Below are 288,358 nucleotides of genomic sequence, written 5' to 3' on the forward strand. Positions count from 1 at the left end.
GAGGACGACACCCAAAGGGCAGACAGGAAAGGAAGCAGAGCCTTGCCAAAGCAAATCCTACTCTGTAGGGTCAGTCATCACAACCAATCAACCTGAGGGTTAATCTCACCCATTGATGAGCAAACAGCAACCAAGGCTTCACTACAACAGGAAGGCACACTGCACTTATAAAAGGAACATACCTATAGCACCTGGCTCAGGTGACCAGGGAGACTGTGCCACTGAACCCACAGTAAATCTATTATGCAAGGTCACTCTACAAAGACTGGGAAACACAGCAGCCCTATCTAATACATAGAGACCAACACAAGAAGGCAGCCAAAATGGGGAGACAAAAAAAAATTATGTCCCAAATGAAGGGACAGAACAAAGCCCCACAAAAAGAGCTAAACAAAATGGAGACATGCAATCTAAACAATACAGAGTTCAAAATACTTGTTATAAGGATGCTCAACTACAGGGGAAGTGTCAGTAAACTCAGTGAGAACTTCAACAAGAGATAGAAAACATAAAAATGAAGATAGAGAACATAAAAAAAGAATCATTCAGAAATGAAGAATCCAATAACTGAAATGAAAAAAAAGCTTAGGAGGAATTAACAGTAAATTAGATGAAGCAGAGGATCGAATCAGCGATTTCAAAGATAAGGTAGCAGAGAACACACAATCAGATCAGCAACAACAACAACAAAAAATCCAGAAAAAATGAGGATCATTTAAGAGACTTCTGGGACAACATCAAGTGTGCCAATATTTGCATAGGGATAACAGAAGGAGAAAAGCAAGGGCAAAAAATTGAAAAACTGTTTCAAGAAATAATGACTGAAATCTTCCCTAACCTGATGAAAAAAAAAAAATAGACATACAAGCTCAGGAAGCTCCGAGATTCCCAAACAAGATGAGCTCAAAGAGGCCCACTTAAAGACACATCATCATTAAAATGCCAATGGCTAAAGACAAAGAGAGAATCTGAAAAGCAACAAGAGAAAAGCAGTTGTTTTTTATAAGGGAACTCCCATAAGACTGTCAGCTGATTTCTCAACATAAATTTTGCAGTCCAGAAGGGAAAGGCATGAAATTGTCAAAGTAATGAAAAGCAAAAACTTATAACCAAGAGTATTCTATCTAGCAAAGCTATCACTTAAAATCAAAGTTTAGATGAAGAGCTTCCCAGAAAGGAAACAACTAAAGAAGTTCATTATCACCAAGCCAGGATAAAAAGAAATGTTAATGGGACTTTTTTAGGACAAAGAAGAAAAAATAAACAAAAAATATAAATAATAAAATGGCTATAACTACATATCTAGCAACAATTACTTTAAATGTAAATGGATTACATGTTCCAATTAGCAGACAGGGTGGCTGAATGGATAAGAAAACAAGACCCTTACATATGCTGTCTACAAGAGACTCACTTCAGATTGAAAGACACAGACTGAAAGTAAATGGATGAAAAAGATGTTTCATGAAAATGGAAACGAACAAACAAACAAACAAAAAAGCTGGGGAAGCAATACTTAAACCAGACAAAATAGACATTAAAAAGAAGGCTATCACAAAAGACAGAGCAGGACCCAGTTATTTGACTTCTGGGTATTTATCCAATGAAACCCAGAACACTACTTTGAAGGGACATGTGAATCCATATGTTAATTGCAGAATTATTTACAGTAGCCAAGATACAGGGGCATCCTGGGTGTTCATCAATGGATGAATGGATAAAGAAGAGGTGGAACATATATACAATGCAATATTACTCAATCATTAAAAATGAAATCTTGCCATTTACAATAACATGGATGGACCTAGAGGGTATTGTGCTGAGTGGAGTAAGTCAGACAGAGATAAATGTCATATGTGGAATCTAGAGAACAGGATAAACAAACAACAGAAACAAGCTCATAGATACAGAAAGCTTTTTGATGGTAGTCAGATTGGGGAGTTGGGGAATAGCTGAAGGGGGAGGGAATCGAAAGGCACAAATTGCTAGGTAGAGTATAGCCTGGAGGATAGTCAATAGTATTGTAAAAACTCTGTAAGTTGTCATATGAGTTATATAAATGTAAAAAAAACCATGTTGCACATCTGAAACTAATATTCGTTGCATGTCAAGTGTAATTTTAAATTGTTTTTAATTATTAAAAGAAAAAGTACAAATTGGTAGTTACAAAAGAGTAATGGTGATGTGAAGTATAGCATAGGGAATATAGTCAATAATATTGTAATAACAGTGTATGCTATCAGATGGGTACTAGATTTATTGGAGTGATCATAAATTATATACTTGTCTAATGACTATGTTGTGCACTTGAAACTAATATAATATTGTATGTCAATTGTAATTGAGAAATTAAAAATATTTTATAATATGGTTTTAATATATTTCACATCATTTTACTGTTCTAAAATTTATCCTATGATAGAGATGATCAGCTTTGCCCTTAGTCAACCAAATAATGATATTGATATAGATTACAATGTATGTTTGGATTCATGAACTATCTGAAAAGATAATAAAATCGTAATCTTTGATTTTTTTTGTTGATATTTAAATGTATATTTTAAATAATTAAATTTTATTTTATAATAATAATAGCATTCGTTTATTGAAGTAAACATGTTATACATATTTGTTGAAGAGATCATCTTTCCTCCATTGTATATTCTTGCCTTTTTTGTCATAGATTAAATGACCATATCAGCATGGATTTATTTCTGGTCTCTCTATTGGTCTATGTATCTTTTTATTTTTTATTTTTTTTTTTTTATGACAGCACCCTGCTGTTTCGATTACTATAGGCTTGTAGTATAGTTCAATATCAGGTAGTGTGATACCTCTGAATTTGTTCTTTCTCAAGATTGCCATGGCTATTTGGAATTTTTTAGGGTTCCATATTACTTTTAGGACTATTTGTTCAAGTTCTGTGTAAAATACCATTGGCATTGGTATTTTGATAGAGATTGCATTTAATCTATCGATTCTTTTGGGAGTATAGACATTTTAATGATGTTGATTCTTCCTCTCCATGAGCACAGTATATGCTTCCATTTATTTGTATCTTCTTTAATTTATATTTTCAATGATATATGGGTTTCTAAGAACCAGTCTTTTACCATCTTGGTTAATTTAACTCCCAGGAATTTTATTGTTTTTGATGCAATTGTAAATGGAATTATTTTCTTAACTTCTCTTTCTGGTAGTTTATCACTGGTGTGTAAAAATGCAACCAACTCCTGAATATTAGTTTTGTATCATGCTAATTTCCTGAATTCATTGATGGGTTCTAACAGGTTTTTTTTTTTTTTTTGGTGGAATCTTTAGGGTTCTCTATCATGTCATCTGCAAATAATGACAGTTTTACTTCTTCCTTTCCAATCTAGACATCTCTTATTTCTCTTTCTTGTCTGATTGCTGTTCCAATACTATGTTGAATAGAAATGGTGAAAGTGGGCATCCTTGTATTGTTCTTGATCTTAAGCAAAATTCTTTTAGCCTTTCTTTTTGAGTATGATGTTAGCTATAGATTTGTCTTATATGGCCTTTATTAGCTTGAGGTATGTTCTCTCTATTTCCACTTTGCTGAGAGTGTTTATCACAAATCGTTCCTGGATTCTTTCAAATGCTTTTTTTTGCATTTTTGATCATATGATTTTTATCTTTCAAATTTTTAAGGTAGTATATCACATTAATTGATTTGCAGGTATCGAACCTAACTTGTATTTCAGGAGTAAATCCAACTTGATCACAGCATATGATATTTTTAATGTATTGCTGAAATCTGCTTGCTAATATTTTGTTAAGGAATTTTGCATTAATGGTCATCATGAATATTGGCCTATAATTTTCTTTTTTGTAATGCCTTTGTCTGGTTTTGGAATTAGGAGAAGGTGGCTTCATAAAAAGAATTAGAAAGCTCTTTCTTCTCTTAAATTTTTTGAATACTTTGAGAAGAATAGTTGTTAGTTATTCTTTGAATGTGTGGTAAAATTTGCCTCTGAAGCTATCCAGTCCAGGACTTTTGCTTTTTGGAAGGTTTTTGATTACGGATTTGATTTCATTGGTGGTAATCAGTTGATTTAGATTTTCTGTGTTTTCTTGACTAAGTCTTGGGAGAGTGTATGTTTCTAGAAGTGCATCTATTTCTTCCAGATTGTCCAATTTATTGGCATATAACTGCTTGTAGTATTTTTTTATAATCTTTTCTATTTCTGTGAAGTCTGTACTTAATTATTCTCTTTCATTTCTGGTTTTAATAACTTGGGTCCTCTTTTATTTTTCTTGATGAGTCTGGCTAAAAGTTTATTGATTGTGTTTATTCTTTTATATAACTAGCTCTTGGTTTCATTGAACTTTCATATTGCTTTTCTAGATTCTATATTGTTCATTTCCACTCTGATCTTTAGTATTTCCTTCTACTCATTTGAGTTTTGTTTGCTGTTCTTTTTCTCATTCTTTTCAGTGTAAGGCTAAATTGTTTATTTGAGATTTTTCTTGTTTCTTGAGATAGGCCTGTATTGTATGAATATCCCTCTTAGGACTGCTTTTACTGTGTCCCAAGATTTTGTCATTGTAGTTATCTTTTGATTTCTTCCTTGATCTCATTATAAACCTATTCATTGTTTAGTAGCTTATTGTTTATTTCCATGGTTTGTGTATTTTTCAATTTTTTTTTTTTTTTGGTAGTTGATTTATTGTTCCATAGCACTCATTTTGTGGCCTAACATTTCATCTGTCCTGGAAAATGTGCCATGTGCATTTAAGAAAAATGTATATTTTGCTGCTTTGGGGAGAAACAGTCTGAAAATATCAACTAAATCCATTTTGTACAGTGTGTCATTTAAGGCTTATTGAATTTCTGTCTAAATCATCTGTCAGTTGGTGTCAATGGGGTGTTAAAGTCTCCTACTATGAGTGTATTACTGTTGAGCTCTACCTTTATGTTAGACAATAATTGCTTTTTATATGAAAGTGCTTCTATGTTCAGTATGTATACGTTTACAAAAGTTATGTTCTCTTGTTATTTTGATCCAGCTTGTTGTTAAGTCTTCTTTACTGTTATTTTAGACTTTGTTTTAAAGTCTATTTTGTCTGATATAAGTATTGGTACCCCAGCTTTTTCTTATTTTCATTTGCGTGAAATATCTTTTTCTATTCCTTTACTTTATGTCTGCATGTGTCATTTGATCTGAAGTGAGTCTCTTGTAGACAACATATGCATGGTTCTTTTTTTTTATTCATTTAGCTATCTTAAGTCTTTTGATTGGAGCATTTAATCCCTTTACATGTAAAGTGATTATTAATAAGTATGTGGTTATTGCTATTTTATTATTACTGTCTATGTTACTCACTGTTTTTTTATTATTATTATTATTATTGTTATTATTATTACAGAGGTTATCTTAACATTTCTAATAATAGTGGCTTGTTGGTGATGCATTTTTTTTTTAACTTTTTCCTGTCTGAGAAGATCTTTATTTCACCTTCCATTTTAATTGATGGCCATTTTAATTGATGGCCTTTAATTGATGAAACTTGTTGCTGAATGCCTGTGTATTGTAATCCACAAGTTCAGTAAATGATTTGAGGTTAGGGTTGCTGTATCCTGTGAAGAAAGGCCGCACTCTGAACAATACATAGAGATTGTGACATGCATCTATAATTCATGTATACACTGTTGACGTGAACAATTTCATACCCCCATTGTTCCTGACCAGAGTAAAATTCAAACCCACCCTGTCTCAAATGTGGCTCTCTTTGTGAATTGACTTTCAGTACCAAGGGAGGTACGTGGAAACGTGCCTTAGAGATCCCTGGTACTTGAACTTAACATCTATACTCATTGAAGGCCGTATTCCAAAGATGTTGCACTAGATGCACTGATGATCTGGTGAGCCCTGAAGCTGGGTGCCAAAATGTGCTTAGTCAGAAAGTTAGACAATTCTGATGAATCATACTGGTGGCAAGCCTTTGAATTGAGCAACATCTCTTCTGCCGGCTTCCGTTAGCCTGTTGCTCTAAAGGTGTCCTATAGGCCAAATGCTTAGTTGGTGAATTGAATTGCTTGCAAGATTGTTCTAACAGGCAACTTATAAACTACCCTGAGTGCCCTCTCAAACTTCTATCACCTATAAAGTATGAAAGCGATGAGGGAAAAATGGTAGTTTACATGTTGGAAATTCATACCAAGCAGGATCAGACTGCAGTGATTTGAAAGGGAGCATAAATGCTCAAGAGACCTCCAACCATTGCGGAAATCACCCTGGTACATTGTTTCCATTAACTGATACTTTTAATGAAGTGAAGACAGGACAGGAATATGTTATCCATTACAGACAGCTACAGCACTTGGAAACAAAACACGTTTTTGAATGCCTGTGTATCATAATCCAGAAGTCCGGTCAATGATTTTGTGCTAGTACTGCTGTACACTTTGAAGTAAGTCCAAGCTCTGAAAAATATATAGAAAGTGATAATGACACACACCTGGAATTCTTGTAACACATTATTGACGTGAGCACATTCTTTTTCCCAGTGTTCCTCACCTGAGTGATATTCAAGAGACTGATGGGGATGACGTACTGCTGCCTTTGGATTGATAAGTGATTATCACTTTAAAAATTCACATAAACACTGGGAAAACAGGAGCCTCTCTGTAACAGAGGATGTCCGAGACTGCCACCTAACTGCCCTTCAATCGAAAGGTTATGTCTGTATGAGAAAACTTGCTGGAGGACAGAGTTTAGGCAGCCAGACTATAATCATTAATAAAACTGAGGATTCTTCTGTTGTGCGGCAACCTCTTTTAATGCAGTGGAAGCAGCAGTTACCCATTGTATTATGTGGCTGTGTCTGCTGTGAGGAAGTAACTTGATTGCAGTGGCAACATCTGCTTCCAATTTGCTATATTGTGGCAGAAATGGTAAGTCAGTGTGAGAATACAGCCTAATGGTGGAAGGAGAGGCTGCTTCAGTATTCTTGTGGAGCAAACCTTAGACTACTAATGTTGAGAGAGATTTGCTTTAATGATAATGCGACAAAGGTTATAATTTTAAGTAGAGACAGTTTCTGAAAAGTGTTCTCTAGAAACTGTTTAGACTATCCTGTAAGAGATTGGGGTGGGAGTCACCTCCAAATCTCTTGGCAATATCTAGGAAATCAGGCAGCAGTCATGAACAGGCCCCGTTCGAATCCCACAAGGTCACGTGACCAGCCCATGGGAATGAAGCCGCGGTCATATGATCACCCGAAGTTATTCATGCTGTGTTCAGATTACTGCCCCTCGGGTATCACACCACGTTCATGTGACCACGTTGAGGGAATCACGTGACCATCAAAGACTGGCCGGTTGGCATCACAGGAAGATCTCCTGACATTGGAAGATTGTGTGTTGCTTGCTATTGTATTACAATTCCACATCACTTGGGAAAGTTCCATAACATTGAGAAAACATTAGTCTGTGTGTAACAGAAGTTAATCGAGATAGCCTTCTCACTGACCTCAAATGGAATGTCATGTCTGCATTAGAAATTTTACCTGAGGTCATTTGTATATGTGGCCACACAATGATCATTAACTTGCCTTAGGTTTTGTCTGTTGTTGGGAGATCTGCTTTAAGGCATTAGAGGTGGTGGTCACATATTGGCCGAATTAGATTTTGGAGGCTGTGTGCCCTGAGCACACGACTGGATTGTGGTGGAAGCCAAACTGCCATTTTGCTGTCTTGTAGGAAAAATGCTGAGTCGTTGTGAGGACACTTCTTCATGGCAGCAAGACCAACTGTCTCACAATTCCTGTATAGCAAACTTCAGACTACAAATTCTGAGAGAGACTGGCATAAAGACAATGGAAAGAAAGCTGAGATATTGACATTGAGGAACTTCCTTCAATGTATTCTGAAAACCCTTGGTTTAGGCCAGCAGAAGAAAATGAGGTGGAATTCACCTGAAAATCTCATAGCAAGGCCTGGACAATCTTGCGGCATTCACCTATCTAACCCGCGAGAATCATGTGACCATCAAGAGACAGGCCAGAGGGTATCACAGGGAGATCATGTGACATTGGGGTGATAATGTAGCACTCCTTTTTGAGTTACAGGTCTACATTCTTTGGTTAAATTTACATAAACACTGATAAAAGGAAAGTCCATTTGTAACACAGTGCCCCGAGGCTCCCACCTCACTGCCCTTCAAATGAAAGGCTGTTTGCCTGAGAAAACCTTCTGGAGAGCAGCAGTGTAGTCTAGCAGACAATAATCGTTAACTTGCCTGAGGTTTCGTCTGTCCTCAGGCAACTGGCTTGAATGCAATGAGAGCAGCTGTCTCACGTTGATCCTATTGAAATTTGGATGCTGAGTCTGCGGTGAGGAAGTTACTTTAGAGAGGTGAAAACAGCAGCCACCATTTTCCTGTATTGAAGCAAAACTTCTGAGTCATTGTGAGCATAACTTTAGCGGCTTCCAGTGGGACTCCCACACTCTTTTTGGTCCTTAGGCCACTACTGTCCAGAGAGAATTGCTTCCTGGCCAATGCCTCAAAGCTGAAATATTGAAAATGAAGCAGTTAATGACATGTGTTCTGAATACACTTGGTTGAGGATAGGAGAAGAGGAATGAGATGGAAGTCACCTGAAAATCATATAGCAATGACTAGAGAATCACACGACGGTCTCTTGAACATCTCCCGGGATTCACCTGGGGGTCAAGGAAGACCCTGCGGGAATCGTGTGTCTACCCGGTCACTAGACTTGTTGCCGTGGGTGTAGATTTTCACTCCACCTCTAGAATGTACCAGGCTTGAGTGTTTTCTTCCACTCAATTTTATATTGAAAATTAGATGGGCATAGTGTCATCTTTTCAAACTTCCATACTACTTCCCCTGATCTGGGCAGAGAAATGGTTCTTGGCCCATGGACTGCTATATATAGACTTTTTTTTTCTACCAAGACCACCTTGTTACTTTGTGTCAAGACCTCCGCATGAGGTTCCTTTAAGAAAAGTTAGGATCGGTTGTGTGGGCCAATGTCTCCACTGTACTTCCTGCTTCCTGGATAGGAACAATACTAGGCTGTGCTTCCAAGCTCCCTAGTTGAGATCCTGAAAGAACTGTCCAGGATTTGTGCTGAATTTCTAAGTGCATACACTACCATCTTTTGCCAGGAGGAAGGCTTGGTTTGGGTCACCTCTCCACAATAGGCAAAAGGGAAAAAATGGTGATGTGGGACCAGGTTTTTCTGAATGGACTGTTAGGATGACACAAGGTTGGTGCCATCGACTGAAATTTCTATTGTCCATGCTTTAAATTGAGGGAAGTCTTGTTGCCATGAACTGACTCATCCGTTCTTCCACCTCTTAGGATTGTACAGCATGGTTCTGTAGGCCAAGGTCTCCACAAGAGTATCTGGTAGCAGGGGCCAGGCTGGGTATTGTGGGCCTAAGTCTTCATACTGGTCTTGTTATCAGTGGGATGGTCTTGAGCTTGTGGGCCTAGGATTGCCAACTATTTCTCTATGGAGGTCTCAGCTTGGTACTTATTCCAGTGTCTGTTCTTGTTTCTCTTCCATAAAGAAGGCTTGTTTCTGTGGGCTTAGGCCTTAGTAGACATTCTTGCAGAAAGGACAGGCTTAGAATCGTAGGCCCAAGTCACCTCTTCTGTCTCTGTTGGGCAAATACAACGAAATGCTGTGCACCAGTGTCCTAGCTCTACCTCTTGGAAATAGTGGAAAGGATTGGACGTGCAAAACAAGGGTAGCATTCTATTTCCTGATTCAAAATACTGGCCAGAGACAAGATTGTAGGTCTTGAGCTAAGATTATCTTACCAGGGACAGGCTTGCCCTTTGGGTTAAGGTCTCCTATCTACTACTTTGTACAGGAGACAGGTTCACGCCTTGGGTTTTGGTGTCCCTTATACTCATTATTTGGAAAAGACAGGCTTTGTGCCTCTGGCCTATGTCACCATACCACAACATTTCAAGAACAGACAGTATTGCTGGCATGGACGGAGGCCTGCATTCTTCCTTTTGTTCAGAGAAGACAGCATTGTTTGTGGGCCATGAACTCCACAGGAGTTTCTGTTCACAGAGACTACCTTGGGTGTAGTGTGAGTATGTTTTTTATTTAGTCTGTTATCAGTTAGATGGTCTTGACCTTGGGAGCCTGGGCCTGCACACTACTTCCTGAGAGGATAGTCTAGGCTTGGTGTCATGAACCTAAGTCTCCATTCTAGTTTTCCTTGCTTGGTGTCATGAACCTTAGTCTCCATTCTAGTTTCCCTAGGCACACAGCAACAAGACAGGCTTGTTGCTGTGTGCCTAGAACACCACTTGACATTTGTTCAAGGAGGACAGGCTTAGAATCATGGACCTAGGATACCCCTTCATTCTCTAGTAGTAAAAGACAGAAGGAAAACTGTAGGCCAAGGTCTCAGCTCTATATCCTGGAATAGGTGAAGGGATTGGAATTGAAAGCCAGGGTCACTACTCTCACTCCAAGCAGAAAGTCCAGGCCTGGAACCAAGGTTCTAGTCTTAAAGAAAAATATTCTTACCAGAGGAAAGGCTGGACTTGTAGTTTCAGGTCTCCAATATACTACTTTTCAGTGGGGACAGACTTGGTTCATTAGACCATTGTTCTATTGCATTCGTGTAGGAAGAGACTAATTTTGTGTTATGGGTCCAAGTCAAAAGTCTACATCATTTGAAGGGAGGACAGTACTGGTACCACAAACCAAGGTCTGTTTTCTTTTCTGTAAGAATGGACAACTTTGATTTGTGGGCCATTCACTGCACATTTGTTTCTGTTTACAGTGTCTAGGTTGTTTGTGGTGTGCATAGGTCTTAGCCTAATCTGTTCAAAATTAGATAGTCTTAACCTCCGGAGCATGGCCCCATGGGAATCATGACAGATTGATGTGACGACCCCACGGGAATCACATGCCCATCAAGAGACTGGCGTGTTTGAAACACAGGGAGATCATGTGACTGATGGGGATGACGTAGTGCTGTCTTTGGATTGGTGAGTGCATATCACTTGAAAAATTCACATAAACACTGAGAAAATGAGAGTCTCTGTGTAACAGAGGGTGGCCGAGAGGGCCACCTGACTGCACTACAATCAAAAGGTCATGTCTGCTTGAGAAAATTGCTGGAGGACAGAGGTTAGGCAACCAGGCTATAATCATCAATAAAACTGAGGATTCTTCTGTTGTGCGGCAACCTCTTTTAATGCAGTGGAAGCAGCAGTCGCCCACATGCTGCATTATATTATGTGGCTGTGTCTGCTGTGAGGAAACAACTTGATTACAGTGGCGACAGCTGTTTCCAATTTAATATAATGTGGCAGAAATGGTAAATCATGTGAGGATACCGCCTAATGGTGGAAGGAGAGGCTGCATCAATATTCTTGTAGAGCAAACTTTATGCTACTAATGTTGAGAGGGATTTGCTTTATGAACTATGCAACAAAAGTTTTATTTTTAGGCAGAAGCAGTTTCTGATACGTGTTCTCTAGAGACAGTTATAGACCAGCTGTAGGAGATTGGAGTGGGAGTCATGTACAAATCTCTTGACAGTAAATAGGAAATCAGGCAGTGGTAATGAACAGACCCTGTTGGAATTTCGCATGTGACCAGCCCATGGAAGTCAAGCAGTGGACATCATGGTCATCATGGTACGTTCACGTGACAGCCTCTCGGGAATAACGCCGCATTCGCGTGAACGCTCCTTGGGAATCACGCCACGTTCACGTGACTGAGTTTAGGGAATCACGTGACCATCAAAAGACTAGCCAGTGGGGGTCATAAGAAGATTTCATGACATTGGGTGATTCTGCGCCCATCACTTTTGTATTATAGTTCCACATCACTTGGGAAACTTCACATCAACACTGAACAGAAGTTGACTGAGAAAGCCTTCTAACTGACTTCAAATCAAATGTCATCTCCACATTAAAAATTGTACTTGAGGTCATTTGTATATGCGGCTACACGATAATCATTAATTTGCCTCAGGTTTTTTTGTTGTGGGGAAATCTGCTTTAAAGCAGTGGAGGCTGTGGTCGCACATTGGCTGTATTGAATTTTGGAGGCTGAGTGAGCCTTGAAGACGTGATAGGTTAGTCGTGGAAGCAAATCCATCGTTTTGTTGTCTTGCAGAGAAAATGCTGAGTCATGGTGGCAAGACCAGCTGTCTTCCTGGAAACAGGGGAAGGAATTTGAAGTGCAAACCAAGGTCTACACTCTATTTCCTGATTCAAAATCAAGGCCAGAGACAAGGTCATGAGCCTCGAGTTGAGATTCTCTTACCAGGGACAGGCTTGCCCTGTGTATTTAGGTCTCCTATTTACGATTTTGCACAGAGGAAATGCTTTGTGCCTTTGATCCCAGTGTCCTTTGTATTCATTTTTGTGAAAAGACAGGCTTTGTGCCTTAGGCCTATGTCACCACACCACATCGTTTCAAGGGAAGACAGTATTGCTGGCATGGATGGTGGCCTCCGTTCTTCCTTTTGTTCAGAGGAGACAGATTTGTTTGTGAGCCATGCACTCCACATGAGTTTCTGTTCACCGGGGCTACCTTGGGTGTAGTGTGAGTATGTTTCTCATCAAGTCTTTTATCAATTAGATGGTCTTGACCTTGGGAGCCTAGTCAGGCACACTCGATCCTGAGAGGGTAGTCCAGGCTTGGTGTCACTCATCTAAGTCTCCATTTTACTTTCCCTTGCATAAAGACAGACTTGATACTGTGGGCCTAGGATACCACTTGAGATTCATCCATGGAGGACAAGCGTAGAACCGTGGACCCAGGGCATCCATTCAGTTTCTGTTATTAAACACAGAAGAAAAACTGTAAGTCAAGGTCTCAGCTCTACATCTTGGAATAGGTGAAGGGATTGGAACTGAAAGCCAACGTCACTACTCTCACTCCAAACAGAAAGTCCGTGCCTGGAGCCAAGGTTCTAGTACTCCAAGAAAGATATTCTTACCAGAGGAAAGGCTGGACTTGCAGTTTTAGGTCTCCAATATACTAGTTTTCAACGAGGACAGGATTAGACCATTGTGTTGTTGTATTAGTGTAAGGAAGAGACTAATTTTGTGTCTTGGATCTGGGTCAAAAGTCTACATCATTTGAGGTGAGGACAGTAGTGGTACCATAAAGAGAAGTCTCCGTTCTTTTCTGTAAGAATAGACAGCTTTGATCTGTGGGCCATTCACTGTACATTTGTTTCTGTTCACGGGGTCTAGGTTGTTTGTAGTTGTTGTATGTCTTTAGCCTAATCTGTTCAAAATTAGATGGTCTTAACCTCAGGATCATGGCCCCTTGGGACTCATGACAGGTTCACGTGACTGCCCTATGGGAATCATGTGCCCATTAAGAGACTGACCTGTATGAAATAGGGAGATGATGTGACTGATGGGGATGATGTAGTGTTGCCTTTGGATTGGTGAGTGCATATCACTTGAAGAGTTCACATAAACACTTGGGAAACAAGAGTCTCTGTGTAACAGAGGGTGGTTGAGACTGCCACCTAATTGCCTTTCGATTAAAGGTCATGTCTATTTGAGAAAATTTGTTGGAAGACAGAGGTTAGGCAACCAGACTTCAATCATTAATAAAACTGAGGATTCTTCTGTTGTGCAGCAACCACTTTTAATGCAGTGGAAGCAGAATTCGCCCACATGCTGCATTGTATTATGCAGTTATTTCTGCTGTGAGGAAGAAACTTGATTGCAGTGGCAACATCTGCTTCCAATTTGCTATATTGCAGCAGAAATGATAAGTCAGTGTGAGGATACAACCCAGTGGGGGAAGGAGAGACTTCCTCAGTATTCTTGTAGAGTAAACCTCAGGCTACTCTACTTTACTTTACTCTAGAGTAAAACTTAGGCTAAGGTTGAGAGGTATTTACTTTACAGACAATGCAACAAAGGTTATATTTTGAAGTAGAGACAGTTTCTGAAACATGTTCTCCAGGGATTATTTTAGTCCAGCCGGCAAGTAATTGGGGTGATAGTCACCTACAAATCTCTTGGCAGTAACTAGAAAATCAGGCAGTGGTCATGAACAGGCACCGTTTGAATCTCGCATGGTTTTGTGACCACCCAATGGGAATCAAGCCGCATTCATGTGACCGCCCCATGACCATTTCACCACTTTCGCTTGATTTTTGTGCGTTCCCCTCAGGCCAGTCTCCTCCTTCTTCTTTTATTTTAAAACAAGTGTTTTAAAAACTCGTCTCATGAACTCTTATTTTCACTTTTCATCATTTTGTCATTGGCCTTTAAACAAGTCCCTTTCTACAGTAGTGGTCAAAAGTCAGCAGAAAAGAATAGCGTGGGAGACCCACATGAATGCCTTCAGACTGATACTCACAATAAACATTTTTTCACTACTACAGCAAAATGGCGATTAGAGTTTACACCACACCAAAGTAGGTTCATCAAATAGACTAAGCCTGCAGATATCAATGCACTTAATATTTGACAGCAACTTCCATTGCTTTCAAGCAGGTTGCCAGACCACAATTGAAACCTAAGGCCCGTTATTTAACAACAGTTGTCTTTTAACCTATGCTGCCATGCTCAAGCGAACCTTTTCATGCAGACATGACCTTTCGATTGAAGGGCCGTTAGGTGGCTATGTTACACAGACACTATCATTTTCTCTGTGGTGATCTAAATTTTAACAAGGTATCGAGAAGGGTTACTCAAAAGTGAATGCCACACCATCAACCTAATATGACATGATTCCCTTGATTGTCAAGTGAATCCCGCAGGGAAGCCTTGTCGGTTCACGAGATTTTCTCATTCTTTGGACGAGATTTCCAGGCGACTTCTACCTCACATTCCTCTGCTAGGCTAAAATACGTTGAGGGAACAACTTCAATGTCAATATTTCAGTTTTCTTTCCTTGGTAGTTAAGCCAGCCCCTCTCAGAATTTGCAGTCTGAGGTTTGGTATAGAGAAATTCTAAGGCAGCCATTCTTGCTGCCATCAAGTGGTGTCCTCACAATGACTCAGCATTTTTCCTACAATACGGAAAAATGGCTGATATTGTTTCCACCTCTAAACAGTCTCTGCCTCACAGCACACTCAAGCTCAATTATCAATGCCACCACTTTGCGACTGTCACCTCCACATATATCAGGCAGACCAGGCTACACTCATTTACAGGGTACACTTGAGAGCAAAACATTTCACAAACTGAAGCCTGATTCATTGTAAGAGTTAAGATGAAAACCTACAGCCACAGCAACAAGATTAGTCACCTGTTAGACACCAGATTCCTGCAGGGTCTTCCCTGATCCCCACATGAATCCCTCTAGGTATACACTTGACTGCCATGTAATTACCTGGTGATTACTACGTGAGAATCAGGTGACTTCTACCTTATTCCTCTTCTCCTATCTTCAAACAAGTGTTTTCAAAACACATCTCATAAACTCTTTTTCAATATTTCAGCATTGAGTCATTGGCCTTTAAGCAATTTCTTCTTGACAGTAGTAGCCTAAGGATCACATTCAAGAAGACCGTGGATCTCCCACCAGAAACCTTAAGGGTTATGCTCAAATGACTCAGCATTCCTGCTACAATACAGCATAATGGTTTTAGTGTTTCTTCCTCTCCAAGGTAGCTTTGTCATTCAGACTCAGCCTATTCAGTGTGGTTACTGTGTGACTGCTGCTCCCATTAAATATATGCAGGGTGCCTGACAGAGATGAAATCTCAGGGCAGTTGCCTAATGACAATGTGCATTAGCCTATACCGCTGTCATCAAATAATGCTTCTCATGCGGACATGACCTTTCAGTTGAAGGGCTATTAGGTGGCTATGGTACACAGGTAATCTGATTTTCTCAGTGCTGATGTGAATTTTACCAAGGAATGTAGAAGGGGGTAACAAAAAAGTGAGCACCACACCATCACCCCAGTTTCACGTGATTTTTGTGCGTTGCTCTCAGGCCAGTCTCTTCCTGGTCCCGTGAAGTCCACGGGAAAGCCTCCTGAGTATCGCGAGATTTCCTCATTCTTGGTATGAGATTTCCAGGTGACTTCCACCTCATTACCCTTGCTAGGCTAATATAAACCTTTTCAGAATACATTGAAGAAACTGCCTCAATGTCAGTATCTCAACTTTTTTTCCATATTGGTTAAGCCAGTCTCTCGCAGATTTTTAGTTTGTGGTTTGATATAGAGACATTCTTAAGCAGCCGCTTTTCTTTGCAATGAAGAGGTATCCTCGCTGTGACCGAGCATTTTTTTTCTCATAAAGCAGCATGGAACTATGGTTTCAACCGCTATCCATTTGCTGCCTCACAGCACACTCAGGCTCTATTATAAATGTAGCCAATGTGAGACTTCCGCTTCCACTGACATAGGCAGTTTTCCTTACAAAGAGACAAAAGTAGAGGCGAATTAAAAATTATTGACTGCCCACATATACCGTTGACCTCACATAAGACTTAGAATGTGAATATGACAATCGATTGGAGGTCACTACAAAGTCTGTCTCGGCCACCACACATACTAATGATTTCTCAGTGTTGATGTGAGTTTTCTGTTATATGCACTCTTCACTTCAAAAACAGCACTACATCATCTTCCCTTGTGAATATGTGGATTGGTGAATGGGCCCAAGACACAAGGCCTGTCTTGTCCTAACAAAAATTAGAAGGAAGACTAGGACCCAAAGCACTAGGCCCGTCCTTTCTGAAAACCAGTAGATAGAAAAACTTAATTTAAAGGGTGAACCTGTCTTCATGTAATTTGAGTCTTATCTAGAAACCTAGGACCTTGACTCCAACCTATATTTTCTATTAGGAACTAGGCTGCTGACCTTGGTTTTGCAGGTCCAGTCCCTACCCTTATTTCCAGGAAGGAGATCTAAGAAATTAGTACACAGCATTTCTTCTGACTTTCTCAGACAGAAAGTGAAATCGTGGCATCAGCCCAAATTCCAAGCCTGTTTTCTGTGAACAAATGTTGCCTGGAGACATGCTCAAAACAAAAGACTTCTTTATCGAAAGAAAAACAGAACGAAGAATGTGGAAATCTGAACCAAGCCTGGATCACCTAAAAGGAAGCAGTTAAACTCAGGGCCACAATGTCAAGATCATCCAATTAGTAACAACTTGTCTGAAGACCTAGGCCCACCGACATCCAGCCAGGCCCCTGCTACCTGAAACCGCTGTGGACGCCTTGGCCTATAATCAAGCAGTCATCACCTAGAAGGGGGATGAATGGAGGACTTGGTATATGGTTCCAAGACTCTCCTCTCTTTAGAGTATTTACTATAGAAATTGGGCCGAAGACACCAACCTGTGTCATCATAACAGTACATTCCACACAAACTGGTTCCAGGTCACCAATTTTCCTTTTATACAATGATTGAAAGGTGACCATACCTTGAAGCACTAACCTTTCCCCTGGTCAGGGAGCCTAATTTGGGCACTAAGAAACTTGGATCAAAGCCTGAACTGTTTTGGAAGTTACTCTATTGGAGAGCCTGGAAACACGGCCAAGAATTGCTTTTATTTCCAGGAAATAGAGTGGAGACATTGGCACACAGAATTTAGCCTAAGTTTACCTAACGATATTTAGACAAAGGTTGTGGCACATGGTCACAATACCTATTTGGTAGGACAAAGTGTTGATGGAAGTCCATGGCTTAGGGCCTAGGCCTTTGGTGCAACTGGGGTACTTTGTGTGAACGATTTCATTTACAGAGTACAGTCGAGTGCAAAACCTTCCACAAACTGAAGCCTGATTCACTGTAAGAGGTAAGGTGAAAACCTACAGCCACGGCAACAAGACGAGTCACCTGGTAAGACACCAGCTTTCTGCATGGTCTTTTTTGATCTCCACGTGAATCCCTCCAGGTATTCACTTGACCTCTGTGTAATTCCTTGGTGATTACTACATCATCATCAGGTGACTTCCACCTTATTTTTCTTCCCTTATCCTCAAACAAGTGTTTTCGAAACATGTCTTTTCAATTTTTCAGCATAGAGTCATTGGTCTTCATGCAATTTCTTCTTGACGGTAGTAGTCTAAAGTTCACCTTCAAGAATAGCATGAATCTTTCACTAGAACCATTAAACGTTATGCTCACAATGACTCAGCATTTCTGCTATAATACAATATAATGGTGCTTAGAGTTTCCACTGCTCTAAGGTAGCTTCGTCATTGAGGCTCAGACTCTAAATTGCAAGGCTGTTACTGTGTGACCGCTGCTCCCACTATATACAAGCAGGTTGCCTGACCAGAGACGAAACCTCAGGGCAGTTACCTAATGAGGTGTGTGTTAGCCTATGCTGCCGACCTCAAGCAAGTCTTCTCATGCAGACATGACCTTTCGATTGAAGGGCAGTTAGGTGGCTGTTTCACAGGCAATCTGATTTTCTCAGTGCTGATGTGAATTTTACCAAGGAATGTAAGGGTAACAGAAAAGTGAGTGCCACAACATCACCCCAGTTTCATGTAATGTTTGTCTGTTTCTCTCACACCAGTCTCTTCCTGGTCAAGTGAATCCCGTGGGAAAACCTCATGAGTTTCACAAGATTTCCTCTTTCTGGGTACAGGATTTCCAAGCGACTTCCTCCTCATTACCTCTGCTAGGCTAATGTAAGCCTTTGCAGAAGACGTTGAAGAAACCACCTCATTGTCAGTATCTCAGCTTTTTTTCCATATTGGTTAAGCCAGTCTCTCACAGATTTTTCGTCTGCGGTTTGATATAGAGCCATTCTTAAGCAGTCGTTCTTTCTGCAATGAACAAGTAGCCTCACAGTGACTTAGCATTTTTCCTACAATGAAGCAATATGGCAGCTATGGTTTCAAGTGCAATCCACTGGCTGCCTCACAGCGTACTCAGGTTCAATTGTGAACGTAGCCACAGTGCGTTTTTTGCCTCCACTGACATAGGCAGTTTTCATGACAGACAGATAAAAGTAAAGAGAATTCAAGATCATTGACTGCCAGGATATACTGTTGACCTCACAGAAGATTTGGAATGTGGACGTGACATTCGATTGGAGGTCAGTATGAAGTCTGTCTCGGCCACTTTCACTTCCACGCACACTAATGATTTCTCAGTGTTGATGTGAATTTTCTCAGTTCTATGCACTTGTCACTTCAAAGAAAGCACTACAATGTCTTTCCTTGTGAGGATGTGGATCGGTGACATGGACACAAGGCATAAAGAAATAGCATTTCTGAAAATAAGCTTCAAAATTCTTTTGGCATAATATTATCAAGAATATGATAAATCAAAAAATCTATTTTACTGATGAATAATATACAGCCATCACATCTTAAGACTAAAGATTTTTTTGAGTTTGAGTTATTTGAACAATTTCTGCTATACAGTATGAACTGGGTTTTATATGTTGCCTTTGTTTTTAAAAGCATGTAAATTAAAGTGTGTTAATGAATAGACTTCTAATTTTGTCCTCCAGACTAAGTATTTTTGCTCTATAATGCTGCATACATTTAATTCATTGGAAAAATTAATTATGTGTTTATTCCAAGTCAATTAACATTTTGCTATTGATGTGACAGTATTTAACATGTTCAAATAAGTGTCTGCGCTTATAAAGGCACATGTTTTCGCTGTAAGCACCAGTAGAATTGTGGAGAAGAGTTTATCATAGGAGAGATATTGTATTATATTCCTGCTTTACTGGTAGTTTTTCATTATAGTGATAGTCACTCAATTTCCTTGAGTTTTCTCATTTGATGAATAAAAATAATAACATCTACCTATCAGGATTATTGTCAAAATTAAATGAAAATATATGTACCATATACTAGTACAATATCTGCCCCCCGGTTTGTAGTCCTTCCCCTTCTGGATTCAGGCAGCCCAGTGATGAAAATACACATAGTAAAATGATGCTTTATTTTCTTCTTGTTAATAAGGTTTTTAACTTGAATTTTTATTAGTCTTTAAGTTGGTGGTTGTTGCTTTTAATGCTGGTGAGCTGTGATGTCCAGCGTGCTACAGTGAAAATTCTTGTCTTACATCCTGGAGAAGTCCCATGCTTCACACAAGAGGAATATAGGTCTTGGTTCTTATGTGTTTTTTTAATACATGAAGGTTTTTGTTTAGTTTTACTCACTAAATATTGATGTGATATGAATTTATTGATGAAGTAGACTTCCAATTCTAGTTTAAGCTTTTCTAAGTTAACATTGTATTTAAGTTAATCTAGTCAAAATAACAATCCTGTGCAAAGAATATCAATTTTAGTAATGCTTTAAGGAATATATCAAACCGCAGATGAAAAATCTGCAAGCGACTGGCTTAACCAATATGGAAAAAAAGGTAGTTTCTTCAATGTGTTCTGAAAAGGCTTGTATTACCCTAGCAGAGGTAATGAGATAAATTCATATCATGCACTAAATTCATATCATGCACTAACACTCTGGTGCAACCTTAAGGCGGGAACCCACAGTGTGCTTTAGCGAAGTGACATTGCTCAGTCGTAATGTTTGACTGAAAGCTTTTGAATTGGGAAACTTACATTTCACAGACCTCCATGTTAGCATGGTCTCTAGTTGCATCCTGTATGCAAGTTCTAGGTTGGTGACTTGAATTACTTACAGTAGAGTTCAAAGAGGTGATTTGAAAATTCCCTCAGGGCATCTGCCTGCTGCTCTTCCAACATCTGAAGCATCCAAGAGTTGTGGCAAAACTGGCCAGTTCCCTCGAGGTAAATTCGTACCAAGCGGAATCAGACAACGATGCCTTGAGAGAGAGAGTACATGCTGAACAGACTTCAATTCCATGTGTTCATGACTATGGGACTGTGATTCAGTGTTCGACAAAAGCTCAGTGCATTAGAGACATGGCAAGGAAACACTTTTTTGAAGGCAGGTTGTCTTTTATCCAGTATTCCAATGAATGATTTGGTGCTAGTGTTGATACACGCCATGAAACCCGAGGCCACACTTGGAAGGTTATTTACGGGGTGATGGTGGTGATGCCCATTAATTCATGTCTTAAATTTTGCATTTGAGTATGCTCCTTCCACCTATGTTCTAGAGCTTAGTTAAAACTCAAACCAATTCTGTCATGAATGTAGTTGTCTATGATGCGACCTCTTTTCAGTACCGGAGAAGCTGGTTGGAACTCTCTTTCGTGATCTGTGGTCCTTGAACTCACACTCTGTTCTCATTGCTTAGAAATGACCTAAAACCATGGCCACTAGGTTATTTACCCAGTGCTTCTTTGGCATTCATGCAGCACAGTGTTCCTTTGTGGAGAACTGAAAACACAGTTCCTTGCATGTGGAATGATTATGAATCGTAATGGCAGATGTTTCTGTTGACATTTGCTTCTGGACTCTGTTCTCAGCAGCATCAAGCCATATCGAACAGGAACTTAGATAAGGAACTCATCGGGAAATTCAGGGACAACTCATAAGTCATTTCAAAGGAGGCACTGACACACTGGTGCAGCCTTAGAGCTGGGATCCATAGTGTGCTTATCTCGAAACCTAGGACCTTATTTCCTGCCTGCATTTTTTGGGGGAGATCCTGGGTGCTGTCCTGGTTTTTGCATTTACAATCCCTAAATCTATTTCCAGAAAATAGATTTGAGAAATTATCCCAGAGCAGTTCTTACGACTGGTACATTCTACGAAGTAAAGTGAAAACCTACGGCCACAGCAGCTGGGTCATATATTTGTGATTTGAGCTAGTTCTTACTGTAATCCAGAAGTTCAGTCAATGATTTGGTGCCACTATTGGTGTGTGGTGTGAAGAAACTCAGCACTCTAACAATGTACAAAAAGGAATTGCAATTCTTGCCTATAATTTGAGTAATACATTTTTGATTTGAGCAAGTTCTTAGCTGAGTTGTTTTTGACATGAGTAATGCTCGATCAAAGTGTGACATAACTGTAGATCTGTTTGGACGTGTCCTGTTTTCAGTACCAAAGAGCTTGTGGGTAGCTGTCGTGACATCCATGCTGTAGAGCTTGCCGTCTGGCTAGATTGCACAAGCAGGTAGTTATACAGTTGCAGCTTTTTTGTAGTTTGTATTAGCGGCACACTAACAGCTTTCCTATACAGTCTATCTTAGCCTAAGAAAACAGAAAGCCACTGTGTGTGGTGCGTAGTGTCAAAGTGTAATTTGAAGAGAAATCCCTCTGTTGAGGATGTGCTTGGAATCTGTGTCCTCAGAAATGCCGTTCCATACATGAACACTATATGTTTTTAATGCATGTGGACATTGAAACCATCTTCCAAAGATGTTTCAGAGGGACTCTTATCAATTAATTAATAGAGCATTTAGGCTGGGATCCAAAAATGCTTAATTCTGAACTTAGAACACTCTGACGAATAATGTCTGCGGCAAAGGCTTTGAAAAGAGCCACTCTGTAAGATTCTCTTTATAAAATGGTGCTCTGTACTCATTCTTTATATTAAATGGTATACAGATATTTTTAGTGGGTTTCAGTATTGCTCTATCAGTTGGACAGTGCCCCTCTGAAATATCTTTGGGAGATGGTTCCAATTTCCATATGCATTACAAAACATTTACTCTTCATTTATAGAACAGCACTTCTGAGAACAAAGATTGAAGCACATGCTCACCAGAAAAATTTCTCTTCAAACTATCCTTCCACACTACATGCCTCACACAGTGGCTTTCTGTTTTCCTTGGCAAAGAAGAAAGACTATTTGGAAAGCTGTTAGTGTACCGCTACTACAAACTATGAAAAAGCTGCCACTGTATTACTACCTGATCATACATTCTAGGCAGATCGTAAACTCAAGAGCATAGATGTCAAGACAGTTTCCCACCAGCTCTTTGGTACTGAAAAGAGGACACGTCAAAACAGATCTACAGTTATGTCAGACTGGGATTAAGCATCACTCATGTCAAAAACAACGTGACTAAGAACCTGCTAAAATTAAAATGTATAACCTGAATTACAAGCAAAAATTGCAATTCCATTCTGTACATTGTTAGTGTCCTGCCTCACCTCAAAAAATATGCAAATACGAGCACCAAATCTTTGACTGCACTTCTGGATGCCAGAAACCAAGTATTCAAAAACGAGTTTCCTTTGCATGTGCTGCATACTTTCTCTAAAAGTATTTAGTATTTCTATCTCTTCTTAATGGCAACATGTGAACCAAGGTATTGAAACACCATACCATGTTGTTAATCACTGAAGTCTAATGTCTTTTCAGCATATATGCTCTCTTCCAAAAAAAGAATGAGTGAACCCACTTCATATGAATTTCATAGGAATGAAAACTGCAAGGTTTCCTTTATTAATTTCACACTTTGTAGTTATTGGAAGATGCCAGCTTTACTTCAGAAAATATAGTTATCAAGCCACTTCTTAGAACAATACTGCAGCCCATTCAAAATACCTGTATATGACTTAGCATAAAAGATGAGTATGGAGCAACGTTTCTAAACAGAAACTTACAGAGTGGAAGCAGCTCTTTTCAAATCTTTGCCTCAAAAATTACTCATCAGAATGATCTAACTTCTGAAGTAAGCATTTATAGATCCCTGCCTAAACACTCAATCAGATGATCAGTGTCCTTCTGAAACATCTTTGGGAGACGGTTTCAATGTCCACATGCATTACAAAACGTTTAGTGTTTGTGTATGGAACGGCGCTTCTGAGAACATAGATTCTAAGCACATTCTCATCAGAGAGATTTCTCTTCAAATTACCATTGGACACTACACGCAATACACAGTGGCTTTCTGTTTTCCTTGGCAAAGATAGACTGTATAGAAAAACTGATAGTGTGCTGCAACTACTAACTACAAAGAAGCTGCAACTGTATTATTACCTGCTCATGCAATCTAGCCAGACGGCAAGCTCTACAGCATGGAAGTCAGGACAGTTTCCCACCAGCCCTTTGGTACTGAAAACAGGACACGTCCAAACAGATCTACAGTTATGTCACACTGAGATTGAGCATCACTCATGTCAAAAACAACGCAGCTAAGAACTTGCTCAAACCAAAAATGTATTACCCGAATTCCAGGCAAGAATTGCAATTCCTTTCTGTACATTGTTAGGATACTGACTTACTCCACAGCATTTACCAATAGTAGCACCAAAATGTTGACAACACTTCTGGATTACAGAAGTCAGGTATTCAAAAATGAGTTTCTTTTGCATGTACTGCATAATTTCTCTAGGTTTATAGTATTTCCATCTATTTGTAATGGTAACATGTGAACCAAAATATGGAAACACCACACTGTATTGTTTATCACTACAGTCTAATGTCTTTTCAGCATTTATGCTCTCCTCGAAAACATGGATGCCTGAACCCACTTCATAAGAATTTCCACAATGAAAACTGCCAGGTTTCCAGTATTAATTACACACTTTGTAGTTCTTGGAAGATTCCAACTTTGCTTCAGAAACTACAGTTTTCAAGTCGCTATTTAGAAAAAGACTGCAGCTCATTCAAAATATCTGTATATCACTTAGTATAAAGGAGGAGTATAGAGTATGGTTTCTAAACAGAAGCTTACAGAGTGAAAGCGGCTCTTTTCAAAGCCTTTGCCTCAAATAAAATTTCTCAGAGTGATCTAACCTCTGAACTAAGCATATTTAGATCCCAGCATAAACGATCCAAAAGTTGGTCAGGGTCCCTCTAAACATCTTTGGGAGATGGTCAATTTCCACATGAGGTACAAAACATTTAGGGATCATGTATGGAATGGTGCTTCTGAGAACACAGATTCCAGGCACACCTCATCAGAGGGATTTCTCTACAAATTACCCTTGGACACTACACACCACACACTGTGGCTTTCTATTGTCCTTGGCAAAGAGAGACTGTATAGGAAAGCTGGTAGTGTCCTGCTACTACAATCTACAAAGAAGCGACCACACTATTACTACCTGCTTGTGCATTCTAGGCAGATGGTAAGCTCAAGAACATGGATGTCAAGACAGTTTCCCACTAGCTCTTTGGGAATGAAAACAAGATATGTCAAAGCATATCTACAGCCAGTCACACTGGAATTCAGCATCAGTCATGTCAAAAACAACGGGACGAAGAACTGGCTCAAATCAAAAATGTATAACCCGATTTACAAGCAAGAATTGTAATTCCTTTCTGTACATTGTTAGATTGCCGACTGATTTCAGAACATATACCAATACTAGCACCAAATCGTTGACTGCACTTCTAGCTTCTTTTGCATGTGCTGCATACTTTCTCTAAAGTTTATAGTACTTTTGTCTCTTCTTAATGGCAACATGTGTACCACAGTATTGAAACAGCATATCACGTTGTTAATCACTGCAGTCTAATGTCTTTTCAGCATATAGCTCTCTTTCAAAAACAGATGCTTGAACCTGCTTCATACGAATTCCACAATGAAAACTGCGAAATTTCTATTATTAATTTCACACTTTGTAGTTGTTGGAAGATTCTAACTTTGCTTCAGAAACTACAGTCATCAAGTCCCTTCTTAGAACAAAACTGCAGCCCAATCAAAATATTTGTATATCATTTAGCAAAAACTATGAACACGGAGCACCGTTTCTAAACAGAAGCTTACGAAGAGGAAGCAGCTTTTTAAACCTTTGCCTCAAAATTACTCATCAGCATGATCTAACTCCTGAATTAAGCATATTTGGATCCCAGCCTAAATGCTCCAAAAGTTGGTCAGTGTCCCACTAAACATCTTTGGAGATGGTTTCAATTTCCGTATGCATTACAAAACATAAAGAGTTCGTGTATGGAATGGCGCTTCTGAGGACACAGATTCCAAGCACATACTCAACAGAATGATTTCTCTTCAAATTACCCTTCACACTACACACCACACACTGTGGTTTTCTGTTTTCCTTGGCAAATAAGAAAGACGGTATAGGAAAGCTGTTAGTGTGCCGATATTACAAACTACAACCAAGCTGCCACTGTATTACTACCTGCTCGTACATTCTAGGCAGACAACAACCTCAAGAGCATGGATGTCAAGACTGTTTCCCACCAACTTCTTGGAACTGAAAACAGGACACGTCCAAACAGATATACAGTTATGTCAAACTGAGAGTGAGCATCACTCATGTCAAAGACAACACGGCTAAGAATTTGTTCAAATCAAAAATGTATTACCCGAAATACAGACAAGAACTGCAATTCCTTTCTGTACATTGTTAGCATCCCTATTTACTTCAAAGATAATGCCAATACGAGCACCAAATCTTTGACTGCACTTCTGGATGACAGAAACCAGGCATTCAAAAATGAGTTTCCTTTGCATGTGCTGCATACTTTCTCTAAAGTTTATAGTATTTTTATCTCTTCTTAATGGCAACATGTGAACCGAAGTACTGAAACATTATACCATATTGTTAATCGCTGCAGTCTAATGTCTTTTTAGCATATACACTCTCTTCCAAAAATGAATGCCTGAACCTGCTTCTTATGAATTTCCGCAATGAAAACGGCCAGATTTCCAGTATTAATTCCACACTTAGTAGTTGTTGGAAGATTCCAACTTTGCTCAGGAACTACAGTTTTCAAGTCCCTTCTTAGATCAAGACTGCAGCCCATTCAAAATATCTGTATATCACTTACCATTAAGGATGAGTATGGAGCACTGCTTTTAAACAAGAGCTTACAGAGTGGAAGCAGCTCTTTCAAACCCTTTGCCTCAAACATAATTCATCAGCGTGATCTAATTTCTGAATTAAGTATATTTGGACCCCAACATAAATGCTCCTAAAGTAGGTCAGTATCCATTCGAAACATTTTTTGGGAGACAGTTTCAATTCCCACGTGCATTACAAAACAATTAGTGTTCGTGTATAGAACAGCGCTTCAGAGAACATAGATTCCAAGCAAATCCTCACCAGAGGGATTTCTCTTCAAATTACCCTTAGAAACTACATGCAACACACAATGGCTTTCTGTTTTTCTTGGCAAAGGTAGACTGTATAGGAAAGTTGTTAGTGTGTTGCTACTAAGAACTACAAACAAGCTACCACTGTATTACTATCTGATCGTGAACTCTAGACAGATGGCCAACTCAAGAGCATGGATGTCAAGACCGTTTCCCACTAGCTCTTTGAACTGAAAACAGGACACATCAAAACAGATGTACAGTTATGTCAGACTGAGATTGAGCATCAGTCATGTCAAAAACAAGACTAAGAACATGCTCAATTCAAGATGTATAACCCGAATTATAGGCAAGAACTGCAATACTTTTCTGTACATTGTTAAAGTGCCGACTTACTTCAAAGAATATGCCAATACTAGCTTCCCCAGTGAATTCTACCAAACTTTCAAAAAAGATTTAATGCTTATTCTTCTCACAATCTTCCAAATTTGAAGAGGAGACAATATTTCCCAAACTTTTTTATGAGGCCAATATTATCCTGATACCAAAACCTGGTAAGGATAACACACAAACACACACACACACACACACACACACACACACACACACACAAAGTATAGACCAATATTTGTCATGAACACAGATGCAAAAATCCTAAATAAGATACTCTCAAACCAAATACAGCAACATATTAAAAAGATTATACATCATGATCAAGTGGGCTGCATCCCAGGGGCAAAGGAATGGTTCAACAGACACAAATCAATTAATGTGATACACCATGTAAACAAATTAAAAACTAGGAATCATATGATCATATCAATAGATGCAGAAAAAGCCTTTGACAAGATACGGCATCCACTTATGAATAAAACACTGAACAAAATTGGTATAGAAAGGAAAAAAAACTGAATATAAAAAATGCTATATGTGACAAGCCCTCTACCAACTTTATACCGAATGGTGAAAAACTAAAAAACTTCCCTCTAAGATCAGGAACAAGGCAAGGCTATCCACTATCGCCACTGTTACTCAATATAAAATTGGAGGTCCTAGTGAGTGCAATCAGGCAAGAAAAAGATTTAAAAGGCATCCAAGTAGAAAACGAAGAAGTCACACTGTCACTATTTGCGCATGACATGATTCTCTATATAGAAAACCCTAAAGACACCACAAGAACACTCCTAGACAATAAGCAAATACAATAAAGTTTCTGAATACAAAATCAATGTTCAAAAATCCATACCATTCCTGTACTACAATAACGAAGAGTCAGAAAAAGAATTGGAAAAATCATTCCTTTTGCAATTGCAACATGGAGAATAAAATATCTAGGAATAAATCTAATAAAACATATAAAGGACCTACATAATGAAAACTATAAGAAGACTCTATTAAAAGAAATCGAAGAAGATATTACGTGTTCTCTGATGGGAAGAATCAACAAAGTTAAAATGAACTTATTACTTAAGGCATTGTACAGATGTAATGCAAGCCCCATCAAAATCCTATCAGCATTTTTTAAAGAAATGAAACAAAAAATCATCAGATTTGCATGGCAGCACAAAGATCCTGATTTACCAAATCCATCCTGAGGGGAAAAAAAATGAGGCTGGAGGTATCACTGTGGCTGACTTCAAATTATCCTACAAAGCGACAGTAATCAAAACAGCATGGTACTGGCAGAAAAACAGATGCACAGACCAGTGGAACAGAATCGAGAGTCCAGAAGTAAACCCATATTTCTATGGGCAAATAATTTCGACAAATAAAGCCAAAAAAATACGGTGGAGAAAGGAAAGATTCTTCAACAAATAGTGTTTGAAAAACTGGGAAGCCGCATGCAGAAGAATGAAACTAGAATGTTGTCTATACCACACACCATAGTTAACTCAAAATGAATGAAGGACCTCCCTGAATATAAGACCTGAAACAATAACGTGCATAGAAGAAAACATAGAAACTAAACCCAAGGCCCTTGGTCTGAAAGAGGATTTTATGAATTTGAGCTCCAAGGCAAGAGAAGTAAAAGAAAAATAAATGAATGGGACTACATCAAACTAAAAATCTTCTGCTCAGCACAAGAAATGGTAAACAAGGTGAAGAGACAAGCAACCAAATGGGAAAACATATTTGCAAGCAATGCCTCAGATAAGGGCCTAATATCCTAAATATAAAAAGGACTCATATGACTCAATTACAACAAAAGAACAAATGATTGAATCCAAACATGGGGAGAGGAACTGAACAGACACTGCTCCCTCCAGCACATACAAATGTCCAACAAATATATGACAGATACTCAACATTGCTAGCTATTAGGGAAATGAAAATCAAAACCATAATGAGATACCATCGCACACCTCTTAGAATAGCTATAATCAACAAGACAATAATAACAAAGTTTGGAGAGCTTGTGGAGAAATAGGAACCCTCATACACTACTGGTGGGATTGCAAATTGGTACAGCCACTATGGAAAAGAGTATGAAGATTCCTCAAAAAACTAGGAATTGATCTCCCATATGATCCAGCCATCTATCTTCTGGCAATTTACTCCAAAGACTTGAAAACTCACATTCAAAAAGATATTTGCACACCAATGTTCATAGCAGCATTATTCACACTGGCCAGGACAGGGAAGCAACCGAAGTGCCCCATGATACAGGATTGGCTAAAGGAGCTATGGCACATATATGCAATGAAATATTGCTCAGCCATAAAAAGAGATGAAATACTGCCATTTAAAACAATATGGATACACCTTGAAATAATCATACTAAGCAAAATAAGCTAGACAGAAAAAGTTGAAAATGATGTGATATTACTTATTTGTGGCATATAAACCTAAAAGCAACAAAGGAACAGGACAAAGAAACAGACCCTCAGGGACATGGACTATGGACTAGTGATTACCAATGGGTAGGGAGTCGAGGAGGAGGGGTTAGGCAGACGGGGTAAAGGGGCTTAACAATAAGTGGGTAGAGGGAGCATTAAGTGTGTAAAGGGGATCAAATATATGGTAGCTGAAGGAAAACGGACATTTGGTGGTAATCACACAATAGAATATACAGATGTCAAATTACAATGTACACTTGAAAATTATAGAATTATATTAACCAATGTTGCCACAATAAACTTAATTTAAAACATTAATTAATTAATTAATGTTAATAACTGGTTTTTCTCAGGGAAATTAAGGTTTTATGTATGTTAACAGCTATTTAAAAAAAATTGAAATACTTGTAGAAAATAACTGTAACCGAGAGTCTAAAATGCTCTGATTTCTAAACTTTTACCCCAACTGCAAGTAATATTAATAAATTTATTTCTTAGTAATGAACCCATTTCAAATTTATGAACCTCAATCATTACAAATTCTCAAACTGAATTGATAAAAGCTTATTAGGAAAATATAAAAAATTAGTCACTTTAGTCTTGGCCTGGGGTTTTAAAAAATTCTATTGGTTAGCAATATTTTTCTGACATATGTAATTTTTTAAAATTTTAGTCAAGTACTAACATTGGCTGTCTTGATTTATATTCATGAAGCTAGCATTTTGAATTTTAAAAAGGATTGCCGAAAAAATAGCTTCAGAAAGTATTACATTATTTCTTCTGTTAGAAACTGGCAGCTTTATATCTGTCACTAGAAACTCCATTGTGAGGGTCTTTGGAGTTACCTTGAATAAAACCTATCAGAGGCATACAAATCTGGAGGAAAACACACATTTTAAATATTTTATTCAGTATAACACATCATAAATTATTTGTTACTTCTGTAGTAAAAGTAAAGCCCCCAAATTTGCTGAGTAATCACCTTGTAATTAAGCTGTATTTAGTTGGGCTAATTCAGCTCACATATCTCCAAGTTTCAGGTTTTTGTTTAATCAGGAGTGAATCCTCAGTTAATCCAAACTACATAGTTATACTTTCTCTGCACAATTTAAGCTCTTCGCTTTTACCTTAGTTTTGTATCTTAATAAACTTGCTCATACCTTACCTCTTAGCATAGAGCAAACATTCTTGCATCCTCAGATATACCTCCAATTGTAGAATTTTTTTCTGAACCACTAGAGGATGATCATTTTCATCCTGAATCTCAGCATATACTTTGGCTATATTACATAGAGGATAAGAAGCAATATATTTTTATTGGTGATTATTTATGCTAAAAACTGCACTGGGATAAATACTTATTTTTTTTATTTTTTCTAAAACAATAGGAATCACTAATAAAATGAAAAGTCATTCCTAAATGACATGTCTAATACTGTAAAATCCACAGAGGACACTGATAATGACACTTCTGGCACAATAATATTAAGTTGTTGCTATTTCTTTTAATTACGATGTCCTGGTAATTAACTTGACTTGATTTAACAGGCACTAAATATTGTACTCTAATCATTTTAAAGATACAACTTAATTGTTTGTTTACGAACACTTGGCACACATTACCAAGTATACAAAAGTGACACAAATATAGAAACACCTTATGAAGTAAGACAGACTGCCATAAATAATATATGTACATAGAAATTTTATCCTTTTTGAAATTAAATTGATTGAGGAGCATCAGTTAATAAGATTATATAGTTTTCACGTGTACAATTTGATAACACATCATCTGTATATCGCATTGTATACTTACCACCCAATGTCAAATCTTGTCGCCATATGTTTGAGTGCCTTTATCCTTTTTTATGACGCCCCTTTCCCTCCAGTAAGCACTAAATTGTTGTCTGCGTCTATCAGTTTTTGTTGGTTTGTGTTGTTCATCTTTTTGCTTTCAGTTTTACATCTTACAAGAGTGAAATACTATGGTTCTCAACATTTCCTGTCTGACTTATTTCTCTTAGCATGTTTATCTCAAGGTCCATCCGTGTTTTCACAAAGGGCAGATTTCACCTTTTCTCATGACTGAATAATATCCCATTGGATTTATGTACCACATCTTCTTTTGCCAATCATCTATCGAAGTGCATTTCAGTGTTTTCCATGTCTTGGATACCATGAATAATAAAGATATTAGATATGTATTTTATAATCTCCAGGGAGAGTACAGTAAAATCATTATTTAAAATATCAATTTTGCGGTTATGAAAAATGTCTAAAATTATCAACTATAGAAACATCTTGATAAATATTTAGGCTCCTGATAGTCGATGATTGTACATTTCCTATAAAATAATTTGTCCAACTTTAACAATTGAACTGAAGTTTTTCAAGCTTTGTAATAATATATTCATCTCACAAACAAAATTATTTAAATATTAAATACCATGCTTTCATATCGATTAAGTTTACATCCATATTTGTTAAAAGACAAATATAGAATGTAATCAGATTTAATAGAGTGCTTTAAATAAACCATGGGATAAAAATTATGATAGCATTTTCATGCCATAAATTATGAAAGCAAGGACAATTATGGAAAGATATTTGTAGTATATACTTAAATATCTCTCTAAATTCTATGATAAAATTTTTATCTGCTGGGTTTGTGCACCTTTAACTTTATATGCATAATAACATTAATCATGATAAATATATATACTAAACTTATGGACTTCTCTCAGTTTCTTAAACTTGTTCGCTCTTGTTGTCTTTCACTTCTTTTCATTATTGACTGTGTGTAAGTTTTTACTTTTGATTTTAAAAATATTGGACTCAATATTTAATTCATGCGATTAAATTTTACTAGAATGGAATCATTAATCTCTTTTGTGAACTGTGTGAAAAAGAATGCCCTTTCATTTGTCTTGAATTTACCATTATCCATTTTAAGAAATGTCCTCTATTGTTGGGTATCAGATTTGGTCCCAAAACAAAAGAACGTCTTCAAAATGCAGTACCTGATCTAGAAAATGAAGAGCAAAGAGGACAAAACAGATGAACCTGGAGGGCACTGTGCTAACAGAAATAAGACAGAGAAAGAAAAGTAAATCTTGTATGCTCTCATTTATAGGCAATAAAACAATTTACGAAAAAACTTGAGTCATATCCTAGGTGTAATACCAGTACTTCTCCATGTATGTGGTGTGACCTTACATGTGTCACTTACCCATTTTGAGCTAAAGATTCTCATCAATAACCTAATAATCATATATAACTGACTAGATTAAAAGAGCAAACAAATGGAAGGCATTAAATACATGTTAGCTTCACTATTTCATATATGACTGACTCGGAGCTTACTAACTTACAACGTGGAAAGTGTTAGTAATATCATCATCATCATCACTATGATTATCAGAAAGAGGAAGAATATCAATGCCATGGAATTAAAAAAAGTCCTAGCACTGAGTTATAAAAGAAAATTGTTTTCACATGGGGTATTAAATAGGGAATATCAAAGAATAGAGTTGAAAATATGTATATTTTTACTGTAAAGAGAACAATTTAAGTAGTAATAAATACTACTGGAAAACATAGCAAAAGTGCCTTATTAAATGCCCATACTTTGGTTTACATAACAAGACTACAAATTTACAGAAAACTCATTTAGAAAAGTTAACTGTCTTGGAGGAAAAGAGACACACACTATAAACTAATGAATGTAAAAATATTCTGATATTACATGCCTATTAAGAGTCATTTTATCTTACAATGCAGAAACGTAGCTGAGATAAAAAAAATGTTAAAAAAACAATATATAAACTGTGCATTTTTGACATATCATTAAAAACAAAAGTATTGTTTAAGTCCCAAATTGTTTGTTTACATAGCAGCAATGATAAATTTGGAAAAATGTGTAAGTAAATAAAAAAAGAAATATAAGAAATATGAACCAACGGCAACGACAAAAGACTGGATATTGCAAATGCAAATTACTAAGCTTTTGAAAAGGTACATTGACTGGAGTGACTCATAGCACGTAGGCATTCTTGAATTGTCATACATACCCCTAAACACACGCGCGCGGACATGCACACACACTCACACAAACATAATGTGAAAGAAATATTATGGCCTTCTTTCTTGAGATTATAAAGTAATTAAGTTTCAATGAGATCATGAGAAAGAGATCTTGGTCCAAAAGGACAGAGAGTTTCTAAAAACCCTTGTAAATAGAGGTGACAGGAGAACATATTGTTCTATCATTTAGTCTGTGAACCTAGTTCCTAATATATAGCTCCTAACCTTTCTAATGTCCTGAATGATAGGAGCATCTGATACTGAGCTCCTGAATTCCAGAGCATTTCTGGGGTCATAGGAATATCTTTGGTTCTAATGAGGTGACTCTTGGTGGGCTTCAGGATGAGTACAGTTTACAGAAAGAACAAGTCATGATTTAGAAGCTTTAAGCCTTCATTTCTATACACCACTCTCCAAAGAGGGAAAATAGCTGAAAATGTAGTTAATAATTGATCTTGCCTATGTGATGAAGCCTCCATAAAAATCTCTAACATGTGAAGTTTGGAGAGCTTCCAGGTTCGTGAATACGTCCACGTACCAGGAGGATGGTGCACCCGAACTCTATGGAAACAGAAGCTCTTGCACTGGGATGCTTCCCAGTCTAACCTTATGTATCTCTTCATCTGGTTGTTCGTCTGTACACTTTATCACATCCTTTAGTGCATTATAAACTAGTAAATGCAAGTAAGTGTCTCCCTGAATTCTGTGGGTTGTTCTGGACACTGACTGAATTCAAGAAGGAGCGTCGTGGGAATTTGTGATTTATTAGCAAGTCAGACAGACAAAAGTTGTGGGTGTCCTGAGGACCTACTCTTTTTGATTGGCATCTGAAATAGGAAGCAGTATTATGGAACTGAGCCTTAACTTATGGGGTCCACACTAACTCCAGTTAGTATTAGAATTAAATTGAATTGTAGGACATCCAGCAGGTGCTGCTGAGAATTGCTCGATGACTGGCACACCCAGATATCTGCTGTCAGAAGTGTTGTAAGTGTGCTACTAGTGTGAGAGAAATGGAGATACACACAAGTGGAGTGAGTTTTGTCCTATATAGTATGTATTAGGGATGCTAGCAAACTGTATGGATCATTATGCTAAATTCTTTGAAAAGAGGAAAAACAGACATTGAGTCTATAGGCTATAACTTAGTAGCTGAACTGATTCATCCTCACTTGGTATAAGTGTAGCTTTGAATATTTTCATGAAAATTGTGGACCATATATCCATAATACGGACAAGTATGCATGTGAGTAAAGAGTTTTCATTTTAGAGCAGTCATGGGCTCCAAGGATCTCATTAAGGACTGCTGCTTTCAAATGCCTCTTGTGAAACAAACAAGATTGTCAGGAATATGGGAAGAGAAAAGTCAATTACAATATGTCCATAGGGTAGAATGTTAAACAGTTATGAAATTGATGTTTAGAAGAATATATAATGATATGAAATATTGTTGATACAACATGAACTAAAAAGAAGAAAAAAAACAAGATTTTCAAACCAAAAATTCATGACCACAATTATGTATTTGTGTATGTGTATATGGTTGTGTGTGTGTGTGTGTGTGTGTGTGTGTAGGTGTGTGTGTTTGTATCCCTGGGAGTTACGTAAGACATGCAAATTTAAAAGCATTCAAAAAGTACAGGATTTTAAGCTATTCTATTTATATACATTCCTTAATTTTATACAACGACAATACTTTTTAATTAGGAAAATGTTAATGTTAAATATGTTGAAAGACTACAGGGAAAAGAGGAAACAGAAGTTATAAAGGATAATATACAAAAATGAAACATCTTTGTTTTTTTTCTATGCCTTTTCCAAAACATCATGTCTTGCATCTAAATAGCCTGGGTCAGGTGACATCAATTCAGCCTCTCTGGGCTTCTGGACTGGCTCAGGTGACTGGCCCAATCAATGCTCCTAGGAGGGTGGATTAACTCACAATTAATCACAGCTACTGTGCATGTGGTGGATGTTGGCCAGGCTGTAGACGCTTGAGATGATTCCTCTTCTTTTTGACATCTTTCTTTCAGTCCAGGTTCAGCCCAATGTTTACAGGTCTCTCTAGGGGAAAATATATGAAAACTCACACACTCATCTGGACATTCATACTCACAAAGTACCTTTATGCTCACGGGCTGATGTGCACTCACACTTTAGCAGAGACACCAAATGCCCACATCATGAAACATCTGAAAACATACCGGAAACTCATACATTGTCACACAGGCACACAAAACAGACATTTATATATTTCTACCTGCCTGGATATCCACACTTCACTTTTCTTTCTCTGTCTCTCTCTCTGTCTCTCTCTGTCTCTGTATCTCTCTGTCACACACACACACTGTGGTACCTAGCCTACCCAGCATGGCACTTATTTGAACTCATTTCCTCTGCCATTTAAGTATGTGGCACAGCTATACCACTCCCACTGCATGCAGGGCCAATGAGGCAGGCCATGACTGTCCCTGCTATACCCAGAAAGATACAAAAAGACAATTGAAGTCAGGCCAGGATTTCAGCCAGGCGCTTGAGGACACCTAATTTTTTACTTCACGGCCCCTGCTGGCCTGGGCATTCCGCACTCTCCTCAGCCCTCTGGCATGCCTTGCTGATGGACAAAAGGGAGTGGGTCTGGCAGCACAGCTGGGGTAAGTACGTGTGGTCTCGCATACAGAGCCCCCGCGAGGCTGAATGAGACATCGCCAAACTCCACGTCTCCAGAATCTAGTCCCTGGCTGCCCCACACTGGCTAGGCAGTAGGAAGGAAGGAAGGCCTACTCCAAGGCATGTTTTGGGTCCCACAATCCTACTGCATGAGGCAAAAGTGTCTGGGTGAGAATAGGGGATGGGGAAATTGGGCTAAATGTGAGCTGTGAAATAGGTGGGGTGAAGAACCTAACTTTGGTTGTCACGGGGATGAAGATGGAAGAATGGGTGAGCAGAGGAATGTAGAATAGCCCTCAAGTGTTAAAGAGAGCTGGAGGAAATGAGAAACGATCTGCTGAAAAATTCACATGAGTTGCAATCAAACAGGGAGGGAAGGTAGAAGCTGAGAGTAGAAGGCGGATGGAATGAAGGAATCAGGGATAAGAACAGGGGTTTATGTGATATTTAGACACAACAAAAGGCTGGGGGAAGGGAGAATCCACAACCTGGCCCATATCAACCGTATGTACAACATCTGTGATTAATTGTGAGTTAATCCTCCCTCCTAGGAGCATTGATTGGGCCAGTCACCTGAGCCATTCCAGAAGCCCAGAGCGGCTGAATTGATGTCACCTGGCTCCTGCCTGGCCAGAGCTCCCCTCTAGGCGTTCATACACCTGTCTTGGGTGGGGCAGTGAGCTGCGGGAGGCGGGGTTTCAGGGAGTACTCTGGGTGGAGAGACCTCTGGGACCCAGTTTGATGATGTCATGGCAATGGCGCTGCTGTGTCTGGTGCACTGGGAGTGAGCAGGTGTCAACAGGGAACAGCAGATACCACCGGCAGCTCTGCACAGGGTGAGTCTCCCGTCGGCCTTCACTCTCTCAATATCTCCCTGGAAGTCCCTGGTGTCCCTTGCACGCAGCCGAATCGGCACTGGTGCTCAGAGCAATCAGGTCTGTCTCTGTGAACATCTGCTCTCAGACGTGACCCTTAAGAGGTGACTTCTGCTACCGCTGCTGCAGCCTACCTCCCAGCCACTCCGGACCAGGCAGCCCCGTGTCCTCGCCCTATCCTACATTCTGCTGTTGCAGGGTGCTTTCTTGGATTTCTCCATAGTTGTATGGTTTGTTCCTCTAGATCCCAGGTGATTTTTCCTTGCCGCTGCTTCATGTTTCCATCACAGCTTTGATTTGGTCACCAGAGGGATGAACAGAGCCTCTATCATCTACACCATTTATTGTCCTCTTCTCATTTGTTTTAAACATCATTCCAAACACAAGTCGTCTTCCAAAGCTAATTCATTTTTCATCCCCAGTAACTTTGTGAAGTCCAATTAATCAATATTTTTCCTTTTTCCCTCTCTCTTGATATCTTTTACCTACTTAGACTGCTATGGAATAGCATGAAGATCATTGCAGAGAAACAATTAAAGAGGAATCATTTTAATGCAGCCACTTTCAGTTTTCAAAATCTATTCTCATTGATTTACAGCATATGCTTTCTGTCAAGATTCCCTGATAGAAATTGCTATGTTTATCTTTTATTAAACTGCACAGGGCACTTTCATATTCTAGCCAGTCCAGGATCTCAGTTTAAGTAATGAAAGACTCCTATGAGATGATATTCCATAAATGCTAAGATATACATGAGATTAAAGGACAAGAGGTAAAGAGAAATTTTATCAAATATATTTACTAAAAAGCGTTATAATTCAGATGATTTACCAATGGCACAATTCAAATTAAAAATTACCTTAATAGAAGAGTAGAGAAAAAACAGGTGCCTAAAAATTTAATGTAATATATCAGTCAAGTTCCCTGAATTTGGTTTCAGACAGGTCTGGGTTCTGGACACATCTAAAGAATCTTCAACATTATATATCAGGATAAATCTTACTACACATCTAATGTTTTTTGAAATTTTCGAGCAAAATAATATTTGTAAAGTATTTAACTTATTAGAAGGACACCCAATTTACAATGCTACAATTATTATGACTATTTTCATTGTTATTACTAGCTATGACATGTTAGACATTTACAAATATAGCAATCACATACGAAAAATACTTCATTTATTCATCTTAATTATTGTAGATGGGATTCCATATGTTTTCCTCTAAGTTCTTTGCATAAACAATGATTATAGTTTGGGACATATTAGAAAAGCAGTTATACCTTTCAGAGTCTTTAAATTTGACTACCTGATCTCTTTGACAGTCTGACAATGAATAAACAAAAATAGACAGTATTCCCCCCTGATAATTTTAAGCATCTACTTTGGAAAGGAGAAAGTATGACAAAATATAATACTTGATTAAGTTTTGACACTAAGTGGAAAATTTGTATTTTATACTGTTTTTGGTACTTTAGGAGCAAAAATGCAAACTCTTTCTGTAAATGGGATAAGTCCCCTATTCTCTGATATGGACTGAATTGGTCATTACCAACTGTACTTGGAATGGTTATTTGTTTGCAAGCACCCTCAAAAAATTTTTCAAAAGAATATTTGGTGGTTTTCACAAAGGAAAGTTGAATAGAAGCTAAGGATAAGCGTTAGCCATCTTGATCAGAAACACAGAACACTGCTTTTTTGGGGAAACAGTGCCACTGAGACACTTGAGATCATGTACCTGAAGCACAAGAGTCAAGTGTCTGAGGGGGAGCATCTGATTAGCCTGCATTAAGACATACATGTACCCTCGGCCAAGAGTGGGCTGCAGAGCACTGTGATTGATAGTTGCACTAAGAACATATGGCATATTGCGTTATGGTAACCCAAAGGAGGAAAAAAAAATGAAGTTCTGTATCTAAATTAAGGGAGGAAGGGATGTTTGGCAGACAAACCAAGACATTCTACTTCACCATTTCAAAAACCAATTTAGACCTCAAAAGTGGTTGACCGAAATATTGACATGAGAAGTGTGGGGACAGACAAATCAAAAAAGTGAAATGGAGTTGACTAAAATATTTAGGTGAGCAGTGTGGGCACAGGTGTGGAGGACTGGCACATATCTTAAAAATTATAGTGCTAGATTTCTATCATCCTGAAAATTTAATTTTTATTTTTACTATGTCCGATGCTTGGAAATTTAAATAGCTGATTTACTGGATCTTTTCAAAAAATGTGCAAGTTCATCTTGCTTCAAACAATTTTTTTGCTCTTAGAAATTTTGCAAAGATTAACGATAATGCTTGAATTGAATGAAAATTGCAGGAACTAAAAGCCTCTATTTGGCAAGGATTCATTAAATATATTCTAAGGACTAAATTTCACATGTTCATTACACTAAGTGGTTGTAGTTAAATAACTTCACTTTGTATTGCTTCTATAATTTCTTCACAAATTTAATTATGAAACATGTTGCGTAGCAGATGACTAATGAGTGAAGTCAAGCTATACAGATAAGGAATAATTAGATTGCGTTTTTCAAGGTTACTTCTGTCTGTAGTCATTGCTTCTTGTTTCAATCTTCACAAGAATATCAGGTATGCCTGAGGAAATATCTTCTGACAGAAAAACAAGTAGGCAAATTCTTTTTATTTCAGGGGGAAATCACATATGCACCACTAGCAATGGCTAGGGCTCATTGCTGTAAAAATAGTAAAGATTCGCATGGTGTCTTCCCAGCCTCTTTATTATTTTTTAAAATAATGTCGAGTACACAGTACATTGGTTAGACATCTATATAGTTTATAATTGCTCTCTCCCTCCCATGGCCCTCCACCTATCAAATATGTTAATGCTAACTGCATTCCCTGTTCCATGCTCCCCATACCCATGCCCATCAAAGAAGTAAGAATGTGTACTTCTTTAATGACTTCACCCCGTTCTCCCAGCCCGCGACACCTCTTCCCTGTGTCTGTCACCAAATTGTCCACTATATTTTTGAATCTGTATTTGATTCCTTTGTTCTTTTTGTTCCTTAGATTCTGCATATATGTGAAATGATGTTGTATTTATCTTTCTCTGTCTGACTTATTTCACTCAGTATAATAACCTCTAGGTCCATTCATGTCACTGCAAATGGTAGCAATTCATTTTTTTTAATGGCTAAGTAATATTCCATTGTATATATATATACCCAGGCTCTTTAGATGCAAGATATGATGTTTTGGAAAAGGCATAAGAAGGAACCAAAGATATTTCATTTTTGTATATTATGCTTTATAACTGCTGTTTTCTCTTTTCCCTCTAGTCTTTCAATATATTTAACATTAACTTTTTCTTAATTAAAAAGTATTGTCATTGCATAAACTTAAGGAACGTATATAAATAGAATAGTTTACAATCCAGTACTTTTGTATGCTTTTAAAATTTGCATATCTTAATTCCCTCTCAGGGCTACACACACACACGCATACACACACACACCCATAAACACACACACACAAATACATAACTGTGATCATGAATTTTAGTTTTAAAATCTTGGGTTTTTTTTCTTTTTAGTTCAGGTTATATCAACAATATTTTGTATCATTAGATATTGTTCAATAACATCATTTTCATGATTGTTTAACATTATACCCTATGGACGTATTGTAATTGACTTTTCTCTTCCCATTTTCCTGACAATCTTGTTTGTTTCACAAGAGGCATTTGAAAGCAGCAGTCCTTAATGAGATCCTTGGAGCCCATGACTGCTCTAAAATGAAAACTCTTTATTCACATGCATACTTGTCCGTATTATGGATATATGGTCCACAATTTTCATGAAAATATTCAAAGCTACACTTATACCAAATGAGGATGAATCAGTTCAGCTACTAAGTTATAGCCTATAGACTCAATGTCTGTTTTTCCTCTTTTCAAAGAATTTAGCATAATGATCCATACAGTTTGCTAGCATCCCTAATACATACTATATAGGACAAAACTCACTCCACTTGTGTGTATCTCCATTTCTCTCACACTAGTAGCACACTTACAACACTTCTGACAGCAGATATCTGGGTGTGCCAGTCATCGAGCAATTCTCAGCAGCACCTGCTGGATGTCCTACAATTCAATTTAATTCTAATACTAACTGGAGTTAGTGTGGACCCCATAAGTTAAGGCTCAGTTCCATAATACTGCTTCCTATTTCAGATGCCAATCAAAAAGAGTAGGTCCTCAGGACACCCACAACTTTTGTCTGTGTGACTTGCCTATAAATCAGAAGTTCCTACAACGCCCCTTCTTGAATTCAGTCAGTGTCCAGAACAACCCACAGAATTCAGGGAGACACTTACTTGCATTTACTAGTTTATAATGCACTAAAGGATGTGATAAAGTGTACAGACGAACAACCAGATGAAGAGATACATAAGGTTAGACTGGGAAGCATCCCAGTGCAAGAGCTTCTGTTTCCATAGAGTTCGGGTGCACCATCCTCCTGGTACGTGGACGTATTCACGAACCTGGAAGCTCTCCAAACTTCACATGTTAGAGATTTTTATGGAGGCTTCATCACATAGGCAAGATCAATTATTAACTGCATTTTCAGCTATTTTCTCTCTTTGGAGAGTGGTGTATAGAAATGAAGGCTTAAAGCTTCTAAATCATGACTTGTTCTTTCTGTAAACTGTACTCATCCTGAAGCCCACCAAGAGTCACCTCATTAGAACCAAAGATATTCCTATGACCCCAGAAATGCTCTGGGATTCAGGAGCTCAGTATCAGATGTTCCTATCACTCAGGAAATTAGAAAGTTTAGAGGCTATATATTAGGAACTAGGTTCACAGACTAAATGCTAGAACAAAATGTTCTTCTGTCACCCCTATTTACATGGATTTTTAGGAACTCTGTGTCAGAAACCAGGACACCAATCCTTTTGAACCAGGGTCTCTTTCTCATGATCTCATTGAAATCTAATTACTTTAAAATCTCAAGAAAGAAGGCCATAATGTTCCTGTCTGACTGTGTGTGTGTGTGGGGGGGATGAGTGTGAGTGTGTAGGGGTATGTATGACAATTCAAGAATGCCTCCGTGCTATGAGACACTTCAGTCAATGTACCTTTTCAAAAGGTTAGTAAATTGAATATCCAAGATCCAAATTTGTTGTTGCCAATGGCTCATAATTGTTATTTAATTTACTTACATATTTTTTCCAAATTTATTGATCATTGCTGCCATGTAAACAAAACAACTTTTGGATTAAAATATACTTTTGTTTTTAATGATATGTCAAAAATACAGTCTTTGATTGTTTTGTTTGAACATGTTTTTTTGGTATCTATGGTTCTGCATTTTAAGATAAAAAAGATTTTATAGGCTTGTAAATTCAGAATAATTTTATATTCACTAGTTTATAGTGTATGTCTGTTTTCCTCCAAAACTTGACTTTGCTAAATGAGTTTTCTGTGAGTTTGTAGTCTTGCCATGTGAACTAAAGTATGGGCATTTAATAAGGCACTTTTTGTATGTTTTCCAATAGTGTTTACTAGTACTTAAATTCTTCTCTTTACAGTAAAAATTTATGTACTTTCTACTCTATTCTTTGATAATCCCTATTTAATATACCATATGAAAACAATTTTGTTTTATAACTCAGTACTAGGACTTTTTTTTTAATTCCATGGCATTGATATTCTTCCTCTTTCTGATAATCATAGTGGTGATGATGATGATGATGATGATGATAATGATGATGATATTGGTAACACTTTCCATCTTGTAAGTTAGTAAGTTCCGGGTCAGTCATATTAGAAATAATGAAGCTAACATGTATTTAATGCCTTCTATGTGTCTGCTCCTTTAATCTAATTAGTTATATATGATTACTAGGTTATTGATGAGAATCTTTAGCTCAAATGAGTAAGTGACCTGTGTAAGGTCACACCGCATACATGGAGAATTACTGTTATTACACCTAGGATCTGACTCAAATTTTTTCTTAAATTTTTTTTATTGCCTATAAATGAGAGCATACAAGATTTACTTTTCTTTCTCTGTCTTATATCTCTTAGCACAGTGCCCTCCAGTTTCATCCGTTTTGTCCTCCTTGCTCTTCATTTTCTAGATTAGGTACTGCATTTTGAAGACGTTCTTTTCTTTTGTGACCAAACCTGACACCTAACAATACAGGACATTTCTTAAAGTAGATAAAGGTAAATTCAAGACAAATGAAAGGGCATTCTTTTTCACACAGTTCACAAAAGAGATTAATGATTCCATTCTAATAAAATTTAATTACATGAATTAAATATTGAGTCAAATATTTTTAAAATCAAGAGGAAGAAGTTAACACACAATCCATATTGAAAGAAGTTAAAGACAAGAAGAGCACTAATTTAAAGAACCTCAGAGAAGTACAAAAGTTTAATATATATATTTATCTTGATTAATGTTATTATGCATTTAAAATTAAAGGTGCACAAACCTGGCAGATAAAAATTTTATCAAAGAATTTAGATAGATATTTAAGTAGATACTATAACTATCTTTCCATAATTGTACTTACTTTCAAATTATATGGCATGGAAATGCTATCATAATTTTTATTCCATGGTTTACTTAAAGCACTGAATTAAATCTGATTAAATTCTATATTCATCTTATAGCAAATATGAATGTAAACTTAATCGATATGGAAGCATGGTATCTAATATTATAATAATGTTGCTTGTGAGATGAATATATTATATAAAAGCTTGAAAAACTTCAGTTCAATTGTTAAAGTTGGACAAATTATTTTATAGGATATTTAAAATCATCGCCTATCAGGAGTGGAAATATTTATCAAGATGTTTCTATAGTTGTTAATTTTAGAGATTTTTCATAACCACGAAATTGATATTTTAAATAATGATTTTACTGTACTTTCCCTGGAGATTATAAAACACGTAGATCTATTATCTTTATTATTCATGGTATCCAAGACATGGAAAACACTGAAATACCCTTCGATAGATGATTGGCTAAAGAAGATGTGATACATAAATCCAATGACATATTACTCAGTCTTGAGAATAGGTGAAATCTGCCATTTGAGAAAACATGGATGGACCTTGAGGTAATCATGCTAAGAGAAATAAGTCAGACAGGAAACGTTGAGAACCATAGCATTTCACTCTTGTAAGATGTAAAACTGAAAGCAAAAAGACAAACAACACAAACCAACAAAAACCGATAGACACAGAAAACAGTTTAGTGCTTACTAGAGAGAAACGGGCATCGTATAAAGGATAAAGGTGCTCAAACGTATGGTGACAGAAGATTTGACCTTTGGTGGTAAGTACACAATGCGATATACAGATGATGTATTATATATATAAATTGTACACCTGAAAGCTATGTAATCTTATTAACCAGTGTCTCCTCAAAAAATTCTATTTCAAAAAGAATAAAATATCTATGTTCGTATATTCTTTATGGCAGTTTTTCTTACTTCATAAGGTGTTTCTGTATTTGTGTCACTTTTGTGTACTTGGTAATGTGTGCAAAGTGTTCGTAAACAGAAACAGTTGAGTTGTATCTTTAAAATGATTAGATACAATATTTAGTGCCTATTAAATCAAGTCAAATTAATTACCAGGACATCGTAAATAAAAGAAATAGCAACAACTTAATATTGTGCCAGAAGTGTCATTATCAGTGTCCTCTGTGGATTTTACAGTATTAGACCTGTCATTTAGGAATGCCTTTTCATTTTATTAGTGATTCCTATTGTTTTAGAAAAAATAAAATATAATAAGTATTTATCCCAGTGCATTTTTTAGCATAAATAATCACCAATAAAAATATATTGCTTCTTATCCTCTATGTAATACAGCCAAAGTATATGCTGAGATTCAGGATGAAAATGATCATCCTCTAGTGGTTCAGAAAAAAATTCTACAATCGGAGGTGTATCTGAGGATGCAAGAATGTTTGCTTACGTGCTAAGAGGTAAGGTATGAGCAAGTTTATCAAGATACAAAACTAAGGTACAAGCGAAGAGCTTAAATTGTGCAGAGAAACTATATCAATGTAGTTTGGATTAACTGAGTACTTATTCCTGCTTAAACAAAAACCTGACACTTGGAGATATGTGAGTTGAATTAGCTGAACTAAATACAGGTTAATTACAAGGTGATTACTCAGCAAATTTGGGGGCTTTACTTTTACTACAGAAATAAAAACTAATTATTTATGATGTGTTATACTGAATAAAATATTTAAAATATGTGTTTTCCACCTAGATTTGTATGCCTCTGAATGGTTGTATTCCGGATAACTCCAAAGACCCTCACAATGGAGTTTCTAGTGACAGATACAAAGCTAGCAGTTTCTAATAGAAGAAATAATGTAATACGTTCTGAAGCTATTTTTTTGGCTATACTTTTTAAAATTCAAAATGCTAGCTATATGAATATAAGCCCACAAGCCAATGTTAGTACTTGAGTAAAATTTTAAAAGCTTTCATAGGTCAGAAAATAATAACTAACCAACAGAAAATTTTAAAACCCCAGTCCAAAACAAATGTGGCTCATTTTCCATATTTTTCTAATGAGGTTTTATCAACTCAGTTTGGGAATTTGTAATGATTAAAGGTTCACAGTTTTGCAATGGTTTTATTACTAAGAAATAAATTTATCAATATTACTTTCATCTGGAGTAAATTTTTAGAAATCAGAGCATTTTAGACTCTCGGGTGAAGTTATTTTCTAAAAGTATTTCAACATTTTTTTAAATAGCTATTTACGTACATGCATAAAACATTAATTTCCCCGAGCAAAACCAGTTATTTTTTGCCGGTAGTAGTTTTTAAATTAATTAATTAATATTTGTAAATTAAGTTTATTGTGGTAATATTGCTTTTTCTAATTCTATGATTTTCAGGTGTACATTATAATTGCACATCTATGTAGTCTATTGTGTGATTTTCACCCAAATTCCTGTTTCCATCATCTACCATATATTTGATCCCCTTTACCCACTTCACACTCCCTCTACCTCCTTATAGTTAAGCCCCCTTACCCCGACTACCTAACTCCTCCTCCCTGACCCCCTTCCCTTTGGTAGGCACTAGTGAATTGTCCATGTCCCTGAGAGTCTGTTTCTTTGTCCTGTTCCTTTGTTGCTTTTAGGTTTATATGGCACTTATAAGTAATATCACAACATTTTCAACTTTTTCTGTCTGATTTATTTTGCTTAGTATGATTATTTCAAGGCGTATCCATATTGTTGCAAATGGCAGTATTTCATCTCTTTTTATGGCCTAGCAATATTTCATTACATATATGTGCCACAGCTTCTTTAGCCAATCCTGTTTCGTGGGGGCAGTTCTGTTGCTTCCATGCCTGGCCAGTGTGAATAATGCTGCTATGAACATCGGTGTGAAAATATCTTTTCGAATATGGGTTTTCAAGTCTTTGGGGTAAATAACCAGTAGATGAATTTCTGGATCATATTGGAGATCAATACCTAGTTTTTTGAGGAAACTTTGTACTCTTTTCCATAGTGGCTGTACCAATTTGCAGTCTCCCCAGCAGTGTGTGAGGGTTCCTATTTCTCCACAAGCTCTCCAAACTTTGTTATTATTATCTTGATTATATCTATTGTAAGAGGTGTGAGATGGTGTCTCATTGTGGTTTTGATTTTCATTTCCCTAATAGCTAGCGATGTTGAGCATCTTACATATATTTGTTGGCCATTTGTATGTTCAGTTCAATCCTCTAGTGTCTGTTCAATCCTCTCCCCATGTTCGCATTCGATCATTTGTTCTTTTGTTGTTATTGAGTCATATGAGTCCTTTGTATAATTTGGATATTAGGCCCTTATCAGAGGCATTGCATGCAAATATATTTTCCCATTTGGATGCTTGTCTCTTCACCTTGTTTACGGATCCTTTTGCTGAGCAGAAGCTTTTGAGTTTGATGTAGTCCCATTCATTTATTTTTGCTTTTACTTCCCTTTCCTTAGAGGTCAAATTTATAAAATTCTTTCAGTCCAAGGGCCTTGGGTTTAGTTCCTATCTTTCTTCTATGCATGTTATTGTTTCAAGTCTTATATTCAGGTAGGTCCTTCATCCATTTTGAGTTTACTATGGTGTTTGGTATAGACAAATTCTAGTTTCATTCTTTTGCAGGTGGATTTTCAGGTTTTTTTTCAGCACTATGTATTGAAGAGTCTTTCCTTTCTCCACTGTATGTTTTTGGCTATTTCTGTTGAAATTATTTGCCCATAGGAATATAGATTTACTTCTAGACTTATGATTCTGTTTCCCTGGACTGTGTCTCCCTTTTTCTGCCAGTAACATGCTGTTTTGATTACCACCGCTTTGCAGGCAAATTTGAAGTCAGCCAGAGTGATGCCTCCAGCCTCATTTTTTTTTTCACCCTCAAAATGGCTTTGGCAAATCTGTGTGTTTGTGGTGCCATGCAAATGTGATTATTTTTTTTTTCCATTTCTTTAAAAAACGCTGATGGGATTTTGATGGGGCTTGCATTACATCTGTATAATGCTTTAGATATTAAGGTCATTTTAACTTTGTTAATTCTTCCTTTCAAAGAACACAGAATATCTTCGATTTCTTTTAATACGGCCTTCTTATAGTTTTCATTATATAAGCCCATCAAATGTTTTATTAGATTTGTTCATAAATATTTTATTATTTTTGTTGCAATTGCAATAGGTATGATTTTTCCACTCCTTTTTCTGACCCTTCGTTATTATAGTATAGGAATACTACGGATTTTTGTACATTGATTTTGTATTCAGAAACTTTACTGTATTTGCTTATTGTCTAGGAGTGTTCTTGTGGAGTCTTTAGGGTTTTCTACATAGAGAATCATGTCATGTGCAAATTGTGACAGTTTGACTTTGTTTTCTATTTGGATGCCTTTTATAGCATTTCTTGCCTGGTGGCACTCATAGGATCTCCAATGTTATTTTGAATCACAGTGGCCATAGTGGGCAGCCTTGCCTTGTTCCTGATTTTAGAGAGAAGGTTTTTAGTTTCTTACCTTTCGGTATAATATTGGCCGAGTGTTTGTCACATGTAACCTTTATTATTTTCAGGTATTTCCTTTCTATACCCATTTTGTTCAGTGTTTTGATCATAAATGGATGCCGTATCTTGTCAAAGGATTTCTGCATCTATTGATATGATCATATGATTCTTATTTTTTAATTTGTTTACATGGTATATCACATTCATTGATTTGTGTCTGTTGAACCATCTCTTTGCCCATGGGATGCAGCCCCCTAGATCGTGATGTATAATCTTTTTAATATGATGCTGTGTTTGGTTGATTAGTATCTTATTTAGAATTTTTTCGTCTGCATTCATGACAGATATAGGTCTGTAGTTTTTGTGTGTGCATGTGTTATCCTTACCAGGTTTTGATGTCCAAGTAATATTGGCTTCATAAAAAAAGTTGGGAATTATTGCCTCCTCTTCAATTTTTTGGAAGAGTTTGAGAAGAATAGGCATTAAATCTTTGAATGTTTGGTAGAATTCATGGGGGAAGCTAGTTTTGGTATATTCTTTGAAGCTAGTGGGCACTCTAACAAAGTACAGAAAGGAATTTCAGTTCTTGCCTGTAATTAGGGTTATACATTTTTTATTTGAGCAAGTTCTTAGTCTTGTTGTTTTTGACAGGACTGTTGCTCAGTCTCAGTCTGACATAACTGTAGATCTGTTTTGATGTGTCTTGTTTTCAGTTCAAAGAGCTGGTGGGAAACGGTATTGACATTCATGCTCTTGAGCTTGCCATCTGCCTAGAATGCACGAGCAGGTATTAATACAGTGGCAGCTTGTTTGTAATTCATAGTAGCGACATACTAACAGCTTTCTTATACAGTCTTTCTTTGCCAAGGACAACAGAAAGCCACAGTGTGTGGCATGTATTGTAGGGTAATTTGAAGAGAAATCCCCTGGTGAGGTTGTACTTGGAATCTATATTCTCAGAAGCGCCGTTCCATTTACGAACACTAATTGTTTTGTAACTCATGTGGAAATTGATACTGTCTTCCCAAAAAGTTTCAGGGGAAAAAGGACCAACTTTTGAGGCATTTTTGCTGGGATCCAAATATGATTACTTCAGTGGTTAGATCACTCCGACGAATTATGTTTGAAGCCAAGGCACTGAAAGAGCCGCTTTCACTCAGTAAGCTTCTGTTTAGAAGAGATGCTCCGTAGTCATCCTTTATGCTACGTGATATACGGATATTTTAAATGGCCTGCTCTATTGTTCTAAGACCCGACTTGATAACCATAGTTTCAGAAGCAAAGTTGAAATCTATCAAGAACTACAAAGTGTAGAATTAATACTGGAAATCTGGTAGTTTTCATTGTGGAAATTCATATGAAGCCGGTTCAGGCATCTGTTTTTTGGAGGAGAGCGTATATGCTGAAAAGACATTAGATTGCAGCGATTAACAACTTGGTATGGTGGTTCAATACTTCGGTTCACATGTTGCCATTAAGAAGAGATAGAAATATTATGAACTTTAGAGAAAGTATGCAGCACATGCAAAAGAAACTCGTTTTTGAAGGCCTGATTTCTGTATCCAGAAGTGCAGTTAACGATTTGGTGCTACTATTGGTATATTGTGAAATAAGTTGGCATTCTATAAATGTAGAAAAAAGAATTGCAATTCTTACTTGTAATTCGGATCATGTTTATGATTCAGCTAGGTCTTAACGGTGTTGTTTTTGACATGAATGAAGCTCATTCTCAGTCTGACATAACTGTAGATCTGTGTAGACGTGTTCTGTTTTCACATCCAAAGAGCTAGTGAGAAACTCTCTTGACAACCATGCTCCTGAGCGTGCTGTCTGCCTAGATTACATGAGGAGGTAGTAAACAGTGGCATCTTTGTAGTTCATAGTAGCAGCACACTAACAGCTTTCCTATACAGTCTTTCTTCTTTGCTAAGGAAAACAGAAAGCCACAGTCTGTGGTGTGTAGTGTAGAAGGGTAATGTGAAGAGAAATCATTCTGTTGATCATGGGCGTGGAATCTGTGTCCAAACATGGGCCGTTCCATGTACGAATTCTATATGTTTTGTAATGCATGTGGAAATTGAAACCGTCTCCAAAGATGTTTAGAGGGACACTGAATATCTTGGATCATTTATGCTGGGATCCAAATATGCTTAATTCAGAAGTTATATCACACTAACGAGTAATGTTCGAGGCAACGGTTTAAAAAGAGCTGCTTCCTTTCTGTTAACTTCTGTTTAAAAATGGTGCTCCGTACTCATCCCTTATGCTAAGTGATATACAGATATTTTGAATAAGCTGCAGTATTGGTCTAAGTAGGGACTTTATAACTGTAGTTTCTGAAGCAAAGTTGGACTCTTCAAACAACTGTGAAATTAATACTGGAAACCTTGTAGCTTTCATTGTGGAAATTTGTATGTAGCAGGTTCTGGCATTCGTTTTTTGAAAGAGAAAGTATATGCTGAAAAGACATTAGACTGCAGTGATTAGCAATGCCATATGCTGTTTCAATACTTTGGTTCACATGTTGCCATGAAGAGGAGATAGAAATACTATAAATTTTAGAGAAAGTATGCAGCACATGCAAAGACAATTGATATTTGAATGTCTGATTTCTGTGTCCCATAGTGCAGTCAACAGTTTGGTGCTAGTATTGGTATATGTTGTGAAATAAGTTGGCATTCTGACAATGTTGAAAAAGGAATTGATATTCTTGCTTGTAATTTGAGTTATGGATTTCTGATTTAGCAAGGTCTTAGCCACGTTGTTTTAGAAAAGAATGAAGCTCAATCTCAGTCTGACATAACTGTAGATCTGTTTTGACGTGTCCTGTATTCAGTACCAAGTAGCTTGTGGGAAACAGTCTAGACATCCATGCTCTTGAGGTTGCTGTCAGCATAGAATGCACTAACAGCTTTCCTGTACAGTCTTTCTTTGCCAAAGAAAACTGAAAGCCACTGTGTGTGGCGTGTAGTGTTGAAGTGTCATTTGAAGAGAAATTATTCTGTTGAGGATATACTTTGAATCTGTGTCCATAAAAGGGACATTCCATACACGAACACTATATGTTTTGTAATGCATGTGGAAATAGAAACTGTCTCCCAAAAATGTTTCAGAGGGACACTGATGGATCAATGCAGAAGTCCATTAAATATATCTGTATACCACTTAGTATAAAAGATGCGTTCAGAGCACCATTTCTCAAGTGAATCTTAGTGGAATGGCTCTTTTCAAAGCTTTTGCCGCAAACATTATTCATCAAAGTAATCTAACTGGAGAATTAATTTATTTACATCCCCGCCTAAACGCTCCATCATGTAGTCAAGGTCCCTCTGAAACATCTTTGGGAGATGGTTTCAAATCCACATGCATTACAAAACATTTAGTGTTCGTGTATGGAACGGCACTTCTGAGAACACAGATTCCAAGCACCTTCTTAAAAGAGGGATTTCTCTGCAATTACTCTTGGACACTACACGCCACACACAGTGGCTTTGTTGTCCTTGGTAAAGATAGACTGTATAGGAAAGCTGGTTGTGTGCCACTACTAAAAACTACAAAGAAACAGCTACTGTATTATTACCTGCTCGTGAAATCTAGGCAGATGACAAGCTGAAGAGAATGGATGTCAGCACATTTTCCCACCAGCTCTTTGGTACTGAAAACAGTACACTTCCAAACAGATCTGCAGATATGATAGACTGAGATTGAACATGACACATGTCAAAAACATCGCGGCTGAGAACTTGCTCAAAACAAAAATGTATTACCAAAATTACAAGGAAGATTTACACTTTCTTTCTGTACATTATTAGAGTGCTGATTTACTTCACAGCACACACCAATAGTAGCACCAAATCGTTGACAGCACTTCTGGATTACAGAAGTCAGGCATTCAAAAATGATTTTCCTTTGCATGCGCTGCATACTTTCTCTAAAGTTTATAGTATTTCTATGTCTTCTTAATGGCTACATGTGAACTGAAATATTGAAACACGTTATTAATCGCTGCAGTCTAATGTCTTTTCAGCATATACTCTTTCCTCTAAAAAAAAAAAAATGCCTGAACCCACTTCATACGAATTTCCACAATGAACACAGCACGGTTTACAGCATTGATATCACACTTTGTAGTTATTGCAGGATTCGAACTTTACTTCAGAAACTACAGTTATCAAAACCATTCTTAGAGCAATACTGCAGCCCATTCAAAATACCAGTATATCACTTAGCGTACAGGATGAGTACGGAGCAGAGTTTCTAAACAGAAGTTTACAGAGCGGAAGTGGCTCTTTTCAAACCTTGGCCTCAAAGTGACGCATCAGAGTGATCTAAGTTCTGAAGGATACATATTTGGATCCCCATCTAAATGCTCTATCAGAAGGTCAGTGTCCCTCTGAAACGTCTTTGGGAGTTGGTTTCCATATTTACATACATACAAAACATTTAGTGTTTGTGTATGGAACGGAGCTACTGAGAACACAGATTCCAAGCACGTTCCCACCAGAGCGATTTCTCTGCAAATGACCCTTGGACACTATGCGCAACACAATGTCTTTCTTTTTACCTTGGCAAAGATAGACTGTATAGAAAAGCTGGTAGTGTGTCTTTACTACAAACTACAAAGAACTTGCAACTGTATTACTACCTGCTCGTGCATTCTAGACAGATGGTAAGATCAAGAGCATGGATGCCAAACAGTTTCCCAACAGATCTATGATACTGAAAACGGGACATGTCAAAGCATATCTACAGTTATTTCACAATGGGATTGAGCATCAGTCATGTCAAAAACAACGGGACTAGAAACTGGCCCAAATAAAATATGTATAACCTGAATTCTAAGCAAGAATTGCAATTCCTTTTTATACATTGTTAGAGTGCCAACTTATTTCACAACATATACCAATACAAGCACCAAATCCTTGACAGCAATTCTGGATTACAGAAGTCAGGCATTCGAAAATGAGTTTCCCTTGCATGTGCTGCATACTTTCTCTAAGGTTTACAGTATTTCTATCTACTCTTAATGGCAATATGTGAACCAAAGAATTGAAAAAGCATACCACATTGTTAAAAGCGGCAGTCTAATGTCTTTTCAGCATATACACTCTATTCCCAAAAACAGATGCTTGAATCCGCTTCATTCGAAATTCCACAATGAAAACGGCAAGGTTCTCAGTATTTATTTCACACTTTGTAGTTGTTGGAAGTTTCCAACTTTTCTTCAGAAAGTACAGTTATCAAAACCCTTCTTAGAGCAATACTGAAGCTTATTCAAAATATCTGATATCACTTAGCATAAAAGATGAGTATGGAGCAGAGTGTCTAAACTGAATTTTACAGACAGGAAGCAGCTCTTTTTAAACCATTGACTCAAACATTAATTGTTAGTGTTATCTAACTACTGAACTCAGCATAATTGGAACCCAGCATAAATGCTCTAAAAGTTGTTTGGTGTCCTTCTAAACATCTTTGGAAACGGTTTTAACTTCCACATGCATTACAAAATACATAGAATTCGTGTATGGAACAGCGCATCTGACCACACATATTCCAAGTACATACTCAACAGAATGATTTCTCTACAACACTACATGACACAAACTGGCTTTCTGTGTTCCTTGGAAAAGAAAGTTTGTATAGGAAAGCTGTTACTGTGTCACTATCACAAAATACAATAGTTTACAATCCTGTACTTTTGAATGCTTTTAAAATTTGCATATCTTAAGTCCCTCCCAGTGCTACACACACACGCACACATAAACACACACACACACACACACACACACACACAAATACATAATTGTGATCATGAATTTCTAGGTTTAAAATCTTGTTTTATTTTTTTTTTCGTTTTAGTTCAAGTCATATCAACAATATTTTATATCATTAGATATTCTTCAAAAACATCATTTTCATGACTTTTTAACATTTCAACCTATGGATGTATTGTAATTGACTTTTCTCTTCCTATATTACTGACAATCTTGTTTGTTTCACAAGAGGCTTTTGAAAGCAGCAGTCCTTAATGAGATCCTTGGAGCCCATGACTTCTCTAAAATGAAAACTCTTTCCTCACATGCCTACTTGTCCTTTTTATGGATATATGGACCACAATTTTCATGAAAACGTTCAAAGCTACACTCATACTAAATGAAGATGAATCAGTTCAGCTACTAAGTTATAGCTTATAGATTCAATGTCTGTTTTTTATCTTTTCAAAGGGTTTAGCATAATGATCCAAAAAGTTTGCTAGTATCCTAATACATACTATACAGAAAAAAAAATTCTCTCCACTTCTTTGTTTCTCCTTTGCTCTCACACTAGTACCACACTTACAACACTTCTGAGAGCAGATATCTGGGTTTGCCACTCATCGAGCAATTCTCAGCAATACCAGCTGGGAGTCCGGCAATTCAATTTAATTCTAATACTACCTGGAATTAGCATGTACCCCATAAGTTAAGGCTCAGTTTCACAAGACTGTGTCCTATCTCAGATGCCAATCAAAAAGAGTAGGTCCTCAGGACACCCACAACTTTTTTCTGTCTTACTTGCCTATAAACCGGAAGTTCCCACAACACCCCTTTTTGAATCAGTCAGTTTCTAGAACAGCCCACAGAATTCTGGGAGACACTTACTTGCATTTACTAGGTTATGATGCACTGAAGGATATGATAAATGGTACAGATATATAGCCAGAAGAAGAGATACATAAGGTTAGACTGGGAAGCATCAAAGTGTAAGAGCTTCTCTTTCCATAGAGTTCGGTTGCACCATCCTCCTGGTTCGTGGATATATTCACCAACATGGAACCTCTCCAAACATCACATATTAGAGATTTTTATAGAGGCTTCATCACATAGGCATGATTGATTATTAAGTCCATTTTCAGCTATTTTCCCTCTCCAGAGAGTGGGGTATAGAAATGAAGGTTTAAAGTTTCTAAATCATGAATTTTCTTTCTGTAACCTGCGCCCATCCTGAAGCCCACAAAAAGTCACCTCATTAGAACCAAATATATTCCTATGACCCCGGAAATGCTCTGTTTTCAGGAACTCAGTATCAGATGTTCCTTTCATTCAAGATATTAGAAACGTTAGGAGTCAAGTTTTAGGAAGTAGGGTCATAGACTAAATGATAGGACAAAATGTTCTCCTGTCACCTCTATTTACAAGGAGATTTAGGAGCTCTGTGTCAGGAACCAGGACACTAATCCTTTTGGATGAGGGCCTCTTTGTCATCATCTCATTGAAACTTAATAACTTTATAATCTCAGAAGACCATAATATTCCTTTCTGATTGTATGTGTGTGTGTGTCTGTGTGTCTGTATAGGGGTATGTATAACAATTGAAGACTGCCTACATGCTATGAGTCACACCAGTCAATGTACCTTTTCAAAAGCTTAGTAAATTCCATATCCAAATTCCAATTTTTGTTATTGCAGTTGACTCATATTTCTTTTTTATTTACTTATATATTTTACCAAATGTAAACAAAATAACTTTGGGCTTAAAAAATACTTTTGTTTTTAATGATGTGTGAAAAATTCACAGTTTATAAATTGTTTTTGGAACACATTTCTTTTTATCTCAGCTATGGTTCTGAATTTTCAAATAAAACAATTCATATTAGGCTTGTAATACCAGAATATATTTACATCCATTAGTTTATAGTATGTGTCTGATTTCCTCCAAGACAGTTGACTTTTCTAAATAAGTTTTCTGTAAATTTGTCATCTTACCATGTGAACCAAAATATGGGCATTTAATAAGGCACTTTTGGTATGTTTTCCAATAGTGTTTATTACTACTTAAATTCTCTTTACAGTAAAAATATATGTACTTTCTACTCTGTTCTTTGATATTTTCCATTTAATATCCCATGTGAAAAAAATTTTTCTTTTATAACTCTGTACTAGGACTTTTTTTAATACCATGGCATTGATATTCCTCTTCTTTCTGATAATCATAGTAATGATGATGATGGTGATGATGCTGATGATATTACTAACACTTTCCACTTTGTAAGTTAGTAAGCTCCGAGTCAGTCATATTTGAAATAGTGAACCTAGCATGTATTTAATGCATTCCATGTGTTTGCTCCTTTAATCTAGTTAGTTATATATGATTACTAGGTTATTCATTAGAATCTTTAACTCAAAATGAGTCACATCATATACATGGAGAATTACTGGCATTAGACTTAGACTCTGGCTCAAGTTCTTACTTAAAGTTTTTTATTGCCTATAAATGAGAGTATACAGCATTTACTTTTCTATCTCTGTCTTAATTCTCTTAGCACAGTGCTCTCATGTTTGATCCATGTTGCCATCCGTGCCTTTCATTTTCTGGTTAGGTAATGTATGTTGCAGACATTCTTTTGTTTTGTGACCAAATCTGACACCCAACAATGCAGGACATTTCTTAAAGTAGATAAAGGTAAATTCAAGACAAATGAAAAGGCATTCTTTTTCACCCAAGAACAAAATAGGTTAATGTTTCCATTCTAATAAAATTTAATTACACGAATTAAATATTGAGTCAAATATTTTTAAAATCAAGAGGAAAAAATAACGCACAGTCCATATCAAAAAGAAGTTAAAGACAAGAATAGCAAACAATTTTAAGAAACTCAGAGAAGTACATAAGTTTAATATAGATATTTATCATGATTAATGTTATTATGCATATAAAGTTACAGGTTCTCAATCCTGGTAGATAAAAATTTTATCAAAGAATTTATATAGAAATTTAACTACATACCATAACATTCATTCTACATTTGTACTTGCTTTCATAATATATGGCATGGAAATGCTATTATAACTTTTATTGCATGGTTTACTTAAAGCACTGAATTAAATCTGATTAAATACTATATTCGTCTTATAGCAAATATGGATGTAAACTTAATCAAAATGGAAGCATGGTATCTAATATTATAATAATGTTGTTTGTGAGACAAATATATTATAAAAATGCTTGAAAAACTTCAGTTCAATTGTAAAGTTGGACAAATTATTTTATAGGAAATTTGCAATCATCGACTATCAGGAGGGGAAATATTTATCAAGATGTTTCTATAGTTGTTAATTTTAGAGATTTTTCATAACGGCAAAATTGATATTTTAAATAATGATTTTACTGAAGTTTATAAAATACGTATATCTAATTTCTTTATTGTTCATGGTAGCCAAGACATGGAAATAACTGAAATGTCCTTTGATAGAAGATTTGCTAAAGAAGATGTGGTACATAAATCCAATGGGATATTACTCAGTCATGAGAAAAGGTGAAATACTGCCATTTGGGAAAACATGGATGGACCTTGACACAGTCATGCTAAGAGAATGAGCCGGACAGAAAAAGTTGAGAACCATAGTATTTCACTCTTGTAGGATGTAAAACTGAAAGCAAAAAGACGAACAAGACAAACCAACAAACATGATACACACAGACAAGAGTTTAGTGGTTTCTAGAATATAGGGGCTCAAATGTACAGTGACAGAAGATTTGACTTTGGATGGTAAGCACACAATGCAATATACGGATGATATATTATCAAATTGTACACAGAAAGCTATATAATCTTATTAACCTGTGTACCCTCAATAAATTCTATATCAATATCTATATCTATATCTATATATATATCTATATCTATATATATACATCTATTTTTTATGGCAGTTTCTCTTACGTCATAAGATGCTTCTGTACTTGTGTCACTTTTGTGTGCTTGGTAAACAGAAACAGTAGAGTTGTATCATTTAAATGCTTAGAGTACAATATTTAGTGCCTGTTAAATGAAGTCAAATTTATTACCAGGACATTGTAAATAAAAGAGATAGCAACAACTTAACATTATTCTTCCAGAAGGGTCATTATCAGTGTCCTCTGTGGATTTTGCGGTATTCGACTTGCCATTTAGGAATGAACTTTTATTTTATTTAAGTGATTTCCATTATTTTAGAAAATATAAGGTACAATAAGTATTTATCCCAGTGCATTTCTTAGCATAAATATTCGATTGTGTGATTACCACCCAACGTCCAGTTTCTTTCAGCTACCATATATTTCATCCCCTTTACAAACTTCACCGTCCCTCTACCCGCTTATAGTAAGCCCTTTTACCCCGTCTACCTCACCCCTCCTCCCCGACTCCCTACCGTTTGGTAACCACTAGTCCATTGTCCATGTCCTTGAGGGTCTGTTTCTTTGTCCTGTTACTTTGTTGCTTTTAGGTTTATATGCCACATATAAGTGATATCACATCATTTTCAACTTTTTCTATCTGGCTCATTTTGTTTAGTATGATTATTTCAAGGTGTATCCATATTGTTGCCAAAGGCAGTATTTCATCTCTTTTTATGGATGAGCAATATTTCATTGCATATCTGTGCCACAGCTTCTTTAGCCAGAACTGTATTGTAGGGCACTTCGGTTGCTTCCATGTCCTGGCCAGTGTGAATAATGCTGCTGTGGACATCGGTGTGCAAATATCTTTTTGAATATGAGTTTTCAAGTCTTTGGGGTAAATAGCCAGTAGATGAATGGTGGATCATATAGGAGATCAATTCCTAGTTTTTTTTAATAAACTTCATACTCTTTTCCATAGTGGCTGTACCAGTATGCAGTCCTAACAGCTGTGTATGATGGTTCTTATTTCTCCACAAGCTCTCTAAACTTTATTATGATTTTCTTGTTGATTAAAGCTATTCTAAGTGGTGTGAGATGGTATCTCATTGTTGTTTTATTTTCATTTCCCTAATAGCTAGTGATGTTGTGCATCTTTCACATATTTGTTGACCATTTGTATGTTCTGGAGGGAGAAGTGTCTGTTCAGGTCCTCTCCCCATGTTTGGAGCCGATCATTTGTTCTTTTGTTGTTATTGAGTCATATGAATCTTTTGTAAATTTTGGATATTAGACTTTTATCAAAGGCATTGCTTGCAAATATGTTTTCAAATTCGGATGCTTGTCTCTTCACCTTGTTTACGGCTTCTTTTGTTGAGCAGAATCTTTTGAGTTTGATGTAGTCCCATTCATTTATTTTTGCTTTTACTTCCCTTGCCTTGGAAGTCAAATCATAAAATCCTCTTTCAGTCCAAGGGCCTTGGGTTTAGTTCCTATGTTTTCTGCTATTCATGTCATTGTTTCAGGTCTTATATTCAGGTCCTTAATCCATTTTGAGTTAATAATGGTGTGTAATGATAGACAACAGTCTAGTTTCATTCTTTTGCAGGCGGCTTTCCATTTTTCCCAACACTATTTATCGAAGAGGTTTTCCTTTCTCCACTGTATGTTTTGACTTTTTTGTTGAAAATTATTTGCCCATATAAATATGGGTTTACTTCTGGACTCTCGTTTCTGTTCCACTGGTCCATGTGTCTGTTTTTCTGCCAATGCCATGCTGTTTTGATTACTGTCATTTTATAGTACAATATGCAATTGGCCAGAGTGATGCCTCCAGCCTCCTCTTTTTTTTTTTTTTTTTTTTTCCTCAGGATGGCTTTGGCAATTCGGGGTTGTTTGTGCTTCCACAAGTCTGATGATTTCTTGTTCTATTTGTTTAAAATTGCCTATAGAATTTTGATGTCGATTGCCTTAAATCTGTATAATGCTTTAGGTAATAAGGTCATTTGAACTATGTTGATTCTTTCAATCCAAGAACATGAAATATCTTTCCATTTCTTTGTATCTTCTTTGATTTCTTTTAATAACATCTTATAATTTCCATTATATAGGCCCTTCAAATGTTTCGTTAAATTTATTTGTGGATTTTATTCTTTTTGTTGAAATTGCAAAAGGAATGATTTTTCCACTTCTTTTTCTGACCCTTTATTATAGTATAAGAACACTACGGATTTTTGAACATTGATTTTGTATTCAGAAACTTTACTGTATTTGCTTATTGTCTAGGAGTGTTCTTGTGATCTCTTTAGGGATTTCTATATAGAGAATCATGTCATGTGCAAATAGTGACAGTTTGACTTCTTCGTTTCATATTTGGATGCATTTCATATCTTTTTTTTTCCTGATTGTACTCACTCGGACTTCCAATGTTATATTGAATAACAGTGGAGATAGTGGATAGCCTTGCCTTGTTCCTGATCTTAGAGGGAAGTTTTTTAGTTTTTCACCATTCGGTATAATGTTGGTGGAGGTCATGTCACATATAGCCTTTATTATATTCATGTATTTCCTTTCTATTCCAATTTTGTTCAGTGTTTTGATCATAAGTGGATGCCGTATCTTATCAAAGGCTTTTCTGCATCTATTGATATGATCATATGATTCTTATTTTTTAATTTGTTAACATGGTGCATCACATTAAGTGATTTGTGTCTGTTAAACCATCTTGTTGGCCCTGGTATGCACTCCTATTGATCGTAATGTATAATCTTTTTAATATGTTGTTGTATTTGGTTTGTTAATATTTTATTTAGGATTTTCGCATCTTGTTCATGACAGATATTGGTCTGTAGTTTTGTGTGTGTGTATGTTATCCTTACCAGGTTTTGGTAAGGATAATAAAAATGTTTGGGAAATATTGCCTCCTCTTCAATTTTTTGGAAGCGTTTAGAATAATAGGCATTAAATCTTCTTTGAATGTTTGCTAGAATTCATTGGGGAGCTATTGTTGGTACATTCTTTGAAGCAAGTCAGCACTCTAACAAAGTACAGAAAGGAAATGCAATTCTTGCCTGTAATTTGGGTTATATATTTTTGATTAGAGCAAGTTCTTAGTCTCATTGTGTTTTACATGACTGATGCTCAATCTCAGTCTGACATAACTGTAGGTCTGTTTTGACTTGACCTGTTTTCAGTACCAAAGAGCTGGTGGGAAACAATCTTGACCTCCGTGCTCTTGAGCTTACCATTGGCCTAGAATGCACGAGCAGGTAGTCATACAGTGGCTGCTTTTTTGTAGTTTGTAGTAGAGGTACACTAACAGCTTTCCTATACCATCTTTCTACTTTGTGAAGGATAATAGAAGCCACTGTGTGTGGCATGTAGTGTGGAAGTGTAATTTGAAGAGAAATCATTCCGGTGAGGATGTTTTAGGAATCTGTGTCTTCAGAAGTGCCGTTCCATAAACGAACACTAAATGTTTTGTAATGCATGTGGACAATGAAACCGCCTCTGAAATATGTTTAGATGGACACTGACCATCCTTTGGAACATTTAGGCTGTTATCCAAATATTCTTACTTCAGAAGTTAGATTATTCTGACGAATAATATTTGTGACAAAGGCTTTGAAAAGAGCCGATTCCACTCTGTAAGCTTCTGTTCAGAAATGGTGCTCTGTACACATGCTTTATGCTAAATGATATACAGATATTTTAATGGACTGCAGTATTGTTCTAAGAGGCGACGGTTACAACTGTAGTTTCTAAACCAAATTTGTAATCTTCCAACAAGTAAAAAGTGTGAAAGTAATACTGGAAACCTGGCAGTTTTCATTGTGAAAATTTGTATGAAATGGTTCAGGAATCTGTTTTTTGGAAGGAAGCATATATACTGAAAAGACAATAGACTGCAACAATTAACAATATGTTATGGTGTTTCAATACTTCAGTACACATGTTGCCATTAAGAGGAGATAGAAATAATGCAAACATTAGAGAAAGTATGCAACACATGCAAAGGAAACTAGTATTTGAATGCCTGATTAGTATCCAGTAGTAGAGTCAACAATTTGGTGCTTATTGCTATATGCTGTGAATTAAGTCAGACCTCTAACAATGTACAGAAAGAAAATACAATTCTTGCTTGTAATTTGAATTATACATTTTTGAATTGAGCAAGTTCTTAGCTTCGTTATTTTTGACACAATATTACTCAATCTCAGTCTGATATGTGTAGATCTGTTTGGACTTGTCCTGTTTTCAGTACCAAAGAGCTGGTGGGAAACTGTCTTGACATCCATGCTCTTGAGCTTACCATCTGTCTAGAATACAGAAGCAGATAGTGATACATTGGCCGCTTGCTTCTAGTTGGTACTATCAACACACTAACAGCTTTCCTATACAGTCTTTATGTGCCAAGGAAAACAGAATGCCACTGTGTGTCTCCTGTAGTTTCGAAGGGTAATTTGTAGAGAAATCCCTCTGGTGAGTTGTGCCTGGACTCTGTGTTCTCAGAAGTGCCCTTCCATACAAGAACCATAACTGATTTGTACTGTATGAGGAAATTGAGCCCGACTTCCAAAGATGTTTACAGGAACACAGATTAACTTTTGGAGCATTTATGCTGGAATCCATATATGCTTAGTTCAGATGTTAAATCACTCTGACGAATTATGTTTGAGGCAAAGGCTTGAAAAGAGCCACTTTTCAGAATCCATCCTCCAAAGACATCGTTTATACTAAGTGATATACAGATATTTTGAATGGACTGCAGTCATGTTCTAAATAGCGACTCGAACATTATAGTTTCAAAAGCAAAGTTGGAATTCTCCAACAACTACAAAGTGTGTAATTAATACTGGAAACATGGCATTTTTCATTGTGGAAATTCGTATGAAGCAGGTTCAGGCATCCGTGTTTTGGAAGAGAGCGTTAATGCTGAAAAGACATTAGACTGCAGCGAAAAACAATATGGTATGGTGGTTCAATACTTCAGTTCACATGTTGCCATTATGAATAGATAGAATTACTATAAACTTAGAGAAATTATGCAGCACATTCGAAGGAAACTCGTTGTTGAATCCCTTCCTTCAGTAATCTAGAAGGGCTGTCAAAGATTTTGTGCTACTGTGTGTGATGTGATGTAAGTCAGCACTCTAAGAATATACAGAAAGGAATTGCAGTTCTTGCCTGTAATTCAGGTAACACATTTTGGATTTCAGCAAGATCTTAGCCACATTATTATTAAATGAGTGAGGTTCAATCTCTATCTGACATAACTGTAGATCTGTTTTGACATGTCCTTTTTCAGTACCAAAGTGCTGGTGAGAAACTGTCTTGACATCCATGCTGTTGAGCTTGCCATCTGCCTCGATTGCATGAGCAGGTAGTAATACATTGCAGCTGTTTTATAGTTTGTAGTAGCAGCACACTTCCACCTTTTCTATACAGTCTATCTTTGCCAAGGAAAACAGAAAATCATTGTGTGTGGTGTGTAATCTCGAAGGGTAAGTTCAAGAGAAATCATTCTGTCAGCGTCCATACATGAACACTGTAATGTAATGCATGTGGAAATTAAATGCATGTGGAACACTGTTTTGCAATGCATGTGGAAATTAAAACCATATCCAGTGACGTTTGGTGGGACACTGATCAACCTTTGGAGCATTTAGGCGGGGATATAAATAAGCTTAATTCAGAAGTTATATCACATTGATGAGTAATGTTTGAGGTAAATGTTTAAAAAGAGCCTCTTCTTCTCTGTAACCTTCCATTCAGATACTCTGCTCCGTAATCATCCTTTATGCTAAGTAATATACAGGTATTACTAATGGGCTGCTGTATTTTTCTAAGATGTGACTTGATAATGGCAATTTCTTAAGAAAAGTTGGAATCTTCCAACAAATGCAAAGTGTGAAATAAATTCTGGAAATCTTGCAATTTTCATTGTGGAAATTCGTTTGAAGCGGGTTCAGTCATCCGTGTTTCGGAGGGAAGCGTATATGCTGAAAAGACATTGGACTGCAGTGATTAACAACCTGGTATGGTGTTTTGAACTTCGGTTCACATGTTGCCATTAAGAAGACATAGAAATTCTATACACTTTAGAGAAAGTATTCAGCACATTCAAAGGAAAGTAGTATTTGAATTCCTGATTTCTGTCATCCAGAAGGGCAGTCAAAGCTGTGCTGCTCTTTTGGCATATTCTATAAAGTAAATTGGGAATCTAAAAAGGTATAGAAAGTAATTTCTATTCTTGCTTTTAATTTGGGTAATACATTTTTTTTTCAGCACGTTCTTAGTCACATTTTCTTTAGCATGAGTTATGCTCACTCTCAGTGTGACATAATGTACATTTGTTTTGTCATGTCCTGTATTCAGTACCAAAGAGCTGGTGGGAAACAGTCTTGACATCCACGCTCTTGAGCTAACTGTGTGCCTAGAATGCACGAGCAGATAGTAATACAGTGACAACTTATTTGTAGTTTTTAGTAGCGGCACACTATCAGTTTTCGTATACAGTCTAGATTCGCCAAAGAAAACAGAAAGCCAATGTTGGTGGCGTATAGTGTCTAAGGGAAATTTGAAGAGAAATCCCGCTGGTTTGGTGTGCTAGGAATCTGTATTTCCAAAACCACCTTCCATACATGAACGCTAAATGTTTTGTAATGCATGTGGACATTGAAACAGTCTCCCAAAGATGATTAACAGGGATGCTGACCATCTGATGGAGCATTAAGGCAGGAATCCAAATATGCTTAATGGTGAACTCGATCACACTGTAGAATAATGTTTGTGGCATAAGCTTTGAAAAGAGCAATTCCACTCTGTAAGCTTCTGTTCAGAAATGGTACGACGTATGCATCTTTTATACTAAGTGATATACAGATATGTTTTATTGAGCTTCCGTATTACTTCATCACTTGGTCAGTGCCCCTCGGAAACATCTTTGGGAGACAGTTTCTATCTGCATATGCATTACAAAACACTTCGTGTTCGTGTATGGAATGAGCTGCAGAGGACTCAGATTCTAAGCACATGCTCACGGAAGGGATTGCTCCCGAAATGAACCTTGGACACTGCACGCCACACACAGTGCCTTTCATTTTTCCTTGGCAAAGAGAGACTGTATACAAGAGCTGTATCAAAAAAGTGTGCCGTTACTGCGAACCACAAAGCAGAGGCAACTATATCACTCCCTCCTTGTGTAATCTAGGCAAATGGCAAGCTCCAGAGCATGATTGTCAAGAGCGCTTCCAAGCAGCTCTTTGGTACTGAAAGCAGGACACGTCGATGCAGATCTACAGTCCTGTCCCATGGGGATTGATTTTCACTCCTGTCAAAAACAACGCGGTTCGCACCTTGCTAAATCAGAAATGTCTACCCCGAATTACAAGCAAGAAGGGGAATTCCTTCTTGTATGTTGTTAGAACGCCTACTGCTTTGAGCACATGTACCAATTCGGGCTCCGAAGCTTGGACTGCACTTCTGGATAGAGAAATCAGGCATGCAAATACTTCTTAACTTTGCATGCACTGCATACCTTCTCTAAAGTTGACAGTATATCTACATCCTCTCAATGGCAGCATGCGAACTGAATTATTGAACCGCCATACCAAGTTGTTAATCACTGCGGTCTAACCCGCTTCCTACGAATTTCCCCAATGAAAACAGCACGGTTTCCAGCAGTGATTTCACACTTTGTAGTTGCTGGGGGGATTCCAGCTTCGCTTCAGAAACTACAGTGTTCAAGTCGCTATTTAGATCAAGACTGAAGCCCCCTCAAAATATCTGTATATCACTTAGTATCCACGGAGAGTACGGGGGATGGTTGTAAACAGAAGCTTAGAGTGTGAAAGCGGCTCTTTTCAAGGCCTTTTCCTCAAACGGAATTCGTCAGAGCGATCTCACCTTGGAACTAAGCATATTTGGATCCCAGCAGAAATGCTCCATAAGTCGGTGAGTGTCCCTCGAAACATCTTTGGGAAACGGTTTCAATTTCCACAGGCATTAGAAGACATTTGGGATTGGCGTATGGAACGGCGCTTCTGAGAACACAGATTCCTCGCACACCTCCCGATAGGGATTTCTCTACAAATGACCCTTGGGTTCGACACGCCACACACACGGTGGCTTTCTGTTTTCCTTGGCATAGAGAGACAGTATAGGAAAGCTGTCTGGTCGCCGCTACTACAAACTACAAACAGGCTGCCACTCTCAGTACCTGCTCGTGCATTCTAGGCAGATGTCAAGAAGAGGAGCATGGATGTCAAAGAATCACTCACCAGCTCTACGGTACTGAAAACAGGACACGTCAAACAGAAGTAAAGTTATGTCACACCGGCATTGAGCATACCGATGTCAAAAACAATGGGACTGGAAACTGGCTCCGATTAAAATTAAAAAAAAAAAAATGTATAACCTGAATGATGGGCAAGAATGGAGATCCTTTCGGTACATTGTTAGAGTGCCGCCTTCTTTCACAACGCATACAAATACCGGCGCCAGATCGTTGACTGCACTTCTGGATATGGAAATCAGGCATTCACATACCAGTCTCCTTTGCATGGGCTGCATACCCTCACTCCTGTTTGTAGTATTTCTATCTCCCCTTCATGGCCACATGGGGACCGAAATATTGAAAAAAACAATAACATATCGTTAATCGCTGCATCTAATGTCTTTTTAGCACGTACCGTAGGCTCTCTTCCACACACCGATGCCTGAACCCGCTTCCTACGAATTTCCACAATGAGATCTGCCAGGTTTCTAGCGTGAATTGCAGACTTGTGTAGTTGTGGCCGGAGTTTAACTTTGCTTCAGAGGCCACAGTTTTCAAGTTGTTCTTTTGAACCAGACCGCAGCCCATGGTCCATACATGTGTGTCACGTAGCACAAAAGGGTGAGTTCGAGAACGGTCTCTAAACAGAAGCTTAGAGTGTGAAAGCAGCTCTTTTGAAACCTTAGCCTCAAATATTACTCATCAGCGTGATCTAACTTCTGAACTAAGCATATCGGGATCCCAGGCTCAATGCTCTCAAAGTTGGTCAGTGTCCCAATAAACATCTTGGCACACGGTTTCCATTTCCACATGCCTTACAAAGTATACAGGGTCCGCGTATGGAACGGCCCTTCCGAAGACACAGATTCCAAGCACATACGCAGCAGAACGTTTTCTCTTCAAATTATGCTTAGACCCTACGCACCACACACTGTGGCTTTCTGTTGTCCTGGGCAAAGAACCAAGACTGTATAGGGAAGCGACTAGCGTGCCGCTACTGCAAAGGACAAAGAAGCTGCCGCGGTATTACTGCCTGCTCATGCATTCTCTGCAGGTGACAAACTTAGAGCATCTGATTTGCCTTGATGAAGACCTACCTGTACCCTCGCCCAAGGGTGGGCTGCAGAGCACTGTGATTGACAGTTGCTCTAAGAGCATGAGGCATATTGAGGAAGGTATACTAAGGGAGGAAAAGTGGAATTCTTTGTCCAAAATAAGAGCGGTAAAAATGTTTGGAGGACAACCCAAGACATTCCATTTTACCATTTCCAAAACCAATTTAGATCTTAACAGTGGTTGACCGAAATATTGATCTGAGAATTGTGGGGACAGACAAATCAAAAAAGTGAAATGGGTTTGACTAAAATATTTAGGTGAGTAGTGTGGGCACAGGTGTGGAGGAGTAGCATATATCTTAAAAATTATAGTGCTAGATTTCCATCACACTGAAAATTTCATTTTTAATTTTACTATGACCGATGCTTGGAAATTTAAATAGCTGATTTACTGGATCTTTTAAAAAAATGTACTAGTTTATGTTCCTTCAAACAATATTTTTCATTTTAGAAATTTTGGAAAGATTATACATAATGCTTGAATTGAATGAAAATTGCAGAAACTAAAAGCCCCTGTTTGACAAGTGTTCATTAAATACATTCTAAGGACTAATTTTCACATGTTCATTGCGTAAGTGGTTGTAGTTAAATAGATTCAGTTTGTTTGCTTCTACAATTTCTTCGCAAATCTATTTATTAAACATGTTGCATAGCAGATGACTAATGAGTGAAGCAAATTTCTACAGATAAAAGATAATTAGATTGCGTTTTTCAAGTTTTTTTTCTCTCTTTAGTCATTGCTTCTTGTTTAAATCTTTACAGGTAAATCAGGTATGCCTGGGGAAATATCTTCTGACAAAAATACAGGGAGGAAAATTCTTTTCATTTCAGGGGGAAATTATGTATGTTCCACTAGCAATGGCTAGGGCTCGTTGATGTAAAAATAGTAAAGATCCGCATGGCATCTGCCCAGTCTCTATTATTTTTTAATTTAATGTCAAGTATACAGTACATTGGTTTGACATGTATATAGTTCAAAATTGCTCCCTCCCTCTTGTTGGCCTCTACCTATCCAATATAGTAATGCAGACTGCATTCCCCATGCCATGCTCCCTAAGCCCATGCCCATCTAGGAACTAGGAATGTGTACTTCTTTAACAACTTCACCCCATTCTCCCAGCCCCCGACACCCCTTCCCTGTCTGTGTCCATCACCAGATCGTCCACTATGTTTTTGAATCTGTATTGGATTCATTCTTTATGTTGCTTAGATTCTGCACATATTTGAAATCATATTGTATTTATCTTTCTCTGTCTTATTTCACTCAGCATAATATCCTCTAGGTCCATCCATATCATTGCAAATGGTAGGATTTCATTTTTTCTAATGGATGAGTAATATTCCATTGTATATATATGCCCAGGCTCTTTAGATGCAAGACATGATGTTTTCGAAAAGGCATAGAAAGGAATCAAAGATATTTCATTTTTGTATATCATGCTTTATAACTGCTGTTTTCTCCCTTCCCTGCAGTCTTTCAACATATTTTACATTAAGTTCTTCTTAATTATAAAGTCCTGTCATTGCATAAAATTAAGGAACGTATATAAGAGAATAGTTTACAATCCTGTATGTTTGAATGCTTTTAAAATGTGCATATCTAAAGTCTCTCCGAGGGCTACACACACACAAACACAGAAACACCCATATAAACATACACATAATTATTATCATGAATTTTTGGTTTTAAAAACTTTTTTTTCTTTTTAGTTCATGTTATATCCAAAATATTTTGTATCATTAGATATTCTTAGAAAACATCATTTTCATGACTGTTTAACAATCCAACTTATCAACCTGTTGTAATTGACTTTTCTCTTCCCATGTTGCTGACAAATTAGATTTTTTCACAAGAAGCATTTGAAAGCAGCAGTCCTTAATGAGACCCATAGAGCCCATGACTGCTCTAAAATGAAAACTCTTTACTCACATGCATTATTGTCCTTTTCTGGATATATGGTCCACAATTTTCATGAAAATGTTCAAAGCTACACTTATAGCAAATGAGGATGAATTAATTCAGCTACTAAGTTATAGCCTATAGATTCAATATCTCTTTTTTACACTTTCCAAAAGACTTAGCATAATGATCCAAACAGTTCGCTAGTATGCTAATATATACTATATAGGACAAAACTCACTCCACTTGTTTGTTTCTCCTTTACTCTAACACTAGCACCACTCTTACAATACTTTTGACAGCAGATATCTGGGTTTGCCACTCATCGAGCAATTCTCAGCAGCACCAGCTGGGTGTCCTACATTCAATTTAATTCTAATACTAACTGGAGTTAGTTTGGACCCCATAAGTTAAGACTAAATCTCATAAGACTGTGTCCTATTTCAGATGCCAATCAAAAAGAGTATGTCCTCAGGACACCCACAACTTTTGTCTGCCCGACTTGCCTTTAAATCAGAAGTTCCATAACACCCCTTTTTTAATCAGTCAGTTTCTAGAACAGCCCACAGAATTCAGGGAGACACTTACTTGCATTTACTAGGTTATGATATACTAAAGGATGTGATAAAGGGTACAGATGAACAGCCAGATGAAGAGATACATAAGGTTAGACTGGGAAGCATCCCAGTGCAAGAGCTCCTGTTTCCATAGAGTTAGGGTGCACCATCCTCCTGGAACATGGATGCATTCACAAACCTGGAAGCTCTCCAAACTTCACATGTTAGAGATTTTTATGGAGGCTTTATCACATTGGCAAGATCAATTATTAACTCCATTTTCAGCTATTTTCCCTCTTTGGAGAGTGCAGTATAAAAATGAAGGTTTAAAGCTCCTAAATCATGCCTTGTTCTTTCTGTAACCTGCACCCATCCTGAAGCCTATCAAGGGTCACCTCATTAGAACCAAAGATATTCCTATGACACCAGAAATGCTCTGGGATTTAGAAGCTCAGTATCAGATGTTTGTATGTCTCAGGAAATTAGGAAATTAGGGCTATGTATTAGGAACTAGGGTTACAGACGAAATGTTAAAACAAAATGTTGTCCTGTCACCCCTATTTACAAGGGGTTTTAGGCACTCTGTGTCAAGAACCAGGACACTAATTTTTTTGGACCAGGTTCTCTTTTCTCTTTCTCATGATCTCATTGAAACTTAATTACTTTATAATCTCAAGAAAGGTCATATATTCCTTTCTGATTGTGTATGTGTGTGTCGGGGTATGTTTGACAATTCAAGACTGCCTACGTGCTATGAGTCACTCCAATCAATGTACCTTTTCAAAAGCTTAGTAAATTGTATATCCAAGATCCAGTCTTTTCTCATTGCTGTTGGCTCACATTATTTTTTTATTTACTTATATATTTTTCCAAATTTATCAATCATTGCTGCTATGTAAACAAAATAACTTTGGGCTTAAATATATATTTCTGTTTTTAGTGAAATGTCGAAAATGCACATTTTGTTTATTGTTTTGTTTGAACATGTATATTTGTCTCAGCTACGGTTATGCATTTCAAGATAAAACGATTTTTATAGGCTTGTAATTTCAGAATATTTTTACATCCATTAGGTTATAGCCTGTGTCTGTTCTCCTCCAAGACTGGTGACTTTTCTGAATGAGTTTTCTGTAAGTTTGTAGTCTTGCCATGTACACCACAGTATAGGCATTTAATAAGGCACTTTTGCTATGTTTTCTAATAGTGTTTATTTCTACTTAACTTCTTCTCTTTACAGTAAAGATATATGTACTTTCTATTCTATTCTTTAATATTCCCTATATAATACCCCATATGAAAAACTTTTGTTTTATAACTCAGTACTAGGACTTTTCTTAATTCCATGGCATTGATATTCTTCCTCTTTCTGATAATCATAGTGATGATGATGATGATGATGATGATGATAGTAGTACTAATACTTTCCACCTTGTAAGTTACTAAGCTCCGAGTCTGTCATATTTCAAATAGTGAAGCTGGCATGTTTTAATGCCTTCCATGTATTTGCTCCTGCAATCTAATTAATTATAAACATTTACTAGGTTAATGATGAGAAATTTTAGCTCAAAAGTTGTAAATGACCTGCGTAAGGTCACACCACATACATGGAGAATTACTGGTATTAGACTTAGGCTCTGGCTCAAGTTATTTCTTAAAATTTTTTATTGCCTATAAATGAGAGCATACAGCATTTACTTTTCTTTCTCTGTCTTATTTCTCTTAGCACAGTGCCCTCCAGGTTCATTTGTGGAATCCTCCCTGCCCTTCATTTCTAGATTAGGTACTGTATCTTGAAGAAATTCTTTTGTTTTGTGACCAAATCTGACACTCAACAATACAGGACATTTCTTAAAGTGGATAAAGGTAAATTCAAGACAAATGAAAGGGCATTCTTTTTCATACAGCCCACAAAAGAGATTAATGATTCCATTGTATTAAAATTTAATTACACAAATTAAATATTGAGTCAAATATTATTAAAATCAAGAGGAAAAACTAACACACAATTCATATTGAAAGGAAATTAAAGACAAGAAGAGCAACCAATTTTAAGAAACTGAGAGAATTACATACTTTAATATGTATATTTATCATGGTTAATTTTATTATGCATATAAAGTTAAACGTGCCCAAACATGTTAGATAAAAGTTTTATCAAAGAATTTAGATGGATATTTAACTATATACTATAACAATCTTTTCATAATTGTATTTGTTTTCATAATTTATGGCATGGAAATGCTATAATAATTTTTATTCCATGGTTTATTTAAAGCACTGAATTAAATCTGATTAAATTCTATATCCGTCTTATAGCAAATATGGATGTAAACTTAATCGATATTTAAGCATGGTGTCTAATATCATAATAATGTTTGTGAGATGAATATAATATAAAATTGCTTGAAAAACTTCAATTCAATTGTTAAAGTTGGACAAAATATTTTATAGGAATTTTACAATAATATACTATCAGGAGCGGAAATATTTATCAAGATTTTTCTATATTTGTTAATTTTAGAGATTTTTCATAATGCAAAATTGATATTGTAAATAATTATTTTACTGTACTCTCTCTGGAGTTTATAAAATCCGTATATCTAATATCTTTATTATTGATGGTAGCCAAGACATGGAAATAACTGAAAGGCCTTTGATAGATGATTGACTAAGGGAGATGTGGTACATATATCCAATGGGATATTACTCAGTCATGAGAAAAGCTGAAATACTGCCATTTGTGCAAACATGGATGGACCTTGAAATAGTCATACTAAGAGAATAAGCCAGAAAGGAAAATTGGAGAATCATAGTATTTCACTCTTTTAGGACGTAAAACTGAAAGAAAAATGATGAACAAGACAAAACAACAAACATGATAGACATAGACAACAGTTTAGTGGTTTCTGGAGGTAAAGGGGCTCAAATGTACGGTGACAGAAGATTAGACTTTTGGTGGTAAGCACACAATGCAATATACGGATGATATATTATCAGTTGTACAGCTGAAAGCTATATATTCTTATTACACAGTGTCCCTTCAATAAATTCAATATCAAAAAGAATAAAATGTCTATATATCTATATCTATATCTATCTATCTGTCTGTCTATCTATCTATCTATCTATCTATCTATCTATCTATCTATCTATCTATTGTTTATGGCAGTCTCTCTTACTTCTTAAGGTGTTTTTGTATTTGTGTCACTTTTGTGTACTTGGCAATGTATGCAAAGTATTCGTAAACAGAAAGAGTCGAGTAGTCTCTTTAAAATGTTTAGAGTACAATATTAGTGCCTATTAAATCAAGTCAAATTAATTGCAAGGACATCGTAATTAAAAGAAGTAAAAACAACTTAATATTATTGTTCCAGAAGTGTTATTATCAGTGTCCTCTGGGGATTTTGTGGTATTAGACATGTCATTAAGGAATGACTTTTTATTTTATGTAAGTGATTTCCATTGTTTTTGAAAAAATAAAGTACAATAAGTATCCCAGTGCATTTCTTAGCATAAATAACCACCAATAAAGATATATTGCTTCTTATTCTTAATATAATACAGCAAAAGTATATTCTGAGATTCAGGATGAAAATGATCATCCTTTAGTGGTTCAGAAAAAATTCTACAATTGGAGGTGTATCTGAGGATGCAAGAATGTTTGCTTCTGTGCTAAGAGTTAAGATATGAGGAAGTTTATTAGGACACAAATCTAAGGTAAAGTGAAGGGCTTACTTTGTGCAGAGAAACTAATACCATGTAGTTTGGATTAACTGAGGACTCATTTCTGCTTAAACAAAAACCTGACACTTGGAGATATGTGAGTTGGGTTAGCTGAACTAAATACAGGTTAATTACAAGGTGAATACTCAGCAAATTTGGGGGCTTTACTGTTACTACAGAAACAAGATCAAATTATTTATGATGTGTTATACTAAATAAATATTTAAAATGTGTGTTTTTCTCCTAGATTTGCATGCGTCTGATAGGTTTTATTCAGGGTAACTCCAAAGACCCTCACAATGGAGTTCCTAGTGACAGATATAAAGCTGGAAGTTTCTAATAGAAGAAATAATGTAATACGTTCTGAAGCTAGTTTTTTGACAATACTTTTTAAAATTCAAAATGCTAGCTACATAAATATTAATCAGGACAGCCAATGTTAGTACTCGAGTAAAATTTTAAAAACTTAAATATATCAGAAAAAACAACTAACCAATAGAAGTTTTTAAAACCCCAGTCCAAGACTAAAGTGGCTCATATTCCAGTTTCCTAATGAGATTTTATCAATTCAGTTTGAGAATTTGTAATGATTGAGGTTCATAAATTTGCAATGGTTTCATTACTAAGAAAGAAATTTATAAATATTACTTATATTTGAGGTGAAAGTTTAGAAATCAGAGCATTTTAGACATTCAGGTACAGATATTTTCTAAAAGTATTTCAATATTTTTTTAAATGGCTATTAACATACATGCATAATAATTTAATGACCCCGAGCAAAACCAGTTCTCGATTGGCTACAGTTCTTTTAATACTAATTAATTAATTAATTAATATTTGTAAATTAAGTTTATTGAGGAAAAATTGGTTAATATATTACTATATTTTTCAGGTGTACTATTTGATATCTATTTATTTTATTGCGTGGTTACCACTCAAAGTCCGGGTTTCTTCAGCTACCATATATTGGATACCCTTTACCCACTTAACCCTCTCTCTAATCCCATATAATTAGGCCCCTTTTCCCCATCTACCTCACCCCTCCTACCTGACCCCCTACCCTTTGTTAACCACTACTCCATTGTCCATGTCGCTGAAGGTCTGTTTGTCCTGTTCCTTTGTTGCTTATAGGCTTATATGTCACATATAAATAATATGACATCATTTTCAACTTTGCCTGTCTGGCTTATTTTACTTAAATGATTATTTGAGAATGTATCCATATTGTTGCAAATGGAAGTATTTCATCTCTATTTTTGGCTGAGCAAGTTTTCATTGCATAGAAGTGCCACAGCTTCTTTAGCCAATCCTGTATTGTAGGGCACTTCGGTTGCTTCCATGTCCTGGCCAGTTTGAATAATGCTGCTATGAACATCGGTGTGGAAATATCTTTTCGAATATGGGGTTTCAAGTCTTTGGAGTAAATAGCCAGTAGATGGATGGCTGGATCATATAGGAGATGAATTCCTAGTCTTTTGAAGAATCTTCATACTCTTTTCCATCGCAGCTGTACCAATTTGCAGTTCCACCGGCAGTGTATGAGGCTTCCTACTTCTCCACAAGCTTTCCAAATTTTGTTATTATTGTCTTGTTGATTATAGCTATTCTAAAAGATGTGAGATGGTGTCTCATTCTGCTTTTGATTTTCATTTCCCTAACAGCTTACGATGTGGTGCATCTTTCTTGTATTTGTTGATCATTTGTATGTACTGGAGGGAGAAGTGTCTGTTCGGGTCCTATCCCCATGTGTGGATTCAATCTTTTGTTCTTTTGTTGTTATTGAGTCATATGAATCCTTCGTATATTTCGGATATTAGGTCCTTATCAGAGGCATTGCTTGCAAATATGTTTTCCCATTCAGATGCTTGTCTCTTCACCTCATTTATGGTTTTTTTTTTTTTTTTTGCTGAGCAGAAGCTTTTGAGTTTGATGTAGTCCCATTCAATTATTTTTGCTTTTACTTCCCTTGCCTTGGAGGTCAAATTCGTAAAACCCTCTTTCAGTCCAAAGGCCTTCGGTGTTTTTCTTATATTTTCTTCTATGCATTTTATTGTTTCAGGTCTTATATCCAGGGAAGTCATCCATCCATTTTAAGTTAATTATGGTATGTGGTATAGACAACATTCTAGTTTCATTCTTTCGCAGGTGGATTTTCCAGTATTTTCAGTACTATTTATTGGAGTCTTTCCTTTCTCCGCCGTATGTTTTTGGCTTTTTTTTTGTTGTTGATATTATTTGCCCATAGGAATATGGGTTTACCTCTAGACTCTCGTTTCTGTTCCACTGGTGTGTGTGCCTGTTTTTCTGCCAGTACCTTGCTGTTTTGATTACTGTCACTTTGCAGGAGAATTTGAAGTCAGCCAGAGTGATGACTCCAGTCTCATTTTTTTTTTCCTCATGATGTCTTTGGAAAATCTGGCTCTTTGTGGTGCCATGCAAATCTGATGATTTTTGTTCCATTTCTTTAACAAATGCTGATGGGATTTTGATGGGGCTTGCATTACATCTGTATAATGTTTTAGGTAATAAGTCCATCTTAACTTTACTGATTCTTACATTTGGAGAAAACGGAATATCTTCTTCGATTTCTTTTAATAGAGTCTTCTTATAGTTTTTCATTATAAGGGTGTTTCACATGTTTTATTAGATTTATTTATAGGTATTTTATTCTCCTTGTTGCAATTGCAAAAGGAATGATTTTTCCACTTCTTTTTCTGAACCTTCGTTATTATAGTATAGGAATGCTATGGATTTTTGAATATTGATTTTGTATTCAGAATCTTTACTGTATTTGCTTATTGTCTATGAGCGTTTTTGTGGATTCTTCAGGTTTCTCTATATAGAGAATCATGTCATGCACAAATAGTGACAGTGTGACTTCATCGTTTCCTATTTGGATGTATTTCATATCTTTTTCTTGCCTGATTGCACTCATTAGGACCGCCAATGTTATTTTGAATAACAGTGGCGATAGTGGACAGCCTTGCCTTTTCCTGATCTTAGAGGGAAGGTTTTTAGTTTTTCATCATTCGGCACAATGTTGGCGGAGCGCTTGTCACACGTATCCTTTATTATATTCAGGTATTTCCTTTCTGTACCGATTTTGTTCAGTATTTTAATCATAAATGGATGCCGTATCTTTTCAGAGGCTTTTTCTACATCTGTTGATATGATTATATGATTCTTATTTTTTAATTTGTTTACATGGTATCACATTAATTGATTTGTGTCTCTTGAACCATCCCTTTGCCCCTGGGATTCAGCCCACTTGTTCGTGATGTATAATCTTTTTAATATGTTCCTGTATTCGGTTTGTTAGTATCTTATTTAGGATTTTTCCGTTTGTTTCCACGAGAGATATTGGTCTGTAGTTTGTGTGTGGGTATGTGTTAACCTTACCAAGTTTTGGTATCAGGGTACTATTGGCCTCATAAAAAGAGTTGGAAAGTATTGCCTCCTCTTCGATTTTTTTGGAAGCATTTGAACAGAATGGGTGTTAAATCTTCTTTGAATGTCTGGTAGAATTCACTGGTGAAGCCATCTGTTCCTGGACTTTTACTGTTTGGTAGCTTTCTGATATTAGTTTCATTTTCCAAACTGCCGATTGGTCTGTTTGGATGTTGCAATTCTTCTTGATTTAGTTGTGATGTTTGTTTTAGCACAGTCAAAGAAAAATTCAAAATTTCAAAGCTGTTATTCTTCAGTGGTATCCATTTCTCCTCATTTATTTTGAATGCGGATCTCATATTCACATTCAGTAGCCAAAATTTGTGTCACTGTATTTACATTTCTTGATTATATAACTGTGGTTTTAACACTTATTCTCCAACTCGTCATGAGTGGTATTAGTACCAGATGCTCACTGTGGGGCCATGCCTTCTCTTGTCAGGCTGCAAGAAGTACATGTCAGAATCCCTTAGAAGATTCTGAATCACTCGTCTTCAGGGGCAGGCCATTATTTGAATAACACTAACAAAAGTCTCCTATACAAAAGAAAAATGACTGATTACATCAAAATGGTAGGATCCTGTGACAAAGATATTGTAAGCAATTCAAGGACAAGCAATAAGCTCAAAGCAAATATTTACAACATATGTTTTTATACACAGAGAAACAGTGTCCAGAATGTAGAAAGGACTTTTGAAAGCCACTATTTGGCCAAAATGATCAAAAGTGAAGAATTATTTACGTATGTCATATTACTCTTAATTTTCTGTGTGAAATAAAAAAAAAGGATTAAACTTGACCTTTAAGCATCACATTTTTTGTTCATCTAGGGCCTTTGATAAATATTAATATCTATACCTTATAAAAACAATAATTGCCATTAATTTATCTTGATTACTTTGTGAGAAATGTAAAAATTCTTTACTTTTTTTAGCCTATAGATTTTTTTAAATCAATAAGCAAATAAAACATCAATAAAACATCCAATTACAAGATAGGTATAATTGTTCCTAATCGTATTGATGTAAAAATGAAGATTAATAAAGTTGGGTAACTTTCTATGTATCACTGAGCCGGTGAAGGAAGAATTCAAAGTTAGATTTACCGTAGTTCAAGACATTTTCTTGTAATATCTATATCATTTGTTGATTCCCATGGGAAGGGAGGATTGGAATCTTAGCAGAAGTAGAATTTGGGCAGAAAATAACAGAGCATACTAAATTTTCTGTGAAATAATTAGAAAATAATTATCAAGGCAATCAAATGGTATTCAAATTGAAATGTCCTGTGGGAATTATGGTTCCCTCTATTAAGGTAACAGTCAGATCTGGTTTTAGAAACACCTCTCAATTTTTTAACAAGCTTTTTGAAGTCATTATATGTCTTCTTAACTATGACCAATAGCCTAATTTAATGCAAATATAAGGAGAGGCAAAATATGATCAAGATTAATTCTTTTAAATTTCTATTTTCCAAAAGTTAATGAAATAAGGATTAATCTTTCCTTCTCCAAGTTTCTGATATGATAATCTCAGTGTCATAATAATTGAATTAAAATAATTGACTTAATGTCTCCTGGATGTCAACAAGACTGTGAATATTGCATTCTTGAGTTATTAAAAAAAGACATATTTAAATTTATGGACAAGAAAATAATATTTTGAAAAAGCATCATGAAAGGGAGAGTTCTCATTCACAAATCACCAATTCTTTATTACATTTCATAAATATACATGAAATGGGGACCAGACATTTTAGGAGAATGCTGCTGTAGGGAGAAAAAAAATAACCACTGTTAGAGGATACAAATTTCCTTAGTGGCAAAAGTATGTAAATATATAAGTTTAACAATGTAGAGAGCAATAAAATTTGCTTCTTGACAGAGATTAGGGCTTCTGAGGGCTCCTAGGCCCCAGCCTTGGCCTAATGATGTGAGCACATTCATATGTTTCCCCAGCATAGCATCTTATCCTAGGCCAGACTCATGCCTGACTCATGTCAAAAATGGTGCATTTAGCTAACTCTTAACCCAAGTTTACAATGTCAGGGGGGTAGAAATTTCCTCTACCCTTCCAGGCTCTTGTTGGTCTAAGAATTAAATTGACATGAAAGAAATTAACAGAAGAAAATCAAATTTGATTACAATGTATATAAAGAAGTCTCATAGATATGGACCTAAAGAAATGACCAAAGCAGACAACTTTTGTACAATAAATTGGCTAGAATTTGACAGGATAAAGAAATTTGAGTTCATGTGTTTAGTTAGTAAGGAATAAGTAAAGTTTGGGCGTGGGGTATAAATTAGTAAAAAGAACAAGGTTTGTTTATACAGGCTTCTCAGCCCTGAATTCTCTCTCTCTAGCGCTAAAGATGTTTGTCTTTTCTTCTGGTGAACTGAAGGTATCTTTCTGCTGTCAGAGAGACATAGGGTAATTTCAGTGCCCTTTCTTTTGCACTAGCTGCTTTTTACATAAATTTAATTCAAAATATCAGTATGCCACTTTGCCATATTTCGGGGGGTGGGGCACAGTAAGCTCCATTAATACTGTGTTAGGTACTCTAAATACTTCTCAGGAAGTTAACTCATTTATTCCCCTCGAAAACTTCATGAGGTAGCTTGTATGATTATTCTCAATTTACATATGAGAACACTGAATCAAAAAAACAACAGATAACCTGCCCAAGGTGTACAACTTAGTCAGCGATGAGGCCAGGATTCACAGCCATGTTCTCTGGCCTGGAGCCTATGCTCTAGGCCTCTCAGGTGGAAGGACACTGGGCTGGGAGTTAAATCACTGGGGTTCAGGCTCAGATCTGCTCTTAACTCTCCATAGGATGCTATATTTTATTCCTCTGGGCCACAGTTGTCTTCTATTATGCAAATATTGCTTTAGAACTAGGAGCCCTTGAAAGTCTTTAACCATTTTCGATAGTGCGTATGTTATTTACCTTTGGAAAATAATGGCATGGGGAAAAATGACAAAGGCCCTATAAATACTATCATATTTGAGAGCTACATTTTAAACTTCAAAGTGTCTAGATTACTTAATCTGGAAATCCAAAGCATCATTTATGTATCACAGGTTTTGTGGTCGATGTCACTTGAAGCTTGTGCAATATTTAGTGATGTTTTCTTCTTAGTTACTCTACATAATAGACATATAAACAAGTACTAGTCTGAATTAAGGTCTTATAAACTATTAATTTTCATTCAATTTTGGAACTGTGGGATACGCAACTTTATACAAACACTTCTCATTGTTTCAACAGAATGATATCTCATAGGAGATCTCACATAACCATGGTTATCTTCATGATTGCATGTCATCTGACCTCATATAGTTTTACTGTGAACAAAGTGAGTATGCATAGGTGCCTGAGGGTTCATTATCTTCTGGGCGATGACCTTATAACTGAACTACCATGTGTCTAATTGGGCACTGAAACATGTGATACTGTTATCATATATCTGTGTGCCAATTTTCTCAACTAGAATTCAAATTTCATCTAAGCAGGTGCCATGTTACCCCATAAACGTAACATCTCCAACTGGACTCATTTTGAATTTTATATGTCCATTTATTTTTACATATAGCCATGCCTTTTAACCTGTTTAATCAAGACTTTCCATGTAATGCTTGAATTATTTATTTATTTTCAGATAAGTGAAGTGTTCTTTCAATTACTTTCTTGGGCCTGATCACAACATCAAGGGTAACATGACCCATCATTTCACTAGAAATGTCCCTTTTTATCAAAATTAGGAGCTTAGATTTGATACCTTTGTGAAAGTTATGTATCTATCACAGTTTTTTCCCATATATTTAACCCGATTGGAGAAACCAAATGTCAAGAAAATTGTTTTTTCCTAACAACTGATATATTTCTGTTACATGGTCGCAGCCTATGTTGTAGCTAATAATGTTTTCCTTTGCATCTGCTGGAGCCTCAGAATCAAAAGTTTGATTCAGCTATGCAATTTTACAAGTTGAGTGCAACACACATGTATCATGATAACTTTTTCTCTGGTTTAATTTTGATTGCTTAAAATGGAAATGGGACTATTTTTTCTAAGCTTATATATATCTAGAGAATGAGGAATGTTCAGGCCCTTGAAAGTAGATGAAAAGTGGCTCATCTACAAGTAAAATGGTCGAGGGTATTTTTTACGAGTTTTAAGCCATTGGACATGATACATTAAGAAAAATAGTTTATTATTCAGTGACTGGCCGAATCATTTTCTCTTTTCTAAATTCACTGGCAGTGCACATACTTCAAAGTCTGATCACACTCTAGCAGTATTAGACATTTATTTAATACCTGCATGTCTTTCACATGATTAAATGTGTAACAATCCAGAGTATGTTATGGAATATTATCTTTTAAGTCAAGCCTGAATTTTTGTAGCATATTTTATATGATGTAAAGCAGTGATAATATTGTGTACTCTCCTGTGCTATGTTTCAAGAACTGTTTTTGCATCATCTGGTAGAGATCTATCTGGAATATTGACACTTAATTTAAAGATCTCAGAATTTTTTTGAAGTTGAGGAGTGCATTGCAAGACACAATTCCAAAGAGATGTCAGGCAAATGAGAAATACATTTTTGTCTGAAAATGTCCTGTAATTTCTTAAACCTCCAGATCCCTTTGTGTTGTACTGACCTGACACGGTAACACAAATTTAAGCAAAATGATTAAAATGAGCCTTTTAAAAAATTTTTTCATACTTCTCTAAATATATTTTTATTTGAATTGCCTATTGATATTGCCAATCAGAATACTAAAGTGCTAGATTCATTTAAAATGTATCATGAAAAAAATTATTTCCAAATAGACCATAAAAACTGGGTGACTCCCTACTAGTTCTAATTAATAAATGAAACCAGTGAGCCTGGAGCTAGATTATGTATATAACAAGAATATAATTTGCTTGGTTAGTTTGTAAGTCACACTATATATCTGAAAACTTCAAAGAGACTTTAATTTTCGTTTTCAAAAGAGGCAAAGAAATGTCTTCCTTTTCAAAATACATTCTAATGAGTAGGAAAAAATAAAACTCCATAGATTAAGTAGATCCCAAAACTTGATGTGGTAACTACATTACTTTTTGTAAATTTACAGCACTTTTGTATTTGTTTCACTTTATTTGTTCCCAGGATTTTTTTTTCCTAGATGATCAAGGCTTTTTATAATCCCAGTAACATATAAAAAGACAAATTCAGTGAAGTTCATAGTAATTTGAAATACTCTATTACCACCTGAATCGAATAGACCAAAGATATGCTACAACTTTAAAATCAAAGATCTCTGGAGTATATAAAGAACCCCAACACACGAGTAAATAAAAATAAAAGGCCCAAGACCAGAAATAAAGAAAAAAGAACTCAAACAATAACAACAACAAAACAAGAATAAGATTGGAATAGGCACTGATTAAAGGGGATATAAAAATATATATGTGTGTGTATGTATATATGAAAGCACTTAACTTTATTAACTCCTAAGGAATTGTAAAATAAACCCCAAGAAACCACCACTTGTTCATCAGAGGGTTCAAATAAAAAAGAAAGACAATACCAAATTTGAACAGCTGGAGTTCTCAGATATTGATGATGAGATATAAATTAGTACTACATTTTGGAAAAAAGTTTGGCATCATCTGTTAAGTGTGAACATATGCATATCCCCTTACTCAGAATTTCTACTAGGAATCAACAGTACATAGCGTACATTGACCATATTAAATTTGTACCATGGAATTCTATAGAGCAATGAAAATGAATATGACCTCATGCAATGATTTGGGTGGATTTTAGAAACATAAGGTGAGTAAATGAATTCAGAAAAACAAATCCAAATTTCCTAAGTCAATTTATATCGAGTTCTAATACAGGAAATACTAATCCTGTGGGAGACCGATAATGCTCTATTCTTTGATCTAGATGTTAATTAACTCCAGAGATAGATTTGAAAAAAGAAAATTATGAAAATGTTTATAAAGCTCTAAATCTATAGAAACAAAGAGAAAGTTAGTCAACATTATGGTGATTTTAAGCTTTTCATGGGAGTTCTAATATAATTCTGACAAAAGTGGAGGAGCTTATATTTTTTTCTGTTAGCTTTTTGTTCACTTAATATTAAGGAATTATCTATTTTGAATGCTTGTTGAAACAATAATCTGTAATGATTTCTAACAAGAAAGCATAATTTGGGAAGATGGAGCACTCCATTATTGGTAGCAGAGACTGAGAGATGACAGTAATCAAGTATGGTAGGCTAGATCTGGAAGATGGGATTAACAGAGAGAATGCAAGTTAGTATGTAAAAGCTTGTGGGTTTATCTGGTTCTAGGTCTCAGAATCCAGAATTGTAAGCCAGAGAGTGGGCTGTGAATGAGTAAGCAAATAAGTAAATAGGTAAATAAGTAAATAAATAAATAAAATAAGGAACATCTGTAGGCAGGAAATCAATGGTAGTCGTGCTTCTTCTGTCATTTATTAAGGGAACTAGGGAACATTTCATTTAAGGCAATATTGAGTAAAGCTTAATCAAATGTTATAAATTTGCTAAATCCCAAGATCATAAAGAATAAGTTTAATGAATACAAAATATAAAGGCCATCAAAACAACATTTTAACATTTAAATCTACATTTTTCTCTTTTCCAAAAGCGTGATGATGAAAACAAACCTATATTTTTATCTTTTAACCACTACGGGGCTGAATAACTTTGGACAAGATTCTTCAGTTCTCTAGGCATCAGGTCTGTCACTGATGACAAAACTATCTAACAAATTTCTTAGGACTATAAATGAAAAAGTGTATATGAAGCACTCAGCACAGTGCCTGGCTCCTTGAAATCTCCCAATAAATGTTCATAGTCATTGTTAGCTATTTTATCAGAATAGTTCTTTTACCTATAAGATAATAGTAATCAGAGATTCAAAATGTTCTAATTCAGCATGCACAGTGCATGTTATTAAAAACACAATTCTATTAAACGCTCAGATATTTTACCATTGCCTTTGAAACAAAATAGTGGACATATCTTTGTAGAAGTCACATTTAGCATCAATATCGAATACTAATTTTCCCTCTTATTTTAATGGCAGTATAAGGAATATTTACAAAAGCTGACAGTTAATATGAGAACAGTTTCTCCATTATGCAATGACTATGCAAATTTTATATACTATTTTTATATACTATTTTTATATACTTTTTATATACTATTTTATATACTATTTTTATATACTATTTTATATACCATTTTTATACTATTTCTGCTAAAATCTTATCCTATTGAGAAACAATCAGTATAACCACTTCAACTTACATGTTTTAAATGACATAGTTCCCTTATATTAACAAGGATCAGAATGATTGATATTAATGAGACACATTTACGTATTTACAATAAATGTCATTATCTTAACACTGTATATTGAGTATTCTGTATGTATTTTTTTTTGTAAATAATTATCAATAGCTTGATATTTCCCGTTCAGAAAGCTGTAACAAATTTAAGAAATATCTCTGCATACACAGGTGTGAGGTTTTGAGAAACAAACCTTAAAGCACAGCTAGGAGAAATTACAGCCTTCAGATAGAACCAGCATCAATTTATCCATATCACAGTTTTTAAAAGACTATTTTTTTAAAGTGTAAATTTGGGATTTGGGTCTTCATCATACTATACTATAGCAAATCATAAAATTTAATGAGGCTATCTTCTAGGAAATAACAGTCTGAGAAGTAGGAAAAAACTCTTGAAGTACTCTTATTTTTAAATGAAATTTAAAAATAATCAAGTAAAATAATCAAATAAAAGTTAAAAATAATCAAGTCTCTAAAATTTCTTTTATTCATATTTGATTTTTGTAAGTTTGAATTTCTATATTGTAGTTGCTCAATCATTCACTAAACAAATGTGTTTATTTTTATTTGTATTTTTTAGATTTTTAAAAAATTTTATTAGTTTCAAGTATACAGTTCATGGGTTAAACATCTATATAGTTCATAAAACGATCCCCTTGATTGCGCCTTTTATCCTCTGGTTTTCCACCTAGCCAATATATTAATGCTAACTGCTTTCTCTATGCCATGCTCTTCATTTCCATGACCATCTATCAACTACTAACTTGAATTTCTTTAACTCTTCACCTCATTCTCCCAGTCCCTCAATCTCCTATCCCCTTTGTCCATCACCAAACAGTCCTCTATATTTGTATCTTTTTTCGATTAATTTGTTCTTTTTGTTTTTTAGATTCCACATATAAGTGAAATCATATGATATTTATCTTTCTCCGACTGATTTCAAATAGGGTAATAACCTCTAGGTCCATCCATGTCATTGCAATGGTAGGATTTCATTTTCTTTTAATGGCTGAGTAAAATTCCATTGTATATATGAACCATAACTTCTTTATCCAATCATCTGTTGACGGGCATTTGGTTACTTCCATATATTGGCTGTTGTCAATTGTGCTGCCATGAACATTGGGGTGCATAGATCTTTACGAATTATCATTTTGGCATTCCTTGGATAAATACCAAGAAGTGCACTTGCTGGGTCAAAAGATATATCTATTTTTCATTTTCTGAGAAACCTCCAGACTGTTTTCCATAGCGGCTGTACCAATTTGCAATCCAAGCAATAATGTATGATGGTTCCCTTTTCTCTGCATCCTTGCCAACACTTGTTGTTTGATTTACTGATGAGAGGCACTTTGACAGGTGTCAGGTGATATCTCATTGTGGTTTCAATTCACACTTCTCTAATGATTAGTGACGTTGAACATTTTTTTATAAGTCTATTGGCCATCTGTATTTCCTTTTTGGAGAAGTATCTGTTCTGATCTTCTGCCTACTTTTTAATTGGATTGTTTTTTTTGTTGTTGTTGTCATTGAGTTGTATGTATTTTAGATATTAACCTCTTATGAGTAGTATCAAGAGTAAATATGTTCTCCCAGTTATTCAGTTTTCTTTTCATTTTGTTGATGATTTCTTTTGCTGCACAAAACCTTTTTAGTATGATGTGGTTTTTATTTGTTTGTTTGTTTGTTTGTTTGTTTGTTTTTGCTTTTGTTTCCCTTGCCCAGGGAGATATATCTGAAAAGAAGTTACTTTTAGGAATATCAGAGAGTTTACCACCTGTGTTTTATTTTAGAAGTTTTATGGTTTCTGGTCTTTCCTTAATCCATTATGAGTCTATTTTTGTATACGATATTCGAAGGTGTTTCAGTTTCTTTTCTTTTCTTTCTTTTTCTGCAGTATTTGTCTAGTTTTTCCAACACCATTTATTGAAGAGACTGTCTTTACCCCGTGGTATATCCTGACCTTTTTTGTCATATATTAAGTGAGCATATAGGCATGGATTTATTTCTGGGCTCTCTATTCTGTTCCACTGATCAATGTATCTGCTTTTATCCAGTACCATGCAGTTTTCACTGTAGCCTTTGTAGTGGAGTGTGATATCAGGTAGTGTGATATCTCCAATGTTCTTCTTTCTCAAGATTGCCGTGGCTAATTGAGTTCATTTATGGTTTCATATGAATTTCAGAATTTTTTGTTCTAGTTCACTGAAAAAAGCCATTTGTATTTTGATAGGGATTGCATTGAATCTAGAGATTGCTTTGAATAGTATGGCCATTTGAATGATGTGGATTCTTCCTATCCGTGAGCAATGTATGTGCTTCCATTTATTTGTATCTTCAATTTCTTTTTTCAATGACTTATAATTTTCTGAGAACAAGTCTTTTACCTTCTTGGTTTATTTGATTCCCAGGTATTTTATTGTTTTCGATGTAATTGTAAATGGAATATTTTCCTAATTTCTCTTTCCAAAAGTTCATCATTGCTGTATAAAAATGCCATCGACTTCTGAATATTTATTTTGTAACCTGCTAATTTATTGATCAGATCTAAGAGTTTTTTGGTGGGTTCTTTAGGGTTCTCTCTATATAGTATCATGTCATCAGCAAATAGCGAGAGTTTTACTTCTTCCTTTCCAATTCAGATACCTTTTATTCCTATTTCTTGTCTGATTGCTGTGGCTAAGTCTTCTAATACAATATTGAAAGGTGTGGTGAAAGTGGGCATTCTTGTCTTGTTCCTGACCTTCAGGAAAATGCTTTTAGCCTTTTCCCATTGAGTATGTTGTTATCTGTAGGTTTGTCATATACGGCCTTAATAATGTTGAAATATGTTCCATGTATTCTCACTTTGCTGAGAGTTTTCATCATAAATCAATGCTGGATTTTATCAAATGCTTCTTCTGCATCTATTGATCTGATCATGTGATTTTTCTATTTCCATTTGCTTATGTGGTGCATCACTTTCGTTAATTGGTGGATCATTGTACCAACCTTGCACCCCAAGAATAAATCCAACTCGATCATGGTGTAGGATATTTTTAATGTGTTGCTGAATTTAAATTGCTAATATTGTGTTGAGGATTTTTGCATCTGTGTTCGTAAGAGATATCGGCCTATTGTTTTCTTTTTTTTGTAATGTTTTTGTCTGACTTTGGATTCAAGGTTATGGTGGCCTCATAAAAGAGTTAAGGGGCCTTCAATATTCTTGACATTTTTGGACCTGTTTGTAAAGAATAGCTGTTAATTCTTCTTTGAGTGTTTGGTAAAATTCGCCTATGAAGCCATTTGGTCCAGGAGTTTTGTTTCTTGGGAGGGTTTTGTTTACTGATTCTATTTCGTTGGTGGTAATAAGTTGGTTCAGATTTTCTGTTTCTTCTTGATTCAGTTTCGAAATATTGTATGTTTCTAGGAATGTTTCCATTTCTTCTAAATTGTCCAAATAATTGCTCATAGTATTTTCTTACGATCCTCTGTATTTCTCTGGAGTTCGTAGTTATTTCTCCTCTTTCATGTCTGAATTTATTGTTGAGTCCTCTCCCTTTTTTCTTTGATGAGTCTCTTTAAAGGTCTGTCAATTTTGTTTAACCTTTCAAAGAACCAGCTCTAGGTTTCATTAATCTTTTGTATTCTTTTTCTAGACTATATTCCATTCATTGCTGCTCTGATCTTTATTATTTCCTTCCTTCTATTCATTCGGGTTTTGTTTGCTGTTCTTTTTCTAATTCTTTTAAGAGTAAGGTTAGATTCTTTTTTTAACTTTTTCTTTTGTTGAAAGTAGGCCTGTATCGCTATGAATTTCCCTTTTAGGACTGCTTTTGCTGTGACCTATAGATTTGAGTTGTGTTTTCATTTTCATTTGTCTTAGGTATTTTTTAATTTCTTCTTTGCTCTCATTGATATCCCATTCATTGTTCAGAAGCATATATTTAGCTTCCATGTGTTTGTGTATTTTCCAGTTTTTTTTCCTTGTAGTCGATTTCTAGTTTCACACCGTTGTGATTTGAGAACACAGTTGATATGATTACAATCTTCTTAAATTTATTGAGACTTGTTTTGTGTCTAACATGTGGTCTATTTTGGAAAATGTGCACTTGAGAAGAATGTATATTTTGCTGCTTTGGTGTAAAATGCTCTGAAAATATCTATTAAATCCATCTGGTCTAGTGTGTCTTTTAAGTTCATTGTTTCATACTTGATTCTTTGCCTGGAAGATCCATCCATTGATGTCAATGAGGTGTTAAATTACTGATGATCTCTCCTTTTGTCATTCAATAATTATTTTCTGTATGTAGGTGCTCCTATGTTGGGTAAATATGTTTACTAGGGTAATGGCCTCTTGGTTTGTCGATCCTTTTATCATTATTTAATGACCTTCTTTGTCTCTTATTATAGCCTCTTTTAAAGTCTATTTCATCTGCTATAAGTATTGCTACACTGGCTTTTTTTATTTTTCATTTCCATTTGCATGAAATATCTTTTTTCCATCCCTTTACTTTCAGTCTGTGAGTGTCTTTTGATCTGAAGTGGGTCTCTTGTAGACAGCAGATGCATGGGTCTTGTATTTTTATCCATTAGGCTACCCTATTTCTTTTGATTGGAGAATTTAATCCATTTACATTTAAAGTGATTACTGATAAGAACATAGTTACTGCCATTTTATTATTCGTATTTGTTTTTTTTTTCTATTTTCTTTCTTACCCCTTCTCTTTTAACAGAAGGCCCTTTAACATTTCTTATAATACTGGGGAGTTGGTGATGAATTCCTTAAGTTTTTCTCTGTCTGGGAAGCTCTTTATCTCACCCTCCATTTTAATCAAATGCCTTGCTGGGTAGCATATTCATGGTTGTAGATAAATGTTTTTCATCACTATAAATATTTCTTGCCAGTCTCTTCTGGCCTGCAAATTTTCCATTGAACAATCAGCATACATTCTTATGGAGGTGCTCTTGTAAGTAATTAGCTGTCTTTCTCTTTCTGCTTTTAAGATTCTCTCTTTGTCTTTGAACTTTGGCATTTTAATTATGACGTGTCTTGGTGTGGGTCTGTTTGAATTCCTCTTGTTTGGGACTCTTTGTGCTTCCTGAGCTTGTATGTCTAATTCCTTTGCTAGGTTAGGGAAGTTTTTTGTCATTATTTCTTCAAATCACTTCTCAGTCCCTTGCTCACTCTCTTCTCCTTTTGATACTCCTATGATCCAGATGTTCTACGCTTCATGTTATCCCAGAGGCTCCTTAAACTATCCTCATTAAAAAAAAAAAATTGTTATCTCTTTTTGTTGTTCTAATTGGGTCTATTATGTTACCTTGGCTCCCAGTTTGTTGATTTGATCTTCTGCTTCATCTAATCTCCTGTTGAATTCTTGTAGTGTATTCTTCATTTCACTTATTGTATTCTTCATTTCTGTCTGGTTCTTTTGTATGGTTTCTATGTCCTTTTTCATGCTTACTATCTCTCTTGAGGTTCTCATTGTGCTATCCATGCCCCCCATAATTTCATTGAGCATTCTTCTAACCATTATTTTGAACTCTGTCTCTAGTTGGTTGCTTGCCTCCATTTCATGTAGCTTATTTTCTGGAGTTCTCTCCTGCAGTTTCATTTGTGGCATGATTCTGCTTCTTTTTTTTTAAATCATATTATTAGACTCTCTGTGTTTCTTTCTATGTGTCAGGAATATTTGTTTCATCTCTCAGCCCTGGCCAGATGGCCTAATGTTCAGTGTGTCCTGTGTGGCCCAGTGGCCTACTCTCCCGATCCCCTATGGCAGGGGCTCTGGACGTGGTCTTTGCATTGGTTGTATGTGATCTTCTGCTGTCACCAAGCCTTTATTGTTGTCAGTACATCAGTGAATGGAATTGATGTTCAGGCTGACTAATTTTGGGAATTGGATGCACCCACAGGGTAAGAGTTGCTATGTGGGATCTGACCCCACTGAGTGGAATTTGCCCTAGCAAGATTGTGTACTTGTTGCAACCACCCTTTGTGTGTACCGCTAATGGAACCAGTCAGGAGTTGCTTCGTTGTGGTCTGGTGCCAGCCTCCAAATGCATTGGTTTTGTGTCCTTTGGGAAGGACTCCCCAGTAGGCCAAGTTCAGCTGCTGCTTTTGATTGTTCAGGGCTAGATGGTGGAAACTACAAAGTAATCCGCAGATAGTTGTTGCCTATGCTGCGTCTTCAGGTAAGTGGAAGAGACAACGCTGTAGATAGCAGGTGGTTATCCCCATCCCTTACCTCTGCACTTTAGCAGAAGGACCAGTGCTTCTCCAGGTCAGACACTACCTGTCAGATGCCCATAAGTTGCCGTGGCAGTCTCCTGGATCAACCGAGTAAATTTCCCCCTGCCACTGTAGTGTCCATACATGCCAGCGCTGTGTCTGTGGCTCCGTGTACAAGTTTTCAGTCATAGCAAGGTCGGCTCCAGCCTGAATGAGCCACCCCAGGGCAGGGGCAGCTGCCTATCACTGTGCGGAGGGCACTTTGTGTATTGGATGGGGCAGGAGCTCAGGGATTCAAGGGCCATCTGGCCAATAGCCTCAGTTTTCTGCAATTCCTGTTTCTGCACGTTCCCACAGTAGTCACAAATCACGTAGAGACAAGATGCTGTCTAGGGCAGTTCCGCAGACCCCTGTGATCCCCTCAAGAGATATTGCAGTTAATACAGGCAGCAGTGGTCTGCCCGCAATTGCTTCCTCCTAAAAGTGCTTACTGAGCTAGCCAAGGCCTGCTGCTCATGCAGAATGCGCAACCCCGAGCTAAGCAGGGCAGGCGAGGCTGCCTCTCATTGTGCAGCAGGCACTCTGTGGCTTGGGTAAAGCCAGATCTCAGGGAGACAAAGGCCATCAGGCCAATACAGCCTCCATTTTGATGCAAATTCTGTGCCTGGGCATTCCCGCTGTAGTCACAGATCACAGTGAGAACACCTGCCTTCTGGGGCAGTCCCACAGATCCCTGCTCTTCCTGGAAGCAATATTGCAACTCTTGCTGGGAGCAGAGGTCTGCCTGCAACTGATTTGTGTGCAGTGTGGACCCTGTGCTAGGAAAGTTTGCTGCCTGTGTGGCTTGGGAGAGCTGGAGGTGTTGAAGGTAGGGCAGTGGAGGTTTTCTGTCAATGGGCCATCTGGAACAATTTGTGGGTAGGGTGGGGTGGGGTCTCAGGGAGACAAAGGCAGTCAGATCAATACAGCCTCAGTCTTACTGCAACTTCATTAACCATCGAGGCATTCCAGCAGAAGTCCCAGATCCCAGCAAGACCAGCTGCTGTCTTGGAATGGCCCACAGATCCCCAAGGTCCAACCAAATTCATATTGGCAGCAGTGATCTGCCCAAAATGATCAGAAATGCGCTTCAGAGGGCTGGCTGCTAACTGTGAATGTTTGGCCCTGAAATGGTGCAGGGCGAGGCAGCCATCCAGCAACAAATGCACTGGGCAATCAGCAGGTTGGGCGGAGCAGGCTGATCCCCTCAGGCGAGTGCTTCCTAATAGCCCTGTGTGTGGTGGGGTCTGCACAGTCAAGTTGGAAATGTCTGTAGATTGCCTGGTAGGGGGCCCTGACTAAGGCACGATGGTGGCTGCCCTTCCAGCCCTTGTTGTGGCACCACGTGTGGAGAGTGGACTGCAAGCTGACAAGGTCTTGCAATATGTGAGGCCAGCTAAGGGATGCCTCACCGCAAGGAACTCTCCTAAGAATGGGGAAGTATGAACCCTTTGGGAAACAATGTGGTGTTTCTCAGAGACAGGGAAGTACACTTATAGATGTGGACAGAATGGCAAAAGTTCATAATAGAATGTGGGTTAGATGATTATGCCAAAGATGATCTTATCCTAGCTAACAATTGTGTGTGTTGCAGCCACCAGCCCCCAATAGACACACGGTCCACCAGAAATCTGTGAGTTATAGGAAACACACTCTTTATTCAGCCAGCTGGGTCTGCCAGGGGTACGCAGACCCCAAATCAAGCAGCCCCGAAATGTAGAGGTACAGGGTTTTTAAGCCCTAAACCCCTATTCTTCATCCTGTTTGAATACACAAGTCTATTTTTCTTCTTTTTACTGTAAACCCACAGGTCGGTTGTGCAAATGGGGTTACAGAAGCAGAAAGCTTATTGATATAGCATTATGTTCCCATGGGTGATAGCCAAGTAATAATTTTCCAGCCAGCACATTAGCCCCACTGGCCTTAGCGGAAAATCAAATCCTTGATTCTTCATGTGGAATTTGCTCATAGCCTCTATTTTGTATTAATAAAAGTTTAGTAGAATGAATTTTCTTCCTTATATATGCAAACAAGAAATTGAGGAAACCTGGGCCAAAAGTTAACAAGAGGAGAAGGAGGATTAAAGGTCCAGCTATAGCAGATAGAAAGACTGTTAGCCATGGTGACCAGTTGAACATCCTATGAAACCAGTTATCTAATTCTAGTCTTTGTTTTTCCTTGGCATCTAAATTTCTCTGTACTAGGAGTAAGCTTTCTCTAATTATTCCAGAGTTATTGGCATAGAAGCAACAGTTTTCACCTAGAGCCATACATAATCTGTCTTGTTCTAAGAATAATAAATCTAAACTTTTATTTTGGAGGACTACTTCTGCTAGTGAATCTACTTGAAGTACTAGCATGCTGATGGTGTCTTTTAATGTCTTGATAGCCTTATCTATTAGTATTCCAATTTCACATAATTTGTTTTCTCCCTTAATGAGAGCAGTAGTACCTACAGCTGTAGAGCCTGTAATTTCGAGTCTTACAAGAAGGAGTATTAAGACTGGTACAGCCTTTTTCTGTAGCCCGTCCTGGTGGAAGAAGTGGAGTATGCCTTCCGGCCCATTTTAAAGGGACACTTGGGGGAGTACAAATACTAGGATACAAATATTAGTCTCACCTGAGTTGAGAAGATCGGCTGCAGCACAGTGAGTGAGCTCGCTATTACATGGTAACCAAGTTTTATTAGGAGCCTTATAGTATTTATCTCCTAAGATAGGTACTTCGATAGTACAATTACAGTTATTGAAGTAGAGTGACTGTGCCAATAGCTTGGAATAGTTCTTTGAAATTAGGCAGGTTCCTTTTTATTTTTTTTGTATGTCTCCTATGGTGAGTCAGGGAGTTTCCGATTCAGAGCCTCGTGTGCTGTTGAGCTCAGTTAAGTTTAGGGGAGTTCTTACCCTGATATAGTAAGGAGGTTTTGGGTTTAGGCACAACCAACAATCTTGTCCTATGTCTGGGGTGGTCTTATTTAAGACCTTATGCATTGTCGTTAGCATAGTAATTAATACTCCTTCTGGTTCTGGTTGTGGCTGGTCGAATGCCTGGGGTTTAATAGCTGTTCAGCTACTACCTGGAGTGGATAGAGCTGGAGTAGGAGTTGCTCCAGAAACAGAAGTTTTCTTAGGTGTAGGATTTTGGGGTAGTCCTGGAATTAGAATTGGTTTTTGGATTCTATAGGGTTAGGATTCCTGGGAGTGTCCTTAACCTGAATAGTAAAATATAATCCTGAATTATACCTGGTTTTATATAATCTGATACCCCATGTCTGTCCCTCAGGGCTACCCATTTTTATGGTGATTATGATAGGATTACAAGACACAAGAGAGCATGTGGAAGGGCTTGGTCCTCTTATTAATCTAATATGATCACCATTATGTTGTTTTCTAATTAGCTATAGCGGAGATAGTCTCACAACCCTAGTTAGCACAAGAAAATTGGTCTTGGCCCTCACATCTAAGTCTTATGTTACCCAAGTGGCCAGATATCCCTGGGTAATGTCCTTGATCAAATATAGAGTCCTATCCCTAAGAGGCTTTTCTCAGCCGATAATATGCCACAGCCGGGTCTCCCCTTGTAGCCTACGTATGTTTCTCCATTTAGGAAGGATCCCGATCCAAGTTGGTGTCTGGCTGTTGCAATGGCAAGGGGATCTCTTGTAAGATGGCACAAGTCTACTCGGATCTCTGGAATACCATGGCTGCTGATGTTCTAGGCAATGATTTCACCAGTCTTGGTTACTATAAGCTCCTATACTCTAGACCAGTGTATGTTTCTGTATGTCTGGGCTAAAGAGGAAAAAAAGGAAGAAACAGAGAGTTAGACTTTATGTACGCTTGAGTCTTAGCCTTAAGGGCCCATGTTCCTGCGCTGTCCACTCTCACGCTGCCTTCATGTGGGAGTGATGAATCCATGATAGGATGCCGTCTACTTTAACTGCAATGGGCGTCATCAGGTAGCCAGCGAAGGGTCCTTTCCATTTGGGTTCTAGTCCTTCGGAAGTGAACTTCCGAATCCACACAGAGTCCCCATGCTGAAAACGATGGGCACGTCTGTCCCCCAGGGCTGAGCGGGCAGCAAGAACCCGGGACCAAATCTCCTTCTGTACACTTTGAAGGGTCTGCAAAAACTTAAGTAAGACAAGGTTACATAGTTCTGACTTTTTCTCATATTCTTCTCTAGGTACTAAAGGTGGGGGTTTTCTAAAGAAAATTTCAAATGGGGTGAATCCATTAATATATGGAGTACACCTGTCTTGGAGAAGAGCAAAGAGGAGATGTTCTACCCAGGTCCCACCAGGTTCTAATCCTAACTTGACTAATGTCTCCTTTAGGGTCCGATTCATTCACTCTACTTGGCCCAAACTTTGGGGCTGGTAAGCTCAGTGAAGTTTCCATTGAAAATTTAGGTAGCTAGCCAATTATTGTGATACCTTTGCTATGATGGCTGGCCCGTCATCCAAACCTAAAGTTCCGGGGAGACCAAATCGAAGGAGGATTTCTTGTAGTAGTTTCTTCGTGACTTCGAAGGCAATCTCTTTCCTGTGGGGAAGGCCTCAACCCATCCTGAAAAGGTGTCTATAAAAACAAGTAAATATTTGTAGACCTTCACAGTCGGGGTTACCTCAGTGAAATCAACTTTCCTGTGTTCCCCCAGATCAGTTCCTCTTTCCCTATGTCTAGATTGTTCTATCTTCCCCTTCTTTGGATTAACTTGGGCACAAGCCGGGCATCGTGAGGCAATCTCCTCGGCAGTTCTTCTCCCTTCTAACAAGTGAAAGTAGCGATCTAAAGCTTTGAGTTCTCAGTTCACCCTAGGTGTGTGGTCTGGTGTAGTTCGTGGAGGAGAGTATTTCCAAGGGCTCGTCAGAGCCCGATTTTTCCATCTGGGTTTGTCCACTACCCCTGTTGGTTCCTAGTGGCTTCCTTATCTTGAAAATATATGTTTTCTTCCACCATATAGGTCCGAGATGGAGGCAGTTCTGGGTAAGGGACAACAGTCAGTAGATGTGGTGGGGGCCCCACTGGCCTTGTGGCCGCTGTTCTTGTCTCTGCATCAGCTCGTCGGTTTCCCTCAGCCTCGGGACTATTCCCTTTTTGATGCCCTTTACAATGAACAATAGCAAGGGCCTTAGGCATCCATATGGCTTCAAGTAAGGGCAAGATCCCCTCCTTGTTATTGATGTCCTTCCTAGCTGAAGTCAGAAGCCCTCTTTCTTTGTAGATGGCTTCGTGTACATGTGTAACAGCAAAGGTGCATCGGCCATCCGTGTATGTTGTGACTGCCTAATCCTTTCCTCATCTTAGTGCCTCAGTGAGGGTGATGAGTTCGGCCTTTTGAGCAGGTCTTATGGGGAAGAGCTTGTGACTAGATGGTGCCAGTTAGAGTTATGACCACTGCCCCAGAATACCTTTTTCCTTCCTGCATGAACTGCTCCTGTTGTGAACAGAACTTCATCGACCTCACCAGAGGGGAGTCTTTGAGGTCTGGCCACGAGGAACACACAGAGTCAATGAAATCTATGCCGTCATGAATGGAGGTCTCGGGGTCTGGGTTTGCCAACAGATTGGCTGGGTTGATGACAGTAGCTTTGGATTTTAGCCATATGCTTGGGTCAACCGGTGCCTCCCTGTTGTTGAACACCCTCTGGGCTATCTCGACAAGTTGGGACAGGTTCATCCCAACAAACCCTTCTAATTTTTTACCTTTTACACCATATATCAGGGACTTCCTGAGTAGCAAAGGCTACATTAATTTCCCACTGGTTCTCAGGGGCCTCAGGATCAATGCGGGTGTATACCCGGTATGCCTCCTGTAGTCGTTTAAGAAATGCTCCAGGGGATTCTTGGGGTCCCTGTATAACTTCAGTTATCTTAGAAAGGTTAATTGGTTGACAAGCAGCCATCCTAATTCCTCCAATTAGAATCTGGTGGTACTGATCTAATACCGTTCTCCCTGCCTGAGCATTGTGTCCCCAGTATGGGCGAGTGGAGGGAAATTCCTCCGCAAACTGTTTCCATGGTTCCTCAAGATTCCTCCCTCCCGCAGCTATCTTTTGTGTTTCAGTCTGAATGCGTCCGCTTTCTTCCTGTGGTGAAGAGGGTAACTAAAAGGTGTTGACAATCGTACCAGGTGGGGTGATGAGTCTTAAAGACACTTTCTAAGAGTCCCATGAATGCCTGGAGTTTCTCAGAGAAAGGCGGATTCTGTGCCTTCCAGGTGTACAGGTCACTAGTCGAGAAAGGCACATAAACCATAAAGGGCCTGTCTGTGTGATGTCCCTGGGGTGGTGCTTCTCGCAAGGGCAGGATGGCCCAGGTGGTGGTATTGGCTGGCGACCCACCTGGAGCGGGAGCAGTGGGCCAAATGTGTTACCTGCCCATGTCCAAAGAGGTGAGGCGGTGTTATTTGGCCTCTGTTGTCCTGGATTATATGATGGGGGACAGTGGACAATCTCCACTGTCCTCCAGTGGAGATTGGAGGACTGAGGGACTGGGCCGTCTTAGAGATTCGGTTTCTGTATGTTTTGGGGTGCACACAACTAAGACGCATGCTCCTAGAGAAACGGCACAGCGGCGGAGCCAAGGAAGGGAGTTCTGAACAAGGTTTAACCATTGATCAGTGTAGGGAAACTGATCGGGATGTCCCGGGTCTCCCGTGACAATCTTCCAAACATTCATCACTAAACCCTTCTCAAAGAACCTTCTGGAGGCCAAAAGATGGCCTCTCAACTTCACAAAATGTCCTTAGTCTCCCTGGAGAAAACTTTATGCCATAGTCAGCTCCCTTTATAAACCTTTCTTTGAAATGTTGTAGGACACACCACAAGGGTGTCTTCTGTGAACTCGGCCTCCCCCCATTCGCTTGTGTGGAAAATATAAGACACTCAGACGAGAAAAATTACTGAGGTGTAGGTGGACCCGGAGAGATCCGCCACCTACAATCTAGACAAGACCAAAGACAATAGACAGAACCCGATGACAGCGCTCAGGAGGCGGCGTCCTGTGCCTGGCCATGGTCCGGGAGATATGATTGCATCTAGTCTCTCCATGGACCCCAACGACTGGTCAACAGAAAGTTATCTTTTTATCCAGACGCCGAGGCCTTGGAGATTCTCGGTGGGATCAGGAACAAAGAGTGTGTCCTAAAGCTTGCATCTGTGACAGTTGCATTGACCCCATCACGGAGTTCAAGGACCCTGGAACGTCTCAGTGTGGCCACCCCTTTGAGTCCATAACAGGGACAGCAACCACTCCAGAGTCCAGTCCGGTCTTAGATCTCAGGGCCACTCCCGAGATCTCGCTGGGGCCTCCAAATGTTGTAGCCTCCAACCCTTGATAGACATACAGACCTCCAGAAATCAGTGAGTGATAGGAAACACACTTTTATTCAGTCAGCTGGGTCTGCCAGGGGTACGCAGACCCCAAATCAAGCAGGCCCGAAATGTAGAGGTACAGGGTTTTTAAGCCCCAAACGCTTATTCTTCATCCTGTTTGAACACACAAGTCTAATTTTCTTCTTTTCACTAACTGTCAACCTACAGGTCATTTGTGCAAGTGGGAGTACAGAAGCAGAAAGCTTATTGTTACAGCGTTATGTTCCCATCGGCGATAGCCAAGCAGTAATTTTCCAGCCAGCACATATGCTCTTGTATAAAAGCAGCTTGCAAAAATAAAATTGCACCACTACCCCATCAGTGACTGTGGTCCTCCCAATCTCTTCTTTGTCTTTTTCATTTTGGCATCTCCCACTGTTCCTGCTCAGGCATCAAGCAGGCTGTGCTGGACGCAGCAGACAGGTAATGCAGACTCTCTCGGGATGAATCCAACTGGACCCTCTGACCCACCGCCAGTATCCCGGTTGAGTGTCCACAGATCAGAAAGCCTGAGCATGGGTCCTTCAAAGGGGCGTCTAGGGTTTCAGTCTCCTTCTATCTCACCCAGATGGCTGGAATCCCCTCCAGTTTCTACAGTCAGAATTATTGGAATCTCCTCTTCCTTGTGCTGGGACCCTGTGCTGGAGAGCCCCCAGATGAGACCAGGAAACCCCTCTCCCTCAGGAGAGCCTCTGCAGCTGCACTCTCCCTCCCGGTGATCCTCCACCACCCCTGGGTGCTGGTCTAGCCTGATTTGTGACTTTGCCCCTCCTACCAGCTTCAGTGTGGCTCCTTGTTTATCTTTTCAGAAGTATATATTAAGATCACCTGGACTTCAGGTGAATCTCCACTTCAATTGTTTTATAATTTGATAATAACTTCAATGCGAACCTGGGAGGAGATGAACCCTGCCTTTATCTAGTCTGCCATCTTCAGCCAAAATTACTTAGTTTTGTTGTTGTTGTTGTTGTTTGTTTGTTTGTTTTCCAGAAAGAATCCTACTAAAGCTGTCTGCGAAAACAATACCAGACTGGACAAGGCTAGTGATTTAAAAATGTTAAAATTCCCCCTTGTAGATAGATATAGTAAAACATGACATTTTTCAAAGAAAAAATAGTATTAGAAAGTTCTGAACAGCAGAAATTTTATCTTTTAAGATTATAAAAAGAATTATCTGTGAAAAAGTTGAGAAATGAAGCCATTCTTTCTCTGGCGTTAATGAATCAGAGCATGACACATCTCTTTTGGCTCCTCCTGAGCATATTAATGTTATGTTAATAATCATAATGAAAACTAGGGATAACCAATGAGCAAAAGGAAAGAACTCAACAAAAATGTGTAAGCTCACCTATAATTATTTGATTAGCACTATATGCAATTAAAACATTGAATTCTCTTTCAATATGTCAGTTGATGGAGCAGCACCTTCTAAGAATAGAAAAACTCAATTTCCTGTCAGAGCTTTGTCCTAAATGAGAGATGTGGAGATCAAACTACTTGCCTTAATTTAATTCCTACTGGACTCTGCTAGTATCTGCATAGAAGGGAAAACATGAAAAATATTATTTTCAATTTCAAGTGAAATCTATCATTTCAGTACAGGTGTCATATCACTGGTAAGCAAGGAGCCTGGGAAAATCTCTACCGCACCACATACTTCTCTCAGTATAATCACTTTATTGACAAGTCTTTCATGGGCCTTCGAGTCAAAGATTATAGGGTCTGCTAACCAACGATATGATTTGGGGTCATTTACCAAGTCTTCTCTGGTTCAGAAGTGACTTTTGTTCTTTCTACCTATCTGAGTTAAGACAGTAAATGATACTCTATTCATAAAGTGCTTAGCCCAGTGCAGGTCACTGGGTACACACTTATATTATCTCTTATGTTTTCACAAATCTTTCTTGAATAAAATCTTATATTTATTACTCCTTTTCAGTCCTGACACTCAACCTGCATTTAATCATCATGATCATTGTCAATGACAGTTCTTCATTGTCTGAATAATTAATTAGATAAGAGCAGGCTGGCCAAAAGCAACTAGACAGGTTGGCCAGTGCTGTTTTTGGCCAAAACAAATAAACACTAGCAATTTTATTAAATATAAATGTTACCTATCTTTCAAGCTTTGGTAATGTTGCTGTTATTTGGGGTGGTTTTACAACAATTTATAGGTTTTATGTATCGTTTAACAATATTTCTATTTGTAAAAATAATACTACTTGATTATCATAATTTTTAATCCTACTCTAGTGTTTTGTTTAAAAGAGGAATATAATTTCTTTTGTTTGAAATAAAGAAAATTCTCAATGCCTAGTTAATAACTGAAAATAGTAGCTTTCGAAGCCATAAAAATGGTATATCCCTGTATAATTCTACATACAAAAAATAGACATACATCTGTTTTATATATGCACTTTAAATATAAAAATACATATATAAATTTAGAAAAAAAGACTGTTGTCCTTTTAAGTCATTACAACTTTTTGTCTTTACAATTAACAGAGAGCAAGAATAATGAGATAGAAGTGATTTAGAAAATTTTAAAGGGGAAAGCAAAAGTGTTTTAATATTTGTGCAATTCTAGATTCATAAATTATTATTTCATACATAATTCTGAAAAAATAAAAATATATCTAAAAATCATCAGTAGTGAATACTAATATTTTTTTATATTATCTCCAGAGGGCATTGTAATGTTGACCACCCTGCTTTATAGCACATTTTGTTGTTGTTTTATAATTTATTGGGGTGACATTTGTTAACTAATTATATAGTTTTCAAGTGTACAATTCAATAATACATCACCTGTATATTGCATTGTGTGTTCACCATCCAAAGTCACATTTTCTTCCGTCACTATATATTTGACCCTCTTTACCTTTTGCAACCTCCTACCTCCCACTTTCTCCTCTGGTCACCACAAAAGAATTGTCTGTGTCTATTGGTTTTTTTCGTTTGACTTGTTCATTTGTTGCTTTCAGTTTTATAATCCATATATGAGTGAAATCATATGGTTCTCAACTTTTTCCATGTGACTTCTTTCGCTTAGCGTGATCATCTCAAGATCCATCTAGGTTGTTGCAAATGGCAGTATTTCAGCTTTTCTTATGGGTGAGTAATATTCCATTGTATATATACACCACATCGTCTATAGCCAATTATCTATCGAAGGGCACATCAGTTGTCCGTGTCTTGGCCACCATGAATAATGCTACAATGAACATTTGGGTGCATTTATCTTTATGCATAAATCTTTATCAATTTTGGGGGTAGAAACTCAGAAGAAGAAGTGTTGATCCATATGGTAATTCTATTCTTAACTTTTTGAGGACCCTCCATACTGTTTTCCATAGTGGTTGTACCAATTTACATTCCCACCGACAATGTATGAGGGTTCCTTTTTCCCCACAACCTCTCCAACATTTGTTATTACTTGTCCTGTTGATAATAGCCATTCTAGGGGTTATCAGAGGGAAAGTGGGGAGGAGAGGAGATAGATAAGGGTAAAGCGGATCATGTCCTGTTGATAGTAGCCATCTTACACGTGTGAGGTGATATCGTGGTTTTGATTTGCATTTCCTAATAGCTAGTGAAGTTGAGCATCTTTTCCTATATCTGTTAGCCTTTTGTATGTCTTCTTGGGAGAAAGTTCTGTTTAGGTCATCTGCCCAGTTTTTAAATGGATTGTTTGTTTTTTTGTTGTCATTGTTGAGTCGTATAAGTTCTTTATAGATTTTGGATATTAACCTCTTCTCAGAGGTAATATTTACAAATATCTGCCATTCCATCAGTTGTGTTTTTGTTTTCTTGATGGTTTCTTTTGTTGTGAAGGAGGGTTTTAGTTTGACATACTCTCCTTCATTTATTTGTGCTTTTACTTCACTTGTCTTTGATGTCAAATTCTCATTTAACAAGATATCACATTTACTTATGATGAAAACACTTGGTGATTGTTAGTTCCATTGTAGCATTTTATATTTAATATAGTTTTGAAAGTTCTCAATTTATTTTTCAAAGAAAAAGGATTATAAATGGACTTCTGTTTTTCTTTGGCATACTCAGTTTTCTAATAGAGCTGTGATCAAGGTTTTTTGTTTTTGTTTGTTTGTTTTGTAGTAAAGATTTTTGCTTTTGCTTGTTATTCTCATATTAGATAGACCCCGAAACATTATCAGGAAGACCGCATAGAGTGTTCAACATTCAGATTTACTTTTCAAACACCACTCTCTTCATTTCCCCTGATTTTCGATTAAGCTTAGAAATTGAGAGATGAGTAAGTTCCTTTTACATTATTCATATTTTTTGTAATAATGAAGAATGCCATTTTTTATTTTCTAACATGAGTAGTCTACTTTTAAACTGTAAAACTAAATTTGAGGATGTTTAAATGGAAAGATACGCAAATCTCTTTATGGAGCAAGGTGGAACAAATTCATCAATAAATGAAAGAAACACTGAGGTAAAAAATGGGAACAAAAGCAAGTTTTAAAAAGTTTATGTTCATAGGGCTTTTTTAAATGTTATACAGACTAATTTAAATTTATTTTTTTATTTTTCAGAAAGGTTTTTCTAGTTAATCGGTAAGCTAAATGACACAAATTTTAAAAGATGAGAAAATGAACAATAATTAAAATTTAAAATGAATAGAAGTTTAACCTGGCTTCATAAACCTGTGTTCTCGAAATATTTAATCATTTTGTCTCAGGTCAAATAATCTGTTCACTTAAATATATTAAAATGAAATTGTATTTTAAGTGTTCGGCCTAGGGGTTAAATCTATGGCCATATAATTCTAAAATATATGTTAATAATTATAAACTGTGCAGTTTTCATGATATTTAATATATATAATAACCATTTGATTTGTATTCTTAAATATTTCATCAGTTTCTCGATAAAATATTTGAAAATGATCAGTTTAGTATCTGCTAAGCATGTTTTATTTTTTATTTTTTGATATAAAATATTTATTTATCTATGACATTTATTTTTTTATGGTGACATTGGATAATCAAATCCAGTAAGTTTCAGCTGTACACTTTAACAGTAAGGCATTTATACATTTACAATATATGTTATCCTCCCATAGTTAGATTTCTTTCTAGCACCACATATTTGACCCCCTTTACTCCGTCTATCTCCTTCCCCCTCCTCCCTACCCTCTGGTAACCACCAATCTATAGTCCATGTCCATGTGTCTCTGTTTGTCCTGTTCATTTGTTGTCCATAAGTTTATATCCCACATTTATGTGACATCATGTGATTTTCAAATTTCTCTGTCTGGGTTATTTCACTTAGCATGATTATCTTGAGGTATATCCATGCCGTCGTCGCCAATAGCAGTATTTCATTTATTCTTATGGCTGAGCAATATTCCATTGTGTATATGTACCACAGCTTCTTTAGCCAGTCATCTATCATAGGACATTTTGGTTGCTTCCATGTCCTGGCCAGCGTGAATAATGCTACTATGAACATTGGTGTGCAAATATCTTTTCAGATCTGAGTTTTCAAGTCTTTGGGGTAAATATCCAGTAGAGGGATTGCTGGATCATATGGTAGATGAATTCTTAGATGAGTTTTTTGAGGAAGCTCCATACTGTTATCCACAGTGGCTGTACCAATTTATAGTCCCACCAGCACTGTATGAGGGTTCCTTTCTGTCCACATCTTCTCCAACACTTGTTACTACTTGTCGTGTTGATTGTAGCTATTCTAACAGGTGTGAGATAGTATCTCATTGTGGTTTTGATTTGCATTTCCCTAATAGCTGGCGATGAGCATCTTTTCATATATTTGTTGGTGAGTTGTATGTCCTGTAGGAAGAAGTGTCTGTTCAGGTCCTCTGCTCATTTTTGGATTGGATGATTTGTTTTTTTGTTCTTATTGAGTCATATGAGTTCCTTGTATATTTTAGATATTAGGCCCTTACGGAGTTGTTGCTTGCAAATATATTTTTCCATTTCGATAGTTGTCTCTTTACCATGCTGAAGGTTTCTTTTGCCGGGCAGAAGCTTTTTAGTTTGATGTAATCCCGTTAATTTATTTTTGCTTTTACTTCCCTTACCTTGGAGGTCAAATTCATAAAATCCTCTTTCAGTCCAAGGGCCTTGGGTTTAGTTCCTATGTTTTCTTCTATGCATTTTATTGTTTCAGGTCTTATATTCAGGTCCTTAATCCATTTTGAGTTAATAAAGGTGTGTGGTGATAGAAAACAGTCTAGTTTCATTCTTTTGCAGCTGGCTTTCCATTTTTCCCAGCACAATTTATCGAAGAGGTTTTCCCTTCTCCTCTGTATGTTTTTGACTTTTTTGTTGAAAATTATTTGCCCATATAAATATGGGTTTACTTCTGGACTCTCGATTCTGTTCCACTGGTCCATGTGTCTGTTTTTCTGCCAATGCCATGCTGTTTTGATTACTGTCACTTTATAGTACAATATGCAGTCAGCAAGAGTGATGCCTCCAGCCTCCTTTTTTGTTTTTCTTCTTCAGGATGGCTTTGGCAATTCGGGGTTGTTTGTGCTTCCACAAGTCTGATGATTTCTTGTTCTATTTCTTTAAAATTGCTGATGGAATTTTGATGTTGATTGCCTTAAATCTGTATAATGCTTTAGGTAATAAGGTCATTTGGACTATGTTGATTCTTTCAATCCAAGAACATGAAATATCTTTCCATTTCTTTGTATCTTCTTCGATTTCTTTTAATAGCATCTTATAATTTCCATTATATAGGTCCTTCAAACGTTTCGTTAAATTTATTTGTGGATTTTATTCTTTTTGTTGCAATTGCAAAAGGAACGATTTGTTCCGCTTCTTTTTCTGACACTTCATTATTACAGTAGAGGAATGCTATGGATTTTTGAACATTGATTTTGTATCCAGAGTCTTTACTGTTTTTGCTTATTTTTTCTAGTAGTGTTCTTTGGAGTCTTTAGGGTTTTCTATATAGAGAATCATGTCATCCACAAATAGTGACAGTTTGACTTCTTCGTTTCTTATTTGGATGCCTTTTATATCTTTCTTTTGTCTGATTGCACTCGCTAGGACCTCCAATGTTATATTGAATAACAGTACTGATAGTGAACAGCCTTGCCTTGTTCCCGATCTTAGAGGGAAGATTTTTAGTTTTTCCCCACTCGGTATAATGTTGGCCTCGGGCTTGTCACATATAGCCTTTATTATATTAAGATACTTTCCTCCTATACCGATTTTGTGGAGCATTCAGATCATAAATGGATGCTGTGTCTTGTCGAAGTTGTTTTCTGCATCTATCCATATGATCGTATGATTCTTATTTTTTAATTTGTTTCTGTGGTGTATCACATAATTGATTTGTGTCTGTTGAACCATCTCTGTGACTCTGGGATGAAGCCCACTTGATCGTGATGTGTAATCTTTTTAATGTGTTGCTGTATTTGGTTTGCTAATATCTTAGTGTTTCTGCATCTGTGTTCATGAGAGATATTGGTCTGTAGTTTTCTTTTTTGTGTGTTATCTTTACCAGGTTTTGGTAGCAGGGTAATATCGGCCTCATAAAATGTGTTGGGAAGTATTGCCTGCTCTTCATTTTTTGAAAGTGTTTCAGGAGAATAAGTCTTAAATCTTCTTTGAATGTTTGGAAGAATTCACTAGTGAAGCCATCTGGTCCTGGACTTTTACTTTTTGGAAGGTTTTTGATGATTGTTTCGATTTCCATATTGATAATTGTTTTGTTTATGTTTTCTACTTCTTGATTCAATATAGGAATGTTGTATTTTTCTAAGTACTGGTCCATTTCCTCTGGGTTATTAAATTTGGCGTTATATACTTTTTCATAGTACTCTTGTATGATCCTTTGTATTTCTGCAGTGGCTGTTGTAATTTCTCCTATTTCATCCCTGATTTTGTTTATTTCTGTCCTTTCTCTTATTTCTTCACTGAATCTAGCCAGGGGTTTGTCAATTTTATTAACCTCCTCAAAGAACCAGTACTTTATTGCATTTACTTTTTCTATTTTTTTGTTTTATTTTGTTTTCCATTTCATTCTTTCTGCTCTCATTTTGATGATTTTTTTTCCTTCTTCTGATTTTAGGCTTCACTTATTCTTCCGTTTTTGTTTTTGTTTTTGTTTGTTTTTGTTTTTAAGGTTGTTAATTTGGGCCCATTCTTGTTTTTGGAGGTAGGCTTGTAATGATAGAACTCTCTTATGACTGCTTTTGCTATATCTCAAAAATTTTGATATGTTGTACTATGATTATCATTCATTTTTATGTATTTCTCGATCTCACTTTTTTTTTCTTCTCTGACTCAGTTATTCTTCGGGAGCATGTTGTTTAATCTCCATGTATTTGTGTTTCTTCCTACTTTCTTTTTGCAGTTGATCTCTAATTTCAAGGCCTTATGATTAGAGAATATGGTGGGGATGTCTTCAACCCTCTTATATTCATTGAGGCTATCTCAGTGTCCCAGTGTATGGTCAATCCTTGATAATGTTCCATGTGCACTAGAGAAGAATGTATGAAAAGCTGTTTGGGGATGAAAGGCTCTGTAAATGTCAATTATGTCCAGTTGCTCTAATCTTTCATTTAAGGATGTTATTTCCTTATTGATTTTCTGTTTGGATGATACATCCATATCCGACCGTGGGATATTTATGTCTCTTATTATGATAGTGTTTTGGTCTGTTTCTCCATTTAGTTCTGTTAGTAATTGCTTTACATATTTCAGGGCTCCCTGATTGGGAGCATAGATATTAAAAAGTGTTATGTCTTCTTGGTGCATGATTCCCTTTATCATTATGAAATGTCTCTCAGCATCTTTCTTTATCTTTCTTATTTTGAGTTCTATTTGATCTGATATTAGCACCACTACTCCCACATTTGCCTGAATGCCATTTGCTTGAAATATCATTTTCCATCCCTTCACTTTGAGTCTATATTTGTCTTTGGAACTGAGATGTGTCTCCTAGAGGCAACATATGATTAGTATTTGTTTTTTATTTTTTATTTTTTTGATCCATTCTGCAACTCTGTTTCTTTTTATTTGTGATTTCAGTCCATTTAAATTTAGGGTGATTATTGAGATATGAGGTATTCTTATAGCAATTTTATCTTTTGCTTTCTGGTAGCTCAGTGTTGCCGTTGCTTCCTTGTCTTTCTGTTTCTGTTTTCTTTTTTTGGTGGCTTTTATGGGTTTTCCATCTGGTTTTTCTTGTTTTATGTTACATGTTTCAGATCAAAATTTTTGGTTGTGGTTACCATGATGAATATGTAAAGGACAGTTATACACACACACACACACGTACAATATCTATGTAGTTATATAGTTATGTATTATATATACATACATGTATATTATATATACATACATGTATAATATGTCTCTATATATCTCTATATATCTATACAGTCATCCATTTTCTTCTGTACGTGCCTTATCTCTATTCCCCTTTGCAAATTTGGATCTTTAAATCCTCCCCTTTTCAGTCATTGCTGTCTCAGTTTGTCCCTATGTATGCTGAAAGTTCATTATTATCTTGCTATAGCAATTCTCTTCTTATTTAAGCTTCTAATGCCCCGTTCTTAGTAAGGGTTGCATTCCTCTGTTTCTATTTGCCCAATGGTCACTTTACTCTTAATTATGTATTTTGTTGTCATTTTATTTTAGATGAGCTGACCCCTTTCAGTATTTCCTGTAGTGCTGGCCTTGTACTGGAGAATTCCCTCAATTTTTGTAAGTCTGGAAAAGTCTTTGTTTCTTCTTCATATCTAAAGGACAGCTTAGCTGGATACATTATTCTTGGCTGGTAGTGCCTTTTACTTAATATTTTAAATATTTGATTCCACTACTTTCTGTCTTGTAAGGTTTGTGCTGAGAATTCTGACAATAATCTAATGGGTTTTCCTTTATAATTTACCATTTTCTTCTGCCTGGCTGCACTGAGAATTAGGTCTTTGTCATTGATGTTTGGTAATTTTTATACAGTGTGTCTTGTTGAAGGCTTTTTTGGTGTTCTGTTGACTTCTTGAATGCCAAGCTCAAGCTCATTCCTTAGATTTGGGAAATTCTCATCTCCTATTTGTCTGAAAATGTTTCTAGTCCCAGCTCCTTTTCCTCACCTTCAATAATGCCTTTTACTCTTATGTTTCCTCTCTTGAGAGTATCAGCTAGTTCTTGTATTTCCCTTTCATGATTTTTCATTCTTCAGTTTCTATCTTCTTGCTTTTGATTTATTTCTAGATCTGTGTCTTCAGTACCACTGATCTTTTCCTCCATTTGGTCGACTCTAATTCCCAAGCTTGTTCTTTCATTTTTTGGCTCTTAAAGTGTGTTCTTTATGTCCAGAAGTTTTATTCGGTTCTTTTGGAAGATTTCAATCTCCTTGCTAAAGAACTCATTCTGCTCATCTAGTTGTTTTCTCAGTTTCTGAAATTGATGATATAACTTTTTCGGAACTCACTGTTTTTTCAGAAGTACCATCCTGAATTCTCTGTCACTTTTGTTGCATATTTCTATGTCTGTAAGCTTATTTTCTGGAGATTTTTCTCTCTTTTGTTTTTTTTTTTTTTTCGCAAGGATGCCTTGGCTGTAGTTTGTTCATGGTGTTTAATGGACTATTTCTCCGCCTGGATTTTAATGAAAGTGTATTCTACTTTTTTTTTTTCCCGAGAAAGATTTATTACATAAAGATCTCTTTACCCTGTTGGAAATATGGCGCTTTTCTTTTGGTTCCTGTGGGCGACGTCTAAGCTTCTTGGATCCCTGCTTTACAAAAAGCCTTAATAATGCCTTTTTCTTTTCCTTATAGATTTTTGGTTATGCTCACTACTCTCAATCTCAGTTCCTGTCATTGTTAGCGACACTTTTCGCAGTGTTTGCTCAGATTCGCCTAGACTCCGTGATGATTGGTCTCAAAGGGTTTGTGGGAGGGGCCCTCAGGGATGGTGGTTGGGGACTGTGGCTCAGCCTCTGTTTTACTGTTTCTCTGCCGTCTGCTTTCTGCCCTGATGGCTGGGACCTGCCAACAGCCATGTGGAGCTCACAGCTCCTCCAGACAAGGCTGTTCAGGGAACTCACCACATTTTCTCCCCTCTTCCTCCTCCTACAGAGAGCTCTGGTGGATGTGAGAGGCAGCTTCTTTATTCCTCTCAGTCCACTGCCTACACCTGGGTTCTGACCTATGGCAGCTCTTATGTGCAGATCCCACGCTCACACATGCTGGTGTGCAGTTTGGGTGTTTTTTTGTTGTTGTTGTTGAGTTTTAGATGTTCAGCTCATTGTTATTTCAAGAGGAGAGATCTGGGGACGTCTCTCACTAAACCATGTTTCTCCAATCTGATAAGCACCTTATTTCAGTAATATAACAGAAATTCTATATTGAGATACGTTCACTTTGCTATTATTAAAAAAGAAAGTATAGTCTATTATTTAAAAAAAAAGTAATGTCTTTCATTAAAAAGACATTAATAAATATACTTTTCTGAGTGGTAGATTGGTTCTTTCCACAAATACTTCCTAGCTACATTTTATATGCTGGCACTAGCCACTTACAATTATGAGATACAAAGATGAGTTAGAAAATAATCCTGCTCCCAATGAATTACAGTCAAGTGAAAAAGGTAGGAAGTGATATGTCCTTATCACATGCAAACCTGGTAAGTTAAATGGCTATAAAGTACTCATAGAGAAGATGGCAATAGTCTAGTTACAACAATAAATTATCTTGATTGTTTAATTTGTACCAAGCACTGCATTTTACCAGCCAACCTATTCAGAATGTCCTATTTCCTCATTTTACACATAAGAAACTAAACCCTAGAGAGTTATTGTTCCAAGCTCATATGCTAATAGGGGATAGAACTAATCTCACATCTGTTACTTCTAAATATTTATTAATGATATTTCTTCGACTGAATTCAAGCCAAACATTATTGACCATTTACTGAGCATGATACTACTGTAAAAAAAAATATCAGGAACAAATTTTGTGTGTAATTAAGACATAAATACTATAATATGCCAAGGTAAATGCAATAGTAAAAAAATATATAAAATATGCTACTGAAAACAAGTAGGTAGAAGCAGCACTCCCTAGGGGAATCAGGACAGCTTTCAGAAAAGTAGTCATTTAAGCTAAGGTTTGATTTCTTGATTCAGTATTTTACATGTATTCAGTGTATTTGTGTGTGGTGGGTGGTGTGTGTGTGCATATACACATGTGTGAGCACCATAACATGGTTTAGGAGTGGACATCTTTTGGCCAACAGACAAAGAATATTTTAGGGTAGAAGAATCCCTTTGTGTAAAGGATTGGAATCATGAAAGAATATAGATTATTCAGAAAAAAACAACCAAAAAACTAGATAATGTGGTTTGGGGAAACAGTAACTACAGAATAAGAAGTTGAATGGTAAACTGGTATCATATTAAAAATACTTAATAGACTTGTCTTAACATCCATTTTCTGGCAGGAGGAAGCCATCAGTCATTTTAAAACTATTTCTGGAGTAAGAAAAAAAATAAGACACGTTAGCCTGAAATTGGGCAAGATCGGCTTGATAGTCACTGAACTGAGAACGATAGCAGCAGTAGGATGCTGAAGGCTTGCTAAGGGACTGGAAATAGAGAATGAGGGGTGAGATAAAAGAGTTGAAGAGGATACTGAGATTTTTAGCTTAGTTCAGTCCATAGATGGTGTTGCCCTTACCAGGAAAAGGAAATACAAAAAGAGGATCAAGTACAGTAGCCAGAAGAGAGATGAGAGGGTGGGAGTGGAGGAAAAACACCCAAATTTGGTTTGTATTGATCTAATGTAATGTAACTAAGTAGAACAAGGAAGTGAAAAATTGTGAGTGTGTCATTTAATTGGCTTTGAATGCTGAAGGATTTAGGATTTATTACTACAGAATTATTTCATTTTTTTAATTCTTAAACATTTTAATAATTAAGCTTCTAGTAAAAACTTGTCATATATTTTTTATTCAAAATCAACATTAGAAACTAATTTTCCGTTCAACTAAATAGTTCAAATTATACATATGTTGTGTTACTGTTTCTGTTGAATAGAGCACAATTTATATCTTTTCCACGTGAATGAAAGTTTGAACAAATAATTTCAGAGTTCATTTTAAAGCATCATTGAAGAGTACATGATGAGTCATTATATCAGCAATAATGAAGAACAAAACAAACATTTTATGAGGTAATAATATTTATTTTCCAAAATATTTTACAAGTAAAGGAAAATAAATTTTAAAATTGTACCAATTATTATATAATGCAAGTTTTTCTTATTTTGAACTCTCATGTCTTCTTTTGGACTATTTCGGTGTATAACTTTAAAAAATAAAAATAAAAAAAACCCTTTTGCTTTTTTTTCAGTTCAGTTTTTTTCCTAATTTTTAAATAGATATTATCCCATGACATTTGACACCACTCTTTAAATTAAGAATGAACTTAATTCTACTTAACTCTTAATTCTGGCAAATTCTAACTATAATAAAATAATAATAAAACCGCTACAAAGGTCTTTATCTTTCCAACTATGTTTTATGTCTCTACATACCATTATTAAATTGTTTCTATGCAAAGTTGCATTTTGCTCATTAGAATATTTCTGAATTATATCACCTTTTACTTAACTGTACAAATATTAAATGACATATCAAAATGAGGAATTATTAACATTGTACTGTGGTACCTTTTTTAAAGGCACTGAGTTTGTGACTCTTGATAGAGAATTTCTGAGCAGCTATATCAAAAAAACTTGTAAACATAAAATCATCCCCTAGAATAAAGTATGTTTAGCTATAGGGTGACGAATATATTTCATCCTGAATATTCAATTTATGGTCCTGATGTATATGCATTTACACAATTTTAATAGCGTGTCCTGTACATGCAGGGCAATATACGATTTCACTTTACATTTTTTTACTCCATATTGGGCAATAGTAAAGAACACATGTTCTGAGGTAGACAGACTGTGCTAATTGGATCCAAGTTACTAAATGTCTACTTGTTTTATCAGTTTCTCATTTAAAATTGGAATAATAATTATAACTACTCGATAGGGTAATTATTAGAATTCAACGAGGGAAAAAATTAAAGTGTATGTTGAGAGTAGGGAATAAATACTTTTAGTTTCTTCATTTTTCTAAGAATAGAAAGAATGTTGTAAATGTTAAATAAATAGGAAAAATTCATAAACAGCTGTTGAAATTTATTTTAGCCCATATATAAATTTCTATGTTCATATCTCTTTATCAACACAAATAAAGCTGGCTAAAGCAGACATAAAGACTATGATGATTACATGGAATGAATCGTTCTAAGTAGTCATATACCAGTTTCCTAGTGACAATGCATAAATTATCTCATGATATTTATAAAATCTAAAGGCTGTATTTTTCATTCCTCTGAGTGTGATTAATGAACACGTTAAAAACAAAACAAAACAAAATAACCGAGAAAACAAACAACAAAATCTACAACAGTCAAAGTCATTTAGGGATCTGTAACTTTTAAGGAAACAGTAGTCAAACATTCTCCACATGCCCCCACTTATGGCAGAGAATGCCTAACCAAAAATATCATTTATTCCTAAATTAAAAAATGTGTATGCATAGTTGGGAAGAAATAAAAGTTGTTTTTAATTATAGAAATGTTAATGAGTAAAAAAGCCAAATCAATTGTGTTGTTTTCTTCTTCCCGGTCTCTGCGGTCAATCAGCTGGATCTACAGTCATTGTTTCAAATGTGCTAAGCAAAGCTCCTAAGTCTCCCAGTCTTATTACTGTGGATTTGTGAAGTAGGTGTCCAGTGGCACATCCTGAGAGGGGTCCAGTTCAGGTCAAATTTAGCCCAAAAATTCATTGTGCAACTTTATGACCAAAGTTTTGAACTCTGCATCTGTTAGACTGCTTGACATCATTATTCCTGCATCTCTGTTCTGTTTTCTCATACAGTTTCCACTTCTTTGCCTTCCCATTTTCCCTGCCTTTCCATGTCTGTTTCTATGTAATAATCAAAGCTCCTAAATCTCCCGGTCTTATTAGTGTAGACTTGTGAAGTAGGAGTCCAGTGGCACATCCTGAGAGGGATCCAGCTGCAGGCCAAGTTTAGCCCAAAGCTCTGCCTCTCCAGGGCTACCTGTTAAGATTCAGCAAGCAATCCACAGATGCTGTGCTTATAGTTGCCTCGAAAGGCCACACCAGAAACCGAGGCCAGCTGTCTCCAGTGTGAGTCTAGGTGCTGCTCAGCAAGGAGCACCAGACTGGCCAAGGACACACCTGGATGTGGCTTGGGTGGGGCCATGACTTGGGAGAGGCAGGGTTTCAGGGAATCCTCTGGTCAGAGCGATCTCTTATCCAGTGAGATGATGTCACGGCTATGGCAATGCTGTGTCCCTGCACTGGGAGAGGTTGGGCTCAATAGGGAACAATGGATACCACCAGCACTTCTGTACCCAGTGAGTCTCGCCTCATCGCTCACTCTGACAATGTCTCCCTGTTAGTCCCTGGTACCCCCATGTGCAGCCGAATAGGCACAGGTGCTCAGAGCCAGCAGGCTTGACACAGAAAATTCGATTGTGGATGCAGCTCCTTTAAGAGGCATTTGCTGCTACCACTGCCCCTGCCGCAGCCTCCATCTCACTCAGCCACTCGGGACCGGGCAGCCCCGTGTCCTCAACCTGTCCTATCTTCTGCCATTGCAGGGTGCTTTCTTGGAATTCTTCATAGTCATATGGCTTGTTTCTCTAGATCCCAGTCAATTTTTTCTTGCTGCTGCTCTGTGTTTTGGTTATAACTTTGATTTGGTCGTAGAAGGGATGAAGAGAGCCTCTGTCATCTACACCATTTTTTTTTTCACTAGTATATAGCCTATTGGATCTCTCTTTGAAAACTAATTTCGTAGATCAAAATGGTGGTGATAAAGACTCTTAGACCGGATTCAATGCCATGAAGCTCCAAACACTCATTGTTAATGTCCAGGGATAAATAATGAGGATACATGCATACCCGGGGTAGACAACAGAGTACAAATCTGTTAAGCAAAATAAGAATTTATTGTTCCGGTGACCAGACTAACCAGCACACTCATTTCACATAGATGTTCTTAGATAACAAGTCACATGATCATCAAAGTCATTTTCTATACTTCCCATGACACACCCCTACCCATTGAAGTGGAAAACGTGAATTCCGTATGGTCATTACTTATTTTTTCTTTAGGAAGACACTTACATGAGGCCAGATCATAATCCAAAGTTAACTTGGCAAGCATGAAACCAGTACAAACTGGGGAAGTTGATGAAAGTAAAATTTCATGACCTAGTAAACCCATTACAAAATGGGGAATGTTTTGGAAAGGGAGTCAGTATCCTTTGATGATTAAAAGCACAGTACCTGAAAAATAAAATGCTCATAGTAATTCTTATCTGCTACAGTAATAACAATTACTCTTCGATCCCATGTAATTGGCTTAAATGGCTGTAGTAAATTTTATAATCACTTATGATTATAGAAATAACCAATTCTCTTTTGTAATGAAACACATTTCTTTTTTATTATATTAATGTATACCAGCAAACTATGCCACATACAGATGACCTTGCATATCTTTGTTGTGAAAATTTTAAACTGACCGTCTTATTTATATATTTGTGGGACTTGTGCTCTCTTAGAAGTTCTTGAGATTAAGGAGTAAGGGAAACCTGTGACCTCAGAAGCGCCATTCCATAAACGAACAGTAAATGTTTTGTAATGTATGTGGAAATTGAAGCCATCTCCCAAAGATGTTTCAGAGGTACATTGACCACCTGAAGGAGCATTTAGGCAGGGATCCAAATATGCTTAATTCAGAAGTTAAATCACTCTGATGAATTATGTTTGAGACAAAGTAAGAAAAGAGCCACATCCACTCTGTAATCTTCTGTTTAGAAACGGTGCTGCGTACTGATCCTTTATGCTAAGTGATATACAAATATTTTGAATGGGCTGCAGTATTGTTCTAAGAAGCGATTTGAATACTAATTTCTGAAGCAAAGTTGGAATCTTCCAACAACTACAAAGTGTGAAATTAATAGTGGAAACATGGCAGTTTCACTAAGGAAATTCGTATGAAGTGGTTTCAGTCAGCCGTTTTTTGGAAGAGAGAGTACATGCTAAAAAGACATTATTCTGCAGCGACTAACAATGTGGTACGGTGTTTCAGTACATCGGTTTCCATGTTGCCATTAAGAAGAGAAAAAAATACTATAAACTTTAGAGAAACTATGCAGCACATGCAAAAGAAACTCGTTTTTAAATGCCTGACTTCTGTAATCCAGAAGTGCAGTCAACGATTTGATGCTAGTAGTGATGTATGCTGTGAAGTAATTCTCTAACAATGTACAGAAAGGAATTGCAGTTCTTGCCTGTAATTTGGGTCATATATTTTTGTTTTGAGCAAGTTTTTCCTTCATTGTTTTGACATAAATGATGCTCAAACCCAGTCTGACATAACTGGACATCTGTTTTGATGTTTCCTGTTTTCAGTACCACAGAGTTGGTGCAAAACCATCTTGATATCCCTGCTCTTGGGCTTGCCACCTGCGTAGAATGCACAGAGCATGTAGTCATACATTGGAAGCTTGTTCTTGTTTGAAACAGCGGCACACTAACAGCTTTCCAAAAAGTCGTTTTTCTTTTAGAAGGAAAACAGAAACCCACTGTGAGTGGTGTGTACTGTTGAAGAATAATTTGAAGAGAAATCCTTCTGGTGAGGACGTGCTTCAAATCTGTGTCCTCTGAAGCTCTCTTCCTTAAATGAAGAGTGAATGTTCTGGAATGCATGTGGAGGTAGAAACTGTCACCCAAAGATGTTTCAGAGGGACACTGACCAGCTGATGGAGCAATACTGAAGGCCATTAAAAATATCTGTATATCACTTAGTATAAAGGATGAGTACAGAGCATAGTTTCTAAATAGAAGCTTAGAGAGTGGAGGGACTCTTTTCAAAGCTTTTGCCTCAGATATTATTCCTGAGTGATATAACTTCAGAATTAAGCATATTTGGATCCCAGCCTAAATGCTCCATTAATTGATAAGAATCCCTCAGAAACATTTTTAGGATACGGTTTCAATGTCAACATGCATTGAAAAACACATAGTGTTTGTGTATGGGACGGCGCTTCTGAGGAAACAGATTCCAAGCACCTCCTCACCAGAGGGATTTCTCTTCAAATTACTCTTCAACACTACACATCACACACAGTGGCTTTCTGATTTCCTTGGCAAATAGAGAATACATAGGAAACCTAGTAATGTGCCACTACTACAAACTACAAAGGACCTGTAACTGTATTACTACCTGCTCATGTAATCTAGGCCGACAGCAAGTTCTAGAGCATGGTTGTCAAGACACTTTCCCACCAGCTCTTTGGTACTGAAAAACGGACACGTCAAAGATATTTACACCTATGTCACACTGGGCATGAGCATCAGTCATGTCAAAAACAATGGGACTAGAAACTGGCTCAAATAAAAAATGAATAAACTAAATTACAAGCAAGAATTGCAATTTATTTTTATACATTGTTACAGTGCCGATGTACTTCACAACATATACCAGCACTAGCACCAAATTGTTGACTGCATTTCTGGTTACAAAAGTCAAGCATTCAAAAACAAGGTTCTTTGCATGTGCTGCATATATTCTCTAAAGTTTTTGCATTTATATCTTCTCTCAAAGGAAACATGTGAACTGAAATATTGAAATAGCATACCACGTTGTTAATTGGTGCAGTCTAATGTCTTTTCAGCATACACACTCTCTTCCAAAAAAAGGATGCCTGACCTGATTCATACAAATTTCCACAATGAAAACTGCCAAGTTTCTAGTATTAATTTCACACTTAGTAGTTGTTGGAAGATTCCAACTTTGCTTCAGAAACTACCGTTATCAAGTCGCTTCTTAGAACAATACTGCAGCCCATTCAAAATACTTGTATATCACTTACCGTAAATGATGAGTACAAAGCAGCATTTCTACACAGAAGCTTACAGAGAGGAAGTAGCTTATTATAAACCTGTGTCTCAAACATTACTCATCAGAGTTATCTATGTTCTGATGTAAGCATATTTGGATCCCTGCCTAGACACTCCATCAGATGGTCAATGTCCCTGTGAAACATCTTTGGGAGACATTTTCAATGTCCACATGCTTTACAAAACATTTAGTATGACTGTATGGAATGGCGCTTCTGTGAAAAAAGATTCCAAGCCCATTCTCACCAGAGGGATTTCTCTTCAAATTACCCTTGGACACTACATGCCACACACAGTGGCTCTCTCTTTTCCTAGGCAAAGATAGACTGTATAGGAAAGGTGGTAGTGTGCCTCTACTACAACTACAAAAAAGCTGCCACTGTATTACTACCTGCTTGTGGATTCTAGGCAGATGGTAAGCTCAAGAGCATGGATGTCAGGACTGTTTCCCACCAGGTCTTTGGTACTGAAAACAGGACACGTCCCAACAGATCTACAGTTATATCAGACTGAGATTGAGCAACAATAATGTCAAAAACAATGCGGCTAAAAACTTGCTCAAATAAAAAATGCATTAGCCTAATTAAAGGCAAGTATTGCAATTCCTTTCTGTACATTCTTAAGAGTGCTGTGTTACTTCACAGCACACACACATAGTACCACCAACTCCTTGACAGCACTTCTGGATTACAGAAATAAGGCAATCAAAAATGAGTTTCCTATGCATGTGCTGCATAATTTCTCTAAGTTTATAGTATTTCTATCTGTTAATAATGGCAACATATGAACTGAAGTATTGAAACACCACACCATTTACTTTTTGCTGCTGCCTAATATCTTTTCAACATGTACGCTTTTTTCCGAAATACAGATGCCTGAACCCGCTTCATATGAATTTCTACAATGAAAATTTCCATGTTTCCAGTATGAATTAAACTTTGTAGTTGTTGGATGATTCCCACTTGTCTTCAGAAACTACAGTTTTCAAGTCGCTCTTTAGAACAAGACTGCAGCCCATTCAAAATATCTGTATATCAATTAGTATGAAGGATGAGTACGGAGTACGGTTTATAAACAGAAGCTTAGAGTGTGAAAGCGGCTCTTTTCAAGGCCTTTCTCTCAAACAAAATTCATCAGAGTGATCTAAACTCTGAACTAAGCATATTTAGATCTTAGCATAAATGCTCCAAAAGATGGTCATTGTCCCTCTAAACATCTTTGGGAAACGGTTTCAATTTCCACATGCATTATAAAACATTTAGGGTTCGTGTATGGAATGGTGCTTCTGAGAACACAGATTCCAAGGGATTTCTCTATAAATTATCCTTGGAAACTACACACCACACACAGTGTCTTTCTGTTTTCCTAGGCAAAGAGAGACTGTATAGGAAAGCTGTTAGGTTGCCGCTACTACAAACTGCCACGCTATTGCTACCTGCTCGTACATTATACGCAGATGGCAAGAACAAGAGCATGGATGTCAAACAATTTCCTACCAACTCTGTGGTACTGAAAACAGGACACGTCACACATATTTACACTGGGATTGAGCATCACTCATGTCAAAAACAACGGGACTAGAAACTGGCTCAAATAAAAAATAGATAACCTGAATTACAAGCAAAAATTGCAATTTATTTCTGTACATCATTAGAGTGCTGAATTATTTTGCAACATATACCAATACTAGCACCAAATCATTGGCTGCAATTCTGGATACAGAAATCAGGCATACTAATACTACTTTCCTTTGCATGTGCTGCATAATTTCTCTAATGTCTGTAGTATTACTATCACCCCTTAATGGCAACATGTGGACCGAAGTACTGAAACTCCATACCATGTTGTTAATTGATGCAGTCTAATGTCGTTTCAGCATATACCCTATCTTCTGAAAAACGGATGCCTGAACCTGTTTAATATGAATTTCCACAATAAAAACGGCCAGGTATCTAGCATTAATTTCACACTTTGTAGTTGTTGGAAGATTCCAACTTTGCCTTAAAAACAGTTATCAGGCCACTACTTAGAACAATACGGCAGCCCATTCAACATACCTGTATATCAGTTAGGATAAAGGATGAATATGGAGCAGCATTTCTGAACAGACACTTACAGAATTGAAGCGGCTCTTTTCAAACATTTACCTCAAACACTACGTGTTAGAGTGATCAAACATCTGAAGTAAGCATATTTACATCCCCGCCTAAACTCTCCATCAGATGGTCAGTGTCCTCTGAAACACCTGTGAAAGAGGGTTTCAATATCCACATGCATTACAAAACATTTAGTGTTCGTGTATGGAAGGGCGCTTCTGGGAACACAGATTCCAAGTACTTCTCACCAGAGGGAATTGTCTTCAAATTACCCTTGCACACTATAAGCCACAAACAGTGGCTTTCTGTTTTCCTTGGCGAAGATAGACTGTATAGGAAATCTGATAGTGTGCCGCTACTAAAACTACAAAGAAGCTGCCACTGTATTACTACATGCTCGTGCATTCTAGGCACACGGTAAGCTCAAGAGTGTGGATGTCAAGACAGTTTCCCACCAGGTCTTTGATACTGAAATCAGGACATGTCAAAAGAGATCTACAGTTATGTCAGACTGACATTGAGCATCACCCATGTCAAAAATAACGCGGTTAAGAACTTGTCAAATCAAAAATGTATAACCTGAATTAGAAGCAATAACTGCAATTCCTTTCTGTACATTGTAAAAGTGCTGACTTATTTCACATCATATATCAATATAGCACTAAATCTTTGACTGCACTTCTGGATACAGAAATCAGGCGTTCAACTACTAATTTCCTTTGCATGTGTTGCATGATTTGTCTAAAGTTTATGGTATTTCTATCTCTTCTTAAAACACAATGTGAACCGAAGTATTGAAACACCATATCTTGTTGTTAATCGCTGCAGTCTAAAGACTTTATAGCATATGCGCTCTCTTCCAAAAAAATGACTGCCTGAACCTGCTCTCTAAATGAATTTCTACAATGAAAACTGCCAGGTAGCTTGTATTTATTTCACACTTTGCAGTTGTTGGAAGATTCCAACTTTGCTTCAGAAACCAAACATATCAAGTCGCTTCTTAAAACAATACTGCACCTCATTCAAAATAACTGTATATTACTTAGCATAAGCAGCATTTCTAAACAGAAGCTTACAGAGAGGAAGCAGCTCTTTTTAAACTTTGCCTCAAACTTTATTCGTTAGGGTGATCTAACTTCTAAATTAAGCATATTTGTATCCCAGCCTAAATGCTCCAAAATTTGGTCAGTCTCCCACTAAACACCTTTGGATACAGTTTTAATTTCCACATGCAATACAAGATATACAGAGTTTCGTGTATGGAACGGCGCTTTTGAGGACACAAATTCCAAGCACATACTCAATAGAATGATTTCTCTTCAAATTACCGTTCGACACTACACACGACACAATGGCTTTCTGTTGTCCTTGGCAAAGAAGAAAGACTATATAGGAAAGCTGTTAGTGTGCCACTATTACAAAACACAAAAAAGTTGCCACTGTATTAGTACCTGCTCGTGCATTCTAAGCAGATGTTAAGCTCAAGAGCATGGATGTCAAGACTGTTTCCCACCAGATCTTTGGTACTGAAAACAGGACACGTCCAAACGGATCTACAGTTATGTCAGACTGAGATTGAGCAATCCTGCGTGAAAAAAAATGAGCCTAAGAACTTGCTCAATTCAAAAATGTATAATCTGAATCTCAAGCAAGAATTGTGCAATTCCCTTCCATACAATGTTAGAGGGCCAACTTATTTCACAGCTTATACCATTACTAACACCAAATTGTTGACTGCACTTCTGGATACAGAAATCAGGCATTCAAATACTACTTTCTTTTGCATGTGTGTATACTTTCTTTAAAGTTTGTAATATTACTATCTCCCCTTCATGGCAACATGTGAACCGAAGTATTGAAACACCATAACATATTGTTAACCACAGCAATCTATTATCTTTTCAGCACATATGCTACCTTCCAAAAAAAAAAAATGATAACTGAACCCGTTCAATATGAATTTCCACAATAAAAACTGCAAGTTTTCCATTATTAATTTCATACTTTGTAGTTTTTGGAAGATTCCAACTTTACTTCAGAAACTACAGTTGTCAGGTGACTTCTTAGAATGATACTGCAACTCATTAAAATATCTGTATATCACTTAGCATAAAGGATGTGTACAGAGCACTGTTTCTGAACAGAAGATTACAGAGTGGCATCAGCATTTTTCAAAAGCATTGTCTCAAATATTATTCGTCAGAGTGATCTAACTTCTGAAGTAAGAATATTTGGATAAGAGCCTAAATGCTCCAAAAGACATTCCGTGTCCCTCTAAACAGAGACTGAGAACTTGGTCTAATCAAAAATGTATAACCCGAATTACAGGCAAGAACTGACTTCTTTCTGTACTTTGTTAGAGTGCCGACATCCGTCAATGAATATGCCGATACTAGCTTCCCCAATGAATTCTACCAAACATTCAAAGAAGATTTAATGCCTATTCTTCTCAAACTCTTCCAAAAAATTGAAGAGGAGACAATAATTCCCAATTTTATTTATGAGGCCAATATTACCCTGATACGAAAACCTGGTAAGGATAACACACACGCACAAAACTACAGACCAATATTTGTCATAAACACAGATGCAAAAATTCTAAGTAATACTGAGAAACCGAATACAGCAACATATTAAAAAGATTATACATCACAATCAAGTGGCATGCATCTCAAGGGCAAAGTGATGGTTCAACAGACACAAATCAATTAATATGATACACCATGTAAACAAATTAAAAAATAAGAATCATATGATCATATAAATAGATGCAGAAAAACCCTCTGACAAGATACAACATCCATTTATGATCAAAATACTGAACAAAATGGGTATAGAAAAGAATACCTGAATATAACAAAGGCTATATGTGACAAGCCCTCTGCCAACATTATACCGAATGGTGAAAAACTAAAAACCTTTCCTCTAAGATCAGGAATAAGGCAAGGCTGTCCACTATTGCCACTGTTATTCAATATAACATTGGAGGTCCTAGTAAGTGCAATCAGGCATGAAAACAATATAAAAGGCATCCAAATAGGAAACAAAGAAGTCACACTGTCACTATTTGCACATGCCATGATTATCTATATAGAAAACACTAAAGACTCCACAAGAATATTCATAGATAATAAGTAAATACGGTAAAGTTTACGAATACAAAATCAATGTTCAAAAGTTCATACCCTTCCTATACTATGATAACGAAGGGTCAGAAAAAGAACTGGAAAATCATTCCGTTTGCAACTGCAACAAAGAGAATAAAATACCTTGTAATAAATCTAATAAAACATGTGAAGGAGCTATATAATGAAAACTATAAGAAGAGCCTATTAAAAGAAATTGAAGAAGATATTCCATGTTCTCTGATTAGAAGAATCAACAAAGTTAAAATGATCTTATTACCTAAAGCATTATACAGATGTAATGCAAGCCCTATCAAAATCCCAAAAGCATTTTTTAAAGAAATGGAACAAAAAATCATCAGATTTGCATGGCACCACAAAGACCCAGATTTACTAAAGCCATTCAGTGTGAAAAAAAAATGAGTCTGAAGGCATCACTCTGGCTGACTTTAAATTATCCTACAAAGCGATAGTAACCAAAACAGCATGGTACTGGCAGAAAAACAGACAGAAACAACAGTGGAACAGAGTCGACAGTCCAGAAGTTAACCCATATTTCTATGAGCAAATAATTTTGACAAAAAGGCCAAAAGCATACGGTGGAGAAAGGAAAGACTCTTCAATATATAATGCTGAAGAAAACTGGAAAAGCCACCTGCAGAAGAATGAAACTAGTATGTTGTCTATACCAAACACCATAATTAACTCAAAATGGATGGATAACTTACCTGAATATAAGACCTCAAAAAATAAAGTGCATAAAAGAAAACATAGGAACTAAGCCCAAGGCTTTTGGACTGAAAGATAAATTTGACCTCCAAGGCAAGGGAAATAAAATAAAAATAAATGAATTGGACTACATCAAACTCAAAAGCTTCTGCTCAGCAAAAGAAACCATAAACAAGGTGAACAGAGAAGCATCCGAATGGAAAACATATTTGGAAGCAATGCCTCTGATAAAGGCCTAATATCCAATATATACAAAAGACTCATATGACTCAATAACAACAAAAGAACAAATGATTGAATCCAAACATGAGGAGAGTACTTGAACAGACACCTCTCTCTCCAGAAGATACAAATGGCCAACAAACATATGCAAGATGCTCAACATCGATAGCTATTAGGGAAATGAATATCAAAACCACAATGAGATACCATCTCACACCTCTTAGAATAGCTTTAATCAACAAGACAATAATAACAAAATTTGGAGAGCTTGTGGAGAAATAGGAACCATCATACACAGCTGTTGGGACAGCATACTGGTACAGCCACTGAAAAAAAGAGTATGAAGTTTATTTAAAAAAACTAGGAATTGATCTCCCATATGACCCAGCAATTCATCTACTGGCCATTTACCCCAAAGACTTGAAAATCCATATTCGAAAACGTATTTGCACATCAATGTTCATAGCAGCATTATTCACCAGGACATGGATGCAACCGAAGTGCCCTACAATACAGGATTGGCTAAAGAAGCTGTGCCACAGATATACAATAAAATCTTGCTCAGCCATAAAAAGAGATGAAATACTGCCATTTGCAGCAATAAAGATACACCTTGAAATAATCATACTAAGCAAAATAAGCCAGACAGAAAAAGTTGAAAATGACGTGATCTTACTTATATATGGCATATAAACTTAAAAGCTCAAAGGAAGAGGACAAAGAAACAGACCCTCAGGGACATGGACAATGGACTAGTGGTTACCAAAGAGTAGAGGGTTGGTGAGGAGGGGTGAGGTAGACAGGATAAAGGGGCTTAACAATAAGAGGGTAGAGAGAGGGTGTAGAGGGTAAAGGGGATCAAATATATGGTAGTTGAAGGAAACCAGACTTTGGGTAGTAATCACATAATAGAATATATAGATGTCAAATAGTACACCTGAAAATTATAGAATTATATTAAGCAATGTTACCACAATAAACTTAATTTACAAACATTGATTAATTAACTAATTAATTAATTTTAAACGACTATAGACAATCAATAACTGCTTTTGCTCAAGGAAATGAATGTTTTATGCATGTACATTAACAGCTATTAAAAAATATTTAAATTCTTTAAGAAAATTACTGTACCTGAGTGTCTAAAATGCTTGGATTTCTAAAGTTTTAATTCAAATGCAAGAAATATTGATAAATTTATTTCTTAATAATGAAACCATTGCAAATTTATGAACCTCAATCATTACAAATTCTCAAACTGAATTGATAAAATCTCATTAGGAAAATATGGAAAATGAGCCACTTTAGTCTTGGACTGGGGTTTTAAAAATTTCTGTTGGTTACTTATTTTTTTCTAAAACAATGGAAATCACTTAAATAAAATAGAAAGTCATTCCTAAATGACACATCCAATAACGCAAAATCCACAGAGGACACTGTTAATGACACTTCTGGCTCAATAATATTAAGTTGTTGCTATTTCTTTTAGTTATGATGTCCTGGTAATTAATTTGACTTGATTTAATAGGCATTAAAGATTGTACTCTAAGCATTTTAAAGATACAACTCAACTGTTTCTGTTTACGAACACTTTGCACACATTACCAAGTACACAAAAGTGACACAAATACAGAAACACCTCATGAAGTAAGAGAAACTGCCATAAACAATAGATGTACATAGATATTTTATTCTTTTTGAAATTAAATTGGTTGAGGGGACATTGGTTCATAAAATTATATAGCTTTCAGGTGTACAATTTGATAATACATTATCTGTATATTACATTGTATGCTTACCACCCAAAGTCAAATCTTCTGTCACCATACGTTTGAGCCCCTTTATTCTTTTTTACAATGCCCGTTTTCCTCCAGTAAGCACTAAACTGTTGTCGGTGTCTATCAGGTTTGTTGGTTTGTTTGTTCATCTTTTTGCTTACAGTTTTACATCCTACAAGAGTGAAATACTATGGTTCTCAATTTTTCCTGTCTGGTTTATTCTCTTAGCATGACTATCTAAAGGTCCATCCATGTTTTCACAAATGGCAGTATTTCACCTTTTCTCATGACTGAGTAATATCCCATTGGATTTATGTACCACATCTTGTTTAGCCAATCAGTTATTTCCATATGTTGGCTACCATTAATGATAAAGATATTAGATACACGCATTTTATAAACTCCAAGGAGAGTACACTAATATAATTATTTAATATATCAATTTTGCCTTTATGAAAAATCTCTAAAATGACCAACTATAGAAACATCTTGATAAATATTTCCGCTCCTGATATTCAATGATTGTAAATTTCCTATAAAATAATTTGTCCAAATTTAACAATCGAACTGAACTTTTTCAAGCAATTTTATAATACATTCATCTCACAGACAACATTATTATAGTATTGGATACCATGCTTCCATATCGATTAAGTTTACATCCATATTTGCTATAAGATGAATATAGAATTTAATCAGATTTAATTCAGGGCTTTAAATAAACCATGGAATAAAAATTATGATAGCATTACCATGACATAAATTATTAAACCAAGTACAATTATGGAAATATAGTTATAGTATATACTTAAATATCTATCTACATTCTTTGATAAAATTTTTTCTAACATGTTTGGGAACGTTTAACTTTATATACATAATAAAATTAATCATGATAAGTATATATATTAAACTATGTACTTCTCTCAGTTTCTTAAAATTGGTTTCTCTTCTTGTCTTTAATTTCTTTTGAATATGGATTGTGTGTTAGTTTTTCCTCTTGATTTTAGAAATATTTGACTCAATATTTAATTTGCGTAATTAAATTTTAATAGAACGGAATCAATAATCACTTTTGTGAACTGTGTGAAAAAGAATGCCCTTACATTTGTCTTGAATTTACCTTTACCCACTTTAAGAAATGTCCTGTATTATTGGTTGTCAGAGTTGGTCATAAAACAAAAGAATTTCTTCAAGATATAGTACCTAATCTAGAAAAAGAAGAACAGGGAAGAATACACGGATGAACCTGGAGGACACTGTGCTAAGAGAAATAAGACAGAGAAGGAAAAGTAAATGCTGTATGCTCTCATTTTTAGGCCATAAAATAATTTTAAGAAAAAACTTGAGCCAGAGAGCCTGAGTCTAATATCAGTAATTCTCTATGTATGCGGTGTGACTTTACACAGGTTATTTATGCCATTTGAGCTAAAATTTCTCATCAATAACCTAGTAAACATATATAATTAATTAGAATATAGGAGCAAATACATGGAGGGCATTAAATACATGCCAGCTTCACTATTTCAAATATGACAGACTCAGAGCTTACTAACTTAAGAGGTGGAAAGTGTTAGTACTACCATCATCATCATCATCATTACTATGATTATCAGAAAGAGGAAGAATATCAATGCCATGGAATTACAAAAAGCACTAGTACTGAGTTATAAAACAAAATTTTTTCATATGGGGTATTAAATAGGGAATATTAAAGAATATAATAGAAAGTATGTATATTTTTACTGTAAAGAGAAGAATTTAAGTAGTAATAAACACTATTAGAAAACATAGCAAATGTGCCTTATTAAATGCCCATACTTTGGTGTACATGGCAAGACTACAAACTTACAGAAAACTCATTTAGAAAAGTCAAAAGTCTTGGAGGAGAACAGACACACAGTATAAACTAATGGATGTAAAAATATTCTGCAATTAGAAGCCTATAAAAATCGTTTTATCTTGAAATGCAGAACCATAGATGAAACCAAAAAAAAAAAACATGTTCAAACAAAACAATAAACAAACTGTGCATTTTTGACATATCACTAAAAACAGAAGTATAGTTTAAGCCCAAAGTTATTTTGCTTACATAGCAACAATGATTGATAAATTTGGAAAAATATATAAGTAAATAAAAAAATAATATGAACCAACAGCAATGAGAAAAGACTGGACTTGGATATACAATTTACTAAGCTTTTGAAAAGGTACATTGACTGGAGTGATACATAGCATGTAGGCAGTCTAGAATTGTCATACATACCACGACACTCACACACCTATACACACACATACACACACACACAACACACACAATCAGAAAGGAATATTATGGCCTTCATTCTTGAGATTATAAAGTAATTAAGTTTCAATGAGATCATGAGAAAGAGACCATGGTCCAAAAGGATTAGTATCCTGGTTCTTGACACAGAGTTCCTAAAACTCCTTATAAATAGGAGTGACAGGAAAACTTTTTGTTCTAACATATCATCTGTGACTCTAGTTCCTAATACATAGCCCCTAATCTTTCTAATTTCCTGAGTCATATGAACATCTGATACTGAGATCCTAAATACCAAAGAATTTCTTGGGTCATAAGAATATCTTTGGTTTTAATGAGGTGACCCTTTGTGGGCTTCAGGATGGGTGCAGGTTACAGAAAGAACAAGGCATGATTTAGGAGCTTTAAATATTCATTTTTATACTCTACTCTCCAGAGAGGGAAAATAGCCAAAAATGGAGTTAATAATCGATCCTGCCTATGTGATGAAGCCTCCATAAAAATCTCTAACATGTGAAGTTTGGAGAGGTTCCAGGTTGGTGAATATATCCACGTACCAGGAGGATGCTGCAACCGAACTCTATGGAAAGAGAAGCTCTTGCACTTTGATGCTTCCCAGTCTACCCTTATGTATCTCTTCCTCTGGCTACATATCTGTACCATTTATCATATCCTTCGGTGCATCATAAACTAGTAAATGCAAGTAAGTGTCTCCCAGAATTCTGTGGGCTGTTCTAGAAACTGACTGAATTCAAGAAGTGGCGTTGTGGGAACTTCTGATTTATAGGCAAGTCACACAGACAAAAGTTGTGGGTGTCCTGAGGACCTTCTATTTTTGATTGGCAGCTGAAATAGGATGCAGCCTGATGAGACTGAGCCTTAACTTATGGGGCCCACAGTAACTCCTGTTAGTACTGGAATTAAATTGAATTGTAAGACACCCAGCTGGTGCTGCCAAGAATTGCTCGATGAGTGACAAAACCAGATATCTGTTGTCAGAAGTGTTGTAAGTGTGCTACTAGTGTGAGAGTAACGGAGAAACACACAAGTGGAATGAGTTTTGTCCTATATATTATGTATTAGGATGCTAGCAAATGTTTGGATCATTATACTAAGTCCTTTGGAAAGAGTAAAAACAGACATTGGATCTACAGGCAATAGCTTAGTAGCTAAACTGTTTCATCCTCATTTGTTGTTAGTGTAGCTTTGAACATTTTCATGAAAATTATGGACCATATATCCATAAAAATGACAAGTAGGAATGTGAGTAAAGAGTTTTCATTTTAGAGCAGCCATGGGTTCCAAGGATCTCATTAAGGACTGCTGCTTTGAAATGCCTCTTGTGAAACAAACTAGATTGTCAGGGATATGATAAGAGAAAAGTCAATTACAATATGTCCATAAGGTGGATTGTTAAACAGTCATGAAAATGATGTTTTCAAAGAATATCTAATGATACAAAATATTTTTGAAATAACATAAACTAAAGAAAAAAAAGAGATTTTAAAACCAAAAATTCATGCTCACAATTATGTATATGTGTATATGTATATGTGTGTGTGTTTGTGTGTGTGTGAGAGAGTTTGTGTGTGTGTGTGTAGCAATGGGAGTGACTTTAAATATGCAAATTTTAAAAGCATTCAAAAGTACATGATTGTAAACTATTCTCTTATTTACGCTCCTTAATATTATGCAATGACAGGACTTTATAATTAAGAAAAACTTAATGTAAAATATGATGAAAGACTACAGGAAAAAGAGAAAACAGCAGTTATAAAGCAAGCATAATATACAAAAATGAAAATCTTTGGATCCTTTCTATGCCTTTTCCAAAACATCAGGTCTTGCATCTAAAGAGCCTGGGCATATATATACAATGGAATATTACTTATCCATTAAAAAAAATGAAATCCTACCATTTTCAGTGACACGGATAGACCTAGGGAATATTATGCTGAGTGAAATAAGTCAGACAGAGAAAGATAAATGCAATATGATTTCAAATATATGCAGAATCTTGGCAACAAAAAGAAGAAACGAATTAAATACAGATTCCAAAACATAGTGGACAATTTGATGACGGACACTGGGAAGGCGTGTCGGGGGCTGGGAGAATGGGATGAAGTTGTTAAAGAAGTACACATTCGTAGTTCCTAGATGGGCATGGGCTTGGGGAGCATGGCACAGAGAATGCAGTCTGTGTTACTGTATTGGATAGGAGGGGGAGAGCAATTATGAACTATATAGATGTCTAACCAATGTAGTGTGTACTTGACATTAATTTAAAAAATAATAAAAAAGGCTGAGCAGACAACATGCGAATCTTTACTACTTTTACATCAACGAGCACTAGCCGTTGCAAGTGGAGCATACGTGATTTCCTCCTGAAATAAAGTTTCCCTACTTGTTTTTCTGTCAGAAGATATTTCCTCAGGCATACCTAATTTACTTGTGAAGATTTAAACAAGAAGCAATGACTACAGAGAGAAGTAAACTTGAAAAATGTAATCTAATTCTTTATCTGTATAGCTTTCCTACACTCATTAGTCATCTGGTACGAAACATGTTTAATAATTAGATTTGTGAAGAAATTGTAGAAACAATATGAAATGAAGCTATTTAATTACAACTACTTACACAAAGAACATGTGAAAAATTAATCCTTAGAATATATTTAATGAACACTTGTCAAATAAGGGGTTTTAGTTTCTGCAATTTTCATTCAATTCAAGCATTATGTATAATCTTTCCAAAATTTCTAAAATGAAATATATTGTTTGAAGGAACATAAAGTTGTACATTTTTTGAAAAGTTCCAGTAAATCAACTATTTAAATTTCTAAGCATTGGTCATAGTAAAAAGAAAGATGAAATTTTCAGTATGATAGAAATCTAGCACTATAATTTTTAAGATACATGCTAGTCCTCCACACCTGTGCCCACACTGCTAACCTAAATATTTTAGCCAGCCCCATTTCACTTTTTTGATTTGTCTGTCCCCACACTTCTCACTTCAATATTTCAGTCAATCACTTATGATTTCTAAATTGGTTTTTGAAATGGTAAAATAGAATGTCTTGGTTTGTTCTCCAAACATTTCTTCCTCCATTATTTTGGACAGAGAACTCCATTTTTCCTCCATTGGGTTACCATACCTCAATATGCCATAAGCTCTTATTGCAACTGCCAATCACAGTGCTCTGCAGACCACACTTGGCCGAGGGGACATGTATGCCTTAACCCAGGCTCATCAGATGCTCCCCCTCAGGCACTTGACCCTTGTGATCTAGGTACATGATCTCAGGTGTCTCAGTGGCTCTGTTTCCCCCAAAAAGCAGTGTTCTGTGTTTCTGATCAAGATGGCTAACACTTATCCTTAGCCTCTATTCAACTTTCCTTTGTGAAAGCCACCAAATATTCTTTTGAAAAGTTCTTTTGAGTGTGCTTCCAAACAAATAACCATTGCAAGTACAGTTGAGAATGACCAATTCAGTCCATATCAGAGAATAAGGGCCTTATCGTCCCATCTACAGAAAGAGTTTGCATTTTCTCTTCTGAAGTACCAAGACAGTATAAAATACAATTTTCCATTAGTGTCAAAACTTAATAAAGTATTATATTTTGTCATACTTTCTTCTTTTCAAAATAGATGCTTATATGAATTGTGGGTCTGTGGGGGGGAATATTGTCTGTGTTTTTGTTTATTTATTGTCTAAATTTCAAAAAGATCAGGGTAGTCAAATTTAAAGACTCTGAAAGGTGCAACTGCTTTTCTAATATGTCCCAAACTATAATTATTGCTTATGCAAAGAACTTAGAGAAAAAGACATGGAATCCTGTTTATAATAACTAAGAGGAATAAATGAAGCATTTTTCATATGTGGTTGCTATATTTGTAAAAATCAAACATATCATAGCTAGTAATAACAATGAAAATAGTCATAATAATTGTAGCTTTGTAAACTGGGATTGTTCTAATAAGTTAAGTACTTTGCAGATATTATTTTGCTCGAAAATTTCAAACAACCTAAAAGGTGTAGTAAGATTTATCCTGATATATAATATTAAGGATTCTAAAGGTTACATAGGTTAGTAAAGTTCAGAGATGTGTCTGGAACCCAGGCCCCTCAGATACCTAAGTCGGGGAACTTGAACAATTTATTACATTAAATTTTTAGGCACCTGCTTTTACTCTACTCTTCTATTAAGGTAATTTTTAATTTGAATTGTGCCTTTGGTAAACCATCTGAGTTATAACACTTTTTAGTAAATATATTTGACAAAATTTCTCTTTATTTCTTGCCCTTTAATCTCATATATATCTTAGCATTTGTGGAATATCATCTGATAGGAGTCTTTCATTACTTAAACTGAGATTCTGGGCTGGCTAGAGTATGAAGGTGCCTTGTGCATTTTAATAAAACATAAACATAGCAATCTGTATCAGGGAATCTTGATAGAAAGCATATGGTGTAAATCAATGAGAATAGACCTTGAAAACTGAAAGTGGCTGCATTAAAATGATTCCTCTTCAATTGTTTGTCTGCAATTATCTTCAAGATATTACATAGCAGTCTAAGTAGGTACAATATATCAAGAGAGAGGGGAAAAGGAACAATATTGATTAATTGGACTCATCAAAGTTACTGGGGATGAAAAATGAATTAGCTTTGGAAGATGACTTGTGTTTAGAATGATGATTAAAACTAATGAGAAGAGGACAAAAAGGCATAGATGATAGAGGCTCTGTTCATCACTCTGGTGACCAAATCAAAGCTGTGACAGAAACAAGGAGCAGTGGCAAGGGATCTACAGGAACAAACCATACAACTATGGAGAGATCCAAGAAAGCACCCTGCAACTACCGAAGGTGGGATGGGGCGAGGACACGGGGTTGCCTGATCCAGAGTGGTGGGGCAGAGGCTGAGGCAGCAGCAGATGCCTATTAAAGGGCCGCGTCCGCGAGCGGATGTTAGCAGTGACAGACCTGATTGCTCTGAGCACCAGTGCTGATTCAGCTGCCTGCACGAAGCACCAGGGGCTTCCACAGAGATATTGTCTTCCACGGCGTGAGATTCACCCTGTACAGAGGTGGTGGTGGAATCCGCTTTTCCCTGTTGAGCCCGATCCGCTCCCAGGGTACCACACAGGGCACCGGACATAGCACCGCCATGCCGTGATATCATCAAACTGTATCACAGAGGTCGCTCCACCAAGGGGATACCCTGAAACAAGTACCATATGATAATTGTTGGAAGATTCCAAGTTTGCTTCCGAAACTACAGTTATCAGGTCGCTTCTTAGAATAATACTGCAGCCCAATTAAAATATCTGCATATCACTTAGCATAAAGGATAAGTACGGAGAACCATTTCTAAACAGAAGCTTCCAGAGTGGAAGCGGCACTTTTCAAAGCCTTTGCCTCAAACATTATTCATCAGAGTGATTTACATTCTGAATTAAGCATATTTGGATCTCAGGCTAAATGCTCCATCAGTTCATGGAACGTTCCCCAATATTACTGATCTTCATTTTTTGTCAATACAATTAGGAACAATTGCAAATATCTTGTAATTACATGTTTTATTGATTTGTTTCTTTGTTTTGTTTGCTTATTTATTTAAATAAATTCTATAGGCTAAAATAAGTAAAGAATTTTTACAGTTCTCACAAAGTTATCAGGATAAATAAATGGCAATTATTGTTTTTAATAAGGTGTGGTTATTAGTATTTCTCAAAGGCCCTAGAAGAACAAAAAGAGGATGCTTAAAGGATAAGTTTAATCTTTTTTTATCTCACACAGAAAATTAACGGTAATATGACATATGTAAATGATTCTTCAGTTTTGATCATGTTGGCCAAATAGTGGCTTTCAAAAGTCCTTTCTACATTCTGGACACTGTTTCTCTGTGTATAAAGACATACGTTGTAAATATTTGCTTTGAGCTTATTGTTTGTCCCTGAATTGCTTTCAATATCTTTGTCACAGGACCTATCATTCTGATGTAAACAAATCTATCAGTCATATTCTTTTGAATAGGAGACTTCTGTTAGCGTTAGTCATCTAATGTCCTGTCCCTGAAGAAGTATGAATCAGAATCCTCTAGAGGATACTACTTGCAGGCTGACAAGAGGAGGTATGGTCCCACAGTAGCATCTTTTACTAAAATCACTGATGACGTGTTGAAGAATAAATGTTAAAACCACAGTTATATAATCAAGAAATATAAATACAGTGACACAAATCTTGGCTACTGAATGTGGGATCCACATTCAAACCAAAGTAGGAAAAATGGATGCCACTGAAGAATAACAGCTTTGAATATAATGGTTTTCATGTTCTAGCAGTACTGATGATGTTCCTCCCCAACTTTAGAATTTTTCTTTGACTGTGCTAAAACATACATCACAACTGAATCAAGAAGAATTGCAAAATCTAAACAGACCAATAAGCAGTATGGAAAATGAAACAATCATCAGAAACATACCAAAAAGTAAAAGTCCAGGAACAGAAGGCTTCACCAGTGAATTCTACCAGACATTCAAGGAAGATTTAATGCCTATTCTGTTCAAACTCTTCCAAAAAATCAAAGAGGACACAATACTTCACAACTCTGTTTATGAGGCCAAGAGTACCCTGATAACAAAACCTTGTAAGGTTAACACATACCCACACACAAACTACAGACCAATGTCTCTCATGAAAACAGATACAAAAATCCTAAATAAGATACTAACAAACCGAATACAGCAATATATTAAAAAGATTATACATCACGATCAAGAGGGCTGCATCCCAGTGGCAAAGAAATGGTCCAACAGACACAAATCAATTAATGTGATACACAATGTAAACAATTTAAAAAATAAGAATCATATGATCATATCAATAGATGCAGAAAAAGCCTCCGACAATATACGGCATCCATGTATGATTAAAACACTGAACAAAATCGGTATAGAAAGGAAATAGTGAATATAATACAGGATATATGTGACAAGCCCGAGGCCAACATTATACCGAGTGGGGAAAAACTAAAAACCTTCCCTCTAAGATCAGGAACAAGGCAAGGCTGTCCAGTATCACCACTGTCATTCAAAACAACATTAGAGCCCTAATGAGTACAATCAGGCAAGAAAAAGATATGAAATGCATCCAAATAGGAAACGAATAAGTCAAACTGTCACTATTTGTGCATGACATGATTTTGTATATAGAAAAATCTGAAGACATCACAAGAACACTCCTAGACAATAAGCAAATACAGTAAAGTTTTGAATACAAAATTAATGTTCAAAAATCCATACCGTTCCTATACTATAATAACGAAGGGTCAGAAAAAGAAGTGGAAAAAATCATTCCTATTGCAATTGCAAAAAAGAGAATGAAATACCTATGAATAAATGCAATAAAACATGTGAAGGGCCTATATAATGAAAAGTATAAGAAGACCCTATTAAAAGAAATCGAAGAAGATATTCCGTGTTCTCCGATTGGAAGAATCAACAAAGTTAAAATGACCTTATTACCTAAAGCATTAAACAGATGTAATATAGGCCCCATCAAAATCCCATCAGCATTTGTTAAAGAAATGGAACAAAAAATCATCTCATTTGCATGGCACCACAAACACTCCGATTTACCAAAGCCATCCTGAGGAAACAAAAAATGAGGCTGGAGGCATCACTCTGGCTGACTTCAAATTATCCTGCAGAGCGACAATAATCGAAACACCATGGTACTGGCAGAAAAACAGACACACACACACCAGTGGAACAGAATCGACAGTCCAGAAGTAAATCCATATTTCCATGGACAAATCATTTTGACAAAAAGCCAAAAACATATGGTGGAGAAAGGAAAGACTCTTCAATAAATAGCGCTGAAAATACTGGAAAAGCCACCTGTGAAAGAATAAAACTAGAATGTTGTCTATAACACACACCATAGTTAACTCAAAATAGATGAAGTACCTACCTGAATATAAGACCTGAAACAATGACATGCACAGAAGAAAACAGAGGAACTAAACCCAAGGCCCTTGGACTGAAAGAGGATTTTTTGAATTTGAACTCCAAGGAAAGGGAAGTAAAGGCAAAAATAAATGAATGGGACTACATCAAACTCAAAAGCTTCTGCTCAGCAAAAGAATCCGTAAACAAGGTGAAGAGAAAAGCATCTGAATGGGAAAACATATTTGCAAGCAATGCTTCTGCTAAGGGACTAATATCCAAAATATACAAAAAGACTCATATGACTTGATAACAACAAAAAAATAAATGATCGAATCCAAACATGGGCAGAGGATTTGAACAGACACTTCTCCCTTCAGGACATACATTGGCTAATAAATACATGAAAGATGCACAACGTCGCAAATTCTTAGGGAAATGAAATTTAAAACCACAATGAGACACCATCTCACACCTGTTAGAATAGCTATAATCAACAAGACAATAATAACAACGTTTGTAGAGCTTGTGGAGAAATAGGAACGCTCATACACTGCTGGAGGGACTGCAAATTGGTACAGCCACTATGGAAAAGAGTATGAAGATTCCTCAAAAGACTAGGAATTGATCTCCAATATGATCCAGCCATCCATCTACTGGCTATTTACCCCAAAGACTTGAAAACCCATATTCAAAAAGATATTTGCACACCGATGTTCATAGTAGCATTATTCAAACTGGCCAGGACATGGAAGCAACAGAAGTGCCCTACGATACAGTATTGGCTAAAGAAGCTGTGGCACCTATATGGAATGAAATCTAGCTCAGCCATAAAAAAGATATGAAATATTGCCATTTGCAACAATATGGATACACTCTGAAACAATCATACTAAGCAAAATAAGTCAGGCAGGCAAAGTTGAAAGTGATGTCATATTATTTATATGTAACATATAAACCTATAAGTAACAAAGGAACAGGAGAAACAGACCCTCAGTGACATGGATAAAGATAAATTCAAAACAAATGAAAAGGCATTCTTTTTCACACATTTCACAAAGATTTTATGATTCCATTCTAATAAAATTTAATTACATGAATTAAATATTGTGTCAAATATTTTTAAAATCAGAGAAAAAACTCTCACACAGTCCATATTGAAAAGAAGTTAAAGATAAGAAAGGTGACCAATTTTAACAAACTGAAAGATGTACATAAGTTTAATATATATATTTATTCTGATTAAAGTTATTATGCATATAAAGTTAAAGGTGCCCAAACCCGATAGATAAAAACAATCATGTTGTTTGTGAGATGAATATGTTATAATAAAGCTTGAAAACTTCAGTTCAATTAAAGTTCGACAAATTTTTTTATAGGCGATTTATAATCATCGACAATCAGGAACGGAAATATTTATCAAGATGTTTCTATAGTTGTTAATTTTAGAGGTTTTTTATAACAGTAAAATTGACATTTTAAATAATGATTTTACTTACTCTCCCTAGAGTTTATAAAATGTGTATATCTAATATCTTTATTATTCATGGTAGCCAAGACATGGAAATAACTGAAAGGCCTTTCGATAGATGATTGGGTAAAGAGGATGTGGTACATAAATTTAATGGGATATTACTCAGTCATGAGAAAAGGTGAATTACTGCCATTTGCGAAAACATGGATGGACCTTTAGATCTCATGCTAAGAGAATAAGCCAGACAGGAAAAGATGAGAAACAAAGTATTTCTCTCTTGTAGGATGTAAAACTGAAAGCAAAAAGATGAACTAGACAAACCAACAAACCCGATAGACACAGACAACAGTTTATTGCTTTCTGGAGGGAAAGGGACATCGTAAAAAAGGATAAAGGGGCTCAGACGTATGGGGACAGAAGATTTGACTTTGGGTGGTAAGCACTCAGTGCAATATACGGATGATGCATTATCAAATTGTACACCTGAAAGCTCTTAAATCTTATGAACCTGTGTCCCCTCAACAAATTCAATTTCAAAAACAATAAAATTTCTATGTGCATTTATTGTTTTTGGAAGTTTCTCTTACTTCATGAGGTGTTTCTGTATTTGTGTCACTTTTGTGTACTTGGTAATGTGTGCAAAGTGTTGGTAAACAGAAACAGTTGAGTCGCATCTTTAAAATGCTTAGAGTACACTCTTATGCCTATTAAATCAAGTCAAGTTAATTACAAGGACATCGTAATTAAAAGAAATAGCAACAACTTAATATTATTGTGCCGGAAGCGTCATTATCAGTGTCCTCTGTGGATTTTGTGGTATTAGAAATGTCATTTAGGAATGACTTTTTATTTTATTTAACTGATTCCCATTGTTTTAGAAAATATAAGGTACAATAAAATTTATCCCAGTGCATTTCTTAGTATAAATAACCACCAATTAAAATATATTGCTTCTTATGCTCTATTTAATACAGGAGAAGTATAAGCTGAGATTCAGGATGAAAATGATCATCCTCTAGTGGTTCAGAAAATAATTCTACAATTGGAGGTGTATATAAGGATGCAAGAATGTTTGCTTCTGTGCTAAGAGGTAAGGTATGAGCAAGTTTATTATGATACAAAACTAAGGTAAAAGCAAAGGGCTTAAATCGTGCAGGGAACCTATAACCATGTAGTTTGGATTAACTGAGGACTCATTCTCGCTTAAACAAAAACCTGAAACTTGGAGATATGTGAACTGAATTAGCCGAACTAAAAACAGGTTAATTACAAGATGAATACTCAGCAAATTTGGGGGTTTTACTTTTATTACAGAAATAAGAACAAATTATTTTTGATGTGTTATACTGAATAAAATATTTAAAATGTGTGTTTTCCTCTTAAATTTGTATATCTCTGATAGGTTTTATTCAGGGTAACTCCAAAGATCCTCACAATAGAGATTCTTGTGATAGATATAAAGCTGCCAGTGTATAATAGAGGAAATAATGTAATACGTTCTGAAGCTATTTTTTAGACAATAATTTTTAAAGTTCAAAATGCTAGCTACATGAATATAAATCAACACAGCTAATGTTAGTACATGACCAAAATTTTAAAAATTTTCATATGTCAAAAAAAATAGCTAATCAATAGAATTTTTTTAAAATCGAAGTCCAAGACTAAAGTGGCTAATTTTCCTTATTTTTCTAATGAGTTTTTATCAATTTATCAGTTTTTATTAGTTTGAGTGTTTGTAATGATTGCAGTTCATAAACTTGCAAAGGTTTCATTACTGAGAAATAAATTTATCAATATTACTTGCAGTTTTGGTTAAAAGTTTAGAGATCAGAGCATTTTAGTCACTCAGGTAAAGTCAGTTTTTACAGATATTTCAATATTTTTTAAATAGCTGTCAACATGCATGCATAAAACCCTAATGACCCCAAGCAAAACCAGTTCTGGATTGGCTATAGTTCTTTTAAAATCAATTTATTAATGTTTATAAATTAAGTTTTTTGTGGCAACATTGGTTAATATAATTCTATAATTTTCAGGTGTACTATTTGACATCTATATATTCTATTGTGTAATTACTAACCAAAGTCCAATTTCCTTCAGCTACCATATATTTGATCCCCTTTACCCACTTCACCCTCCCTCTACCCCCTTATAATTAAGCCCCTTTACCTCGTCTGTGTGAATAATGCTACTATGAACATCGGTGTGCAAATATCTTTTCGAATATGGGTTGTCAAGTCTTTGGGGTAAATAGCCAGTCGATGAATGGCTGGATCATATGGGAGATCAATTCCTAGTTTTTTGAGGAAACTTTGTACTCTTTTCCATATTGGCTGTACCAATTTGCAGTCCCACCAGCACTGTATGAGGGTTCCTATTTCTCCTCAAGCTCTCCAAACGTTGTTATTATTGTCTTGTTGATTACAGCTATTCTTAAAGTTGTGAGATGGTATCACATTGTGGTTTTGATTTTCCTTTCCCTAATGGCTAGCGAAATTGTGCGTCTTTTATATATTTGTTGGCCATTTGTATGTGCTGGAGGGAGAAGTGTCTGTTCAGGTCCTCTCCCCATATTTGGATTTGATCATTTGTTCTTTTGTTGTTATTGAGTCATATGAGTCCTTTGTATATTTTGGATATTAGGCCTTTGTCAGAGGCATTGCTTGCAAATACATTTCTCATTTGGATGCTTGTCTCTTCACCTTGTTTACGAATTCTTTTGCTGAGCAGAAGCTTTTGAGTTTGATGTAGTCCCATTCATTTATTTTTGCTTATACTTCCCTTTCCTTAGAGGTCAAATTCATAAAATTCTGTTTCAGTCCAAAGGCCTTAGGTTTAGTTTCTATGTTTTCTTCTATACACATTATTGTTTCAGGTCTTATATTCAGGTAGGTCCTTCATCCATTTTGAGTTAACTATGGGATGTGTTATAAACAACATTCTAGATTCATTCTTTTGCAGGTGGCCTTTCCAGTTTTTTTCAACACTATTTATTGAAGAGTCTTTCCTTTCTCCACCATATGTTTTTTTGCTTTTTTTTTGTTGAAATTATTTCCCCATAGAAATATGGGTTTACTTCTGGACTGTCGACTCTGTTTCACTGGTCTGTGTGTCTCTTTTTCTGCCAGTACCATGCTGTTTTGATTACTGTCACTTTGTACGATAATTTGAAGTCAGCCAGAGTGACGCCTCCAGCCTCATTTTTTTTTCCCCTCAGGATAGCTTTGGTAAATTGGGGTGTTTATGGTGACATGCAAATCTGATGATTTTTTTTTTCCATTTCTTTAAAAAATGTAGATGGGAATTTGATGGGGCTTGCGTTACCTCTGTATAAAGCTTTAGGTAATAAGGCCATTTTAACTTTGTTGATTCTTCCAATCGGAGAACACGGAATATCTTCTTCAATTTCTATTAATAGGTTCTTCTTATAGTTTTCATTATATAGGCCTTTCACATGTTTTATTAGATTTATTCCAAGGTATTTTATTCTTTCTTTTTGCAATTTCAAAAGGAATGATTTTTTCACTTCTTTTTCTGACCTTTCATTATTATAGCATTAGAACAGTATGAATTTTTGAACATTGATTTTGTATTCAGAAACTTTACTGTATTTGCTTATTGTCTAGGAGTGTTCTTGTGGAGTCTTTATGATTTTCTATATAGAGAATCATGTCAAGTGTAAATAGTGACATTTTGACTTCTCATTTCCTATTTGGAAGTATTTTGTATTGTTTTTTTGTTTGTTTGTTTTCCTAATTGCACTCCCTAGCATCTCCAATGTTATATTGAATAACAGTGGCAATAGTGGACCGACTGCCTTATTTCTGATCTTAGAGGGAAGGTTTTTAGTTTCTCACTATTTGGTATAATGTTGGCAGAGGGCTTGTCACATATAACCTTTATTATATTTAGGTATTTATTTTCTATACCCATTTTGTTCAGTGTTTTGTTCATAAATGGATGCCGTATTTTGTCAAAGGCTTTTTCTGCATCTCTTGATATGATCATATGCTTCTCATTTTTTAATTTGTTTACATGGTGTATCACTTTAATTAATTTGTGTCTGTTGTACCATCCCTTTGCCCCTGGGTTGCAGCCCCCTTGATCGTGATGTATAATCTTTTTTAATATGTTGCTGTTTTTGGTTCGTTAGTATCTTATTTAGCATTTTTTGTCTGTGTTCATGACAGAGATTGGCTGTAATTTCTGTGTGTGTGTGTGTGTGTGTGTGTGTGTGTGTGTGTGTGTGTGTGTGTTATCCTTACCAGGTTTTGGTATCAGGGTATTATTGGCCTCATAAATAAGATTGGGACAGATTGCCTCCTCTTCAATTTTTTGAACGAGTTTGAGAAGAATAGGCATTATAACTTCTATGAACATTTGATAGAATTCATTGGGGAAGCCAGTATTGGAATATTCTTTGAAGCAAGTTGCCACTCTTACAAAGTACAGAAAGGAATTCCATTTCTTTCCTATAATACGGGTTATACATTTTTGATTTATACAAGTTATTAGCCTCATTGTTTTTGACATGACTGATGCTCAATCTCAGTCTGACATAACTGTAGATCTGTTTTGACGTGTCCTGTTTTCAGTTCAAAGAGCTGGTGGGAAACGGTCTTTACATCCATGCTCTTGTGCTTGCCATCTGTCTAGAATGCACGAGCAGGTAGTAATAGAGTGGCAGCTTGTTTGTAGTTTGTAGTAGCAGCACACTGACAGCTTTCCTATACAGTCTTTTTCGCCAAGGATAACAGAAAGCCACAGTGTGTGGCATGTAGTGTCAAAGGGTAATTTGAAGACACATTCCCCTGGTGAGGATGTGCTTGTAATCCGTATTCTCAGAAGTGCCATTCCATACACGAACACTAATTGTTTTGTAATGCATGGGGTAATTGAAACCGTCTTCCAAAAGTGTTTCAGATCAAAACTGTCCAACTTTTGGATCATTTATCCTGGGCTCCAAATATGCTTAATTCAGAGGTTAGATCACTCTTATGAATTATGTTTGAAGCAAAGGATTTTAAAGAGCTACTTTCACTCAGTAAGCTTCTGTTTAGAAGCGATGCTCCATATTCATCTGTTATTCTAAGTGATATACTGATATTTTGAATGGCCTGCAGTATTGTTCTAAGAAGTGACCTGATAACTGTAGTTTCTGAAGCAAACTTGGAATTTTCCAACTACAAAGTGTGGAATTAACACTGGAAACCTGGCATTTTCCACTGTGGAAATTCGTATGAACCAAGTTCAGACATTTGTTTTTGGAAGAGAGTGTATATGCTCAAAAGACATTAACTTGGTTCGAATAACTATATGGTATGGTGTTTCAATACTTCGTTCCACATGCTACCTTTAAGAAGAGATAGAAATACTATAAACTTAGAGAAATTATGCAGTGTAGGAAAAGGAAACTCATTTTTGAATGCTTGACTTCTGTAATCCAGAAGTACTGTCAAAGATTTGGTGGTACTATTGGGATATGCTGTGAAGTAAGTCGGCACTCTTACAATGTACAGAAAGGAATTGCAATTCTTACCTGTAATTCAGGTAATATGTCTTTTATTTGAGCAAGTTCTAGTACATTGTTTTTGACATATGTGATGCACAAACCCAGTCTGCCATAACTGTAGTCCTGTTTAGACTTGTCATGTTTTCAGTGCTAAATAGCTGGTGGGAAATAATCTTGACATCCATACTCTTGAGGTGCTCGTCTTCCTAGAATGCATGAGCAGGTAGTAAAACAGAGGCCGCTTCTTTGTAGTTAGTAGCAGTGGCACAATCACAGCTTTTTTATATAGTCTTTCTTCTTTGCCAAAAAAAAAAAAGAAAGAAAAAAGAAAAAGAAAAAGAAAAACAGAAAGCCTCTGTGTGTGGCGAGTCATGTCGAAGAGTAATTTGAAGAGAATTCCTACTGGTGAAGAAGTGCTAGGTATCTGGGTCTTCAGAAGCACTGGTCAATAAATGATCAGTAAATATTTTGTTTTGTAATGCATGTGGACATTGAAACCATCTCTCAAAGATGTTTAGAGGGACACTGATCTTCTATTGGAGCATTTATGCTGCGTTCCAAATATGTTTAGTTCAGAGGTTAAATCTCTCTGACGACTTATGTTTGAGGCAAAGGCTTTAAAAAGAACTGCTTTCACTCTGTAAGCTTCTTTTTAGAAACCATACTCCATAGGCATCATTTACACTAAGTGATATACAGATATTTTGAATGGGCTGCCGTCTTGTTCTAAATAGCGAATTGAAGATTGTAGTTTCAGAAGCAAAGTTAGAATCTTCCAAAAACAACAAAGTGTGTAATTAATATTGGAAAACTAACAGATTTCATTGTTGAAATTCGTATGAAGCAGGTTTAGGCATCCGTGTTTTGGAAAGGAGCGTTAATGCTGAAAGGACATTAGACAGCAGCAAAAAACAATATTGTACGATGATTCAATACTTCAGTTCACATGTTGCCATTATGAATTGATAGAAATACTATAAACCAAAAGAAATTATGCAGCACATGTAAAGGTAACTTGTTTTTGAATGCCTTACTTCTGTAATTCACAAGGGCTGTCAACAATTTGGTGCTACTATTGGTGTTTGCTGTGAAGTAAGTCAGCATTCTAAGAATATACAGAAAGGAATTGCAATTCTTGCCTGTAATTCGGGTAATACATTTTGGATTTCAGCAAGATCTTAGCCACATTGTTATTACATGAGTGAGGTTCAATCTCCGTCGGACATAATTGTAGATCTGTTTTGATGTGTCCTGTTTTCAGTACCAAAGTGCTGGTAGGAAACTGTCTTGATATTCATGCTCTTGAGCTTGCCATCTGCCTAGATTACACGAGCATGTAGTAATACAGTGGCAGCTTCTTTGTAGTTTGTAGAAGCAGCACATTGCTAGCTTTCCTATACACTCTATCTTTGCCAAGGAAAACAGAAAGCCACTGTGTGTGGTGTGTTGTGTCCAAGGGTAATTTAAAGAGAAATCCCTTTGGTGAGAATGTGCTTAGAATCTGTGTTCTCAGAAGCACCATTCTATACACGAACACTAAATGTTTTCTAATGCATGTGGACATTGAAACCGTCTCCCGAAGATGTTTCAGATGGATACTGACCATCTGATGGATCGTTTAAGCGAGGATGCAAATATTCTTATTTCAGAAGTCAATCACCCTGATGTGTAATATCTGAGCCAATTAATTGTAAAGAGCCACTTCCACTCTGTAAGCTTCTGTTTAGCAAAGCTGCTCCATATTCATCCTTTATGCTAAGCGATATACAGGTGTTTTGAATGGGCTGCAGTTTTGTTCTAAATAGCGACCTGATAACTGTAGCTTCTGAAGCAAAGTTGGAATCTTCCAATAACTACAAAGTGTGTAATTAATACTGGAAACCTGGCAGTTTTCATTGTGGAAATTCATATTAAATGGGTTCAGGCTTTCATTTTTTGGAAGGTAGAATATATGCTGAAAAGACATTAGACTGCAACGATTAACAATATGTTATGGTGTTTCAATACTTCACTTCACATGTTGCCATTAAGAAGAGATAGATATAGTATAAAATTTAGGGAAAGTATACCGTACATGCAATGGAAAGCAGTACTTGAATGCCTGATTTCTGTATCCAGAAATGAAGTCAAAGATTTAGTGCTAGTATTGGAACATGTTGTAAAATAAGTATTCTAACAATTTACCAAAAGGAATTGCAATTCTTGCTTGTAATTCTGGTTATGCATTTCTGTTTTAGCAAGTTCTTAACCATGTTGTTTTTGACATGAGTGAATATGAATCTCCATGTGACATAACCGTAGATCTGTGAAGATGTGTTCTGTTTTCAGAACCAAAGAGCTAGTGGGAAACTGTCATGACAATCATGCTATTGAGGTTGCCGTCTGTCTAGATTACACGAGCAGGTAGTAATACAGTACAGCTTCTTTGTAGTTTGTAGTAACGGTACACTATCAGCTTTCTATACAGTCTATCTTAGCCAGTCAAAACAGAAAGTCACTGTGTGTGGCATGTAGTGTCCAAGGGTAATTTGATGAGAAATCCCTCTGGTGAGAATTTGCTTGGAATCTGTGTTCTCAGAAGCTCCATTCCATACACAAACACTAAATGTTTTGTAATGCATGTGGACATTGAAACCATCTCCCAAAGATGTTTCACAGGGACATTGAACATCTGATGGAGCGTTCAGGCAGGGATCCAAATATGCTTACTTCAAAACTTAGATCACTCTGACGAGTAATGTTTAAGGCAAAGGTTTGAAAAAAGCCACTTCAACTCTGTAAGTGTCTGTTTAGAAACGGTGCTCCATACTCATCCTTTATCCTAAGTTATATGAAGGTATTTTGAATGGGCTGCAGTATTGTTCTAAGTAGTGACCTGATAACTGTCATTTCTGAAGCAAAGTTGAAATCTTCCAACAACTACAAAGTTTGAAATTAATACTGGAGACCTGGCAGATTTCATTGTAAAAATTCGTATGAACCGGGTTCAGGCACCCGATTTTGGAAGAGAGTGTATATGCGAAAAAGACATTAGACTACAGTGATTAAAATGTGCTATAGTGTTTCAATACTTCAGTTCACATGTTGCCATTAAGAGTTAGAAATTCTTCTTAACTTTGGAGAAATTATGCAGCTCATACAAAGGAAACTTGTTTTGAATGGCTGATTTCTGTAATCCAGAGGTGCAGTCAATGATTTGGTGCTAGAATTGGTGTATGCTGTGAAGTAAGTCGGGACTTTAACAATCTACAGAAAGAAACTGCAGCTCTTGCCTGTAATTTGGGTCATACTATTTGACTTGAGCAAGTTCTTACCCCACTTGTTTTTTCATGAGCTGTGATCAATACCAGTCTGACATAACTGTAGATCGGTTTTGATGTTGCCTGATTTCAGTACCAAAGAGGTGGTGTGAAACCATCTTGACATCCATGCTCTTGAGCTTGCCATCTGCATAGAATGCACAGAGCATATAGTCATACATTGTAAGCTTATTACTTGTTTGTAATAGCGGCACACTAACAGCTTTCCAAAATGTCGTTCTCCGTAGCCAAGGAAAACAGTAAGTGACTGTGTGTGGTGTATAGTGTTGAAGGTTAATTTGAAGAGAAATCCTTCAGGTGAGCATGTGCTTCAAATCTATGTCCTCTGAAGCGCTGTACTATAAATGAAGAGTAAATGTTTTGTAATGCATATGGAAATAGAAACTGTCTCCCAAAGATGTTTCTGAGGGACACTGCCCAACTGATGAAGCAATACGGAAGCCCAATAAAAAATATCTGTATATCACTTAGTATAAAAGATGTGTACAGAGTACCATTTCTCAACAGAAGCTTACAGAGTGGAATGCCTATTTTCAAACCTTATGCTGCAAACATTATTCGAAAGAGTGATCTAACTTCACCATTAAGTATGTTTGGATCCCCACCTAAATGTTCCATCAGATAGTCAGGGTCCCTCTGAAACATCTATGGGAGATGGTTTCATGTCGACATGCATTAAAAAACATTTAGTGTTCATGTATGTCACAGCTCTTCTGGGAACACAGATTCCAAGCACCCCAAACGAGCAGGATTTCTCTTCAAATTACCCTTAGACACTTTATGCCACAAACAGTGGCTTTCTGTTTTCTTTGGCGAAGATAGACTGCATAGGAAAGCTGATAGTTTGCCGCTACTACAAACTACAAAGAAGTGGCCACTGTATTACTACCTGCTCATGCATTCTAGGTACACATTTAGCTTAAGAGCATGGATGTCAAAACTGTTTCTCACCAGCTCTTTGCTACTGAAAACAGGACACGTCAAAATGATGTACGGTTATGTCACACTGAGAGTGAGCAACACTCATGCCAAAAAAACACGACTAAGAAAGTGCTGAAAAGAGAAATATATTACCCAAATAAAGGCAAGAACTGCATTTCCTCTCTGTACATTGTTAGCATCCCGATTTACTTTAGAGAATATGCCAAAAGAACCGCACATCTTTGACTGCACTTCTGGATGACATAAATCAGGTATTCAAATACTACTTTCCTTTGAAAGTGCTGAATATATTCTCTAAAGTTTATAATATTTCTATATCTTCTTAATGGCAACATGTGAAGCAAAGTTCCAAACACCATAACAAGTTGTTAATCACTGCAGTCTAAACTCTTTTCAGCATATACACTCTCCTCCAAAAAACAGATGCCTGAACCTGCTTCATACAAAGGTCCACAATGAAAACTGCAAGGTTTCCAGTATTAATTTCACACTTTGTATTTGTTGGAAGATTCCAATTTTCTTAAGAAATTACCGTTATCAAGTCGCTTCTTAGAACAATACAGCAGCCCATTAGTAAAACCTTTATATTACTTAGCATAAAGGATGAGTACGGAGCAGAGTATCTGAACGGAAGCTTACAGAGAAGAAACAGCTCTTTTTTAACATTTACCTCAAACATTACTCATCAGTATGATCTAACTTCTGAATTAAACATATTTGGATCTCAGCCTAAATGCTCCAAAATTTGGTCAGTGTCCCACTAAACATCTTTGGATATGGTTTTAATTTCCACATGCATTACAAAACACATAGTGTTTGTGTATGGACGCCACTTCTGAGGACACAGATTTTAAGCACATACTCAATAGAATGATTTTTCATCTGACCCTTTGACATTACACACCACACACAGTGACTTTCTGTTTTCCTTGACAAAGATAGACTGTATAAGAAAGGAGGTAGTGTGCCGCTACTACAAACTATAAAATAGCTGCAATGTATTACTATCTGCTCATGCAATCGACGCAGACAGCAAGCTTAAGATCATGGAGGTCAAGACAGTTTCCCAACAGCATTTTGGTACTGAAAACAGGACACATAAAAACAGATCTACAGTTATGTCAGACGGAGACTGAGCCTCACTCATGTAATAACAATGCAATTAAGATCTTGCTGAAATCCAAAATGTATTACCCCAATTACATGCAAGAATTGCAATTCCTTTCTGTATATTCTCAGTGCTGACTTACTTCACAGTACACACAAATAATAGCACAAAAACTTTGACAGCCCTTCTGAATTACAGAAGGAAGATATTACAAAGGAAGGTATTACAACGAGTTTTCTTTGAATGTGCTGCATAATTTCTCTAGGTTTATAGTAATTCTATCTATTTATAATGGCAACATGTGAACTGAAGTATTGAACCACCATACCATATTGTTTTTCGCTGCAGTCTAATGTCTTTTCAGCATCAATGATCTCTTCCAAAACACGAATGCCTATCCTGATTCATAAGAATTTCCACAATGAAAACTGCCATGATTCCAGTATTAATTACACACTTTGTAGTTGCTGGAAGATTCCAACTTTGCTTCTGAAACTACAATCTTCAAGTCACTATTTAGAACAAGACTGCAGCCCATTCAAAATATCTGTGTATCACTTAGTGTAAACAATGTTTCTAAAAAGAAACTTAAAGAGTGAAAGTAGCTCTTTTCAAAGCCTTTGCCTCAAACATAATTCTTCAGAGTGACTTAACCTCTGAACTAAGCATATATGGATTCCAGCATAAATGTCTAAAAGTTAATCAGTGTCCCTTTAAACACCTTTGAAAGTCGGTTTCAATTTCCACATACAGTACAAAACATTTAGGGTTCTTGAATGGAAGGGCACTTATGAGAACACAGAGTCCAGGCACACTTCACCAGAGGGATTTCTCTACAAATTGCCTTTGAAACTACATGAGACACACAGTGGCATTCTGTTTTCCTTGGCACATAAAGACTGTATAGGAAAGCTATTAGTGTGCTGATACTACCAACTACAAGCAAGTGGCCAATGTATTACTACCTGCTTCTGCATTCTAGGCAGATGGTAAGCTCAAGAGCATGGATGTCGAGACAGTTCCCCACCAGCTCTTTGGTACTGAAAACAGGACATGTCCAAATGGATCTACAGTTAAATCAAACTGAGATTGAGTAATACTATGTCAAAAATAACGAGGCTAAGAACTTGCTCAATTGAAAAATGTATAATCCAAATTACAAGCAAGAATTGCATTTTCTTTCTGTACATTGTTAGAAGTCTGACTTATTCACAGCATATACCAATACTAGCACCGAATCGTTGACTCTACTTCTGGGTACAGAAATCAGGCATTCAAATACTAGTTTCCTTTGCATGTGCTGCATACTTTATCTAATGTTTGTATTGTTTCTATCTCCTTTTAACGTCAACATGTGAACCGAAGTATTGAAACATCATAACATATTGTTAATTGTTGCAGTCTATTGTCTTTTCAGTATATACGCTACCTTTTAAAAAACGGATTCCTGAACCATTTAATACAAATTTTCACAATGAAAACTGCCAGCTTTCCAGTATTACTTTCACACTTTGTACTTCTTGGAAGATTCCAACTTTGTTTCAGAAACTACAAGTATCAGGTCGCCTCGTAGAACAATACTGCAGTCCATTAAAATATCTGTAGATCACTTAGCATAAAGTATGTGTACGGAACACCATTTCTGAACAAAAGCGGCTCTTTTCAAAGCCTTTTTCTCAAATATTATTCATCACAGTAATTTAACTTCTGAAATAAGAATATTTGGATAACAGCCTAAATGCTCCAAAAGATGGTCAGTGTCCATCTAAACATATTTCAGAGACGGTTTCCATATCCACATGCATTACAAAACATTTACAGTTCGTTTATGCAACGGCGCTTCCGAAGACACAGATTCCTAGCAAATCCTCACCGGAATGATTTCTCTTCAAATTACACTTCTACACTACACGCCACATACAGTGACTTCTGTTATCCTTAGCAAAGTAGAACGACAGTATAGAAAAGCTGTTAGTGAACTGCTAATACAAACTACAAAAAAAGCGGCCTCTGTATGATTACCTGCTCGTGCATTCTAGGCTGATGTTAAGCTCAAGAACATGGATGTGAATATTGTTTCCCACCAGCTCTTTGGTACTGAAAACAAGACAGGTCAAAACAGATCTGCAGTCATGTCAGACTGAGATTGAGCATCAGCCATGTGAAAAACAATGAGACTAATAACTAGCTCTAATCAAAAATGTATAACCCAAATTACAGGCAAGAACTGCAATTCTTTTCTGTACCTTGTTAGAGTACTGACTTGCTTCAAAGAATGTACCAACACTAGCTCCCCAATGAATTCTAGCAAACATTTAAAGAAGATTTAATGCCTATTCTTCTCAAACTCTTCCAAAAGTAGAATAGGAGGTAATATTTCCCAACCTTTTTTATGAGGCCAATATTACCCTGATACCAGGATGACACCCACACAAAAACTGCAGAACAATATCTGTCATGAACACAGATGCAAAAATCCTAAATAAGATACTAACAACCTGAATACAGCAACATATTAAAAAGATTATACATCACGATCAAGAGGGGTTCATACCAGGGCCAATGAGATGGTTTAACAGACACAAATCACTTAATGTGATGCACCATGTAAACAAATTTAAAAATAAAAATCATATGTTCATATCAATAGATGCAGAAAAGCCTATGATAAGATACAGCATCCATTTATGATCAAAACACTGAACAAAATTGGTATAGAAAGGAAATACCTGAATATAATAAAGGCTATATGTGACAAGCCCTCCGCCAACATTATACCGAATGGTGAAAAACTAAAAACCTTCCCTCTAAGATCGGGAACAAGGCAAGGCTATCCACTATCTCCACTGTTATTCAATATAACATTGGAAGTCCTAGTGAATACAATCAGGAGGAAAAAAAGATATGAAATGCATTCAAATGGGAAATGAAGTCAAACTGTCACAATTTGCGCATGACATGATTCTCTATATAGAAAACCCTAAAGAGATCACAAGAACACTCCTAGACAATAAGCAAATACAGTAAAGTTTCTGAATACAAAATCAATGTTCAAAAATCCATAGTGTTCTTATACTATAATAAAGAATGGTCAGAAACAGAAGTGGAAAAATCATTTCTTTTTCAATTGCAAGAATGAGAATAAAATACCTTGGGATAAATCTAATGAAACATGTGAAGGACTTCTATAAAGAAAAGTATAAGAAGACCCTAATAAAGGAAATAGAAGAAGATATTTTGTGTTCTCTGATTGGAAGAATCAACAAAGTTAAAATGACCTTAATACCTAAAACATTATACAGATGTAATGCAAGCCACATCAAAATCCCATCAGCATTTATTAAAGAAATGGAACAAAAAATCATCAGATTTGCATGGCACCACAAAGAGTCTTATTTGCCAAAGCAATCCTGAGGGGAAAAAAAATGAAGATGGAGGCATCACTCTGGCTGAATAAATTATTTTACAAAGTGACAATAATCAAAAGTGCATGCTATTGGCAGAAAAATAAACACACAGACCAGTGGAAAAAAAAATCAAGAGTCCAAAAGTAAACCCGTATTTCTATGGGCAAATAATTTTGACAAAAATTGCCAAAAACATACAGTGGAGAAAGTAACGACTCTTCAATAAATAGTGCTGAAAATACTGGAAAAGCCACCTGCAAAAGAATGAAACTAGAATGTTATCTATACCACACACCATAGTTAACTCAAAATGTTTGAAGGACCTACCTGAATATAAGACCCGAAATAATAACATGCATAGAAAAAAACATAGGAACTAAACCAAAAGCCCTTGTACTGAAAGAGGGTTTTATGGATTCGATCTCCAAGGCAAGGGAAATAAAAGCAAAAATAAATGAATGGGACCACATGAAACTCGAAAGCTTCTGCTCAACGAAAGAAACCGTAAACAATGTGAAGAGACAAACATCCAAATGGGAAAACATATTTGCATGCAATGCCTCTTATAAGGACCTAATATCCAAAATATACAAAGGATTCATGTGACTCAATAACAACAAAAGAACAAATGACTGAATCCAAACATGGGGAGAGGACCTGAACAGATACTTCTCGCTCCAGAACATACAAATAGCCAACAAATATTTGAAAGATGAACAACATCACTAGCTATTAGGGAAATAAAAATCAAAACCACAATGAGATACCATCTCACATCTCTTAGAATAGCTTTAATCAACAAGACAATAATAATAAAGTTTGGAGAGCTTGTGGAGATATAGGAATCATCATACACAGCTGTTGGTACTGCATACTAGTATAGCCACTATGGAAAAGAGTATGAAGATTATTCAAAAAACTAGAAATTGATCTCCCATATAATCCAGCCATTCATCTACTGGCTCTTTACCCCAAAGAGTTGAAATCTGTATTTGAAAAAGTATTTGTAAACTGATATTCATAGCAGTATTATTCACACTGCCTAGGACATGGAAGCAAATGAAGTGCCCTAAGATACAGGATTGGCTAAAGAAGTTGTGTCACAGATATGCAATGAAATATTGCTCAGCCAGAAAAAGCGATGAAAGACTGCCATTTGTAACAACATTTATATACCTTGAAATAATCATACTAACTAAAATAAGCCAGACAGAAAAAGTTGAAAGTGATGTGATATTACTTATATGTGGCATATATACCTAAAAGGAACAAAGGAACAGGACAAAGAATCAGACTCTCAAGGACATAGACAATGGATTAGTGGTTACCAAAGGGTAAGTGGTTGGGGAGGAGGGGTGAGGTAGATGGAGTAAAAGGGCTTAACTATAAGGAGGTAGTGGGAGGGTGAAGTGTGTAAAGGGGATCAAATATATGGTAGCTGAAGAAAACCGGACGTTGGGTGGTAATCACACAATAGAATATATAGATATCAAACAGTATACCTGAAAACTGTAGAATTATATTAAGCAATGTTATCACAAAAAACTTAATTTAAAAACATTAATAAATTAATTAAAAAACTAAATTTTAAAAAAACTATAGGCAATTAATAAGTGGTTTTTCTTGTGGAAATTTAGGTTTTATGCATGTATGTTAACAACTATTTAACAAATATTGTAATACTTGTAGAAAATAACTGTAACTGAGAGTCTAAAATGTTCTGATTTCTAAACTTTTATCCCTCATGTAAGTTATATTGATAAATTTATTTCTTAGTAATGAAACCATTGCAAATTTATGAACATCAATCATTACAAATTCTCAAACTGAAATGATAAAAACTCATTCGGAAAATATGGAAAATTAGTCACTTTAGTCTTAGAAAGGGTTTTTAAAAAATTCTATTGGTTAGCTATTTTATTCTGACTATGTAAGTTTTTAAAAATTTTAGTCAAGAACTAACATTGGCCGTCTTCATTTATATTCATGTAGCTTGCATTTAGAATTTTAAAAGGTATGGTCGAAAAAATAGCTTCAGAACGTATTACATTATTTCTTCTATTAGAAACTGGCAGCTTTATATCTGTCACTAGAAACTCCATTGTGAGGGTCTTTGGAGTTACCCTGAATAAAACCTATCAGAAACATACAAATCTAGGAGGAAAAAAACACATTTTAAATATTTTATTCAGTATAACACATAATAAATAATTAGTTTTTATTTCTGTAGTAAAAGTAAAGCCCCCAAATTTGCTGAGTATTCACCTTGTAATTAACCTGTATTTAGTTCAGCTAATTCAACTCACATATCTCCAAGTTTCAGGTTTTTGTTTAAGCAGGAATGAGTCCTCAGTTAATCCAAAATACATGGTTATAGTTTCTCTGCACAAACTAAGCCCTTCGCTTTTATCTTAGTTTTGTATCATAATAAACTTGCTTATAACTTACCTCTTAGCACAGAAGCAAACATTCTTACATCCTCAAAATCACCTCCAATCATAGAATTTTTTTCTGAATCACTAGAGGATGATCATTTTCATCCTGAATCTCAGCTTATACTTTTCCTGTATGACATAGAATAAGAAGCAATATATTTTTATTGGTGGTTATTTATACTAAGAAATGCAATGGGATAAATACTTATTGTACATTATATTTTCTAAAACAATGGAAATCACTTAAAATAAAATAAAAAGTCATTCCTCAATGACTCGTCTAATATCGCAAAATCCACAGAGGACACTGATGATGATGCTTCTGGAAGAATAATATTAAGTTGTTGCTATTTCTTTTAGTTACGATGTCCTGGTAATAAATTTGACGTGATTTAATAGGCATTAAATATTGTAGTCTAATCATTTTAATGATACAACTCAACTGTTTCTGTTTACAATCACTTTGCACACATAACCAAGTAAACAAAAATGACACAAGTAGAGAAACACCTTATGAAGTAAGAGAAACTTCCATAAACAATATATGTACATAGATAGTTTTTTTGATATTGAATTTATCGAGGGGACACTGGTTCATAAGATTATATAACTTTCAGTTTTATAATTTGATAATACATCATCCGTATATTCCATTGTGTGCTTACCATCCAAAGTCAAATATTCTGTCACCGTACATTGGAGCCCCTTTACCTCTAGAAACCACTAAAGTGTTGTCTGTGTCTATCAGGTTTGTTGGTTTGTTCTGTTCATCATTTTGCTTTCAGTTTTACATCCTACAAGTGTGAAATACTATGGTTCTCAACTTTTCCTGTCTGGCTTATTCTTTGACCATAGCTATCTCATGGTCCATCAATGTTTTCACAAGTGACAGTATTTCATCTTTTCTCCTGACTGAGTAATATCCCATTGGATGTATGTACCACATCTTCTTTAGCCAATCACCTATCAAAGGGCATTTCATTTATTTCCTTGTCTTGGTGACCATGAATTATAAAGATATTAGATATACGCATTTTAGAAACTCCAGGGAGAGTACCTTAAAATAATTATTTAAAATATCAATTTAGTGGATATGAAAAATCTCAAAAATTAACAGCTATAGAAACATCTTGATAAATATTTCTCCTCCTGATAGTCGATGATTGTAAATAATTTGTCAAATTTTAACAATTGAACTGAAGTTTTTCAAGCATTTTTATAATATATTCATTTCAAAAAAAACATTATTGTAATATTAGATTCAATGTTTCCATATAGATTAAGTTTACATCCATATTTGCTATGAGATAAATATGGAATTTAATCAGATTTAATTCAGAGGTTAAAATAAACCATGGAGTAAAAATTATGATAGCATTTCCATGTCATAAATTATGAAAGGGAGTACAATTAAAGAAAGATAGTTATCGTATGTACTTAAATTTCTATCTAAATTCTTTGATAAAATTTTTATCTGCCGAGTTTGAGCACCTTTAACTTTATATGCATAATAACATTAATCATGATAAATATATATATTAAACTTATGGACGTTGCTCAGTTTCTTAAAATTGGTTACTCTTCTTGTCTTTAACTTCCTTTCAATATAGACTGTGTGTTATTTTTTCCTCTTGATTTTAAAAATATTTGACTCAATATTTTATTCATGTAATTAAATTTTATTAGAATTGAATCATTAATCTCTTGTGAACTGTGTAAAAAAGAATGCCCTTTCATTTGTCTTGAATTTACCTTTATCCACTTTAAGAAAAATATGCTGTATTTTTGGGTGTCAGATTTGGTCACAAAACAAAAAAATGTCTTCAAGATACAGTACTGAATCTAGAAAATGAAGGGAAGGGAGGGTAATACGAATGACCCTGGAGGGCACTGTGCTAAGAGTAATAAGACAGAGGAAGAAAGCAAATGATGTATGCTCTCATTTATAGGCAATAAAAAAATTTAAGAAAACAACTTGAGCAAGAGCCTAATACCAGTAATTCTCCATGTATGTGGTGTGACCTTACACAGTCACTTACCCATTTTGAGCTGAAGATTCTCATCAATAACCTAGTGATCATATATAACTGACTAGATTAAAGGAGCAAACACATGGAAGGCATTAAATACATGCTAGCTTCACTATTTCAAATATGACTGACTTGGAGATTACTAACTTACAAGGTGGAAAGTGATAGTAATATCATCATCATCATCATCATCATTATCATCATCACTATGTTTATCAGAAAGAGGAAGTATAACAATGCCATGGAATTAGAAAAATCCTAGTACTGAGTTATAAAAGAAAATTGTTTTCATATGTGTAATTAAATAGGGAATATCAAAGAATATAGTAGAAATTACGTGTATTTTTACTGTAAAGAGAAGAATTTAAGTAGTAAAAAACACTATTGGAAAACATAGCAAAAGTGCCTAATGAAATGCCCATACTTTCGTTTACATGGCAAGACTACAAATTTACAGAAAACTCATTTAGAAAAGTCAACACTCTTGGAGGAAAACAGAAACACACTGTAAACTAATGGATGTAAAAATATTCTGAAATTTCCAGCCTATTATGAATCATTTTATTTTAAAATACAGAACTGTAGCTGAGATAAAAAACATTTTTATAAAAACCAATATATAAACTATGCATTTTTGACATATTATTAAAAACAAAAGTATTTTTTAAACCCAAAGTTATTTTTTTTACATAGAAGCAATGGTTGATAAATTTGGTAAAATATATAAATAAATGAAAAAAGAAATATGAGCCAACAGCAACAACAAAAGATTAAATCTTGGATATGCAATTTACTAAGCTTTTGAAAAGTACATTGACTGGTGTGACTCATAGCATGTAGGCATTCTTGAACTGTCATACATACTCCTACACATTCACACTCAAAAACACTCACACATACACACACACAATCAGAAAGGAATATTATGGCTTTCTTTCTTAAGATTGTAAAGTTATTAAGTTTCAATGAGATGATGACAAAGAGGTCCTCATCCAAAAGGATTAGTGTCCTGATTCCTGACACAGAGCTCCTAAATCTCCTTGTAAATAGAGGTGACAGGAGAACATTTCATCCTAACATTTAGTCTATGACCCTACTTCCTAAATCTTGGCTCCTAACGTTTCTAATATCTTGAATGATAGGAACATCTGATACTGAGCTCCTGAAAACAGAGCATTTCCGGGATCATAGGAATATATTTGGTTCTAATGAGGTGACTTTTTGTGGGCTTCAGGATGGGCGCAGGTTACAGAAAGAAAATTCATGATTTAGAAACTTTAAACCTTCATTTCTATACCCCACTCTCTGGAGAGGGAAAATAGCTGAAAATGGAGTTAATAATCAATCATGCCTATGTGATGAAGCCTCTATAAAAATCTCTAATATGTGATGTTTGGAGAGGTTCCAGGTTGGTGAATATATCCACATACCAGGAGGATGGTGCAACCGAACTCTATGGAAATAGAAGCTCTTGCACTTTGATGTTTCCCAGTCTACCCTTATGTATCTCTTCCTCTGGCTATATATCTGTACCATTTATCATATCCTTCGGTGCATCATAAACTAGTAAATGCAAGTAAGTGTCTCCCTGAATTCTGTGGGCTGTTCTAGAAACTGACTGATTCAAAAAGGGGCGTTGTGGGAACTTCTGATTTATAGGCAAGTCAGACAGAAAAAAGTTGTGGGTGTCCTGAGGACCTACTCTTTTTGATTGGCATCTGAGATAGGACACAGTCTTGTGAAACTGAGCCTTAACTTATGGGGTACATGCTAACTCCAGGTAGTATTAGAATTAAATTGAATTGCCGACTCCCAGCTGGTATTGCTGAGAATTGCTCGATGAGTGGCAAACCCAGATATCTGCTGTCAGAAGTGTTGTAAGTGTGGTACTAGTGTGAGAGTAAAGGACAAACAAAGAAGTGGAGAGAATTTTTTTTCTGTATAGTATGTATTAGGATACTAGCAAACTTTTTGGATCATTATGCTAAATCCTTTGAAAAGATAAAAAACAGACATTGAATCTATAAGCTATAACTTAGTAGCTGAACTGATTCATCTTCATTTAGTATGAGTGTAGCTTTGAACATTTTCATGAAAATTGTGGACCATATATCCAGAAAAGGACAAGTATGCATGTGAGTAAAGAGTTTTCATTTTAGAGCAGTCATGGGCTCCAAGGATCTCATTAAGGACTGCTGCTTTCAAATGCCTCTTGTGAAATAAACAAGATTGTCAGGAATATGGGAAGAGAAAAGTCAGTTACAATACATCCATAGGGTGAAATGTTAAAAAGTCATGAAAATGATGTTTTTGAAGAATATCTAATGATATAAAATATTGTTGATATGACTTGAACTAAAACGAAAAAAAAATAAAACAAGATTTTAAGCCTAGAAATTCATGATCACAATTATGTATTTGTGTGTGTGTGTGTGTGTGTGTGTGTGTGTTTATGTGTGCGTGTGTGTGTAGCACAGGGAGGGACTTAAGATATGCAAATTTTAAAAGCATTCAAAAGTACAGGATTGTAAACTATTGTATTTTGTGATAGTGACACAGTAACAGCTTTCCTATACAAACTTTCTTTTCCAAGGAACACAGAAAGCCAGTTTGTGTCATGTAGTGTCTTAGGGTAATTTGAAGAGAAATCATTCTGTTGAGTATGTACTTGGAATATGTGTGGTCAGATGCGCTGTTCCATACACGAATTCTATGTATTTTGTAATGCATGTGGAAATTAAAACCGTTTCCAAAGATGTTTAGAAGGACACTAAACAACTTTTAGAGCATTTATGCTGGGTTCCAATTATGCTGAGTTCAGTAGTTAGATAACACTAACAATTAATGTTTGAGTCAATGGTTTAAAAAGAGATGCTTCCTGTCTGTAAAATTCAGTTTAGACACTCTGCTCCATACTCATCTTTTATGCTAAGTGATATCAGATATTTTGAATAAGCTTCAGTATTGCTCTAAGAAGGGTTTTGATAACTGTACTTTCTGAAGAAAAGTTGGAAACTTCCAACAACTACAAAGTGTGAAATAAATACTGAGAACCTTGCCGTTTTCATTGTGGAATTTCATATGAAGCGGATTCAAGCATCTGTTTTTGGGAATAGAGCGTATATGCTGAAAAGACATTAGACTGCCGCTTTTAACAATGTGGTATGCTTTTTCAATTCTTTGGTTCACATATTGCCATTAAGAGTAGATAGAAATATTGTAAACCTTAGAGAAAGTATGCAGCACATGCAAGGGAAACTCATTTTCGAATGCCTGACTTCTGTAATCCAGAATTGCTGTCAAGGATTTGGTGCTTGTATTGGTATATGTTGTGAAATAAGTTGGCACTCTAACAATGTATAAAAAGGAATTGCAATTCTTGCTTAGAATTCAGGTTATACATATTTTATTTGGGCCAGTTTCTAGTCCCGTTGTTTTTGACATGACTGATGCTCAATCCCATTGTGAAATAACTGTAGATATGCTTTGACATGTCCCGTTTTCAGTATCATAGATCTGTTGGGAAACTGTTTGGCATCCATGCTCTTGATCTTACCATCTGTCTAGAATGCACGAGCAGGTAGTAATACAGTTGCAAGTTCTTTGTAGTTTATAGTAACGACACACTACCAGCTTTTCTATACAGTCTATCTTTGCCAAGGTAAAAAGAAAGACATTGTGTGGCGCATAGTGTCCAAGGGTCATTTGCAGAGAAATCGCTCTGGTGGGAACGTGCTTGGAATCTGTGTTCTCAGTAGCTCCGTTCCATACACAAACACTAAATGTTTTGTATGTATGTAAATATGGAAACCAACTCCCAAAGACGTTTCAGAGGGACACTGACCTTCTGATAGAACATTTAGATGGGGATTAATATGTATCCTTCAGAACTTAGATCACTCTGATGCGTCACTTTGAGACCAAGGTTTGAAAAGAGCCACTTCCGCTCTGTAAACTTCTGTTTAGAAACTCTGCTCTGTACTCATCCTTTATGCTAAGTGATATACTGGTATTTTGAATGGGCTGCAGTATTGCTCTAAGAACGGTTTTGATAACTGTAGTTTCTGAAGTAAAGTTCGAATCCTGCAATAACTACAAAGTGTGATATCAATGCTGTAAACCGTGCTGTGTTCATTGTGGAAATTCGTATGAAGCGGGTTCAGGCATCATTTTTTTTTTTTTTAGAGGAAAGAGTATATGCTGAAAAGACATTAGACTGCAGCGATTAATAACGTGTTTCAATATTTCAGTTCACATGTAGCCATTAAGAAGACATAGAAATACTATAAACTTTAGAGAAAGTATGCAGCGCATGCAAAGGAAAATCGTTTTTGAATGCCTGACTTCTGTAATCCAGAAGTGCTGTCAACGATTTGGTGCTACTATTGGTGTGTGCTGTGAAGTAAATCAGCACTCTAATAATGTACAGAAAGAAAGTGTAAATCTTCCTTGTAATTTTGGTAATACATTTTTGTTTTGAGCAAGTTCTCAGCCGCGATGTTTTTGACATGTGTCATGTTCAATCTCAGTCTATCATATCTGCAGATCTGTTTGGAAGTGTACTGTTTTCAGTACCAAAGAGCTGGTGGGAAAATATGTTGACATCCATTCTCTTCAGCTTGTCATCTGCCTGGATTTCATGAGCAGGTAATAATACAATAGCTGTTTCTTTGTAGTTTTTAGTAGTGGCACACAACCAGCTTTCCTATACAGTCTATCTTTACCAAGGACAACAAAGCCACTGTGTGTGGCGTGTAGTGTCCAAGAGTAATTGCAGAGAAATCCCTTTTTTGAGAAGGTGCTTGGAATCTGTGTTCTCAGAAGTGCCGTTCCATACACGAACACTAAATGTTTTGTAATGCATGTGGACTTGAAACCATCTCCCAAAGATGTTTCAGAGGGACCCTGACTACATGATGGAGCGTTTAGGCGGGGATCCAAATAAATTAATTCTCCAGTTAGATCACTTTGATGAATAATGTTTACGACAAAAGCTTTGAAAAGAGCCATTCCACTCTCTAAGATTCACTTGAGAAACGGTGCTCTGAACATCTTTTATACTAAGTGGTATACAGATATATTTAATGGACTTAGCATCTTTTATACTAAGTGGTATACAGATATATTTAATGGACTTCTGCATTGATCCATCAGTGTCCCTCTGAAACATTTTTGGGAGACAGTTTCTATTTCCATGGCAATATGTGAACCAAAGTATTGAAACACTATACCACGCTGTTAATCGCTGCAATCTAATGTCTTTTCAGCATATACACTCTCTTCCAAAAAACGGCTGCCTGAACTCACTTCATACGAATTTCCTCAATGAAAACTGCAAGGTTTCCAGTATTAATTTTATACCTTGTAGTTGTTGGAAGATACTAACTTTGCTTCTGAAACTACAGATATCAAGTCGCTTCTTTGAACATACTGCAACCCATTCAAAATAACTGTATATCACTTAGCATAAGGATGAGTACAGAGCACCGTTTCTAAAAGAAGATTACAGAATAGAAGCAGATCTTTTCAAACCTTTGCCTCAAACATTACCCGTTAAAGTGATCAAACTTCTGAATTAAGCATATTTGGATCCCAGCCTGAACACTCCATCAGATGGTCAAGGTCCCTCTGATACACCTTTGGGAGACAGTTTCAATTTCCACATGCATTACAAAACATATAGTGTTCGTGTATGGAATGTCCCTTTTAAGGACACAGATTCCAAGTACGTCCCCAACAGAATCATTTTTCTTCAAATGACACTTTGACACTACACGCCACACACAGTGGCTTTCAGTTTTCTTTGGCAAAGAAAGACTGTACAGGAAAGCTGTTAGTGTATTCTATGCCGACAGCAACCTCAAGAGCATGGATGTCTAGACTGTTTCCCACAAGCTACTTGGTACTGAATACAGGACACGTCAAAACAGATCTACAGTTATGTCAGACTGAGATTGAGCTTCATTCTTTTCTAAAACAACATGGCTAAGATCTTGCTAAATCAGAAATCCATAACTCAAATTACAAGCAAGAATTGCAATTCCTTTTTCAACATTGTTAGAATGCCAACTTACTTCACAATATATGCCAATACTAGCACCAAATCGTTGACTGCATTTCTAGATACAAAATCAGGCATTCAAATACTACTTTCCTTTGAATGTGCTGCATATTTTCTCTAAAGTTCATAGTATATCTATCGCTTCTTAATGGCAACATGAGAACAAAAGTATTGAAACACCATACCATAGTGTAAATCCTTGCAGTCTCATGTTTTTTTCAACACGTGTTCACTTCTAAAAAACGAATGCCCGAACCCACTTCGTACAAATTTCCACAATGAAAACTGCCACGTTTCCAGTATTAATTACATACTTTGTAGTTGTTGGAAGATTCCAACTTTGCTGCAATAACAACAGTTTACAAGTCACTCTTTAGAACAAGACTGCAGCCCATTCAAAATATCTGTATATCAGTATAAAGAATGAGTATGGAGTACAGTTTCTAAATGGAAGCTACAGTGTGAAAGTGGCTCTTTTCAAGGCCTTTTCCTCAAATAAAATTCATCAGAAATATCTAACCGCTAAACTAAGCATATTTAGATTCCAGCATAAATGCTCCCAAAGTTGGTCAGTGTCCCTTTAAACATCTTGGGAAATAGTTTCAATTTCCACATGCATTAGAAAACATTTTGTGTTTGTGCATGGAATGGCACTTCTCAGAACACAGATTCCAAGCACATATAACCAGTGGGATTTCTCTGCAAATTACCCTTCAAAACAACACGCCACACAAAGTGGCTTTCTGTTGTCCTTGGCAAAGAAAGACTGTATAGAAAAGCTGTTAGTGTGCTGCCACTACAAACTACAACCAAGCTGCCACTGTATTACTACCTGCTTGTGCATTCTAGGCAGATGGTAAGGTCAAGAGCATGGATGTCAAAGAGTTTCCCAACAGCTCTATGGGACTAAGAACACGACACGCCAGAACATATCTACAGTTATGTCACACTGGGATTGAGCATCAGTCATGTCCAAAACAACTGGACTAAGAACTGGCTCCTATCAAAAATGTATAACAGGGATTACAAGCAAGAATTGCAATTCCTTTTGGAACATTATTAGAGTGCCGACTTAATTCACAGCGTATACCAATACTAGCACCAAATCGTTGACTACACTTCAGGATACAGAAATCAGACATTCAAATATCAATTGTCTTTGCATGTGCTGCATACTTTCTCTAAAATTTATAGTATTTCTATCTCCTCTTCATGGCAACATGTGAACCAAAGTATTGAAACAGCATATAATATTGCTAATCTCTGCAGTCTAATGTCTTTTCAGTATGTACTCTCTCTTTCAAAAACGAATGCCAGAACCTGTTACATACGAATTTCCACAATGAAAGCTACAAGGTTTCCATTATTAATTTCACAGTTTGTAGTTATTTGAAGAGTCCAACTTTGCTTCAGAAACTACAGTTATAAAGTCCCTACTTAGAACAATACTGCAGCTTATTCAAAATATCTGTATATTACTTAGCATAAGGGATAAGTATGGAGCACCATTTCTAAACATAAACTAACAGAAAGGAAGCAGCTCTTTTTAAACCGTTGCTTCAAACATTACTCGTTAGTGTGATATAACTTCTGAATTAAGCATATTTAGATCACAGCATAAATGATCCAAAAGATATTCAGTGTCCCTCTAAACATCTTTGGAGACAGTTTCAATTTCCACACGCATTACAAAACATATAGAATTTGTACATGGAATGGCGCATCTTTGGAAGCAGATTCCACGCCATACTCAACAGAATGATTTCTCTTCACATTACCCTTCTACACTACACACCACAGACTGTGGCTTTCTGTTGTCCTTGGCAAAGAAGAAAGACTGTATAGGAAAGCCGTCAGTTTGCTGCTACTACAAACTACAAAGAAGATGCGACTGTATTACTACCTCCTCATGTAATCTAGGCAGACGGCACGCTCAGGAGCATGGTTGTCAAGAGAGTTTCTCACCAGCTCTTTGGGAGTGAAAACAGAACACGTCTACAAAGATCTACAGTTATGTCATACTGAGAGTGAGCTTCACTCATGTCAAAAACAACATCATTAAGACCTAGCTGAATCAGAAACATAACCCGAATTACAAGCAAGAATTGCAATTCCTTTTTCTACATTTATAGAATGCCAACTTATTTCACAATATACCAATAGTAGCACCAAATCGTTAACTGCATTTCTGGATACAGAAATCAGGCCTTCAAAAACGAGTTTCCTTTGCATGTGCTGCATACTTTCTCTAAAGTTTATAGTATTTCTATCTTTTCTTAATGGCAGCATGTGACCTGAAGTATTGAACCACCATACCAAGTTGTTAATCGCTGCAATCTAATGTCTTTTCAGCATATACGCTCTCCTCCAAAAAACAGATGCCTGAACCCGCTTCATATGAATTTCCACAATGAAAACTACCAGATTTCCAGTATTAATTCTACACTTTGTAGTTCTTGATAGATTTCAACTTTGCTTCTGAAACTATGGTTATCAAGTCGGGTCTTAGAACAATAGAGCAGGCCATTTAAAATATCCGTATATCACGTAGCATAAAGGATGACTACGGAGCATCTCTTCTAAACAGAAGCTTACTGAGTGAAAGCGGCTCTTTCAGTGCCTTGGCTTCAAACATAATTCGTCGGAGTGATCTAACCTCTGAAGTAATCATATTTGGATCCCAGCAAAAATGCCTCAAAATTTGGTCCTTTTTCCCCTGGACTTTTTGGGAAGACGGTATCAATTTCCACATGAGTTACAAAACAATTAGTGTTCGTAAATGGAACGGCGCTTCTGAGAATATAGATTCCAAGTACAACCTCACCAGGGGATTTCTCTTCAAATTACCCTACAATACATGCCACACACTGTGGCTTTCTGTTGTCCTTGGCAAAGAAAGACTGTATAAGAAAGCTGTTAGTATGTCGCTACTATGAATTACAAACAAGCTGCCACTGTATTAATACCTGCTCATGCATTCTAGGCAGATGGCAAGCTCAAGAGCATGAATGTCAGTACCGTTTCCCACCAGCTCTTTGAACTGAAAACAAGACACATCAAAACAGATCTACAGTTATGTCAGACTGAGACTGAGCAACAGTCCTGTCAAAAACAACGAGACTAAGAACTTGCTCAAATAAAACATGTATAACCCTAATTACAGGAAAGAACTGCAATTCCTTTCTGTACTTTGTTAGAGTGCCGACTTGCTTCAAAGAATATACCAAAACTAGCTTCCCCCATGAATTCTATCAAACATTCAAAGATTTAATGCCTATTCTTCTCAAACTCTTCCAAAAAATTGAAGAAGAGGCAATACTTCCCAACTTTTTTTATGAGGCCAATATTACCTGGACATCAAAACTTGGTAAGGATAACACACGCACACACAAAAACTACAGACCAATATCTGTCATGAATGCAGACGAAAAAATCCTAAATAAGATACTAATCAACCAAACACAGCAACATATTAAAAAGATTATACATCACAATCAAGGGGGCTGCATCCCAGGGGTAAAGGGATGGTTCAACAGACACAAATCAATTAATGTGATACACCACGTAAGCAAATTAAAAAATAAGAATCATATGATCATATCAATAGATGCAGAAATCCTTTGACAAGATACGGCATCCATTTATGATCAAAACACTGAACAAAATGGGTATAGAAAGGAAATACCTGAAAATAATAAAGGTTACATGTGACAAACACTCGGCCAATATTATACTGAAAGATAAGAAACTAAAAACCTTCTCTCTAAAATCAGGAACAAGGCAAGGCTGCCCACTATGGCCACTGTGATTCAAAATAACTTTGGAGGTCCCATGAGTGCAAGAAAAAGCTATAAAAGGCATCCAAATAGAAAACGAAGTCAAACTGTCACAATTTGCGCACGACATGATTCTCTATATAGAAAACTCTAAAGACTCCACAAGAACACTCCTAGACAATAAGCAAATACAGTAAAGTTTCTGAATACAAAATCAATGTACAAACATGCAGAGCATTCCTATACTAAAATAACGAAGGATCAGAAAAAGTAGTGGAAAAGTCATACCTTTTGCAATTGCAACAAAAATAATAAAATAGCTATGAATAAATCTAATAAAACATTTGATGGGCCTATATAATGAAAACTATAAGAAGGCCCTATTAATAGAAATCGAAGAAGATATTCTGTGTTCTCCAATTGGAATAATCAACAAAGTTAAAATGACCTTATTACCTAAAGCATTATACAGATGTAATGCAAGTCCTATCAATATCCCATCAGTGTTTTATAAAGAAATGTAAAAAAAAGCATCACACTTGAACGCCACCACAAACACACCGATTTAGCAAAGCCATCTTGAGGGGGAAAAAAAAATTAGGCTGGAGGCATTACTCTGGCTGACTTCAAATTTGCCTGCAAAGCGGCAGTAATCAAAACAGCATGGTACTGGCAGAAAAAGAGATACACAGTCCAGGGGACCAGAATCGAAAGTCTAGAAGTAAATCCATATTCGTATGGGCAAATAATTTCAACAAAAATAGTCAAAAACGTACAGTGGAGAAAGGAAAGACTCTTCAATACATAGTGCTGAAAAAAACCTGAATAGCAACCTGCAAAAGAATTAAACTAGAATTTGTCAATACCAAACACAATAGTTAACTCAAAATGAATGAAGGACCTACCTGAATATAAGACCTGAAACAACAACGTGCATAGAAGAAAACATAGGAACTAAACCCAAGGCCCTTGGACTGAAAGAATCTTATGAATTTGACCTTCAAGGCAAGGGAATTAAAAGCAAAAATAAATGAATGGGACTACATCAAACTCAAAAGCTTCTGCTCAGCAAAATAATCCATAAACAAGGTGAAGAGACAAGCATCCGAATGGGAAAACATATTTGCATGCAATGCCTCTGATAAGGGCCTAATATCCAAATTATACAAAGGACTCATATGACTCAATAACAACAAAAGAACAAATGATCGAATCCAAACATGGGGAGAAGACTTGAATAGACACTTCTCCCTCCAGAACATACAAATGGCCAACAAATATATGCAAGATGCTAAACATCGCTAGCTATTAGGGAAGTGAAAATCAAAACCACAATGAGATACCATCGCACACCTCTTAGAATAGATATAATCAACAAAACAATAATAACAAAGCTTGGAGAGCTTGTGGAGAAAAAGGAACCCTCATACACTGCTCGTGGGACTGCGAATTGGTACAGCCACTATGGAAAAGATTATGAAGGTTCCTCAAAAAACTAGGAATTGATCTCCCATATGACCCAGGAATTCATCTATTGGCTATTTACCCCAAAGACTTGAAAACCCATATTTGAAAAGATATTTGCATAGCAGCATTACTCACACTGGCCAGGCATGGAAGCAACCGAACTGCCCCACGAAACAGGATTGGATAAAGAAGCTATGGCACATATATGCAATGAAATATTGCTAGGCCATAGAAAAAGATGAAATACTGCCATTTGCAACAATCTGGATACACCTTGAAATAATCATACTAAGCAAAATAAGCCAGACAGAAAAAGTTGAAAATGATGTGATATTACTTATATGTGCCATATAAACCTAAAAGCAACAAAGGAACAGGACAAAGAAACAGACTCTCAGGGACCTGGACAATTCACTAGTGCCTACCAAAGGGAAGGGGGTCAGGGAGGAGGAGTGAGGTAGTCGGGTAAGGGGGCTTAACTATAAGGAGGTAGAGGGAGCGTGAAGTGGGTAAAGGGGATCAAATATATGGTAGATGACGGAAACTGGAATTTGCGTGAAAATCACACAATAGAATACATAGATGTGAAATGGTAATGTACACCTGAAAATCATAGAATTATAAAAAGCAATGTTACCACAATAAACTTAATTTACAAATATTAATTAATTGATTAAATAAACACTACTGGCAAACCATAACTGGTTTTGCTCAGGGAAATTAACCTTTTATGCATGTACATAAATAGCTATTTTAAAAAATGTTGAAATACTTTTAGAAAATAACGCTACCTGAGAGTCTAAGATGCTCTGATTTCTAAAAATTTACTACAAATAAAAGTAATATTGATAAACTTATTTCTTAGTAATAAAACCATTGCAAAACTGTGAACCTTTAATCCATACAAATTCTCAAACTGAGTTGATAAAACCTCATTAGAAAAATATGGATAATGAGCCACATTAGTTTTGGACTGGGGTTTTAAAAATTTCTGTTGGTTAGTTATTATTTTCTGACCTATGTAAGCTTTTAAATTTTACTCAAGTACTAACATTGGCTTGTTGACTTATATTCATATAGCTAGCATTTTGAATTTTAAAAAGTATCTCCGAAAAAATAGCTTCAGAAAGTATTACATTATTTCTTCTATTAGAAACTGCCAGCTTTATATCTGTCACTAGAAACTCCATTGTAAGGGTCTTTGGAGTTACCCGGAATACAACCTATCAGAGGCATACAAATCTAGGTGGAAAACACACATTTTAAATATTTTATTCAGTATAACACATCATAAATAATTTGTTCTTATTTCTGTAGTAAAAGTAAAGCCCCCGTATTTGCTGAGTGTTCACCTTGTACTTAACCTGTATTTAGTTCGGCTAATTCGACTCACATATCTCCAAGTTTCAGGTTTTGGTATAAGCAGGAATAAGTACTCAGTTAATCCAAACTACATGGTTATAGTTTCTCTGAACAATTTAAACCCTTCACTTTTACCTTAGTTTTTTATCTTAATAAACTTGCTCATACTATACCTCTTAGCACAGAAGCAAACATTCTTGCAACTTCAGATGCACCTCCAATTGTAGAATTTTTTTCTGAACCACTAGAGGATTATCATTTTCATCCTGACTCTCAGCATATACTTTTACTGTATTACATAGAGGATTGAAGCAATATATTTTTATTGGTGGTTATTTATGCTTAGAAATGCACTAGGATAGAAACTTATTGCACTTTACTTTTTCTAAAACACTGGATATCACTTAAATAAAATAAAAAGTCATTCCTAAATGACACGTCCCATACCACAAACTCCACAGAGGACACTGATAATGACATTTCTGGCACAATAAAATTAAGTTGTTGCTAATTCTTTTAATTATGATGTCCTGGTAATTAATTTGACTTGATTTAATAGGCACTAAATATTGTACTATAATCATTTTAAAGCTATGACTCAACTGTTCATGTTTACAAACTCTTTGCACACATTTTACCAAGTTCACAAAAGTGACACAAATGCAGAAACATCTTATGAAGTTAGATAAACTGCCAAAAACAATATATGTACATAGATATTTTATTCTTTTTGAAATTAAATTTATTGAGGGGATATTGGTTAATAAGATTATATAGCTTTCAGGTGTACAGTTTGATAATACATCATTCTTAAATTGCATTGTGTGCTTACCACCCAAAATCAAATATTCTGTCACCGTATATTCGAGCCCCTTATCCTTCATTACGATGCCACTTTCCCTCTAGTAAGCACTAAACTCTTGTCTGTGTCCATCAGGTTTGTTGGTTTCCTAAATCATCTTTTTGCTTACATTTTTACATCCTACAAGTGTGAAATACTCTGGTTCTCAACTTTTCCTGTCTGGCTTATTCTCTTAGCATGATTATCTCAAGTTCCATCCATGTTTTCGCAAATGGCAGTATTTCACCTTTTCTCATGACTGAGTAATATCCTATTGGATTTATGTACCACATCTTATTTAGCCAATCATCTATCAAAGGGCATTTTAATTATTTCCATGTTGTGACTACCATGAATAATAAAGATATTAGATACATGCATTTTATAAACTCCAGGAAGAGTACAGTAAAATCATTATTTAAAATATCGATTTTGTCGTTATGAAAAATCTCTGAAATTAACAAATATAGAAACATCTTCGTAAATATTTCCACTCCTGATATTCAATGATTGTAACTTTCCTATAAAATAATTTGTCCAACTTCAACAATTGAATTGAAGTTTTTCAAGCTTTGCTATCATATATACATCTCACAAACAACATTATTATAATATTAGATTCCATGCTTCCATATCGATTAAGTTTACATCCATATTTGCTATAAGACAAATACAGAATTTAATCAGATTTAATTCAGTGCTTTAATTAAACCATGGAATAAAAATTATGATAGCATTTCCATGCCATAAATTATGAAAGCAAGTACAATTATGGAAAAGTAGTTATACTATATACTTAAATATCTCTCTAAATTCTTTAATAAAATTTTTATCTGCCAGGTTTGGGCATGTTTAACTTTATATGCATAATAATCATGTTAAATATATATATTAAACTTATGTACTTCTCTCAGTTTCTTAAAATTGGTTGCTCTTGTCTTTAACTTCTTTTCAATGTGGATTGTGTGTTAGTTTTTCCTCTTGATTTTAAAAATATTTGACTCAATATTTGATTCATGTAATTAAATTTTATTAGAATGGAATCATAATCTCTTTTGTGAACTGTGGGAAAAAGAATGCCCTTTCATTTGTCTTGAATTTACCTTTATCCACTTTAAGAATGCCCTTTCATTTGTCTTCAATTTACCTTTATCCACTTTAAGAAATTTACCTTTATCCACCATTTGGGTGTCAGATTTGGTCACACAACAAAAGAATGTCTTCAAGATACAGTACCAATCTAGAAAATGAAGGGCAGAAAGGGCAACACAGATAAAACTGGAGGGCACTGTGCTAAGAGAAATAAGACAGAGGAAACAAAATAAATGCTGTATGCTCTCATTTATAGGCAATAAAAAATTTTAAGAAAAAAACTTGAGTCACAGCCTAGGTCTAATACCAGTAATTCTCCTTGTATGCAGTGTGATCTTACACAGGTCATTTAACCATTTTGAGCTAAAGATTCTCATCAATGACCTAGAAATCATATATAACTAATAAGATTACAGGAGCTAACAGATGGAAGACATTAAATACATGATAGCTTCACTATTTCAAATATGACTTACTCAGAGCTTACTAATTTACAAGATGGAAATTGCTAGTAATATCATCATCATCACTATGATTATCAGAAAGAGGAAGAATATCAGTGCTATGGAATTAAAAAAAGTCCTAGCACTGAGTTATAAAGAAAACAGTTTTCAAATGGGATATTAAATAGAGAATAGCAAAGAATTGAGTAGAAAGTAGGTATATTTTTACTGTAAAGAGAAGAAATTAAGTAGTAATAAACAATATTGGAAAACATACCAAAAGTGCCTAATTAAATGCCCATACTTTGGTGTACATGGCAAGACTACAAACTTACAGAAAACTCATTTAGAAAAGTCAACAGTTTTGAAGGAAAACAGACACACACTATAAACTAATGGATGTAAAAATATTCTTAAATTACAAGCCTATAAAAATCATTTTATCTTAAAATTCAGAACCATAGCTGAGACAAAAAACATGTTCAAAGAAAGCAATCAACAAACTGTGCATTTTTGACATATCATTAAAAAACAGGAGTATATCTTAATCCCAAAGTTTTTTTTTTACATAGCAGCAATGATTGATAAATTTTATATAATATATAAGTAATTAAGAAAGAAATATGAGCGAAAGGCAATGACAAAAGACTGAGTCTTGGATACACAATTTACTAAGCTTTTGAAAAGGTTCATTGATCAAAGTGACACATAGCATGTAGGCAGTCTTGAATTGTCTTACATACCCCTACACAGACAAGCACACACGCACACACACACACACACACAAACACACACACACACTCAGACAGGAATAGTACGGTCTTCTTTCTTGAGATTATAAGTTTCAATGAGATCATAAGGGAGAGACTCTCGTCCAAAAGGATTGTCCTGGTTCCTGACACGGAGCTCCTAAAACCCCTTGTAAATAGAGGTGACAGGAGAACATTTTGTTCTAACATTTAGTCTGTGACCCTCATTCCTAATACATCGCTTCTAACCATTCTAATTTCCTGAGTGATAGGAACATCTGATACTGAGCTCTTAAATCCCAGAGCATTTCTGAGGTCATATGAATATCTTTGGTTCTAATGAGGTGACCCTTGGTGGGCTTCAGCATGTATGGAGTTTATAGAAAGAACAAGTTATGATTTAGAAGCTTTAAACCTTCATTTCTATACCCCACTCTATGGAGTGGGAAAATAGCTGAAAATGGAGTTAATAATCGATTCTGCCTACTTGATGAAACCTCCATAAAAATCTCTAACATGTGAAGTTTGGAGAGCTACCAGGTTGGTGAATACATCCACGCACCAGGAGGATGGTGTACCCGAATTCTATGGAAACAGAAGCTCTTTCACTGGGATGGTTCCCAGTCTATCCTTATGTACCTCTTCTTCTGGCTGTTCATCTGTATCCTTTATCACATCCTTTAGTGCATCATAAACTAGTAAATGCAAGTAAGTGTCTCCTTGAATTCTGTGGGCTGTTCTAGAAACTGACTGATTCAAAAAGGGGTGTTAGGGAACTTCTAAGCAAGTCAGATAGACAATAGGTGTGGGTGTCCTGAGGAGTTACTCTTTTTGATTGGCATCTGAGATAGGACACACTCTTATGAGACTGAGCCTTAACTTATGAAGTCCGCACTAACTCCAGGTAGTATTAGAATTAAATTGAATTGTAGGACACCCAGCTGGTACTGCTGAGAATTGCTCGATGAGTGGCAAATCCAGATATCTGCTGTCAGAACTGTTGTAAGTGTGGTACTAGTGTGATAGTAAAGGAGAAACAAACAAGTGGAGTGAGTTTTTTCCTATATAATATGTATTAGGATACTAAAACTGTTTGGATCATTATGCTAAATCCTTTGAAAAGAGCAAAAACAGACTGTGAATCTATAGGTTATAACTTAGTAGTTGAACTGGTTCAACCTCATTTGGTATAAATGTAGCTTTGAATATTTTTATGAAAATCATTGACCATATATGCTTAAAAAGGAAAAGTAGGCATGAGAGTAAAGAGTTTTCATTTTAGAGCAGTCATGGGTTCCAAGGATCTCATTAAGAACTTCTGCTTTCAAATGCAGACACCATGCGAATCTTTACTATTTTTACTTCAACAAGCCGTAGGTGTTGCTAGTGGAGCATATGTGAATTGCCCCTGAAATTAAAAGAATTTGACTAGTTTTTCTCTCAGGAGATATTTCCTCAGGCATACCTGATTTACTTGTGAAGATTTAAACAAGAAGCAATGACTACAGAGAAGTAAACTTGAAAAACACAATCTAATTATAGTTTATCTGTATATCTTTGCTTCACTCATTAGTCATCTGCTATGCAACATGTTTAATAATTAGATTTGTGAAGAAATTGTAGAACCAGTAAGAAGTGAAGCTATTTAACTACAGCTGTTTAGCTTGATGAACATGTGAAATTTAGTCCTTAGAATGTATTTAGTGAACTCTTGTCATATAGGGGCTTTAAGTTGCTGCAATTTTCATTCAATTCAAGCATTATCTTTAATCTTTCAAAAATTTCTAAGAGCACAAAAATTGTTGGAAGCAACATGAACTTGCACATTTTTTGAAAAGTTCCAGTAAATCAGCTATTTAAATTTCCAAGCATCGGTCATAGTAAAAATAAAAATGCAATTTTCATTATGATAGAAATCTAGCAATGTCAGAGGGAAATTTACTCAGTAGATCCAGGAGACTCCCAGGGCAACATATGGGCAACTGACAGGTAGTGTCAGACCTGGAGGAGCACTGGTCCCTCTGCTAAACTGTAGAGGTCAGGGATGGGGATAACCAACTGCTGTCTACAGCATTGTCTCTTCAACTTACGTATAGATGCAGCATAGGCAACAACCATCTGTGGATTGCTTTGTAGTTCCCACCGGGTAGCCCTGAGCTATCAAAATCAGCAGCTGAACTTGGCCTACCTGGGAGCCCTTCCCAAGGAGACACAAAACCAATGCATTTGGAGGCTGGCACTGGACAACAACGAAGCAACTCCTGACTGGCTCCGTTAGCGGTACACACAAAGGGTTGTTGCAAAAAGTACACGATACAGTTAGGGCAAATCCCACTCAGCGGGGTCAGATCCCACATAGCAACTCTTACCCTGTGGGTGCAGCCAATTCCCACAATTAGTCAGCCTGAACATCAATTCCATTCACTGATGTACTGACAACAATAAAGGCTTGGTGACAACAGAAGATCACATACAACCGACACAAAGATCACGTCCAGAGCCCCTGGCATAGGGGAAGGGGGAGAGTGTGCCGCTGGGCCACATAGGACACTTTCAACATTAGGCCATCTGGCTAAGGCTGAGAGAGGACACAAATATTCCTGTCACATAGAAACAAACACAGAGAGTCTAATAAAATGAGGGGAAAAAAAGAAGAACAAGAAGAAACATGCCACAAATGAAATTACAGAAGAGAACTCCAGAAAATAAGCTAAATGAAATGGAGGCAAGCAAACTATTAGAGACAGAGTTCAAAATAATGGTTATAAGAGTGCTCAATGAACTTATGGGGAGCATGGATAGCACAATGAGAACCTCAAGAGAGACAGTAAGCATGACAAAGGTAAAATTAACCAAGAAAAGAACCAGATAGAAATGAGGAATACAATAACTGATATAAGAATACACTGGAAGATTTCGAAAGGAGATTGGACGAAGCAGAAGATCAAATCAGCAAAATGGGATCCAAGGCAGCATAATACACCCAATTAGAAAAACAAAAAGAGAAAAGAATTTTTTTTTTAATTTAGGATAGTTTAAGAGACCTCTGAGATAACATGAAGCATATAACATTTGGATCATAGGAGTATCCATAAGGAGAAAAGAGTGAGCAAGGGACTGAGAATCTATTTGAAGAAATAATGACAAAAAAACTCCCTAAACTGGCAAAGGAATTAGACATAGAAGTTCAGGAGCACAGAGTCCCAAACAAGAGGAATTCAAACAGACCCACACCAAGACACATCATAATTAAAATGCCAAATGTCAAAGACAAAGAGAGAATCTTAAAAGAAGAAAATGAAAGGCAGCTAGTTACTTACAAGAGCACCAGAATAAGATTGTATGCTGATTTTTCAATGGAAACTTTGCAGGCCAGAAGAGACTGGCAAAAAAATATTTACAGTGATGAAAAACAAGCATCTACAACCATGAATACGCTACGCAGCAAGGCATTTCATTAAAATGGAGGGTGAGATAAAGAGCTTCCAAGACAGGGAAAAACTTAAGCAAATCATTACCAATCAGCCAGTATTATAAGAATTGTTAAAGGTACTTCTGTTAAAAGAGAAGGGGTAAGAAAAAAAAATAGGAAAAAAACATATACGAATAATAAAATGGCAGTATTTATGTTCTTATTATGGCAGTTATTTAAAGTAATAACTTTAAATGTAAATGGATTAAATTCTCCAAACAAAAGAAATAGGATAGCCAAATGGAAAAAAATAAAACACCCATGAATATGTTGTCTACAAAAGACCCACTTCAGATCAAATGACACTCACAGTCTGAAAGTAAAGGGATGGAAAAAGATATTTCACGCAAATGGAAATGAAAAATAAAAAAAGCCAGTGTAGCAATACTTAATAGCAGATGAAATAGACTTTAAAAGAGGCTATAATAAGAGACAAAGAAGGGCATTACATAATGATAAAAGGATAGACAAATCAACAGGCCTTGACCCTAGTAAATATATGGACACAACATAGGAGCACCTACATAAAAAAAGCAATTATTTAATGACAAAAGGAGGAATTAACAGTAGTACGCTCATACAAGGAGACTTTAACACCTCATTGATATCAATGGATGGATCTTCCAGGCAAAGAATCAACTAGGAAACAAGGGCCTAAAAGACACACTAGACCAGATGGATTTAATAGATAATTTCAGAGCATTTTACACCAAAGCAGCAAAATGTACATTCTTCTCAAATGCACATTTTCCAGGATAGACTACATGTTAGGCACAAAAAAAGTCTCAATAAATTTAAGAAATTTGTAATCATTATCAACGGTCTTCTCCAATCACAATGGTATGAAACTAGAAATCAACTACAAGAAAAAAAACCTGGAAAATACGCAAACACGTGAAGCTAAATACATGCTACTGAACAATGAATAGAATATCAATGAGAGTAAGGAAGAAATTAAAAGATACCTAGAGGCAAATGAAAATGAAAACACAACTCATATCTATGGGACACAGCAAAAGCAGTCCTAAAAGGTAAATTCATAGCGAAACAGGCCTATCTTGAAGAAAAGAAAAAGCTCAAAATAAGAATCTAACCTTACTTTTAAAAAATTAGAAAAAAGAAGAGCAAACAAAACCTGAATGAATAGAAGGAAGGAAATAATAAAGATCAGAGCAGATATAAATGGAATAGAGTCTAGAAAAAGAATACAAAGGTTAATGAAACCTAGAGCAGGTTCCTTGAAAGGTTAAACCAAATTGACAGATCTACAAAGAGACTCATCAAAGAAAAAAGAGAGAAGACTCAAATCAGTAACATCAGATATGAAAGAGGAGAAATAACTACGAACTCCAGAGAAATACAAAGGATCGTAAGAAAATACTATGAGCAAATATAAGGACAATTTAGAAGAAATGGATACATTCCTAGAAACACGAAATCTTCTGAGATTGAGTCAAGAAAAAACAGAAAATGTGAACTGACTGATTACCACCAATGAAATAGAATCAGTAATCAAAACCCTCCCAAAAAAACAAACTCCTGGAACAGACGGCTTCATAGGCGAATTTTACCAAACGCTCAAAGAAGAATTAACAGCTATTCTTTTCAAGCGATTCCAAAAATGTCAAGAAGAGGGAAGGACCCTTTACTCCTCTTATGATGCCACCATAGCCTTGATTCCAAAGCCAGACGAAAACATTACAAAAAAAAAAGAAAACAATAAGCCGGTATCTCTTATGAACACAGATGCAAAAATCCTGTACATAATATTAGCAATTTGAATTCAGCAACACATTAAAAATATCCTACACCATGATCGAGTTGGATTTATTCCTGGGATGCAAGGTTGGTACAATATCCACCAATTAACGAATGCGATACACCACATTAGCAAATGGAAAGATAAAAACCACATGATCAGATCAATAGACGCAGAAAAAACATTCGACAAAATCCAGCTTTGATTTATGATGAAAACTCTCAGCAAAGTGGGAATACAGGGAACATATTTCAACATAATAAAGACCATGTATCACAAACCTACAGATAACATCATACTCAATGCGAAATGCTAAAAGCAGTTTTCTGAAGATCAAGAAAAAGACGAGAATGCCCACTTTCACCAAACCTTTTCAATATTGTATTAGAAGTCTTAGCCACAGCAATCAGACAAGAAATAGGAATAAAAGGTATCTGAATTGGAAAGGAAGAAGTAAAACTCTCGCTATTTGCTGATGACATGATACTATAGAGAGAACCCTAAAGATCCCACCAAAAAACTGTTAGAACTGATCAATAAATTAGGAAGTAACAAAATAAATATTCAGAAGTCAGTGGCATTTTTATACAGCACTGATGAACTTTTGGAAAGAGAAATTAAGAAAATAATTCCATTTACAATTGCATCGAAAACAATACCTGGGAATCAAATAAACCAAGAAAGTAAAAGAACTGTTCTCCGAAAATTATGTCATTGAAAAAAGAAATTGAAGAAGATACAAATAAATGGAAGCACATACCTTGCTCACAGATAGGAAGAATTCACATCATTCAAATGGCCATACTATTCAAAGCAATCTGTAGATTCAATGCAATCCCTATCAAAATGCCATTGGCATTTTTCAAAGAGCTAGAACAAATAATTCTGAAATTTATATGGAAACATAAAAGACCCCGAATAGCCACGACAATCTTGAGAAAGAAGAACATTGGAGGCATCACAATACCTGATATCAAACTCCACTATAAGGCTACAGTCATCAAAACAGCATGGTACTGGATAAAAGCAGATACATTGATCAGTGGAACAGAATAGAGAGCCCAGAAATAAATCCATGCCTATACACTCACTTAATATATGACAAAAAAGGTAAGAATATATCACAGGGTAAAGACAGTGTCTTCAATAAATGGTGTTGGAAAAATTAGACAAATACATGCAACAAAAAGAAAGAGAGAGAGACAGAGACAGAGACAGAGAGACAGAGACAGAGAGACAGAGAGACAGAGAGAGAGAGGAAGGAAAGGAAGGAAGGAGGGAGGGAGAGGAGGGAGGAGGGAGGGGGAGAGAGAGAGAGAGAGAGAGAGAGAGAGAGAGAGAGAGAGAGAAAGAAAGAAAGAAAGAAAGAAAGAAAGAAAAGAGAAAGAAAGAAAGAGAAAAGAAAGAAAGAAGAGAAAGAAAGAAAAGAAAGAAAGAAGAGAAAGAAAGGAAGAAAGAAAGGAAGGAAGAAAGGAAGAAAGGAAGAAAGGAAGAAAGAAAAGAAACTAGACCACCTTCTTACACTGTATACCTGAATAGACTCAAAATGGATTAAGGAAAGATCCGAAACCATAAAACTTCTAAAGAAAATGCAGGCGGTAAACTCTGATATTGCTAACAGTAACTTCTTTTCATATATATCTCCCTGAGCAACTGAAACAAAAGCAAAAATAAGTAAATAAATAAAAATACATCATACTAAAAAGGTTTTGTATAGCAAAGGAAATCATCAACAAAATGATGACAACTGACTGAATGGGAGAACATATTTACTATTGATACATCTGACAAGAGGTTAAATCAAAAATACATACAACTCCACAACAACAACAACAACAACAATCCAATTAAAAAGTAGGCAGGAGGTCTGAATAGATACTTCTCAAAAGTGGAAGTACAGATGGCCAATAGACACATAAGAAGATGTTCAAGGAAACTAATCATCAGAGAAGTGTGAATTGAAACCACAATGAGATATCACCTGACATCTGTCAAAGTGCCTATCATCAATAAATCAAACAAGTGTTGGCAAGGATGCAGAGAAAAGGGAACCATCATACATTATTGGTTGGATTGCAAATTGTACAGCCGCTAATGGAAAACAGTCTGGAGGTTTCTCAGAAAATGAAAATAGATATATCTTTTGATCGAGCAAGTGCACTTCTTGGTGTTTATCCAAGGAAAGCCAAAATGATAATTTGTAAAGACCTATGCACCCCAATGTTCATGGCAGCACAATTGACAACAGCCAACATATGGAAGTAACCAAATGCCCATCAACAGATGATTGGATAAAGAAGTTATGGTTCATATATACAATGGAATTTTATTCAGCCATTAAAAAAAAAGTGAATCCTATCATTTGCAATGACATGGATGGACCTAGAGGTTATTACACTGTGTAAAATCAGTCAGAGAAAGATAAATACCATATGATTTCGTTTATATGTAGAATCTATAAAACAAAAAGAGCAAACTAATCGAAAACAGACACAGAAATATAGAGGACACTTTGGTGATGGACAGAGGGGATGGATGGTTGAGGGACTGAGAGAATGGGGTGAAGGGTTAAAGAAATATAAGTTAGTAGTTGATAGATGGTCATGGGGATGCAGAGCATGGCATACAAAAAGCAGTTAGCATTAATATATTGGCTAGGTGAAAAACCAGAGGAGAGATGGAGCAATCAAGGGGATTGTTTTATGAACTATATAGATGTTTAACCAGTGTATTGTATACTTGAAACTAATAAAATATTTTACAAAATACTAAAAAAATACAAATAAAAAATAAACACATTTGTTTAGTGAATGATTGAGCAGCTACAATATAGAAATTCAAACTTACAAAAAGCAAAAAAAAAAATTTTACTGACTTGATTATTTTTAAACTTTATTTAAGAGTACTTCAAGAGTATTTCCCTACTTCTCAGACTGTTAATTTCTAGAAGATAGCCTCATTAAATTTTATGATTTGATATGGTAGAGTGCAATCAGGACCCAAACTCCCAATTTACCCATTTAAAAAAAATAGTCTTTTAAAAATTGTTGTATTTATATATTGATGCTGGTTCTATCTGAAGGCTGTAATCTCTCCTAGCTGTGCTTTAAGGTTTGTTTCTCAGAACCTCACACCTGTGTATGCAGAGATATTTTTTTTTTCTTAAATTTGTTACAGCTTTCTGAATGGGAAATACCAAGCTATTGATAATTATTTACAAAGAAAATACATACAGAATACTCAAAATACAGTGTTAAGATGATGACATTTATTTTAAACATATAAATGTGTCTCACTAATATCAATCAATCTGATCCTTGTTGATATAAGGGAACTATGCCATTTAAAACATGTAAGTTGAAGTGGTTATTGTTTTTAAAACAGGCATTGTTTTAAACAGTCATTGTTTCTCAATAGGATAAGATTTTAGTAAAAATAGTATTTCAAAGATAAAATTTGCATAGTCGTTACATAATGGAGAAACTGTTCTCACATTAACTGTCAGCTTTTGTAAATATTCCTTATTCTGCCATTAAAATAAGAGGAAAATTAATATTCTATATTGATGCTAAATGTGAGTTCTAGAAAGATATGTCCACTATTTTGTTTCAAAGGCAATGGGAAAATATGTGAACGTTCAATAGTATTGCGTTTTTAATAACATGCACTCTTCATATTGAATTAAAACATTTTGAATCTCACATTACTATTATCTTATAGGTAAAAAGAACTATTCTGATAAAATAGCTAAAAATGACTGTGAACATTTACTGGGAGATTTCAGGGAGCCAGGCACTGTGCTGAGGGCTTCATATTCACTTTTTCATTTATATTCCTAAGATATTTGTTAGGTAGTTTTATCATCAGTGGCAGACCTGATGCCTAGAGAACTGAAGAAACTTGTCCAATGTTATCCAGCTCAGTAGTGATTAAAAGATAAATACGTAGTTTTGTCTTCATCATCACGCTTTTGGAAAAGAGAAAAATGTAGATTTAAATGTTAAAATGTTGTTTTGATGGCCTTTATATTTTGTATTCATTAACCTCATTCTTTATGATCTTGGGATTTAGCAAATTTATAACATTTGATTAAGCTTTACTGAATATTATCTTAAACGAAATGTTCCCTAGTTCCCTTAGTAATTGACAGAAGAAGCAGGACTATGATTGATTTCCTGCCTACAGATGTTCCTTATTTTATTTATTTACTTACTTATTTACTTATTGACATATTTGCTTATTTATTCTCAGCCCACTCTCTGGCTTACAATTCTGGATTCTGAGACAGAACCAGATAAACCTACGTGCTTTTACATCCTAAATTTCATTCTCTCTGCCAATCCCATCTTCCAGATCTATCCTACCATACTTGATTACTGTCATCTCTCGGACTCTGCTGCCAATAATAGAGTGCACCATCTTCCCAAATCATGCTTCTTTGTTAGAAATCATAACAGACTATTGTTTCAACAAGTATTCAAAATAGATAATTCCTTAATACTAAATGAACAAAAAACTGACAGAAAAATATATAAGCTCTTCCACTTTTGTCAGAATTATTTTATTAGAACTCCCATGAAAAGCTTAAAATCAACATAATGTTGACTAACTGTCTCTTCGTTTCTATAGATTAGAGCTTTATAAGCATTTTGATAATTTTCTTTCTCAAATTCTATCTCTTGACTTAACTAACATCTAGAACAAAGAATAGAGCGTTATTGGTCTTCCACACAAAATAACATTATTTTGATTTGATTAGTATTTCCTGTTTTAGAATTCAATATAAATTGACTTAGGAAATATGGATTTGTTTTTCTGAATTCATTTGCTCACATTATATTTCTAAAATCCACCCAAATCATTGCATGAAATCATACTCATTTTCATTGCTCTGTAGAATTCCACTGTACAAATTTTTATGGTTAATGTACCCTATGTACTGTTGATTCCTAGTAGAAATTCTGAGCAAGGGGATATGCATATGTTCACACTTATCAGATGATGCCAAACTTTTTTCCAAAATGTAGTACTCATTTATATCTCATCATCAATATCCGCGAACTGCAGCTGTTCAAATTGGGTTTCGTCTTTCTTTTTTATTTGAACCCTCTGATGAACATGTGGTGGTTTCTTTGCATTTATTTTACAATTCCCTAGGAGTTAATAAAGTGAAATGCTTTCATATGTACATACACACACATATATATTTTTATATCCTCTTTAATCAGTGCCTATTCCTCTCTTTAATCAGTGCCTATTCCAATCTTACTCTTGTTTTGTTGTTGTTGTTATTGTTTGGGTTCTTTTTTTTTAATTGGTCTTGGGCCTTTTATTTTTCTTTACTTGTGTGTCGGGGTTCTTTATATACTCCAGAGATCTTTGATTTTAAAGTTGTAGCATATCTTTGGTCTATTAGATTCAGATGGTAATAGAGTATTTCAAATTACTATGAACTTCATTGACTTTGTCTTTTTATATGTTACTGGGATTACAAAAAACCTTGATCATCAAGGAAAAAAAGTCCTGGGAACAAATAAAGTGAAACAAATACTAAAGAGCTATAAGTTTACAAAAAGTAATATAGTTACCACATCAAGTTTCAGGATCTACTTAATCTCTGGAGTTTTATTTTTTTCCTATTCATTAGAATGTATTTTGGTAAAGAAAGACATTTCTTTGCCTGTTTTAAAAACAAAAATTTTAGTCTCTTTGAAGTTTTCAGATATACAGTGTGACTTACTAACTACCCAATGCAAATTATATTCTTGTTATATACGTAATCTAGCTCCAGGCTCACTGGTTTCATTTATTAATTAGAACTACTAGGGAGTCAACCAATTTTTATGGTCTATTTGGAATTAATTTTTTTCATAATACATTTCAAATGAATCTAGCATTTTAGTCTTCTGATTGGCAATATCAATAGGCAATTCAATAAAAATATATTTAGAGAAGTATGAATAAAATTTTTTAAAAGGCTCACTTTCATCATTTTGCTTAAATTTGTGTTACAGTGTCAGGTCAGTACAACACAAAGTGATCTGGAGATTTAAGAAATTACAGGACATTTTCAGACGAAAATGTATTTCTCATTTGCCTGACATCTCTTTGGAATTGTGTCTTGCAATGCACTCCTCAATTTCAAATATATTCTGAGATCTTTAAATTGAGTGTCAATATTCCAGATAGATCTCTACCAGATGATGCTAAGTACAGTTCTTGAAACATAACACAGGAAAGTACACAACATTATCATTGCTCTACAACATATAAAATCTGCTACGAAAATTCAGGCTTGACTCAAAAGATAATATTCCATATCATACTCTGGATTGTTACACATTTAATCATCTGAAAGACATGCAAGTATTAAATAAATGTCTAATGCTACTAGAGTGTGATCAGACATCGAAATATAGGCACTGCCAGTGAATTTAGAAAAGAGAAAATGATTCGGCCACTCACTGAATAATAAACTATTTTTCTTAATGTATCATGTCCAATGACTTAAAACCCGTAAAAAAAAAAAAAAAAAGAAGCCCTGAAACTTTATACTTGTAGGTGAGCCACTCTTCATCTGCTTTCAAGGTCCTGAACTTTCCTCATTCTCTAGATATATATAAGCTTAGAAAAAATAGTCCCATTTCCATTTTAAGCAATCAGAATTAAACAAGAGAAAAAGTTATCATGATACATGTGTGATGCGCTCAATTTGTAAAATTGCATAGCTGAATCAAATATTTGACTCTGAGGCTCCAGAAGATCAAAAGGAAAACATTATTAGCTACAACATGGGCTGCGACCATGTAACAGAAATATATCAGTTGTTAGGAAAAAACAATTTTCCTGACATTTGGTTTCTCCAATGGGGTTAAATATATGGAAAAAATACTGTGATAGATACATAACTTTCACAAAGGTATTATCAAATCTAAGCTCCTACTTTTGATAAAAAGGGACATTTCTAGTGCAATGATGGGTCATGTTACTCTTGATGTTGTGATGAGGCCCAAGAAAGTAATTGAAAGAACACTTCACTTATCTGAAAATAAATAATTAATTCAAGCATTACATGGAGAGTCTTGATTAAACAGGTTAAAAGGCATGACTATATGTAAAAATAAATGGACATATAAAATTCAAAATGAATCTAGTTTAAGATGTTATGTTTATGGGGTAACATGGCACCTGCTTAGATGAAATTTGAATTCTAGTTGAGAAAATTGGTACACAGATATATGATAACAGTATAACGTGTTTCAGTGCCCAAATAGACACATGGTAGTTCAGTTATAAGGTCATCGCCCAGAAGATAATGAGCCCTCAGGCACCTATGCATATTCACTTTGTTCAAGGTACAAACTATATGAGGTCAGATGACATGGTAATCGTGAAGAAAACCATGGTTAGGTAAGATCTCTTACGAGATATCAATCTATTGAAACAATGAGAAATATTTGTATAAAATTGGGTGTCCCATAGACCCAAAACAATGAGAAATATTTGTATAAAATTGGGTGTCCCATAGACCCAAAAGAGGTCTTATTTTATAAGACCTTAATTCAGATTAGTACTTGTTTATATCTCCATTACGTAGAGCAACTAGGAAGAAAACGTCACTAAATATTGCACAAGCTTCAAGTGACGTAGATCACAAAATCTGTGATACATAAATGATGTTTTTGCTTTCAAGATTAAGTAATCTAGACACTTTGAAGTTTAAAATGTAGCTCACAAATATGATAGTATTTTTAGGGCCTTTGTCATTTTTCCCCATGCCATTATTTTCCAAAGGTGAAAAACATATACACTATCAGAAATGGTTAAAGACTTCAAGGCCTCCTAGGTCTAAAGCAATATTTGCATAATAGAAGACAACTGTGGTCCAGAGCAATAAAATATATTATCCTATGGAGAGTTAAGAGCAGAACTGGGCCTGAATCCGAGTGATTTAACTCCCAGCCCAGTGTTCTTCCACCTGGGAGGCCTAGAGCATGGGCTCCAGGCCAGCGTGCATGACTGTGAATCCTGGCCTCACCACTGACTAAGTTGTACACTTTGGGCAGGTTACCTGTTGTTTCTGTGACTGAGTGTTCTCATTTGTAAATTGAGAATAATCATAGTAGCTACCTCATGAGGTTTTCGAGGGGTATAAATGAGTTAACATCCTGAGAAGTATTTGGAGTACCTAACACAGTATTAACGAAGCTTAGTGTGCCCCCCCCTCAAAATATGCCAAAGTGGCATATTGATATTTTGAATTAAAGTTATGTAAAAAGCAGCAAGTACAAAAGAAAGGGCACTCCGATTACCCTATGTCTCTGTGAAAGCAGAAAGATACCTTCAGTGCACCAGAAGAAAAGAGAAACATCTTTAGCGCTAGAGAGAGAGAATTCAGGGCTGAGAAGCCTGTGAAAACAAAGCTTATTCTTTTTACTAATTTATACCCCAAGCCCAAACTCTACTTATTTCTTACTAATTAAGCACACGAACTCAAATTTCAGTTCTCCCTTCCCATGGGAATCCTCTAATGATATAGATATTAAAAGAAAATGTCTTGAACTACGGTAAAGCTAACTTTGAATTGTTTCTTTGCCGGCTGAGTGATACATGGAAAAGTACCTAACTTTACTAATCTTCATTTTACATCAATATGATTAGGAACAATTGCATGTATCTTGTAATTGGATGTTTTATTGATCTGTTTATTTTGTTTGCTTATTGATTTAAATAAATTCTATAGGCCAGAAATGTAAAGAATTTCTACAGTTCTCACAAAATAATCAAGATAAATTAGTGGCAATTATTGTTTATAATAAAGTATAGATATTAATATTTATCAAAGGCCCTAGATGAACAAAAAAGGTGATACTTAAAGGTCAATTTTAAGCTTTTTTAAATCTCAAACAGAAAATTATGGGTAATATGACATACCTAAATGTTTCTTCTATTTGATCATATTGGCCAAATAGTGGCTTTCAAAAGTCATTTCTACATTCTGGACACTGTTTCTCCATGTATAAAGACATATGTTGTAAATATTTGCTTTTTGCTTGTCCCTGAATTGCTTACAATATCTTTGTCACAGGAGCCTATCATTCTGATGTAGACAAATCTATCAGTCATTTTTCTTTTGAATAGGAGACTTCTTATAGTGTTATTCATCTAATGGCCTGGCCTTGAAGAAGGGTGAATCAGAATCTTCTAAAGGATTTTGACACGTACTCCTTGCAGGCTGACAAGAGGAGGTATGGCCTCACAGTGAGCATCTGGTACTAAAATCACTGATGACATTTTGGAGAATAAATGTTAAAACCACAGTTATATAATCAAGAAATATAAATACAATGACACAAATCTTGGCTACTGAATGTGATTATGAGATCCACATTCAAATCAAAGTAGGTAAAATGGATAGCACTGAAGAATAACAGCTTTGAAAATAACGGTTTTCATGTTCTAACAGTACTGATGATGTTCCTCCCCAACTTTAGAATTTTTCCTTGACTGTTCTAAAACATACATCACAACTGAATCAAGAAGAATTGCAAAATCTAAACAGACCAATAAGCAGTATGGAAAATGAAACAATCATCAGAAACATACAAAAAGTAAAAGTCCAGGAACAGATGGCTTCACCAGTGAATTCTACCAGACATTCAAGGAAGATTTAATGTCTATTCTGTTCAAACTCTTCCAAAAAATCAAAGAGGAGGCAATACTTCCCAACTCTTTTTATGAGGCCAAGAGTACCCTGATACCAAAACCTGGTAAGGATAACACATACCCACACACAAACTACAGACCAATGTCTCTCATGTAAACAGACACAAAAATCCTAAATAAGATACTAACAAATCGTATACAGCAATATATTAAAAAGATTATACATCATGATCAAGAGGGCTGCATTCCAGGGGCAAAGGGATGGTTCAAAAGACACAAATCAATTAATGTGATACACAATGTAAACAAATTAAAAAATAAGAATCATATGATCACATAAATAGCTGCAGAAAAAGCCTCTGACAAGATACTGTATCTATTTATGATTAAAACACTAACAAAATCGGTATAGAAAGGAAATAGTGAATATAATACAGGATATATCTGACAAGTGCTCCATCAACATTATACCAAATGATGAAAAACTAAAAACCTTCCCTCTGAGGTCAGGAATAAGGCAAAGCTGTCCACTATTGCTATTGTTATTCAAAATTACATTGGAGGTCCTAATGAGTGCAATCAGGCAAGAAAAATATATGAAATGCATCTAAATAGGAAACATAGAAGTCAAACTGTCACTATTTGTGCATGATATGATTCTCTATATAGAAAAACCTGAAGACACCTGTCACTATTTGTGCATGATATGATTCTCTATATAGAAAAACCTGAAGAATAGGTCTAGACAATAAGCAAATACAGTAAAGTTTCTGAATACAAAATTAATGTTCAAAAATCCATATCATTCCTATACTATAATAACGAAGGTTCAGAAAAAGAAGTGGAAAAATCATTCCTTTTCAAATTGCAACAAGGAGAATGAAATACCTACGAATAAATGTAATAAAACATATGAAGGACCTATATAATGAAATAATAATAAGACTCTATTAAAAGAAATCGAAAAAGATATTCCATGTTCTCCGATTGGAAGAATCAACAAAGTTAAAATGGCCTTATTACCTCAAGCATTATACAGATGTAATGCAAGCCCAATCAAAATGCCATCAGTATTTTTTAAAGAAATGGAAAAAAAAATCATCAGATTTGCATGGCACCACAAACACTTCGATTTACCAAAGCCATCCTAAGGAAAAAAAAAAAAAGTGAGACTGGAGGCCTCACTCTGGCTGATTTCAAATTATCCTGCAAAGCGACAGTAATCAAAACAGCATGGTACTGGCAGAAAAACTGACACACACATGAGTGAAAAAGAATCTAGAGTCCAGAAGTAAAGCCATATTCCTAAGGCAAATAATTTCGACAAAAAAAAAGCCAAAAACATACAATGGAGAAAGGAAAGACTTTTCAATAAATAGTGCTGAAAATACTGGAAAAGCCACCTGCAAAAGAATGAAATTAAAATGTTGTCTATAACACACACCATAGTTAACTCAAAATGGATGAAGGACCTACCTGAATATAAGACCTGAAACAATAACATGCATAGAAGAAAATATAGGAACTAAACCCAAGGCCCTTGGACTGAAAGAGGATTTTATGAATTTCACCTCTAAGTCAAGAGAAATAAAAGCAAAAATAAATGAATGGGACTACATCAAACTCAAAAGATTCTGCTCAGCAAAAGAAACCATAAACAAGGTGAAGAGACAAGCATCTGAATGGGAAAACATATTTGCAAGCAATGCCTCTGATAAGGGCCTAATATCCAAAATATACGAAAGACTCATATGACTCGATCACAACAAAAGAACAAATGATCAAATCCACACATGGGGATAGGAACCGAACAGACACTTCTCCCTCCAGTACATAAAAATGGCCAACAAATACAAGAAAGATGCACAAATTCGCAAGCAATTAGGAAAATGAAAATCAAAATCACAATGAGACACCATCTGACACCTGTTAGAATAGCTATAATCAACAAGACAATAATAACTAAGTTCGGAGAGCTCATGAAGAAACAGGAACCTTCATACATTGCTGGTGGGACTGCAAATTGGTACAGCCACTATGGAAAATAGTATGAAGATTCCTCAAAAGACTAAGAATTGATATTTCATATGATCCAGTCATCCATTTACTGGCTATTTACCCCAAAGACTTGAAAACCCATATTTGAAAAGATAGTTGCACACCGATGTTCGTAGCAGCATTATTCACACTGGCCCGGTCATGGAAGCAACTGAAGTGCCCTACAATACAGAATTGGCTAAAGAAGCTGTTACACTTATATGCAATGAAATCTTGCACAGCCATAAAAAATGATGGAATACTGCCATTTGCAACAATATGATTACACCCTGAAACAATCATACTAAGGAAAATAAGCCAGATGTGTAAAGTTTAAAATGACATCATGTAACTTATATGTGACATATAAACCTAAAGCAACAAAAGAACAGGAGAAACAGACCCTCAGCGACATGGACAATGGACTACTGGGTTCCAAATGGTATGGGGTCGGGGAGGAGGGGTGAGGTAGACGGGGAAAAGGGCCCTAATTATATGGGGTTAGAGGGAGGGTGAAATGGGTAAGGGGTATCCAATATATGGTAGCTGAAGAAAACCGGACTTTGAGTGGTAATCACACAATAGAATAGATAGATATCAAATAGTACACCTGGAAATTATAGTAATATATTAACCAATTTTTCCTCAATAAACTTAATTTACAAATATTAATTAATTAATTAATTAATTTTAAAAGAACTATAGCCAATCAAGAACTGGTTTTACTTGAGTTCATTATGTTTTTATGCATGTATGTTAATAGCTATTTAAAAAAATATTGAAATACTTTTAGAAAATATCTGTATCTGAGTGTCTAAATGCTCTGATTTCTAAGCTTTTTCTGCAAATTCAATATTATTGACAAATTTATTTCTTAGTAATGAAACCATTACAAATTTATTAACCTCAAAATTACAAATTCCAAAAATGAATTCATAAAAACACATTAAGAAAAAATGGAAAATGATCCACTTTAGTCTTAGACTGGGGTTTTAAAAATTTCTGTTGGTTAGTTTTTTTTTTTCTGATATATTTAAGTTTTTAAAATTTTAGTCAAGGACTAACATTGGCCGTGTTGATTAATATTGATGTAGCTAGCATTTTGATTTTTAAAAAGTATTTTCGAAAAAATAGCTTCAGAATGTATTACATTATTTCTGTTATTAGAAACTGCCAGCTTTATAGCTGTCATTAGAAACTGCATTGTGAGGGTATTAGGAGTTACCCTGAAGAAAACCTATCAGAGCCATACAAATCTAGGTGGAAAACACACATTTTAAATATTTTTTCAGTATAACACTTCATAAATAATTTGATATTATTTCTGTAGTAAAAGTAAATCCTCCAAATTTGCTGAGTATTCACCTTGTAATTAACCTGCATTTAGTTCGGCTAATTCATCTTACCTATCTCCAAGTTTCAGGTTTGTATTTAAGCAGAAATGAGTCCTCAGTTAATCTAAACTACATGGTTATAGTTTCTCTGCACAATTTAAGCCTTTCACTTTTACCTTAATATTGTGTCCTAGTAAACTTGCTCATACGTTACCTCTTAGCACAAAAGCAAAAATTTTAGCATCCTCAGATACATCTCCAATTGTAGAATTTTTTTCTGAACCACTAGAGGATGATCATTTTCATCCCCAATCGTAGAATATACTTTTTCTGTATTTCATAAATGATAAGAAGCAATATATTTTTATTGGTGGTTATTTATGCTAAGAAATGCGCTGGGATAAATACTTATTGTACTTTATTTTTTCTAAAACAATGGAAATCACATAAATAAAATAAAAAGTCATTCCTAAATGACACGTCTAATACCGCAAAATCCACCGAGGACACTGATAATGACGCTTCTGGAAAAATAATATTAAGTTGTTGTTACTTCTTTTAATTACGATGTCCCAGTAATTAATTTGACTTGATTTAATAAGCACTAAATATTGGACTCTAATCATTTAAAGATACAACTCAACTCTTTCTGTTTACGAATACTTTGCACACATTACCAAGTACACAAAAGTGACACAAATACAGAAACATCTTATAAAGTAAGAAAAACTGCCATAAACAATAGATGTACATAGATATATATATTTTTTTGATATTGAATTTCCTGAGGGGACACCGCTTAATAAGAATATATAGCTTTCAGCTGTACAACTGATAATACATCATCCATAAATTGCATTGTGTGCTTACCACCCAAAGTCAAATCTTCTGTCACCGTATGTTTGAGCCACCTTACCTCCATAAACCACTAAACTGTTGTCTGTGTCTATCAGGTTTGTTGGTTTGTCTTGTTTGTCTTTTTGCTTTCAGTTTTACATCCTAAAAGAGTGAAATACTATAGTTCTCAACTTTTCCTGTCTGTCTTATTCTCATGACTTAGCATGACTATTTCTAGGTCTATCCATGTTTTTGCAAATGGTATTATTTCACCTTTTCTCATGACTAATATCCCATTGGATTTATGTACCACATCTTCTTTAGCCAATCATCTATAGAAGGGCATTTCAGTTATTTCCATGTCTTGGCTACCATGAAAGATAAAGATATTAGATATACGCATTTTATAAACTCCAGGAAGAGTACAGTAAAATCATTATTTAAAATATCAATTTTTCGGTTTTGAAAAATGTCTAAAATTAACAACTATAGAAACATCTTGATAATTATTTCCACTCCTGACAGTCAATGATTGTACAATTCCTATAAATTATTTTGTCCAACTTTAACAATTGATCTGAAGTTTTCAAGGTTTTTTATAATATATTCATCTCACAAACAACATTATTATAATATTAGATACCATGCTTCCATATTGATTGAGTTTACATTCATATTTGCTATTAGACGAATATAGAATTTAATCAGATTTAATACAGTTCTTTAATCCATGGAATAAAAATTTTGATAGCGTTTCCATGCCATAAATTATGAAAGCAAGTACAATTATGGAAAGATAGTTATAGTATGTACTTAAATATCTCTCTAAATTCTTTAATAAAATTTTTATCTGTCTGGTTTGGGCATGTTTAATTTTATATGCATAATAACATTAATCATAATAAATATATATATATATTAAATGTATGTACTCCTCTCAGTTTGCTAAAATTGATTGCTCTTCTTGTATTTAACTTCTTTTCAATATAGACTGTGTGATAGTTTTTCCTCTTCATTTTAAAAATATTTGACTCAATATTTAATTTGTGTAATTAAATTTTATTAGAATGGAATCATTAATCTCCTTTGTGAACTCTGTGAAAAAGAATGCCCTTTTATTTGTCTTGAATTTACCTTTATCCACTTTAAGAAATGTCCTGTATTGTTGGGTGTCAGATTTGGTCACAAAAAAAAAAGAATGTCTTCAAGATACAGTACCTAATCTAGAAAATGAACTGCAGGGAGGACAACGTGGATGAATCTGAAGGGCACCGTGCTAAGACAAATAAGACAGAGAAGGAAAAGTAAATGGTGTATGCTCTCATTTATAGGTAATAAAAAATTTTAAGAAAAAACTTGAGTCAGAGCCTAAGACTAATACCAGTAATTCTCCATGTATGCAGTGTGACCTTACACAGTTCACTTACCCATTTTGAGCTAAAGCTTCTCATCAATAACCTAGTAATCATATATAACTAATTAGATTAAAGGAGCAAACAGATGGAAGGTATTAAATACATGCTAGTATCACTATGTCAAATATGACTTACTTGGAGCTTTCTAACTTTCAAGGTGGAAAGTGTTAGTAATATCATCATCATCACCATCATCATCACCATGATTATCTGAAAGAGGAAAAATATCAATGCCATGGAATTAAAATCATCCTAATACTGAGTTATAAAAGCAAATTATTTTCACATAGGGTACTAAATAAGGAATACCAAAGAATGGGGTAGAAAGTACGTATGTTTTTCCTGTAAAGAAAGAATTTAAGTTGTAATAGACACTATTGGAAAACATAGCAAAAGCGTCTTATTAAATGCTCATACTTTGATTTATATGGGAAGACTACAAAATTATAGAAAATTCATTTAGAAAAGTCGACAGTCTTGGAGGAAAAAAGACACACACTATAAACTAATGGATGTAAAAATATTCTGAAATTACAGCCCTATTAATAATTGTTTTACCTTAAAATGCAGAAACATTGCTGAGATAAAAAAATTTTCAAAAAAAGCAATAAACAAACTGTGCATTTTTGGCATATCATTAAAAACAAAAGTATTTTTTTAAGCCCAAAGGTTTTTTGTTTACATACCAACAATGGTTGGTAAATTTGACATCGGCATTCTCAATTCCGGTGTGACATAACTGTAGTTCTGTTTTGACGTGTCCTGTTTTCAGTACCAAAGTGATAGTGGGAAACTGTCTTGACATCCATGCTCTTGAGCTTGCCATTTGCATCAATTTCATGAGCAGGTAGTAATATATTGCAGCTTTTTTATAGTTTGTAGTAGCAGCACATTATGACCTTTCCTATATAGTCAATCTTCACTGAGGAAAACAGAAAGCCACTGTTTGTGGCTTAAAGAGTCTAAGGGCAAATTTGAAGAGAAATCCTTCTGGTTTGGAAGCGCCTTTCCACACATGAACACTAAACGGTTTGTAATGCATGTGGACATTGAAACCGTCTCCCAAAGATGTTTCAGAGGGACCCTGACCATCTGATGGAGCATAGGCGGGAATCTAAATATGCTTAATGGTGAAGTTAGATCACTCTGTCGAATAATGTTTGTGGCGTAAGTTTGAAAAGAGCCATTCCACTCTGTAAGCATCTGTTGAGAAATGGTATTCTGTATGCATCTTTTATACTAAGTGATATACAGATATTTTTTATTGGGCTTCCGTATTGCTTCATCAGTTGGTCAGTGTCCCTTGGAAACATCTTTGGGAGACAGTTTCTATTTCTATATGCATTACAAAACATTTACTCTTCGTTTATGGTACAGTGCTTCAGAGGACATAGATTTGAAGCACATGCTCACCTGAATTTGAACCTTCAAATTAACCTTCAACACTATATGCCACACACAGTAGCTTACTGTTTTCCTTGGCTACAGAGAATGAGTTTTTGGAAAGCTGTTAGTGTGCCACTATTACAAACAAGAAACAAGCTTTCAATGTATGACTACATACTTTGTGCATTCTATGCAGATGGCAAGCTCAAGAGCATGGATATCAAGATGGTTTCACACCACGTCTTTGGTACTGAAAACAGGAAACGTCAAAAACGATCTACAGTTATGTCAGAGTAGTATTGATCATGGCTCATGAAAAACAAGTGGGATAAGAACTTGCTCAAGTCAAATAGTATGACCCGAATTACAGGCAAGAGCTACAGTTTCTTTCTGTAGATTGTTAAAGTCCCGACTTACTTCACAGCATACACCAATTCTAGCACCAAATCATTGACTGCACCTCTGGATTACAGAAGTCTGCCATTCAAAATGAGTTTCCTTTGTATGTGCTGCATACTTACTCCAAAGTTAGGAAGAATTTCTAACTCTTTTTAATGGTAACATTGAATGGAAGTATTGAAACACTATACCACATTGTTAATCACTGCAGTCTAATGTCTTTTTTGCATATATACTCTCTTCCAAAAAATGGATGCCTGAACCCACTTCATAAGAATTTTCACAATGAAATCTGCCAGGTCTCCAGTATTAACTTCACACTTTGTAGTTGTTGGAAGATTTCAAATTTGCTTCAGAAACGACAGTTATCAAGTCACTACTTCGAACAATACTGCAGCCCATTCAAAATACCTGTATATCACTTAGCATAAAGGATGAGTATGGAACACTGTTTCTAAACAGAAGCTTACAGAGTAAAATTAGCTCTTTTCATACCTTTGCCTCAAACATTACACGTTAGAGTGATCTAACTTCTGAATTAAGCATATTTGAATCGCAGCCTAAATGTTCCATCAGATGGTCAGAGTCCCTCTAAACATCTTTGTTAAACGGTTTCAATTTCCACATGCATTACAAAACATATAGTGTTCATGTAAGGAACGACACTTCTGAGGTCACAGATTCCAAGCACATACTCAACAGAATGATTTCTCTTCAAATTACCCTTGAACACTGCACAATGCATATTTTGTCTTTCTGTTTTCCTGAAGAAAGTGTGTAAGGTAGCTCTTGCTGGGCCGCTACAACACACTACAAACAAGGTGCCACTGTATTACTACCTTCTTGTGCATTCTGGACAGACAGCAACCTCAAGAGCATGGATGTCAAGACTATTTTCCACCAGCTACTTGGTACTGAAAACAGGACACGTCAAAAATATCTACAGTTATGTCACACTGGGATCGAACATCACTCATATCAAAAACAACAGGACTAGAAACTGGCTCAAATAAAAAATGCATAACCTGAATTACAAGCAAGAATTGCGATTTTTTTTCTGTGCATCTTTAGAGTGCCGACTTATTTCACAACATATACCAATACTCGTACCAAATCGTTGACTGCACTTTGGGACACAGAAATCAGGTATTCAAATGCCAGTTTCCTTTGCATGTGTGGCATACACTCTCTAATGTTTATAGTATTTCTATCTCCCCTTAATGGCAACATGTGAACCGAAGTACTGAAACACAAAAACATATTGTTAATTATTGCAGGCTATTACCTTTTCAGCATATGCACCCTCTTCAAAAAATCGACTGCCTGAACCATCTCTATATGAATTTCCACAACAAAAACTACAATGCTTTCAGTATTTATTTCACACTTTGCAGTTGTTGGAAGATTCCAACTTTGCTTCAGAAACTACACTTATCATGTCACTTATTAGAACAATACTGCAGCCCATTTAAAATACCTGTATATCACTTAGCAGAAAGGATGAGCATGGAGCAGCATTTCTAATCAGAAGCTTACAGAGAGGAAGCACCTCTTTTTAAAACTTTCCCTCAAACATTATTCGTCAGCATGATGTAACTTCTGAATTAAGCATATTTGTATCTCAGCTTAAATGCTCCAAAAGTTGGTCAGTCTCATTCTAAACATCTTTGGAGATGGTATCAATTTCCACATGCAATGAAAAACATACAGAGTTTGTGTATGAACAGCACTTCTGAGGACACAAATTTCAAGCACATACTCAACAGAAAGATTTCTGTTCAAATTACCCTTCGACAATACATACCACATATTGTGGCATTCTGTTTTCCCTGGCAAAGAAAGACTGTATAGGAAAGCTGTTAGTGTGCCACTACTACAAAGTACAAACTACAAAGAAGCTGCCACTGTATTACTGCCTGCTCATGCTTTCTAGGCAGATGGTAAGCTCAAGAGCATGATTGTCAACAGTGTTTCCCAGGAGCTCTTTGGTACTGAAAGCAGGACACGTCTACACAGATCTACAGTCATGTCACACTGGGATTGAGCTTCACTCCTGTCAAAAACAACACTGTTCAGACCTTGCTAAATCAGAAATGCATACCCCAATTACAAGCAAGAATCGGAATTCCTTTTTGTACATTGTTAGAATGCCTACTGCTTTTACAACGTATACCAATGCAGGCTCCCAATCTTTGACTGCACTTCTGGATACAGAAATCAGGCATTCAAATACGGCTTTCTTTTGCATGCACTGTATACTTTCTCTAAAGTTTATAATGTATCTATCTCTTCTTAACGGCAAAATGTGAACTGAATTATTGAATTACCATACGAAGCTGTTAATTGCCGCAGTCTAATGTCTGTTCAGAATATACGCTCTCCTCCAAAAAACAGATGCCTGAACCCGCTTCATACGAATTTCCAGAATGAAAACTTCCATGTTACCAGTATTGCACACTTTGTAGTTGCCGGAAGATTCCAGCTTTGCTTCAGAAACTACAGTTTTCAAGTCACTATTTAGATCAAGACTGAAGCTCATTCAAAATATCTGTATATCACTTAGTACAAACGAGGAGTATGGAGGACGGTTATAAACAGAAGCTTAGAGTGTGAAAGCGGCTCTTTTCAAGGCCTTCTCCTCAATCAAAATTCATCGATTGCTGTAACCTCTGAACTAAACATATTTGGGTCCCAGCAGAAATGCTCCATAAGTTGGTGAGTATCCCTCGAAACATCTTTGGGAAACGGTTTCATTTCCACAAGCATTAGAAAACATTTCAGATTCGTGTATGGAATGGAACTTCTGAGAATACAGACTCCTAGCACACCTTACGAGAGGGATTTCTCTACAAATTATACTTCACTACTACACGCCACACACACGGTGGCTTTCTGTTTTCCTTGGCAAAGAGAGACTGTATAGGAAAGCTGTCAGATTGCCGCTACTACAAACAGCAAACAGCCTGCCACTCTCAGTTCCTGCTTGTGCCTTTTAGGCAGATGTCAAGAAGAAGAGCATGGATTTCAAAGAGTCACCCACCAGCTCTGTTTTTCACAACACATACCAATACTAGCACCAAATTGTTGACTACACTTCTGGATACAGAAATCAGGTATTCAAATACCAGTTTCCTTTGCATGCGTGGCATACACTCTCTAATATTTGTAGTATTTCTATCTCCCCTTAATGGCAACATGTGGATAGAAGTATTGAAACACAATAACATATTGTTAATCGCTACAGTCTAATGTCTTTTCAGTACATACACTCTTCCGAAAATGGATACCTGCATCCGCTTCATACAAATTTCCACAATGAGATCTGCCAGGTTTCTAGTATGAATTTCATACTTTTGTAGTTGTTGTAAGGGTTTAACTTTGCTTCAGAAATCACAGTTTTCATGTTGCTATTTAGAACCAGACTGTAGCCCATGGTAAATACCTGTCTATCACTTAGCATAAAGGGTGAGTTGGAGAACGGTTTCTAAACAGAAGCTTAGAGTGTGAAAGCAGCTCTTTTGAAACCTTAACCTCAGATATTACTCGTCAGCGTGATCTAAGTTCTGAACTAAGCATATCTGGATCTCAGCCTAAATGCTTTAGAAGTTGGTCAGTGTCCCAGTAAACATCTTTACACACGGTTTCAATGTCCACATGCCTTACAATGTATACAGAGTTCGTGTATGGAATGGCGCTTCTGAGGACACACAAGCACATATGCAACAGAATGATTTCTCTTCAAATTACACTTTGACACTACACACCACGCACTGTGGCTTTCTGTTGTCCTTGGCAAAGAACAAAGACTGTATAGGAAAGCTGTTAGTGGGCAACTACTGCAAAGAAGAAAGACGCTGCCACTGTATTACTGCCTGCTCATGCATTCTCAGCAGATTACAAACAGAGCGTAGGTATCAAGACTGTTTCCCACCCTCTACTTGGTACTGAAAACACCAGCTCTACGTCAAAACAGAAGTAGAGCTATATCACACTGAGAGTGAGCATTGCTCATGCCATAAAAATGCGACTAAGCACATGCTCAACACAAAAATATATTCCCCAAATTAAAGGCAAGAACTGCATTTCCTCTCTGTATATTGTTAGCGTCCCGACTTACTTTAGAGAATATATCAAAAGAGCAGCACATCTTTGACTGCACTTCTGGATAACAGAAATCAGGTATTCCAATACTACTTTCCTTGGCATGCGCTGCATACATTCTCTAAAGTTTATGGTATTTTTATGTCTTCTTATTGGCAACATGGGAACCGAAGTATCGAAAAACCAAGCTACATTGTTAATCGCTGCCGTCTAATGTCTTTTTAGCATATACGCTCTCCCGAAAAAACAGAGGCCTGAACTCGCTTCATACGAATTTCCACAATGAAAACGGCACGCTTTCTAGTATTTATTTCAAACTTTGCAGTTATCGGAAGATTCCACTTTACTTCAGAATCTACAGTTATCAAGTCGCTTCTCAGAAGAATGCAGCAGCCTATGTAAAATATCTCGATATCGCTTAGCGTAAAGGATGAGTACAGAGCAGAGTTTCCAAACAGAAGCTTACAGAGTGGAAGCGGCTCTTTTCAAACCTTTGACTGAAACACTGTGTGTCAGAGTGATCTCAGTTCTAAAGTCAGCATATTTGGATCCCCGCCTAACCGCTCCATCAGATGGTCAACATCCCTTTGAAACATCTTTGGGAGATGGTTTCAATGTCCACATGAATTACAAAACATTTCGTGCTCGTGCATGGAACAGAGCTTCAGAGAACTCAGATTCTAAGCACATTCTCACCAGAGGGATTGCTCTTCAAATGACCCTTGGACACTGCATGCCAAAGATAGACTGTATAGAAAAGCTGTATTAGAAAACTATGCCATTACTACAAACCACAAAGAAGAGGAAACTGTATTACTACCTGCTCGTGTAATCTAGGCAGACGGCAAGCTCAAGAGCATGATTGTCAAGAGTTTCCCAGCAGCTCTTTAGTACTGAAAGCAGGACACATTTACACAGATCTACAGTCATGTCACATTGGGATTGAGCTTCAATCCTGTCAAAAACAACACGATTCAGACCTTGCTAAATCAGAAATGCATAACCCAAATTACAAGCAAGAATTGCAATTCCTCTCTGTACATTGTTAGATTGCCTACTTATTTTACAACATATACAAATTCAGGAACCAAATCTTTGACTGCACTTCTGGATACAGAAATCAGGCATTCAAATACTACTTTCCTTTGCATGTGCTGCATACTTTCTCTATCATCTATGCCTTTTTTGTCTTCTTCACGTTCATTTTAATCATCATTCTAAACAAAAGTCATGTTCCAAAGCTAATTCATTTTTCATCCCCAGTAACTTTGATGAGTCCAATTAATCAATATTGTTCCTTTTTCACTCTCTCTTGATATCTTGTACCTACTTAAACTGCTATGTAGTATCTTGAAGATCGTTGCAGACAATTGAAGAGTAATCATTTTAATGAAGCCGCTTTCAGCTTTCAAAGTCTATTCTCATTGACTTACACCATATGCTTTCTATCAAGTTTCCCTGATAGAGATTGCTATGTTAATGTTTTATTAAAACGGACAAAGTACTTTCATACTCTAGCCAGTCCAGGATCTCAGTGTAAGTAATGAAAGACTTCTATCACATGATATTCCATAAATGCTAAGATATACATGAGATTAAAGGGCAAGCAGTACAGAGAAATTTTGTCAAATATATTTACTAAAAAGTGTTATAAGTCAGATGATTTACCAATGGCACAATTCAAATTAAAAATTACCTTAATAGAAGAGTAGAGAAAAAGCAGGTGCCTAAAAATTTAATGTAATAAATAGTTCAAGTTCTCCAACTTTGATATCTGTCTGGGCTGGGTTCCAGACACATCTTTGAACTTTACTAAACTCTGTAACCTTTAGAATATTTAATATTGTATATCACAATAAGTCTTACTACACCTCTTAGGGTGTTTGAAATTTTCGAAAAAAATGATATCCGCAAATTATTTAACTTATTAAAATGACACCCAGTTTACAAAGCTACAGTTATTATGACTATTTTCATTGTTATTACTAACTATAATATGTTCGACATTTACAAATGTAGCAATCACTTATGAAAATTGCTTCATTTATTCCTCTTAATTATTATAGATAGGATTCCATGTGATTTTCTCCAAGTTCTTTGCATAACTAATGGTTAAAATTTGGGACATATTAGAAAAGCAGTTGCACCTTTCAGAGTCTTTAAATTTGACTACCCTGATCTTTTTGACAGTCGGACAATGAATAAACAAAAACACAGACAAAATTCTCCCCCGCCCACACATACATAATATATATAAGCATCTATTTTGAAAAGAAGAAAGTATGAGAAAATATAATGCTTGATTAAGTTTTGACACTAATGGAAAATTTGTATTTTATACTGTCTTTGGTACTTTAGGAAAGAAAATGCAAACTCTTTCTGTAGATGGGACGATAAGGCCAATATTCTCTGATAAGGACTGAATTGATCATTTCCAACTGTACTTGGAATGGTTATTTTGTTTGGAAGCACACTCGAAAAAATTTTCAAAAGAATATTTGGTGGCTTTCACAAATGAAAGTTGAATATAGACTCAGGATAAGTGTGAGCCATCTTGATCAGAAACACAGAACACTGCTTTTTTGGGTAAACAGTGCCACTGAAACAATTGACATCATGTTCCTAAAGCACAAGGGTCAAGTGTCTGAGGAGGATCATCTAATTAGCCTGGGTTATGACATACACGTACCCTCGGCCAAGGGTGGTCTGCAGAGCACTGTGATCAACAGTTGCACTAAGAGCATATGGCATATTGAGGCATGGTAACCCAAGGAAGGAAAAATGAAGTTCTGTGCCCAAAACAAGGGAGGAAGAAATGTTTGGAGGACAAACCAAGACATTCTATTTTACCATTTCAAAAACCAATTTAGAAATCATAAGTGATTGACTGAAATATTGAAGTGAGAAGTGTGGGGACAGAAAAATCAAAAAAGTGAAATGGATTTGACCAAAATATTTTGGTGAACAACTTGGGCACAAGTGTGGTGGACTGGCATATATCTTAAAAATTATAGTGCTAGATTTCTATCATACTGAAAATTTCATTTTTATTTTTACTATGATCTACGCTTGGAAATTTAAATAGCTAATTTACTGGAACTTTTCAAAAAATGTACAAGTTTATGTTGCTTCAAACAATATTTTTCCTTTTAGAAATTTTGGAAAGATTATAAATAATGCTTGAATTGAATGAAAATTGCAGGAATTAAAAGCACTTATTTGACAAGTGTTCATTAAATACATTCTAAGGACTAATTTTCACATGTTCATTGTGATAAGTAGTTGTAGTTCAATAGATTCACTTTGTATTGCTTCTACAATTTCTTCACAAATCTAATTATTAAACATGTTGCGTAGCAGATTACTAATGAGTGAAGCAAATCTCTACAGATAAAGAATAATTAAATTGTGTTTTTCAAGGTTTCTTCTTTCTGTAGTCTTTGTTTCTTGTTTAAATCTTCACAAGTAAATCAGTTATGCCTGGGGAAAATTCTTCTGACAAGAAAACAAGTAGGCAAATTCTTTTTATTTCAGGGAGAAATCATGTATGCTCCACTAGCAATGGCTATGGCTCATTGATGTAAAAATTATAAAGATTCGCATGGTGTCTGCTCAGTCTGTGTATTATTTTTTAAATTAATGTCAAGTATACAGGACATTGGTTAGTTCATAATTGTTCTCCCCCTTCTGTTGGTCTTCACCTATCCAATATAGTAATGTAGACTGCATTACCCGTGCCATGCTCCCCAAGCCTCTGCCCATCTAGAAACTAGGAATGTGTACTTCTTTAATGGCTTCACCCCATTCTCCCAGCCCCCGACGCCCCTTCCCTGTGTCTGTCACCAAATTGTCCACTATGTTTTGGAACCTGTATTTGATTAATTTGTTCTTTTTGTTCTGCATATATTTGAAATCATATTGTATTTATCTTTCTCTGTCTGACTTATTTCACTCAGCATAATATGATCTAGATTCATTCATGTCATTGCAAATGGTAGGATTTCATTTTTTCTAATGGATGAGTAATATTCTATTGTATATATATGCACAGGCTCTTTCGATGCAAGACATGATGTTTTGGTAAAGGCATAAGATGTTTCATTTTTGTATATCCTCCTTTATAACTGCTGTTTTCTCTTTCTTCTGTAGTTTTTCAACATATTTTATATTAAGTTTTTCTTAATTATAAAGTGCATTCATTGCATAAAATTAAGGAACGCATATAAGAGAATAGTTTGCAATCCTATATTTTTGAATGCTTCTAAAATTTGCATATCTAATGTCTCTCCCAGGGCTACACACACACACACACACACACACACACACACACACACACACCCATATACACATACACATAATTGTGATCATGAATTTTTGGTTTTAAAACCGTTTTTTTTTCTTTACAGTTCATGTTATATCAAAAATATTTAGTATTATTAGATATTCTTCGAAAACATCATTTTCATGACTGGTTCACAATCTACCTTATGGACATATTGTAATTGAATTTTCTCTTCCCTTATTCCTGACATCTAGATTGTTTCACAAGAGGCATTTGAAAGCCGCAGTCCTTAATGAGATCCTTAGAGCCCATGACTGCTCTAAAATGAAAACTCTACTCACATGCATACTTGTCCTTTTTACGGATATATGGACCACAATTTTCATGAAAATGTCCAAAGCTACACTTATACCAAATGAGGATGAATCAGTTCAGCTACTAAGTTATAGCCTATAGATCCAATGTCTGTTTTCACTCTTTCCAAAGGACTTAGCATAATGATCCAAACAGTTTGCTAGCATCCTAATACATAATATATAGGACAAAAATCACTCCACTTGTATGTTTCTCCTTTACTCTCACACTAGTACCACATTTACAACACTTCTGACAGCAAATATCTGGGTTTTACACTCATCGAGCAATTCTCAACAGCATCAGCTGGGTGTCCTACAATTCAATTTAATTCTAATACTAACTGAAGTTAGTTTAGACCCCATAAATTAAGACTAAGTTTCATAAGACTGTGTCCTATTTCAGATGCCAATCAAAAAGAGTAGTTCCTCAGGACACCTACAACTTTTGTCTGCCCGACTTGCCTTTAAATCAGAAGTTCCCTCATTGACCCTTCTTGAATTCAGTCAGTTTCTGAATTCAGGGAGATACTTACTTGTATTTACTAGTTTACGATGTACTAAAGGATGTGATAAAGTGTACAGATGAACAGCCAGATGAAGAGATACATAAAGTTAGACTGGTAAGCATCCCAGTGCATGAGCTTATGTTTACATATAGTTCGAGTACACCATCCTCTTGAAACGTAGATGTATTCACCAACTTGGAAAGTCTCCAAACTTGTTAGAGATTTTTATGGAGGCTTCATCACATAGGCATGATCGATTATTAACTCCATTTTCACTCTCCGGAGAGTGGGGTATAAAAAATGAAGGTTTAAAGCTCCTAAATCATGCCTTGTTCTTTCTGTAATCTGCAACCATCCTGAAGCCCATCAAGGGTCACCTCATTAAAACCAAGATATTCCTACGACCCCAGAAATGCTCTGAGATTTAGGAGCTCAGTATTAGATGTTCCTATGACTCAGGAAATTAAAAGTTTAGGGGCTATGTATTAGGTACTAAGGTCACAGATGAAATGTTAAAACAAAATGTTCTCCTGTCACCCCTATTTACAAGGGATTTTAGGAACTCTGTGTCAGAAACCAGGACACTAATTATTTTTTGGACCAGGGTCTCTTTTTCATGATCTCATTATAACTTAATTACTATATAATCTCAAGAATGAAGGCCATAATATTCTTTTCTGAATGTGTGTGTGTATGTGTGTGTGTGTCAGGGTATGTATGACAATTCAAGACTGCATACATGCTGTGAGTCACTCTAGTCAACGTACCTTTTCAAAAGCTTAGTAAATTGTATATCCAAGTCCAGTCTTTTATCATTGCCATTGGTTCATATTATTATTTTTTATTTACTTATATATTTTTCCAACTTTATCAATCATTGCTGCTATGTAAACAAAATAACTTTGAGCTTAAATTATACTTCTGTTTTTAGTGATATGTCAAAAATGCACAGTTTGTTTATTGCTTTGTTTGAACATATTTTTGTTTTTGGTTTCATCTATGGTTCTGCATTTCAAGATAAAACGATTTTTATAGGCTTGTAATTTCAGAATATTTTAACATCCATTAGTTAATAGCGTGTGTCTGTTCTCCTCCAAGACCGTTGACTTTTCCAAATGAGTTTTCTGTAATATTTCAGTCTTGCCATGTACACCAAAGTATGGGCATTTAATAAGGCACTTTTGCTATGTCTTCCAATAGTGTTTATTACTACTTAAATTCTTCTCTTTACAGTAAAAATATACATACTTTCTATTATATTCTTTAATATTCCCTATTTAATACCCCATATGAAAAAATTGTTTTATAACTCAGTACTAGTGCTTTTTGTAATTTCATGGCATTGATATTCTTCCTCTTTCTGATAAACATAGTAATGATGATGATGATGATGATAGTACTAACACTTTCCACCTTGAAAGTTAGTAAGCTCCAAGTCTGTCATATTTGAAATAGTGAAGCTGGCATGTATTTCATACCTTCCATGTATTTGCTCCTATAATCTAATTAATTATATATGTTTACTAGGTTATTGATGAGAAATTTTAGCTCAAAAGATGTAAGTGACCTGTGTGAGGTCACACCGCATACATGAATTACTGTTATTAGACTTAGGCTCTGGCTCAAGTCTTTTCTTAAAATTATTTTATGGCCTATAAATGAGAGCATACAGCATTTACTTTTCTTTCTCTGTCTTACTTCTCTTAGCACAGTGCCCTCCAGGTTCATTCGTGGAATCCTCCCTGCCCTTCATTTTCTAGATTAGGTACTGTATCTTGAAGACATTCTTTTGTTTTGTGACCAAATCTGACACCCAACAATACAGGACATTTCTTAAAATGGATGAACGTAAATTCAAGTCAAATGAAAGGGCATTCTTTTTCACACAGTTCACAAAAGAGATTAATGATTCCATGCTATTTAAATTTAATTACACAAATTAAATATTGAGTCAAATATTTCTAAAATCAAAAGGAAAAACTAACACACAATCCATATTCAAAAGAAATTAAAGACAAGAAGAGCAACCACTTTTAAGAAACTAAGAGAAGTACATAGTTTAATATACATATTTATCATGGTTAATTTTATTATACATATAATGTTAAACATGCCCAAACCTGGCAGATAAAAGTTTTATCAAAGAATTTAGGTAGATATTTAAGTATAAACTATAACTATCTTTCCATAATTGTACTTGTTTTCATAATTTATGGCATGGAAATGCTATCCTAATTTTTATTCCACATTTCATTTAAAGCACTGTATTAAATCTCATTAAATTCTATATTCGTCTTATAGCAAATATGTATGTAAACTTAATTGATATGGAAGCATGGACTCTAATATTTCAATAATGTTGTTTGTGAGATGAATATATTATAAAAATGCTTGAAAAACTTCAGTTCAATTTTTAAAGTTGGACAAATTATTTCATAGGAAATTTACAATCATCAAATATCAGGAACAGAAATATTTATCAAGATGTTTCTATAGTTGTTAATTTTAGACATTTTTCATAATGGCAAAATTGATTTACTGAATAATGATTTTACTGTACTCTCTCTGGAGTTTATAAAATCCGTATATCTAATATCTTTATTATTTATGGTAGCCAAGACATGGAAATAACTGAAAGGCCCTTCGATAGATGATTAGCTAAGGAAGATGTGGTACATAAATTCAATGAGATATTACTGAGTCATGAGAAAAGGTGAAATACTGCCATTCGCGAAAAAGTAGAATGGACCTTGACATAGTCATGCTAAGAGAATTAGCCAGAAAGGAAAATTTGAGAATTATAGTATTTCACTCTTTTAGGATGTAAAACTGAAAGCAAAATGATGAACAAGACAAACCAACAAACCTGATAGTCACAGACAATAGTTTAGTGCTTACTGGAGGGAAAGGGGCATCGAAAAAAAGAATAAAGGGACTTAAACCTATGGTGACAGAAGATTTGATTTTGGGTGGTAAACACACAATGCATTATATGTATGTATTATCAAATTGTACGCCTGAAAGCTATATAATCTTATTAACCACTGTCCCCTCAATAAAATCAATTTCAAAAAAAGAATAAAATATTTATGTACATATATTGTTTAAAGCAGTTTCTTATACTTCATAAGATGTTTCTGAATTTGTGTCACTTTTGTGTACTTGGTAATATGTGCAAAGTGCTCGTAAACATAAACAGTTGAGTTGTATCATTAAAGTGATTAGAGTACAACATTTAGTGACTATTAAATCAAGTGAAATTAATTACCAGGACATCATAATTAAAAGAAATAGCAACAACTTAATATTATTGTTCCAGAAGCGTCATTATCAGTGTCTTCTGTGGATTTTGCGGTTTTTAGACGTGTCATTTAGGAATGACTTTTTATTTTATTTAAGTAATTTCCATTGTTTTAGAAAAAATAAAGTACAATACATATTTATCCCAGTGCATTTCTTAGTATAAATAACGGCCAATAAAAGTATATTGCTTCTTATCCTCTATATAATACAGCAAATATATAAGCTGAGATTCAGGATGAAAATGATCATCTTCTAGTGGTACAGAAAAACATTCTACAATTGGAGGTGTATCTGAGGATGCAAGAATCTTTCCTTCTGTGTTAAGAGGTAAGGTAAGAGCAAGTTTATTAAGATACAAAACTGAGGTAAAAGCAAAGGGTTTAAATTGTGCAGAGAAACTATAACCATGTAGTTTGGATTAACTGAGGACTCATTGCTGCTTAAACAGAAACCTGAAATTTGGAGATGTGTGGGTTGAATTAGCCAAACTAAATACAGGTTATTTACAAGGTGAATACTCAGCAAATTTGGGGGCTTTATTTTTACTACAGAAATAAGAACAAATTATTTATGAAGTGTTATCCTGAATAAAATATTTAAAATGTGTGTTTTCCTCCTAGATTTGTATGCCTCTGATAGGTTTCATTCAGAAAAATTCCAAAGAACCTCACAATGGTGTTTCTAGTGAAAGATAAAAAGCTGCCAGTTTCTACTAAAAGAAATAATGTAATAGGTTCTGAAGCTAGTTTTTCAACAATACTTTTTAAAATTCAAAATGCCAGCTACATGAATATGAATCAAGACGGCTAATGTTAGTACTTGACTAAAATTTTACAAAGTTACATATGTCAGAATAAAATAACTAACCAATAGAATTTTTGCAAAACCCAGTCCAAGACTAAAGTGGCTAATTTTCCATATTTTCCTGAGTTTTTGTCAATTCATTTGAGAATTTGTAATGATTGAGTTTCATAAACTTGCAATGGTGTCATTACTAAGAAATAAATTTATCAATATTACTTGCATTTGGAATAAATGTTTAGAAATCCGAGCATTTTAGACACTCAGGTACAGTTATTTTCTATAAGTATTTAAACATTTTTTTAATAGTTGTTTACGTATATGCATAAAAACTTAATTCCCCTGAGCAAAAGCAGTTATTGATTGCCTATAGTTCTTTTAAAATTAATCAATTAGTTAATTAATAAATGTTTGTAAATTAAATTTATTGTAGTGTCATTGCGTAATATAATTCTATAATTTTCAGGTGTACTATTTGAAATCTTTATCTTCTATTGCGTGATTACCACCCAAAGTCTGGCTTCCTTCAGCTACCATATATTTGATCCCCTTTACCCACTACACCCTCCCCCTACCCTCTTATAGTTAAGCCCTTTATGCAGTCTACCTCACCCCTCCTCACCAACCCCTTACTCTTTAGTAACCATAATTCCATTGTCCATGTTCCTGAAGGTCTGTTTGTTTGTCCTTTTCCTTTGTTGCCGTTAGGTTTAAATGCCACATATAAGTAATATCACTCCATTTTCAATTTTTTTTCCTGTCTGACTTATTTTTCTTAGTATGATTATTTCAAGGTGTATCCACATTGTTGCAAATGGCAGCATTTCATCTCTTTTTATGGTCAAACATTATTTCATTGCTTATATGTACCACGTCATCTTCAGCCAGTCCTATAGTGTAGGGCACTTCGGTTGCTTCCATGTCCTGGCCAGTGTGAATAATGCTGTTTGAACATCGGTGTGCAAATATCTTTTTGAATATGGGTTTTCAAGTCTTTGGGGTAAATAGGCAGTAGATGGATGGCTGGATTATATGGGAGACCAATTCCTAGTTTTCTGAGGAAACTTCATACTCTTTTCCATAGTGGCTGTACCAATTCGCAGTCCCACGAGCAGTGTATGAGGGTTCCTATTTCTCCACAAGCTCTACAAACGTTGTTATTATTGTCTTGTTGATTATAGCTATTCTAAGATGTGTGAGATGATATCTCATTGTGGTTTTGATTGTCATTTCCCTAATAACTAGCGATGTTGTGCATCTTTTATGTATTTGTGGGACATTTGTATGTCCTGGGGGGAGTAGAATCTGTTCAGATTCGCTCCCCATGTTTGGATTAGATAATTTGTTCTTTTGTTGTTATTGAGTCATATGAGTCCTTTGTATATTTTGGATATTAGGCCCTTATCAGAAACATTGCTTGCAAATATGTTTTCCCATTCAGATGCTTGTCTCTTCACCTTGTTTATGGTTTCTTTTGCTGAGCAGAAGCTTTAAGTTTTATGTAGTCCCATTCATTTATTTTTGCTTTTACTTCTCTTGCCTTAGAGGTCAAATTCATAAAATCCTCTTTCAGGACACAGGCCTTGGGTTTAGTTCCTATATTTTCTTCTATGCATTTTATTGTTTCAGGTCTTATATTCAGGGAGTCATCCATCCATTTTGAGTTAATTATGGTGTGTGGCATTCTAGTTTCAATGTTTTGCAGGTGGCTTTCCATATATCCCAGAACCATTTATCAAAGAGGTTTTCCTTTCTCCACCATATGATTTTGGCTTTTGGTTTTTTGTCGAAATTATTGCCCATAGAAATATGGGTTTACTTCTGTACTCTTGATTCTGTTCCACTGGTCTGTGTGTCTGTTTTTCTGCCAGTACCATGCTGTTTTGATTACTATCCCTTTGTAGGATAATTTGAAGTCAGCCAGAGTGATGCATACAGCCTTATTTATTTATTTATTTTTCCATCTAGATGGCTTTGCTAAATCGGGATCTTTGTGGTGCCATGCAAATCTGATGATTTTTTGTTCCATTTCTTTAAAAAATGCTGATGGGATTTTGATGGGGCTTGCATTACATCTATATAATGCTTTAGGTATTAAGGTCATTTTAACTTTGTTGATTCTTGCAATCGGAGAACACGGAATATCTTCTTTGAATTCTTTTATATAGGGTGTTCTTATAGTTTTCATTATGTAGGTCCATCACTTGTTTTATTCCTAGGTAATTTATTCTCCTCGTAATTGCAAAAGGAATGATTTTTCCAATTCTTTTTCTGACGCTTCGTTATCATAGTATAGGATCGATATCAATTTTTCAACATCGATTTTGAATTCACAAACTTTACTGTATTTCCTATTGTCTAGGAGTGTTCTTGTGGAGTCTTTTGTATTTTCTGTATAGAGAATCATGTCATGCACAAATAGTGACAGTGTGACTTCTTCGTTTCCTATTTGGTTGCCTTTTATATCATTTTCTTGCCTGATTGCACTCACTAGGATCTCCGATGTTATATTTAATAACAGTGGCAATAGTGGACAGCCTTGCCTTGTTCCTGATCTTAGAGGGAAAGTTTTTAGTTTTTCACCATTCGATATTATGTTGGCGGAGGGCTTGTCACATATAGCCTTTATTATATTCAGGTATTCCTTTCTATACCCATTTTGTTCAGTGTTTTGATAATAAATGATTGCAGTATCTTGTCAAAGGCTTTTTCTGCATCTATTGATATGATCATGAACTTCTTATTTTTTTATTTGTTTACATGGTATATCACATTAATTGATTTGTGTCTGTTGAACTATCACTTTTCCCCTGGGATGCAGCCCACTTGATTGTGATGTATAATCTTTCTACTATGTTGCTGTATTTGGTTTGTCAACATCTTATTTAGGATTTTTGCATTTGTATTTATGACAGATATTGGTCTGTAGTTTTTGTGTGTGTGTGTTATCCTTACCAGGTTTTGTTATCAGGGTAATATTGGCCTCATAAAAAAAGATTGAGAAATATAGTATCCTCTTCAATTTTTTGGAAGAGTTTGAGAGGAATAGGCATTAAATCTTCTTTCAATGTTTCGTAGAATGCATTGGAGAAGCTAGTATCGGTATATTCTTTGAAGGAAGTCGGGACTGTAACAAAGTACAGAAAGGAACTGCAGTTCTTGCCTGTAATTCGGGTTATACATTTTTGATTAGACCAAGTTCTCAGTCTCTGTTTAGAGGGACACTGACCGTCTTTTGGAGCATTTAGGCTCTTATCCAAATATTCTTACTTTAGAAGTTAGATTACTCTGATGAATAATATTTGAGACAAAGGTTTTGAAAAGAGCTGATGCCACTCTGTAACCTCTGTTCAGAAATGATGCTCCGTACATATCCTTTATGCTAAGTGATATACAGATATTTTAATGAACTGCAGTATTCTTCTATGAAGCTACCTGATAACTTTAGTTTCTGAAGTAAAGCTGGAATCTTCCAATAACTACTAAGTGGGAAATTAATGCTAGTTACTTGGCAGTTTTCATTGTGGAAATACATATTAAACAGGTTCAGGCATCCGTTTTTTTAGAAGGCAGCATATATGCTGAAAAGACATTAGACTGCAGAGATTAACAATATGTTATTGTGTTTCAATACTTCGGTCCACATGTTGCCATTAAGGGGAGATATAAATACTACAAACATTAGAGAAAGTATGCAGCACATTCAAAGGAAAGTTGTATTTGTATGCCTGATTTCTGTATCCCGAAGTGCAGTCAATGATTTGGTGCTAGTATTGGTATGTGTTGTAGAATAAGTGGGCACTCCAATGATGTAGAAAAAGTAATTGCATTTTTGCTTGTAATTCAGGTTATACATTTTTTTTTATTTGAGCCAGTTTCTAGTCCCGTTGTTTTTGACATGAGTGATGCTCAATCCCAGTGTAGATATGTTTGACGTGTCCTGTTTTCAGTACCATAGAACTGGTGGGAAACTGTCTGACGTCCATGCTCTTGTTCTTTCCATCTGCCTACAATGCACGAACAGGTAGCAATAGCGTGGCAGTTTGTAGTAGCGGCAACCTAACAGCTTTCCTATACAGTCTGTCTTTGCTGAGGAAAACAGAAAAACACTATGTGTGGCGTGTAGTGTCAAATGGTAATTTATAGAGAAATCCCTTGGAATCTGTGTTCTCAGAAGTGCCGTTACATACAGGAACCCCAAATGTTTCATAATGCATGTAGAAATTGAAACCGTTTCCCAAAGATGTTTAGAGGGACACTGACCATCTTTTGAAGCATTTATGCTGTGATCTAAATATGCTTGTTCAGAGGTTAGATCACTCTGACGAATTTTGTTGGAGGAAAAGTCCTTGAAAAGTGCCACTTTCACACTCTAAGCTTATGTTTAGAAACCGTACACCGTACTCATCCTTTATACTAAGTGATATACAGATATTTTGAATGGGCCGCAGTCTTGTTCTAAAGAGCGACTTGAAAACTGTAGTTTCTGAAGCCAAGTTGGAATCTTCCAATATATACAAAGTCTGTAATTAATTCTGGAAACATGGCAGTTTTTATTGTGAAAATTCGTATGAAGCGGGTTCAGGCATCCGAGTTTCAGAAGGAAGCGTACATGCTGAAAAGACATTAGGCAGCAGCAAAACCCAAATTGTTATGGTGTTTCAATACTTCGGTATATATGTTGCCATTATTAACAGATAGAAATACTATAAACTTAGAGAAATTATGCAGCACATGCATAGGAAACTCGTTTCTGAATGCCTTTGAGTCAGAAGTGCTGTCAACAAATTGGTGCCACTATTTGTGTGTGCTGTGAAGTAAGTCAGCACTCTTAAGAATGTACAGAAAGGAAATGCAATTCTTGCCTTTAATTAGGCTAATATATTTTTGATTTGAGCAAGTTCTTAGCCGTGTTGTTTTTGACATTAGTGATGCTCGATCTCAATCTGACATAACTATAGATCTGTTTGGATGTGTCCTCTTTTCAGTACCAAAGAGCTGGTGGGAAACTGTCTTGACAACCATGCTCTTGAGCTTGTCGTTGCCTAGATTACATGAGCAGGTAGTAATACACTGGTAGCTTCTTTGAAGATTGTAGTAGCGGCACACTACCAGCTTTCCTATACAGTCTCTCCTTGCCAAGGAAAACAGAGAACCACTGTGTCTTGTGTGTACTGTCCAAGAGGAATTTGAAGAGAAATCCCTCTGGTGAGAATGTGCTTGGAATTTTTTTTCTCAGAAACGCCCCTCCATACAGTAATACTAAATGTTTTGTAAAGCATGTGGACATTGAAAACATCTCCCAAAGATGTTTCAGAGGGACATTGACCATCTGATGGATTGTCTAGGCGAGGATCCAAATATGCTTACATCAGAACTTAGATAACTCTGATGAGTAATATTTGAGACAAACAAAGGTTTAAAAAGAGCTGCTTCCTCTCTGTAAGTATCTGTGTAGAAATGCTGCTCCATATTCATCCTTTATGGTAAGTGATATACAGGTATTTTGAATGGGCTGCAGTATTGTTCTAAGAAGCGACTTGATAAGAGTAGTTCCGAAGCAAAGTTGGAATCTTTCAACAACTACAAAGGGTGAAATTAATACTAGAAACTTGGCAGTTTTCATTGTGGAAATTTGTATGAATCAGGTCAGGCATCCATTTTTTGGAAGAGAGTGTGTATGCTGAAAAGGCATTAGACTGCACCAATTAACAAGGTGGTATGGTGTTTTAATACTTTGGTTCACATGTTTTCTTTGAGGGGAGATATAAATACTATAAACTTTAGAGAATATATGCAGCACATGCAAAATAAACTTGTTCTTGAATGCCTGACTTCCATAACCAGAAGTGTAGTCAACGATTTGGTGCTAGTGCTGGTATATGTTGTGAAGTACATCGGCACTGTAACAATGTATAAAAATAAATTGCAATTCTTGCTTGTAATTTAGTTTATTCATTTTTTATTTGAGCCAGTTTCTAGTCCCATTGTTTTTGACATGACTGATGCTCATTCCCAGTGTGACATAGCTGTAGATATCTTTGATGTGTCCTGTTTTCAGTACGAAAGAGCTGGTGGGAAAGTGTCTTGACAACCATGCTCTTGAGCTTGCCATCAGCCTAGATTACATGAGCAGGTAGTAATACAGTTACAGGTTCTTTGTAGTTTGTAGTAGCGGCACATTACTAGCTTTCCTATGCAGTCTCTCTTTGCCAAGGAAATCAGAAAGTCACTGTGTGTGGTGTTTAGTGTTGAAGTGTAATTTGAAGAGAAATCCCTCTGGTGAGGATGTGCTTGGAATCTGTTTCCTCAGAAGCGCCATTCCATACACAAACACTATGTGTTTTGTCATGCATGTGGACATTGAAACCGTCTCCTAAAAATGTTTCAGAGGGACTCTTATCAATTAATGGAGCATTTAGGCTGGGACCCAAATATGCTTAATTCTGAAGTTATATCACCCAGGAATAATGTCTGAGGCAAAGGCTTTGAAAAGAGACCCTCCACTCTGTAAGCTTCTGTTTACAAACGATGCTCCGAACTCATCCTTTATACTATGTGATATACAGATATTTTTAATGGGCTTCTGTATTGCTCCATCAGTTGGTTAGGGTCCCTCTGAAACATCTTTGGGTGGCAGTTTCTGTTTCCATATGCATTCCAGAACACTTACTCTTCACTTATGGAAGAGCACTTCAGAGGACACAGATTCGAAGCACGTCCTCACCAGAAGGATTTCTCTTCAAATTACTCTTCAACAGTACATGCCACACACAGTGGGTTTCTGTTTTCCTTCTAAAAGAAGAACGGCTTTTTGGAAAGCTGTTAGTGTGCTGCTGTTTCAAAAAAGAACAAGCTTCCAATGTATGACTACATGCTCTGTGCATTCTATGCAGGTGGCAAGCCCAAGAGCAGGGATATCAAGATGGTTTCGCACCAGCTCTTTGGTACTGAAAACAAGAAACATCAAAACAGAAGTCCAGTTATGTCAGACTAGGTTTGAGTATCATTTATGTCAAAACAACGAAGGAAGAACTGGCTCACATCAAAAATATATGATCCGAATTACAGGCAAGAACTGTAATTCCTTTCTGTACATTGTTAGAATGCCAACTTACTTCGCAGCGTACATCAATACTAGCATCAAATCCTTGACTGCACTTCTGGATTACAGAAGTCAGGCATTTAAAAAAACGAGTTTCTTTTGCATGTGTTGCATAGTTTCTCTAAAGTTTATAGTATTTCTTTCTCTTCTTAATGGCAACATGGAAACCGATGCACTGAAACACCGTACCACATTGTTAGTCACTGCAGAATAATGTCTTTTTAGCATATACGCTCTCTTCCAAAAAATGGCTGACCGAACCTGCTTCATACAAATTTCCATAGTGAAACTGCCAGGTTTCCAGTATTAATTTCACACTTCATAGTTGTTGGAAGATTCCAACTTTGCTTCAGAAATTAAAGTTTTAAAATTGCTTCTTAGAACAATACTGCAGCCCATTCAAAATATTTGTATATCACTTAGCATAAAGGATCAGTACGCAGCACCGTTTCTAAACAGAAGATTACAGAGTGGATGCGGCTCTTTTCTTACTTTGTCTCAAACATAATTCCTCAGAGTGATTTAACTTCTGAATTAAGCATATTTGGATCCCTGCCTAAATGCTCCTTCAGATGGTCAGTGTACCTCTGAAACATCTTTGGGAGATGGTTTCAATTTCCACATACATTACAAAACATTTACTGTTCGTTAATGGAATGGCGCTTCTGAGGTCACAGGTTTCCCTTACTCCTTAATCTCAAGAATTTGTAAGAGAACACAAGTCCCACAAATATATAAATCAGACGGTCAATCTAAAATCTTTAACAACATAGGTATGCAAGGTCATCTGTACGTGGTACAGTTTGCTGGTATACATTAATATAATAAAAAATGGATGTGTTTCATTACAAAAGAGAATTGGTTATTTCTATAATCATAAGTAATTAAAAAATTTACTACAACCATTTAAGCCAATTACATGGGATCGAAGAGTAATTGTTATTACTGTAGCAGATAACAATTACTATGAGCATTTTTTTTCAGGCACTGTGCTTTTAACCAGCAAAGGATACTGACTCCGTTTCCAAAACATTCCCCATTGTGTAATGGGTTTACTAGGTCATGAAATTTTACTTTCATCAACTTTCCCAGTTTGTACTGGTTTCATGCTTGCCAAGTTAACTTTGGATTATGATCTGGCTTCATATAAGTGTATTCCTAAAGAATAAATAAGTAATGACCATATGGAATTCAAGTTTTCCACTTCAATGGATAGGGGTGTGTCATGGGAAGTATAGAGAATGACTTTGATGATCATGTGACTTGTTATCTAAGAACACCTATATGAAATGAGTGTGCTGGTTAGTCTGGTCACCGGAACAATAAATTCTTATTTTTACTTAACATATTGGCAGTCTGTTGTCTACCACGGTTATGCATGTATTTTCATTATTCATCCCTGAACATTAACAATGAGTGTTTGGAGCTTCATGGCATTGAATCCGGTCTAAGAGTCTTTATCACCACCACTTTCATCTACGATATTAGTTTTCAAAGAGAGATCCAATAGGCTATATACTAGAAAAAAAAATGGTGTAGATGACAGAGGCTCTGTTCATCCCTTCGATGACCAAATCAAAGTTATAACCAAAACAATGAGCAGCAGCAAGGATAAATTGCCTGGGATCTAGAGAAACAAGCCATATGACCATGTAGAAATCCAAGAAAGCAACGGCAAAATGTAGGATGGGGCGAGGACGCAGGGCTGCCCTGTCCCGAGTGGCTAAGTGAGATGGAGGCTGCGGCAGCGGCAGAAGCAGCAGCAGAAGCCTCTTAAAGGAGCTGCATCTGCAAGAGAATTTTCTGTGTGTTGGGCCTGCTGGCTCTGAGCACCAGTGCCTATTCAGCTGCACATGGGGGCACCAGGGACTTACAGGGAGACATTGTTGGAGTGAGCGATGAGGTGAGACTCACAAGGTACAGAAGTGCCCGTGGTATCCATTACTCCCTGTTGAGCCCAACCTCTCCCAGTGCAGGGACACAGCATGGTCATTGTCGTGACATCATCTCACTGGATAAGAGGTCGCTTTGACCACAAGATTCGCTGAAACTCCGCCTCTCCCAAGTCATGGCCCCACCCAAGCCACATCCAAGTGTGTCCTTGGCCAGTCAGGTTCTTGCTGAGCAGTGTCTAGACTCACAGTGGAGGCAGCTGGCCTCGGTTTCTGCTGTGGCTTTTCGAGGCGACTATAAGCACAGCATCTGTGGATTGCTTGCTAAATCTTAACAGGTAGCCCTGGAGGGGCAGAGCTTTGGGCTAAACTTGGCCTGCAGCTGGAACCCTCTCAGGATGTGCCACTGGACATCTACTTCATAAATCCACTGTAATAAGACCGGGTGACTTAGGAGCTTTGCTTAGTACATAGAAACAGATATGGAAAGGTAGGAAAATGGGAAGGCAAAGAAGTGGAAACTGTATGAGAAAACAGAACAGAGGTGCAGCAATAATGGTGTCAAGCAATTTAACAGATGCAGAGTTCAAAATATTGGTTATAAAGATGCACAATGAATTTTTTGGAAGTGTAGATAAATTCAGTGAGAACTTCAACAAGAGATAAAAACCGTAAAAATGGAAATGGAAATTTTATAAAAGGGAACCAGTCTGAAATGAAGAACACATGATCTGATTGAGAAGTATATTAAATGGAATAAACAAAGTGAATAAAGAAGAGGAGCAAATGACCTATCTAGAGGATGGGAAAGCCAAGGACACTCAAACAGAATGGCAAGAAAAAAGAACCCAAGACTATAATAATAATTTAAGGAGCCTATGGGAATCCATGTCATAGGGGTACATGAGGTGAAACAACATGTTGAAAAGCTATTTGAAAAAATAATGAGGGAAGACTTTTCTAACATGGTGAAGGCAATAGATATAAAACACCAGGAAGCTCAGAAAGTTCCCAAAACCAGGAACCCAAAGAGGCCCACACCAAGACACACCATAATTCAAATGCCAAAGCTTAAAGACAAAGAGAGAATTTTAAAAGCAGTTACTCACCTACAAGGGAGCACCAATAAGACTGGCAGCTGTCTTCTCAGAAGAAACTATGCAGGACACTTGAATATGTTGCTTGGCACAGCATATTTGATGTAATATAAACCCAAGATCTACAGACAAGGACACTTTATCCAGCAAAGCTATCATTTAGAGTTGAAGGACAGACAAAGAGTTTCCCAGAGAAAAATAAGCTAAAGGAATTTATTACCACCAATCCAGTATTAGAGGAAGTGCTGGAGGGACTTCTTTAAGAAGAAAAAACATGTATCAAAAACCAAAATAAAGACTGGTAACAACTCTATTTCTATCCATAAGTACCTCAAAGGAAAAGAATTAAGTGCTCTGACTAAAAGATAGAGTGGATGAATGGAAAGGAAAACAAGACCCTTACATGTTGCCTGTAAGAGGCTCACTTCAGATTAAAATGCACACGCAGCATAAAAAGAAGAGGATGCAAAGAGATATTGCTTTGATGGACCTAGAAGGTATTTAAGTCAGACGGAGAAAGATAAACACTATATGGCTTCACTTATATGCAGAATCTAAAGAATAAAAAGAACAAACTAATCAAAAACAGACTTACAAATATAGTGGACAATTTGGTGATGGACAGATGGGAGGGGGTTTGGGGGGGCTGGGAGAATGGGGTGAAAGGTTAAAGAAGTACAAATTAGTAGCTAATGGATGGTCATGAGGATGGGGAACACAGCATAGGGAATCTAATTAGAATGAATACATTTTCTAGGCAGAGGATGAGGGGAAGGAGGGAGCAATTTGGCAATTTGGGGGATCATTTTATAAACTGTATAGATATCAAACCAATGTACTGTATACTTGAAACTAATTAATATATATATATATATAGTATATATATTATATATTATATATATATATATATATTTTTTAAAGGCTACATACTATATGATTCCAACATTCTGGAAAAGGTAAAACTGTGAAGACAATCAAAAGATCAGGTGTTAGTGAGGAAGGGAGGGATGAATAGCTGGAGCACAGAGGATTTTTAGAGCAGTGAAACTAATCTGCACGATACTATAATAATGGATATATGTCATTATATACTAGTTGGCCCCACAGAATGTATACCAGGAGTGAACCCTAATATAAAGCATGAACTTTGGGTGATTATGACATCTAATTATAGGTTCACCAATTGTAACAAATGTACCACTCTGATGCAAGATGTTGATAGTGAGGGAAGCTATGGGTGCCCACAGGGCAGGGAGTGTATGGGAAATATGTGACTTCTGCTCAGTTTTTCTGTGAATATAAAACTTTTCTAAAATAAATTTGAAATGTTCATGCTTAAGAATAATTTAACACAATTTAAAAAATCTCCAAAAAAACAAAAATCAGACTCGTGCCTGCAATGCTGACTGCACTAGCAAATGCACAGTTAATTCTATCAGAAGCAACACAAGATTGAAATCCTTATGCCAATTTTCAAGATGAGGAAGTGTGGTCCTAAATGTTACATATCTTGCTTAGAGATCACACATCAATAATAAGATTCAAACTAGTATGTATGAATCCATAATCTGAGCTTCATTTCCTGCTCTTTGAGTAGGAAATGTAAAACTCTGGCCTTTCTATGACTTGCCCTACTAACTGTGGCCACTAAACTCACTTATGTAGAAAATTTGTCATTCATGAAATGTTCATGATTTTTGATATTTGAGATGGCTTATATCATTTAGTTCTTCACAATCCTAGAAAGATTAAATTATTTGTCCAAGCTAGTGTTTCAAAATCAATGTTACATGAAGTCAAAGCTTCTTTCAAAGTGACACATTTCTTGCAACACTTGAAAGTTGCCGAGTTTTTCTCATTCATATCTTCATATCCACTTAAGAGATATAAGTCATATAAATTGATATGAAATTATACTTTTAAGTTGCCATTTTTAGTTTTCATAAATTTCACCTCATCATAAGGAAAGGAACATCATGATTTGGCTTGTATAAAGTTTTCCTTCAGTAAAATGCCTTGAGTGCTTTCTGCCTAACTGGAATTATGTCACTGAAAAATAGATTTCCTAGCCTCATGGAGCTTAAATTCAGTGGAAATTTGATATATAATGAACATATTAGATAATGCCTTGAAGAAAAATAAAGAAGAATAAAATTTAGAGGTTGAAGAGAGTATCATCTCTTTTGAATAGAGTAATCAAAGAAAGCCTACTCCAACAGGTGACATTAAAGCAGCTAACATATAGGCATCATTTAAAAATGTTCAGGTGTAATCAGCTTTTATTTTTATATGACTTAAACATGTATAAACCACTTTCGAAGATGTGAACAAGACACTGCATGATTGATAGTCCTTGCACAAATATTGATAATCACCTCAGCATAGGACATTTAATGTGACAGACAAAGGTTAAATTTCATAAAATGTCCACAAATCATTATTATAAAACACACATGCCTTTATTATGAGTATCTCACCTCCCTTACTCAGTGTCTATTGTATTTTATTTGACACATAATTACTAAACGGATAGTTATCTAATTGAAACTTCTCCCCACAACTCAGAAGTGAGAGATCTCTTGCTAGAGAGAGGCAGATAAACAGACAATTGACATCTGTCAAGCTGAACTCAATAGAAGACAGAATAATAAATAAATACCAATATAGAAATTGTGAAATGATAGCAGTCTAGGTTGGGGTAGTTCCAAGTGCAATAGTAAAGATGTTTTAATAATCATTGAGAGCATTCAGAATATGTGAGAACAGGTAGCTTAATAAACAATCACAACTTGAGTAGACAGTAATATGCTCAATCGTGTTCAGTGTAAACGGTTCAAAGGCAGAGGGGCATGGCACATATTCTAGAATAATTTAAAAGATATATTGTTTAGAATTTACCATCTGTTTTGAAAGAATAAGCTTTAGGCAGCTATATACACCACTTTGAGAAATAGCATTCTCTAGACTAGCTGGGTCGCTTAGATAATGAGCTATTGGAAAAATATGGGGCCACGAAAATCATGATTTATACTCAAATAATTAATTTTATGATATTTTCTTACATGCTACATTTGAGGTTATATTGATGCATCATTCAAAGCATTCTGAAGAATATCTTTTCACATCTAATTATCGTTCTTATTATAAAATACTCTCAGAATCTTCACATATTTCAAACAAAGATACGTATTTCTGGAAAAGAGCAAGCTAGCTATATTAGTATTAAGACAATGTTTTAAATTATGTTTAATCCAAACATTATAATGACTTAAATGATCTCATCCAATAAAAAATTATAGCCGTATGAAAATAAATGTATAATTCAACAAAAATCCATTACTCAGTCAGATCTTCTTTTTTTCCACTAGAGTTGGGGGCACATTTGAAACAATGACTAGCAGATCCAGCTGATTGACCGCATAGACCGGAAAGAAGAAAACAACACAATTGGTTTGGCTTTTTTACTCATTAACGCTTTTATAATTAAAAATAACTTTTATTTCTTCCCTACTATGCATAGACATTTTTAAATTTAGGAATAAATGATATTTTTGGTTACGCAATCTCTGCCAGATATGGGGGCATGTGGAGAATGATCGACTGTCGTTTCTTTAGAAGTTACAGATCCCTAAATGACTTTGACTGTTGTAGATTTTATTGTTTCTTTTCTCAGTTATTTACTAGGGCATGAAAGAAGGTTTTTTGTTTGTTTGTTTGTTTTGATTTGTTTAGATTTTAACGTGTTCTTTAATCACACTCAGATAAATGATAAACACAGCCTTTAGATTTTATAAATATCATGATTTAATTTATGCATTGTCACTAGGAAACTGGGATATGACTACTTAGAACGATTCACTCCATGTAATAATCATAGATAGTCTTTATGTCTGCTTTAGCCAGCTTTATGTAAGTGTTGATAAACAGATATGTACATAGAAATTTATATATGGGCTAAAATAAATTTCAACAGCTGTTTACGAATTTGTCCTATTTATTTAATATTTACAGCATTCTTTCTATTCATAGAAAAATGAAGAAACTAAAAGCATTTATTCCCTGCTCTCAGCATACACTTTACATTTTTTCCTCGATATTCTACAGGCTTTAACTCATTGAATTCTAATAATTACCCTACCGAGTAGTTATAATTATTATTCCAATTTGAAATAAGAAACTGATAAAACAAGTAGACATTTACTAACTTGGACCCAATTAGCACAGGCTGTCTACCTCAGAACATGTGTTCTTTACTATTGCCCAGTATGGACTAAAAAAATGTAAAGTGGAATCATATATTGTTCTGCATGTACAGGACACACTATTAAAATTGTATAAATGCATATATATCAGGACCATAAATTGAATATTCAGGATTAAATATATTCATCACCCTATAGCTAAACATACTTTATTCTAGGGGATAATTTTATGTTTACAATTTTTTTTTGATATAGCTGCTCAGAATTTCTCTATCTGGAGTCACAGATTCAGTGTCTTTAAAAAAGGTACCACAGTACAATGTGAATAATTCCTAATTTCAACATGTCTTTTAATATTTGTACAGTTAAGTAAAAGTTGATATAATTCAGAAATATTCTAATCAGCAAAATGCAACTTTGCATAGAAACAATTTAATAATGGTATGTAGAGACATACAACATAGTAGGAAAGATAAAGATCTCTATAGGGGTTTTATTATTATTTTATTATAGTTAGAATTTGCCAGAAGTAAGAGTTAAGTAGAACTAAGTTCACTCTTAATTTAAAGAGCAGTGTCAAATATCATGGGATAATATCTATTTAAAAATTAAGAAAAAACTGAAATGAAAAAAAAGCAAAAGGTTTCTTTTATTTTTTAAAGTTATACACCGAAATAGTCTAAAAGAAGGCATGAGAGTTCAAAATAAGAAAAACTTGCATTATATAATAATTGATACATTTTTAAAATTTATTTTCCTTTACTTGTAAAATATTTTGGAAAATAAATATTATTACCTCATAAAATATTTGTTTTGTTCTTCATTATTGCTGATATAATGACTCATCATGTACTCTTCAATGATGCTTTAAAATGAACTCTGAAATTATTTGTTCGAACTTACATTCACGTGGAAAAGATATAAATTGTGCTCTATTCAACAGAAACCGTAACACAACATATGTATAATTTGAGCCATTTAGTTGAACGGAAAATTAGTTTTTATTGTTGATTTTGAATAAAAAATATATGACAGGTTTTTACTAGAAGCTTACTTATTAAAATGTTTAAGAATTAAGAAATTGAAATAATTCTGTAGTGATAAATCCTAAATCCTTCAGCATTCAAAGCCAATTAAATGACACACTCACAATTTTTAACTCTCTTGTTCTACTTAGTTACATTACATTAGATCAATACAAACTAAATTTGGGTTTTTTTCCTCCACTCCCACCCTCTCATCTCTCTTCTGGCTACTGTACTTGATCCTCTTTTTGTATTTCCATCATCATCTATGGACTGAACTAAGCTAAAAATCTCAGTATCCTCTTCAACTCTTTTATCTCACCCCCTCGCTCTCTATTTCCAGTCCCTTAGCAAGCCTTCAGCATCCTACTGCTGCTGTCGTTCTCAGTTCAGTGACTATCAAGCCGATATTGTCCAATTTGAGGCTCCCATGTCTCATTTTTTTTCTTACTCCAGAAATAGTTTTAAAATGACTGATAGCTTCCTCCTGTCAGAAAATGGATGTTAAGACAAGTCCATTAAGTATTCTTAATATGATACCAGTTTACCATTCTAACTTCTTACCCTGTAGTTACTGTTTCCCCAAACCACATTATCTAGTTGTTTTTTTTTTTCTGAATAATCTGTATTCTTTCATGATTCCAATCCTTTACACAAATGGATTCTTCTACCTTAAAATATTCTTTGTCTGTTGGCCAATTGATGTCCACTCATAAACTATACTATGCTGCTCACACATGTGTAGATGCACACACATACCCCCCCAACACATACACGAATACACTAAAGACATGGAAAATACTAAATCAAGAAATCAAACCTTAGCTTAAATGACTACTTTTCTGAAAGCTATCCTGATTCCCCTAGGGAGTGCTGCTTCTACCTACTTGTTTTCAGTAGCTTATTTTATACATATATATTTTTTTACTACTGCTTTTACCTTCACATATGATAGTATTTATGTCTTAATTGCACGCAAAATTTGTTCCTGATCATTTTTTTAACAGTAGTATCATGCCCAGTAAATGGTCAATAATGTTTGGCTCGAATTCAGTAGAAGAAATATCACTGATAAATATTTAGAAGGAATAGATGTGAGATTAGTTCTATCCCATATTAGCATATGAGCTTGGGAAAATAACTCTCTAGGGCTTAGCATCTTATGTGTAAAATGAAGAAATAGGACATTCTGAATAGATCGGCTGGGAAAATGCAGTGCTTGGTAGAAATTAAACAATCAAGATAATTTATTGCTGTAGCTAGACTATTGCCATCTTCTCTATGAGTATTTTGGAGGCATATAGCTTACCAGGTTTGCATGTGATAAGGACATATCACTTTCTACCTTTTGTACTTGACTGTAATTCATTGGGAGCAGGATTATTTTCTAATTCATCTTTGTATCTCATAATTGTAAGTGGCCACTACCAGCATATAAAATGTAGCTAGGAAATATTTGTGGAAAGAACCAATCTGCCACTCCAAGCATATATTTATTAATGCCTTTTTAATGAACACTATACGTTTTTTACTAATAGCAAAGTGAACTTATCTAAATATAGAATTTCTGTTATATTACTGAAATAAGACACTTATCAGAGTTCGGAGAAACATGATTTAGTGAGAGACGCCCCCAGATCTCTCCTCTTGAAACAACAATATGCAGAACATCTAATACTCAACAAAAAAACACTCAAACTGCACAACAGCATGTCTGAGCGTAAGATCTTCACATAAGAGCTACCATAGGTCAGAACCCAGGTGTGGGCAGTGGACTGGGAGGAATAAAGAAGCTGCCTCTCACATCCCCCAGAGCTCTCTGTAGGAGGAGGGAGAGGGGAGAAGTTGTGGTGAGTTCCCTAAACAGCCTTGCCTGGAGGAGCTGTGAGCCCCATGTGGCTGTTGGCAGGGACCAGTCATCAAGACTGAAAGCAGACGACAGAGAAACAGCAAAACTGAGGCTGAGCCGCAGTCCCCAAACACCAACCCAGAGAGACCCTCCCCCAAACCCTCCGAGACCAATTATCGCGGAGCCTAGGCAAATCTGAGCAAACGCTAGCAAAACTGTCGCTAACAATGACAGGAACTGAAATTGAGAGTAGTGAGCATAACCAAACATCTAAAAGGAAAAAAAAAAGGCATTACTAAGGTTTTATATAAAGCAGGGATCCAAGAGGCTTAGACGTCACCCACAGGAACCAACAGGCTAAAGAGAACTTTATATAATAAACCTTCATTCTCGGGGGGGAAAAAAACAAAAAACAAAACTAGAATACACTTCCATTAAAATCCAGGCAGAGAAATAGTCCATTAAGCACCATGAACAACCAAGGCGACAAGGCATCCCCCCCACCAAAAAAAAAGAAAGGAAGAAAAATCTCCAGAAAATAGGCTTACAGACATAAAAATATGCAATAAAAACGACAGAGATTCAGGATGGTACTTCTGAAAAAACAGTGAGTTCTGAGCCAGTTATATCATCAATTTCAGAAATGGAGAAAACAATTAGATGAGCAGAACGAGTTCTTTAGCGAGGAGATTGAAATCCTCCAAAAGAACTGAATAAAACTTCTGGACATAAAGAACACACTGCAAGAGCCAAAAAATGAAAGAACAAGCTTAGAAAATAGAGTCGACAAAATAGAGGAAAAGATCAGTGATATTGAAGACAGCGATCTAGAAATAAATCAGAAGCAAGAAGAGAGAAAACGAAGAATTAAAAATAATGAAAGGGAAATATGAGAACTAGCTGATACCATTAGGAGAGGAAACATAAGAATAAAGGGCATTATTGAAGGTGAGGAAAAGGAGCTGGGACTAGAAACATTTTCAGACAAATAGGGGATGAGAATTTCCCAAATCTAAGGAATGAGCTTGAGCTTGGCATTCAAGAAGTCAACAGAACACCAAAAAGCCCTCACCAAGACACATTGTATTAAAATTACCAAACATCAATGACAAAGACCTAATTCTCAGTGCAGCCAGGCAGAAGAAAATGGTAAATTATAAAGGAAAACCCATTAGATTATTGTCTGAATTCTCAGCACAAACCTTACAAGACAGAAAGTAGTGGAATCAAATATTTAAAACATTAAGTAAAAGGCACTACCAGCTAGAATAATGTATCCAGCTAAGCTCTCCTTTAGATATGAAGAAGAAATAAAGATTTTTCCAGACATACAAAAATTGAGGGAATTCTCCAGTACGAGGCCCGCACTACCGGAAATACTGAAAGGGATCAGCTCATCTAAAACAAAATGACAACAAAATACATTATTAGGAGTAAAGTGACCATCAGGCAAATAGAAACAGAGAAATGCAACCCTTACTAAGAACAGCGTATTAGTAGCTTAAATAAGAAGAGAATTGCTATAGCAAGATAACAATGAACTTTCAGCATACATAGGGACAAACTGAGACAGCAATGACTGAAAAGGGGAGGATTTAAAGATCCAAATTTGCAAAGGGGAATAGAGATAAGGCACGTACAGAAGAAAATGGATGACTGTATAGATATATAGAGATATATAGAGATATATTATACATGTATGTATATATAATATACATGTATGTATATATAATATATATAACTATATAACTACATAGATATTGTATGTGTGTGTCTGTGTGTGTGTGTGTAACTGTCCTTTACATATTCATCATGGTAACCACACACCAAAAATATTGAACTGAAGCATGTAACATAAAACAAGAAAAACCAGAAGGAAAACCCATAAAAGCCAACCAAAATAAAGAAAACAGAAACAGAAGGACAAGGAAGCAACGGCAACACTGAGCTACCAGAAAGCAAAAGATAAAATTGCTATAAGAATACCTCATATCTCAATAATCACCCTAAATGCAAATGGACTGAACTCACAAATAAAAAGAAACAGAGTTACAGAATGGATCAAAAAAATAAAAAATAAAAAACAAATACTAACCATATGCTGCCTCTAGGAGACACATCTCAGTTCCAAAGACAAATATAGACTCAAAATGAAGGGGTGGAAAATGATATTTCCAGCAAATGGCATTCAGACAAATGTGGGAGTAGTGGTGCTAATACCAGATGAAATGGACCTCAAAATAAGAAAGATAAAGAAAGATACTGAAGGATATTTCATAATGATAAAGGGAATCATGCACCAAGAAGACATAACACTTTTTAATATCTATGCTCCCAATCAAGGAGCCCTGAAATATGTAAAGCAATTACTAACAGAACTAAAGGGAGAAACAGACTAAAACACTATCATAGTAAGAGACACAAATACCCCACTGTCGGATATGGATGTATCATCCAAACAGAAAATCAATAAGGAAATAACATCCTTAAATGAAAGATTAGAGCAACTGGACATAATTGACATTTACAGAGCCTTTCATCCCCAAACAGCTGCTCATACATTCTTCTCTAGTGCACATGGAACATTCTCAAGGATTGACCATACACTGGGACACTGAGATAGCCTCAACGAATATAAGAGGGTTGAAGACATCCCCACCATATTCTCTAATCATAATGCCTTGAAATTAGAGATCAATTGCAAAACGAAAGCAGGAAGAAACACAAATACATGGAGATTAAACAACATGCTCCCGAAGAATAACTGAGTCAGAGAAGAAATAAAAAGTGAGATTGAGAAATACATAGAAATGAATGATAATCATAGTACAACATATCAAAACTTTTGAGATACAGCGAAAGCAGTCATAAGAGAGAAGTTCATATCATTACAGGCCTACCTCCAAAAATAAGGATGAGTCCAAATTAACAACCTAATGCTTCAACTTAAAAAAAAAAAACTAAAAAAAGAAGAAAATGAAGCCTAAAGTCAGAAGAAGGAAAGAAATCATCAAAATGAGAGCAGAAAGAATGAAATGGAAAACAAAATAAAACAAAAAAATAGAAAAAGTAATAAAGTGCTGGTTCTTTGAGGAGGTTAATAAAATTGAAAAACCCCTGGCTAGACTCACTGAAGAAATAAGAGAAAGGACAGAAATAAACAAAATCAGGGATGAAATAGGAGAAGTTACAACAGACACTTCAGAAATACAAAGGATCATACAAGAGTACTATGAAAAAGTATATAACGCTAAATTTAATAACCCAGAAGAAATGGACCAGTACTTAGAAAAATACAACATTCCTAGACTGAATCAAGAAGTAGAAAACCTAAACAGACCAATTATCAGTATGGAATTTGAAACGATCATCAAAAACCTTCCAAAAAGTAAAAGTCCAGGACCAGATGGCTTCACCAGTGAATTCTACCTAACATTCAAAGAAGATTTAAGACTTATTCTCCTGAAACACTTTCAAAAAAATGAAGAGGAGGCAATACTTCCCAACACATTTTATGAGGCCAATATTACCCTGCTACCAAAACTTGGTAAAGATAACACACAAAAAAAGAAAACTACAGACCAATATATCTCATGAACACAGATGCAGAAATACTAAGATATTAGCAAACCGAATACAGCAACACATTAAAAAGATTACACATCACGATCAAGTGGGCTTCATCCCAGAGTCACAGAGATGGTTCAACAGACACAAATCAATTATGTGATACACCACAGAAACAAATTAAAAAATAAGAATCATACGATCATATCGATAGATGCAGAAAACACCTTCGACAAGACACAGCATCCATCTATGATCTAAACTCTCCACAAAATCGGTATAGGAGGAAAGTATCTTAATATAATAAAGGCTATATGTGACAAGCCCGAGGCCAACATTATACCGAGTGGGGAAAAACTAAAAATCTTCCCTCTAATATCAGGAACAAGGCAAGGCTGTTCACTATTAGCACTGTTATTCAATATAACATTGGAGGTCCTAGCGAGTGCAATCAGACAAGAGAAAGATAGAAAAGGCATCCAAATAAGAAACGAAGAAGTCAAACTGTCACTATTTGTGGATGACATGATTCTCTATATAGAAAACTCTAAAGACTCCAAAGAACACTACTAGAAAAAATAAGCAAAATCAGTAATGTCTCTGGATACAAAATCAATGTTCAAAAATCCATAGCATTCCTATATTATAATAATGAAGTGTCAGAAAAAGAAGTGGAACAAATCATTCCTTTTGCAATTGCAACAAAAAGAATAATATCCACAAATAATTTGAAGGACCTATACAATGGAAATTATGAGATACTATTAAAAGAAATCGAAGAAGATACAAAGAAATGGAAAGATATTTCATGTTCTTGGATTGAAAGAATCAACATAGTCCAAATGACCTTATTACCTAAAGCATTATACAGATTTAAGGCAATCAACATCAAAATTCCATCAGCAATTTTAAAGAAATAGAACAAGAAATCATCAGACTTGTGGAAGCACAAACAACCCCGAATTGCCAAAGCCATCCTGAAGAAGAAAAACAAAAAAGGAGGCTGGAGGCATCACTCTCGCTGACTGCATATTGTACTATAAAGTGACAGTAATCAAAACAGCATGGCATTGGCAGAAAAACAGACACATTGACCAGTGGAACAGAATCGAGAGTCCAGAAGTAAACCCATATTTATATGGGCAAATAATTTTCAACAAAAAAGTCAAAAACTTACAGTGGAGAAGGGAAAACCTCTTCGATAAATGGTGCTGGGAAAAATGGAAAGCCACCTGCAAAAGAATGAAACTAGACTGTTGTCTACCATTACACATCATGATTAACTCAAAATGGATTAAGGACCTGGATATAAGACCTCAAACAATAAAATGCATAGAAGAAAACATAGGAACTAAACCCAAGGCCCTTGGACTGAAAGAGGATTTTATGAATTTGACCTCCAAGGTAAGGGAAGTAAAAGCAAAAATAAATGAACGGAATTACATCAAACTAAAAAGCTTCTGCTCAGCAAAAGAAACCTTCAGCAAGGTAAAGGGGCAACCATCGAAATGGGAAAATATATTTGCAAGCAATGACTCCGATAAGGGCCTAATATCCAAAATATACAAGGAACTCATATGACTCAATAAGAACAAAAAAACAAATCATCCAATCCAAAAATGAGCAGAGGACCTGAACAGACACTTCTTCCTACAGGACATACAACTCACCAACAAATATATGAAAAGATGCTCATTGCCAGCTATTAGGGAAATGCAAATCAAAACCACAATGAGATACCATCTCACACCTGTTAGAATAGCTACAATCAACATGACAAGTAATAACAAATGTTGGAGAGGATGTGGACAATAAGGAACCCTCATACAGTGCTGGTGGGACAAAATGGTACAGCCACTGTGGAAAACAGTATGGAGCTTCCTCAAAAAACTCATCTAAGAATTCATCTACCATATGATCCAGCAATCCATCTACTGGGTATTTACTCCAAAGACTTGAAAACCCAGATCCGAAAAGATATTTGCACACCAATATTTGCACACAATGTTCATAGTAGCATTATTTACGCTGGCCAGGACATGGAAGCAACCAAAATGTCCTATGATAGATGACTGGCTAAAGAAGCTGTGATACATATACACAATGGAATATTGCTCGGCCATAAGAAGAGATGAAATACTGCCACTGGCGACGATGACATGGATGGACCTCGAGATAATCACGCTAAGTGAAATAACCCAGACAGAGAAATTTGAAAATCACATGATGTCACATATATGTGGGATATAAACTTATGGGCAACAAATGGTTACCAGAGGGTAGAGAGGAGGGGGAAGGAGGTAGATGGGGTAAACTGGGTCAAATATGTGGTGCTAGAAAGAAATCTAACTATGGGAGGTGAACACATATTGTAAATGTATATATGCCTTACTGTTAAAGAAAACAGCTGAAACTTATTGGATTTCATTATCCAATGTCACCATAAAAAAATAAAGAAATGTCATAAATAAATAAATATTTTATATCAAAACATAAAAAATAAAACATGCTTAGCAGATACTAAGCTAATCATTTTGAAATATTTTATCGAGAAACTGATGAAATATTTAAGAATACAAATCAAATAGTTATTATTTATATTACATACCATGAAGACTGCACGGTTTATAATTATTAACATGTATTTTAGAATTATATGGCCATGGATTTAACCCATGGGCCAAACACTTAAAATACAATTTTATATTAATATATTTAAGTGAACAGGTTATTTGACCTGAGATAGACTGATTAAATATTTCGAGAACACAAGTTTATGAAGCCAGGTTAACCTTCTATTCATTTTAAATTGGTGTTCAATATTTCATCTTTTAAAATTTGTGTTACTTAGTTTACAGATTAACTAGAAAAACCTTTTGAAAAATAAAAATTTAAATTTAAAGCAGTGTGTATAACATTAAGAAAAGCCTTTTGAACATAAACTTTTTAAAACTTGCTTTTGTTCCCATTATTTACCTCAGTGTTTCTTTCATTTATTGATAAATTTGTTCCACCTTGCTCCATAAAGAGATTTGCATATCTTTCCATTTAAACATCCTCAAATTTAGTTTTACAGTTTAAAAGTAGACTACTCATGTTAGAAAATAAAAAATGGCATTCTTCATTATTACAAAAAGAATATGAATAACGTAAAAGAAGCTTACTCATCTCTCAATTTCTAAGCTTAATCAAAAATCAGGAGAAATGAAGAGAGTGGTGTTTGAAAACTAAATCTGAATGTTGAACACTCTATGCAGTCATCCTGATAATGTTTCGGGGTCTATCCAATATGAAATTAACAAGAAAAAGCAAAATGCTTTACTACAAAACAAACAAACAAAAACAAAAAACCTTGATCACAGCCCTATTAGAAAAATGAGTATGCCAAAGAAAAACAGAAGTCCATTTATAATCCTTTTACTTTGGAAAATAAATTGAGAACTTTCAAAACTATATTAAATATAAAATGCTACAATGGAACTAATGATCGCCAAGAGTTTTCATCATAAATAAATGTGATATCTTGTTAAATGAGAATTTGACATCGGAGACAAGTGAAGTAAAAGCACAAATAAATGAATGGGAGTATGTCAAACTAAAACCCTCCTGCACAACAAAAGAAAACATCAAGAAAACAAAAGGGCAACTGACGGAATGGCAGATATTTGTAAATATTACCTCTGAGAAGAGGTTAATATCCAAAATATATAAAGAACTTATACGACTCAACAACAACAACAAAAAAACAAACAATCCATTTAAAAACTGAGCAGATGATCTAAGCAGAAATTTCTCAGAATTAGGCAATCGAAAGGCTACAGATATAGAAAAAGATACTCAACTTCACTAGCTATCAGGAAAATGCAAATCAAAACCACGATATCACCTCACACGTGTAAGATGGCTCCTATCAACAAGACCTGATCCCCTTTACCTTTATCTACCTTCCCTCTTCCCCCTTTCCCTCTGATAACCTCTAGAATGGCTACTATCAACAAGACAAGTAATAACAAATGTTGGAGAGATTGTGGGGGGAAAGGAACCCTCATACATTGTTGGTTGGAATGTAAATTGATACAACCACTATGGAAAACAGTATTGAGGGTCTTCAAAAAGTTAAGAATAGAATTACCATATGGATTAACACTTCTTCTGGGTTTCTACTCCCCAAATTGATAAACATTTATGCATAAAGATAAATGCACCCAAATATTCATTGTAGCATTATTCATGGTGGCTAAGACACAGACAACTGAAGTGCCCTTCGATAGATGATCGACTAAAGAAGATGTGGTGCATACATATAATGGAATATTACTCAGCAATAAGAAAACGTGAGATACTGCCATTTGCAACAACGTAGATGGATCTTGAGATGATCACGCTAAGCGAAAGAAGTCACATGGAAAAAGTTAAGAACCATATGATTTCACTCATATGTGGATTATAAAACTGAAAGCAACAAATGAACAAGTCAAACAAAAAAAAACCAATAGACACAGACAACTGTTTAGTGGTGACCAGAGGGGAAAGGAGGAGATAGGAGGTAGCAAAAGGTAAAGAAGGTCAAATATATAGTGATGGAAGAAAATGTGGCTTTGGATGGTGAACACACAATGCAATATACAGGTGATGTATTATTGAATTGTACACTTGAAAACTATATAAATCGTTAACCAATGTCAGCCAATAAATTAAAAAACAACAACAAAATGTGCTATAAAGCAGGGTGGTCAACATTACAATGCCCTCTTGAGATAATATGGAAAATATTAGTATTCACTACTGATGATTTTTAGATATATTTTTATTTTTTCAGAATCATGTATAAAATAATAATAATTTATGAACCTATAATTGCACAAATATTAAAACACTTTTGCTTTCCCCTTTGAAATTTTCTAAATCACTTCTATCTCATTATTCTTTCTCTCTGTTAATTGTAAAGACAAAAAGTTGTAACGACTTAAAAGGACAACAGTCTTTTTTTCTAAATTTATATGTCTTTTTATATTTAAAGTGCATATATAAAACAGATGTATGTCTTTTTTGTATGTAGAATTACATAGGGTTATACCATTTTTATGGCTTCAAAAACTACTATTTTCAGTTATTAACTAGGTATTGAGAATTTTCTTTATTTCAAACAAGAGATTATATTTCTCTTTCAAACAAAACACTAGTGTAGGATTAAAAATTGTGATAATCAAGTAGTATTATTTTTACAAATAAAAATATTGTTAAACGATACATAAAACCTATAAATTGTTGTAAAACCACCCCAAATAACAGCAACATTACCAAACCTTGAAAGATAGGTAACATTTATATTTAATAAAATTGCTAGCGTTTATTTGTTTTGGCCAAAAACAGCACTGGCCAACCTGTCTAGGTGCTTTTGGCCAGCCTACTCTAATCTAATTAAGTATTCAGACAATGAAGAACAGTCATTGACAATGATCATGATGATTAAATGCAGGTTGAGTGTCAGGAGTGAAAAGGAGTAATAAATATAAGATTTAATTCAAGAAGGATTTGTGAAAACATAAGAGATAATATAAGTGTGTACTCAGTGAACTGCACTGGTAAGCACTTTATGAATAGAGTATCATTTACTGTCTTAACTCAGATAGGTAGAAAGAATAAAAGCCACTTCTGAACCAGAGAAGACTTGGTAAATGACCCCAAATCACATCATTGGTGAGCAGACCCTATAATCTTTGACTCCAAGGCCCATGAAAGACTTCTCAATAAAGTGATTATACTGAGAGAAGTATGTGGTGGGGTAGAGATTTTCCCAGGCTCCTTGCTTACCAGTGATATGACACCTGTACTGAAATGATAGATTGCATTTGAAATTGCAATTAATATTTCTCATGTTTTCCGCTCTATGCAGATACTAGCAGAGTCCAGTAGGAATTAAATTAAGGCAAGTAGCTTGATCTCCACATCTCTCTTTTAGGACAAAGCTGAACAGAAACTCTGACAGGAAATTGAGTTGTTTCTATTCTTACCCTAGTGGTACTGCTCCATCAACTGACATATTGAAAGAGAATTCAATATTTTAATTGCATTTAATGCTAATCAAATGAATATAGGCGAGCTTACACATTTTTGTTGAGTTCTTTCCTTTTGCTAATTAGTTATCCCTAGTTTTCATTATGATTATTAACATAACATAACATTAATATGCTCAGGAGGAGCCAAAAGAGATATGTCATGTTTTGATTCATTAAAGCCAGGGAAAGAACAGCTTCATTTCTCAACCTTTTCACAGATAATTATTTTTATAATCCTAAAAGATAAATTTTTTGCTGTTCAGAACTTTCTAATACTATTTTTTCTTTGAAAAATGGCATGTTTTACTATATCTATCTACAAGGGGGAATTTTAACATTTTTAAATCACTAGACTTGTCCTGTCTGGTATTGTTTTCACAGACAGCTTTAGTAGGATACTTTCTGGAAAACAAACAAACAAACAAACAAACAGCAACAACAACAAAAAACTAAGTAATTTTGGCGGAAGATGGCTGACTAGATAAAAGCAGGATTCACCTCCTCCCAGGTTCACACTGAACTTATAAACGAATTATAAAATAATCGAAGTGGAGAATCACCTGAAGTCCAGCTGATCTCAACAGGTACTTCTGATAAGATGAACAAGGAGCCACACTGAAGCTGGTAGGAGGGGCAAAGTCGCAAATCAGGCTAGACCAGCACCCAGGGGTGGTAGAGGATCACCGGGAGGGAGAGTGCAGCTGCAGAGGCTCTCCTGAGGGAGAGGGGTTTCCTGGTCTCATCCGGGGGCTCTCCAGCACAGGGTCCCAGCTCAAGGAAGAGGAGATTCCAATAATTCTGACTGTAGAAACTGGAGGGGATTCCAGCCATCTGGGTGAGATAGAAGGAGACTGAAACCCTAGACGCCCCTTTGAAGGACCCATGCCCAGGCTTTCTGATCTGTGGACATTCAACCGGGACACTGGCGGTGAGTCAGAGGCTCCAGCAGGATTCATCCTGAGAAAGTCTGCATTACCTGTCTGCTGCGTCCAGCACAGCCTGCTTGATACCTCAGTGGGAACATTGGGAGATGCCGAAATGAAAAAGACAAAGGTGGGATCAGGAGGACCACAGTCACTGATGGAGTAGTGGTGCAATTTTATTTTTGCAAGCTGCTTTTATACAAGAGCATATGTGCTGGCTGGAAAATTACTGCTTGGCTATCGCCCATGGGAACATAACGCCGTAACAATAAGCATTCTGCTTCTGTATCCCCGCTTGCACAAATGACCTGTAGGTTGACAGTTAGAGAAAAGAAGCAAAATACTTATGTATTCAAACAGGATGAAGAATAGGGGTTTAGAGCTTAAAAACTCTGCACCTCTACATTTCGGGACTGCTTGATTTGGGATCTGCGTACCCCTGGCAGTCCCAGCTGGCTGAATAATGAGAGTGTTTCCTATAACTCACTGATTTCTAGTGGTGCATGTGTCTATCGGGGGCTGGCGCCTACAACATTTGGAGGCCCCAGCGAGATCTTGGGGAGTGGCCCTGAGATCTAAGACCAGACTGGTCTCCAGAGAGGTTGCTATCCCTGTTAAGGACACAAAGGGGTGGCCACCCTGAGACGTTCCATGGCTCTCGAACACCGAGACGGGGTCAATGCAATTGTCACGGACGCAACCTTTAGGACACAATCTTTCTTCCTGATCCCGCTGGGAATCTCCGAGGCCTCGGCATCTGGATAAAAAGGTACCTTTCTGTTGACCGAACTTTGGGGGTCCATGGAGAGACTAGACGCAGTCATATCTCCCAGACCATGGTCAGGCCACAGGAGGTCGCCTCCTGTGACCTGTCATCGGGTTCTGTGTATTGTCTTTGGTCTTGTCTAGGTTGTAGGTGGCAGACCTCTCCGGGTCCACCTACACTCCAGTAATTATTGTCGTCTGAGTGTCCGTCTTATATTTTCCACACAAGCGATGGGGGGTGGCCCGAGTTCACAGAACACACCCTTGTGGTGTGTCCTACAACATTTCAAAGAAGGGTTTATAGAGGAAGCTGACTATGGCATAAAGTTTTCTCCAGGCAGGCTAAGGACTTTTTGTGAAGTTGAGTGGCCATTTTTGGGGTAAACTGGCCTCTGTAGGGTTCCTTTGAGAGGGGTTTAGTGAGGAATGTTTGGAAGATTGTCACGGGAGACCCAGGACATCCCGATCAGTTTCCCTACATTGATCAATGGTTAAACCTTGTTCAGAACTCCCCTCCTTGGCTCCGCCGGTGTGTCCTTTCTCTAGGGGCACAAGTCTTAGTTGTGGGCACCCCGAAACATACGGCAACTGAATCTCCAAGACAGCCCAGTCCCTCAGCCCTCCAGTCTCCAATGAGGACAGTGACCTTCCCCACCATATAATCCAGGACAACAGAGGCCAAATAACACCGCCTCACCTCTTCGGAAGTGTGCAGGTAACCCCTTTGGCCACTGCTCCCTCTCCGGGTGGGTCACCAGCCAATACCACCACCCTGGCCATCCTCCCCTTGTGAGAAGCACCACCCAAGGGACATCACACAGACAGGCCCTTTATGGTATATGTGCCTTTCTCGACTAGTGACCTGTACAACTAGAAGGCACAGAATCCGCCTTTGTCTGAGAAACCCGAGACATTAATGGGACTCTTAGAAAGTGTCTTTAAGACTCACCAACCCCACCTGGGATGATTATCAACACCTTTTAGTTACCCTCTTCACCGCTGGAAGAACGCAGACGCATTCAGGCTGAAACACAAAAGACAGCTGCGGGAGGGAGGAAACTTGAGGAAGCAGGGAACAGTTTGTGGAGGAATTTCCCTCCACCCGCCCAGACTAGGGACATAATTCTCATTCAGGGAGAACGGTATTAGATCGGTACCACCAGATAATAATTGGGGGAATTAGGATGGCTGCTCGTCAGCCAACTAACCTTTCTAAGGTAACTGAAGTTATACAGGGACCTCAGGAATCCCCCGAATCATTTCTTGAATGACTACAGGAAACATACTGAGTATACACCCCCATTGATCCTGAGGCCCCTGAGAACCAGCAGGCAATTAATGTAGCCTTTGCTACTCAGGCAGCCCCTGATATCCGGCACAAATTGCAAAAACTTAGAAGGGTTTGTTGGGATGAACCTGTCCCAACTTGTCGAGATAGCCCAGAAGGTGTTCAACAACAGGGAGACACTGGATGACCCAAATGTATGGCTAAAATCCAAAGCTACTGTCATCAACCCAGCCAATCTGTTGCCAGACCCAGACCCCGAGACCTCCATTCATGACTGCATAGATTTCACTAACGCTGTGTGTTCCTCATGGACAAACCTCAAAGACTCCCCTCTGCCTGAGGCCGATGAGGTTCTGTTCATGGACGGGAGCAACTTCATGCAGGAAGGAAGAAGGTACGATGGGGTAGTGTTCATATCTCTAATGGCACCATCTAGTTACAAGCTCTTCCCCATAGGACTTCTGCTCAAAAGGCCAAACTCACCGCCCTCACTGAGGCACTAAGATGGGGAAAGGATAAGGCAGTCACAATATACTCTGATGGCTGATGCGCCTTTGCTGTTACACATGTACACGGAGCCATCTACAAGGAAAGTGGGCTTTTGACTTCAGCTAGGAAGGAAATCAAGAACGAAGAGGGGATCTTAGCCTCACTTGAAGCCATGTGGATGCTTAAGGCTCTTGCTATTGTTCATTGTAAAGGGCATCAAAAAGGGAATAGTCCCAAGGCTGAGGGAAATCGACGAGCTGATGAAGAGATAAGAACAGTGGCCACAAGGCCGATGGGGCCCCCACCACATCAACTGACTGTTGTCCCTTACCCAGAACTGCCTCCATCTCGGACCTATACAGCGGAAGAAAACATATATTTTCAAGATAAGGGAACCACTAGGAAACAAGAGGGGTGGTGGACAACCCCAGATGGAAAAATAGGACTCTCATGGGACCTTGGAAGTACTCTCCTCCACCAACTGCACCAGACCACACACCTAGGGTGAACTAAGAACTTAAAGCTTTAGATCACTACTTTCACTTGTTAGAAGGGAGAAGAACTGAGGAGGAGATTGCCTCACAATGCCCGGCTTGTGCCCAAGTGAATCCAAAGAAGGGGAAGATAGAAGAACCTAGACATAGGGAAAGAGGAACTGATCTGGGAGAACACAGGAAAGTTGATTTCACTGAGGTAACCCCGACTGTGGGGGTCTACAAATATTTACTTGTTTTTATAGACACCTTTTCAGGATGAGTAGAGGCCTTCCCCACCAGGGAAGAGACTGCTTTCGAAGTCGCTAAGAAACTACTACAAGAAATCCTCCCTTGATTTGGTCTCCCCGGAACATTAGAGTCGGATGACGGGCCAGCCATCATAGCAAAGTTATCACAATTGGCTAGCTACCTAAATTTGCCATGGAAACTTCATTGTGCCTACCGGCCCCAACGTTGGGGCCAAGTAGAGTGAATGAATCGTACCCTAAAGGAGACATTAGTCAAGTTAGGATTAGAAACTGGTGGGACCTGGGTAGAACATCTTCTCTTTGCTCTTTTCCAAGCCAGATGTACTCCGTATATTAATAGATTCACCCCATTTGAAATTTTCTTTGGAAAACCCCCACATTTAGTACCTAGAATAGAAGATGAGAAAAAGGCAGAACTACGTAACCTTGTCTTAAGTCTTTGCAGACCCTTCAAAGTGTACAGAAGGAGATTTGGTCCCGGGTTCTTGCTGCCCACTCAGCCCTGGGGGACGGACTTGCCCATCGGTTTCAGCCTGGGGACTCTGTGTGGATCCGGAAGTTCACTTCCGAAGAACTAGAACCCAAATGGAAAGGACCCTTCGCTGGCTACCTGAACACGCCCACTACAGTTAAAGTAGATGGCATCCCATCATGGATTCATCACTCCCACGTGAAGGCAGCACGAGAGTGGACAGCTCAGGAACATGGGCCCTTAAGGCTAAGACTCAAGGGTACATAAGTCTAACTCTCTGTTTCTTCCTTTTGTCCTCTGTAGCGCAGACCTACAGAAATATACACCGGCCTAGAGTATAGGAGCTTATAGTAACCGAGACCGGTGAAATCATTGCCCAGCATATCACCAGCCACGGTATTCCAGAGATCCGAGTAGACTCGTGCCATCTTGCCAGAGATCCCCTTGCCATTGCAATGGCCAGACACCAACTTGGATCGAGATCCTTCCTAAATGGAGAGACATACTTAGGCTACAAGGGGAGACCTGGCTGTGGCATATTATCGGCTGAGGAAAGCCTCTTAGGGATAGGATTCTATATTTGTCCTCAAGGACATTTTCCAGGGATATCTGTCCGCTTGGGTAACATAAGACTTAGATATGAAGGCCAAGGCCAATTTTCTTGTGCTAACTAGAGTTGTGAGACTATCTCCGATATAGCTAATTAGAAGAAAACAGAATGGTGATCATATTAGATTAATAAGAGGACCAAGCATCTCCACATGCTCTCTTGGGTCTTGTAAACCTATCATAATCACCATCAAAATGGGTAGCCCTGAATCCATGAGCTCCTGCCCCATCCAATACACAAAGTGCCCTCTGCACAGTGATAGGCTGCTGCTCCTGCCCTGGGGGGCTGATTCAGGCCTAATGTGGGCAGCAGCTGACCTTCCTATGACTTCAAACTGGCACAAGGAGCCACAGAGACAGCCCTGGCATGTACTGACACTCCAGCGGCAGGGGGAAATTTACTCAGTAGATCCAGGAGACTCCCAAGGCAACTTATGGGCAACTGACAGGTAGTGTCAGACCTGGAGGAGCACTGGTCCCTCTGCTAAACTGCAGAGGTCAGGGATGGGGTTAACCACTGCTGTCTACTGCATTGTCTCCTCCACATACCTATAGATGCAGCATAGGCAACAACCATCTGCAGATTGCTTTGTAGTTCCCACCAGGTAGCCTTGAGCAATCAAAAGCAGCAACTGAACTTGGCCTACTGAGGAGTCTTTCTCAAGGGGACACAAAACCAATGCATTTGGAGGCTGGCCACAATGAAGCAATTCCTGACTGGCTCCTTTAGTGGTACACACAAGGGGTGGTAGCAACAAGTACACAATCTTGCTAGGGCAAATCCCACTCAGTGGGGTCAGATCCCACATAGCAACTCTTACCCTGTGGGTGTAGCCAATTCCCACAATTAGTCAGCTGGAACATCAATTCCATTCACTGATGTACTGACAACAATAAAGTCTTGGTGACGACAGAAGTTCACATACAACCGATGCAAAGACCATGTCCAGAGCCCCTGGCATAGAGGATCGGGGAGAGTGTGCCACTGGGCCACACAGGACACATTTAACATTAGGCCATCTGGCCAAGGCTGAGAGATGAAACAAATATTCCTGACACATAGAAACAAACACAGAGAGTCTAATAAAATGAGGGGGAAAAAAAGAAGAAGAAGAAGAAGTAGAAACATGCCACAAATGAAAGTAAAGGAGAGAACTCCAGAAAATAAGCTACATGAAATGGAGGCAAGCAACCTACCAGAGACAGAGTTCAAAATAATGGTTATAAGAATGCTCAATGAAATTATGGGGGACGTGGATAGCACAATGAGAACCTCAAGAGAGACAGTAAGCATGAAAAAGGACATAGAAACCATAAAAAAATAACCAGACAGAAATGAAGAATACAATAATTGAAATGAAGAATAAACATTTCCAAAGGAGATTGGATGAAGCAGAAGATTGAATCAACAAACTGGGAGCCAAGGTAGCATAATACATCCTATTAGAACAACAAAAAGAGAAAAGAATTAAAAAAAAAAAAGAGGATAGTTTAAGAGACATCTGGGATAACATGAAGCATATGATATCTGGATCATGGGATTACCCAAAAGGAGAATAGAGTGAGCAAGGGACTGAGAATCGATTTGAAGAAATAATGACAAAAAACTTCCCTAACCTAGCAAAGGAATTAGACATACAAGCTCAGGAAGCACAAAGAGTTCCACACAAGAGGAATTCAAACAGACCCACACCAAGACACATTATAATTAAAATGCCAAAGGTCAAAGACAAAGAGAGAATCTTAAAAGCAGAAAGCGAAAGAGAACTAGTTACTTACAAGAGCACCTCCATAAGAATGTATGTGGATTTTTCAATGGAAACTTTGCAGGCCAGAAGAGACTGGCAAGAAATATTTATAGTGATGAAAACAAGTATCTACAACCATGAACATGCTACTCAGCAAGGCATTTGATTAAAATAGGGGGTGAGATAAAGAGCTCCCAGAGAAAAAATTAAGGAATTCATCACCAACCAGCCAGTATTATAAAAAATGTTAAAGGGACCTTTGCTAAAGGAGAAGGGGTAAGAAAGAAAATAGAAAAAAAAATATGAATAATAAAATGGCTGTAACTACGTTCTTATCAGTAATCACTTTAAATCTAAATGGATTAAATTCTCCAATCAAAAGAAGTAGGGTAGCCGAATGGATAAAAATACAAGACCCATGCATATGCTGTCTACAAGAGATCCACTTCAGATCAAATGACATTCGCAGACTGAAAGTAAAGGGATAGAAAAAGATATTTCACGCAAATGGAAATGAAAAAAAAAAAAACAACAGGGTACCAATTCTTATATCAGATGAAATAGACTTTAAAAAAGGCTATAATAAGAGACAAAGAAAGGCATTACATAATGGTAAATGGATCAACAAATCAATAGGCCATGACCCTAGTAAATATATGCACCCAACATAGGAGCACCTACATACAAAAAGCTATTATTGAATGACAAAAGTAGAGATCAACAGTAATACACTTATAGTAGGAGACTTTAACACCACATTGACATCAATGGATGGATGGATCTTCCAGGCAAAGAATTAACTAGGAAACAAGGGCCTAAAAGATACACTAGACCAAATGGATTTAATGGATATTTTCAGAGCATTTTACACCAAAGCAGCAAAATGTACATTCTTCTCAAATTCACATTTTCCAGGACAGACCACATGTTAGACACAAAACAAGTCTCAATAAATTTAAGAAGACTGTAATCATATCAACCATCTTCTCTAACCTCAATGGTATGAAACTGGAAATCAACTACAAGAAAAAAATGGAAAATACACAAACACATGGAAGCTAAATACATGCTACTGAACAATGAATGAGATATCAAGGAAGAAATTAAAAGATACCTAGAGACAAATGAAAATGAAAACACAACTCAAATCTATGGGACACAGCAAAAGCAGTCCTAAGAGGGAATTTCATAGCGATACAGGCCTACCTTGAAAAACAGAAAAAGCAGAAAAAAAAGAATCGAATCTTACACTTAAAAGAATTAGAAAAAAGAAGAGCAAACAAAACCCGAATGAATAGAAGGAAGGAAATAATACAGATCAGAGAAGATATAAATGGAATAGAGTCTAGAAAAAGAATACAATGGTTAATGAAACCTAGAGCAGGTTCCTTGAAAGGTTAAACCAAATTGACAGACCTTTAAAGAGACTCATCAAAGAAAAAAGAGAGAGGACTCAAATCAGTAACATCAGATATGAAAGAGGAGAAATAACTACAAACTCCAGAGAAACACAAAGGATCGTAAGAAAATACTACGAGCAAATATATGGACAATTTAGAATAAATGGATACATTCCTAGAAACATGCAATCTTCCGAGATTGAGTCAAGAAGAAACAGAAAATCTGAACTGACTGATTACCACCAATGAAATAGAATCAGTAATCAAAACCCTCCCAAAAAATAAACTCCTGGAACAGACGGCTTCATAGGCGAATTTTACCAAATGCTCAAAGAAGAATTAACAGCAATTCTTTTCAAACGATTCCAAAAATGTCAAGAAGAGGGAAGGACCCTTAACTCCTCTTATGAGGCCATTATAACCTTGTTTCCAAAGCCAGGCAAAGACATTACAAAAAAACACAGATGCAAAAATCCTCAACACAATATTAGCAACTTGAATTCAGCAATACATTAAAAATATCTTACACCATGATTGAATTGGATTTATTCCTGGGATGCAAGGTTGGTACAATATGCACCAATTAACAAATGTGATACACCACATTAGCAAATGGAAAGATAAAAACCACATGATCAGATAAATAGATGCAGAAGAAGCATTCGAAAAAATGCACCTTTGATTTATTATAAAAACTCTCAGCAAAGTGGGAATACAGGGAACATATTTCAACATTATAAAGGCCATATATGACAAACCTACAGATAACATCATACTCAATGGCAAACGCTAAAAGTAGTTTTCTGAACATCAGGAACAAAATGAGAATGCCCACTTTCACCAAACCTTTTCAATATTATATTAGAAGTCTTAGCCACAGCAATGAGACAAGAAATAGGAGTAAAAGGTATCAGAATTGGAAAGGAAGAAGTAAAACACTCGATATTTGTTGATGATATGATACTATATACAGAGAAACCTAAAGATCCCACCGAAAAGCTGTTAGAACTGATCAATAAAGTAGAAAGTTACAAAATAAATATTTATAAGTCATTGGCATTTTTATACAGCAATGATGAACTTTTGGAAAGAGAAATTAAGAAAATATTTCCATTTACAATTGCATCGAAAACAATAAAATACCTGGGAATCAAATAAACCAAGAAAGTAAAAGAACTATTTTTAGAAAATTATAAGTCATTGATAAAAGAAATTGAAGAAGATACAAATAAATGGAAGCACATACCTTGCTCACAGATAGGAAGAATTCACATCATTCAAATGGCCATATTATTCAAAGCAATCTGTAAATTCCATGCAATCTCTATCAAAATACCAACGGCATTTTTCAGAGAGCTAGAACAAATAATTCTGAAATTTATATGGAACCATAAAAGACCCCGATTATCCAGGGCAATCTTGAGAAAGAGGAACATTGGAGGTATCACACTTCCTGATATCAAACTCCACTACAAGGCTACAGTCAACAAAATAGCATGGTACTGGATAAAAGCAGATACATTGATCAATGGAACAGAATAAGAGCCCAGAAATAAATCCATGCCTATACAGTCACTTAATATATGACAAAAAAGGTAAGGATATACCACAGGGTAAAGACAGTCTCTTCAATAAATGGTGTTGAAAAAATTAGACAAATACGTGCAAATAAAAAAAAAAAGAAAGAAAAGAAAAGAAACGGGAACACCTTTGTACACCGTGTGCAAGAATAGACTCAAAATGGATTAAGGAAAGACCCGAAACCATAAAACTTCTAAAAGAAGACACAGGCGGTAAACTCTCTGATATTACTAACAGTAACTTTTCAGATATAGCTCCTTGGGCAAGGGAATCAAAAGCGAAAATAAGTAAATAAATAAGAACACATCATACTAAAAAGGTTTTGTACAGCAAAGGATATCATCAACAAAACAAAAAGACAACTGACTGACTGGGAGAACATATTTACTATGGATACATCTAATAAGAGTTTAATATCAAAAATACATACAACTCAATAACAAGAAAACAAACAATCCAATTAAAAAGTAGGCAGAAGTTCTGAACAGATACTTCTCCAAAGAGGAAATACTGATGGACAATAGACATATAAAAAGATGTTCAAGGTCACTAGTCATCAGAGAAGTGTGAATTGAAACTACAATGAGATATCACCTGACACCTGTCAAAGTGCCTATCATCAATAAATCAAGCAAGTGTTGGCAAAGATGCAGAGAAAAGGGAACCCTCATACACTGTTGGTTGGATTGCAAATTGGTACAGCCGCTATGGAAAACAGTCTGGAGGTTTCTCAGAAAATGAAAAATAGATATATCTTTTGATCGAGCAAGTGCACTTCTTGGTATTTATCCAAGGAAAGCCAAAATGATAATTTGTAAAGATCTATGCACCCCAATGTTCATGGCAGCACAATTGACAACAGCCAATATATGGAAGTAACCAAATGCCCATCAACAGATGATTAGATAAAGAAGTTATGGTTCATATATACAATGGAATTTTACTCAGCCATTAAAAGAAAACGAAATCATACCATTTGCAATGACATGGATGGACCTAGAGGTTATTACACTGTGTGAAATCAGTCAGAGAAAGGTAAATACCATATGATTTCACTTACATGTGGAATCTAAAAAACAAAAAGAGCAAACTAATCGAAAAAAGACACAAATATAAAGGACACTTTGGTGATGGACAGAGGGGTTGGAAGGTTGAGGGACTGGGAGAATGAGGTGAAGGATTAAAGAAATACAAGTTAGTAGTTGATAGATGGTCATGGGGATGGAGAGCAGGGCATAGAGAAAGCAGTTAGCATTAATATATTGGCTAGGTAGAAATCCAGAGGAGAGAAGGAGCAATCAAGGGGATCGTTTTATGACCTATATAAATGTTTAACCTGTGTACTGTATACTTGAAACTAATATTTAAAAAAAAAAAACTAAAAAATACAAATAAAAAATAAATGCATTTGTTTAGGGAATAATTGAGCAGCTACAATATAGCAATTCAAACTTACAAAAAGAAAAAAAGAAATTTTACTGACTCATTGATTATTTTTGAATTTTATTTAAGAGTACTTCAAGAGTTTTTCCCTACTTCTCAGACTGTTAATTCCTAGAAGAGAGCCTCATTAAATTTTATGATTTGCTATGGTAGAGTGCGATCAGGACCCAAACTCCCAATTTACTCATTATAAAAATAGTCTTTTAAAAATTGTTATATGGATAAATTGATGCTGGTTCTATCTGAAGGCTGTAATTTCACCTAGCTGTGCTTTAAGGTTTGTTTCTCAGAACCTCACACCTGTGTATGCAGAGATATTTTTTTTCTTAAATTTGTTACAGCTTTCTGAACGGGAAATACTAAGCTATCGATAATTATTTACAAAGAAAATACATACAGAATACTCAAAATACAGTGTTAAGTTAATGACATTTATTTTAAACATATAAATGTGTCTCATTAATATCAATCTGATCCTTGTTGATACAAGGGAACTATGCCATTTAAAACATGTAAGTTGAAGTGGTTATATTGATTGTTTCTCAACAGGATAAGATTTTAGTAAAAATAGTATTTCAAAGATAAAATTTGCATAGTCATAACATAATGGAGACACTGTTCTCACATTAACTGTCAGCTTTTGTAAATATTCCTTATTCTGCCATTAAAATAAGAAGAAAAATTAGTATTCTATATTGATGCTAAATGTGAGTTCTAGAAAGATAAGTCCACTATTTCATTTCAAAAGCAATGGTAAAGTATCCGAGCGTTCAGTAGAATTGCGTTTTTAATAACATGCACTGTGCATGCTGAATTAGAACATTTTGAATCTCAGATTACTATTACCTTACCGGTAAAAAGAACTATTCTAATAAATAACTAACAATGACTGTGAACATTTATTGGGAGTTTTCAGGGAGCCAGGCACTGTGCTGAGGGCTTCATATACACATTTTCATTTATATTCCTTAGAAATTTGTTAAATAGATTTGTAAATAGTGGCAGACCTGATGCCTAGAGAACTGAAGAAACTTGTCCAAGGTTATCCAGCCCAATCGTGACTAAAGATAAATGTAGGTTTGGTTTCATTATCACGCTTTTGGAAAAGAGAAAATTGTAGATATATATATTAAAATGTTGTTTCGATGGCCTTTATATTTTGTACTCATTAAACTTATTCTTTATGATCTTGGGATTCAGCAAATTTATAACTTTTAATTAAGCTTTACTCAATATTGTTTTAAATGAAATGTTCCCTAGTTCCCTTAATAATTGACAGAAGAAGCAGTACTACCATTGGTTTCCTGCCTACAGATGTTCCTCATTTTATTTATTTACTTCCTTATTTACTTATTGACATATTTGCTTATTTATTCTCAGCCCACTCACTGGCTTACAATTCTGGATTCTGAGACCTAGAACCAGATAAGCCTATGTGCTTTTACATCCTAACTTGCATTCTCTCTGTCCATTCCATCTTCCAGATCTAGTCTACCATACTTGATTACTGTCATCTCTCGGACTCTGCTGCCAATAATAGAGTGCACCGTCTTCCCAAATCATGCTTCTTTGTTAGAAATCATAACAGACTATTGTTTCAACAAGTATTCAAAATAGATAATTCCTTAATACTAAATGAACAAAAAACTGACAGAAAAATATATAAGCTCTTCCACTTTTGTCAGAATTATTTTATTAGAACTCCCATGAAAAGCTTAAAATCAACATAATGTTGACTAACTTTCTGTTTGTTCCTATAGATTTAGAGCTTTATAAACATTTTGATAATTTTCTTTTTCAAATTCTATCTCAGGAGTTAATTAACATCTAGATCAAAGAATAGAGCATTATCAGTCTCACATAGGATTAGTATTTCCTGTTTTAGAACTTGATATCAATTTACTTAAGAAATTTGGATTTGTTTTTCTGAATTCATTTACTCACATTATGTTTCTAAAGTCCACCGAAATCATTGCATGAAGTCATAATCATTTTCATTGATCTATAGAATTCCAATGCACAAATTTATTATGGTTAATGTACCCTATGGACTGTTGATTCCTAGTAGAAATTCTGAGTTAGGGGATATGCATATGATCGCACTTAACAAATGATGCCAAACTTTTTTCCGAAATGTAGTTCTAATTTATATCTCATCAGCAATATCTGCAAACTGCAGCTGTTCGAATTTGGTTCTGTCTTTCTTTTTTATTTGAACCCTCTGATGAACATGTGGTGGTTTCTTCAGGTTTATTTTACAATTCCCTAGGAGTTAATAAAATTAAATGCTTTCAGATATACTTACACACACACATATATTTTTATATCCTCTTTATTCGGTGCCTATGTCAAGCTTCTTCTTCTTTTGTTGTCGTTGTTATTGTTTGGGTTCTTTTTTTCTTTATTTTTGGTCTTGGGCCTTTTATTTTTCTTTATTTGTGTGTTGGGTTTCTTTATATACTCCAGAGACCTTTGATTTTAAAGTATCTTTGGACTATTAGATTCAGGTAGTAATAGAGTATTTCAAATTATTATGAACTTCATTGACTTTGTCTTTTTATATGTTACTGGGATTTTGAAAAGCCTTGATCATCTAGGAAAAAAAATCCTGGGAACAAATAAAGTGAAACAAATACAAAAGAGCTGTAAGTTTACAAAAAGTAATGTAGTTACCATATCAAGTTTCGGGATCTACTTAATCTATGGAGTTTTATTATTTCCTATTCATTAAAATGTATTTTGATAACGGAAGACATTTCTTTACCTGTTTTGAAAATGAAAATTAAAATCTCTGAAGTTTTCAGATATACAGTGTGACTTACAAACTAACCAATGTAAATTATATTCTTGTTATATACATAATCTAGATCCAAGCTCACTGGTTTCATTTATTAATAAGAACTATTAGGGAGTCACCAACTTTTTATAGTCTATATGGCAATAATTTTTTTCATGATACATTTTAAATGAATCTAGCACTTTAGTATTCTGATTGGCAATATCAATAGGCAATTCAAATAAAAATATATTTAGAGAAGTATGAATAAAATTTTTTAAAAGGCTCATTTTAATCATTTTGCTTAAATTTGTGTTACCGTGTCAGGTCAGTACAACACAAAGGGATCTGGAGGTTTAAGAAATTACAGGACATTTTCAGACAAAAATGTATTTCTCATTTGCCTGACATCTCTTTGGAATTGTGTCTTGCAATGCACTCCTCAACTTCAAAAAAATTCTGAGATCTTTAAATTGAGTGTCAATATTCCAGATAGATCTCTACCAGATGATGCTAAAAACAGTTCTTGACACATAACACAGGAGAGTACACAACATTATCACTGCTTTACATCATATAAAATATGCTACGAAAATTCAGGCTTGACTTAAAAGATAATATTCCATATCATACTCTGGATTGTTATACATTTAATCATCTGAAGGACATGCAGGTATTAAATAAATGTCTAATGAATGCTACTAGAATGTGATCAGACTTTGAAGTATATGCACTGCCAGTGAATTTAGAAAAGAGAAAATGATTCAGCCACTCACTGAATAATAAACTATTTTTCTTAATGTATCATGTCCAATGGCTTAAAACCCGTAAAAATAGCCCTCAACCTTTTTACGTGTAGGTGAGCCACTTTTCATCTACTTTCAAGGGCTTGAACTTTCCTCATTCTCTAGATATATATAAGCTTAGAAAAAATAGTCCCATTTCTATTTAAGCAATCAAAATTAAACCAGAGAAAAAGTTATCATGATACATGTGTTTTGCACTCAACTTGTAAAATTGCATAGCTGAATCAAACATTTACTCTGAGACTCCAGCAGATGCAAAGGAAAACACTATTAGCTACAACACAGGCTGTGACCATGTAACAGAAATATATCAGTTGTTAAGAAAAAACAATTTTTTTGACATTTGGTTTCTCCAATGGGATTAAATATATGGGAAAAAAACTGTGATAGATACATAACTTTCACAAAGGTATTACCAAATCTAAGCTCCTACTTTTGATTTTTAAAAAGGGACATTTCTAGTGAAATGATGGGTCATGTTACTCTTGATATTGTGATCAGGCCCAAGAAAGTAATTGAAAGAATACTTTACTTATCTGAAAATAAATAATTAATTCAAGCATTACATGGAAAGTGTCGATTAAACAGGTTAAAAGGCATGGCTACATGTAAAAATAAGTGGACATATACAATTAAAAATGAATCCAGTTTGAGATGTTACATGTATGGCATAACATGGCACTTGCTTGGATGAAATTTGAATTCTAGTAGAGAAAATTGGCACACAGATATTTGATAACAGTATCACGAGTTTCAGTGCCCAATTAGACACAGGGTAGTTCAGTTATAAGGTCATCACCCAGAAGATAATGAACTCTCAGGCACCTATGCATACTCACTTTATTCAAGGTACAAACTATATGAGGTCAGATGACATGGCAATCAAGAAGAAAACCATGATTTGGTGAGATCTCCTACGAGATATCATTCTGTTGAAGCAATGAGAAGTGTTTGTATAAAACTGGGTGTACCATGGTCCAAAAAGAGGATCAAAATTAATATTTTATAAGACCTTAATTCAGACTAGTACTTGTCTATACGTTCATTATATAGAACAAGTAGGAAGAAAGCATCACTAAATATTGCTCAAGCTTCAAGTGACATAGACCATGAAACCTGTGATACATAAATGATGCTTTGGATTTCAAGATTAGTAATCTAGACACTTTGAAGTTTAAAATGTAGCTCTCAAATATGATAGTATTTTTAGGGCCTTTTTCATTTTTCCCAATGCCATTATTTTCCAAAGGTAAATAACATACACACTATCAGAAATGGTTGAAGATTTTCAAAGGCTTCTAGTTCTAAAGAAATATTTGCATAGTAGAAGACAACTGTGGTCTAGAGCAATAAAATATATCATCCTATGGAGAGTTAAGAGCAGATCTGGGTCTGAATCTGATTGATATAACTCCCAGCCCTTTGTTCTTCCTCCTGGGAGGCCTAGAACATAGGCTTCAGGCCAGAGTGCATGGCTGTGAATGCTGGCCTCACCACTGACTAAGTTGTACACTTTGGGCAGGATACCTGATGTTTCTGTGATTCAGTGTTCTCATATGTAAATAGAGAATAATTATACTAGCTACCTCATGAAATTTTCGAGGGAAATAAATGAGTTAACTTCCTGAGAATTATTCAGAGTACTTAAAACAGTATTAACAGAGCTTCGTGTGCCCCCCCCGCAAAATATGCTAAAGTGGCATATTGATATTTTGAATTAAATTTATGTAAAAAGCAGCAAGTGCAAAGAAAAGGCACTCCGATTACCCTATGTCTCTCTGAAAGCAGAAAGATACCTTCAGTGCACCAGAAGAAAAGAGAAACATCTTAAGCACTAGAGAGAGAGAGATTTCAGGCCTGAGAATGATGTATAAACAAACCTTGTTCTTTTTACTAATTTATACTCCCAGCCAAAACTCTACTTATTTCTTACTATCTAAGCACACGAACTCAAATTTCTTTATCCTGTCAAATTCTAGTCAATTTATTGCTTCGTCCTCTAAAACATACAAAAGCTGTCTGCTTTGGTCATTTCTTTAGGTCCATATCTGAGACTTCCTTATATACATTGTAATCAAATTTGATTTTCTTCTGTTAATTTCTTTCATGTCAATTTATTTCTTAGACCAGCAAGAGCCTGGAAGGGAAGAGGAAATTTCTACCTCCCTGACACTGTAAACTTGGGTTAAGAGTTTGTTATCAGCACCATTTTTGACATGAGCCAGGCATGAGTCTGGCCTAGGATAAGATGCTATGCTGGGAAAACACATGAATGTGCTCACATTATCAGGACAGGGCTGGTGCCTAGGAGCCCTCAGAAGCCCTAATCTCTGTCAAGAAGCAAATTTTATTGCTCTCTACATTGTTAAGCTTACATATTTACATACTTTGCCACTAAGGAAATTTGTATCCTCTAACAGTAGCTGTGTTTTTCTCCCAATAGCAGAATTCTTCTAAAACATCTGGTCCCCATTTCATGCATACTTACACAATGTAATAAAGATTCGGAGATTTGTGAGTGAGAACTCTCCCTTTCTTGATGCTTTTTCAAAATATTATTTTTTTGTCCATAAATTTAAATATGTCATTTTTAATAACTCAAGAACGCAATATTCACAGTCTTGTTGACATCCAGGAGACATTAAGTCAACATTTTAACTCAATTATTATGACACAGAGTTTTTCATATCAGCAACTTGTAGAAGGAGAGATTAATCCTTATTGCATTAACTTCTGGAAAATAGAAATTAAAAAAAATAATCTTGATCATATTTTGCCTCTCGTTATATTTGCATTAAATTAGGCTAGTGGTCATAGTTAAAATGACATATAATAACCTGGAAAATCTAGTTAAAAAATTGAAAGGTGTTTCTAAAACCAGATCCGACTTGTAAACTTAATAGAGGGAACATTAATTCCCACAGGACATCTCGATTTGAATACCATTTGGTTGCCTGGATAATTATTTTTTTAATTTTTCACAGAAATTTAGTATGCTGTTATTTTCTGCCAAAATTCTACTTCTGCTAAGATTCCATGGGAATCAACAAATGATATAGATGTTACAAGAAAATATTTTGAACTACGGTAAATCTAACTTTGAATTCTTTATTAGACTGCTGAGTGATACATGGAAAGTTACCCAATTTTACTAATCTTCATTTTTACATCTATACGATTAGGAACAATTGGTCCTATCCTTGAATTGGATGTTTTATTGATTTGTTTGTTTGTTTTGTTTGCTTATTGATTTAAATAAATTCTATAGGCTAAAAAAAGTAAAGAATTTTTTACAGTATTCACAGAGTAATCAAGATAAATTAATAACAGTTATTGTTTTTATAAGGTATAGATATTAATATTTATCAAAGGCCCTAGATGAACAAAAACGTGATGCTTAAAGGTCAAGTTTAATCTTTTTTTTATCTCACACAGAAAATTAAGGGTAATATGACATACCTAAATGATCCTTCAGTTTTGATCATGTTGTCCAAATAGTGGCTTTTTAAAGTCCTTTCTATATTCTGGTCACTTTTTCTCTGTGTATAAAAACATACGTTGTAACATTTGCTTTGAGCTTATTGCTTGTCCCTGAATTGCTTACAATATCTTTGTCACAGGAGCCTATCATTCTGATGTAGACAAATCTATCAGTCATTTTTTCTTTTGAATAGGAGACTTCTTATAGTGTTATTCATCTAATGGCCTGGCCTTGAAGAAGGGTGAATCAGAATCTTCTAGAGGATTTTGACACGTACTCCTTACAGGCTGACAAGAGGAAGTACGGCCCCACAGTGTGCATTTGGTACTAATATCACTGATGATGTGTTGGAGAATAAATGTTAAAACCACAGTTATATAATCAAGAAATAGAAATACAGTGACACAAATCTTGGCTACTGAATGTGAATGAGATCCGCATTCAAACCAAATTAGGAAAAATGGATACCACTGTAGAATAACAGATTTGAAAATAATGGTTTTCATGTTCTAACAGTACTGATTATGTTCCTACCCAAATTTACAATTTTTCTTTGACTGTGCTAAAACAAACATCACAGGTGAGTTAAGAAGAATTGCAAAATCTAAACAGACCAATAAGCAGTATGGAAAATGAAACAATCATCAGAAACATACAAAAAGTAAAAGTCCAGGAACAGATGGTTTAACCAGTGAATTCTACCAGACATTCAAAGAAGCTTTAATGCCTATTCTGTTCAAATTCTTCCAAAAAATCAAAGAGGAGGCAATATTTCCCAACTCTGTTTATGAGGCCAATATTACCCTGATACCAAAACCTGATAATGTTAACACATACCCATACACAAAGTACAGACCAATATCTCTCATGAAAACAGATGCAAAAATCCTAAATAAGATACTAACAAACCGAATACAGCACCATATTAAAAAGATTATTCATCACAATCAAGAGGGCTGCATTTCAGAGGCAAAAGGATGGTTCAACAGACACTAATCAAATAATGTGATACACAATGTAAACAAATTAAAAAATAAGAAGCATATGATCATATCGATAGATGAAGAAAAAGCCTTTGACAAGATACAGCATCCATTTATGAACAAAACACTGAACAAAATGGGTATAGAAAGGAAATACCTAAATATAATAAAGATTATATGTGACAAGCCCTCCATCAACATTATAGTGAATGGTGAGAATGTAAAAACCTTCCCTCTAAGATCAGAAAGAAGGCAAAGCTGTGCACTATTGCCACTGTCATTCAATATAACATTGGAGGTACTAGTGAGTGCAATCAGGAAAAAAAAAAAAAACAATATAAAAAGCATCCAAATAGGAAATGAAGAAGTCAAACTGTCACTATTTGTGTATGACATGATTCTCTATATAGAAAACCCTAAAGACTCCACAAAAACACTCCTAGACAATTAGTAAATACAGTAAAGTTTCTGAATACAAAATCAATATCCAAAAATCCTTACCATTCTTATAATATAATAATGAAGGGTCAGAAAAAGAAGTGGAAAAATCATTCCTTTTGCAATTGCAATAAGGAGAATAAAATACCTAGGAATAAATCTAATAAAACATGTGAAGGACCTATATAATAAAAACTATAAGAAGACCCTATTAAAAGAAATTGAAGAAGATATTCCGTGTTCTCCAATTGGAAGATTCAACAAAGTTAAAATGACCTTATTATCTAAAGCATTATATATATGTAAAGCAAGCCCCATCAAAATCCCATCAGCATTTTTTAAAGAAATGGAACAAAAAAACACATCATCTTTGCATGGCACCACAAACACCCCAATTTACGAAAGCCATCCTTAGGGGAAAAAAAAATGATGCTGGAGGCATCACTATGGGTGACTTCAAATTATCCTACAAAGAGACAGTAATCAAAACAGCATGATACTGGCAGAGAAACAGACACACAGACCAATGGAACAGAGTCGACGGTCCAGAAGTAAACCCATATTTCTATGGGCAAATAATTTCGACAATAAAAGCCAAAAACGTACGGTGGAGAAAGGAAAGACTCTTCAATAAATATTGCTGAAAAAAACTGGAAAAGCCACCTTCAAAAGAATGAATCTAAAATGGTGTTATACTACACCCCATAGTTAACTCAGAATGGATGAAGGACCTATCTGAATATAAGACCTGAAACAATAACATGTGTAGAAGAAAATATAGGAACAAAACCCAAGGCCTTTGGAATGAAAGAGGATTTTATGAATTTGACCTCCAAGGCAAGGGAAGTAAAAGGAAAAATAAATGAATGGGACTACATCAAACTCAAAAGCTTCTGCTCAGCAAAAGAATCCGTAAACAAGGTGAAGAGACAAGCATCCGAATGAGAAATGTATTTGCAAGCAATGCCTCTGATAAGGGCCTAGTATCCAAAGTATACAAAGGAATCATATGACTCATTAAAAACAAAAGAACAAATGATCAAATCCAAACATGGGGAGAGGACCCGAACAGACACTTCTCCGTCCAGGACATACAAATGGCCAACAAATATATGAAAGATGCACAACATCGCTACCTATTAGAGAAATGAAAATCAAAACCACAATGAGATACCATCTCACAACTCTAAGAATAGCTATAATCAACAAGACAATAATAATAAAGTTGGAGAGCTTGAGGAGAAATAGGAACCCTCATACAGTGCTGGTGGGTCTGCAAATTGGTACAGCCACTAGGGAACAAAATAACGAAGTTTCCTCAAAAAACTAGGATTTGATCTCCCTTATGATTCAGCCATCCATCTACTGGCTATGTATCCCAAAGACGTGAAAAACCATATTCGAAAAGATATTTGCACAGCGATGTTCATAGCAGCATTATTCACATTGGCCAAGACATGGAAGCAACCGAAGTGCCCCACAATACAGGACTGGCTAAAGATGTTATGGTACATATATGCAATGAAATCATGCTCAGCCATAAAAAGAGATCAAATACTGCCATTTGCAACAATATGGATACATCTTGAAATAATCATACTAAGCAAATTAAGTCAGACAGAAAAAGTTGAAAATGATGTGATTTTACTTATATGTGGCATATAAACCTAAAAGCAAGAAAGGAATAGGACAGACAAACAGACCCTCAGGGACATGGACAATGGACTAGTGGTTACAAAAGGGTAGGGGGTCGGGGAGGAGGGGTGAGGTAAAGGGGCTTAGCTATAAGGGGGTAGAGGGAGGGCGAAGTGGGTAAAGGGGATCAAATGTATGGTAGCTGAGGGAAACTGGACGTTGGGTGGTAATCACACAATAGAATACATAGATGTCAAATAGTACACCTGAAAATTATAGAATTATATTAACCAATGTTGCCACAATAAACAATTTACAAACATTAATTAAGTAATTAATTAATTTTAAAAGAACTATAGCCAATCAAGAACTGGTTTTGCTTGGGAAAATTAAGGTTTTATGCATGCATGTTAACAGTTATTTAAAAAAATATATTGAAATACTTGTAGAAAATAACCGTACCTGAGTGTCTAAAATGCTCTGATTTCTAAACTTTTACCCCAAATGCAAGTGATATTGATAAATTTATTTTTTAGTAATGAAACCATTGCAAGTTTATGAACCTGAGTCATTACAAACATTCAAAATTAATTGATAAAAACTCAGTAGGAAAATATGGAAAATTAGCCACTTGAGTCTTGGACTGGGATTTTAAAAAATTCTATTGGTTAGCTATTTTTCTCTGACATATGAAAATATTTAAAAATTTTGGTCAAGTACTAACATTAGCCATGTTGATTTATATTCATGTAGAAAGCATTTTGAATTTTAAAAAATAATGTCGAAAAAATGTTTTCAGAAGGTATTACATTATTTCTTCTATTAGAAACTGGCAGCTTTATATCTGTCTCTAGAAACTCCATTGTGAGAGTCTTTGGCTTTGCCCTAAATAAAACCTACCAGAGGCATACAAATCTAGGAGGAAAACACACATTTTAAATATTTATTCAGTATAACACATCGTAAACAATTTGATCTTATTTCTGTAGTAAAAGAAAAGCCCCCAAATATGCTGATAGTTCACCTTGTAAGTTTGTTAATACCTGTATTTAGTTCAGCTAATTCAACTCACATATCTCCAAGTTTCAGATTTTTGTTTAAGCAGGAATGAGTCCTCAGTTAATCCAAACTACATGGTTATAGTTTCTCTGCACAATTTTAACCCTTTGCTTTTACCTTAGTTTTGTATCATAATAAACTTGCTCATACCTTACTTGTTAGCACAGAAGCAAACATTCTTGCATCCTCAAATACAATTCCAGTTTTAGATTGTTTAGTGAACCACTAGAGGATGATCAGTTTCATCCTGAATCTCAGCATATAATTTTACTGTATTACATAGAGAATAAGAAGCAATGTAATTTTATTGGTGGTTATTTATGCTAAGAAATGCACTGGGATAAATATGTATTGTACTTTACTTTTTCTGAAAGGAAGGAAATCACTTTAATAAAATAAAAAGTCAATTCTCAATAACTGGTCTAATACCGCAAATTTCACAGGAGACACTGATGATGACGCTTCTGGCACAATAATATTAAGTTGCTATTTCTTTTAATTACGATGTCCTGGTAATTAATTTGACTTGATTTAATAGGCACTAAAGATTGTACTCTAATCATTTTAAAGATACAACTCAACTGATTCTGTTTACGAACAATTTGCACACATAACCAAGTACGTAAAAGTGACACAAATACAGAAACATCTCATGAAGTAAGAGAAACTGCCATAAACAATATATGTACATAGATATTTTATTCTTTTTCAAATTGAATTTGTTGAGAGGACACTGGTTAACAAGATTATATTGCTTTCTGTGTACAATTTGATAATACATCATCCGTATATTGCATTGTATGCTTACCAGTCAAAGTCAAATCTTACGTTTGAGCCCCTTTATCCTTTTTTACGATGCCCCTTTCCCTCCAGTAAGCACTAAACTGTTGCCTGTGTCTATCGGGTTTATGGGTTTGTCTAGTTCGTCTTTTTGCTTTCAGTTTTACATCCTACAAAAGTGAAATACTTTGGTTCTCAACTTTTCCTGTCTGGCTTATTCTCTTAGCATGAGTATCTCAAGGTCTATCCATGTTTTCGCAAATGGCAGTATTTCATCTTTCCTCATGACTGAGTAATATCCCATTGGATTTATGTACCACATCCTCTTTAGCCAATCATCTATCGAAGGGCCTTTTAGTTATTTTCATGTCTTGGCTACCATGAATAATAAAGATATTAGATATATGCATTTTATAAACACCAGGGAGAGTACAGTAAAATTATTATTTAAAATATCGATTTTGCTGTTATGAAAATCTCTAAAATTAACAACTGTAGAAACATCTTGATAAATATTTCCACTCCTGATAGTCAATGACTGTAAATTTCCTATAAAAGAATTTGTCCAACTTTATCAATAGAACTCAAGCTTTTTTATAATATATTCACCTCACAACCAACATTATTATAATATGAGATACCATGCTTCCATATCGATTAAGTTTACATCCAAATTTGCTATAAGATTAATTTAAAATTTAATCAGATTTAATTCTGTGCTTTAAGCAAACCATGAAAGAAAAATGACAATAGCATTTCCATGCCATAAATTATGAAAACAAGTACAATTATAGAAAGAGTGTTATAGTACGTACTTAAATTTCTATCTAAATTCTTTGATAAAATTTTTATCTGACTGGTTGGGGCACCTTTAACTTTATATGCATAATAACTTTAATCAGGATAAATATATATATTAGACTTAAGTACATCTCTCAGTTTGTTAAACTTGGTCGCCCTTCTTGTCTTTAACTTATTTTAAATATGGACTGTGTGAGAGTTTTTTCTCTTGATTTTAAAGATATTTGACACAATATTTAATTCATGTAATTAAATTTTATTAGAATGGAATCATAATCTCTTTTGTGAACTGTGGGAAAAAGAATGCCCTTTCTTTTGTCATGAATTTACCTTTATCCATTTTAAGAAATGTCCTGTATTGTTGGGTTTCAGATTTGGTTACAAAACAAAAGAATGTCTTCAAGATACAGTACCTAATCTAGAAAATGAAGGGTAGAGAGGTCAACATGGGTGAACCTGGAGGGCACTGTGCTGTGTGAAATAAGACAGAGAAAGAAAAGTAAATGCTGTATGCTCTCATTTATAGGCAATAAAAATATTTAAGAATCAACTTGAGCCAGAGCCCAGGTTTAATACCGGTAATTCTCCATGTAGGCTCTGTGACCTTACACAGGTCACTTACTCATTTTGAGCTAAAGACTCTCATCAATAACCCAGTAATCATATATAACTAACTAGATTAAAGGAGCAAACAGATGGAAGGCATGAAATACATGCTAGCTTCACTATTTCAAATATGACTTACTCGATTCTTACTAACTTATAAGGTGGAAAGTGTTAGTGATATCATCATTCATCATCATCATATCATCATCATCATCATCATCATCATCATCATCATCGCTATGATTATCAGAAAGAGGAAGAATATCAATGCCATAAAGTTTAAAAAAGTCCTAGCACTGAGTTATAAAAGAAAATCATTTTCATGTGGATATTAATTAGGGAATACCAAAAAATAGAGTAGAAAGTATGCATATTCTTTCCGTAAATAGAAGAATATAAGCAAAATAATAGCAAAAGTACATTATTAAAGGCCCACGCTTTGGTGCACATGGCAATACTACAAACTTACAGACCACTCATTTAGAAAAGTCAACAGTCTTGGAGGAAAAAAGACACACACTATAAACTAATGGATGTAAAAATATTCTGAAATTAAAAGCCTATTAAGAATCGTTTTATGTTAAAATGTAGAACCGTAGCTTGAGATAAAAGTCATGTTCAAAAAATAGAATATATAAACTATGCATTTTTGACAAATCATTTAAAAAAACCTATTTTTTAAGCCCAAATTTATTTTTTTTAAATAGAAGCAATGGTTGGTAAATTTGGTAAAATATATCAATAAATCAAAAAGAATATGAGCCAACAGCAGCAACAAAAGATTAGACCTTGGATGAGCAATTTACTAAGCCTTTGAAAAGGTATATTGACTCGAGTGACTCATAGCACATAAGCAAGCTTGAATTGTCATGCATACCACTATACTCACACTCACACACACACACACACACACACACACAATGAGAAAGGAATATTATGGCCTTCTTTCTTGAGATTATAAAGTAATTAAATTTCAATGAGGTCATAAGGGAGAGGCCCTGGTCCAAAAAGGATTAGTGTCCTGGTTCCTGACACAGAGTGCCTAAAAGCCCTTATAAATAGAGGTGACAGGAGAACATTTTGTTCTAACATTTAGTCTGTGACCCTAGTTCCTAATACATAGCTCCTAACCTTTCTAATTTCCTGAATGATAGGAACATCTGTTACTGAGCTCCTGAATCCCAGAGCATTTCTGGGGTCATAGGAATATCTTTGGTTCTAATGAGGTGACCCTAGGTGGGCTTCAGGATGGGTGCAAGTTACAGAAAGAACAAGGCGTGATTTAGGAGCTTTAAACCTTTATTTTTATACACCATTCTACGGAGAGGGAAAATTGCTAAAAATAAAGTTAAAAATCAATCACGCCTATGTGATGAAACCTCCATAAAAGTCTCTAACATGTGAAGTTTGGAGAGCTTCCAGGTTGGTGAATTCATCCATGTTCCAGGAGGATGGTCAACACGAACAATATGGAAACAGAAGCTCTTGCACTGAGATGCTTCCCAGTCTAACCTTATGTATCTCTTCCTCTGGCTGTTCATCTGCATCCTTTATCATATTCTTTAGTGAATCATAAACAAGTAAATGTAAGTAAGTGTCTCCTGAATTCTGTGGTCTGTTCTAGAACTGACTGAATTCAAGAAGGGGCATTGTGCGAACTTTTGATTTATACGCAAGTCTGACAGACAAAAGATGTGGGTGTTCTGAGGACCTTCTATTTTTGATTCGCATCTGAAATAGGATGCAAATTTCAGATGTGAATGAGACTGAGCCTTAACTTATGGAGTCCACACTAACTCCAGATAGTATCAGAATTAAATTGAATTGTAGGACACCCAGCTGGTGCTGCTGAGAATTGCTCGATGAGTGGCAAACCCAGATATCTGCTGTCAGAAGTGTTATAAGTGTGCTACTAGTGTGATACTAAAGAAGAAACACACAAGTGGAGTGAGCTATTTCCTATATAGTATGTATTAGAATACTAGCAATCTGTTTGGATCATTATGCTAAGTCCTTTGAAAAGAGTAAAAAGATATTGAATCTTCAGGCTATAACTTAGTAGCTAAACTGATTCATCCTCATTTGGTATAAGTGTAGCTTTGAAAATTTTCATGAAAATTATGGACCATATATCCAAAAAAGTACAAGTAGGCATTTGAGTAAAAAGTTTTTATTTTAGAGCAGTCATGGGCTCCAAGGATCTCCTTAAGGACTGTTTTTTCAAACACCTCTTGTAAAACAAACTAGATTTTCAGGAATATGGGAAGAGAAAAGTCAATACAATACGTCCACAGGGTAGAATGTTAAACAGTCATGGAAATGATGTTTTTTAAAGAATATCTAATGATACAAAATATTGTTGATATAACTTGAACTAAAACGGAATAAAACCAAGATTTCAAAACCAAAAATTCATGATTACAACTATGTGTTTGTGTGTGTGAACTGGAGCTCAGAGCAATCAAGACCGTCATTGCGAAATTCGCTCGCGGACGCGGTCCTTTTAAGAAGGATCTGTCACTGCCACTCCCGCAGTCTCCCTCCCAGCTGCTCCGAATCAGGCAGCTCTGTGTCCTCCTCCCGTCCCACCTTCTGAAGTTGCAAGGTGCTTTCTTGGATTTCTCCATAGATGTATGGCTTGTGTCTCTAGATCTCAGGTGTTTTTTGTTTGTTTGTTTGTTTGTTTTTGCCACTGCTCCTTGTTTCTGTCACAACTTTGAATTGGTCGACAGAGGGATGAACCGAGCCTCTATCATCTATACCATTTTTTTTGGTCTTCTCATTCATTTTAATCACCATTCCAAACAGAAGTGGTCTTCCAAAGCTAATTCATTTTTCATCCCCAGTAACTTTGGCAAGTCCAATTAATCAATATTGTTCCTTTTTCCCTCTCACTTAATATCTTGTACCTACTTAGACTGCTATGTAATATCTTGAAGATCATTGCAGAAAAAGAATCGAAGAGGAATCATTTTAATGCAGCCGCTTTCAGTTTTCAAAGTCTATTCTCATTGATTTACACCAGATGCTTTCTTTCGATTCCCTGATAGAGCTTGCTATATTTATGTTTTATTAAAATGCACAAGGCACTTTCATTCTCTAGCCATTCTAGAATCTCAGTTTAAGTAATGAAAGACTCCTATCAGATGATATTACATAGATGCTTAGATATAGATGAGATTAAAGGGCAAGAAGTACAGAGAAATTTTGCCAAATACATTTACTAAAAAGCGTTATAACTCAGATGATTTACCAATGGCACAATTTAAATTAAAATTACCTTAATAGAAGAGTAGGGAAAAAGCAGGTGCCTAAAAATTTAATGTAATAAATTGTTCAAGTTACCCAAATTTCATATCAGACTAGCCTAGGTTCGGGACACATCTTTGATCTTTACTAACCTCTCTAAGCTTTAGAATCTTCAACATTATATATCAGGATAAATCTTACTAGACCTCTTAGTATCAAGTCTAAGGACTAAATTTCACATATTCATTGCTCATTAAATCAAGTCTAAGGACTAAATTTCACATATTCATTGCACAAATTTTTGATCCAAATGATATCTGCAAAGTACTTAACTTATTAGAAAAACATCCAGTTTACAAAGCTGCAATTATTATGACTATTTTCAATGTTATTGATAGCTATAACATGTTTGACATTTACAAATATAGCAATCACATACAAAAATGCTTCATTTATTCCTCTTAATAATTGTAAATGGGATTCCATGTGTTTTCCTCTAAGTTCTTTGCGTAACCAATGGATATAGTTTGTAACATATTAGAAAAGCAGTTGCATTTTTCAGTCTTTAAATTTGACTACCCTGATCTTTTTGACAGTCAGACAATGAATAAACAAAAACACAGACAGTTTCTGCCCCCCCAATTCTTTTAAGCATCTATTTTGAGAAGGAGAAAGTATGAAAAAATATAATACTTGATTAAGATTTGACACTAAGTGGAAAATTTGTATTTTATACTGTCTTTTGTACTTTAGGAGAGAAAATGCAAACTCTTTCTCTAGATGGAACAATAAGGCATCTATTCTTTGATATGGACAGAATTGGTCATTCCCAACTGTACTTGGAATGGTTATTTGGTTGGAAGCACACTCAAAAGAACTTTTCAAAAGAACATTTGGTGGCTTTCACAAAGGAAATTTGAATAGAGTCTAAGGATAAGTGTGAGCCATCTTGATCAGAAACACAGAACACTGTATTTTGGGGGAAACCATGACATCGAGACACCTTTGATCATGTACCTAAAGCACAAGGGTCAAGTGTCTGAGGGGGAGCATCTGATTAGCCTGGGGTAAGACATACATGTACCCTCGGCCAAGGGTGGACTGCAGTACACTGTGATTGACAGTTGCTCTAAGAGTATAAGGCATATTGAGGCATGGTAACCCAAGGGAGGAAAAATGGAGTTCAGTGTCCAAAATAAGGGAGGAAGGGTTGTTCGGAGGACAGACCAAGACATTGTACTTTACCATTTCAAATAGTGATTTAGACCTCAAAAGTAGTTGACCAATATATTGAAGTGAGAAGTGTGGAAACAGACAAATCAAAAAAGTGAAATGGGGTTGAGTAAAATATTTAAGTGAGCAGTGTGGGCACAGGTGTGGAGGACTGGCATATATCTTAAAAATTATAGTGCTAGATTTCTATCATACTGAAAATTTAATTTTTACTTTTACTATGTCCGATGCTTGGAAATTTAAATAGCTGATTTACTGGTACTTATCAGAAAATGTACAAGTTTTTGTGGCTTCAAAAAATTTTTTTGCTCTTACAAATTTTGGAAAGATTAAAGGTAATGCTTGAATCGAATGAAAATTGCAGGAACTAAAAGCCTCTATTTGACAAGGGCTCATTAAATCAAGTCTAAGGACTAAATTTCACATATTCATTGCACAAAGTAGTTGTAGTTAAATAGCTTCACTTTGTATTGCTTCTACAGTTTTTTCACAAATCTAATTATCAAATATGCTTCTGAGCAGATGACTAATGAGTGAAGTAAAACTATGCAGATAAAAGATAATTAGATTGCATTTTTCAAGATTTCTTCTCTCTGTAGTCATTGCTTCTCATTTAAATCTTCACTGGTAAATCAGGTATGCCTGAGGAAATATCTTCTGAAAGAAAAACAAGTAGGCAAATATTTTTTTTTATTTCAAGGGAAATCACATATGCTCCACTAGCAACGACTAGAGCTCATTGATGTAAAAATAGTAAAGATTCGCACGGTGTCTGCCCAGCCATTTATTATTTTTTAAATTAATATCAAGTACACAGTACATTGGTTAGATACCTATATAGTTCATAATTGCTCTCTTCCTCCGATGGGCCTCCACCTATCGAACATATCAATGTTAACTGCATTCCCTGTGCCATGCTCCCCATGCCCATGCCCATGCCCATCTAGGAATTAAGAATGTGTACTTCTTTAATGAATTCACCCCATTCTCCCAGCCCCGACACCCCTTCCCTGTGTCCATCACCAAATTGTCCACTATGTTTTTGAATCTTTTTTTGATTCGTTTGTTCTTTTTGTCCTTAGATTCTGCATATTTGTGAAATCATATTTTATTTATCTTTCTCTGTCTGAGTTATTTCACTCACCATAATAATCTCTAGGTCCATCCATGCCATTGCCAATTGTACGATTTCATTTTTTTTAATGGCTGATTAATATTCCATTGTATGTATATGCCCAGGCTTTTTAGATGTGAGACATGATGTATTAGAAAAGCTATAGAAAGAAACCAAAGATATATCATTTTTTTTATATTATGCTTTATAACTGCTGTTTTCTCTTTTCCTTGTAGTCTTTCAAATTATTTAACTTTATATTTTTCTTAATTAAAAACTACTGTCATTGCATAAACTTAAAGAACGTATATTAAGACAATAGTTTACAATCCTGTACTTTTGAATTCTTTTAATATTTGCATATTTTAAGTCCCTTCTATGGCTACATACACACATGCAGACACACACACACAAACCCCCATATACACACACACACTAATACATAATTGTGATCATGAATTTTTGGTTATAAAATCTTTTTTTTTCTTTTTAGTTCATGTTATCGACAATATTTTGTATCATTAGATATTCTTCAAAAATATCATTTTGAAGACTGTTTAACATTCCACTGTATGGATGTATTGTAATTGACTTTTCTCTTCCCATATTCCTGACAATATAGTTTGTTTCACAAGAGGCATTTGAAAGCAGCAGTCATTAATGAGATCCTTGGAACCCATGACTGCTCTAAAATGAAAACTCTTTACTCACATGCATACTTGTCTGTATTATGGATATATGGTCTACAATTTTCATGAAAATGTTCAAAGCTACACTTATACAAAATGAAGATGAATCACTTCAGCTACTAAGTTATAGCCTATAGATTCAATGTCTGTTTTTCCTCTTTTCAAAGAATTTAGCGTAATGACCCAAACAGTTTGCTAGTATCCTAATACTTACTACATAGGAGAAAACTCACTCCACTTATGTGTACCTCCTTTACTCTCACACTAGTAGCACACTTACAACAGTTCTGACAGCAGATATTTGGGTTTGCCACTCATCGAGCAATTCTCAGCAGCACCAGCTGGATGTCATGTAGGATCAATTATTAACTCTATTTTAAGCTATTTTCCCCTCTGGAGAGTGGGTTATAAAAATGAAAATTTAAAGTCTCTAAATCTCTAAATCATGCCTTGTTCTTTCTGTAACAAGCATCCTTCCTGAATCCCACCAAGGGTCACCTCATTAAAACCAAAGATATTCCGTTGACCCCAGAAATTCTCTAGGATTCAGGAGCTCACTATCAGATGTTCCTATCACTCAGGACATTAGAAAGGTTAGGATCTATGTATTAGCAACTAGGGTCACAGACAAAATGTTAGAACAAAATACTCTCCTGTCACCCCTATGTACAAGGGGTTTTAAGAACTCTGTGTCAGAAACCAGGACACGGATCCTTTTGGACCAGAGCCTCTCCCTTATGATCTCATTGAAACTTAATTACTTTATAATCTTAAGAGAGAAGACCATATTATTCCTTTCTGATTGTGTGCGTGTTTATGTGTGTGTGTGCTTGTGAGTGTGAGTGTAGTGGGATGTATGACAATTCAAGACTCACTACGTCCTATGAGTCACTGGAGTCGATATACCTTTTGGAAAGCTTATTGAATTTCATATCCAAGATCTAATCTTTTCTTGTTGCTGTTGGCTCATATTTCTTTTTTATTTACTTATATATCTTACCAAATTTATCAACCATTGCTGCTATGTAAACAAAAAATCTTTGGGCTTAAAAATACTTTTGTTTTTAATGATATGTCAAAAATTCACAGTTTCTTTATTATCTTTTTTAAATGATTTTTTATCTCAACAACGTTTATGCATTTTAAGATAAAACAATTATTAATAAGGCTGTAATTTTAGAATATTTTTACATCCATTTCGTTATAGTATGTGTCTTTTTTCCTCCAAGACTATTGACTTTTCTAAATGAGTTTTCTGTAATTTTGTAATCTTGCCATATAAACCAAAATATGAGCATTTAATAAGGCACTCTTACTATGTATTCCGATAGTGTATATTATAACTTAAATTCTTTCTTTACAGGAAAAATATTCATAGTTTCTACTCTATTCTTTGGTATTCCCCATTTAATACGTGTGAAAACAATTTTCTTTCATAACTCAGTACTAGGACTTTTAAAATTCCATGGCACTGATATTCTTCCTCTTTCTGATAATCATAGTGATGATGATGATGATGATGATGATTTTACTAACAATTTCCACCTTGAAAGTTAGTAAGCTCTGAGTAAGTCATATATGAAATAGTGAAGCTAGCATGTATTCAATGCCTTCCATATGTTTGCTCCTTTAATGTCAGTCATATATGATTACTAGGTTATTGATGAGAATCTTTATCTCAAAATGGGTAAGTGACCTGTGTAAGGTCGCAGCGCATACATGGAGAATTACTGTTATTAGACTTAGGCTCTGGCTCAAGATTTTTCTGAAAACTTTTTATTCCTTTTAATGAGAGCATACAGCATTTACTTTTCTTTCTCTGTCTTATTACTCTCAGCACAGTGCCCTCCAAGTTCATTCATGTTACCCTCCTTGCCATTCATTTTCCAGATTAGGTACTGTATCTTGAAGATATTCTTTTTTTTGTGACCAAATCTGACATCCAACAGTAGAGGACATTTCTTAAAGTGGATAAAGGTAAATTCAAGACAAATGAAAAGACATTCTTTTTCACATAGTTCACAAAAGAGATTAATGATACCATTCTAATAAAATTTAAATACACGAATTAAATATTGAGTCAAATATTTTTAAAATGAAGAGGAAAAACTAACTCACAATTCAAATTGAAAAAAAGTTAAAGACAAGAAGAGCAACCAATTTTAAGAAACTGAGAATAGTACATAAGTTTAATATATATATTTATCATGATTAATGTTATTATGCATATGAAGTTAAAGGTGCTCAAACAAGCAGATAAAAATGTTATCAAAGAATTTAGAGAGATATTTAAGTATATACTATAACTACCTTTCTATAATTGTACTTGCTTTCATAATTTATGGCATGGGAATGCTATCATAATTTTTATTCCATGGTTTATTAAAACAATGAATTAAATCTGATTAAATTCTATATTCATCTTATAGCAAATATGGATGTAAATTTAATTTATATGGAAGCATGGTATTTAGTATTACAATAATGTTGTTTGTGAGATGAATATATTATAAAAAACTTGAAAACTTTAGTTCAATTGTTAAAGTTGGACAAATTATTTTATAGGAATTTTACAATAATCGAATATCAAGAGCGGAAATATTTATCAAGATGTTTCTATAGCTGTTAATTTTAGAGATTTTTCATAACCGCAAATTGATATTTTAAATAATGATTTTACTGTACTCTCTCTGAAGTTTATAAAATGTGTATATCTAATATCTTTGTTATTCATGGTAGCCAAGACATGGAAATGACTAAAATGCCCTTTGATAGAAGATTTGCTAAAGAAGATGTGGTACATAAATCCAATGGGATATTACTCAGTCATGAGAAAAGGTGAAATACTGCCATTTGTGAAAACACGGATGGACCTTGACATAGTCATGCTAAGAGAATAAGCCAGACAGGAAAAGTTGAGAACCATAATATTTCACTCTTGTAGGATGTAAGACTGAAAACAAAAAGATGAACAAGACAAACCAACAAACCTGATAGACACAGACACCAGTTTAGTGGTTTCTGAAGGTAAAGGGGCTCAAATGTACCATGACAGAAGATTTGACTTTGGGTGGTAAGCACACAATGCAATATACGGATGATGTATTATCAGTTGTACAACTGAAAACTATATAATCTTATTATCTATTGTCCCCTCAATAAATTCAATATCAAAAAAATTAAAATATGAATGAACATCTATGTTTTATGGCAGCTTCTATAACTTCATAAGGTGTTTCTGTATGTGTCACTTTTGTGTACTTGATAATGTGTGCAAAGTGTTTGTAAACAGTAACAGTTGAGTTGTATCTTTAAAATGTTTAGAGTACAATATTAGTGCCTATTAAATCAAGTCAAATTAATTACCAGGACATTGTAATTAAAAGAAATAGCAACAACTTAATATTATTGTGCCAGAAGCGTCATTATTAGTGCCCCCTGTGGATTTTGCGGTATTAGATGAGTTATTGAGGATTGATTTTTATTTTATGTAAGTGATTTCCATTGTTTCAGAAGAAGCAATGTACGATAAATTTTTATCCCAGTGCATTTCTTAGCATAAATAATCATCAATAAAAATATATTGCTTGTTACTGTCTACGTAATACAGCCAAATTATATGCTGAGATTCAGGATGAAAATGATCATCCTCTAGTGGTTCAGAAAAAAAAATCTACAATTGGATGTGTATCCGAGGATGAAGAATGTTTGCTTCTGTGCTAAGAGGTAAGGTATGAGCAAGTTTATTAGGACACAAAACTAAAGTAAAAGTGAAGGGCTTAATTTGTGCAGAGAAACTAATACCATGTAGTTTGGATTAACTGAGAACTCATTCTTGCTTAAACAAAACCTGACACTTGGAGATATGTGAGTTGAAATAGCTGAACTAAATACTGGTTAATTACAAGCTGAATACTCACCAAATTTGAGGGCTTTACTTTTACTACAGAAATAAGATCAAATTGTTTACGATGTGTTATACTGAATAAATATTTAAAATGTGTGTTTTCCTCCTAGATTTGTATGCCTCTGGTAGGTTTTATTCAGGGTAACTCCAAAGACTCTCACAATGGAGTTTCTAGTGACAGATATAAAGCTGCCAGTTTTTAATAGAAGAAATAATGTAATACGTTCTGTAGCTATTTTTTCGACAATACTTTTTAAAATTCAAAATGCTAGCTACATGAATATTAATCAACACGGCCAATGTTAGTACTTGAATAAAATTTTAAAAACTTATATATGTCAGAAAAAAATAACTAACCAACAGAATTTTTCAAAACTCCAGTCCAAGACCAAGGTAACTCGTTTTCCATATTTTCCTACTGAGTTTTTATCAATTCAGTTTGAGCATTTGTAATGATTGAGGTTCATAAATTTGCAATGGTTTAATTACTAAGAAATAAATTTAGCAATATTACTTGGGGGTACATTTTAGAAATCAGAGCATTATAGACACTCAGGTACAGATATTCTATAAAAATATTTCAACAATTTTTTAAAATATCTATTAACACGCATGCATAAAACCTTAATTACCCAGAGCTAAATCAGTTCTTGATTGGCTATAGACCATTTAAAATTAATTAATTAATTAATTAGTTAATGTTTGTAAATTAAGTTTATTGAGGAAAATTGTTTAATATATTATTATAATTTTCACGTGTACTATTTCATATCTATATATCCTATTGTGTGATTACCACTCAAAGTCAGGTTTTATTCAGCTACCATATATTTGATCCCTTTCACCCACTTCACCGTCCCTCCACCCCCTTATAATTAAGCCCCTTTTCCTCGTCTACCTCACCCCTCCTCCGCGACCCCATACCCTTTGGTAACCAGTAGTCCATTGTCCATGTTGCTGAGGGTCTGGTTGTCCTGTTCCTTTGTTGCTTTCTGCACATCGATGTTCATAGTAGCATTATTCACACTGGCCAGGACGTGGAAGCAACCGAAGTGCCCTACAATATAGGATTATATGTCACATATAAGTAATATGACATCATTTTCAACTTTACCTGTCTGTCTTATTTTGCTTAGTATGATTATTTCTAGGTATATCCATATTGTTGCAAATGGTAGTATTTCATCTCTTTTTATGGCTATGCAAGATTTCATTGCATATAGGTGCCACAGCTTCTTTACCCAATCCTATATTGTAGGGCACTTCGGTTGCTGCCATGTCCTGGCCAGTGTGAATAATCCTACTATGAACATCGATGTGCAGATATCTTTTCGAATATGGGTTTTCAAGACTTTGAGGTAAATAGCCAGTAGATGGATGGCTGGATCATATGGGAGATGAATTCCTAGTCTTTTGAGGAATCTTCGTAGTCTTTTCCATCGTGCCTGTACCAATTTGCAGTCCCACCAGCAGTGTATTAGGGTTCCTATTTTACCAAACCTCTCCAAACTTTGTTTGATTGTCTTCTTGATTATATCTATTCTAACAGGTATGAGATGGTGTCCCATTGTCGTTTTGATTTTCATTTCCCTAATAGCTTGCGATGTTGTGCATCTTTCTTGTATTTGTTGGCCATTTGTATGTCCTGGAGGGAGAAGTATCTATTTGGGTCCTACCCCATGTTTGGATTCAATCATTTGTACTTTTGTTGTTATTAAATCATGTTAGTCCTTTGTATATTTTGGATATTAGGCCCTTATCAGAGGCATTGCTTACAAATATGTTTTTCCATCCAGATGCTTGTCTCTTCACCTTGTTTATGGTTTCTTTTGCTAAGCAGAAGCTTTGAGTTTGATGTAGTCCCATTCATTTATTTTTGCTTTTACTTCCCTTGCATTGGAGGTGAGATTCATAAAATCCCCTTTCAATCCAAGGGCCTTGGGTTTAGTTCCTGTGTTTTCTTCTATGCATGTTATTGTTTCAGGTCTTATATTCAGGTAGGTCCTTCATCTATTTGGTGTTAAGTATGGCGTGTGTTATAGACAACATTCTAGTTTCATTCTTTTGCTGGTGGCTCTTCCAATATTTTCAACAGTATTTATTGAAGAGTCTTTCTTTTCTCCACGGTATGTTTTTGGCATTTTTTTAATTGAAATTATTTGCCCATAGGAATATGGGGTTACTTCTGGACTCTCGATTCTGTTCCACTCGTCTGTGTGTCTGTTTTTCTACAAATACCATGCTGTTTTGATTACTATTGCTTTGCAGGATAATTTGAAGTCAGCCAGAGTGATGGTTCCAGCATCTTTTATTTTTATTCCTCAGGATGGCTTTGGTAATTCGGGGTGTTTGTGGTGCCATGCAAATCTGATGATTTTTGTTCCATTTATTTAAAAAATGCTGATGGGATTTTGATGGGGCTTGCATTACATTTGTATACCGCTTTGGTAATAAGTTCATTTTAACTTTGTTTATTCTTCGAATCAGAGAAAATGGAATACCTTCTTTGTTTTTGTTTAATAGGGTCTTCTTATAGTTTTTTCATTATATAGATGTTTCACATGTTTTATTAAATTTATTCTTAGATATTTTATTGCCTTGTTGCAATTGCAAAAGGAATGATTTTTCCACTTCTTTTTCTGACCCTTCATTATTATAATATAGGAATGCTATGGATTTTTGAACATTGATTTTGTATTCAGAAACTTTACTGCATTTTATTATTGTCTAGGAGTGTTGTTGTGGAGTCTTCAGGTTTTTCTATATTGAGAATCATGTCATGCACAAATAGTGACAGTGTGACTTCATCGTTTCCTATTTGGATGCATTTCATATCTTTATCTTGCCTGATTGCATTCATTAGAACCTCCAAATTTATTGTGAATAACAGTGGCGATAGTGGAGAGTATTGCTTTGTTCCTGATCTTAGAGGGAAGATTTTTAGTTTTCGGTATAATTTTGGCAGAGTGCTTGTCCCATATATCTTTTATTATATTCAGGTACTTCCTGTCTATACTGATTTGTTCAGTGTTTTAATCATAAATTGATGCCAGATCTTCTCAGAGGCTTTTTCTGCATCTATTGATATGATCATATGATTCTTATTTTTTAATTTGTTTACATTGTGTATCGCATTATTTGATTTGTGTGTGTTGAACCATCCATTTGCCCCTGGGATGCAGCCTTCTTGATCGTGATGTATAATCTTTTTTTAATACGTTGCTCTATTTTGTTTGTTAGTATCGTATTTAGGATTTTTGTGTCTGTTTTCATGAGAAATATTGGTCTGTAGTTTGTGTATGGGTATGTGTTATCTTTAGCAGGTATTGGTATCAGGGTAATATAGGCCTCATAAAGTTGGGAAGTATTGCCTCCTCTTCGATTTTTTAGAAGAGTTTGAACAGAATAGGCATTAAATCTTGTTTGAATGTCTGGTAGAATTCACTGGTGAAGCCATCTGTTCCTGGACTTTTACTTTTTGGTAGGTTTCTGATGATTGTTTCATTTTCCATACTGCTGATTGGTCTGTTTAGATTTTGCAATTCTTCTTGATTCAGTTGTGATGTTTGTTTTAGCACAGTCAAAGAAAAATTCTGAAGTTGAGGAAGAACATCATCAGTACTGTTAGTCCATAAAAACTGTTATTTTCAAAGCTGTTATTCTTCAGTGGTATCCATTTTTCTTAGTTTGAATTGAATGTGGATCTCATATTCACATTCAGTAGCCAAGATTTGTGTCACTGTATTTATATTTCTTGATTATATAACTGTGGTTTTAACATTTATTCTCCAACACGTCATCGGTGATATTAGTACCAGATGCTCACTGTGGGGCCATACCTCCTCTTGTCAGGCTGCAAGGAGTACGCGTCAGAATCCCCTAGAAGATTCTGATTCACTCGTCTTCAGGGACAGGCTATTATTTGAATAACACTAACAGAAGTCTCCTATTCAAAAGAATATGACTGATAGATTTGTTTACATCAGAATGATAGGTCCTGTGACAAAGATATTGTAAGCAATTCAGGGACAAACAATAAGCTCAAAGCAAATATTTACAACGTATGTCTTTATACACAGAGAAACAGTGTCCAGAATGTAGAAAGGACTTTTGAAAGCCACTATTTGGCCAACATGATCAAAACTGAAGAATCATTTACATATGTAATATTACCCTTAATTTTCTGTGTGACATAAAAAGAGATTAAACTTTACCTTTAAGCATCAACTTTTTTGTTCATCTAGGGACTTTGATAAATATTAATATCTATACCTTATTAAAAAGAATCATTGCCATTAAATTATCTTGATTACTTTGTGAGAACTGTAAGAATTCTTTACTTTTTTTAGCCTATAGAATTTATTTAAATCAATAAGCAAACAAAACAAACAAACAGATCAATAAAAAATCCAATTACAAGATAGGTGCAATTGTTCCTAATCGTATTGATGTAAAAGTGAAGATTTGTAAAGTTGGGTAACTTTCCAAGTATCACTCAACCAGCGAAGAAAGAATTCAAACTTAGATTTATCACAGTTCAAGACATTTTCTTGTAATATCTATATCATTTGTTGATTCCCATGCGAAGGGAGGATTGGAATCTTAGCAGAAGTAGAATTTCGGCAGAAAATAACAGAGCATACTAAATTTCTGTGAAAAATTAGAAAATAATTATCGAGGCAACCAAACGGTATTCAAATTGAGAAGTCCTGTGGGAATTATGGTTCCCTCTATTAAGGTAACAAGTCGGATCTGGTTTTAGAAACACTTTTCAATTTTTTAACCAGTTTTTCCAGGTTATTATATGTCATTTTAACTATGACAAATAGCCTACTTTAATGCAAATATAACGAGAGGAAAAATATGATGAAAATTAATTTTTTGAATTTCTATTTTTCCAGAAGTTAATGCAATTAAGATTAATCTCTCCTTCTACAAGTTTCTGATATGATAATCTCAGTGTCATAATAATCTAATTAAAATGTTGACTTAATGTCTCCTGGATGTCAACAAGACTGTGAATATTGCGTTCTTGAGTTATTAAAAAAGACATTTAAATTTATGGACAAGAAAATTATATTTTGAAAAAGCATCAAGTTAGGGAGAATTCTCACTCACAAATCTCCAATTCTCTTTTACATTTTGTAAATATGCAAGAAATGGGGACCAAACATTTTAGGAGAATGCTGTTATTGGGAGAAAAAAACAACCACTGGTAGAGGATACAAATTTCCTTAGTGGCAAAAGTATGTAAATATGTAAGATTAACAATGTAGAGAGCAATAAAATTTGCTTCTTGACAGAGATTAGGGCTTCTGAGGGCTCCTAGTCCCCAGCCCTAGCCTGATGATGTGAGCACATTCATGTGTTTCCTCAGTATAGCATCTTATCCTAGGCCAGACTCATGCCTGGCTCATGTCAAAAATGGTGCTGATAACAAACTCTTAACCCAAGTTTACAGTGTCAGGGAGGTAGAAATTTCCTCTACCCTTCTAGGCTCTTGCTGGTCTAAGAATTAAATTGACATGAAAGAAATTAACAGAAGAAAACCAAATTTGATTACAATGTGCATAAGGAAGTCTTATAGATATGGGACCTAAAGAAATGACCAAAGCAAACAGCTATTGTACTTTTTAGAGGACGAACAATAAATTGACTAGAATTTGACAGGATAAAGAAATTTGAGTAAGGAATAAGTAGAGTTTGGGCTTGGAGTATAAATTAGTAAAAAGAACAAGGTTTGTTTATACATCATTCTCAGGCCTGAATTCTCTCTCTCTAGCGCTAAAGATGTTTCTCCATTCTTCTGGTGCACTGAAGGTATCTTTCTGCTTTCAGAGAGACATAGGGCAATCGGAGTGCCCTTTCTTTGGCACTTGCTGCTTTTTACATAAATTTAATTCAAAATATCAATATGCCACTTTGGCATATTTCGGGTGGCCCACACTAAGCTCCGTTAATACTGTGTTAAGTACTCTAAATAATTCTCAGGAAAAAACTCATTTATTTCCCTCGAAAACCTCATGAGGTAGCTAGTATGATTATTCTCTATTTACATATGAGAACACTGAATCACAGAAATATCAGGAAACCTGCCCAAGGTATACAACTTTGTCAGTGGTGAGGCCAGGATTCACAGCCATGCATTCTGGCCTGGAGCCTATGCTCTAGGCCTCCCAGGTGGAAGAACACTGGGCTGGGAGTTAAATCACTCAGATTCAGGCCCAGACCTGCTCTTAACCCTCCATAGGATGATATATTTTATTACTCTGGACCACAGTTGTCTTCTACTATGCAAATATTTCTTTAGAACTAGGAGCCCTTGAAAGTTTTCAACCATTTCTGATAGTGTGTATGTTATTTACCTTTGGAAAATAATGGCATTGGGAAAAATGAAAAAGGCCCTAAAAATACTATCATATTTGAGAGCTACATTTTAAACTTCAAAGTGTCTAGATTACTTAATCTTGAAATCCAAAGCATCATTTCTGTAACACAGGTTTTGTGGTCTATGTCACTTGAAGCTTGTGCAATATTTAATGACGTTTTCTTCCTAGTTACTCTATATAATGGACATATAAACAACTACTAGTCTGAATTAAGGTCTTATAAAATATTAATTATGATCTTCTTTTGGGACTATGAAACATCCAACTTTATACAAACATTTCTCTTTGTTTCAACAGAGTGATATCTCGTAGGAGATCTTACCTAACCATGGTTTTCTTCATGATTGCCATGTCATCTCACGTCATATATTTTGTACCTTGAACAAAGTGAGTATGCATAGGTGCCTGAGGGTTCATTATCTTCGGGGCGATGACCTCATAACTGAACTACCATGTGTCTAATTGGTCACTGAAACATGTTATACTGTTATCATATATCTGTGTGCCAATTTTCTCTACTATAATTCAAATTTCATCTAAGCAGGTGCCATGTTACCCCATAAATGTAACTTCTCAAACTCGATTCATTTTGAATTTTATATGTCCATTTATTTTTACATATAGTCATGCCTTTTAACCTGTTTAATCAAGACTTTCCATGTAATGCTTGAATTATTTATTTATTTTCAGATAAGTGAAGTGTTCTTTCAATTACTTTCTTGGGCCTGATCACAACATCAAGGGTAACATGACCCATCATTTCACTAGAAATGTCCCTTTTTATCAAAATTAGGAGCTTAGATTTGATACCTTTGTGAAAGTTATGTATCTATCACAGTTTTTTCCCATATATTTAACCCGATTGGAGAAACCAAATGTCAAGAAAATTGTTTTTTCCTAACAACTGATATATTTCTGTTACATGGTCGCAGCCCATGTTGTAGCTAATAATGTTTTCCTTTGCATCTGCTGGAGCCTCAGAATCAAAAGTTTGATTCAGCTATGCAATTTTACAAGTTGAGTGCAACACACATGTATCATGATAACTTTTTCTCTGGTTTAATTTTGATTGCTTAAAATGGAAATGGGACTATTTTTTCTAAGCTTATATATATCTAGAGAATGAGGAATGTTCAGGCCCTTGAAAGTAGATGAAAAGTGGCTCATCTACAAGTAAAATGGTCGAGGGTATTTTTTACGAGTTTTAAGCCATTGGACATGATACATTAAGAAAAATAGTTTATTATTCAGTGACTGGCCGAATCATTTTCTCTATTCTAAATTCACTGGCAGTGCACATACTTCAAAGTCTGATCACACTCTACCAGTATTAGACATTTATTTAATACCTGCATGTCTTTCACATGATTAAATGTGTAACAATCCAGAGTATGTTATGGAATATTATCTTTTAAGTCAAGCCTGAATTTTTGTAGCATATTTTATATGATGTAAAGCAGTGATAATATTGTGTACTCTCCTGTGCTATGTTTCAAGAACTGTTTTTGCATCATCTGGTAGAGATCTATCTGGAATATTGACACTTAATTTAAAGATCTCAGAATTTTTTTGAAGTTGAGGAGTGCATTGCAAGACACAATTCCAAAGAGATGTCAGGCAAATGAGAAATACATTTTTGTCTGAAAATGTCCTGTAATTTCTTAAACCTCCAGATCCCTTTGTGTTGTACTGACCTGACACGGTAACACAAATTTAAGCAAAATGATTAAAATGAGCATTTTAAAATATTTTATCCATACTTCTCTAAATGTACTTTTATTTGAATTGCATATTTATACTGCCAATCAGAAGACTAAAGTGCTAGATTCATTAAAATGTATTATGAAAAAAAATTAATTCCAAATAAACCATAAAAAGTGGGTGACTCTCTAGTAGTTCTAATTAATAAATGAAACCAGTGAGCCTGGAGCTAGATTACGTATATAACAAGAATATAATTTACATTGGTTAGTTTGTAAGTTACACTGTATATCCGAAAACTTCAAAGAGACTTTAATTTTCGTTTTCAAAAGAGGCAAAGAAATGTCTTCCTTTACCAAAATACATTCTAATGAGTACGAAAAAATAAAACTCCAGAGATTAAGTAGATTCTGAAACTTTATGTGGTAATTACATTACTTTATGTAACCTTACAGCTCTTTAGTATTTGTTTCACTTCATTTGTTCCCATGAGTTTTTTTCCCTAGATGATCAAGGCGTTTTATAATCCCAGTAACATATAAAAGACAAAGTCAATGAAGTACATAGTAATTTGAAATACTCTATTACCACCTGAATTTAATAGACCAAAGATCTCTGGAGTATATAAAAAACCCCATCACACGAGTAAAGAAAAATAAAAGGCCCAAGACCAAAAAGTTTTAAATAAAGAACAACGCAAACAATAACAACAACAAAAAAACAAGAATAAGATTGGAAAGGCACTTATTACAGAGGATATAAAAATATATATGTGTGTATGGATATATGAAAGCATTTAACTTCATTAACTCCCAGGGAATTGTAAAATAAACCCCGAGAAACCATCACATGTTCATCAGAGGGTTCAAATAAAAAAGAAAGACAAAACCAAATTCGAACTGCTGGAGTTCTCAGATATTGCTGATGAGATATAAATTAGTACTACATTTTAGAAAAAAGTTTGGCATCATCTGTTAAGTGTGAACATATGCATATCCCCTTACTCAGAATTTCTACTAGGAATCAACAGTCCATAGGGTACATTAACCATAATAAATTTGTGCAGTGGAATTCTATAGAGCAATGAAAATGAATTTGACTTCATGCAATGATTTGGGTGGATTTTAGATATATAATGTGGGCAATGATTTCAGAAAAGCAAATCCAAGTTTCCTACATCAATTGATAATGAGTTCTAAAACAGGAAATACTAATACAATCAAAATCATTGTTATTTTGTGTGGGAGGCCGATAGTGCTCTATTCATTGATCTAGACGTTAATTAACTCCAGAGGTAGAATTTGAGGAAGAAAATTATCAAAATGTTTATAAAGCTCTAAATCTATAGAAACAAAAAGAAAGTTAGTCAACATTATGGTGATTTTAAGCTTTTCATGGGAGTTTTAATAAAAATAATTCTGACAAAAGTGGAGGAGCTTATATTTTTTTCTGTTAGCTTTTTGTTCACTTAATGTTAAGGAATTATCTATTTTGAATGCTTGTTGAAACAATAGTGTGGTATGATTTCTAACAAGGAAGCATGATTTCGGAAGATGGAGCACTCTATTATTGGTAGCAGAGACTGAGAGATGACAGCAATCAAGTATGGTAGGCTAGATCTGGAAGATGGGATTATCAGAGAGAATGCAAGTTAGGACGTAAAAGCACATCGGTTTATCTGATCCTAGGTCTCAGAATTCAGAATTGTAAGCCAGAGAGTGGGCTGAGAATAAATAAGCAAATAAGTAAAAAAGTAAGTAAATAAATAAAATAAGGAACATCTGTATGCAGGAAATCAATGGTAGTCCTGCTTCTTCTGTCAATTACTAAGGGAACTAGGGAACATTTCATTTAAGACAATATTGAGTAAAGCTTAATCAAATGTTATAAATTTGTTAAATCCCAAGTTCATAAAGAATAGTGTTAATGAATATAAAATATAAAGGCCATGAAAATAACATTTTAACATTTAAATCTACTTTTTTTCTCTTTTCCAAAAACGTGATGATGAAGGCAAACCTACATTTTTATCTTTTAACCACTACTGAGCTGGATAACCTTGGACAAGTTTCTTCAGTTCTCTAGGCATCAGGTCTGCCACTCATGACAAAACTATCTATCAAATTTCTTAAGAATATAAATGAAAAAGTGTATATGAAGCCCTCAGCACAGTGCCTGGCTCCCTGAAATCTCCCAATAAATGTTCACAGTCATTGTTAGCTATTTTATCAGAATAGTTCTTTCTACCTATAAGATAATAGTAATCTGAGATTCAACATGTTCTAATTCAGCATGCACAGCAAATGTTATTAAAAAGGCAGCTCTATTGAACGCTCAGATATTTTACCATTGCCTTTGAAATGAAATAGTGAACTTTTCTTTCTAGAAGTCACATTTAGCATCAATATAGAATACTAATTTTTCCTCTTATTTTAATGGCAGAATATGGAATATTTATAAAAGCTGACAATTAAAGTGAGAACAGTTTCTCCATTATGTAATGACAATGCAAATTTTATCTTTGAAATACTATTTTTACTAAAATCTTATCCTATAGAGAAATAATCAGTATAACCACTTCACTTACATGTTTTAAATGACATAGTTCCCTTACATCAACAAAGATCAGATTGATTGATATTAATGAGACACATTTATATGTTTAAAATAAATGCCATTATCTTAACACTGTATTTTGAGTATTCTGTATATATTTTCTTTGTAAATAATTATCTATAGCTTGGTATTTCTCGTTCCAAATGCTGTAACAAATTTAAGAAAAAAAATATCTCTGCAAACAGGCATTAAGATTGAGAAACAAACCTCAAGGCACAGATAGGAGAAATTACAGCCTTCAGATAGAACCAGCATCAATTTATCCATATAACAATTTTTAAAAGACTATTTTTTTAAAAGGGTAAATGGGGGGTTTGGGTCATGATCACACTATACCATAGCAAATCATAAAATTTAATGAGGCTATCTTCTAGAATTAATAGTCTGAGAAGTAGGGAAAAACTCTTGAAGTACTCAAATAAAATTAAAAAATAATCAAGTCAGTAAAATTTCTTTTTTCTTTTTAGCTTTTTTAAGTTTGAATTTATTGTAGCTGCTCAATCATTCACTAAACAAATGTTTTTATTTTTTGTTTGTATTTTTTTAGTATTTTGTAAAATATTTTATTATTTTCAAGTATACAATACACTGGTTAAACATCTATATAGTTCATAAAACGATCCCCTTGATTGCTCCATCTCTCCTCTGGTTTTTCACCTAGCCAATATATTAATTCTAACTGCTTTTTGTATGCCATGCTCTGCATCCCCATGACCATCTATCAACTACTAACTTATATTTCTTTAACCCTTCACCCCATTCTCTCAGTCCCTCAACCCTCCATCCCCTCTGTCCATCACCAAAGTGTCCTCTATATTTTTGTGTCTGATTTCGATTAGTTTGCTCTTTTTGTTTTATAGATTCTACATATAAACGAAATCATATGGTATTTATCTTTCTCTGACTGATTTCACACAGTGTAATAACCTCTAGGTCCATCCATGTCATTGCAACTGATAGGATTTCATTTTTTTTTTAATGGCTGAGTAAAATTCCATTGTATATATGAACCATAACTTCTTTATCCAATCATCTGTTGATGGACATTTGGTTACTTCCATATGTTGGCTGTTGTCAATTGTGCTGCCATGAACATTGGGGTGCATAGATCTTTACAAATTATCATTTTGGCTTTCCTTGGATAAATACCAAGAAGTGCACTTGCTCGATCAAAAGATATATCTATTTTTCATTTTCTGAGAAACCTCCAGACTGTTTTCCATAGCGGCTGTACCAATTTGCAATCCAACCAACAGTGTATGAGGGTTCCCTTTTCTCTGCATCTTTGCCAACACTTGCTTGATTTATTGATGATAGGCACTTTGACAGGTGTCAGGTGATATCTCATTGTAGTTTCAATTCACACTTCTCTGATGACTAGTGACCTTGAACATCTTTTTATATGTCTATTGTCCATCAGTATTTCCTCTTTGGAGAAGTATCTGTTCAGAACTTCTGCCTACTTTTTAATTGGATTGTTTGTTTTCTTGTTATTGAGTTGTATGTATTTTTGATATTAAACTCTTATTAGATGTATCCATAGTAAATATGTTCTCCCAGTCAGTCAGTTGTCTTTTTGTTTTGTTGATGATATCCTTTGCTGTACAAAACCTTTTTAGTATGATGTGTTCTTATTTATTTACTTATTTTCGCTTTTGATTCCCTTGCCCAAGGAGCTATATCTGAAAAGTTACTGTTAGTAATATCAGAGAGTTTACCGCCTGTGTCTTCTTTTAGAAGTTTTATGGTTTCGGGTCTTTCCTTAATCCATTTTGAGTCTATTCTTGCACACGGTGTACAAAGGTGTTCCCGTTTCTTTTCTTTTCTTTCTTTTTTTTTTTATTTGCACGTATTTGTCTAATTTTTTCAACACCATTTATTGAAGAGACTGTCTTTACCCTGTGGTATATCCTTACCTTTTTTGTCATATATTAAGTGACTGTATAGGCATGGATTTATTTCTGGGCTCTTATTCTGTTCCATTGATCAATGTATCTGCTTTTATCCAGTACCATGCTATTTTGTTGACTGTAGCCTTGTAGTGGAGTTTGATATCAGGAAGTGTGATACCTCCAATGTTCCTCTTTCTCAAGATTGCCCTGGATAATCGGGGTCTTTTATGGTTCCATATAAATTTCAGAATTATTTGTTCTAGCTCTCTGAAAAATGCCGTTGGTATTTTGATAGAGATTGCATGGAATTTACAGATTGCTTTGAATAATATGGCCATTTGAATGATGTGAATTCTTCCTATCCGTGAGCAAGGTATGTGCTTCCATTTATTTATATCTTCTTCAATTTCTTTTTTCAATGACATAATTTTCGGAAACAGTTCTTTTACTTTCTTGGTTTATTTGATTCCCAGGTATTGTTTTCGATGCAATTTAATGGATTATTTTCTTAATTTCTCTTTCCAAAAGTTCATCATTGCTGTATAAAAATGCCACTGACTTCTGAATATTTATTCTGTAACCTGCTACTTCATTGATCAGTTCTAACAGTTTTTGATGGGATTTGGGGTTCTCTCTATATAGTATCATGTCATCAGCAAATAGCGAGAGTTTTACTTCTTCCTTTGCAATTCAGATACCTTTTATTCCTATTTCTTGTCTGATTGCTGTGGCTAAGACTTCTAATACAATATTGAAAAGGTTTGGTGAAAGTGAGCATTCTTGTCGTGTTTCTGATCTTCAGTAAAATGCATTTGGCCTTTTCTCATTGAGTATGATGTTAGCTGTAGGTATGTCATATATGGCCTTTATCGTGTTGAAGTATGTTCCCTGTATTCCCACTTTACTGAGAGTTTTTATCGTATATCAATGCTGGATTTTGTCGAATGCTTCTTCTGCATCTATTGATCTGATCATGTGGTTTTCATCTTTCCATTTGCTAATGTGGTGTATCACATTCGTTAATTGGTGGATATTGTACCAACCTTGCATCCCAGGAATAAATCCAACTCGATCATGGCGTAGGATATTTTTAATGTGTTGCTGAATTCAAATTGCTAAAATTGTGTTGAGGATTTTTGCATCCGTGTTCATAAGAGATATCGGCCTATTGTTTTCTTTTTTTGCAATGTTTTTGTCTGGCTTTGGAATCAAGGTTATGGTGGCCTCATAAGAGTTTAGGGGCCTTCCTCCTTGTGACATTTTTGGAATCGTTTGAAAAGAATAGCTGTTAATTCTTCTTTGAGTGTTTGGTAAAATTCGCCTCTGAAGCCGTCTGTTCCAGGAGTTTTGCTTTTGGGGAGGGTTTTGATTACTGATTCTATTTCATTTGTGGTAATCAGTCGGTTCAGATTTTCTGTTTCTTCTTGACTCAGTCTCAGGAGATTGAATGTTTCTAGGAATGTGTCCATTTCTTCTAAATTGTCCATATAATTGCTCGTAGTATTTTCTTATGATCCTTTGTATTTGTCTGGAATTTCTAGTTATTTCTCCTCTTTCATATCTGATTTTATTGATTTGAGTCCTCTCTCTTTTTTCTTTGATGAATCTCTTTAAAATCTGTCAACTTTGTTTAACCTTTCAAAGAACCAGCTCTAGGTTTCATTAATCTTTTGTATTCTTTTTCTAGACTCCATTCCACTTATTTCTGCTGTGATCTTTATTATTTCCTTCCTTCTATTCATTCAGGTTTTGTTTGCTGTACTTTTTTCTATTTCTTTTAAGAGTAAGGTTAGATTCTTTTTTTGAGTTTTTTCTTTTCTTCAAGGTAGGCCTGCATCTCTATGAAGTTCCCTGTTAGGACTACTTTTGCTGTGTCCCATAGATTTGAGTCGTGTTTTCATTTTCATTTGTCTCTAGGTATCTTTAAATTTCTTCCTTGCTCTCATTGATATCCCATTTAGTAGCATGTATTTAGCCTCCATGTGTTTGTGTATTTTCCAGTTTTTTTTTTCTTGTAGGTGATTTCTAGTTTCATACCATTGGGATTGGAGAAGACAGTTGATGTAATTATAATCTTCTTAAATTTATTGAGACGTGTTTTGTGTCTAACATGTGGTCTATCCTAGAAAATGTGCACTTGAGAAGAATGTACATTTTGCTGCTTTGGTGTAAAATGCTCTGAAATTATCTATTAAATCCATCTGGTCTAGTGTTTCTTTTAAGCCCATTGTTTCCTAGTTGATTCTTTGCCTGGAAGATCCATCTATTCATGTCAATGAGGTATTAAAGTCTCCTCCTATGAGTGTATTACTGTTGATCTCTCCTTTTGTTATTCAATAATAGCTTTTTGTATGTAGGTGCTCCTATGTTGGGTGCATGTATTTACTTGGGTCATGGCCTCTTGATTTTTCGATCCTTTTATCATTATGTAAGGACCTTCTTGGTCTCTTATTATAGCCTCTTTTAAAGTCTATTTCATCTGATATAAGCATTGCTACCCTGGCTTTTTTTTTTTTTCATTTCCATTTGTGTGAAATATCTTTTTCCATCCTTTTACTTTCAGTCTGTGAATGTCATTTGATCTGAAGTGGGTCTCTTGTAGACAGCAGATGCATGGGTCTTGTATTTTTATCCATTGGGCTACCCTATTTCTTTTGATTGGAGAATTTAATTCATTTACATTTAAAGTGATTACCGATAAGAACATAGTTACTGTCATTTTATTATTCATATTTGTTTTTTTCTATTTTCTTTCTTACTGCTTCTCTTTTAACAGAAGTCTCTTTAACATTTCTTATAATACTGGCTGGTTGGTGATGAATTCCTTAAGTTTTTCCCTGTCTGGGAAGCTCTTTATCTCATGCTCCATTTTAATCAAATGCCTTGCTTGGAAGTGTATTCATGGTTGTAGATGCTTGTTTTTCATCACTATAAATATCTCTTGCCAGTCTCTTCTGGCCTGAAAAGTTTCCACTGAAAAATCAGCATGCATTCTTATGGATGTTCTTCTATAAGTAACTAGCTGCCTTTCTCTTCCTGCTTTTAAGATTCTCTCTTTGTCTTTGACCTTTGGTATTTTAATTATGATGTGTCTTGGTGTGGGTCTGTTTGAATTCCTCTTGTTTGGGACTCTTTGTGCTTCCTGAGCTTGTATGTCTAATTCTTTTGCCAGGTTAGGGAAGTTTTCTGTCATTATTTCTTCAAATAGATTCTCAGTCCCTTGCTCACTCTCTTCTCCTTTTGGGTACTCCTATGATCCAGATGTTATATGCTTCGTGTTATCCCAGAGGTCTCTTAAACTATCCTCATTTTTTTAAGATAAATTCTTTTCTCTTTTTTTGTTTTTCTAATTGGGTGTATTATGCTACCTTGTCTCCCAGTTTCTTGATTCAATCTTCTGCTTCGTCCAGTCTCCTGTTGAATTCTTCTAGTGTATTCTTCATTTCAGTTCTTGTATTTTTCATTTCTGTCTGGTTCTTTTTTATGGTTTCTATGTCCTTTTTCATGCTTACTGTCTCTCTTGAGGTTCTCATTGTGCTATCCATGCCCCCCATAATTTCATTGAGCATTCTTATAACCATTATTTTGAACTCTGACTGTGTTAGTTTGCTTGCCTCCATTTCATGTAGCTTATTTTCTGGAGTTCTCTCCTGTACTTTCATTTGTGGCATGTTTCTTCTTCTTCATTTTTTTCCCTCATTTTATTAGACTCTCTGTGTCTGTTTCTATGTGTCAGGAATGTTTCATCTCTCAGCCTTGGCCAGATGGCCTAATGTTGAACGAGTCCTTTGTGGCCCAGTGGCACACTCTCCCTGATCCCCTATGCCAGGGGCTCTGAACATGATTTTTGTGTTGGTTGTATGTGATCTTCTGCTGTCACCAAGCCTTTATTGTTGTCAGTACATCAGTGAATGGAATTGATGTTCAGACTGACTAATTGTGGGAATTGGCTGCACCCACAGGATAAGAGTTGCTATGTGGGATCTGATCCCACTGAGTGGGATTGGCCCACCAAATTGTGTACTCGTTGCAACCACCCTTTGTGAGTACCACTAATGGAACCAGTCAGGAGTTGCTTCATTGTGGTCCGGTGCCAGCCTCCAAATGCTTTTGTTTTGTGTCCCCTTGGGAAGGGCTCCCCAGGAGGCCAAGTTCAGCTGCTGGTTTTGATTGTTCAGGGCTAGCCAGTGGGAACTACAAAGCAATCTGCAGATGGTTGTTGCCTATGCTGCATCTATAGGTAAGTGGAAGAGACAATGCTATAAACAGCAGCTGGTTATCCCCCATCCCTACCTCTGCAGTTTAGCAGAGGGACCAGTGCTCCTCCAGATCTGACACTACCTGTCAGTTGCCCATAAGTTGCCCTGGTAGTCTCCTGGATCTACTGAGTAAATTTCCTCCTGCCACTGCTAGATTTCTATCATAATGAAAATTACATTTTTATTTTTACTATAACCAATACTTGGAAATTTAAATAGCTGATTTACTGGAACTTTTCAAAAAATGTACAAGTTCATGTTGCTTCAAACAATTATTTTGCTCTTAGAAATTTTTGAAAGATTAAAGATAATGCTTGAATTGAATGAAAATTACAGGAACTAAAAGCCCCTACTTGACAAGGGTTCATTAAATACATCTAAGGACTAAATTTCACATGTTCATCACGCTAAGTAGTTGTAGTTAAATAGCTTCACTTCATATTGTTTCTACAATTTCTTCACAAATCTAATTATTAAACATGTTGCGTAGCAGATGACTAATGAGTGAAGCAAAGGTATACAGATAAAGAATAATTAGTTTGCGTTTTTCAAATTTACTTCTCTCTGTAGTCATTGCTTCTTGTTTAAATCTTCACAATTAAATCAAGTATGCCTGAGGAAATATCTTCTGAGAGAAAAACAAGTAGTCAAATTCTTTTAATTTCAGGGGCAAATCACGTCTGCTCCACTAGCAATGCCTAGGGCTTGTTGAAGGAAAAATAGTAAAGATTCGCATGGTATCTGCCCAGCATCTTTATTATTTTTTAAATTTATATCAAGTACACAGTACAATGGTTAGACATCCATATAGTTCATAATTACTCTCTCCCTCTCGTGGCCCTCCACTTATCCAATGTATTCATGCCGACTGCATTCCCTGCTCCGTGCTCCCCATGCCCATGCCCATCTAAAAACTATGAACGTATACTTCTTTAACGACTTCCCCCCCATCTTCCAGCCCCTGCCACCCCTTTGCTGTGTCCCTCACCAATCTCTCCACTATATTTTTGTTTCTGTATTTGATTCGTTTGTTCTTTTTGTTCCTTAGATTCTGCATATATTTGAAGTCATATTGTATTTATCTTTCTCTGTCTGACTTATATCACTCAGCATAATATCCTCTAGGTCTATCTATGTCATTGCAAATGGTAGGATTTCATTTTTTTTAATGGCTGAGTAATATTCCATTGTGTGTGTGTGTATATATATATATATATATATATATATATATATATATATATATACACACACCCCCAGGCTTTTTAGATGAAAGACTTGATGTTTTGGAAAAGGCATAGAAAGGAACCAATGAGGTTTCATTTTTGTATATTATGCTTTATAACTGCTGTTTTCTCTTTTAACTCTAGTCTTTCAACATATTTAACATTAACTTTTTCTTAATTAAAAAGTACTGTCATTGCATTCAATTAAAGAACATATATAAGAGAATAGTTTACAATCCTGTACTTTTGAATGCTTTTAAAATTTTCATATCTTAAGTCCCTCCCAAGGCTGCACATGCACACACACACACACACGCATACAGATAGAGAAAAGCATAATTATGATCATGTTTTTTTTGTTTTAAAATCTTGTTTTATTTTTTTTTCCTTTTTAGTTCATGTTATATCAACAATATTTCGTATCATTATATATTCTTCAAAACCTTCATTTTCATGACTGGTTAAAATTCCACCCTATGGACATATTGTAATTTACTCTCCTCTTACAACGTTTCTGACAATCTATTTTCTTTCACAAGAGGCATTTGAAAGCAGAAGTTCTTAATGAGATCCTTGGAGCCCATGACTGCTCTAAAATGAAAACTCTTTACTCTCATGCCTTGTTTTACTTTTTATGCATATATGGTTGATAATTTTCAGAAAAATGTTCAAAGCTACATTTATACCAAATGAAGATGAATCAGTTCAGCTACTAAGTTATAACCTATAGATTCACAGTCTGTTTTTACTCTTTTCAAAGGATTTAGCATAATGATCCAAACAGTTTTTGTATCCTAATACATATTATATAGGAAAAAACTCCACTTGTGTGTTCCTCCTTTACTTTCACACTAGTAGCACACTTACAACACTTCTGACAGCAGATATTTGGGTTTGCCACTCATCGAGCAATTCTCAGCAGCACCAGCTGGGTGTCCTATAATTCATTTTAATTCTAATATTACCTGGAGTTAGTGCGGACTACATAAGTTAAGACTCAGTCTCATAAGACTGCGTCCTAATTCAGATGCCAATCAAAAAGAGTAGGTCCTCAAGACACTCACAAATTTTTTCTGTCTGGCTTGCCTATAAACCAGAAGTTCCCTCAACACCCCTTTGTGAATCAATCAGTTTCTAGAACATCCCATAGAATTCAAGGAGACACTTACTTGCATTTACTAGTTTATGATGCACTAAAGAATGTGATAAAGGATACAGATGAACAGCCAGAAGAAGAGGTACATAAGGTTAGACTGGGAAGCATCCCAGTGCAAGAGCTTCTGTTTCCATAGCATTCGGGTACACCATCCTCCTGGTGCGTGGAAGTATTCACCAACCTGGAGGCTTTCCAAACTTCACATGTTAGAGATTTTTATGGAGGCTTCTTCACATAGGCAGAATCAATTATTAACTCCATTTTTAGTTATTTTCCCTCTCCACAGAGTGTGGTATAAAAATGAAGGTTTAAAACTTCTAAATCATGACTTGTTTTTCTGTAAACTGCATACATCCTGAAGCCCACCAAGGGTCAACTCATTAGAACCAAAAGGATTCCTATGACCCCAGAAATGCTCTGGGATTCAGGAGCTCAGTATC

Source organism: Pteropus medius, unplaced genomic scaffold (assembly GCF_902729225.1).
Source record: "Pteropus medius unplaced genomic scaffold, Ma_sr-lr_union100, whole genome shotgun sequence".
Lineage (NCBI taxonomy): Eukaryota > Metazoa > Chordata > Mammalia > Chiroptera > Pteropodidae > Pteropus > Pteropus medius.